This window comes from Caretta caretta, chromosome 3 (assembly GCF_965140235.1).
Source record: "Caretta caretta isolate rCarCar2 chromosome 3, rCarCar1.hap1, whole genome shotgun sequence".
Taxonomy (NCBI): Eukaryota; Metazoa; Chordata; order Testudines; family Cheloniidae; genus Caretta; species Caretta caretta.
In genome coordinates this window covers 139,760,885-140,043,365 of record NC_134208.1, presented here as the reverse complement: position 1 = coordinate 140,043,365, position 282,481 = coordinate 139,760,885, and the positions used below count along the sequence as shown (strand labels likewise).

The 282,481-nt window shown below is 42.1% G+C and overlaps 4 protein-coding genes and 1 long non-coding RNA gene across 8 annotated transcripts; 3 read left to right on the top strand and 2 right to left on the bottom strand.

Moving 5' to 3' along the window:
* Positions 1-1,815: 1,815 nt before the first annotated feature.
* Positions 1,816-4,700, top strand: MAP1LC3C (microtubule associated protein 1 light chain 3 gamma). Its single transcript, XM_048846282.2, has 4 exons — positions 1,816-2,024; positions 2,112-2,167; positions 2,316-2,422; positions 3,747-4,700. Exons 1-4 carry the CDS (start codon positions 1,967-1,969, stop codon positions 3,955-3,957), a joined length of 432 nt encoding a protein of 143 aa, XP_048702239.1. The 5' UTR covers positions 1,816-1,966; the 3' UTR covers positions 3,958-4,700.
* Positions 4,701-39,530: 34,830 nt separating this feature from the next.
* Positions 39,531-67,623, bottom strand: EXO1 (exonuclease 1). Of its 4 annotated transcripts, none has more exons than XM_048843749.2 (14): positions 67,544-67,623; positions 66,450-66,623; positions 64,374-64,493; positions 62,532-62,655; positions 60,973-61,110; positions 60,013-60,225; positions 56,907-57,094; positions 55,907-56,003; positions 50,618-50,846; positions 47,559-47,808; positions 44,754-45,243; positions 43,983-44,087; positions 41,429-41,622; positions 39,531-39,925 (listed from the first exon to the last, which is right to left on the bottom strand). In XM_048843749.2, exons 2-14 carry the CDS (start codon positions 66,608-66,610, stop codon positions 39,781-39,783), a joined length of 2,454 nt encoding a protein of 817 aa, XP_048699706.1. In that variant the 5' UTR covers positions 66,611-66,623; positions 67,544-67,623; the 3' UTR covers positions 39,531-39,780. The 4 variants fall into 4 exon arrangements, with proteins under 4 accessions (XP_048699706.1, XP_048699705.1, XP_048699709.1 ...); XM_048843748.2 differs by lacking the exon at positions 67,544-67,623 and adding an exon at positions 66,982-67,099; XM_048843752.2 differs by lacking the exons at positions 60,013-60,225; positions 67,544-67,623 and adding an exon at positions 66,982-67,099.
* Positions 67,223-78,797, top strand: LOC125633852 (uncharacterized). Its single transcript, XR_007355717.2, has 3 exons — positions 67,223-67,735; positions 67,846-68,027; positions 75,064-78,797. It is a non-coding gene; the product is annotated as an uncharacterized LOC125633852 (long non-coding RNA).
* Positions 78,798-87,407: 8,610 nt separating this feature from the next.
* WDR64 (WD repeat domain 64) lies at positions 87,408-220,489 on the bottom strand. The gene is made up of 28 exons (XM_048846211.2): positions 220,336-220,489; positions 218,092-218,222; positions 204,193-204,295; positions 203,509-203,612; positions 197,360-197,389; positions 180,316-180,426; positions 177,538-177,752; positions 176,860-176,994; positions 173,032-173,111; positions 163,742-163,881; positions 143,181-143,307; positions 138,986-139,134; positions 125,529-125,652; positions 122,091-122,263; positions 119,268-119,450; positions 116,598-116,728; positions 114,068-114,160; positions 110,191-110,275; positions 108,137-108,173; positions 106,601-106,752; positions 105,739-105,844; positions 103,289-103,350; positions 98,639-98,748; positions 97,552-97,740; positions 94,387-94,486; positions 91,222-91,302; positions 90,233-90,340; positions 87,408-88,476 (listed from the first exon to the last, which is right to left on the bottom strand). Exons 1-28 carry the CDS (start codon positions 220,487-220,489, stop codon positions 88,369-88,371), a joined length of 3,321 nt encoding a protein of 1,106 aa, XP_048702168.1. The 3' UTR covers positions 87,408-88,368.
* Positions 220,490-240,294: 19,805 nt separating this feature from the next.
* On the top strand, positions 240,295-269,326 carry OPN3 (opsin 3). The gene is made up of 4 exons (XM_048843754.2): positions 240,295-241,148; positions 260,589-260,908; positions 262,424-262,675; positions 266,689-269,326. The coding sequence occupies exons 1-4, from the start codon at positions 240,818-240,820 to the stop codon at positions 266,950-266,952; spliced, it is 1,167 nt and encodes a 388-aa protein (XP_048699711.2). The 5' UTR covers positions 240,295-240,817; the 3' UTR covers positions 266,953-269,326.
* The last annotated feature ends 13,155 nt before the right edge of the window (positions 269,327-282,481 follow it).

Genomic DNA, 282,481 nt, shown 5'->3' with positions numbered 1-282,481 from the left:
CTATTGACTTTACTTTTTACCAAGTCATGTTTGGTTGAGAAACTATCTTGACAGCTGTAGTAGTTACAGGGATACAAGCAATACAAGTGGTTGAGGGTGTGTCTGACTATAATCAGCAGGTAGACAGTTCTGAAATCTATCTGGAAGATGTTAAAAAAATAAAACAAAACCAAAAACCTGAATACCATGTTAGTGCTTCTGGGAGACAAAAGCTAGAGTCTGGTATAAAAGTCACCTTCCAGAATTATTCAGAAATTGAGCCAGTGTGGGTACAGGAGAGTGTGAAAAAGAGGGGCCCTTTTTCAAAATGAAGGAAATGCTTTTAAGGGCTACTTGTAAGTATTATGAAGCTAACTGACAAGTTGGAGGCAGAACCATGTGAAAGGGGAAAGCAGATGGGCCATAGAGTACTATAAGTTAAAGATTCTCTTGTGAGTACCTGGATTCTCTTTACAGAACATTATGTGTCACAGGCAAAAAGTAAAACATCTTTCAGTTTAGATTACTTTTAATTTAAATTAATGAAGTTGTTGGTAGAGCTGGGAAGAAACCACACATTTTCTGGCTTGCAGGCCTGTGCTTTTACCATAAGACTGTCTCTGCAGAGGAATGCAGAGATAAAAGATGAGAGATCCAGAAATATGGTGCTTATTTTTTCCCACTGAGTGACATTGAATGCAACACTCTACTAACCTAAATATTTAGTTACAACCTAACAGCCAAATGCAACCGTCAGTCTTTCGGACAAAATGCTCTTTGATGCCAATGGGAAATTGGCATTTTGTCCTTGATTTTATAGCTCCAATCTCCACAATTCTCTTTAAATAAAATCATAATTCACACTCCCCCCTCTCCTGTTCTAAGCTCATCGCTACTCTAAAACGGCCACATATCAGTAGCGAACAGCCCTTATGAGACCGACTTTTCTCTTGCTATGTTTAGTCATCCCTGTGCCTGACTGAAAATGTGGGAGCTGAGTTAAGCAATGAAATATGGCAGGTGCACACAGCGCAGTAGGTTACTAAAACAATGCACTGTGGTTAATCTTATTTAATTCAAAATGAGTGAAATCAGCCATGCAGACAGCTAGCACAAGGCCTGTGCACCACCTATGTCCTACTTAAACCCTCACATAGGACCTTTGGCCCAAATCCTCAAACATATTTAGGCTCCTAACTTTCACTGATTTTAATTTCCACTGAAATTAATGTCAATTAGGAGCCTAAATACCTCTGAAGATCTGGGCCTTTGTGCCTAGGCCTCTGCAAATGACTGATTAACCCCTCATTTCACCCAGTGAGACTAAGCAGGTTGGCCCAGCACTTTGTTCACACGACAGTTTGCTACAGGTATAGCATATTGTAATAACACCAGCATGATGCATACAGCAAAGCCTCAGCCCTGTCCCATCTTCTTCTGGCAGGGGTTTGGGGGTGCTGGTGAAGCCTCATGAGTGGGCCCCTCCAGGAAGAAGTGCCTGCAGTCGCTCTCTTGTAGCCCCCTCTCGGCAACATGTTTTTAATGGGTCTAGGCAGGTGTCACAGGCAGCTGTCCTCAAACGGAGCAGAGACTGGAATGACGTAGAGACCCTTGAAGAACAGTGGGATCCAAAGGCCTTCTGACACTTAAGGTGTGAAACAAATAACATGGGATATACAATGTGTCAGGATGTCCTGTCAGGACAGGTACACTGCCCTCTGCAGGTACAGAACACAGGCAGAAGTCCTCTCTCTGTCCAACAGGCAGACCCCACCATTCCCTAGTAAACTAGCTGCAGCCAGGTTGAATCCGCTCCTGCTGTGTGGGAGAAATGGGGGTGGGGTAAGGGAGTAACATGATGTCACAGCTAAGCCTTTATAAGGGGCTCAGTTTAACAACTTCCCACAGTTTGAATTCAGCTGTGGTAGAGGACTGGGAGCTGCTTGTTATTGTTAAGCCCTAGTAACAAAGTCTTCTAGTAAAGAAGATGCAAACTCTGCATAGCAGCCAATCTGTTAGACCTTTTAAACTGAGAAAGAGTTTTGGTAAGTCATCTGGGTATTGTACATAGCTAAGCTATATTGGAGGTTGAGGAATGCATGTGTATAATATTTGTTTTTTCTTTTGCACAGCAACTAGACTGGAAGAAGTAGCAGGAATTCGGGCAAAGTTCCCAACAAAAATCCCGGTAAATATATCTCTGTTCTGTTTGCTATGTTAGTATTTAAGCCTTTCTTAAATAAGTTTAAAGCTCAGCCATTGAAGACTTTTTGTTTCTTTAAAAACAAACACTTTCAATTGCTTTAAAAGTGATCTGTTTACTCCTGCAAAAACAGGTAATTGTTGAACGGTATCAGAAAGAAAAATATCTTCCTCTACTGGACAAAACAAAATTTCTTGTTCCTCAGGAGTTGACCATGACACAGTTTATAACCATCATTAGGTATGTAGCAAACCCTGGAATAGCAATTGGCCCTCTACAAAGGTGGCTGCTCTTATGCTGTGGCTTGCAAGATCTGGAATCTAGATGTTAATTTGAATCAGGCTGCCTAGTACTCTGTCAAAGGGGGGGCTCGGTTGTATTGAGTGCTGTGTGTGGGAAGCACAGAGATCTAGTCAGTGGCCTTCTTTTTGCCTGCAGGACTCTAACAGAGGTAAAACCTGCAATGTTTTCGCTCTTTTAAGATAAGCTTTCTTTCCAAACCTGTTCAGAGCTTCTTGTGAAATCAGTGACTGCATAGAAGCACAAAGTTTGTCCATGAGCCTAAGTAAATAGGGTTTCTGACTAATTCATGTCCTGCTTGCCTCTGGTGAGAACTTAAATAAAAAGGGAGCTGACTGGTAACCAGGCCTCTGAGATTTTAGTCCCAGTGCTGCTACTGATTTGCTATGAACCTGCGTAAACTGATAGAAGTGGGCTGTGTGAAGAAAATGCCTGTAAATTGCTCTGAGGTCATTGGCTGAGAAGCTCTATAGGGAAGAAGTTCTCTACCCCTGTAATTCTTAAGTATATTCTAGAGTATGTCTGTCTTTAAAAGACCATTGCCTTAAAAAGCCTATGATCTCCATATAATACAATGAGAAGAAGAGGAGTACTTGTGGCACCTTAGACTAACAAATAAATTTGTTAGCCTCAAAGGTGCCATAAGTACTCCTTTTCTTTTTGTGGATACAGACTAATACAGCTGCTACTCTGAAACATATAATACAATGGATTCCATCAAGTACAAAGAGGCTATGTGTGGGTGGATGGGCAAACAGGCCTAACTGTCTTAGGAGCTGAGCCCCTCTGAGAGGGACTAATCTCTCAAGACTGAGTGAAGCTTTGAATATGTCTGTAAATAAAGGTTTAAAGCCATACTCTATCTTGCACCATATGTAGAACAGTGCTGAAGAGACTTCTGCTCTCTGCTTAGTATTTAGCAACTGCAATTGAGTAAACAAAGCCCTGATTTCAGAGCTTTTCTGTTTCAAATATTTGACTTGGGAGACTTGCATAAAAGCCACAGACTTTGAAAAATATGGATTTGACAATAAGACTGGATTTAAATCTACCTATATGATTGCCTACTGATGTTAAACCATATTGATTTACAAAGCATTGTGGCTCATCTCTAAAGTATAAGATGATAAATGTGTTTATCACAACTGCAATATCTGTCCTTATATTTGTCAAAGTGATTAATACACACGACCAAAAAGTGAACTCCTCAAAAGTAGCTTGTATTGGGAAAATAATCCTTTCCCCTTCTTTCTCCTAAATCTAGAAGCAGAATGGCTCTAAATGCTACACAAGCTTTCTACCTGCTGGTGAACAACAAGAGTCTGGCCAGTATGTCTCTGACATTGGCTGAAGTGTACAGGGACTACAAAGATGAAGATGGCTTTGTATATATGACATATGCTTCCCAGGAGATGTTTGGATGTCTCTTGCCCACTGCCCAAGGGAAACTTATGGAATGCCCCCTAAAAACATAAGGGCATGTCTGGCGGCTGCTGCTGCTAGGCAGCTGATTATGCCAGTGACTTGAAGATCAGAGATGCTCTTTCTAGTATGGGCTCTTAAACCCTGTACTGAGGGTTAATGGCCCAGATGTTGGCAGGACCAACTAATGCAGAAGTGGTGGTGCTCTATTCCTAGATAAGTAACTTGGAGATATATATATATATATTTTATATTTGAAAAGACACTAGTGGGTTTTTTGAACTGCACCTTTAGAATCCTTTTTGTAATGTCAATGTTTAAGTTATGTAACTGCTTTTTAAGGGAACTCTAAAGCCTGAGCCTAACAATCAAATAAAGATACTTTTAAGACTAGGTTGAAAGTTAATATTAATCTAGGAAGTGTGTATGTGTGTGTATATATATAGAAAAGTGTTGTGGAGTACACCTGAAGCATCAGAGCAGTAGTTTTAAAGAGTAACTTGAAATGGTGGATTGTGTGCACATAATCTTTAAAGATGGTGGAGTAACTTCATGCTACACATCACTAACTTAGATTGTACAGCACCACATATAAAACATAGAGCATACTGATTGATTTTTTTTTTATACAGGTGGCTATTTATGGAAATATTCCTGTTGAACTATATGATGGGAAAGCTACTGTATGATCTGTTTGTTGGGCTGAGTCTGTTTAATTAGTTGATTAGACTAGCATCTGAGTTCACGTATCTACCTAAAATACTAATTACATGTCCAAAATAGGATATTAAGCAGGACGTCCTCTTCCATGAGTGTCCATGCAGCACTTTCTACAGTTGTAACAGTATTTCTAGCTTGAGGTTAAGCTACTCTGCTTTTTGAACTCTGCTCTAGGCTGAGTAGGCAGTTTGCTTTGTATCTTGCAACAGCTAGGTGAGGCCTTCTTAAAGGGGAGAACAGTGTCACTCTAATCTCCCTTTCCTCCAGGACACCTCACAAACTTAAGGCGAGTAGAATTCTTAAGCGTGCACTCTGAATTAATCAAATGGCAGTCTGCTGAATACAACAGTGGTGTCTTGGAATAGGGTCTCCAGCCTTACCCAATGTCTTTTCTTAAACTAGTAAGGCACTATTTTCAAAGGTGGTGCTTTAAAATCCATTTGACTAAATGGATGTGAGTATGAATACTAATGAAAATACTAATGAAAATTTAAGAAATGTATTTACAGTTTGAAGCCCTTTGCCCCGATGATGGGAGGGGGAATATGGTGTAACTATTGCCAAGGTAACTACATCCTCCTTGTCAATTTAATAGAGCAATCGTTCCCATGCCACCCAAAACCTATTGTAATGTCCCCTTAATCTGTAGAAACCTCCATGCTATGTGGACAGGTAGTACAGTGCATTGCAACCACTTTGCTATGGAACAGGCACAGGCTTGCTTGGAGAGGGTAGGAAAAAGAGGACTGCAGCTGGAAAGGGGGAATATTTGATTTCCTCCAAATAAACATTTGAAGAGGGGGGGGGGGGCAGGAGAAAGGGGTCCTTGTGTGCTGATGTACCTGTGAACTCTGGGGGCAGAGCTGGATGCAGGTTCAAGTCCTTTATAATTAATACTAGTGCAGTAGACTGCCAGTTGATAGCTATCTCACGGAAAGAGTTATTACAGCTCACAAAACAAAGGAAGTGTCAAAGAAATCACTGACCCAACTGGCTCACTGAAAAGAGCAATATCCCCCAGTGTATATATTACCTACACCCAGTATAGTGCTGGATCCTAGAGTCTTACATGGACTGTTCTCACTTGCACTCATAAAGGTACAGTGGAAATAATTTCTAATGGAGCTCAAGCAGTCCTTTGTTACAGACCCTCAGGGAGCTAGGAAGGTACCTGTGCGGCAGGCACGCCGGAGGGCACTCCTGAGCAGTGGCAAGGCTCTCTTGGCTGGGTAGGGACAAAAGGAAGGTTTACACTATCCAGAACTGTTGTGCCTTCTAGCCTGTTTAAAAAGAGCTTGGCTCACCTGTTTTTTTTGGTTGGGTGGGTGGGTGTGTGTGTGATAGCCCATAAAAAAGGGAAATGCTCCAAGCATTGGGTTGGGGTGATTATATAACTTCATCAGCCAGATATCTTTGGGCTGGCAGGGGTGCAAGTGCTGAGTCATCTAGCTTTTGTTGACATTTAGGCTGTTTGGTGCCTGAGGCTTAACACTGGGCTGAGTTACAGCCTCAGACAAAACGTGAACCACATAAAGATGATTATAAAGTATGCTAACAACCTGTCTGAACCTTAAAAATCCCATGAACTAATACAACGTCACTGGGTAGTAACAACCTGCCCCTCCTGGGATGTGTCAAAGCAAATACGAATAAAAAAATCATAACTACCTTCAGAGGCAGAGGTTTTAAAATTTCCTGCAGTAAGGAACCCAGCATGAGGGATTCATTACCCAGCTCCCTTGCATTTAGCCTGGTAATGATGTGGCCTTGGCTTGAATATAAATTGTGTATTCCCCTGAACGGTGGGAATTGGAGTCATTTAATCGAACTAGGAAAGGGGCAAAGTGAGAGAGCAGCCTGCTGTGCTGGCTACAGAACCAACCTCTGCAACAGCTAACCACAGGGCTCCTTCCAACAGAGCTGCTGTTCAAAGAGTTGATGTTTAGCTAAGATATTACACACTTAGGTGCACTGATATTGCAGTGAAGGGCACCATTGCTAGAATGTATAGGAGGTAAATACCGCCACACTTTTCTATTTTAATGTAGAGAGCAAAGACTGGGGTATCATTTTATAGTTATAAATCTGCCCTTGTTTCTGAGGGGGGTTATGAACTTGAGTTCTTTGCACACAAGGGGCTTGAGCCTAGGAATAGAAACAGAAAATTTGGATGCTAATATTGACCTTGCCACAAATTACAGGTTCCCTCCTGTAAGGTGCTGAGCATTTTGGCCCTAACCCACCAAAGCACTTAAGCATAGAACCCCTCATGGGCTGATGTACTTTGCTGGATTGGGGCCAAAATGTCTGGCCGCTCTGGAACAGCCCCCTGCCATGTCAGCCCCAATTAAGGGGAATGGATTGGGGCTGGCTGAATAGACCTGTGCCTGCCTGGCAACTAGCAACAGCTGCTAGCCAAATTAGCCAGGGGCTATAAAGACTGGGACGAGGGAGAAGAGAGAGACCAAGGCCAGAGGCTGATAGTACTGGTCTGCTGTTTGTGAAGGCTGGCTGTAAAATCCTGTATATAGATAGTAAGGTGGTGGGGATGGTGGTGGGAAATAGATATAAATAAAGTACACTCGTGATTGCATCAACCTGAGGCGTCCCTGACTGGGTCATGAGGGCAGAAGCAAGACGGGCCCAGCTGCGCCTCGCTACAGCCTCTTACAGCATTAAATTATACATGAGGCACACACCTTGCACCAGATCAACTTCCTTATCCATAAAATAGGGATCACAGTTACCTGTCAGTTTGCAAGCGCTCTGCAATTCTCTGAGGAAAGTGCTAAATAAGGGCTGGAATTGCCTGCCCAGAAGCCTTTTAAAGGCCCCAGGAAATGGGGTTATGTAATAACTGCACCACTGGTGTTCTTACACAGGAAAGCACACAACTGCGTAAAGGGCAACTGTACACTCAAAGCATTCGTAGTAATGAATAGTGCCACTCATGACGGACAGGGGTGTGGAAGCTCTGTACTTCGCTAAGTCTTTTGGAATAATGAGCAAAATGGAGGGGTAGCGTCTGATTCTAGCTGATGTCCAAAAGAGGCTATATATACCTTGCACTTTGTATCGTCATTTGCACCTCTGCAAAGTAGGTATGAAATGCTCCCATGGTAGCATTTTACACTGACTTCACAGGAATAAATGACTACACTAAGTGCAAGGCAGCAGAGAATCAGACCCTGATTTATTTTTCTTTCAACAGGTGAGGCCCTGTCCTGCCATTGCAGTATATGAGTAACTTCCACAGAAATAGTAGGAAGACTGGGGCCCTGCCACTAGGCAATCAAGATAATTAAAATCTTCCATGTGCTTCCTTTAAGGAAAAGTAGGACCTTTATGCAGTCAACATATCGCCTTCAGAGACATGCAAGCTGCAGGCTTGGTGTATGCTGATTGCTTAGCAGGACAACCGGGAGCGGAGAGTGGTTGGTCAGCTTTCCTAGGGGGCATGGCTTCCCTACCCCAGCCTGGTATATCTCTTACCTATACTCACAATTTGGGAGGTGGAAGAATGCTTTGAATTGATAGAGGCACCTTCTCCTTTCCTTGCTTGCACTCATTAATGGTGCTGACAGGCAGGGATATCTCATGTCATGACGGACAATAGGAAGAACCCCTTCCCTAATAGAATTGGCTGCACATACAGCGAGCTTGGTACCTCCACAGGCATCATGTCATTTCCTGAAGTCCACCAAAGCTGGGGTGGCTGTTGAAGGAGGAAGTGGGGGGTACACCTGCAGTTGTCCCGTGGTTTGGTTATAAATATCCCAAGCACAGTCATACTACTTTCAGGCAGAAGGACAAGGACTTAATGTAAAGTAAGGGAAACAACAACAGAAGACAGAACAAAAGTCACATCTCAGAAAGAGAGTCTCTCCTTTGCAACACGCATAAGCTTGGAAAGGTTAGATTATAGCGGTAAGTGTCAGTTTCGCCGTACACACACAAAGTGATGGGGAAATATTTCCATTAATAATTGAAATGTACAGAGGGACAAAAAGAAAACTGCTGCTTGGTAACTTAGTAGAGTGTGATTTAAGGGTATTTATTTTTTGTATTTATTTTTTATATTTTGACATGTTATGTTGGCAATTTGTGTTTTAATAGTTATAAAGCTTTAACTTTTTGAATCTCAACATCTGTCATTAAATAATTATTGTCTGACACTCCCTAGTGTTTGGGCCCCCATAATATCCTACAACTGTGAAAATTTAAATAGATAAAAATTGAAAAAATGCTTAAAAATAAATATCAATATTATCCATCCAAATTATTTTTTTTAAATCGAATTCTGCCAAGCCTAAACATGCAGCAGCAACTCTGAGAACAAGATCACATTTGCTCTTGTTAACAGGGAGACGCCAGGAAAATTGACAAATCACTCTGCTGCATCAACCACTCTCTCTTTCCCTCACACTCATTTCCCTGATCAGTAGGGACACAAAAGGCTTTTTCTTCTCTTATATTTCTCCTCTTACCTCCTCCTACTCTAAATCCATCTCACAATAGATGGGAGGAGGACAGGGTGATTATACAGGCAAACCAAAGGAACTCAGGTTTCAGAGGAACAGCCGTGTTAGTCTGTATTTGCAAAAAGAAAAGGAGTACTTGTGGCACCTTAGAGACTAACCAATTTATTTGAGCATGAGCTTTCGTGAAAGCTCATGCTCAAATAAATTGGTTAGTCTCTAAGGTGCCACAAGTACTCCTTTTCTTTTTGCAAAGGAACTCAGCCTGCTGCTCTTTTCTCCTCTCTTTTTACTCCACACAACCCTGTTCAGTGTGCCCCGTTATTTTCCCTTATCTCCCATCCAGATGTGGTTGGGTATATATATTTTTTAATCTGTACCCAAGCCCAAGCTTCAAGTCCTACCTTATGCTGGTCTCCTCAGACTTTCTCTTCCTTCCTTCTTTACATGTTTGTTTTTTCCTTTCCCCTCCACTTCTCAGGTCTCCTCTCACCTTCCCTTGCTAACCTTCCATCTCCCTGCCCAGAGTCTCAACACAGCATTAGAGGGCTACTTACCACTGACTCCTGTCCAGGTGCTGTTGCTGCTATGTTCCTCCTGCAGTTTGTGCCTCTCAGCTATAGCTGGAGCAGACAGGACTTCCTTTTCTGTACTAATCAACAGCAAGGCTGCTGGCACATTGGGTCACACAGCAGGTGTGAGACAGCTACTTGTGAAACTAGCTGCTAGGGGAAACGTACACAACTGCACTTTGGGAATGGAGGGGGCAGATGCCTATGGGGTGAGCAGGTGTCCCAGCAAGAGGTTAATGAAACCAGGCCAGACATTTAGGACACAGGGAGGAAGATGCTTGGCAGCAAGGTCTTTCAGAGAGGAATGGGAAGAGTGCAGTGAGACTAGTACAGGGCTGTTACATTCAGCCACAGTTGCACATTACAGCTGTCCCCAAAATTGGGGGCCCCCTCAGCTACAGGTTTCACAATTACAGCTGGTCCCACATGCATGATTGTCAACAGAAAAAAACAAACAAATTGCTTTTGTCTCCATTTTCTACTGAACATTTTCATTTTTCAGGAGCAATTTGAATACTGACAAATGTATGATTTTTGTCCAGTATAGCTGGGTTTGGGGGCATTCCGTTTTTTAGTGGAAAAAAGTCCAATGTTTGGCAGAAAGCAGACACTTTTTGTAAAAAAAATTTGTTTAAGTTGAAAACCCAGTTTCCCGTCAAAAAAACAGTCTTGACAGAAAATTTATGACCAGCCCTGTGCATAACCCCAAAATCCAGCTCTGGCAGGAAGCTGTTTTAGGGCACGTCTGCACTGGAGCTGGAGGTGTAATTTCCAGCTTCGGTGATGTAGATGTGCTAGCTTTGAATTAACTGGCATGCTAAAAATAGCACTGAAGCTGTGGCAGCATGGGCAAATCGCCCGAGTACCAGCCCCCTTGGAATGCCCTTGGAGCCGCTAACCCAAGCTGCCCCGGCTACACTGCTATTTTTAACACACTAGCTTATTCAAAGCTAGCACATGTATGTCTACACGAGCTGGAAATTACACCTCCAGCTCCAGTGTAGATGTACTCTAAGGAAATTACTTACGCCTAAAATTAGCATTAAAACACTCAGAAAGAAGTAAGCTACTATCCTTGAAGTAAGGAGTCTCTGCTACTAGGCAGTATCGGGGCAGTATCGAGATCCTCTCCATCCCAGCTTAATAAATGCAGAGAAAGAAAAGCAGTTTGGGACTGAAAGGAGCCTGCAGGGAGTTAACTACTTTGATTATTTTAATAGTGGCCAGAGGCGCCATTCAAGATGAGAACTCCATGGCAAACACACACAAGATTTGCAAAAGTCCATAGTGATTTGGGGTGCTTCCCTTCTGGGTGCCCAACTGGAGACTACTTAAAGGGGGCTGATGGTCAGACGGTAGGTGGGCTGCACATTCTGAAAATCAGGAGTCTTCTTTCAGGTATCCAAAGATGAGCACCCAAAATCACGTCATTTCTGAGCATCGTGGGCTTGGTCCTTGCTCTGAAGAGTTTACCATCTATTTTTGATAATGGCTACTTGAAAAGAAGAGAATGTAATACAATGCCAGAAATGTATTTGAAATTTAAAAATGGTTGGAAAGCTGCTATGAGCAAAGTTCAGCTTTTTCTATCTGCCTTGCAAGAGCTGACATCATGCAAACACCTCAAAACGGTACTGGAATGATGCTTCATGTGAATTGTTATCTGGGACTGCAAGGCACAGCTGATAATCTCAATTTAGGGGTTGGCAGGTAAGCACCAGCGGGAGCTTGCCAAACCAGTTGAATTTTAAAATTGCTTGTAAAAGTTTTGTGAGTGAAATAAATTGAATGAATGGATGGATGGATGGAGATATTAAACTTCTATTTAAAGCTTTGCAGGTAGCCAGGTTTTTTAAAGTTTTTTTTTAACTGATTCCAGGCAATTATGGCTTCAAATCCATTGACAATAAGAGGAGAGAAAATAGAACTGTTAACACAGTAGGAAGCAGATTGTTCTCCTGTTTCCTACCTCCTACTCAAATAAGTATTTTCATTATTTTTTTAGGTTGATATGATTGATTGTAATCTCTTTGGAACTCCACATAAAAATCAGAGAATGAACAAAACAAGAGCTAATCCTCACTGTTGAAACACATTGCTTTATCTCCTGATAACAAAGTAGCTCAGGAATTAATAGGGATGAAACCAACAGAGTTTAACAGAAGTGCAACAGGTTTTTAAAGGAATTTTAAAGGATCCCATTCGCTTTCCTTAGTTTTTGAACAATTTTATAGAATTCTATACTTGGGATACAATTAAGTCCTACAGGATAATTCAAACACCTATTGATCTGTGATCAGTTTCTATTACATTCTGTAGGGCTTTTCTGAAAGGTTGTTTGGATCTGCTCTTCTTCCCAAGCCTTTGTATGTTGCTTAATAAGAGCACAAGTTCCTTTAGAGCAAGTGCCATACCTTCCTCTGCGTCTGTAAAGTGCCAAGCAACCTGTTGGGTTCCATATTAACAATAATCTCATCTTAATTTAGAAGGAGAACTGATCGTTTCAATTAGCGCTAGCCACTCAAGCGTCCCCTCTTTATAGTCACAACCTTAAAACTTTGCTCCCTTTTAGCCTCTTTTGTTTCCCAGCTGGTATCCTTATGCATGTGGATACATAAGGCTCCTTCTGTCTCATGCAAGGTAACTTATATATGTTACACAACTGGTTAGCAGCAGTGTAGTGTGGCCTCTGAAGCCCGTTGGGAATTGGCCAATCCAGGGTGCAGAAAATCAGCACAGTCTCTATCCCCTTCCCTCCCTTAGTTCTGCCCCCAAGGAGGGAGCATTTCCTTTCAACTGCACATGGAATTTCCAGATCAGTCGGGAGGGGCTGTTGAGAACGTTCCACACTTACATAATGTCCGGTGGGGTCTTTATGAGGTTGCTTGTGATTTGTTGCAGGGTGGGCTTGGCTGGTGGTGTTTATCTTCACTAATACTCTGAAGATCAAGAGCACGTTCCTACTTCTATTTTGAATGGAACTGCACAGCCTGGATCATGACTGGACTTCTAACCCAAGCCCATCATACGGTGGGAATGGTGTAATGGCTGTTGACTTACTTTGACATTGAGACCAGGCATAATGAATGAGGTCCATCTGCCAAAACTTATTTGATGGCAAATAAACCTCTGCTTGTTTCCAATTCACAAGAGCAGAGCCAGAGCCTTACCCAGCTGCCCCACAGATCTTCAGGGACTTCTTTAACTCTGCCTGCCAGTGGGCAAGCAGTGGATGTATGTAAACTGGCACATCAACACTCCCACCCAGCAGCTGCAGCCACTGATTCTTCATGTGTGGAGGAGTGGAAAGCGTGAGCTACAGCGTGACATCACTAATGCAGCCATCAGCTCACACAGAGGAGTTACAAGAGAAACAGATGGCGGGTGCAGATAGCCTTTGCCGGAACAAAAAGGGAGCTCTGCAAATGGGAAAAACACATGCGAGAGTGCTGACAGCCAGACCCGCTGAGTGAAGAACATTCTATTCCTAGTGCTGGCACGCCTTCACAAGAAGCCTTGGTCCTCATGCTGAGAATGTAAAGCCCTCGTGTCAGGGATGGATGCTAACATGTTCTGTGCCTGATCCAAAAAAAAAAAAGCTGCCTCTCTTGGCAAAATTAATAGCCAGATAGTGATAGGGGCTGCATATTTGAATGCTGACTGGCTGAGGGAGAGAAACCCATTTTCCAGTGGCTTGATGCATTAGTCACCAACAAAATAAAACAACCATTAATAGGAAAAGCAGCTGTTATACCACAGGGAAGTCAGGGTCACCAGCCTTCCCCAGCCATAGCTGCTCTGTCTAGACTGTCAGCAATAACCTAATTATCACAGGGGTTACCAAGATAATCTCACTATTCAAAATGATATTTGCTTTGTTATAAACCTGTCCAAAATGTCAAGAGGAGCCTAGGGAGAAATATTTCATGTTCCCGAGAGGCAGGAGGGTCTAGATTAACCTTTAATTCCACCCTCACACACACGCACTAACGCTTGCTCCCCATATTTCTTTGGGATGGGGCCATGTTCAGTGTGTGTGAATACACAGATGGCACTATATTTATTAATAGTCTTTAGCTGCTATGCCATGGCCTGGTCTACACCTAAAACATAGCTAGGCCTGTAGTGTAACAATAGCTTGCATGATCTGAACAGTAGCTGTTATTGCAATTCAGCTTGAGCCTGAACCACAAAGACCCACGTGCTCAAAGGTATTTAAGCACCTAATTCCTATTGATTGGGTGAGGTGCCTAAATACCTTTTGAGGATCTGGGCCAGAGTTTGAATCTGCATTCAGACTCCTCCAAATTTCTAGGGCAGTAAGATCTGATATTCTGGTTCAGGCCCATCTCTATTTGCCGTTCAAATCTAAGATACTTAATTTATATGACCCCTATCACCATAGTATCTAAGCAACTCACACTCTTTAATGTATTTACCCTCACAACATCCCTGTGAGGTAGGGAACTCTGATCCCCCTTTCACAGGTAGGGAACTAAGGCAGAGAGAGACTGGGGGCTTATCTACATAGGGACACTCCAGAGAATTAATTTGAGTTAACTGAAGGAGTGAATTTAAAGTTGATTAGTAAAACACCATTGAATTTTGGAAATTAATATCATTTTGGAAATGAATTAAACTAAACCAAATTAAGGCCATTTTAATTGTGAATGAGTGTCTCCACATAGGGGTTTAATCTGCTTTAAATTCACACCTTTAGTTAATTTGGATTAACTAACTTTCCTGAGAGTCCATCCGGAGGCAAGTTCTAAATCACTGCCCAAGGTCATACAGAAAGCCTACAGCAAAGCAGGGATTTTGCACTGGCTCTCCACCCAGGCTACCACCCTAACCCCCATCCTTCTTGTCTGAGAACCACCATCTCACCCTCAGACAGGTGAAAGGGCTTGATCCAAAGCCCCTTGAAATAAATGAACAGATTCTGATAAGAGTTGGATCATGCACTAAGACACAGAGCCTCAAAGGTCTTTAAGCACCTAACTCCTAAAGATTGCCTGATGGCAGTTAGGCTCCTGAATACCTTTGAAGATCTGAACATAAAGGACTTGCTTGCAGCCATCAAGGGAGACAACTGCAGAGCCAGGATAACAGTGTTATTGTACATGGGAAGATGCACATACCCCCAGCAGGCGAACAAAGGAAAAGGCAAAACAATGTGGCAAACATCAAGGATTTGTGCTTAACTTTATGGAATATTTATCTGTAAAGCATACTTTTGCCAAGTAGCTTGATTGCCAGTTCAACTTGCTATTTTTTTCCCATGGGATACACATCCAACCTCAATTTGGTTCCCTTTTTGTTTCTGCTGCTTTACTGGTTTTTCAGACGAGAAACATAAATAACTTGATACGTTTGATGTGAAGGAAAAAATGACTTAATTAAAAAAAAAAAAAAGAACATTTGCTGACTTGAGAATTACCAGAGCTTGTGATCACTATAAAGATTTGAAATATGTTCTGGGAACAGGCTAGGCATGATTGAAAGAAAAAACACAGTGGATTCTATTCAAGGCATTTCTCATAATTTTCAGAATGCAGACAGAGGCATTCTGGTAACTTTGCACCGAGCTGAAGTATGTTTTTGTTACATATAAACTACACACATACACCCTTTGCTCTGGCTGTGTATTATGACCTTCTTTCCATTAGTAAAATGAAGCAATTTGTTAACAACCATGCTACATAAAGCGGTAGTCATACTATAGGGATACAATGAAAGAGGGTAGGAGCAGAGAGAGTAAGAACATAAGAATGGCCATACTGGCTCAGACCAATGGTCCATTTAATCCAATATCCTGTCTTCTGACAGTGGCCAATGCGAGGTGCTTCAGAGGGAATGAACAGAAGAGGCTAACTGTCGACTGATCCATCCCCTGTCATTTAGTCCCAAGTTCTGGCCAATATTAACCTTGCAAAGATGATACTTCACATGTCTCTCTTCCATGCTGCAACAGATCGATCAGCAGCTGGGGATGGGGCCCTGCTGGCAGAGATGTTCTTCATCAATACCATCTCCCCACAAAGTGCTGCAGACAAGCCAGCAAAGCATTAATGCAGACTCAGGTTGCAATGACTCCTCTGAAGCCTTCTTTATACTGGGGAAAATCCCTTCAAAGGGGTCCTGGGAAGAGCAGTGGCTTGGGGTTGTGTCTCCGTGCTGTTGGAGAGCTGAGGAAAGCCTCCGGGATTCCCTGAGCTGGGAAGGAAAGACAGAGTCTTCTCATAGTGAGTCCTGGCCTTCTGCATTTCCTGGTTGATCATGGGGTTTGTATATTCCAAGGAGGAGCAAATTCCACTTACGTGATTAAATGATTCATTGAGAACTCTGTCAGGGGACCCCTGCAGGCTGTTCTATTCTCCTCGTGCCAGGCTCCTTCCCACAGGAATTTTGAAAGAACTTTGCAAACTATACAGAAACAAACACACATGCGCGTGCGCACACACACGCTACCAAAACTGAAATGCAGCAACCTCTGGGGTGGAAGCAGCCAGCCAGTGCACAGTACATCACACAAAAGGATAAAGATGGGAGATTTCAGCCAATGCCAATGGTGTGAAACTCTAGGTGTATAGGAAGTGCTATGGGATTGCAGACCAAATGGGTGTGAAAGTTTTCCTTCATAAACTCTTCTCTTGACTTTGAGTAGGAGGAAAATGCAATCGGACATCTCAAGTAATAATTAGAGGCAGAGTACACCTAGAAAGGTGTGTGAGATAGTGATGCTGAAACCATACTGACTTTGTGGCTGTCAACCGCTTCCCTTGCATGCCCTCCACATTTTGATAGCAGGGGCAAAACAAAACCCTCTACTACTTAAGCCAAAGAACCATCTTCATTAGCATTATCACCACTAAAGGACAGCACAGTTATAAACACTCAAGCAAGTCTGACATTTCTCTTTCAAAGGACAATGAGGCCCATGTCCTCTTAAACACACATTACTGTGCTTGCCATTAACTTCTTCACATTGGCACAACAGTGCATGTGACCCTGCTACAGGATAACAAAGCTAGAGCATACAGCCCATAGCACTGTGTGTCGACAGGTTTACTCTCATTATAAATTACCTCAAGACTCGACGCCTAATTCTGCTTTTCACCCCACTAGAAATCAGAACCAATGCCTCTAAACTCAATTCTGTTCTGTCTAGGTCTGGGATTTTCCTTTGCCTACCATACCTTAGTGGAGAACATGCCTCCTGGGCCTCCTCCTACCCATTCACAATTGCAGGAACCAACTCCCCCCCAACATCCTCTAGGTAACAAGGGCAATTGCTTAAACTGCACTATTAGGAAAGGCATTGATGTATGCTTAGTTTCTTACAATGCACTTTCTTAGCTGAAAATAAGGACAAGAGAAACCCCTATGTGATCAGTCAACGCTGTGCAGGCCAACAAATAGACAGAGCTTTGACAACTGCTGGTTTAGGTTCTTGTACCGTGTGCCCAACCTTGTAGTACTTCTATGCCTCGGTAGAATTATACCGAGGTCATTGAGAGGCCGTTGACCTCTCTATGCCTCAGGTTATCTGCAAAATGAAGAGATGGGTAAAGTAATATTTACCTTGCCTGCAGAGCGGCTTTGAGGCTGTATTAATTACTGTTAATCCACCACTCTGGAAGTTCTCAAAGGCAAAGGAATTTTTAAAAAGATTGAACCCCCTTGACGCTGGACCTTCATTTGATGCCATATGTGTGAATTGCATTGTGTTGTCTACTTCTGATTAAGGGCAGGGCCACTGCGAGTGGGGTGGGAACAAAAGGGAAGTCTGCTCCAGGGCCCCTGTTCCAGAGGGCCCCAAACCCATGGAATTTGAGTGAGTGGCATTGCAACCTGGCATATGGGGTCACGGGGCCATTCAGGCTTTGGAGGTGTTCAAGCCAAATTTGAATGGTGCTGCAACCTCATGCATGACTGGGTTGCATTGCCTGGAGTAGGAAGCCAGGCTCAGCACCACAGGATAGGTGTCACCACTGTAGGATGAGCACAGGGCAAGCTCACTCTCCAACTCCCACCTTCTGGAGCCTCAGTTTTACATTATGCCCCAAGCCCCCCCAGAATCTCCATGCAGCCCTGATTAAGGGTCTAATCTTGCAAAACCTTGCTACCAAATCCAGTGGGTAAGTCTGCACAGGAACTGGTGGTAGTGTTTGACTGCAGTACTTATAAACATATCTACACTAGCTTTAATCTAGCTAGCTCAGGTACTCACAGTCACACAGCACAGAATAGCATGGGCCTGAATAGGGTCCTGGGTGGGCTTGTAGTGCCCAGGCTGCCACTTATTGTACCCAAGATAGCTAGGTTAAAGATAGGGTGGATATGTCTATATATACTGCCATCACACACCCAATTGCAGTGTAGACATATCCACTGACTTCCTTGGCATTACATTTAGTAATAAGCATGACATTGAGTAATCAGTGTGTCCAGGATCAGACCTTTAGACCCTAAGATCCTTGGGATGGGTCTGTGTATTCCTCTGCATGTGTACTGTGCTCAGTAAATAATAAATACTGTTGGCTGTATTTATGAAGCAATGAAAGAACCCAGTGCTGGTTTGAAGTTGGCAAAGAAATGTTTGGGGTTTTCAGCAACGTTGGATTTTAAAAAGCATTGTCCCGTAGCTTTCTTCTAAGACCCTCAGTTACATCACATCAGAACTTTTGATTGCATCATTTTATAACTCCGATTGCTACAATGGCACGAGGCAGCTCCTGAAGGGCTGGGATCGCCCCCCTCAACAACATTCCATTGACGTCATGGAATTTTACAAAGGAGTAACCAATGTCAAATGCTGCCTTATTCGTCCTCATGTTTGCTTCACATCTGGATTTAATCTCTGGTTAAATAAATCCGTTTTTGCAGAGGGTAGTACACAAATTAAGGAATTTCTTCTCTAATCTCTTTGCCGATATAGTAGCTATTTGCTAACAGAGACAATGTTCACATAGTTAAAAAAAAATAAACAGAAAGCAGAGTTAAATGCAAAGGCTAAAGAATTCCATGCAATAACTGACCTCCACCCGTTGTGAATTTTTTCATAAGGCACACAGAGCTCCTGTCGACATTCTTATTATTGATCCCTCAGCACTTTTTTTCTTTCTTACTGGGAGGCTGAAGAGTAATTTTTAAGTGTTGTAAGTCTATGGAACTTAGTAGTTTAGGAGCTCACATCCAGGGATCACCCTACTGCCTCTAGTGTATTTGTACCGCCCTCGGGCCTGGTCTAGATTAGAAAAAAAGGTGTATATCATAGTGTGGCTGGCCCCTTTAAGAGGGGTCAGGGCCCAGATTACCTATGACAAATCCATCTTGCTCATCCGATAGCCTGTCACAGGTAGACTGGCCCCGGACTTTCCTTAAAAGGGTCAGCCATCCTGTGACAGTGTTTTAAAAAATGTTTAAAAACATGTTCAGAACGTTAGCTAACACAACCCTTAAGCCCTGTATAACTAGGTGCTAACACCTTTAAAAACATCGTCTGGTTGTGGTCCACCCTGGGAGGAATATGTGTAGACTACAACCAGCCAATACATTGTTAAAGGTGTTAAACCCTGACTACATTAAGCACTAAAGCCATGTTTACACCGTACGCAATCAAAATGCATTAGCTAACGTGTTTTTAAAAATCCACCCTTCTTCAGTCTGTAGACAAGGCTTACATGAGGCTATGATTACACTCCAGACTTCTGCCGGCATAGCTACATCAGTTTGGGGGTGTGAAGAGGTGCGATCCCTGACAGACATGGTTGTGCCAGCAGAAGCCCCTAGGGTAGACAGAGCTATACTGGCCAAGCTGCACTTTTACTGATCTCTCTTGTTTCGCTCATGGTGTGTGGTTTTACTATACTGGTAAAAGCCCTGCTTTACTGGCATAGCTGCATCAACACCAAGAGCACTTTGCCAGTATAGTATACAGGTATACCTATACTGGTAAAGTGCTCCAAGTGTAGACAAAGCCTGAGACTAAATAACCCTGTCACACAAGAGGTTGCCCTGGAGAGAGATCCTTCCCTCTTGACTGGTATCAGAAACTCAGTTCTTTTTTTCATGCTCAGCTACTGTACCCCCTACAGCGCAGCAACTAATTTAGAGAGGAATGAAAATAGGCAAGAGTTCACACTTACTGAAAGTGAGGCTTACTAGTCATTTGATAATCTCTGGTGTCCTAGAACCCAGTTATCTGGATTCTTAAAGCGTTTAAAAGAAACAAAAACAATGAGCAGAATAACTTCTGCTGAGATGTACCAAGCTGTTAATATTCTACGTGACAACAGACGAGGGTAACAGGTTCACGAGCAACACAGATATCTAATCTGTTTTCAGCCACTTCTGTTAAAAAAAATAAGCCTGTCTAGTACTATTCCACCATTTTCAATTGACTAATAATATTCTGTTGTTTGTAACAGCCTATAAGTAGCTTGAGAAAAACATCTACTTTTCTATTATTTTTTTCCCTTTTCCATTTTTCCACAAAGCAATTATTTTCCCTCTTATATTACTGATTAAGGAGCAGAGTCACCACAAATCGGTTTAGTTTATTTCCTTGCATTCATGCATCTCCGCCAGCTGAACAAGCCAGTAGCTAGAATAGGCTGTAAGGGCCAGTGGCAACATCCAACGGCTCAGAGGCAGAGAGCCCACAAAGGGAACATGCATGATTATTCATTAAATGTTTCCATCTTTGTTATGATTTACTTTGGTTGTGTGTTTTGCAGTGCTGCCAACTCTCATGATTTTATTGTGGGCACCACAATAGTTAGTAAAAAGAAAAGGAGGACTTGTGGCACTTTAGAGACTAACAAATTTATTAGAGCATAAGCTTTCGTGAGCTACAGCTCACTTCATTGGATGCATACAGTGGAAAATATAGTGGGAGGCTTTTATATACACAGAGAACATGAAATGGGTGTTACCATACAGACTGTTGTACACTATATTTTCCACTGTATGCATCTGATGAAGTGAGCTGTAGCTCACGAAAGCTTATGCTCTAATAAATTTGTTAGTCTCTTAGGTGCCACGAGTCCTCCTTTTCTTTTTATGGATACAGACTAACACGGCTGCTACTCTGAAACCTGACAATAGTTAGTATTTTTCTTAAAGCCCTAGCTCCTGGAACCAAGTGATTACATGAGAGTTGACATTTTTTTTATAACCCCATGTTTTCTAAGCAAATCTTGTGATTTCTGAATGCTTCGGTTTACCAGTGTTGGTTCTGTTATGGCCTACTGGATTGCTCTATATCAGCTGGCCATTGTCTCTAATGCATTGCTTAAGTGTACCTGATGTTATCTGTTTACTGAATTCAGTGCCAGTAGGTGCCCTACAGGGGATGGAGGGGGCAATTCATTACTTCCTGCTCTTAGGTAGACCTGGTAGTACTTTTAGTCTTAGCCCGAGTCAAGAGAAAAGGCTAATCCTCAAGGCCAGCAGCAGTAGCACAGATCTAGAAGGGGTGTTTTTAGTTCTTCCCTTCCCTCTCTGCTGACTGTGCAGCATCAGAGCATTATAATATAGGGCATATAATACTTTGCACTTCTATGATGCCAAAAGCTCTTTATCATCACTGACTAATTAAGTCTCGACACTCCTGTGTGGTAAGCAAGAGTGGTGGGTGCCATAAAAATGCCAGCATTTCCCAACCAACATCATAGAGTTGCCACATGCAAAAGAAAAAGGAGCTACTTGGCTGTTTTATAAAGCTTTGGCTCTTCAGATGCTATATCAAGATTAGGCCATTAGTCATCATAGGCATTTTACAGATTTGGGACACAGTTTTTACATGACTTGCCCAAGGTCACATGGTGAGTCAGTGGCAGAGCTATGCTTACAGTTCCAGAATTCCTGGCTTCTAGGGTTGTGTTTACTCCACTAGGCCACAGTACCTGTACAGCAAATGGCATGGAGACAGAAAGAAGAGAATGGGAGGTGGAGTGGGAAAAGTGAGAAGGAAAGAAATATAAGGGGGGAAAATCAAGAAAATGAGCACACAATTCTATTGTATTTATCCATAGTCCTGAATTGCACGTGCTAACAAGATACTCACTCACTTTACCCTCTATAGTTTCAATGAGATATTGTTTTAGAATCATAGGGTTAGAAGGGACCACAAGGGTCATCGAGTCTAAACCCCTGCTAAGATGCAGGATTTGCTATGGCTAAACTATCCAAGACAGAAGGCTATCCAGACTCCTTTTGAAAATCTCCAATGAAGAAGCTTCCACAATCTCCCTTGGCAGTCTGTTCCACTGTCCTACTCTTCTTACAGTTAGGAAGTTTTTCCTGAGATTTAATCTAAATCTGCTAAAGTGTAGTTTGAAACCATGGCCTCTTGTCCTTCCAACTTTTCTCCATCTTTTTTTATGGCAGCCTTTTAAGAATCTGAAGACTGATATCATATCCCCCACTTAATCGCCTCTTTTCCAAACTAAACACACCCAGTTACTTCAGCCTTTGCTCATATGTCTTGCATTCCATCCCTTTGATCATCTTTGTCTCTCGCCTCTGAATCCTCTCCGGTTTCTCTGCATCCTTTCTATACATTGGTGACCAAAATTGGACACAGTACTCCAGCTGAGGCCTACCCAGCCCCGAGTAGAGTGGTACTATCACCTCCTGTGATTTGCCATCTATGCCTCTGTTAATGCATCTTTAATTTGCATTTGCTTTTTTTGCAACAGCATCACATTGCTGACTCATAGAATCATAAAATTGGAAGGGGCCTCAAAAGGTCTTCTAGTCCAGTCCCCTGCACTCAAGGCAGGACTAAGTATTAGTTAAACCTGTGGTTCTCAACCTATTTACCATTGTGGGTCACATATGCAGCTCGCTATGTGGGCCACATCCACACAATATATATACTACCTGTATGGCCCTGAGGATGTCACATGGGCCGCAGCTGTGTGCTGATTGGGCTGCAAGCAGCCTGCGGTTTGTGAACCACTGATCTAGACCAGCCCTGCGCCTGGGACAAGAGAATCCACCAGCATGAAACAGCCATGAATTCTAACAAGTGCGTTCTCCCTGTAATATTCCTCTACAAATCTTTCTACGCCTCCTGTTTGAAAAGATAAGCAGGCTGGAGTCAGAGAGACAGAGGAGATGGACTGTTAACAATGCTCGCTAATTATGGACATGCAAATGTCAAAATTGTTAACTAAGGATTTCCTGGCACAAAAAGCAAAACACGCACTTTCAGTGTGAAGTCACTTCTCCTTTAGACTGAGAACAACAAAGAACAAAGGCCTATAGTCTCAAGGAGAGAGAGAGAGAAAAAACAGAGGCTTTCTTTCCCTTGTGAGGATCCTGCCTCTTGAGTCTTATCACAGTGCTGTTCCCTAGCGGAAAAGCAGGTGGGCTTCTCCATCTTTTACATGTACAAACCCACTCAGAACCATGGCTACATACAATAGACTGACCATTGTGTTACCACTCCGCACCAGATCAGCTTAGGTACTTATCTGGGTCTTATTAGCACAGTATCAGAGCATTTTGTGAACATTAATGAATTTAGCCTCACAACCACCCTGTGCGTTTGAGAGGCATTAGACCCATCATGTTACAGAAGGGAAGCTAAGGCAGACAGAGGCTATGGGACTTGGGACAAGGTCACACAGGAAGTCTGTGAATGAAACCCAGTTCTCCCAAGTCCCCATACTGTACCTTAACCACATGACCATTCAGCTAATGTGCTAACTCTAAGTGGCTAGATCATAGGTGCAATCACACTAAGCATTGCATAGGGAGAATCAGCAGGGAGAATTTTGTTCAACTTAAACAAGACAATCAAGAAAAATCTTTCCCATCCCCAACAACTCCTCCCAAGAAGCTCTGTACTCCCTCCCCTCTCAGATATAAATTTCCCTCCTCAACTGTAAGGCATCCTTCCCTGACAGCCCCACCACCTCCCCATTTCCACCTCTAGGTTTACCACCTATACATCCTTCTTGTTGCCCCCTACATACTCCCCTCTCTGAAAAGCTCCCAGCCTTTCTGCTCTCAGATGCACATCCTCCCTATTCCCAGAAACTGAGTAAGGGGTACAAATCCTTTTGGTCTGCTGAGTGGAGCTAATGAGTCTCACCTGGTCTGGATTCCAGAATAAACCAGCGACAAGTCGTTATCAGAATAGCCCCACCCGTCCCGCCACCGTACTAAAATCAGATAGACTGTCACACCTTCCTACTCCCTACAGTCAGCTTTCCTTCCTGCCGAAACCTCCAGATAACTTCAGGATGTCTTTGACAGCCCATAGAGTGAAACCTTGTGCTACTTAATAAATGTTATTGAAAAGTTACCATGTTTTCTGGGCACCATGGCAGAAAGGGCAGTTTAATTTAAAAGTAATTAAATGCTCAGTGTGGCCCTCTTTTCAAATTATATTCCATAGTCCCAAAGATTCTTGGAAATTACAGTATATTTTTTTCCGCCTTTTTTGGGACATCATATCTCACTGTACTATATTAGTGACAGCTGCTGTTCCTGGCTTTAGTCCACTCTAAAGATGGAACCATATGTTTCATATTTAGTTATTTAAAATGTTTCACTAGGTAAACCTGTTGAGCTGAATCATCTCTCCTGCAAACGTGCCATGGGGATATACAATAGGGTAGTAAGAGTATCAACTTAGTTACATAAATAAAATCAAATATGCCAGTAGTATGTTGAGTGTGATAGTAAAAGAGCCTTACCTAAAAACTATTACTAAATGATTTGGAATGAGCATTCACAGCCCCGCTCGAGCAATGGGAAACAAATGCCTTTAAATATTATACTAAATAGTAGACTGATTTTGTGTGTATCTAATAGAAAGGCAAGTGCCCTGTGTTGCTATTTACAGGTTTCAGTAATAGTTTAACCTAATGGCATCGCCTTCATTATTACAGCATCATTGTTACAGGGGTATTTTGGAGAAAAATGATTAAAACCCTAACTTGTTTCCCAAGTGAAGCTGAATGGTTCTCTCACCCTAAGTCATCTGATGGGGCCTTAAGGATGACATGTATATATCTACTTGGTATCTCAAATGGGATTGTATGCATTTGTCAATTTATATTTTTATTTATTTATTTATGTTTCACTAATTGTCATATGCATCCCCTTTGAGATAAGTAGATAGATATACTGCTTTTAAAATGTAACGGCTTATACACTACAGATTGCCTAAGTGTACACTGTCTGGAGGCTAGCTTTACATCACCTATGCAGTCCCCAGATAGGGCAGCTGCTCAGGGTCCAGTCTAGTCCCTGGCGTAAAGCAGAGCAGCCAAAGGTTGATCTAACTTTTATCTAGATACCCATAGATCTGGAGCCTTAAAATTTTACCTATCTTGAAAAACAGAAGTGTCTTTTTTAGAAGACCACCTGTTTGCCCAAAGCTGCATCACTTTTTGGAAAAGCACATAACAAAGCCATCTAGCCATTTTTAAAATGTATCATATACATCAAAATGTGCTCCTTTACCATCACTTCAGAAAAAAATCTTTATTCTATTTTATTTTATTTATAAATGAGTTGCAGTAATTTTCCTTGCATGGACTTCAGGATGGTACTTTACAGAAAGTTATACTGTAAGTTGGAAGTTTAGTGACAATATGGGAATCAATGGAAACTGCCTCAGTGTATGTGATCTGTGTATGCCAAAGAGGAGGTAATTGCAAATGTACACATTTAGCACTTGAGCCATAATTTACCATAAATATTTAGTCCTAAATGGATCACAGGGTCTGGTCCAAGAGGTGAATATAGCTGAACTGCTAGGTAATAGCGACCATGATGTAATTAAATTTAACATCCTTATGGGGGGGAAATAACAAGGAAACCCACCACAGTAGCATTTAACCTCAGAAAGTGGAACTACGCAAAAATGAGAAAGCTAGTTAAATGGAAATTCAAAGGAACACTCAAGGAAGACAGGGCCATTGCGGAGAAGCTACATGAATTCTTTGCTTCAGTCTTCACTGCACAGGATATGAGGAAGATTCCCATTCTTTTTAAGTGGCAAGTCTGAGGAACTGTCCCAGACTCAGATGTCATTAGAGGAGGTTTGGGAACAAACTGATATATTAAACAGTTATATGTCATCCTGGACCAGATGGCATTCACCCAAGAGTTCAGAAGGAACTCAGATATAAAATTGCAGAACTACTAAATGTGGTATGTAACCTATTGCTTAAATCAGCTTCTGTACCAGAAGACTGGAGGATAGCTAATGTAGTGCCAATTTTAAAAAAGACTCCAGAGGCAATCCTGGCAATTACAGACCTGTAAGCCTAACTTCAATATCAGGCAAATTGGTTGAAACTATAGTAAAGAACAGAATTATCAGACATATAGATGAACACTGTAGGTTGGCGAAAAGTCAACACAACTGTTGTAAAGGAAAATCATGCCTATCAATCTATTAGAATTCTTTGAGAGAGTCAACAAACATGTGGACTAGGGTGATCCAGTGGATATAGTGTACGTGGACTTTAAGAAAGCTTCTGAAAAGGTCCTTCACTAAAGGCTCTTAAGCAAAGTAAGCAGTCCTGAGATAAGAAGGAAGGTAAGTAGCTGGTTAAAAGACAGGAAACAGAGTAGGAATAAATGGTCTGTTTTCACAATGGAGATAGCGGGGTTCCTGAAGGATCTGTATTGCGACCAGTGCTGTTCAACATATTCATAAATAATCTGGAAAAAGGGGTAAATAGTTTGCAGATGATACAAAATTATTCAAGATAGTTAAGTCCAACACTGACTGCGAAGAGTTACAAAGGGATCTCACAAAATTGGGTGACTGGGAAACAAAATGGCAGATGAAATTCAGTGTTGATAAATGCAAAGTAATGCATGTTGGAAAACATAATCCCAGGTAGAAATACAAAATGATGTGGTCTATCTTAGCTGTGACCACTCAAGAAAGAGATGTTGGAGTCAACGTGGATAGTTCTCTGACAACATCTGCTCAGTGTGCAGCAGCAGTCAAAAAAGCTAACAGAATGTTAGGAACCATTAGGAAAGGGCTAGATAAGACAGAAAATACAATGCCACTATATAAGTCCATTGTACACCCACACCTTGAATACTGCATGCCATCTAAAAAAGAGACAACAAAGGATGAATATGACAGAGGTCTATGAAATCATGAATGATATGAAGAGAGTGAATAGGGAAGTGTTAATTACCCCTTCACATAACACAAGAACCAGGGGTCACCTGAGGAAATTAAAAGGCAGTAGGTTTAAAACAAACATAAGGAAGTACTTTTTCACACAGTGCACAGTCAACTCTGGAACTCACTGCCAGGAGATGCTGTGAAGGTCAAAAGTATAATTGGGTTCAGAAAAGAATTAGATAAGTTCATGGTGGATAGTTCCATCAATGGCTATTAGCCAAGATGGTCAGGGACAAAGCCCAGGTTCTGGGTGTCCCTAAGACTCTGACTGCTAGAAGCTGGGACTGGAAGACGAGGGATGGATCACTCAAAAATTGTCCTGTTGTGTTCATTCCCTCTGAAGCATCAGGCACTGGCCACTGTCAGAAGGTTAAATGGTCTAGATGGACCATTGGTCTGACCCAGTATGGCCATTCTTATATCTAATTTATTTAGCAGGACATCTGCAGGATATTTAAAAAACCCCACACATTCCTACTCTATTTCTAAACTATCAGATATGGGTGAGGCCTGAACAGCAACAGATTTTGCATATTGGCATTTTATAAAGAGAGAAGTTAACTCTGATTTCTAGCTTGCTCCAACATTTCACAACATAGATACAAATTTAGACAACTGACCTTTTTTGTGCTCATTCTGCTACACACACAACTGAAGAATGTTCAGACCACTTAAACAATATCCATATTAGGACATCCTTAGGTACGTTCCTCAAGTCCAGAAGCAGTTTAGTTAGTTATACTCCAGACAGTGTACACTTAGACAAATAAGTCATTGGATTGATGCATTCTTGGGTGTCGTCCATTAATTTATCACTCTACAGAATAAACATGCATCTTGGTTCTCTCCATGAAATAAAACTGTTTTCCACGGACATGGATATATCCCCCAAAGCTCATACTAAAACACAAACCAAAAAGGAAGAGCGAAAGAAGGAAGAATAATTTGTAATAGACATGAATCATGCTACTTAATGCAGTACTGCAAAGTGTTCAGATACCATGGTAATGGGGGTGGTATGAAAACCCGAATAAAACAGAGTAAAATCCTTGTCTTATGAGCCCCAGTCCACGTTCTAGTTACTAGACAACGTGGCCCATATTATGTTTGGGACCATTTCTGTAGAGTACTGTAGATTTTCAATATTCTAGCAGTGTAAAGCTGAAATAAAGCTTTGCTTAAATATTAGTTCACAAAGACTTTTTTTAAACAATGTGAAAGTAATATTAATCTCTTACTGGTGTAGGGGCTGGCTCTAGGTCAGCCTCCCCTAGCCAGCCCATCTGCACTGCCTGGCCTGCGCCGCCCTGGGCTCCGGGTGCTGCTGGAAGCAGCGGCAGCAGCCGGGAGCCCCAGGCCCTTTTAAATTGCCGGCCCTGGGGCAGCTGCCCCTTTTGCCACCCCCATCGGCGGCAGGGCGGCCGACGGGGGGGGGGGGCAAAAGGGGCAGTGCTTTAAGGAATGTCCTTTGCCGCAGCGGCTATTTAAGGACCCTCCTTAACGTGCTCGGCAGTGCTTTCACGTCGGCTGCGTACAGGCTGGTACCGGCGTCTTACCTAATTTCACCCCTGAACGTGAGCCACTATTTTAACTTTGCAGTCAGACAACTCTCTTGAAAAATAACTGAGTAAGGAAGCTAATCCCTTATTGGCTACTTGCTCATCAAACAGGAGTGTTAAAGATTGCCTTTGTACCAGCCACTACCATATATGACACTTTCAACTTCCAATACTCTGAGGCCTTCTCTGCACATAAAAGGTTCACAACTTTAACTAAATCAGTTTAATCAACCTGGTGGAAGTCGATTTAAGAGCGTCCACACAAGGGGATTGCACCGCTTTAGCTAAATCAATTTAAACAATGATTTATTTAAACCAATGGAACTTTTGTGCATGCACAAGGCCTGAGTCACTCACAAGAGAGAACATTTTTTTTGAGGGTGGGGGGTGCATTTTCAAGTCGGGGGCATAGGCACAAATCTTGGACGCTCACATGCATATTTACCTTTTTGAAAGCAGAAGCAAAGCAGTTGTTTAAAATACATTAAAAAAATTAAAAGGCAGGATCATAAATTATTTGTGGTTGCCAAAGTTTTAAAACAGGCACCGATGCAGTATTTTATGAAATGGCAGTCATTCCGCTATTTCCTTTTTTGGGGTAGCTTTGAGAGCTGCTACAGTTTTTTTTCTTCGTTTTTTTTTTTAATTAATATGGTAAAACAATAAAACTTCCTTTGGTTCATGTCTGCATTGTAAGCCAACAGTGACAGGTGGATTGAAAGAGTTTTACAGAGTTTTTTTGAAAAAGTAATGGTAAACTGTAAGGGCAACTCCAATGTCAAATGAATGATTATTCAGTACATCTGTGAAATGGATCATTGAAGACTGCTATAATTTCCAAGGGCTAAATTCTGATGTCAGTTACACAGTTTAAATGTGAAGCAACTCCATTGGCTTCTTTCACTTACTTTCACGGAAGCCAACACTGTATGTTGCAGCTCAGCTTTTATTGGAATTCCTGTTTTCATTCATTCATTTCCTTTAAAATTGTGGACAAATTCAGCTGTTAGTTATGCTGGTGTAAATCTGAAGTAATTCCACCGGAGTCAACAGACTTAATCCAGCGTTACATTGCTAGAACGGAGAACAGAATTAGCCCCTCAGTCACAGTCTTAACCACAGACCTGCAACAGGCACACAGAGTCTGAGAACTCTCCTCGTTTCTTGCAATTGACTTGAATGGGACTATTCAGGTACTTAAAGTGAAGTATTCACTTAAAGATGCTGGGACTGTGTTTCTGTTATATGGTTGTACAGTGCCTATTGCGCTGTGGCATCCCAATGCTATCCCAACAGAAAGAATAACAGCAATGCTAGCTAGCCAGCCTACATTACACATGGCCAGTGTAATACTTCAGTAGTGGGACAGTTAATACAGCTGTTAAAACCTTAACTTTTCAGTTGTCTTATTTGTTTCACTTTGAAATGTGCAACCAGAGGCCCCAGTCCTCTAAAGACCCACACACTTGAGTAATGTTACTCATGCAAATAGTCCCATTAAATTCAGTGTGACTACTCACACAAGTAAGACTTGAAAGGATCAGGGCAGTCGGCCCAGTCCTCCAAAGCTAGAGCCGCAGTGAAGCAAGAGTTTGCTCCTACAAATCCATTAGCAAGACCAGGGTCTTAATTTGGATTGATGTCCTTTTAAAATAAGCATTTGCATTTAATTGTAAGTGCTTCCCTATTACAGTATCATTTAATGCTCTTAATTGACACTCGTGAATAATTCATTGTACACATAACACATCAGCACATTAAAATTAAAATATTAAATGTGTATATTAAAAATATTCTGCAGTCATAGGGCCAAATGCACCCTTCCTGTTGCATGGAGGGGCAGTCTGCATCTCCCTGAGCCAGCCTCGTTTACTGCAGCTAGGGCACACATTTTTTATATAGAAAGGGTAGTTCACCATTGGAAGAACTGACCTAGGGATGTGATGGATTCTCCATAGCCTAAAGTGTCTCCATGCAAAATCAGATACCTTTCTAGAAGACGTGCTCCAACTTGACCAGATGATATGGGTTTGAGGCAGGAATCTCTTGGTGAAATTCCATGGCCTGTGTTATGCAGGTCAGACTAGATGGTCATTATGATCCCTTCTAGCCTTAAAAGCTGTTAATGTAGTGCCAGTTGCCCTTCCCCGACCTTTAACTGAGGAAGGGCAGCTTTAATCATCACTAGGCTTCCTAGGGAATATGCACAATAGGTCGATCTCCTTGCCACTTGCTCTCCCCAGTGGAAAGAAGGTTGCAGGTACAACCTTTCTATCACAGCCCTTTCCCCACTTTGGTTTACACCATCTGGGACGCTACACTAAACTTTGCACCATAGAAGAAGGTACAGACTCAGGGCTAATTGGCCCCATAATATACAAAATAAAAAATACATTGTTCTGCCATTAGATGTTGTTTTTACCAATTAGCAGCCTCTGGAATTTCAATACAACACCTTCTGAATCAGAAACAATTCACTTAGACAGATATAACCATTGCATCTCGAATCTGAAGCTGCTTTGAATTAATGTCACAAAATCCACAAGAAATACTCACAAGAAAAGTGAAACCTTTTTTCTATCTCAGGATTTGCATAATTTACCTTTTGTTTTTCATGGAAAATACTAACACACAGCAGCACAACAGAAGGGGGAAGTATCTGAGTTTTAGACTATTCTAAATGAAACCTCTGGAACCCAGTTCTGCCCATAGAGTCCTGCGGCCCATCTGTGAAATGTGGGACAGGAGTTAGTCATTTGACAGATAGAGCCACATATTGTGCTTGATCAGTATTCAGAACTCCCAGAGATGACAATAACAATTCATACATGAATCTAAGGTGGGATCTGACCGTTAGATTACATATTCTGCCATCATGCAGAAAGTAGGGAGATCCAGCAGGAATCTGAAAGATGAAGTAATGGAGTTTAAGAAAAAAAAGAAAAAACCATCAAGATAATCATGGGCTACCAGCTGAAATAGTCTGTTAACAGCGTTTTCTTGGAATGCTCTCCTCAGGGTAGAAGTTTAGGAAGCCTTGGGGAAGAAAGGAGGCATGGCCTCCAAACAATGTGGATCCCATGAATGCCCATGAAAAAACTGTAGTCAGACCCCTTCACAGTGGTGACTGGGAAAATCCTTTCTTCCCCCATTGCAGAATAGCTTCCTTAGAGAGGGTGCTGCCATTGGCTTTCCTCCGGAACCTGTACAAATACCATACCATCCTTCCCAGAATGGGGTAAATCTTTAACTGAGCTGTGGTAGTTGTAATTTGGTCAGGCAGCCTTGAAGAAAGTGTCCTTCAAGCCAGGGCAGAGATTCCTTGGTCTGATCCACTGAGAGTATCCTCTGCCTGCTCTTTCTCCTTGTTTCTTGGCATTGTAGAAAGTCTTAAAAATAAAAAATTCCAGCTGGAAAAAAAAAAATGTCTAATGAGTCACTGGAAGTAGGAGAGGAGTGAGGGGATAAGTAGCTGGAGTAGAAAGTTTAAAGACAACAGTCAACGTTAACAGGAAGTTCAACCTGATCTCCACCATCTTATTCTTCCACTGAGACTTTAAAGCACAATGTGCATTTTTAAAAGGCACATTCTTTACCTGGAACCTGGGTATTGCAGTGGTCTGTGCCAAAGAAAAAATCCAATCATGCTTCCCATCTCAATACAGCAGATTGCAGTCCCACTAGTTCCTAATGATGGCCAGACGTAGAAAACACCAACGCTCACTCTAAAAATGCTTCATATTTATGTAAACCGGATATAAATCCTTATCCTTAATAAATCCTTATAAATTCTTAAGAGCCATAGAATCAGGGTTGGAAGGGACCCTAGAAGGTCATCTAGTCCAACCCCCCGCTCGAAGCAGGACCAATTCCCAGTTAAATCATCCCAGCCAGGGCTTTGTCAAGCCTGACCTTAAAAACCTCTAAGGAAGGAGATTCCACCACCTCCCTAGGTAACGCATTCCAGTGTTTCACCACCCTCTTAGTGAAAAAGTTTTTCCTAATATCCAATCTAAACCTCCCCCACTGCAACTTGAGACCATTACTCCTCGTTCTGTCATCTGCTACCATTGAGAACAGTCTAGAGCCATCCTCTTTGGAACCCCCTTTCAGGTAGTTGAAAGCAGCTATCAAATCCCCCCTCATTCTTCTCTTCTGCAGGCTAAACAATCCCAGCTCCCTCAGCCTCTCCTCATAACTCATGTGTTCCAGACCCCTAATCATTTTTTTTGCCCTTCGCTGGACTCTCTCCAATTTATCTACATCCTTCTTGTAGCGTGGGGCCCAAAACTGGGCACAGTACTCCAGATGAGGCCTCACCAATGTCGAATAGAGGGGAACGATCACGTCCCTCGATCTGCTCGCTATGCCCCTACTTATACATCCCAAAATGCCATTGGCCTTCTTGGCAACAAGGGCACACTGCTGACTCATATCCAGCTTCTCGTCCACTGTCACCCCTAGGTCCTTTTCCGCAGAACTGCTGCCTAGCCATTCGGTCCCTAGTCTGTAGCTGTGCATTGGGTTCTTCCGTCCTAAGTGCAGGACCCTGCACTTATCCTTATTGAACCTCATCAGATTTCTTTTGGCCCAATCCTCCAATTTCTCTAGGTCCTTCTGTATCCTATCCCTCCCCTCCAGCGTATCTACCACTCCTCCCAGTTTAGTATCATCCGCAAATTTGCTGAGAGTGGAATCCACACCATCCTCCAGATCATTTATGAAGATATTGAACAAAACCGGCCCCAGGACCGACCCATAAATCCATGAACCCAAGAAAATTCACTTAGATTACAAGTTGTACCTGACCAACTCTTAGACTTCTGAAAGAGAGATATTGGAATTCAAAGAGCAGAGTAGAATTTCAGTTCTGGTTTCTATCTATATTAACCTGAGGTGGCAATTATCACACAGGAGCCAAATTCTGCTATTTACATCCAGGCAAACTCACTGAACTAAGTGTACTTATAAGGGGGTAACAAAGTAGAATTCAGCTCACTGTAAGCACAAGTCTACCACTGGTAAATTATGAATAGTATCATTTTCATGCTGGCAGGACCCTGCAATTGGCAGAATGTGTGTGTCAGACACAGGAAACCAAAAGAAAATAAGAGACAAACCACTGAAACCTCTGAAATTATATCATTTTTATAGTTTGGTGAAAAAAGATGGATGTACTCGCTGGGACTTACCTCCAAGAACTGGCTTCCCAGTCCAACACAAATATTAGTTTATTTTTTGAAGTCTCTCAACAGTTACATGATATTAGACGCAAGGAAATCCAACTGAGATTTGATTAAGTTTTTAGACCATTAACCAATCTCTGGGCTGCTTAGCAACCCCAAGCAGGAGAACAACTCCTTAAAGCAGTCACTCTTAAAAACCTTGCCAGGTTTGCTGTAGCGAATTCAATAACATTACCTCAATACTTGCAGTATTCCCTATATTTACTATAGGGATTCCTGAGAAATCTTCCAGTACTGAGATTGTGTTTAGTTACATAAAGCAAAGCAAAGCAATTAAGTTTTAAGTGTGACCATTGCAATTCAAATGAAGACTAAAGCACACTGTATATTGCTAATAAAAAGTAATTTGTAAATATTAAACATAGCATAAAGTGAATTAATATTCTGTTTCCATTTTCTCCAAAACAAGACAATTAGTTGGGGGCACTAATCAATTAGCTTTTTTACTTACTTCTCATTCAGCAATGGAGTCCACAGAACAGCAGTTTCGAACCTTTCATTAGAACTGGTCAAATTATTAATTGCCAATAAATTATGCACTTACTTTAATCCTTTTTTTTCCTGCTTGTTAACTAACCTCAATGTCTGCTAATCCATATCCAACTCAGAATCAGCAAGAGTATGTTTGCCTGGAAAAAGCTTGGGGGGCAAGCTACAGTCCTACAAAAAGAAAGTCTAAATAGATTTTGAATTATTATAGAATCTAAGATTAAGCCAAAGCCTGCTAATGTTTTCTTTCCTTCTATGCTAACGAGGTACTGACACTTTCTAAGAATTATCTGTAGTGGTGAAAACGGAGTCTCATATCCATTTCCAGGTGTAAAGGGCCACTGCAAAATTAATTTGCCTTCAAAAGGGATAAAATATTGTAGTTCCCTGGAATCTGCCTCACCAAGGGTCCAATGAGGCTCAGCACTGACTGGAAGTCAGTGAGAGTAAAAGATGCTCAGCTCTTCAAAGAAGCTAATAATCTAATTAATATACATCAAGATGGGTTTATAGAAAATAGAGCTTGAAACTAACTGGAGATGTATATTTTTATGAGGTCAATATTTGATAATAGAGAGCTCTTTATTCTAGCAGACAAAGATCCAGTTGCTGGAAGTTGAGGCTAATTCAGACTGGGAGGAAAAAAAAAAGCATAATTTTTAAAACTGTGATAGTAATTAACCATTGGAACAATTTACCAAGGGTTGATGAATAATCCATCACAACATGGGAAATTGTAAATCAAGACTAGATTTTTTCCTAAATGATAGCATCTAGTTCAACCACAGCTATAGGATTTGAATTAATCCAGGGAAGTTTTATGGCCTATATTACAGAGGTCAAATTAGATGATCACTGTGGTCACTTCTGGCCTTAAAAAATTTATGTTTGAGTCTATGAAGCTCCTGAGCTCCCCATACACTTATGTCTTTAATTGGATTCATACAACTTAACTCTTTAGGGGGTGTTACATTCTTGACATTCTATTTGTAACACTAAACACTAGTGAACAATGAAATGTTAAGAATCCTTTATAAACAGAACCACAGCTAGGCATATGTCCATTGTGCAGAGCCCTGACCTCTTGGAATCTGTTGAAACTGAACTTTTGCTCTGAAGCATTCGAGTTAGAGGAGAGAATGAGAGCTCTAACTGCTTGCCCAGGAGGCCAGAAAAGAGCTATTCACACAAAACAAGCTCCCAGGACAAACACCTCCAATCCATTTAGCTGCTAAGGGTTCCCAAACCCATGAAAATCTGCCTGGCTTTAGCCCCCCTAAGAACAATAGGAGATAGACAGAGGTTTGCTGTCAATAGCCCTTCTCACTTTCAGTACTTTTATATTGTTTCTTTTACTGTTGCAGGCCCAATCCAACTGCCTCAGGCAAATTCACAGTTTTCTCAGGATTAGGATCTATGTTTTAATTGTTTAATATAGTGCATTGATATAATTAAAGACAAGATCCCTTAAGAAATAGACTGGTAGAGCCCTATGAGCCCCCCGACCACTTGCCCAGCGACTATATTGGATTATACAAAATTCTGGACCTGTTTTAATTCTTGAATTTTTTCTCACTACCACCTCAAACCTCTTCTGTCTAGATTCTGTATTACATGGCAGACAGTCAGACACCCCCCACTTCACTGCCTGATTCAGAGATATGCGGTAACACAGGAACACCACGGGACAGCAACTAAACTTGTTCATCAGAACATTACAGTCAGATTCAGACCTATGATCAGTATAAAGTGACCTCTGCTGGTCAAAAGGTTTTCCCCTGCACATCTATTAAAACTATTATTTCTATTACAATAGTGCCTGAAGACCCGGGCCCCACTGGGCTAGGCACTTGACCAATAAAAAGGAGAAGAGTTTTTATTGTTTTTTAAAAGCAGAAGCAAACAGAAAAGAAAAGAAAAAAAAGAAAAATACACCGAGGATACTATGTAATAAAAAAGGAATTGGTTGATGCACCACTGGGTGCAAACCAGTACCAGCAAACACAGTAATTTGTTTATTCATTACTATGAAAATCAGCTGGGCTTGTGGGTCAGCGGAAAAAGGAGAACGTGAAATGAGGATTATGAATTTATACACCACATCTAGCAATAGAAATTATGAGCTATGCTCTCCTAGAACAATGAAAAATACTAGATATGAAAAAACACACACTTTTCTGGAAAATGTTTTAAAACCTCTATTTTAAAGTACAGTAATGAGTTGGTGCATAAGTATTACTTGCTTAGGTCAAGGGGTTCTTAAAGGAACCGTCCACTGTACTATAAAAGCAATTTCAACCACAATTGCAACCAATTTCAACCATAAGAGGAAGGACACATGCCTAATGGTGATTATAATTAGAGCAAAGACAAGATTGCTGAGGGGGACTCGGGAATGCTGGGTGCTATTCCTTTGCTACTTACTTGTTCTTGGGCAAGTCAGACCCAAGTTTTGTTTTAAAAAAACCAACTAATTTTGGCTGCCTAGATCTTTGAGTGCCCAAATCGACACTTCTAACATCTGATTTACAAAGACATTTCACACCTGCAGTTCCTGTTTCTTTCACCTTCCCTGGACATGTGGCTGTTTAGCACTCAGGGTGGGCAGTCAGAAATGGAGTTACAGGAGGATATGTCTAATGTAGACACTCACTACAGTGACAGAAGGGATTCTTCTGTCACTGTAGTAAATCTACCTCTCCAAGTCGCAGTAGCTAGGTTGACGGAGGAGTTCTTCAGGCAGCCTAGCGCTGTCTAGACTAGGCTTAGGTTGGCTTAACTATGTATCTCGGCAACATAGCTAGATCAACCTAAGTTTTAGGTGTAGACCAGGCCCAGGATTATTGGACACTTTTCAAAATTTAGGCTTCAGCCTCTCTACACCAGATACGCTTTTTACCAATGGAGTAATACTACCCTCCTTGGGAAAGCACTTGGAAATCCTCAGAGGTAAGGTGCTTTAACTGCAAAGTATTAATTACAGTGATGAACTTGTAACTCCAGAGGGCACCAGAGCCGGTCCGCTACTGCTGAGGGAAAAACTTCCAGCACTGATATATGGGGAGAGCACACATACCTAATATGGAATGGACATGAACAAGCACTCAAAGAAGAACTTAGGGTTCCACCCCTCAATTGTATATGTCATGTACATAACAGTGAAATATGGACAGATGGCTAAAGACAGATAGTATTAAGAGGAACATACAAAGTATCAGTGATGAGAAGGGCAGCTGGTAAATCTGGAAGGAAGTATACAATAAGAAAAGTTTGAGAACCTCTGCTCTAACAGGTTTCAGAGTGGTAGCTGTGTTAGTCTGTATCAGCAGAAAGAAGGAGGAGTACTTGTGGCACCTTAGAGATGAACACATTTATTTGAGCATAAATGTTCGTGCTTTAGCCCACAAAAGCTTATGCTCAAATAAATGTGTTAGTCTCAAAGGTGCCACAAGTACTCCTCGTTCTTTCTGCTCCAACATAAAACCATATATACTCAACTCCCCTTTCCCCTCCAAACCCCTCCTCCCTAAAACACTACCAAAACAAGACACTCCGCTGCAAGCTTCTCCCTTCAAGGAGAGAATGAGAGAACAAACAAATGTGTTGTTACATGGTTTAATGAACTACTGGAAGATGCTCAAACACTACCCTGATAAGTGTGGTACAAGAACCTATACAGAACAAAATGAAGTCTGCTCCCATTTTTGCATTTGATTTTTCTCCATCCCTTGGGGTATTTCATCTGCCTGATTTAGAGTTTAGCTCCTCAGGCCAAGGTCTCTTTTTACAAATTCATTTACAGGTATGTTTTTGGGTGTTTAGTTAGTGCAATGCATAGAAGGTGTCCAATTAAATGAACACACATTGTGGAACTTATAGGTATGTCATACAGAGTGAAATTAACTCCATGACAGAGAAGCCACAGATGACTCAGTTCATTAAAAACCTCACCAGCCATAAATGAAGAAGAGTCAGGACCTGACATTTCCAATCCAAAAACATTAGAAACACTCCCCTCACCGCCATGAAAACCATATCTGTACATCATAAACCCTTCTTTCCCTTGTCAGTGTGAGGGTCTGTGGGCTGGGAGCAGTTGTGATGTTTCTGCAGTTCCGGAGAATTCCCCACAGATAGAACAGCCTTCATCTTAGAACACTATTCCTGCATTCCCTGCTCTTTTCTCTGAGTGGAGGACAGGAAACAGCTGCGAGGTGGTCCCAGTCAGGAGGGAACTGTTTTGGTTGCTGCTGCCTGAAAATTGCTATTAGCTCGAAAAACTGGGAGCACGTAAGTATTATACAGTAAGTTGGGAGCACTGAATATCTGCTCTGCTTGTGTCATAATCATACAGCTAAGGGTTGCATAAAATCCCTCCTCGGTACTGAATCTGTACTGAATCTTTCAAATAACCTAGTTGGCACCTGATCAAAAGGGCCAACGGGGAAAGAAGATACTTTCAAATGAGGGGTGCGGGGGAAGGTTTTATTTGTACTCTCTTTGTTTGTTCCCTCTTTGAACAGAGAGAGGGACCAGGCAGGAAAAAAACATCTCCTGAAAACATACCTGAAATGAGCATCTAAGATTACAAAAATTGTAATTAAGGCAAGGAAATGAGTTAGATTATCTTTTGTTTTAGCTTGCGAATTTTCCTTATGCTAAGAGGTAATTTCATTCCTGTTTTGTAACTGGAAAGCAAAGTCAAAGGGGAATCCTCTGTGTTTTAAATCTTTTTATTTACCCTGTAAAGTTACCTTCCATCCTGATTTTGCAAGTGTGATCCTTTTATTTTTTTAAATAATAGTCTTCTGTTAAGAACCCGATTGATTTTCAGTGTCCAAAAAACCCAGGGGTTTGGTCTGTGCTCACATTGTAACCAATTGGTTAGTATATTATTCTCAAGCTTCCCCAGGAAAGGGGGTGAAGGGGATTGGGGGAATATTTTGGGGAAACAGGGACTCCAACTGTTCCTTCCTGAATTTTTGTCTAAATCACTTGGGGGTGGCAGCAATACCATCCAAGGACAGGGAAAGGATTTAAGTCTTGGGGAAGTTTTTAACCTAAGCTGGTAGAAATAAGTTTAGGGGGTCTTTTGTGCAGGTCCCCACATCTGTACTCCAGAGTGGGAAGAGAACCCTGACAGCTTGGCATTGCTGGAGCAGAAGACCTGACAGGTGGGCAGAAGGAATGAGACTAACTCCGGAGCAAATCTGAACTGGCTCTGGTATTTGCACAGAGAGGCACAGCACATGCTTGGGGAGGTTAAGATCTAGAATAAAATTGTATATGCAACTTAAGCATTTTATTTTGAAGGACAGTTTTTAAAAATTAGTTTGAACAGAAGTTTCCTATTGGCATTTAAATGAGAAAAAAAATCACGTTATGTAATATTGAAAAGGTTTTATTCTAGTCAGTATACAACTGTACCTTTCATTTCACTTTATATAAAAGATGACAAAAAACCCTATATTCAGACAAATATACAGCTCACATCCAAAATATAGTCTTTTTATATTAGTATATGATGTCCAGAAACAATTCATCTCACTCTGTCCCCCAACAATATATGTGCAATGATTAAAATGTAACCCACCATGCAACAGAGAGCTGCCTAAGCAAATGACATCAGTTCATTGGAATATTGCTCTCTGAACATGACTATACTCAAGTTGATTGAAGATTTCCTCTTCTGTTTCTGGAGTAAGCTGGATATTATCTTTGATTGGAGACAATGGGTCTGATGATTTTTTACAAGAGGGGAGCTTTTCAGAGTCTCTGAAAAAAAGACGACAAGCAACCATGTACAATTATGCATGTTGCATTTTCTAATCACAGAACTATAATATGTATGCAAGTATGAAGAAATAGAGGAATGAGCACAAGGTTGAAACTCAAGAAGCCCAGAGTTTTAATCCCAGTTTTGCCACTGATTTGCTGAATACACTGGGCAAGTTACTTCAACTCTCTTCTCCAGCTGTCCTCTGAGGAAAAAGAAAAGTTACTTATCCTACAGTAACTATAGTTCTTGGAAACGTGTTGTCCATATGTATTCCACCCTTGGTGTCCATGGACCTCTACACTTCAGACTGAAGTCTTTTGGCCCACAGTGTCTGTTGGGTTCATGCATCCACCTTAATGGTCCTTGTGCTTCATGCCAAGGGTATAAAGAGTGGAGCTAGTCCAATTGCAACTCAATTCCTTCACCGCAACAGAATCCAGATGGACTCCATACTAGTGAAGGAGGAGGATGGGTCATGGAATACATATAGACAACATTTGTCAGATAACTCCATTTACTGTCATGCAAGTAGCTTTTCTTCCTTTGAGTGCTTGTCCAAACGTATTACACACTTGGGGATTTACCAACAGTGATATGGTGTGAAAGTGGTATACGTCCTGAGTCTACTTAAAAAAAAAAAAAAATTATGTATCAGTTCTGACAAAGGAAGCATCAGACCCTCGCCGCATCTACCAAGAAGTAATGTTTATTGACAGTAGGGATTGAACCTCGAGTAGTTGCTTTGCAGATGTCTGACAGGGGTATGCTTTGTAAGGAGGCTGAAGAAGGTGCCAGAGCCCTAGTGGAGTGAGCCCTTAATCTGAGCTGAGGGAGCTAAACTAACTAATTTGTACCAGAACTCAAAACCACTTGGATAGTCTCCGTGCCGACGTCTGACTCCTCATTCTGTCAGCAAATGCTACAAATAACTTAGGGGAAGATCAAAAGGATTTGGGCCTCTCCAAATTAAAGGATAGGGCCCTATAAACATGCCCTACAAGCACAAATCCTCGTCTCTCCTTTATTAGAATGTGGTTTAGGGAAGAATATTGGCAGATGGTTTAAATGGAAGTCCATAACTACTTCTGATAAGAACCGTGGCCACTGGGAGCTGCGGACAGTCAATGTGAACAAAATGTCTCGCGGCCCGCCAGCAGATTACCCTGATGGGCCACGTGCTGAAGGCTGCCAACCCCTGTAGTACTGCATTATATGAAAGCACACTAGGGAGTACACCAGCAGGCTCTACACTGACATTGGGAGAAAAGAGGCAAAGCCTCATGTCTGTAGAGACAAGTGGGAATGTTTTTCCACTGTGTGCCTGTACATACAGTGATCAAAAACCCCCAAACCTTCTTCTCACACCTTCAGGGTATATTCAGAGTACAGAAATGCTGTTATATTTCTCCACACAATTCCAAAGGGGCTAGGGAGAAAACCAGGGCAGGTGGGGGGAGAAAATAAATTAATCTTTGGAGTGAAGAGTTAAAGCAACTCACCTTCTAAATTGGAAGTTTTTCCAGAGATCACGGATTGTGACCTGCAGTCCTGGCTTATTTTCAGCATTGTGATGATTTTTCTTCTCTGCACTTAGTAGTTTCTTGCTTAACCCACTGACTTTAGCTGGCATCAGTGGCTTGAGTTTTGTCACAACATGTGATCTTACAAAATTGGATCTCTGTAAACCAGGAACCTGTGGGTATAAATACTAAATCATTATAAAGCTCTCGCAGAAATGATCATGAGCAAACAATATGGGCTAATGCTGTACAATTGTATTTATTTTACGCAAGGGTTAAAATAAATAAAATTGTTTTGCTGGAGAATGTAAGTAGTGTTTGCTTGTGCATACAGAAAGGCACTCAACTTGCTTTGAGGACATCAAGAGATGAAGAATCCACCCCTTCCCTTGCTAGTTAATCACCCTCACAGTTAAAAAAATTCTGCCTAATTTCTCATTTGTTATACATATATTTTTATTTCTAATTGCTGCCTTCTCTTGCTACTGAACCATGATGGACTTTTAGCCAAAGTTGCCCTCTTTCTCCATTACGAATCATACCTTTTGGTCAGCTAATAAAAACTCTTCTTAAAGAGCTCTCAATTTTCATTCACATTTTTCTCCTAATAATTTTTCCTCAGCTTTGGGATATTAGCCCTTTTGAAGCAGCAAGTATATATTTTTGGGGCTGGAACTGTCCTCTGGCTATTCTGACTATAATTAGGGCATGATCACTGGTCCCTACACAACCACTCACTTCCAGTCCAGTGATTAATTAATCTTTATCCGTCATAATGAGGGCCAAAATAGTTCTCACACAAGATATTTCCCTCAGTTTGAGTTAGAAAATCACCTATTTTTAGAAACTAATGATGTTTTACTAGTGTCAGACAAATGAATTACTGAATGTTATGCTTGTGACAGAGCAATGAAAATAATTTAAAGCTTTGAGCACTAGGATTTTTAGAATTCATCTATAACAACTTTCTTTCTTCCCAATTCTTTCACTTTCATTTGAGTTCCCTATCAAAAAATACACAAATCTGATCAGTCCTGTAAAATGATAATTTACTATTCACAAGGAGGAATATCTAAACTGTTCAAGAGACTGATATTCTGGACTACATATATGTAATTGCATACAAATAAACTGTATTAAAAAAGTTATTCAGGTTTCAAAGTCATGTGGCAAACGGTATTAGAAGAAGGGTGTAAGAATATTTTATGGAACTGGAAGGTATCAGGGATTATCAATTTGTCCATCCTGAAGATTCCCCCCAAAAAAAAAATCAATAAAAAATTGTTTTTAAGCAACAAGGATGCAAAATTGCTTTGAAAAGTATAACAGTGGTGTTATACAAACTCTACTTTCAGCCCAAACACAGCAGAATAGGGGTAATATCTTAACACCCTCATAATGGGACTGATTTTTTCATAAATTCATGGTCTTACACCATACTCATCCTCATTAATTAGGTTTTGTCTCTGTTCACTGATCAGTAAAACATTACTGTACCCCCAACACCAAGGGACCCTGAGTTTCCTGAAACTTTTTGGATATGTTAGATCAAAGGTACTTATGTGGCTTCTGCACAATCTTTAATGCATTTATCCTCATAACAGTTCTGAGAGACAAGGAAGTATTACTGCCCCTGTTCTACAGATGGGAAACTGAGGCACATAGAGATTAAGTCACACAGGAAATCTGGAAGAATAGAATTGAACCCAGATCTCCCAACTCCCAGGCTAGTGCCCTAACCATTCCACAACCTGCACTCTCCTCAAAGAGCCATATGTCATTCTAATGAAAAGTACACATCAAAATTTTGAAAAAAAAGCAAGAAACAGATAGAGAATATTTCAGAAGGTAAGGAAAAGTTAAAATTTCTTTACATGGAAAGCAACCCAATAACCACAAGGTGTCACTATTATTACAAGGAGTGCATGCAACACTGCTGTGGATACTTGTGATTTTTTAATATTTATAAAACAGTTCCTTACTAAAAATTAGTGAAAACTAAGGCTATGTCTATTCTAGCCGAAGATACCTTGTGAGTACTTTTCTGGCTGGGGTGGAGGGTGTGCAGGGGAAGAAAAACATATATGGTCTTGTTCACACTTATCAGTAAAACCAGGCAAAGCTGTGTTTATCGATTGCTTGTCTATTCATTTACAATGTAGCTGTAATTTGTAATATACATAGGAACTTAAGGTTCTTTAAACCAGTTAAAATCTTAGAAATGTCCTGGACTTTAGTGAAGGAACATGGTAAACAGAAGTGTGGTTAAAATCCCACAGCAAACTATGGTCATGTTAATGGTTCTAACCAGGGTTTATAACCAGGTCCCCTGTTTCAGTTGCATTTGTAGTATGAATGAGCATCAGGAATGACAAGTTAGAGAAGTGCTGTCATGCCTTCTCTGGTTAGCATATAATAGTGCCTGAGACCCAACCTGACTAAAGTCTTACAATGAGTGAGTGTAGTGGTCTACCCAAGACTTTGGCCTTCAAAATTCAGTGGATCATACATTAAAATTAAAGAAAGGTTATACCTTGCTCCTTAGCAGTGTATGCTTTCTTTCAGTACATACAGTGGAAAACGGGGCAGAGCTTTGAGAACTTGGATCATCACCTGGCTTTAGTCTGGAGTCAGATTCCTTTGGGACAAAAATATTTTATATCATTTAGGTTTTAAAACTGACTTTTTCATAACAAAACAATTTACATATTATGTATGTGTACACACACACTTATTCAGTTTACAACATTTTAAAAGCTTCCCTGAGAGCCTCTGCTTGTTTTCACTGAGCAATACTGTATAAATATATGCACATTGAAAGGGACTTCTTCAGTCACTGGTAAAAGCAGATTCAGAAATCTAAATGCATTAGTCATCTTAATCTTACTCTTTGCATGAGCAGCAATGGAAAAACTGAAAATATAAACTAAAACTAGGAATTATTTTGGGGGAAGTTTTATAGCCTGCATAATAGAGGTCAGACTAGATCACAGTGGTCTCTCCTGGCTTAGAATCTGAGAGTCTATGAAAATAAAAGGACTGACTCAAAGAGCCAAATGTCAAACTAATATGCCAATCCATGCTGCATGGACATGTCCACCATACAGACAAGTAGCTTTTGTCATTAGAAATTAACCTATTCATAGGGCATTATTTTGAAGAGGAAAGTCAGATGGATCACTACTTTAATTAGTGTGACCTGTTTGCAAACGCCTGAGACAGTACTGAAAATATTACCCTAAACCCTGATGAATTAGCCCACATTACCAGTACAGCTGAATTGAAACAAAGCTAATTTTCTTACTTCTGCTTCCGAGTCTTTGTTAGACACCTGCGATATTCTTGAGAAGTCCAAGCTGCTTTCCGATAGCTCACTAGACCCCTGAGACTGCGAAGAACACTCCATTTCCAGTAAGGGGGAGGATTCTTCATCTGACTCATCACCTCCTGCATTGCTGACTGTATGTAATCTAGATATCTCACAACCCTGGGACACCCTTTGACTGTTTCTCTGTCGGTGAAACTGCTGTAACAGCAGCACGCCAGGAGATGGGCTGGGTGTCCCAGGACTCTCTCCAAGGCTTCCAGACCAACTGAAACAACTTCTCTGTGTTTCCACAGGGGATGATGAGACAGTTCTTGTAAACTTCCCAGTCTCCGAACACTGAGGAACAGGATCTTCTGTTATACTTTTAGTTTCTTGGGCCTGACAATCCAACTTGACATCCTGTGATGGTTGGGCAGTTTCATTCTTTGTTGTACAATCAACCATAGCGGTGGCATGGCAGAAGAACCTAACATACATAAAATGAAAGATACAAGGGATAAAGAAGTGGAGGGGAAAAAAAAGTTATCAGTTTTTCAAATGAAAGTGTCATTTTCACACTCACAGCAATTTTGTTTTGGAAGTGCTATTTACAGCTTTATAGGTGTTCTAGCTCAATGGAAGCAGCAGTAATACCAGTCACCGTCTGCCCTTGTTTGCTATTAGAACTACACTAATCTGAATTTTGAGGAGAAGCCCCAGTGAGGTTTGCAAACAAATAAGGCCACTGCAGCATCATACTCCTCTCAGACTAACAGGTCTACCTCCTCTCTCATGCCCTGGCCCCAACAATACTGGGTAAGCTGTAGGATGGAGCTACTGACAGCCAACCCTCATTCTTAGCTAGACCTGCCACCCTAGTGTTGCAGAGATAGTGGGGACGGGCAGGCTAACCGTTTTTGTGGTTAAGACATGAGGTGAGACCTTGGTTCAATTCCCAACTTTGTTGCAGACTTGTGTGTGACCGTGAGCAAGACACTAGGACCCCGACCCTGCAAACATTTATGTACATGCTTAACTTCAAAGATGCAAATAGCTCCATTGACTTCAATGGGACTACTCATGCTTAAAGTTATGCACATGTGTAAATGTTTTCAGGAATAGGGCCTTAATCTTTCTGTGCTACAGTTCTCTACTTGTAAAATGAGAATAATACTTCTCTAATGCCCTGTGAAATATGATATCATTAATGAATGTAAGTAGCTCAGACATTTTGCTAATAGGAGCCATATACATATTAACTGATGGATAACTTTGTATGAGATTACTACAGGAGTGAGCTAGAATTCATCCAGCCCTTTCAACTTTGGCAGTTACTGCTAGGGACTGTTGCCACAGCCTCATTTAAGCTCTCTCTGAAACAGAGCTCCACCTTGGGGGAAAACAACTGGCAAATCCTGGTTTCTGGGGTGAGATGTCAAAGCTGGATGCTGTGCAATTCTAGCTCTTGTACAGCCTAGCAGAGCCACAGGACCTCACTGATACATGTTTTAAGAACTTTTTCTGAAACATGTTCTCCAACATTTAAGTGAAGTAATACAATTTATAAGTTAAAATGGTTTGCTTTGATATCAACTATGCATAACAGTCTTCTCATTTTATGTGCCTCTCTTTTAAAAAGCTCATAATCAAGTAGGTAGTGAATATGCTCTTCCAGGATGAATTGCTTCTATCCCTGGTATAACACTGCAGCTATTTTTAGAATAGCTATTGCATAATCTGGAAATTAAATACCATCAGTTGCTAATAAACTTTTATATCTATAGAGTATTATAGCATGGAAGACTGACAGAAGAAAAATAATTCTGTTTTACAGAAGTCTTGCAGTACTCTGCAGTTACAGTAAAAACTAGACACTTAACTATATGCCCCTAATAAGTTAGGCTGACTTCCCCTTCTTTTCCAGGAAGAACAGGACAAAATAAGCATACAAATACGGCAAGAAAGCCCAGCATCAGATGTGTAATGCCAGTTCACTGCAGCCACACATTGTCTACTTTAAGAAATGTATGCAAATAGGTGCAAACAAGCCTCAGAAAGTCAGACTGATTAGGTTCTGGATGTAGCCTGCATCCATGAAACCTAGCTGGGAGACTTTAGAATCCTTGTATTGTCCCACTTTATATCCTCCTAAACTACTCAGCACACTACAAGCCGATGGAAGACAAGAGTGGAAGTTGGATTGGCGTCAATATTCCGTTAACCTTACATATAAAAAACACAATCTTAAAATGAAGGAATTTAAACAATATGAAACCAAAGTCAATTGGGATTTTCCACTCTTCTACAGAATCCTACAGATGAATTAATTCATAAAAAAGAGCTGAAACACATTCAAACAACATTACATCACTAAATGCAGTTAATACACATCACAGTCTTCACACTAAGCCCAGTGCTTAAGGAGGAAGCATGGTTCAGTAGATAGGACACTGGATGAAGAGTCAGGAGACCTGGGTTCTGTTTCTGGTTTCACTTCTCCTCTGCTTTGACCTTGGGGAAGTCACTTTACCTTTTGTTCAATGGTTTCTGCTCCCACCTTTTGTACATCTATTGACATTGTAAGCTCTTTGGGGGTGGGAACTGTCTCTCACTATGCGTCTGTACCATGCCTAATACAAGGGGTCTCTGATCTCCATTGGGAGTTTTGAGGCACTTTTGTAATACACATAATGAACAGTAAAAGTAGGAAAACTGCAATGTTAAACTCTTAGTATTTCATAAGAATTTAATCTTGACATTTTTAATATTATATTACTCATTAAAATGGTGATTTAAACATGCCTGCTTCTAGTCCCTGGAACAACAATAGCACCGCTCTCTTCATTTTTCCTCTGCAGAAAGGAAGCAAATTTGTTCCTGACTTTAGGTTGGGTGTTTGAGCTCTCTTTACTGAAAGAGTCCCCTGAAGCATGAATCGATGACACTGCAGAGAGACACTTCTGTGGCTCACCATCTTCACTGTTTTCTTTCTTGGGCTTTTTTGCTTTTGAAAACGAATACTGACTCAACAGATCTCCATCCGACATCTCTTCTAAACAGAAAGAATACAGTTCTCATTAAGTTTAATATCACTGTAGAAATGCCCTGTAGAATGAACTCTCCCAGCTGGTAAGAAATGAGCTGAATTGAACATTATGCCATTTACCATTGTAACAAACCTGAAATGCTGTTAATTTCAGAATGGTGTAGACATTTAGGAGATTATGGTATTTAACACAAATGTTGGCCAGTAAATTTATATTTGTAAGAACACGTACTAGACAAGTAATGCACTACCAAGTGGCCTGTTTCACAAATCGTATTAGGATAAAATTCCAAAATTACTACTACTACTGCTCATTTATATAAACACTGCACATGCAGACTATTTTCTCAGAGTAAGAAGCAATACTTGCTTCACTGAGTATATAAACAGAGAGACGGGGACAACAGTTTAGAAAAAGGAGGGCACAAGAAAACAATTAGTGAGGAAAACAAGGTAGAAAGGATCACTGAAAGAAACAGTACTGAAGAGAAAAAGAGGTCATGTGCTTGGATAACAAATACTGAAAGCCTGTTCCAAGCATGACAGGGGGTCTAAAACCAAGAAATGGACCAAGTAAGCACTGAGAGAAGAGACAGCACTGAGAGAAGTACGTGGAGCTAATAAGGGCTGAGACTTAAACAGGGCAAGATTATGTAAGGCCTTGAAAGTTAGGATAAGGATCTTGAGTTTGAAACAGTAAGCAAAAACAGACCAGTAAAAAGGTGCAAGTGGAGAGTAAATCTACCTAGGAAGCAGAATTTGTGATAACCCAGAGATGAGAGAAGCTGGAGGGAAGAATGTCACAGTAGTCAAGGCAAGAAGTGACAAAGGCTTAGCAGAGGCATGGACAGGAAGAGGCTGAAGCTGTGATAAATGAGGGTGAGTGGGGTAGCTCCCTTTTATGGGCACCCAGCCATCCAGTAACTGTAAAAACCCTCTTAGTAGCTGTTCTCTAATTGCTCTACCTGTAAAGGGTTAAAAAGTCTCACTGCTATGCACAGGTAAAAGGAAGCGAGTTGGCACCTGGCCAAAAGTGCCAATGGGAAGGCTAGAACTTTTTAAAATTGAAAGAAGACTCCCCTTTTGTCTGTCTGTGGTTGTTTTCTAGGGGAGAAGCAGACAGGGCAGAGCTATGTTGCAAGAAGCATGGGGCCAGGTATGAAAAATCCTTGGTATCATATCTAGAAACTACTCATTTGAAACCCCAGATATGTAAGTAGATCAGGAAATGTCTAGGAAAACGTGATTACGTTGATCTCTTTATGGCTTGTGACTGCTCTGTGCTAACCCTGGGTGCTTTTGTTTTGTTGTAACCTTTAAGCTGGACCACAAGAGAGCTATTCTTGATGCTTAATCCTTGTGGTTACTTTTTTTTTAAATCTAGCAATAGCTAAGAGGTTTGTGCACGTTTAGTTAGCTGGTGGCAACAGCTGATTTCCTTTGTTTTCCCTTCTCAGCCCTTCCCCAGAGGGGAGTGAAAGGGCTTGAGGGTACCCCCTGGAAAGGAATTCCTAAGTGTGCCTTCCTGGGCTCTTAAAGGGGCTCTGCACTTGGGTGCTGGCAGCATTTACCATTCCAAGGTCAGAGAGAAGCTGTAATCTTGGGAGTTTACTACAAGCCTGGAGTGGCCAGTATTAATTTTTAGAATCCTTGCAGGCCCCCACCTTCTGCACGCGAAGTGTTAGAATGGGGAATCAGCCTTGACAGAAGCAGAGGAGACAACTCCACTGAAGACACCAGATAGACCAGGGGTGGCCAACCTGTGGCTCTGGAGCCACATGTGGCTCTTCAGAAGTTAATATGCGGCTCCTTGTATAGGCACCGACTCCAGGGCTGGAGCTACAGGCGCCAACTTTCCAATGTGCTGGAGGGTGCTCACTGCTCAACCCGTGGCTCTGCCTCAGGCCCTGCACCCACTCCACCCCTTCCCCTAAGCCTGCCATGCCCTCGCTTCTCCACCATCCCCCTCCTCAGAGCCTCCTGCACGCCACAAAACAGCTGATTGGAGGTGCAGGGAAGGAGGGGGTGGCGCCCATCGGCCGGCTGCCAGTGGGTGCTGGGAAGGGGAAGCTGCTGACGTATTACTGTGGCTCTTTAGCCATGTACATTGGTAAATTCTGGCTCCTTCTCAGGCTCAGGTTGGCCACCCCTGAGATAGACCAAGCAGAGTAAGAACAAAGAAGTGCCACTTTCACTTAGCTAGCAATAACTCATCAGTTACCTTGGTAAGGGTAGCTTCAGTGGAACAGAGGGCAGAAGCCAGATTGAAGAATATAATGGGAAAACTGGAAGACAGAGCATCTAGGCAGTGGGAATAGACAGAATGCTCAAGGAACTTGGATATGGAAAGTAAGAAGGAGGAGCATATACAATATTTTTGAGAACTCCTCTGCCTGCATCCCACCCTGTGACTGGTGGGATATTTTCTAGTGCCTTATGAGCCATTATAAAAACAAACAAAACAAACCATATAATTTGAAATAGATTTTTAAAAATAATTTTAAGCAATGTAATTAAAAATTTGGCAGAATGAGATTTCTAACAAAACGGCTAAACTTTTGAAAGTCCAAAAGCAAATCAGATGAAACCTAAAACTCCAATATATAATCAAAACTCCAATTGTTACTTAGTTTTAGTATTTTGTCTCCTCGGTCTTGCAACACGTTTAAACACACAAACACACACACACTTAAAATTCTTCATATAAAAATATACTGGAGATGGAGTTCTCAACCTCAAGCCTTCAACTCAACTAAAAAAAAGGGTCTCCTTTTTTCCCTTTCTGTTCTGATAATTTTTGTGTAGAGACACATACCACTTCTTGATCTTTTGACTAGTAGTTCCTTGCTTGGAAGTTTCAGGCCTTTGATACTAATTATTTTCTCAATGCCTTTGGTAGTTGATTTCTCTAGCAAACGAGTGGTACATGTGGTAATGTCTGTATTATGACCAGGCTTGTAGTCTCTGCTCCAAATGCTGTTTACACAGTATGGCTTCTGACTACCAGCTCTATCATTCCAGCCGCGACTTCTTGGCCGTGAAGGCTACAAAAAATAAAAAGAAGAGAACAAAACATGTGTTGGAGAGAAATTTATTAAACCTAGGATTCCCCACTTTAGTGTATCAGGATGATTTGACATTTATACAACAGCTATGACAGACCGATCTGCTCTTCATTCACATTTTATTCTCATTTCCACATTTTCAAATTCTTCCCATATAAATTAATTTTTGTGTTGCCACATCCTTTTCCCTCCAAGTGTGGTGTGATTGACTGCTAGTCTAAGACAGATATAAAGAGGCAAAACAATCAAAACAATTTAAATTTCTGTTATGAAAACAATTAGAGGAAATATTTTGTATTGAGTTAAATACAGCAAACGTGACATCCCAATAAATTTTTAGAGTTATATTTGAACCAGTTACTTCCATAGATAAGCCTTTAATTAATCCTTTCTGAACCGATATGGAAATAGATGTTAAAAAGTCAGATGGTTTGAAGCAGCTTAAGATTTTTAGTTTGTGCAGGACAACTAGAAGTATAGAGACTTAAGTAATACTCCAAGTAAAGCGATGCTGTTTTTCCTCTCTGGACACCCAGGTACAAATTTTTATTAGGATAAAAATAAGTGCAGGGATTCCAGTGTAATCCTCAGAATACATACAGCCAAGTCATAAAAACCACTAAAAATGTGGTACAATAATATGTGCTGAAGAGTTTCCCAGGAGTGGAAAAAGGGCATCTCAGCTAAGGAAGGAAGAGCATTGGCAGTACCTTGGAGAAAAGTTGACAAAATGCCATCTTCCTTTCCACTACCATTTGGTCCCTCACTTTCACAAGCAATACATTTCTACATCAAAATGAAGAATATAAACACAGATTTATTTTTGCATATTCCCAATGTATGATACTTTCCCTTCATTTACTCAGACCAGGTGATTCTGGCCACCCTACGTCAGTTGTAGATGTCACATGACAAAAGATGCCAATGAAGATCATCTGTTCTGGATGTTCTAACCAATCTATTTCCTTGTCTGTCCACCATCCCTTGTAAACTGAAGAAGTATGTTTCCTTTGACCAAAACAAGGTCAGTAGGCCCCTTTTCAGCATTTATAGTGTGCAAGTGCCATTTCTTAACTTTCTAAGTACTTCCTGATGACAAGTTATCTCAGAAATATAATGCATAATGATTGTGGAAAGATTTTTGCACCACAAGCAAGAACTTTAATCCAGGGATTGAAAATTCCTGGTATATTCAGATCTCAACTAGCACCAGAAAAGCTTGACTGGTCCACGGAACCATAAGGTTTGCTATCTCACCAACAATTAGAGCAAAGAACTACAGTTATGCACACCATAGAAAGCTGGGAACATTATAAAGTAGATTCTAGTTCTGGCAGTGCATAAAACAATGCACCCTGAAACTACCTCACTTGATTTACTATCTTTCTTCCCCTTATAACAGTGGTTCCCAAACTTTAACAGCACGCAAACCCCTTTCACTAAATTGTGAAATCTCGTGAATCCCCTCCTAAAAATGAATATTTCCAGGGATTTAAGTTTAAATTTCCTCCGCACTCCGCGGGGCTCCTGCTGCTGGGCCCCGCCGTCAACTGAGCTCGGGCTGCAGGTCCCGCTGAATGCCGGGGCTTGGGCTGCCAGACCCAATTGCCCAGCCCCGCTCTCCCTGGGGCTTGGGCTGCCAGCCCCGAGCAGAGTGCTACAGTTCAGGCTGCTGGCTCCCCCACTCACAGGGGCAGGGCTTGGGCTGCCAGCCCCAACTGCCCTTCCCTGCTCTCCCTGAGGCTCAGACTGTCTACCCTGCAACTGGGTCCCACCGGCTGCCTCCAATGCCCGGGGTCCTTTGGCCGCCATTAGTGAAATTTTTCTACAAACCCCCTCTAATGTTCTGCGAACCCCCAGGGGTTCGCGAACCGCAGTTTGGGAACCACTGCCTTATAACTTCAATTGTAAAATGTTTGCAACAGCTACCATCACAATTGGTATATTTGAAAGGGTTTATTTAGGGATGCCGATTAATCACAGTTAACTCATGCGATTAACTCAAAAAAATTAATTGCAATTAATCACACTGTTAAACAATAGAATACCAATTGAAATGTATTACATATTTTTGGATGTTTTTCTACATTTTCGAATGTTGATTTCTATTACAAAGAATACAAAGTGTACAGTGCTCACTTTACATTATTTTTTATTACAAATATTTGCACTGTAAAAATGATAACCAAAAGTAATAGTATTTTTCAAAAAGAAAAGGAGTACTTGTGGCACCTTAGAGACTAACCAATTTATTTGAGCATAAGCTTTCGTGAGCTACAGCTCACTTCATCGGATACATAAAGTGGAAAATGCAGAGAGGATTTTTTATACACACAGACCATGAAAAAATGGGTGTTTATCACTTCAAAAGGTTTTCTCTTCCCCCACCCCACTCTCCTGCTGGTAATAGCTTTTGCGAATACAGACTAACACAGCTGCTACTCTGAAACCAGTATTTTTCAATTCACCTCATACAAGTACTGTAGTCAGTGGCGTGGCCAGGTGGAGAAAACAGGGGGAGCGGAGATAAAAAAAAGGTGCCACCCACTAGTACTCACCTGGCGGTGCTCTGGGTCTTGGGCGGTGGGTCAGACAGCGCTCCGGGTCTTGGGTGGCGCTCCGGGTCTTCAGCAGCGCCTCAGCGTCAGGTCCTTCACTCACTCCGGTCTTCGGTGGCACTGAAGGACCCCCCCCCCGCCACCACAATGCCGCCAAAGACCGGAGCGAGTGAAGGACCCGACGCTGAAGCGCTGCTGAAGACCCGGAGCGCTGCCGGGTGAGTAAAAATTTAAAAGGCGCCAAAGAATTAAAAAGACGCCACTTCTGCTCAGTGGGGGAGCGGCCGCTGCCCCGCTCCCCCCCAGCTACACGACTGACTGTAGTGCAATCTCTTGATCATGAAAGTGAAACTTACACATGTAGATTTTATTTTGTTACATAACTGCACTCAAAAACAAAACTATGTAAACTTTAGAGCCTACAAGGCCACTCAGTCCTACTTCTTGTTCAGCCAATCGCTAAGACAAACAAGTTTGTTTACATTTATGGGAGATACTGCTCCCTGCTTCTTATTTACAATGTCACCTGAAAGCGAAAACAGGCATTCGCATGGCACTGTTGGAGCCGGCCTTGCAAGGTATTTACATGCCAGATATGCTATACATTCGTATGCCCCTTCGTGCTTCGGCCACCATTCCAGAGGACATGCTTCCACACTAATGATGTTCATTAAAAAAATGTGTTAATTTGTGACTGAACTCCTTGGGGGAGAATTGTATGTCTCCTGTTCTGTTTTACCTGCATTCTGCCATATATTTCATGTTATAGCCGTCTCGGATGATGACCCAGCACATGTTCTTTTTAAGTACACTTTCGCAGCAAATTTGACAAAACGCAAAGACTGTACCAGTGTGAGATTATTGAAGATAGCTTCAGCACTCGACCCAAGATTTAAGAATCTGAAGTGCCTTACAAAAGCTGAGAGGGACGGGGTGTGGAGCATACTTTCAGAAGTCTTAAAAGAGCAACACTCCAATGTGGAAACTACAGAACTTGAAGCACCAATAGAGAAAATCAACCTTCTGCTGGTGGCATCTGACTCAGATGACGAAAATGAACATGCATCAGTCCGCTCTGCTTTGGATCGTTATTGAGCAGAACCCATCATCAGCATTGACACATGTCCTGTGGAATGATGGTAGAAGCCTGAAGGGACATATGAATTTTTAGCGCATCTTGCAAGGCCGGCTCCAACAGTGCCATGCGAATGGCAGTTTTCACTTTCAGGTGACATTGTAAACAAGAAGCAGGCAGCGTTATCTCCTGCAAATGTAAACAAACATGTTTGTCTGAGCAATTGGCTGAAGTAGGACTGAGTGGCCTTGTAGGCTCTAAAGTTTTACATTGTTTTATTTTTGAATGCAGTTATTTTTGTACATAATTCTACATTTGTATGTTCAACTTTCATGATAAAGAGATTGCACTACCGTTCTTGTATTAGATGAATTGAAAAATACTATTTCTTGTGTTTCTTTACAGTGCAAATACTTGTAATCAAAATGAATATAAAGTAATCACTGTACACTTTGTATTGTGTTGTAACTGAAATCAATATATTTGAAAATGTAGAAAACATCCAAAAATATTTAAATAAATGGTATTCTATTATTGTTTAACAGCGTGATTATTTTTTTCAATCGCTTGACAGCCCTAGTTTTATTGTTATATGAGCTGAAGGGTTAAATCCCAGAATTCAAAAAGCACATTATTCTAGTTCTTGTCATTTATGAGCGGTCAAAGAGGGGGGAAAAAAAAAGAGATAGTGACAAAAAAGACTTTTTTAAAAGTGAGTTTCATTTGATTTATTGAAGCCATTTTTTCTATATTTTTTAAAACCTTCCACTAGTGGAAAAAAAGTTTTCACCTTCAAAAGAACCTAAAATGGCTCATAATTAAGTGAAGAAAGTAGTACAGAAACAGTACCTGATATCTTTCCCCACAACTTAATTTCATGAGGGTTCTTGAACCCAGAAAACTGTTAATAGTCCAAATTCAGGAAAGCCTTTAAACAGATGCTGAACTCTCACTGATTTCAAAGGGTTGCAAGCACAGATTTAAGTGCTTTCCTGAATCAGGGCCAGTCAATGACAGAATGGGCATTAAATTGTTATATATTACTGGGAGAGGAAACCACAAAAGTTACTAATAAATATGAACTTTTTTTAAGCTTTTGGGAACTACTGAGAGGTTTTTAAAAATATTGGCAAAAATTGTTTAAAAAAATAAGGTGTCACACACATTTCAGAATCCAGAAACACTTTTCAAAGCACTAGTCTTTGACCAGTGATCAAGGGGCAGGGGAAATAACCCCCAAATTTGTATTCTGTTGCTGCTTGAGACTCACTATTATTCCAGACTCCTTCTGTACTATATACAACTGTCAGAACACCAGACCAGCTGTAGGTAACATTCAGCCATACTTTCCCTTGCAATTCCAAAGGTATTTCAAAATCCTATGTTGAATGTTTTAAAAATGTTACCTGTGAAGCCTCAGGGTTGTAGTCATCAATTTGTTCCATTGTATGGATATCTTTATTGCCAAGAGCAATTTGAAAAGCAGTATCATCACCAATATGTCTAAGTCAATCAAATTAAGGGGATATACATCTGAATATTTGTATTATAAATACAAAATAGTATGACAAATTACAAGTCGTACTCTAATTTCTATATTAAAATAGGTTATTAGAATAATCCAAAAAGTTAGTGTCCAAAGAATATATACTGCTGCACACGCTGCTCTCCCCTGACCTCGTTCAGTAGTAGCATCTGGCAGTCCTGGGATGTGTGGGTAAGTCACAAAACAGTCCAAAAAAGAAAAAAAAAAAAAAGGAAGTTGTTAGTTACTACTAGGGAGAGCCAGCAGGAGAAATAATGGTGGCCCAAGAAAATGAAAGTCTCTGTCAGTCACGCCCCACAGCAGCTTGGTGGGCGTTTCAAAGTTGGGAGCTAGTTCTTAATGACTCCCTCCCTTCATACTTGGATTTCTTATTCCACCATGCTGGGAGTTATAAAAGAAAGACAGAGGATGGGGAAATGCCCCCGCTCTCACAGGTAAATAATCCCCACACAGGTTAGGCAAATGACAGAAAGGGTCCTAAGTGTTGATGGGAAAGTTACAATGTGTATTATCTTAACACCACCCACAGTAGTCACTGTCTCAAAGAAGTCAAGACAGTTCTTTAAAAAAACAAAACCAAACTAAATTCAGTCTAAAGTTAAGCCAAGGAACATTTTCTTTAAAAAGCATATTTGTGATTTTAGAACCAAGGGTATTTCCAATTACTGGAAGATTTTTCCTTCTGATGAGAGCAATGCTTTAAAAAGTTAAAGAAAGACAGACTTACTAACTTTTGATAGGCTGACTGATCAAACAAAAGCCTCCTGTATAACAATGGAGAAAATTACAAAGGAAAGGAAGAGAGGAAATCCACTGTGCTACACTATTTCCCACATAATATGCTAGTGCACAAAGGATACCGCCCTGCATAAAGTAGTGTTTCTGGATCAATGCTGTCATCATAAGCATTCAGAGGAACAAGCTTCCTCTTGACTGGGTCAAAAACCAATTGATAAAGGAAAGTATTATTGGCTCGAATAAATCCCTCTATGTACTCTTCCGATACAGTTATATTCATCTTCAGGTACTGCCCAATTTTCTTAATAACCTGTCAACAACAACAACAAAAATATTGCTTTATCATCACTTCCAACCAAAGGAGATGCAATACCATGCACATCTTCAAAAGTAGTATTCCAGATATTCTTGAGGAGATACTCTGTGACTATATGAAATGTTGTTTTGAGCACAGGGCAGAAGGAGTGGAAGAAACACAGCAGAACATACATACATACATAGAGAAATTTTATATCCAGATATCCTAGAAGGAGTACTCTGTGACTACATGGAAAGCTGGTGTTAGCACAGTGCAGAAGGAATGGGTGGAGGAGGAATGTAATAGAACAGCCTTCACACAAACACACACACTTTAAATTAGCAAACAAAACCTACATTTAGTGACAGTTAAGGTTGTGGCAGGACACATTCTATCCGTCCGAAACCTTAAAAGCAGGGAAATAAGAAATTAATAGAGAGGGACTTGTGCATTCCTTTCCACCTTCATATTCCCAGCCACATTATTAATAACTCCCTCCAACTCTCCATAAGGCTTTCATTTCCATCTCTAACAGATACCATTAGCAATACGTACCCCATCTTCATTAATGTTTTGCATTAGAGTACAAGTTTGATGAAGCTGAGGTATAACTAAATGTATCCTTTATTCTAGTTCACCCTTCTCTCTTCCACCTTCAAACACACAAAGCTAAAAATTATTACATATGACAAAAGAAAGGCTCTTAAGCTTTCAGAAATCCTTTGTTATTTATTTTTAATCAACAAGAATACTGACTTAATATTTAAATAGTTTCTCCAATATATATATTGGATTTAGGTACTTTTTTGGTGGTTCCTTTGAATTCGTTAATTGGTAGTTAAGTTTTGAGACAAGTTTCTTGAGAAGGATGCATTTTAGTATACGGGCAAAATTTTACCCTCAAAGAAACTCATTTTTTTTCCATTTAGAACACCAAACATATTTTGGAAGTATGTTTTCTGCATTCATTCCAATTACTTTTGAGTGTAATTCACTGCAATGAGAAATCTGAATGCTGTTTCACACACTGTTGGATCAGTATGCTTATTGTCCGATGCCAACTCTGTCCACATATTTATTCAAGTGACACCATCATAGGACCTAATCACATTAGCCACGCCATCATGGCCTCGTTCACCTGAACATCTACCAGTGTGATTATGCCACCATGTGTCAGCAATGCCCCTCTGCCATGTACATTGGCCAAACAGGACAGTCTACGCAAAAGAATAAACGGACACAAATCTAACATCAGGAATCATAACATTCAAAAACCAGTAGGAGAACACTTCAACCTCTCTAATCACTCAGTGACAGACTTAAAGGTGGCAATTTTGCAACAGAAAAGATTCAAAAACAGACTCGAAGGAGAAGCTGCTAAACTTGAATTAATATGCAAACTAGATACCATTAACTTAGGTTAGAACAGAGACTGAGAATGGCTCAGTCATTACACTAATTGAACCTATTTCCCCATGTTAAGTATCCTCACACCTTCTTGTAAACTGTCTGAAATAAGCCATCTTGATTAGCACTTCAAAAGTTTTTTTTCCCCCTGCTGATAATAGCTCCTCTTAATTAGCCTCTTACAGTTGGTATGGGTACTTCCACCTTTTCATGTCCTCTGTATGTACAAATATCTTCTTACTATATGTTCCATTCTATGCATCCGATGAAGTGGGCTGTAGCCCACAAAAGCTTACGCTCTAATAAATGTTAGTCTCTAAGGTGCCACAAGTACTCCTGTTCTTTCTGCGGATACAGACTAACACAGCTGCTACTCTGAAACCTGTCCTTATTGCTTAGTTACTGGCTTACGATATTTACAGCTGAAATGCTTCCCATGAGATATTAGCGAACAGCAGCTTTTCAGGTGCAAATTTCACTATTTAGCTAAGATAGGTACACTTAGTTTTTTTGTTTTTTTTTTTAAATACTAGTTTGCTTAAACAGTGGAAACTGTGATTAAACAATGGAAAAATCTACAAGATTTCCTTCTGATATTAAGAAAGCTTGATGAGCAAGTCAAATAGGTTAGATACATGCGCTACCAATAAATTTGTGAAATAGAGAAGAATAACACTTCTTAAATCCTCAAAGATCCACATCGAGCAGAGCACTTAAGCAAGTGCTTAACTTTAAGCAAATGGGTAGTTCAGCTGAAGTTAACAGAACTTTGGCTTGCTAGATTAGGGCTACTAGCAATTGTGCCTTCAAAATAACATGAGGTTCCATGTTTATCATTCCTTAAGAACGCTCTTCTTCCATATTGCCCACAAGAAATTAATATATAAATATGAAGAAAATACAATTGCAAGCTAAAAATCTATTCTCTGGATCTCTCAATGTGCCAGGTTTGTTTTCGGTGTAAGCTCTGTGGGGAAAGAACTATCTTCATTTTTATGTCTTGTACAGCGTCAAACACATTGTTTACCCATGAAAATGATAAAAAATAAGCAGACGTGAATACACATAGGGAGCAGAGTAAGAAGATGTCACTTCTTCCATCAATCATTCTTCCACAGAAGAACCACATTATGTAGTTGAATCTAGCACAGTCTGAAACCAATTTAAAAGTTGGGGGCTGGTTTTCTGGGAATGACACACCAGGAGTAAATAAATGATAGCACGAAGGACAATCCTTTAGGCTTGGAAAAACCTGTCCACATGCACTACATATTCTTGAAGAATCAGAATAAATCAGTATTCGTTTTATTTAGGTGTTGAGAAACAGTGCTCCAATGCTGTTTTATTAACAAAATACACCATTCTCCAACATCAGTGAAATACTTCCTTTGATCGTATCCTCAAAATGCAGGTAGTTAAGGAGAATACCCTTCATGACATCCAACCCCTCAGATTAAAAAAAAAAAGTGAGTGATATATAAAGGTCTTAGAAATCCTAAAATACAAATCTGAGCATACATTACCTTAATAATATCAGGATTACTAGCTAGTTTTAATAGCTTGCATGCCTTAGCTAACCCAATTCCATGAAGTGATGGAAGGTAGTCACAACCAGAAAGAATGCACATGTAACGGAATTTCTCTTCAGTAAATACATCCCCAAGCTGTTTACACCTTCCTAGTCGAGCCTGATCGATCTCTAGTCCATTTCCAAACTTGTCAATTTTCAGAAACACCTTGAGATAAGAGAGCAAGTAGTAACATTAATTCTCATCTCATTGTATTTTATGCACATTGGTGAACTCAAGGGTGTTCCCCCTCAAACATTTATTACATTAATAGCTTGTGATGTTTGCCTTGCCTATTACATTTGCTTTCAGAAGACTAAATTCTAGAAGGTACAGTGTGGCCTGCCAGAAACTCCACAGCCAGTAGAGGATGCATGTGTTAGAGTGTGTTTTGAAAGGAGCCAAGGAACAAAGGACAGCTTGCTACACAGGCCTTCTGCAAAAAAGCCACAGATAGGATAGTCTCAGATGCGTTCTAAGAGTCAAGTGTTGTGGTCAAAAAGTTGTGCGTAGGCTTCCTGATCCAGCAGTGGCATCTGAGCATACATCTATTTGCAGATTCCCGCTTCTAGAATATGGACACACATTAATACTAATTATTATGGGGGTTGTTGTTTTTTGCTTGGTTTGGTTCATATTCAAGAATAGGAGCATCTTTGGTGCAGGTATTTTGCTTTCTCTGTTTGGAAATCACGTACTACATTGTGGACACTACTAAAAATAAATATTTATTAGTTTGTGGCACTTAATGGAGAAACAAGGTTGAATTTGACCCTTAACCTCTGTGTCTCAGTTTCCCTATCTGTGACAAGACAATAGCTGTACTTACATACTTCACAAGTGTGTATGGACAATTAGTTTGTACAATGCTTTGAAGATGTAAAGTGAGATGTAAGGGCTATTTATATTTATTACCTTTTTACACCCAAAAGCCAGAAGATCCGAGTCCTCTGTAATTATAGCTTGTACTATGCCAGTCTTATTAAGATAGGCCAACTGAGCATCAGCTTCATATGGAGCAACAACACAATCAACTCCTTGGGCACGGGCAGCCTGTACACAAACAAGTATAAGAACAATGTAAGAATTGAACACTATTATTACTGGACTGCAGCAGCATCTAGGCTGCGGTCAGATGTAGGCCTTATTTTGCTAGGCATTGTGGATACAATTTTCAAATGTGCCTAAGTGTCTTAGTAACATTCTTCATTTTCAGAAATGACTTAAATACTTAGGAGCCTAAGTCCCATTGACTTTCAATAACACAGGCTCCTAAGTCACTTTTGAAAATAGAAGTTAAGCAGTTTTGAAAATTTTACCCTGTGTAAGCATATAGTAACAACAGTCAATACTTAAAAAAAATCTTACAGTCTTGTAACCCCAAACTTGCAAATCACTGTGTTGGGACACTGCCCATTGAAATCCATGGGGCTCCACTCACGCAGACCCATTTGAAGGATCTAGCCATAAAAGTTTAAAAATAAATAATTTCAGTTTAAAAACCAAACATTTGCTAATAAATAACATTTCCTACGTTGGCCTCCAACGCTATCCACATCCATTTGATCTGACCACAACGGTTTATGGTCCCATTCCAACCAGTTTTTCTGTTCAAAGAAAGAACATCTGAACAAATAGAAGACTGCTAAAACTCTGCTATGACTGAGAACTTCAAAGATCGATTTCCTGGGCCATTTTTTAAGTGATCCATAATTTTCCTATATAGAGTTGTTTGCTAACAATTAAAAATACAAAACTGTACTATTTCCTCCCTGTCATTTATTTATGCCAGACTGAGGAACCCAAGCCACAAGTGGCTCTTTCATGTGTCTCCTGCAGCTTTTTGCAGCACATGATGTTAAAGACAGTGTGATTTAATTATTAACCAGTTTAAGTAAAAGAATCCTGATTGGCTAATATGTTATTGACAAAATAATAATACTTGGTCAGTCATTTTGCTGTGAGAATAATAAGATTTCCCATGTCATACTGTTTAAATATGACTATATAGTACTATAGTAAATGAAACAATGAATTCACGCTACTGCGGCTCTTTTGGGTAATACTGATCGCTAATTTGGGTAATACTGATCGCTAATTTGGCTCCTGAATCACTGAGGTCTGAGTATCACTGATTTAATGCTAAATGTCAAATGTGGAGTACACTCAATGGTTTAGTTAAAATTGCAAAGATACCCGTGAATGATTGTCATGTGCCAATTCAAAGAAGTCTGGCATAATGAAAAGCAGAGTGGAATACGGTAGATTTATCTGTCTGCTGTGCTGAACAGCCAAAAATGTGCCTAACACATACATCAGGACATCTTGCATGATTATATGTTGAGAGACAAATTTCATGTAAATATGGGCAAGGAAAAGCAATGAGCAACTATAAACATAGTGGAGAAGCTGCCAACAAAAACTGTAGATGTCATTTGCAAACCTACTATATATATATATAATTAACAACTTACCTTAATAACTTCATGAGCCATCGCATGGGTAACATTGACACTGCGCCCAAAACAGTCTCTGGCTTCTGATAACTTCCCCTCACGAAGCAATTGTTTCCCCTTCAGAAGATTAGCCTGTCGTTTCCTACAGGGTAATAAAACAAAAAAAACCACCTCCCTCAATATATATTATTATTATTATTCCACATTTACATACTACCATAGTTTGCATGACACTTCATGAAGGATTAAGATGGACATGGTTTCTTCTCCAAAAAGGTCAAACTATGTTACACAAAAGAAGAACATGAAGATATGAAAAGGCATAGGAAAAAGGGGTGCAAACAGATACAAATAATGACAAGTCATTTTGTAGTAATGCTTATAAATAGTAACACATTGACTAGAGACTGAGGAAGAAGCAGGCAGCACAGGAGTTGAGATGAACAGTGCAAAGTAGGGCAGAAGAAGAGGGTTTTAAAGATGGTTTCAAGGAGAATGAAAATGTTTCACACAAGAGGTTTGTGAGAGAGTTGTGTTTCCTTCCAGATTGAGTCCAATACCACAAATTGACTATTTCCCAGGTTTAAAGAGGCAAAGACCTCATGAGACTTAAAACTCCTTGGGGCAGGGACCATCTGTTTGTTCTGCATTTGAACAGCGCATAGCACAATGGGGTCCTGGTCCATGACTATGGCTCCTAGATACTACCAGAGTGCAAATAAATAATGAAAATTGCTAACCTAGCAATATTTGCAAAAATTCAGGACAAAATTTAATGACATCAGCTCACAAGATAACAGCACTATCAAATCAGAATCTGAACCCAAAACCCAGGCCCGAATCAAATCTTAATGTAATGCAGATTGAACAACAGCCTGTTGACCCATTACTAATAATTAAGGCTAAGTTTCAGTCATGGGTATTTTTAGTAAAAGTCATGGACAGGCCACGGGCAGTAAACAAAAATTCACGAGCCCATAACCGGTCCATGACTTTTACTAAAAATACCCCTGACTAAAACTTGGGGGGCGCCGCAGATACTGGAGAAGGGGGCGCAGGTGCTCGGGGGGGGGGGGGGGGGGGGTGAGTCACGGCCTGGAGAAGCAATGCAGGTGCTGCGGGGGAGGGTGCAGGCAGGCTCCCTACCCAGCCTAGCTCAACATGCTGCCTCCACTCCGCCCCAAGCTCCAGTTATGCAGCTCCCATTTGCTGGGAACCATGGCCAATGGGAGTTGCGGGGGCGATGCCTGGCTGTTGGCAGAGGTAGCATGTGGAGCTAGGGGAGCTGAGGGAGAGGAGTCCCCGCAGCTAAGCAATGGCCCCAACCCCAAGCCCCATACCTAAACTCCTGTTGCTGGGGGCCCCGAGACTGCCCCAGTAACAGCCAGCGCAACTGACCCAGGGGCTGCCCGAACTGTTCAGGCAGCTCCTGGGCCAGCTGCACAGGGCTACTGGAGAAGTCACGGAATCCATGACAAACACGGAGCCTTACGAATAATAACCAACTACCTGTACTGGCAATAAAATAATTCTACACTTCTGATCTCATTGCACAAACCAGAGGTATAACTACAGAAGGTGTTTCAACTTACAAGTTACTGAAAAGCTATTGCTCAAAATATCTGCTTTTTCCCCCATTTATAAAATATTCCAGTTTTTAAAAGAGAAGTTCTATTCTAAAAAAACCAAAACTCTCAACAGTATTTTGGTCCTCAGTGTTAAAATAATCATTACATCACACTGTAAGAAGCGTAGAAACTAAAACAATCTTTGATAAGCCCAGCAAAATTACCAGTTTAAAAAATATGAAGCATAAGCACACAACTGGTATAATTTGTCTGCAAGTTGATCATTACTTACTCTCTTCGAGCTTTTTCCACTTCCTTTTTAGAAGGCAGGGTACATCCATCAAATACTAGAACTGGCTTGATCCCAAATGACAAGAGCATATCAACAAGTTTCAAGCAGAAGACTACATATCTGTAAGAATATATATATAGTTTCATATTACGAAGCGTGAAAATATCCATTGCTTGAGAATGAAACTTAAACCTTAAGACTACCACATATTTCTAACTTGCAGGAAAAACAAAAAAAAGTTGATGATAATTAGCATTCAAGGCTGTCAGTGGGTTAAAAACCTTTTTTTAAAAAAACGAATAGTACACACATTTTTTCTATGAAGGAGTCCTCCTTATGTCCTGTCTCCAGTGAAGCCCAGTCCACTATGAACATCATCATCTGTTATGCTGTTTATTCTTCTTTACAAATAATTGTGTGTCCAAAGAATAAGTTACACTTCACTGAAGTGCCAAATTGTATAGCATTTTGTAAACTATAGGACAGATCATCTCCCTGACGCCTGTGAGCTGAATACATGATGCTCAAACAGAGAGGGGATGCATATTGCATTATCCTTTCCTGAAACTCTGCAGATGACCTTCTGGTGGAGCTTTATGGTGATTAAGGGGTGATGAAAGTGCTTACCATCTATGTTTGCCACTATCCACCCATCACTCCAGATGGCGGATAAATACTGGGATGCCTGTGCTAAAATGAAAACTACGTAAAGCATCATTAAACTTGGGAATTGGGACCTGTGCCTATATATACCCCCTCCCAGAGAAAGGAGAGGTTATTATGATCAAGAGCAGGGTATGACCTTGCCACAGAGCAGAACTAAGAACAGCCCTCAGATGGCAGGGAAGACAAAGCAGCAGCCCACCTTCACTGGTCCCCAAGCCCATCTTTTCTGGAGAAAAAGATTCGTGAGAGATTCTAAGATTAAAGATTCCCATGTTTCTTCAGTCCCCCAATCTCCTCGGTATTTCTATGGAAATGTACAATTTGGTCCAGTATGTGTATATAGGGATTATTTCACTTTTACAGATCTAGTTGCCTGTGGCTGAAAAGCAGCAGCCTTTACACAGAACTGAAGGCTATATTATTAAATATATTATTATTATTTTTGACAGTCATCTAATATTTTTCAAGTCTTAACTGACCACACAGTTTTTTCTAACACATAATATGGGAAAGTAGAGAGCAGCTTTTACAGTGTTATAGCTAGAAACACTTCTTCTGGTGAGATAGACACTGGAATAGCTGGATCATAAAAAATTGGACCAAAAGGAAGTGCTGTAATATTTATGAAAGTGGGGCAGGTCACATCAGAGCACGACAGAGGTTTCGACCAACACCCAAAATAAATCAAGCTTAGCCCAAACTGCCTAATTTTGACTCATTTCCAGTTTAAAAAAAAAACAAAAAAACACTTACTTAAATAGATATTTCAACCTAAAACAAAAGCTTACCTCCAACTCTCCCAGAAGGTTTGTGAATCTTGTAAACAAATTCAAAAGCAGGCATATTTCTTTGGGATTCATTATAAGCAATGGACAATATATAATAAATAATACATGTTGTGCAGGGTACTTTTGTGCAGGAAGAGGTTGATCTCATTCACAATATGGGGTGCCAGAATTACTTAACATTGTTATGTCATTCTGCCACATAAGATTGTTTATGAGCGGTCATTTTTGTACCAGAGTACATACTGCCAGTGGCACAAGCTGCATTATAGCTGGGACACTTTTCATTTTCATACAGTAAAATATAGATGTTATTCATGAAGGGCACATTGAAAACACCTCTCCTGTCTGATTTTTAAAAAACTTACTCTTGATATAAGCAACACCAAAGACTGGGGGGGAATCTTTTTTTTCCAATGTTTACTTTGTGTATCTGACAGCGATTTGTATATGTAGACTCACTTTTGCTATTTCTCCATTTGTGCATGGTTATAAAACCACAAAAATGAAACCCAGTCAGTTTTTTTTAAACATAAGAGAGTTAAAAGCAGTTTCAAGTTGGCAGTGTCCCCTTACTTTGTTAAAAGGCTGAGAAACTCACAAAAATAAGTTAGGGAAAGCTTACTGGTCAGTGGGTTCTCCTTTGGCTAGCTTTTCAGCACAAGCATAGGCTCCTTTGTGCAGCCAGCAGTAAGTATCCACAGCTACCACTTGCCCTTTGTATTTCTTCACATGAGTGGGTTCCGCTGCCTCTTTGATAAACTGGAGCAGGCCGTGGATTCCCATGGTGCTGCTTAAACTGGAATCAGGAAAGAGGGAAAATGTGACACAAAACACGTTTGCTCGCCCTGCACGAGGTTTTCATCTTTGCACAGGGCCGATCGCACGAGATGGCGGGCAGGCGAGGCAGGGAAAGAAAAGCACCTGGGACCAGTGCAGCCTGCGACTGGCAAGAGAGCCACGGAGCACAGGGAGACCCGAGCTTCGGCCTCCTGCCCCAGCGCACGCAGGCCCGGGAACGACAGCCACGCCTCGATCCCGGCCGCGGGGGGCCCCGGCCGCTACGCCCCGTCCGGATCCCGGCCCCGTGTAGCCCCCCTTCATCAGCCCTGGGGCACCCTCGTCCCTCCCCCGACGGCTCGCCCCGTCCTCGGCACCTGGGGCTGTTCGGAGGAGCCGCGAGACGCTCCCTTCTTCCGGCTGGGCTGGCTCCGGCCGCTCAGCCGCCGGGCGCGCGGGAGCCCGGAGCACTTTCAAGCAGCGCGCGCTCCTGGCCTCGAGACTCCGCCCCGCCCCGCCCCCGGAGCCGCTCGAGCGCGGCCTGGCGACAGACGGCCCCTCCCAGCATGCCGGGCGCGGCGGAGCGTTGCAGGCTGGGATATGTAGTCCGCAGGGGGCGGGGTCCTGCTGCCCGGCAGGACCCCGGCCGGCTCGGGTACGGGCGGGGGCGCTGGGCTCCGGCCCTCCCGTGATGAGGGAAGGGCCGGCAGCTGGGGCCGGGTTGTCAGGCGCCCGCCAGCCCCACGCGGGGAGCGTGTGGAGCCTGGACCCCGCGCGGCCCCTAGGCTCGCCCGGGTGCAGGGAGGAGCGGAGCGTCCCGCGGCCGGGGCTTAGGGGGCCAATGTGCCCCACGCAGCTCCCTGCCCCGCTCCCCGCCCCAGCATCCGCGTTGTTCCCCTGCCTGGCCAGAGCCTTTCCCTAGCGCACCTAGGTACTTACTGCAGGGTGGGGGCAGCCTGCTCCTCCCTCCGCGGCGTGTAGCACCTTACAAGTGCTGCTAGCAGTGAAGACCCACACCTAGAAATAGCCCCAGGGCATTGGGTTAAGGGGTTGCATCAGCTCTCCCCAGGCACACACACACACACACACAAACACAAAAACCACTTGGACCCAGCAACGGGCCTGCGGGAGGTGGGCAACATTTTTCAAAAGCTGGGGGGGGGGCAAGGAATTTTTAAAAAATAAAAATGGAAGGGGATTGTTTATAAAAAAGTTGGAATTTTTCCTCCTTTTTTGACCAGCTCTCCTGCTCCTCCCAGGACCAGCACAAAATGTGGCCCATTCCAGACATCAGATCCACATGGAGCACACTGGAGCTCCCCATGGCAGCTGAAGTCTGGCTGCACACTGCACAGATTGTGTTGTAGGATCAGAGCCTGAGACAGTACCTGCCCTAAGGATAGGAAAGAAATTTACAAAAAGGGTAAGTTAGCTTTTTGTCCATCAGCAGTTGGGGCTGCAGAGTAATGTGCACAAACTTGCAATCCTGAGGAGCAGAAACATTGACAGTGATAGAGTGATGTTTCCCCTATCCAGATGTCCACTTGTTGCTAGCACATAATGCTAGGAAATGTTTAAAGGTGAAATATTAAGGAATTAAAACTTTTTAGTTATAACATATTATGGTCTTGTTTCTGAATCGGTTTTGAATCTTGACTTCTACAGTTAATATTTTCTGAGCCACCATGTAAGATTTTTTTGAAATTTTCCAAGAGGGAAAGAATTTAAGTAAATAAAAATAGAGGAGGACAATGTAGAAATAATTGTTATCATTCGTGGACATTCATCTAGTACCTATAAAGGGGACAGACGAGGCCCTGTCAATCTTGCTCCCAACTCAGAGTGCAGAAGTAGAAATTTCCGCCACGCCCTCTAGAGGCAAAGACTGCAGGGGGACAAGAGAGGCTATTACAAGGCTTTTAGATACTTTCAGTAACTTAGATGTCCTCTCTACCTGTTTCTTACCCAGAATCTATTGTAGTGTTGCCAGCAGGATAGAAAAGCAGCATTAGGTCCGTACTAGTGGACTATGTTAACTGAGGCATCTGGACATAGGGACAGAATGAGGGGATGGTTTGAAAGAAATATTTTTTAAATTGTAGATTAAGATATGTAAGCCTGGTGTTTCACTTAGGTTGCAGAGTATTAGTTTTTGTCTGATCTATGTCAATTGAAAGCTCATCAGCCAGCGACCTTCCTTCTTCATCAGAGCTGGGAGGAGTTCTGGTAGCCATGGTCCCTTGGAATAAGTTACTGATTGTGATTGCAGTATGTAACTTATTATTATGTAACTTATTATTTTGCGAATACAGACTAACACGGCTGTTCCTCTGAAACCTAACTTATTATAGAATCCTTGGCGTGATGGGTCCTTCCCAAGAAGTTAGAAGAGGTTTGGTATTTCAGTAAAAGTTTCTTGCGTGTACTCATTGCTCATTCTGAAACGGTTTTGTGGATTAAAGCTCAAACAAGTAATACTTATTTAAAATACAAGACTATGTATTTAATATGTTTTTCTTTAAAGTTAGGTAGGATCACATTCAAGTTTGAAACTCTCCGATTCCATCACTTTTTGTGTTATCTGAGTACAAATAAATGTTTTTGTTTTTTTAAAGCAAGGAAACAATTGCCCTCTCTTTGGGGAATACCCAGAAGTAGGGATAAGGTGCAGGTGTGTGTGTATGGCTTTTGCACAGATAATTGGGGATGAAGGGAGAGGGTTTTGACCACTGAAAAACAGAACTTGTATTTTTCGTGGTAATATCAATTAATGCATATGAATGATGCAGTGTTGCCAACTCACTTGATATTTGGTCTGTTCCACAGCTCCTGGAGGCAAGTTATTACATGAGAATCTCAGCTTTCATTTTAAAAATATTAAATTTCTAGCCCTCATGAGTGCAGAGAGGAGTCTGAAAACATGAACTGAGGTTGCCCTAAATGGCCAAAAACCAAAAAGCAAAAAAAAGGATACAGAATGTATTGCCTTGAAAAAATCAGAAGATTCAAAAAAATAGCCTCATGATTTGTGGGGCCTGCGTCATGATTTTTGAAGGTTTACCATTGGCAGGTTTTGTGTAACTACCAGTCTTTTGTTTTTCCTTAATCAAATTCAGAGTCAGCATGCAGGAAAGATTGTGTCCTTCTTGTATTTAATTTCTATTTTTAGTTATTTGTTTTCCTTTGATACCAGAGCACATCTGTGTATTCTGGTATACAAAAGCAGAAGTTTTTCTGGTAGGTGTGAATTAAAACCAAAAACCACTGTAGGAGCAAAAATATATTCACATCTGTTACTTTTTTTACAGTAACTGAAATGTTAAGAGGCTAAACAGTAGTGAATGAAAGTTATGCAAATCTTTTTTTAAAGATATGAATCATGAATTTAAACACATCAGCCGTCTGTTTTGTGGTATTTACAGATTATTAATTTTTTAAATTAATTATTACAATACAATGCCCTTTATGGGGTGGATATTTAATGGCAACTTTTTTCAAACTCGTAACTCTAGAGTGCAAACCGGTTCAGTTAAGACAAGGGATTTAACTGCAAAAAGGCATCTTCTGTAACTGTGACCTGCTGCTGAAGGCAGATTGTACACGACACAACACCTAACAAGACAGTTTTAAAGGTTATAACACATGTAACTTAAAAAGCATCACAGAGGATTGGCAGAATACAGACAGAGAACTCAGCCCTGCACTCTACCCAGGGAAAACACGTACTGCTTTTTAGGGAAGGAGTGGGGAGAATTCGACTCCGACTGTCTGAAATGCCAAAGGACAGATACTTGCATTTACACCAGTGCAATTCTAGGCTAAGATATTTAAAAATGGGTGGCAAAAGTTAGGCTTCTAAATCCATATTTAGGCTCCTAAGTAATTGGCTTGATTTTCCAAAGTGCTGACCAGCCAGAGCTCCTACTGATGTCAAAACAGTGAACTAATGATTTTTTAAGTCAAATCACAATGTCAAAAATGCATTTGAGTGAGATTTTTATTGCAATAATCTGCATATTAGGCTGTTATTCTAAAATATCTGTGCACTCATATGCTGGACCAGGACACGAAGTTAGCTATCTGCTTCTATCCATCTGAAGTGACATTGTATTCTTCTTTTCTATTTAATGGTTAAAATATACAGTCAGGCATTATTTGATAGCAAACTACTGCACAAGTACCATAGACCAGGACAGCAGGCGAGTTATTACATTGCACACCCTAATTGTTGCTCACCAGCACTACCTATAATGAAACCTATAACAGATACTAATTTACCTTAGTCTTAATTTTTCCTATCCTCAGGAGTTATGTATGCAATTCTTTGATAAAGGCACTGCTCTAGCCTAGCAAATTTGGAGAAAGGAGAGCAGGTATGTGCACATGTGGTCAGACAATGTAAATTTCACTGCATTCCCACAAAAATCCCCACAGCCTCTCCATTCCTGGATCTGATTCTCCAGTATCACTGGAATAGATACCAGGGTGCATGTGTTTCCAGCAGCCAATGATGGCAACCTTGAAACCTAGTACCTGTTATCACTAACTTAGAATCACAGTTCGTTTCTTTTCTTTTTCTTTAAAAACAAAACAAAAAGGAACGGTAATTTATTTTAAACCAGTTTATTCAGCTACTATTAGAAACAGTCAGAAAAGTGGGTGTTTGAATCCTGATTGAGAGTGTGTTGGTTATAAGTCAATAGGAAGTGCAAAATAGGCTCCTTCTAATGTTTGGATTGATCTGGAGCAAAATCATAATGGCAAGATTGGTGGTGGGTGATTCAAATCCAGTCCCTTGCCTCTGAAATGTAAAAGGGTTTGTTTGGATGTTTGGTCCATCTTTAATTACAAATAAATAATAAATCCCTTAAATAAATAGCAGTTCTCATTCTCAAGCACTGCACAAACATGCCTAACACCATATATAATCCAAACTATTATGTTTCTGTCCATATTATCAGTGGCCATCCAGGCATCATTCCATGTACTGTGGTGAATCATGGAGATCTTTCTGGTTCCTATTTTCATTTCCTGCCACACCTCACTAAGAGTACCAGGCATGGCCTCTCCTGTCAGCTGGTTTCCCATCCCTACTATAGTATTCTACATACCAGCTTGCCTTCCTGAGCCCAGCCCTCTCTGGTCCAGCAACTTTAGACTGTCAAATATATACTAAAGCAAGGCACTTCCAACACTGCTCCCTATGGAGACCCAGTAACCCATTGCTTCTATCCCTGCTTGACAGCCTGTACACTAGCCCTTCCAATCCCATTCCCCAAAACTGGGCCCAGCGGCCCAACACTCTAATCCTGCCCCAAGGATGCATTTGGTTATTCTGCACTTCTATCCCTTCAGGAGATCCAGGATCCCTGTGCTTCCAGTCCTAACTCCAAAATAGCCCCCCCAGTAAACCCACCCCAAACCTGGATATCAGCAGCTGTCTGCTTGTAAATCTACTGCTGTAAAGATCAACTTTGCCTCCTAATCCTACTCCTAAAGCAGGTTCACAGAGCTTCCAACCACATAAAGCTAGATAGGCAACTTAGGCCTTCCAACGCCATATCCGAAAAGCAGGAATCCCCTTCTGTATGTCCAGCCCTGCGTCAAAGCAGGCAGTGTGTTTTCAACCCCTCCTCCACCCCCCACACTAATTGGTCCCCCAGTTACTGTGAGGAGTATTCTGTTACATTTATCCTCAGTGCTGTAGGAGTTAAAATCATGTGGACTTGATCTCTGTAGCACAAAAAACATTCTCAAGCATCCACTTTCAAGATTAATAATTTCTGATATAAAATTAGCAGTAGAAAGTGAGACAGCAACTTTGTGAGCCAGAGGTAAATGAGAGTGTAAAAAAATCAGCCTTGTAGTGTAGGGTTACTGCCTTCCATCTATATTTTTAGTGGTCAGTGTGTGAAAAACAATTGTTTTGCTTGATTTCTAAATCTTGTTCCTCTTATTCTCAGTCTGCTCAGTGTGTTTCTGCTGTTCCATTTATTTTTGGTTCCTATAGCAGATGGTACTGGACTTCTTAATGTAAAATAAGAGAATAATTTATTTATTTCACATCGAGGCTCTATCCTCATATCAGTTTAAACTTCAAACAGCTACTCCAAGTTCTTGCACCAACGTAATACATGGAATAGGGGATCAAATTTTGCCCTCACTGAAATCCCATACAGTCAGTGGGGTTTCACAGGATATCCGTGGTGATAGTATTTAGCCCATAATTTGCTTTATATATTGGTCAGAATAAGAAAACTATGAATATGAATAATTGTCTCCCCTCTATATCTTTGGGACTCAAATACCAGGTCAGAGTCATATTTGGGCGAAAATATGAATCTAATCTGAGAACAGAGGCCCTTAAAAGTACCTTTCTATAGAGGTGTGCAAAGTACACCATTCCAGTGAAACCTCATATCAGGTGAACTTCATCTGGTTTCAGATTTCATTATGAACTCAAAATGCACTGAGGTTTGTTTAAAAGTTTGTCTATCGTTAACTGAACCCATAAAGAAGCAGCAGAATCCCCAAGTGTAATGAATGCCCAGACCAGCATTATTTGTTTGAAATCCAGGTCCAACAACATTTTAAGGTACCTAACTGAGAGCCCATAACAGAAAAGCCTTCAGTACCACACAAAGTTAAGAGCTGGGTAGTGGTGGGTCATTTGGAGAATCTGAACCAAAGGGACCTGTCACTGTTTCATACCCAGTTTGATCACAGCCAGTCATGACATGGGACACTCCAAGTATTACCGGGGTGTCATGTGCTGGAGTTCACTGGATTTTTGCTTCTAGCTGCTGGTAGAAGGAGTCCTTTTCCACAAGTGATGAGTCTTTTTTTGTGTAGGTCACATTGACAGGTAAGTGTCCATGGTGATTTTGTAGCCCAGCATCGAGTAAGCATGGAGAGACGGGGTTCCACGTGGCTAAAGTCTATGCTAGAGGTTGTCTAGCGAGAAATGCCATACCATGAGTTCCGTGTGGACCATCAGAGTGGAGAAATGTAGCTTCTTCCCCAGTAACTTCATTGCTTTGTGGCAGACAGGCCTCTGCGATGCCAGCAATTACAATCTTGTAATGGATGGGCTCTTTGAGAAGAGCTGTCTTGCACCCTTAGTTTTCAGTGTGAACGTGTTCCATACAACGACAGACTTTAAGGTCAGAAGGGACCATCGTGATCATAAACTTGTTACAAAGGTCTAGCTCTTCTGCCCTATGTGGTCCATGAATCCACAGTTGTGGCTTCCCCACCATTGGGAAACTTGGCCCTTGTCTGCTGGGTCCATCACTAGCCTTTTCTCATTATCCTGAGCAGGGCCCTTAATGGGTACTACCAGCTAGGGCCAGTGAGACCCAATGCTTACGTCGGCAGGAATAACAATACACTGACATAGAGCAGCTTACGCTGCCGCTACCTGTGCCAAATCATGATATTGTCTAATATGGCACAAATGCAAATTATTAAGACTAGTTTGCAGCAGAGGTAGGACCAAGACCCAGCACATCCTAGCTCCGAGCCCTGGACTTATTCCTCTAACCAACTCCTGTAGCTTTTTGAGGGGAAGGGCTCCGCTAGCAGTTTTTCTAAAATTCACAAGTTTGTAAATTGTTGAGGAGTAGTAGCTCTCAATTTTTCAAGATTGAAAAAAATACTTTGCTCAATTTTATTAGAAGACTTAGAAGATTTACAAAGTTGTTTCAATCTCACTGAAGTTTCAGACCTGAAAATAGTAAATGTTTTTCGTCAAAAAATGTTGCCTGTGACTATTTCACCCAGCTCTGAGCCTTTGGGACCTCTATCCCTTTTTGCCTTTCTGTGTTTTCTGGGTCAAAGGCCTAGTAGCCTGCCACCATCCACTCACCATTCTGTGAGTCTGTGACAGAGCCCTCCCCTTCCTCAATTCTTCAGTAACACTTTCCTGTAGAACTTCCATGAAGATTAATGAAATATGAGGCCATATCAGTTCTGTCCAGTCACACTAAAGGAGTGCATCTATCTGTCTCTCCCATATATGCATTCCTCCCACCGCTTTGCTCTGAGGGAGGTTAAACCAAAACTGGCTAATCTTCAGCTACAGTTATTTTAGCAGCAGCTGAAAACTGCCTCATGATAGAGCACCAGAGATTTTTTTCATCCCAGTTGTAAAACCTCTTACAATACGCATTTTGTTTTTTCTTTAGGTACTGATACATTACATGTTACCAAACTCAGACCCCGGCTGAAAAAATGTGGTGGTAGCATGTTTGCATTTTGTATTTGACCCTGAAGCCACTTGGAACCAGGGAGATCATATTTGGCCACAACCATTACACTGAATACCAAGTGGGCAATATATGAGCCTATTTCTGTCCCGCATGGTGGAATAGTGAAACCCGAAGACATCCCTGATTGAGATGCTGGTTTCTGTGATTCAAACACATTATTTTGTATTTTCTCTCATAATTGTCTTCCAGGAAGCTTTCAAGACGTTCAGAAATGCAAGGTGGATACAAATCAGGACAAGAATAGAGATTGTTTGGACCCTTGCTAAAGGAATCAGAATCCTTAATGGTAATTTCTCCTCATATCTTCTTATAAATTATCTCCAGAGGATCAAGTTGGATGCCAACAGGGAAAAGGAAGAAGATCCCTTTGAAATTCCCCAAGCAGAAAAAGCCTGGGGAGACTTTATAAAGTTTATGAGATCAGCAGAATTGCAGATGATAGGAGGCCTTCTTGTAGATATCCATGGATAAACGCACCCTGGGCAATGGATAGAACTGGGTTACACCCTTTCAAAAGCATCATTCAATTCAGGGAAGTTTTCTACACCAGGCTCTTCTATTTGCTATCTTGTAAACCAGGTGCACAGTGTTTCTTTTGAGATTTTGCTCAGAGGATCTAGAAGCTTGGGTAAGTTTATTGAAGTGCAGGAGAACAAATGGTACCTTTGTGTTCCTTCTCCAACAAACACCAAGCCAAAACCAGGGGTTATTATAGTGGAGGCTATATCACTAAGACGTTTGGGTCTAGGTATACCAGCACTGTCGATGCCATTCAGATTGAGTATCCCAAGTTTTGTAAAGCTGTAGAAAGGGCTATAATAAATTTCTGGCAAACTAACTGCAGCAGCCAGAGAAATTATAAGCTCCTGGGATGATAAAGGAAACAGGCCTGTGTGTTAGCATAGCTACTTTACAAAGTATAACAATTGGTCTGATACACAGGAATGTGGATTTCCATTTGGCTTTAACATGTTTGGAATTCTTTAGGAATAAAGCAGTGGGGACAGTGAAGGAAAAGATCTAGAATGCAAACAAATGGAGTTCCAGTGATAAAAGGACAGTAATCTGTATTGAAAACCCATGGCTAATATCAACAAAGGAATTAATAAACCAGTGCTTATTAGTAGATCCCATAAAAGAGACTGGTAACCTCAGTGATGCCCAGGCCAAACTGAGTGAGCGTAGCTGTATTTCACCTACCTACCTACCACATCACTACTTTATCTTGCTGAAGACATATCTGTAGATTCTGGTAATTTTGGTACAATTCCTCCAAATGACATGGACCCTCTCTGACACCGATCCATACAACTGTTCTGCAATGAGTGTTAGCAGAATCTTGAGCTCACTGAAGACCCTTGTGGAAGTTCCCACTGGCTTTAAAGAGTACAGGATCAAGCTTTTTCGTACTTGGGTTAAGAATTCAATGCTTACTGTCGTGATTGTGGAGCAGAGAGAGAAGCAATTCTCTCATTTCCAATCTGTAGAGAAAAAGGTCTAGAATACAATGAACTACAATATTCCTGCTAAATAATTATTCTGTCTGCATTGTGCAATGCATAGATAAAATGCTAAAATAGTCTTTATTGAAATGAAGTATCTGTCTCTTATTAAGAGTATTTTAAAACAGTTAGGTCCTTGTGCTGTTTGTCAGACAATGTCTAATTTTAATATGAACTTCATGTAGACTCTCTGGGATGGAGATCATCATTTTATTTTTTATTTGTCCAGTGCCTGGCACAATGGGGTCCTGGTCCATGAGTGGGGCTCTTAGGTGCTATTGTAATAGAAATAACTGCACTTACCCAGCTTAGTCTACTGCTGGTTTTACATTGATCAAAGAAGCAGCTTCTTGAGCCGTACCCAAACTATGCAGTGATCCTGTTAAAGCTAAGCAGCTGTGGGCTGGGGTTAGTACTTGGATGGAAGATCTCCAAAGAAAGTATGTGTGCTGCATGAAATAGCCGGGATGATTCTGTACATAGCATTCTTCCCTCTCAGAGCCTGGACCATCACCGACTGAAGTCAGTGGAAATCATTCCATTAACTTCATTCAGCACTGGATTGAGCCTTTAGTCAGTACTGCATATAGTCAGTATACTGCATATACAGCCTTTAGTCAGTACTGCATTGTTAGAGAAGGGCCACGGTGCCACTGGGAGTATCATCAACAAATGGAACAATGGGGGAGCTGACAGCAATCTGAGTACAAATCAGCATTTAGGAAATGCAGACAATAAGTTAAGCTAAAAAGTCTATGGCCAGTAAGAATAAAAGGGCACTAACAAGAAATTTCTTAAATCAGGAACAAATGAAATCCTTGTAGGGTACAGGTCTGATACTAGATAAAGATAGTAAAATGGTTAATCATAAGACATGTATTCAGTAAATATTTCCATTCTGTAGTTGGAAAGAAGCAGGATGATGTCATATTTTACAACAAAATTCCAAGGATGATAAAATAGTTATTAAACATCGTGAAAGAAATAGGAGTAGATGACTTGCACACAGAAGTATCAAAAGAATTGGCCAAGGAAGTCTCTGAACCATGAATGTGAATTTTTAACACATCTTAGAACATGGGGGAAAGTGTTAGAGGACTAGGAAAATACTAATGTGCCAATAACTTAAAAGTGTAAATAACCCAGGTAACTATAGGCTGGTGAACTGGACATCAGTTCTGGGCAAATATCATGAAAGGGCTGAGATGCGATGCAATTAGTAAATAATTAAGAGATGGTAGCATATTTAATACCAACCAGCAAGGTTTGACGTAGGTCTCAAACAACAGTCACACTGTTTTTTGATGAGTTGGCAAGTTTGGTTGATAAAGGTAACTGCTGACATAAGAGTTCTGTAAGGCATTTGACTTAGTCCTGCATGACATTCTGATCAGAAAACTAACACTATACAAAACCAATGCAGGCCACATTAAATGGATTAAAAACTGATAGATCACAAAAAGTAATTGTAAATTGGAACTTGCCATCCAATGGGAGCGTTCCTAGTGTAGTCCTGCAGGAATCTGTTCTCAGCCCAGTGCTAGTCAATATCTTTATTAATGATCTGAAAGAAGATATTAAAACCTTGCTGGAAAATCTCACAGATGACAGGGACCAGCCTGGATCACTTGGTAAAGTAGGCTTATTTGAATTGTATGAATTTGAGCACAGCCAAATGAAAGGTCATACATCTAGAAACAAAGAATGCGGCTCACACTTCTAAGATGGAGGACTATTCTGGAATGCAGTGACACTGAAGAGGCCTTAGGGTGTCATCATGGTAGACAACCAATTGAACATGAGTGAATGCCATCCACAGATGTGTAAGCAGGGAAATACCAAGCAGGAGTAGGGACATGGTATTACTTCTGCATGTATCATTAGTGAGACTGTTCTATAAAATGATGAAAGGTGTCAAATATAAAGGGAAGGGTAACAACTTTTATGTATACAGTAATATAAAATCCCTCTTGGACAGAGGTACAGAATCCCCTTACCTGTAAGGGGTTAATCAGTTCAATTAACCTAGTTGGCACCTGACCAGAAGGACCAATGGGGAAAGAAGATACTTTCAAATCTGGGGCAGGAGGGGGAAGGCTTTGTTTTTGTGCTCTCTCAGGAGACAAAGAGAGAGACCAAGCAAGTAATCCAGCTCCTACTGAATGATACATCTAAAATTACAGGACTAGTAGGTAATATCAAGGAAATGCATTAGAGTATCTTTTGTTTTAGCTTGTGAATTTTTCTTATGCTTAGAGGGAGGTTTATCTCTGTTTTTTGTAACTTTAAAGTTTTGCCTGGAGGGGAATCCTCTGTATTTTGAATCTGATTACCCTGTAAAATTACCGTCCATCCTGATTTTTCAGAGGTGCTTCTTTTACTTTTTTTTTCCCTTTATAATAAAGTTCTGTTTTTTTTTTTTTTTTTTAAGAATCTGATTGGTTTTAGTGCCCTAAAAACCCAGGGATTTGGTCTGTGCTCACCTGTACCAGTTGGTGAGGATATTATTCTCAAGTATCCCAGGAAAGGGTGTGAAGGGGCTTGGGGGAATATTTTGGGGAACAGGAACTCCAAGTGGTTCTTTTCCTTGAATCTTTGTCTAACTCACTTGGTGGTGGCAGCGAATGCCATGCAAGGACAAGAAGGGATTTGTGTCTTGGGGAAGTTTTAATCTAAGCTGGTAGAAATAAGTTTAGGGGGTCTTTCATGCGGGTTCCCACATCTGGACCCCAGAGTTCAGGGTGGGGAGGGAACCCTGACAAAAGGTCCGGTAAACATACCTTATAATGAGAGGTGTTTTGATCACACTGTACAAGGATCTACATGGCTAAGAGATTTCTGATAGGGGATCCCTCTTTAGCAGGAAAAGGCATAAGAAGCTGAAGCTAGGCAAATTCAGAGTAGAAATGAGGCATACTTTTTTTAACACAGAGTATAATTAACCATTGGAACATAGTGGATTCTCTGTCACCTGAAGTCTATAAACAAGACTGGATGAGTTTCTAAGAGATAGACTATAGCTCAAATAGAAATTACTGGGTTAGGTTATTTGGTCTGGGTCATGCAGAAGGTCAGACTAAAGACCTTAATCTATTAATCTTTTGATCAAGGTATAAAATAAAATGTAGTGTCTTATCCACTTTTGATTAAGTTCCTACAGCATGTTTCTTAAGGAAATGGATGTTTAATCTGGGATCTTGGACCATATTTATTTTTGAGCAGTTCTAATTTTCCTTGTAGTGTCTTTAGATATGGTAAAAGTAGATTTATGGCCCCTATTGTGCCATTATGTTTTAAGCAGAACTCCTCGCTAATTTCAGTGGAGATTACTAAACACAATACAGCCCTTGTTATTTTATAGTGTTGTTAAACAGGTGCTGTATTTCATGCCAAAGGTAGTGAACACTGTGCAGCTCATAAAGCACTTCAGGATGAAAGGTGCTATATTAATGTAAGATATTATTTCTGGTGCCAGAAAAGGGCTGGGCTTGCTTTTTAGATAGAAAAAGAGGATACTACACAAGAAAAAATTTACCATAAAACATTTTAATTTTGCTGTACCACAGAGGAGTAAAGGAGGCTGGAATTTTGATTTTAAAACAGTATCTAGTTTAAATAGTTTTTAACTCTCAACACTATTCATTGGGTTATCAGTTTTAGAGCTTGGCTTCAGGGTACAATCATCTGGAGGACAGGAAAGCTATTTGGTAGGTTTACGCTCATCCTGTAATGGAGGTGGGCAAGACATTTAATTAACACAAAAATCAACTACAGATTGTTAATAGAGTTGCTCTCTAATCTGTCATCTTCAGCTATCACATTGGTTTCAAACAGCCAGCTACATGCAAGGGCATAAACAGTAGTTTTGAGCACCCAAAAATATGCTATGCACTTCACAAAACAAGCCCCATGGAGCTTACAATTTAAAATTGACAGAACAGTGAGGGTCATAAATAGAAAAGATGGGTGTGGTGGGGAAAGGAGGACTTTTACTAAGTCTCCATTAACCTTTCTTTAAACATGCCTAAGATTCTGTAGATATGGCTTGTAATATATACAGTAAAGCAAATAAAGCCATTGGGGTCAAATACTGATCTCAATTACATTGGTGTGAATCTATGGATTTACATAAGTGTAATTAAGGTCAGCATCTGTCCTATAAATCTGACTGTACCGGGGAAGTAAAGGAATTTTAGTCTGTCGATAGGTCTGGTTATCCTGACCAAAGATAATTTTTGGTATTACTGGGTTATTTCAGAGGGGTAGCTGTGGTAGTCTGTATCCACAAAAACAAGGAGGAAACCAGTGGCACCTTAAGGACTAACAGATTTATTTGGGCATAAGATTCTGTGGGTAAAAAAAAAAACCCAAAGAATCTGAAGAAGTGGGCTTTTTTACCCATGAAAGCTTATGCTCAAATAAATCTGTTAGTCTTGAAGGTGTCACCAGACTCCTCGTTGTTTTTGTGGGTTATTTCAGTTATTGGTCAGCAGCCTGGTGGATGAGCCAGGTAGCATTAACAAACAAATCCTTAGGGTTTTCTTTTTTAAGATCTCTAATTAACATATACACAGATTGCTATTTCTGGGTCAGCTGAAAATAATGGCTTGACATTTTCTAGGAATGTAGTCAAAGATTAGTCATAAAGAGGGAGCAAAAGAAAGATCATATGCACCATCATGTCCTGACCACATAAACCCAGAGAGCTTCTGATCAACCCATTTCACATTATCTTAGCCTATTTATCATCTTTCCTCTAGCCTCTTATGTCTGCTGGTGAATCTGGCAGTTGATTCCATGCGCTAAACAGTTTTTCTGCATGAAAAGTTTTTCTGACTTGATTGGCTTGCTCCACAAACTTGTCTGTAATTCATCACTGCCCAAAGTTATACAGTGACCTGAAACATCCTTAAGTTAGGTTTAATAGTAATCGCTGCAGAAAGATCAAGAAGCTAACTTTCCCTTCAAAATCTGCACTTATCTGAAGCTAAAATAGATCTGACCCTAAACTTGTCTTCCTAATCTCAGAAGACCAGATTCAACCATGCAAGTGCAACTCACATGGAGGTTAATGGGAGCAACGCCTTACGCAAGAGCTGAGTTTGGCTCAGACCTCTGGTAACAGAGGTTGTATTTGAACAGGAGCCACTGCTGAAATCTCCTGATTTGAAATGTGTACTGATACTGTTAAAAAGAGAATTTACTTTTTATTGGAAGTGCTGGATTGGCAGCCTGGAATAGCAAAATACCCTCTTTGGCTGTAGAACAGGTACAGCAGTTATATAAGCATCCCATAAAGGGGTGGGACCCATCTCTCAAAAGCGCTTCCCTGGTCAAGCATGTGGTACCTGCAGTTCTCAATTTTTCAGTTTATGGTGCCCCGTCAGCCACTGCTCAGGCAGGTCTTCGGTGACTCAGCCCTCCAGCCAAGTCATGCACAGTCCATATGGAAACAAAACAAACCCCTTCTGGAGTACACTGTCCAGATAGACCTATCTCAAAGCCCTCAGTCATGTCCTGTAGCCCTCCCTGGGCTCAGACCCTTCACAGTCCAACAGGGCCCACCATAGTATCCCTCCATTGGCAACGTCTCTGTAGCCTTCCCTGGGCTCCAGTCCTCAGTGTGCCCAACAGGGCCTATCTCAGTACCCCAGTTGGCCAATTTACATGCAAAGGTGCCTGCTCGGGGGTGGAGGAGCACCCCTCAAGGCTTCCTCCGTGAAGGCTCTTCACCCGCCCTTGAGTCCTCTGACCCAACTCTCCAGCTGGATCAGCCACAGTACAGCCCCCTTCAATGGGTAACAGCTCCACATACAGTCCCTTCCCTAGGCCTGTCTAAACTCCCTTCTCTTAGGGCACAGCCACCTCCCCAATGGCTATTGGGGGGAACCCAGGCTCACCCACTACTCTAGGTCCCAGCCCAGCAACCTTCTAAGTTGTAGCCACATCCCTTTAAACTGCTTTTCCCTGGACCACTTTCCTGTAGCCCATCTTAGTTGAGTCCTGGCAATCAGCTGGAAGCTATTCCCTCACTTCCCTTTTGCCTGACAACAACTAACTGTCTTAGCTCCACCCACCAGCCTCTTGCTCCTTCAGTCCCTGCAAGCAGACTGAACTCACCATGCCCTGGCAGCTCCTTATATACAAGCCTGCTGGGCCCTGATTGGCTGCTTCCCCTACAGCCTCATTCATTGGCTGCTTGGAGGACCTCTCTCCTGCTCCTTTCCTGAGATGGGTGTGGCAAGACTTTAAGGCCTCCAAAGAACTCTACCTCTAACAATGACCCTGCAGCATCAGCCCCCAATTCCTGATTTTCCTATAGGCATGCCCTCCAGCACTAACACTAAAGAGCAGCACTGGGCCTTGCTTTCAGTAGCAGAAGGTGTGCTGCCTAGCTCTTCTGAGATTACCGCTGTCAGGTTGTCAGATGCAGCAGCTAATGGAGGCAGGCTTTGGGGAATGCAGCCACTGGAAGAGGGGCAAAGAAGCCAAAGTAGTAATAAGCAGGGGGACCATATCAGCTCCATATCCCCTGTCAGTAGACGTACATGCTCAGGCTAGTTCCTTATTCCCGGAGTTGATAGGTGGCAGAATATATAAGTAACATTTCAGCCTCCTCTTTAAGGCAGTTCTCTGAAAAATTTTCAAAGATATACTGTATATGAGAGAGTGAGAGACTGACTCGCTCTGGACAAGAATACACAATCAGGATGAAACTATTTGTGATTTGACATGCCACACTGACTGATATGGAGAATCACTGACTGCAAGTACATTTCTTTGTTTAGATTTCATAAAATGCCTAACCCCCTACCTTTGTGGGGAAAAGTAATGTTGGAATCGGTCAGGTTTGGAATATCAGTGAAGGAAGATTGATCTATGCAGAGACAATATTTGACATGTTTAAACTCAGCTGCCAAGGAAGGATATATAACAAAGGAAAGCGTTTAACAGAATTTGACTCATGTAGGTGGAGGCACTCTACCCTGAAAAGCAAATCAAACCGGAGGAAAGCAGTTAGGAGTATAATTCAGTCCAAAAAGGCAATCAGTCTGGACATGTTATATCTTGAATTCTGATGGGATACTACCTTTACTACAGACCAATTGTGATGGTGAAATTTATTCCAGTACTGGAAAAAACTATCTAGGTTCAGATACATTTATATAAGCAACATTATGGAATGAAACCATAGTTTAAGAGTGCAAGTTACAGTTGTGTGATGCATTAGTTTTCTTTATAAAAATGCACCAGGGGCTAGGTTAGGCAGCACCCCACTTAGCATGATGGCTTTTGTGAATTCCATTCTGAGATGCCCATCTAACCTAGCACTGAACTCGGGTTTTGTGACCCCCAGTGATTTTCTAGGCACCCAAGTTCCTTTGTGAATCTAGCCATCAGTGCCTCAGTTCCCCAACCGAAAAATGGGGACAATAGTACTTCTCAACTTCACCAGAGTGTTGTGAGGAGAAATACATTAAATACTCAGATGCTACAATGATAGGGGCCATATAAGTACCTAAGATATACAGGCCAATCTATAAATTCTACTGCATATTAATGAGATAGACTATTCCAAGGGCAAATTAAAGAGAACATATAGATATAGGCAACGTCCCATGTATCATTCCACAAGGCATCTTAAGTATTACAGCAGACCAGTGTTAAATTTGGTGGAAAATTAGGAATTATAGAATTATGTCTGATTGATCACAAAAATCATTCAGTACAGGCGCATTACTGACACTGTATGTCTACTTTGCTTTCTGTGTCTTGGTTGAGACAGTGCAGATGATGGGTTCATCGTCTTCATTTGCTTCTACAAACAGGATAGTAAGCAACCATCATCCCAGATTCTCCTGCAGTCTATGGCTCCCTCCTTTGGCTTTTCTAGTTTGATTCCTTTAGATCTGAAAAAAAATGTGTGTGTTACCTCCCTAACTCAAGTTCCTTGATGAAGCCAGGGTTTGGAAAGCCCAGTGGGATGTTAGCCTGTCCTATCTTTACCAAGCCCCAGCAAGCAAATTAGCAGGTAGATGGGAATAGAACTTGCATTCTTGTACTTCATCCTTAATCTAAAAGGATGATAACAGATGTTATACACTGTGGTTCACTTAGACTCTCCCAGCCTTGAGCACTAGACCTGATCAACAAACACAGAACCAACATTAGTCAGCATCCAACCATGCAAATGGGTGACACACATAAAGACATGCTAGTATGGTACAAGCATTCCCTCATTGCCAGTCTACATGGACAGTCTTATTCCAAAGGTGAACAGCTAATCCAGACCTTATCTCGGTTGGGTTAAGAGTTTCATAGCTCTGAACCATTCTTGTCGTGATCATCTCCGTGTCTATCTTTCTGAGCTCAATTGCTTTCTTGGTAGCACAAGGCATAACAGACACAGTACATTTTAGTCTAGTAACACAATATATAAAATATATGGAAATCAAACTTGCTTTATTGTCAGTGGTGCTGGAACGAGGGGTGCTGTCACACCTCCTGGCTTGAGGTAGTAACAACACTAAATACATTATTTCCATGGTTTCCATAGAATCATAGACTGTCAGGGTTGGAAGGGACCTCACGTGGTCATCTAGTCCAACTCCCTGCTCAAAGCAGGACCAATCCCCAACTAAATCATCCCAGCCAGGGCTTTGTCAAGCCTGACCTTAAAAACCTCTAAGGAAGGAGATTCCACCACCTCCCCAGGTAACCCATTCCAGTGCTTCACCACCCTCCTAGTGAAAAAGTTTTTCCTAATATTCAACCTAAACTTCCCCCACTGCAACTTGAGACCATTACTCTCCTTCAGTCATCTGGTACCACTGAGAACAGTCTAGATCCATCCTCTTTGGAACCCCCTTTCAGGGAGTTCAAAGCAGCTATCAAATCCCCCCTCATTCTTCTCTTCCGCAGACTAAATAATCCCAGTTCCCTCAGCATCCCCTCATAAATCATGTGCTCCAGCCCCCTAATCTTTTTTTTTTTGCCCTCTGCTGGACTCTTTCCAATTTTTCCACATCCTTCTTGTAGTGTGGGGCCCAAAACTGGACACAGTACTCCAGATGAGGCCTCGCCAATGCTGAAGAGAGGGGAAATGATCACATCCCTCAATCTGCTGGCAATGCTCCTACTTATACAGCCCAAAATGCTGTTAGCCTTCTTGGCAACAAGGGCACACTGTTGACTCTCATCCAGTTTCTCATCCACTGTAACTTCTAGGTCCTTTTCTGCATCATCAGTATCCCCACTATAAAAATTGTTCCAGCACCCCTTTATTGTTACTATTTAGGATTAAACTTTCTATGAAACAATGAAAAACCTCCCCCATTGTCCTCTCTTCTCTTCCCCTTCCTCCATTCATTATCTTCCTTGATAACCTTCCTCAAGTTAATCTTTTAAAATAATTGTTTTCCTATCTCCTTACATCTCCCTTCTCTTTCATTCCCTGCACTGTGTTCCCCTCAATTTACTCATCCTTCTCCTTCCCTCAAGACCCACTCTGTTCTTCCCCAACATCATCATAAAGTAGCCAGGTCATCTTTGTACTACAATCCCCACAATCCTGTTGTGGGCATGTCAGTGTCTGCAGAATGGCCAGCTAAGGCCAGCCCCTTAACTATGCACTCCCAAAGTGGAGAACTTCTGAAATACAGGACACTGCATGGGCACACACACTGCAGAAGTTCAAGGTTGCCCCAATTCCTAATGGAGCTTGAAGTAAGCCCAGGTCAATGAATGTGAGAAGGATAGCACTGGTGCACCAGTGCCCAAGAGTGAATCTCATTATTAAGGTCAGGGAGGAGAAAAATGTTTAGAAAGTCGCTAGTGTGTTATGGGCACTATCAGAATACAAATATTAAAATGATAAAGTACCAGTGGTACTGGACACAGTTGGTTACGCCTTAAATTGAATTATTCACACAGCTTAATTATATGACAAATAACTGGATTGTTACCCCCATCATGAATAAAATTCAGTTGTGGCTGCTGTCATGTCTTTCCCCAGTTTTATTTTCTTTTATACTTAACTTATGTACAAGAACCTCAGCATCCACCCTAACTGCAGAAGCATGTTGCAAATTAGCATGCAAACCACCATGACAGTAGCTGATGGACTCCTAGTAATGTTCTGCAGCATAGGATATTTTGGAAAGGAAGTTTTAGTAAGTGCTGCATTTAGATCATATGTTTCCATTAAATCTTTGCTGAGAAGCAGAGGTGCAAGAGATAGATTTATGTCAGTTACTAGATTTGCAAAAGAGAAGAATGAAAGTTAGTGAGATTCTACTGTATTATCTAAATTTTATTCAACTTTTGGTTCTCACCCCTGCATGCCTAACTGGGGGGAAACTGCTGAAGTTAAAGGGAGTTTTCCCTCAGTACGCACCACAGGATTATGGTCTTAAAATAAAAATAAACCAAGTTTTCCCTAAGAGTACATGGTTAAAAAAAGCCTCAGATGATGCATACACACCCATTATCATAATACAACTATATAATAATGCAGAATACTCAGACCCACATGTACTTTAAAAAAATCACATCACCTGTTTGCAAATGACTGATATGAGAACAAACTATTTTTGGTGACTCCATGCAGTGGCAGGGTGCTAGTGTTGCTTACACTAAGAGTGTTTCCCTGATTCATCTGAGACTGGAAAACAGTGGATTTCCAGGATACAGGTGTGATGGGTTGGACCCCCCTTCTGGGATGCCACCTGATGTATTTGGGGTCTCACTGAGCCGGCCTGGTCCAACAGCCTGGGCTCCCTCACCTGGTCCTGCTGTGCATGCGCATCTCTCTTTCCCTCTCTCCCCCCTGCCCTCTCTTCCCCCCCGCCCCGAGTGTAAACCCAAATGATATTGTCTTGCGCTGTAGAGAGGTCTATACAGCATAAGCTCATGAAATTTGCCCCCCTCCCTCACTGTGGAGGAAGATATGCACAGCTTTTTGCACCCCCAGGTATGAAGTGCACAAACTGGGTTTTAGAATAAAAAAAAAGAGTTTATTAACTACAAAAGGTAAATTTTATGTGATTATAAGGGATAGCAAACAGAACAAAGCAGATTACTGAGCAAATAAAACAAAACACACAAACTAGGCTTAAAATATTAAATAAATTGGCTACAAATAGTAATTTCTCACCCTAAATGTTGTTTTATGCAGGTTATGGAGTTTCCTGAAGGTAAACTGCACTGCTTGCTGCATAGAGTTTCAGGTATTCCTTTTCACAGGCCAGACCCTTTCTTAGCCTAGGTCCCATTCCTTCTCCTTAGGACAGTCTTAGATGTTTCTAGCACTCATTCTGGGCGGGGATTCAGTGAATAACCTGCAACCTTGATTGACTCACTTCCCAGCCTTAAATAGGATTTACATATGGCGGGAATCTTCTCCCCCCCAGTCCGACCCCAACCCCATCCTTGTGGAAAATACCCGTAGTCCAAGATGCAATCCAATTTCAGATGACATGATCACATGACCCTACAATGTCAAAGCAGCAACACAGGAAGCTTCTCAGGAGGGCGGGAGATTAGTATCTTCAAAATCTTATTGTTCTCCCTAATGGCCCATTCAGGCTGATTGCATCTGGGGAACACCCACCAGACAGTAGGCAAACTCTTTTGCAATTGATACAGAACTAATATTCCTAACTTCAGATACAGAAATGATACACACATACAAATAGGGTAATCATTCAGTAAATCATAAAACTTTCCAATGATAACTTACATGACCCATCTTGCAAAAAATACATTTTACTTATGCCATATTCATATAATAAGCATATTTCTATGAAGAATATGGGGTGTGATGTGACAACAGGAGCTACTGATACATGAATTAACACAATATTGCTGGAGCATTGGAAATAAAGAAGTTGGATACAGAGGCTGTGCTTGTCCGCTTACCAGTAGCAATTACTTTGACTACGTATGATTTGCAGTGATCTCAAGGTTTATTTTTGATAACAGCAGTGGCAGTTTAGGGTTTTGCACCTTGGAAGGAAATGGAGGTGGCAAAGGACTGGATCACATTTGCCGCTGTAGCCTGGCTATTTTTTGCACTTCTTCTCTTGGATAAACGTGATGGCTGTAAGACAAAGCAGAGCATTTAGCTACATATGTTAATCCTTGCTAGTGTATGTGCTGAGTGAGCTCTATACAGTTCTACACTCTACTGGAAATATTTCTTACTGTGAAAATAATCAGACATGGTAGAAAAGATAAATTTTAAAATGACTTTTTGGAAGTTCTCCACTCTGACTTAGGAGGAAACAAAACAAGAGTTATTCAAAAGGAAATCTATGTGTTACATTGTCTTTTCTAGGACATATCATGATGTTTATTTCAATAACTGTTCAGCTTAATTTTCTGTGCTATTTACATATTATAAACCACATCTCCGTGACATCTCCTGGGTGTCACCAACAAATTCAGTCCAAAGTTTAACACATGCATCTCTATCACAGCCATGATAATAGTCCTGGATCCTGCTCCCATTTAACTTAAGGAAAGTATTGCCATTGACTTGAATGTCATTAGAATTGGTCCCAAAAGCTTACTGATATATACATTATGTGCCAATTCTTGCAAGCCCTCACATTCAGAACTTCCAATGATTTCAACAGGAGTTCCAGTTAAAAGACTGGACCCCAATTACCTCATTCAAAGTGGAAACTTAGAAAGGGCCACAAGCTCACAGGGATTAAACTCCTGCAATTTCAGAAGTGGTCTCCTCTAGGAAAAGGGGGCTTTAGGAGTCAGAATGGGAAAGGCCAAATCCTGCCAACCATAGGGTATGTCTGCACTGAGCTGGGTGGTGTAATTTCCAGTTCGTGTAGACATCCCATTGCTACCTCTGATCAAACTAACCTGTTAAAAATAGAAGTGTAGCTACAGTGGCACAAGCAGCAGGATAGGCTAGCCACCCAAGTACAATCCCATCTGAAACCCTAGATATGTACTCGGAGTATCTGACCCCTCCTACTGTTCTCCCTGCTGTGCCTACACTTCCATTTTCAGTATGTTAGCTCGAGCAGAGTTATGGAGGAGGGGGAAGAAGAAGTTGTTCCAGGTATGGACCATTTCTGAGAAAAAAGTAGTTTTTAGATAAACTGTTTAGCAATGTTAATGTTTACTTCTCTCTAAATATAAATATATAAGAGAGATTGGGTGATCCCATGATTTCTGCCACTTTGAGTAGCATTTCAAACAGCAAATGAAAACTTGCCCTTCTTGATCAGTTTGGGTTCCAATGCAGATCTGAAACCATAAGAATGGATTTGGATCCATGTGTTTGAGTATGAACCACCTGAGAGTGCAGATTTCAGGGTTCTGGTTTGGTTTTATCTCTAAACAGAAGGAGAAATACCTGTTGTCCAGAAGTTATACATGGTACCTCCATCAACAACTGATGGACTTTATTGGGTTTGGTTTGCTGTATGTATGGTAAATTATTTGTCTTTGCCTCTTAAAGCTTTTCTCTCTTCTACTCCCACCCATTCATTTTTTGCTTTGTTAGGTAATCTGATTGTTTTGTATGGAGCTGATATATCAGAAAGGGTGCAGCCTGACATGACATTATGAAACACAACTGGAGATGATGGGATGTTACATTAAATATTTCTGGGATAGATGGGCCTAACACAAATCCCCAGATCTGAATACCCTTACACTTTGGACAAGCTTGTATTGGTCATGGTCAGACCTATTTCTAGTTTCAGGTTGCAAAAAATTGATTTCTGTGTATTCACATCAATTGAATGGAAAGGGGAAAGAAATGTATATAACGGTAAGGATGGGCAAACATTTTGGGGCTAAAGTGAAGAAATTGCTAATCCACTTACCTCATAAAATCTATGATGCTTCATCCTTTTGAAGATAGTGTCAACTGAGTCTTGCTTCTCTTTTGACCCCAACTGGTGGAGAGCTTTGTGACTTGTTATACTGAGAACCTTTGAAAAGTAATTTAGAGCAGTGTAGTTACAGAATAGCCTCCTATGAGCGCAACAGTTTGTACTGATAACCAACAGCCTATATAACAAAGTGTTTCTAAGACTTTTAGCTCACTAAACCAATAACATCTGATTCTGATCTCACACGCTCATAAAAATCCAGTGGATATCTCTTGACTTCAGCTCAATTTCCCCAATTCATAGAAAGGGGAGTTCAGAATCAGTCCCGCCTTGTATTTTATTTTTTCTTTCTGTGAGAAAGCAGGGTGCAAATTTCCAAAGCACATTAGCTGGAAGTGGAAGATCATCATGTGTGCCGGATTGGCTGAATGCTCTTTACCAGCTCTCTGAATGCTCTCCCATCAGCAGGGGGCAGATGTACAGCTATGTGACTGAGCAGAATTTGGGCCTGTATCTCTAATGCAGTTGTTTATATAAATAGTAAGCCAATTAAACTGGAATGAAAAGTCCCATGCAGGTTTAGCATTTGTATGCTCAGTGGGATATGGTATTAGCATATATTGCCCAACACCTTGTGCAAATAGAAGCAATGGTCATTGGGCTGGTTGAAAGAAAAGAGATTGAGCATAAATTTAAGGTCATGAGCTTTGATGGGAGAAGTACAAGACTGAAAGACTCACCTTGCAGAATGGTCTTTAGATCAGTCTTCACAGGAGGCGCCCTGTTATCATGCTAACTACCGTTGAATGGAGATGGATAGGGAGTAATTCAAGCCAAGTCAAAAGAAATTAAATTGAGAAGCAGACAGTTTATAATAGCAAGTCACAGGGTTTGCGATTTTAAAAATTTTCTAATTTTAACAGTTTTTGCTATATCAATGACAATGCTTGAGGTATAAAAGCAGATGAACTTGAACTTACCCTGTATATAGGTATAGAGCCAAACACAACACCAGCCTCTTTGTTTCCTGACTTGAAACTTTCCAAAGGTTGTCTATTAACCTTAAAAATAGAAAACAGAGTCAACATATTTCCAGTTATAGGCAACAGCAAGATAGTAGAGATCACATCTAGTGGAGTTTCCATAAATCTGCATAGGTAACATTCACTCCATATTACTAAAGAAAAAAAAATCACATCTACATGTAAAAAAATCCTTGGGTTTGTGTCCAGTTGTGTTTCTGAGCCATATATAAAAACAGCCTAGGAGGTTTTTGTCCAAAAATTGGGGGATGGGGTTCTGCTTGTTTTATAGCGAATGGAGAGTTGACCTAACTAGACCGAGAGCTGAGCCAACAAGTTGGAGGGAAAGGGAGGACTTTTAGTCAGATTATTTAAAACTATTTGAAAACATATTTAACTCCAATGCTTCATGAACACCTGGAACTAGGGAAAAACAGACATGCCATTCCAGATATTTAAACTGATTTTTCAAAACCCTTCAGGCATTCTTTATACAAAATGTAAATATGCTAACGAGGGCATAAGCTCAATTTAAAAAAAAAATAATTTTTAGGTCAGTTTTAACAGTATGTGTTGGTTGGGGGATGTTGCTAAAGGAGGGCTGAGTTCTAACCCCAGTCACCATGGGATGATGGGCTGGGAACTCCCAGGGGACCCCAGTCCCAACTGACAGTGTCATTGCAGAGCAGTCAGGTGGGAAATCTCTTTGAGCATGCAAACTTTCACTCTTCCACTGCCTATCAGGAAAAAAAAAACAACATTTCTTCTGTATGTTGATGGAAAGGCCAAAGTTGTGCAAATGTTGTATGTACTTTGATCATTCATCCATGCAAAAATATGACTGCTAAAACTTACCTAGGTTATTAGATTCCATGTATTTGAGAGTGGAAGTCACTTATATGACATAGTACTGATTTCCCACTAGGAACACAGTTTATGATCATGCAACAGGGAAAAATTATCTAAAAATGAAATACTGTCAGGTTTTCATAAAACACTGAAATATGAGTTTTCTGCAAAAATCAAATTGCATTTTAAAGAAATCCTCTTTTATAGCATCCTCTGGTAGATAATTGAAGTGCACATGCAATTGTTATAGTTTAAGAGGATTCACATCCTCAGAATTTAAAAAGTCCCTCATTAATTTCTTCCCATATATCTCAGGTTTGACTTCTAGACTTCTTAGCTTCAGCACTGGTAGCATCACAGAATTAAAGTTAATTCACTGAGGTGCATACATGTGATTTGAAAGTGCCTATGCAGACCTTTAGGTACTTACACACACCTTGAAGGATATGCAAATATGCTGAGATGGATTTACATGGTCCCCCACAGAATAAGCAAGATTTTGTCAACCCTTATCAGCAACACTTTCAGAGGTGTCCATGAATTATCAAAGTAACTGAAGACAAGAGCAGTTTCCTCTCACATGTTGATGTGGCCTCTCAGCCCAATCATCTTTTTCAAAAATTACCAACTTAAGTAGTACAAGTCACAAGCTAAAATGCAAATCAGAAGTCACCAGAGCACACACTTGTTGAGTTGTCCCACATTCCAGTCAGCCACTGGGTTCACTTCAGTAGTACAGTATATTTTAGTTTTATATGCCATCAGTATTACCAAGTATATTTTTTCACATTGCTCTCCTCCTCTACTGTACCTAAAGCTGCAGTACAATAGATTTGGGTTCTAATCACCAATAGTTCCTCGCTTTGTAGGGAACATTCGACTATCCCACAAAAGCCACATGCATTCCCTTTGATGTAATATCAGGCAATAGGGAAAAATGATGTCTGGAGTCCACGACCAACATAGCTTAATGGGAAACATATTTGGCTGCCTTTGGGGTCAAAGTGGCAGAATACCTCAACCACATGGTTGTCATCACCCTGAAGTCATCACCACACACTCCTGTCATGGGGCCAGGAGGAGTAAGACCCAACCATGCCACTTTTAGAATCCCAGCAAACAGGGGCTAGGAGAAAGGAGGAGCTGGCTGTCAACCTAGGGGGACATGCATCAAAGAGGAGCATATCATCCTCACCCCATTCTTATTACACCAAGGGCAGGGAGAGTGGAGTAGCTGACCATGAACAATAGTGCTGTCTTGTCCCAGACAATCTCTGCCTTGGGGGCATGGGACTCTAGCATTCTGCTGCTATAGTTGCCAGAAAGATTTTTGATCTGCCAGAGGCAGCTCGTGTAGATAATTATATCAGTTCTGTTGGCTACATTAAGGTAATGGCTGACTGTACAGGTGGGGACACAATATCAGGAATTTCAGGAGGATGGCAGGAAGTCCACGCCCCAGCTTGCTTCTTTCTCTCAGCCATTCTAGCATTGGAGAACAGGAATGCCACTTCATTGAGGGGTAGAGGGGAGCTCACATAGCAAAAGGCCACTTAGCTCTCACTGGACTGGCTCTTTTTGGTTTTGCCTTTCCAGTACACCTTGCAGGGAGAGGAGACAATCTGGCCCAAAGGCGACATGTACCAAGCTAGATAGAGGAGCATGTATAAAGCACTTCTATTCAGCTAGAGTTCTGCGAAATGTTCAGATTTTAGATCTCATTAAAACCTTGAAGCGAGGACCAGGCATAAAAAGATTTACCAGCATTCTCACCTACCTTTCAAGCAAATCTGTGATAATTAGGGTTTGCACGGCTTAGTATATGCGCAATGTACCTCAGGTGGCACATGACCAGGATTCAAAGAATTTGGTACGCTGGTTGGATCATTTATTTTCCCGGGCCAGATACTGATGGGGAGTGTGACGTGAACATGGATCCATGCCCCCCAGGGTTTGCACTCAGTTGAACTTCCCAAGTTTGTATTGAAACCCTATAAAACTTCAAATTTCAAAGGGTTTGCACTGGAACCATGTTCTATGTGGTTTTGATACAAACTAGGGAAGTTCAACAGAGTATCACTCAGACTTGATACTTGGAAGTGTGAAACCATGTGAATTGAAACCCAACAGACAGTTTGCACAAACCTCTTTGATTATTTCTATCCTTTTCTACAAAACAGGCCTCGGGCATTTGTTTTGGGCTATTTTCCAAATGTAAACATCTACCAGAATATTGCATAAAAGAAATACAACTGATTATGTCTCTTCACCTACCTTAGGAGAAGCTAGGGCTTTGAAAAACTTGAAATCCTGATCCACTTCGAAGGGTCTAGGCTTTTTTGAAAGCAAGGATGATTTGGTCAATGATTTCCACCTGTTCACAAGAGATAGGAAGAAAAAAACCTGATGTCTATAAAAAGAGGGCAGCGTACCATATCACGCACTTAATTAGCTTAGAAATACAATTTGAATTATAATTCATTCTATATCTTTGCAGAATGAAATTTAATGTAGATGCTTGATAAATGTCATGAGATGTTACTTAACACTTCACCAATCCAGGTGGGATTCATTTTCTTTTACTATGTTTGCACCATCTTCAGGCTGGTATGTTTATGTATGGATCAGCAGTTATCAAGACTAAGCTCCAATACACTGTATCATAATGACTCAACATTATTTTCCATCTAGAACATAGTGACAGTATGCCAGGTTCTAGGCATGTGTAATGGTCCTCTCTTGGGTGCATGGCCTAGCAGTCACATCTACAACTCCTGACTGCCAAGGGGGTTGTGGGGAGGGGAGCCCAGACTCTCTGACTCCACTGGGTTCCGACCCAGGGCCCTTTGGGCTACCAGTAGTCTGGCAACCAAGGCTGCTTAAGACTGTCCTCCCTGGGCCTCTTCCTTTTCTCCACCCCCATTGGGTCAGCTTAGTCCAAGGCTTTTCCCTGGTGAGGAAACCCAAACCACAATAAGTAAAGGACGTTACCAAAGTCCAAGGTCCACAGGATACTTCCCTCTCTAGTTGTCTCAGGGAGGGCCCCTTTGGGCAGCTGTGTCAGAGTCTTGGGTTTCCCTTTGCTCTGCTGGAGCTGTGGACTACAGGTCTGCTCACCTCCAGCCCTGCCACCCAAATGAGCTAGTTCCCTTCCTTTTAATTCCTCCAGCAGATGGAGCATTTGCTGCAGGTGTGGTGGGGCAGGGCCTGGCTGAGCCCCAAATAATCCCTTAACCCCTTGTTGCCCAGTGTGGGGTTTGTACACCCCATCACAGCATGGCATTGCAGAGCTTTTCTGCTGATTCAACTGGTTGCCAGACTACGTGGGCCTCAGCACAAGTTATAAGGAGAAAACATGTAGGGCTAGATCCTCAACTAGTGTATCAACTTAGCCCCATTTACAATTAATGCGGTCATGTTGATTTATACTAGCTAAGGATCTATATATCCTGTCATTCCACTGTTGAGAAGAGTTGAGACAAATTTACATAGAACGCTACTCACTGAAATTCTTCAGCAAGTCAATGAAGCCCTGGCTACTTTCACCAGCTGGGAATCTGGCCAAATGTTTGCAAATGTTTATTTGAATTCGGATAGTCTGCTCGGTTCAATCACATTTGGACCCTTTTTATGTGTATGAACATTTGAGAAACATCTATTCCTTGTATGGATACCGTTATCTCGATTCATTATTTGAAACTTTTAAAACAGCATAATGAATGAGGAAGAGTAATTATTCAATAAGGAAGCAGAAATAATACATATGGATTAAGTGACCCACAAGCTATTTCAGCTATTACAAATAGGGAAAAATGTGCCAAAAATATAGTCTTTGGGAGAAATATTTGCAAACAAAAATATGTTAGCCATGTAATAGTTTACTTGTAATAGTTAATTCACACCAATCTAATTACTGCAGTGTACTCTGTCTACATGGTGTTATATCAACTGGCCACTCTAGCCTCATCTAGCACAGCAGGTCTACACTGCAAACAAAAACCTGCAGCCACCAAGTCTTAGAGCCTGGGTCAATTGACTTGAGCTTGTGCCCTGTATTCAACACCGCCTAAAGGCCCAATCCTGTCAACATTGCCAGGCATAGTTCTTTATTCATGAGTTACTGAACTGACTTCAGTAGGACCATTCACCCTGGGAAGAATTGTTCTTACTGGTAAGTGTTAGCAGGATACAGCCCTACACTTCGGACCTTACAGCAGCATAGCTGTACCGCTACAGCGGTGCCACTGTAAGGTCTCCCTGGTGGCTGCTCTTTGCCGGCAGGAGAGAGCTACACTGCCGGCATAATTAAAACCATCCCCAACAAGTCACGTTAGCTATATCAGCAAGAGAGCGTTTCCTGCCAACATAGCACTCTCCACACCAACGCTTTTGTCAGTGAAACTTGTGTCCGTCAGGGAGGTGTTTTTTCCGCACCCCTGACCAACCAAAAAAAGTTTTACTGACAAAAGTGCTAGTGTAGACAAAGCCTAAATGATTATGGTCATTAATACTGAAGCATTTCCAAAAAGGCTTTGGCAAAAAGGTAACCTAAAAAGTGAATAGGATGCTGTACTGCGTGCCAGACATATAGTTTAAGTGTTCATCACTTCAGAAGTCTAAGCAACTTTTGTCCAACTTGAACTGCTTTCCTTCCTTGCCAAAGGCTACATTTGGGCCAACTTTCAAACTTCTAGCTTCAGTATTTGATTTCTGCACATGCAACGGTCACTATTTCAGCCAACACACTGGGGATTGAACCAGAGCGAAAAGTATGAGCTGCTGCAGTTTGAGCTAAATCACTGAAGCTGGGCTGAGACATATTCACATCCTCTGTGGATTGCCACAGACAGGAACCTGTAACCCATCCCTCACCAGTGGTTACATAACATTCATGCCAGCTTTGAAGCTCTCAGCTTTGAATTATGAGCACACACCAGAAAATACAGGAAAAATGCATTTTTATTCTAAACCCCCATTCCTCAACAATTAAGCTAGTTTTGCTTTAACTTTTAGAAGGCTTCATCTTTATGTTGAGATCAGGTAAGAAAAAGTTTTATCTTGAAACTATTTGTTTTTTAGAAGGTACAGTCACCTTTTGGGGGTAAGAGGGAAACAATTTCCCAAACTTAACAAGAGTGTTCATTAAATACATACATTCTGATTAACTTTAGTGATTATCTAATTATCACAGCAGAGAATTAGTAGTTAGAATTCCAGGGCTCCAGTCCTGGCTCTGCCGCTTGCTATATGACTTTGAGTAAGTCACTTAACCACTGTGCCTTAGTTTACTCCTCTGTAAAATGGGGATACAGTCTAACTCACGGAGTATTGTAAAACTTGTTTGCAAAATACACATCCTCAGATGAAAGGTTTTCTAAAAGTGTGATGTGTTTGTTAATAGTCCCTAATGCACATGTAAATAAATGTTTGTGAACTTACTTCTTCCTGTCCAGTATTAGAGGATATTCAAACTTCTGCTTCTTTTCCATGTACTTGCTGTCTTCTTTGATTATAATGGGAAATTCATTAACATCACAGGGCAAAATCAAATCACTGGATTCAGATAATTCAAACACCCTGCGCTGTCCGAAGTAACCAACATAGTGTCCATTTGGTGCGTGCCAGAGCCTAGAGGTGCAGAAGGAGAGATGGAAAAGGTGGGTAAATTTAGAAACTGAAAGAAAGTGAAGTGCCTTTAGAACAATATTATGTAATTTAATAACCCCTTACCAGTGTAGTAAACTAGTTATAAGACAATATCAGAGTTAAGATTGAGTGTACATAGCAAAGAAAGTAAATTAAGGCTAGAAAAACCTTAGAAGAATATTATAATTATAAAAAATAATAATTAAAAACCAAGACATTCAGCGCCAAGGCTAAAATTAAATCTAAAAATGTAAAAGTTTGGAAATGAAGAGTTAAGGCACTTCAAACAACCTCAACCGTCTCTGTAGAGAGATGCTGCCACCAAACGATTTTTAGACGTCAAATTTCCTGGATTTGTTAATTTGTTTCAAAAACTTGAAGTTTACTTTTTTGTTAAGAGCAAATTGCATAATGGGCTATAAAACATTTTTCTTTAGCCAGGAAATTGCTATGATTTAATCTTCAAGATATCACATATGGGGCAAAATAACCTGGCATACTAATTTGACAAGAACCTGCACAAAGTTAAAATGGGATCCAAAAAAGAGCTCATTTCTAGAATGATAGGGCCTTTCTTTATGTGCTCAGTTTCACACAATTGGTAGAAAAGCTTGACTGTCCATCTCTGGACATTTCGAGAGACTGGTGGGGTTCAAACAAACAAAAAGTATCTGAGACTTCTGCGGGGGCGGGGGGGAAGAGTGGATGTATTATATGTAAAGCTAAGCTGTGCACATGCAGAACTGATTTTTTCCTCACCAAAACAGATACCTAAAATTATTTCAGTTCTGAGCTAGACAAAAGTCAGGCAAAAAGGGGAGCTCTGGGAAAAGAGACTCCATAGGTTAAAATCAATAACAAATGTTAGCCATGTCTGTACCTGACAGAACCATCCACAGAGGCCGTCACTACCAGGTTTTTCTCCTCCTCATAGAATAGGCTGACCACTTTGGTGGAATGAGCTCGCCAGTAGAGCTGCTGCTTTATTTGCTGAGGGGAGGAGAGCAAAACAAAACAAAACCCATCGCTGGCCACATTTCAGTCTGCTATGCACTCTAACATTGTTACCAATACAGTGTCCTTACGAAGCTGTCAAGGTTTCTTCCCCACTCTGAACTCTAGGATACAGATGTGGGGACCTGCATGAAAACCTCCTAAGCTTACTTTTACCAGCTTAGGTTAAAACTTCCCCAAGGTACAAACTATTTTACCCTTTGCCTTTGGACTTCCACTGCCACCACCAAATGTTTATCTGGGTGTGTTGGGAAAACACTGTTTGGAAACGTCTTTCCCCTCAAAATCCTCCCAACCCTTGCACCCCACTTCCTGGGGAAGGTTTGGTAAAAATCCTCACCAATTTGCATTGGTGACCACAGACCCAAACCCTTGGATCTTAGAACAATAAAAAAAACTTTCAGTTCTTGAAAAGAAACATTTTAATAGAAGAAACAGTAAAAAGAATCACCTCTGTAAAATCAGGATGGTGAATACCTTACAGGGTAATTAGATTCAAAACATAGAGAATCCCTCTAGGCAAAACCTTAAGTTACAAAAAGACACAAAAACAGGAATATTCATTCTATTCAGCACAGCTATTTTCTCAGCCATTTAAAGAAATCATAATCTAACACATATCTAGATAGATTACTTATTAAATTCTAAGACTCCATTCCTGTTCTGTCCCCGGCAAAAGCATCACACAGACAGACACAGATCCTTTGTTTTTCTCCCTCCTCCCAGCTTTTGAAAGTATCTTGCCTCCTCATTGGTCATTTTGGTCAGGTGCCAGCGAGGTTATCCTAGCTTCTTAACCCTTTACAGGTGAAAGGTTTTTTCCTCTGGCCAGGAGGGATCTTCCCTTTATATTTATGACAGAAGCAAGCTGTCATCAGACCCAAAAGAAGTGAGGTTATGATAGCCCTTAAAACAAGCTGAAGGCAGTGTGCATGAAGACACGAGGCTAAATTCATCCCTAGTGTAACTCCACTGAACACAATGGAGTTATGCCAGGGACATTTTACTTTTGTTCTTCATGTTGTCTGCAGTCTGAAATAGACAATTCAGACCAAAAGGAAAGACTTACTCTTTGTAGATAGGAAGAAACAGGGCTGGCCTTACCATGAGGTGAACTGAGGTGGCCGCCTCAGGTGCCAGACTGTGGTGGGGGCACCACTAGGACCCAGAGTGTCGAAAATTGCATCTGCTGCTGGTGCATATGTATGCTCTCTGCTCTAGATGCACAGAGATGCTGGAGTGCTGTGCTTGAGGAAGGAGGGCACAAGAGACATTACAGGCAGGTAGGAGAAAAGGTGAGAGGGAATAACAGAAAGCAGCAGGAGCTGCAGGGAGAGAGAGGAGGAGGAGCCTCTGATGTACCTCTCTAGTACTCCCAGGAGCCTGGACTGATTAACACCAGCTTCTCAGGGAGCTTCCTGTTTCCTGCTGCTTCCCTGAACCCACTTGAGGAGAACAGGTAGTCGACTGAAGTAGTAGGAGCCAGTTAGCCCTTAAGACGCTGATATCTTCCCTCCCTCAGGACCTGCTACCAGCCTGCTTATTTGTCCCTTTCTGAGTGTTGAGAGCCTCTATAGCTGGCACAGAACAGCAGTCATGAGTGAAAGAAGAAAACGCCACTCTGGGGCAGCATTCAGAAAAAGAAAGGAAGCAAAGGAAGCTTTTCTATCTAAGCAGGAAGGAGCTCTCCTGAGATACATAGACACAAATGTTCACAAGTGAGCCTTCCAGCCCCAGTGAGGATGTGAGTGGTGAGGAGGTGCCTGATCTTCCAGTTAGTCAGAGTGCAGGTGACCTGGCAGCTACTGCACCATCCATATCTCCATCTCAAATGGATGTAACCATGCACATTCCTGAAGAAAAGTGTAGATCAGAGAAGAGTGTGGTGGAGGTGCAAGAAACAGCTGCTGCTGAGTTTAGTTCCTTAAGTCAAGATGATCCAGGACTGTGGACCCACCTGAGCAGTAGCCTGAGGGACTTCCTTGTACTGCATGGGCCATAGCAAGTGAAAAACTTCATGTTCCCCAAAGACAATGAAAATAGCAGTTTCCATCCAACACATTATGGCCTGAAATCTCCAATGGTGACAAAGTGGAGAGGCCATGGCTTATGTACTCAGAAACCCAGAATGCTGCAGACTTTTTTTGTTGCAAACTCATCCAGTCCAATGTTCCAGCCACACTGCATTCTACAGGAACCAAGGACTGGAAAAATCTGTCTAGAAATCTGGCATGCCATGAGAAGGCAGCAAATCACCAGAGAGCATTCCATAGGTGGAAAGAGCTTGAGATGAGACTAAGGTTAAAGGCCACCATAGATGATCAGCATCAAGAGAAGATTGCATCAGAGTTTCTTTACTGACAAAATGTTCTGAAAAGGCTCATTGCCATTGTGAGAATGCCTGCTACCCAAAACTTAGCACTGCGTGGCACTTCAGATCAGCTGTATGTGCCAAACAATGGAAACTTCCTTAAAATTGTGGAGCTGATGGCTGAGTTTGATGCTGTACTCCAGGAGCATCTAAGAAGAGTGACCACCCAAGAAATGTACACACATCATTACCTTGGAAAAACAATTCAAAATGAGATCATACAGTTACTGGCAACAACAGTCAAACAGAAGATTGTGGCAGATCTGAAGTCGGCCAGGTATTACTGTGTTATTCTGTACTGCACACCAGACATCATCCATACGAAACAAATGCCTTTAATGGTGCATTTTGTAACAACAACAGAACCTAGGGAAAATGTCCCTATAATGGTGACTGTCAGCATTTTCTAGAATTTATTGACACTGATGATACTACAGGAGCTGGTATGACAAGTGTGCTTCTTAAAAAGCTGCAAGATACGGGCATTGCGATAGCTGACATGAGAGGCAGGGCTACAATAATGGTGCCAACATGAGAGGAAAGAACAGAGGAGTGCAGACACGGAGAGTTAAGCCCTCAAGCTTTTTTTGTCCCATGCAGTTCTCATTCATTCTCATTCTCATTGAACTTGGTGGTCAGTGATGCAGCATCAGTTTCTAGTGAGGCTGCTGAATTTTTTAATGTAATTCAAAGCATCTTTGTATTTTTCTCTGCATCAACTCATCAATGGCAAATTTTGAAGCAACGTCTGGGAACATCCTCTCTGACACTGAAATTACCGAGTGTCACACGATAGGAAAGTTGAGTGGAGGCAATAAAGCCTATCAAACACCAAATTGGGAAGATAGATGATGCCATAATTGCCATTATGGAGGATAATGCTATGACAGGAACTGTTTGTGGGAGAACAGTGGCAGAGGGAAATGGAATCACCAGAAACGTACATAACTTCAAATTTCTGTGTGGCTTAGTGTCGTGGCATGACATACTCTTTGAAAGAGAGACTCCAAGGTGTTGACCTTGATATGTCTGGAGCAATGGAACAACTGGACAAAGCAAAGTCATACCTACACTCTTACCGGTCAGATGAGGGATTTCAAAACGTTCTGAAGAGTGCACTGGCAGAGGAACCTCACACTGAAGCTATTTTCCCACCCATTCAAGAATACAAGAGTCACCGAAGAAGACGACATTTTGATTAAGAGGCACGGGATAATCCCATAAGAGACCCCAAACAACAATTCAAAATAGAATTCTTTAACCAGGTGCTAGATTGTGCAATACAGTCAGTGGAAGAACGTTTCATGCAGCTCAAGGAACACAGCAGTACATTTGGGACCAGCAATGCAGGGCACTAGAGACATGGTTGACACATGATGACATACGTGATATTGATGAGAGTGATTTAGGTGATGAATTGAAAGCCCTTTCAAGATACATTTCAGCAGGATCAACTCCAAAGGCTGTTCTGGAATATATGTGCACAAATAAGATGACCACCCTCTTTCCAAATGCTTTTGTTGCTCTGGGCATACTTCTAACACTTCCTGTAACAGTTGCTAATGGAGAATGCAGCTTCTCCAAGCTGAAGTTAATAAAAACACATCTACGCTCCACAGTGACACAGGAGAGGCTGGTCAGCCTTGCAACCATCTCAATAGAGCATGAGCTGGCCCAGACTGTGGACCTTCAGCAGGAAGCAGTTCAAATCTTTGCAACCAAGAAGGCACAGAAAGCACCACTTTGATTATTCAAACAGATAAAAATGCCAGTGTTTACTATGCAGACAAGAAAAGTTACATTTGCTGTTCAGGTGTTTGAAAGTTAAGTGTTACTTCAAATTTTTGAACAAGGCATTTTAAGTTGTTAGTTCTCCTTTGTTGGGGTAGGTAGCAGAGCAGTACCATGAGAGGAGCAGAACAGGAAGAAGGCAGAATTGAGACCTTTCAAAGTTTTGGCCCAAGCGAGGGGACATGGGGATATCATTTGAGCTCCCCACCTCAGGTGCCAAAATGTTGTGGGCCGGCCCTGGGAAGAAAGTGGACTGAACTTGTCTCAGGATAGTGAAGTATAATTCCATTTTTCTCTACCTGTCATATGTGAATGGTAAATTATTTGGGTGGAAAAATGATTTTTCATTCTCACCTTATTTTCATCCTGTGGATCTTCCAGGAATGAGCCAGTATTCCAGTGCATAATATGCCCCTCTGTGTTTTAAAAAAAAAACCAAAATCATTTCAAAAGAGGTTCAAACTTCTTAATAAGTGCCCTCTGTTGCTAGATATGCTACCAAGTTAAGATCAGGGTTGGAAGGGACCTCAGGAGGTCATCTAGTCCAACCTGCTGCTCAAAGTAGGACCAAGCCCCAATTTTTGCCCCAGATCCCTAAATGGTCCCCTCAAGGATTGAACTCACAACCCTGGGTTTAACAGGCCAATGCTCAAACCACTGAGCTATCCCTCCCCCCTGAGGGATAAGGACCTGGCTAAGGACAAGGTAGAAGGAAGCCAAGGGTCTTGGCATTGAAAGTTAGTTTTTAGGATAATGTAAATGTCACTTAACTATTTCATTAGCAAACAAAGGAGAAAATGTTAGTCCATATATTACAATGGAATACTGATCTCCAGCCTATTTATGAAGAATGTCATATTAACAGCATAGATTTAACTGTTTGTTAAAAGCATCTAAGAATTTTAAATAATTACAAACACACAAAAACAGTCACCTACTAAGCAGAGTTACCTACTGCATAGCCCAAACATGAGGGAGTTTCAGAGGGGTGACGTTTTTCATTTTAAAATGACAAACTGGACAGAGTTTGATCAATCACATGCATAATGCAAAAGAAAATAATTCATGCCTTTCTAGTGTGCTCATGTGGGATACACAGTCCAAGAGGAGGGAGACTGACCACTGAAATGGGAACATTTACCTTGATATCGTGTCCCTCCACTGCTCTTTGCTGCAGTTTTCTTCCCATGTTACAGTTCCTCCATCACCATTGAAATCTTCCCTTTGTTGCTCTCCCAGTAGGAGGCTTCTGGGTAATCCCAACAGCCACCTTTGGCAGACCAAGTCTCTAGAACTGTACACTTGGGCAGAGAGAAATGTGGGCAGCCCTAGTAGGGAAAGGATGAGAGGGGAGGAGGAGGAGATAGCAGCAGTTGGGCTAACAGACGCTATCCAGGCAATATAGCAATGGGTGTCAGCAGTGGGGAGAAGGGAGGGGTGTGCAGGACACACACAGAGCAGAACTAGTAGGAAAACCTCTTGCAGCCACTTAGAATCTGCAGCCAGTAATATGCAAGCAGGCGGCCAAAAGGGGAAGCCTCAAATGTAGGAGAAAGAGCTATGACACTAGCATGGAATACTCCTCCGTGAGCAGTAAAAAGAACTCCTTGCCGTCCTGTGCAATATGGGATAGTTGATTGGAGAGAAAGCTTTCCCTTTAACCTCTGTCCATTTTTAGGGTATGTCTACACTGCAACCAGGAGTATGATCTGCAGCTCATGTAGACATACCCATGCCAGCTGTACTCTAGCTGGCTCAGCAAAAATAAAAGGATGCCATGGGCGTGGACTTCAGCATGAGTTGCACAAACCCACCTGACCTCCCTGGGTGCATTTGTTTGCATGGCCAGTGCTGAAGCCCACGCCATGGAGTCTTCACATCTATTTTTAGCGAGCTAGCTAGAGTACAGCTAGGGTGGCCATGACCACACAAGCTACCCCATTCATACCCCTGTTGCAATGCAGATGTACCCTTGGTGTCAACCTCAAACCATTGTTACGTTTGAAAGATCTGGAAAAGCTTTTTCCATTTCACTTCTGCCCAGCAGCAGAGCAGGAAGTGTGGAATTACTGTAAGAAACTCTGTTCTCATGGGATTTCCAGCAGGAACAGAAATGTAAGTACCTGATGTCTCATGAGATAGATGGAGACAAAGAAGATTTTTCAGGCCAAGTTTGAAGACACAAAGAGTCACAACGTTTAAAGAGGTTTAGATAAGCTTCAGATAAGCAACCAAACTTTTGCATGTTTTGCCAAATGAAAGCCACCTTCAACCTTTTGAGGTTCACTAAACATTAAATTAACGATCAGAGAAAGGGCTGCTGGCAGAAGCATCAGTAATGCTTTTTCCCCTCACATTGCTGTGTTATTTATGAAACACAGGTCATTGCTGTATACTGAACTTTTCACTGTCCATGAACTAACTGTCTGTGTGCAACAACAGCCGCCAATTTGCTTTTAGTTGCAGCAGCCGGTTATGGAGAAAGTGGGACTTTTGCTTATTCTTAATCTTTGCCCTTAGTCTAAAATGAGGGAATTTAGATGGTAAGTATATGGGAGTTCTTTGTGTAAAGAAAATATAACACACTGCTCTTGCAAGTAGCCTCTGTACTGGCAGTGTTGTTAGCTTCTGGCGTTAACCTGTATTCTTTACTCCCATAGACTCCCCTTTCCTCGATTTTTAATGCAGTTTTGCTTTGGCCCTTCATTGCCACATTCCCAGCATGTTTTTACAATAACCTTTTTCAGCCACTACAAAGAGTCAGGAGAACTGTGACTGAGAAGCAAGTGACTGAGACCACTTACCCTTGGTGGCCGCTAAAAGCATTTTAGAAGAGATATCGGTGCACAGAGCAGTCAGAGGAATTGCAGGATGCTTTGTGAAGGGCAAAACTTCTCTCAGTAAATCTCCCTAAAACAAACAAAGTATAGAGGAAAGCAGACTTTATCCACAAAAAAATCAAAGCAACAGAAATTTTATCATGTTCACGTGATGCAATGTTTTCTGTTGCTTTGATTTTTCATGCATTAAGTAAATAGCAAGCCATATTAGTCAGATTTTATACCAACAACATACATTGAGCTGCTTTATTATACCTGTGGGGTTCAATATCACAGTTAAATAAAACCGTTGAAGTCCCTAAAACCTTTTTATAATATATCTTAATTTATCCACCTAGAATCAAACTCTTCCCCGTCTTGTAACCCATATCGACATCAACCTGATTGCACAATGTGCAAGTCATACCTGACCCTCTACTCATTTATACAGGTGCACAGCCCAATATTGCTACATTATTTTTCAAAGAATAAGTCAGTTAACAGAGCAGAATTCCTCTTATAATTGGAGCAGCAGACTCTGCCTTGCCCATCACAGTCTCAGAAGGCAGAGGACGTAGATAAAGAATGGACCCCAAGGGAGTTACATACCTTTTCAGACAGTTGTCACTAGAATTATTCTAAGCCATGATTTTCCTCCTGTTCCCCTTCCCCCTTCCCTTTGCTACAGCTGTTAAAGCAGCACTAAATTGTGTTCATAGAAATAATGATCAGTGGGAAAAAAAACTCCTATTACTTCATATGTTAGGTGAGAGCAGGATGCTGAAGATGTGGAGCATTTTCTTCTTTCACCCCCAACCCCATCCAAACATACAATCAAATACGTTACCCCAATAGTCCATAGATAGACACAGCCATTTTCATGGGCAGAGGCCAGTATCGGTGAGCATGTATGTCCAGCTATGTTTCTGGAGAAGCCAGAGGCTGATTTTTTGGTGTCAGAGGGTTGCACGTCCTTCTCGTTGGTTGTCTCTTCCCCTTCTGGAATATAATTGACCCCATTATCTTCTTGCCATAGTTCTTACAGTTCTTTCTTTGAACACAAAGCAATGGAACAATGCTAAGAAAAACATTAACTTTGACAAAAGAAAACTTCATTATAAAACAAAAGCCCCTTTGAAAATATTTCATAAATACTAGCAAGGAGCCATGGGGAGAACTTGGAGACACATTGTTTAGGAAATATTCTCATGACACGTCCTGTGCCAAACCGCACCATTCCTGTACAGGTGCGAAGAGCCCTTTTCACAGCATGGGGGCAGATTTCAGAGAGGCGGCATAGAGGGTCCGTGCTCCCCTTGTGTGCCTCACAGCAATGTTCTGCTGCATCTCTAACTGTGGGGGCAGGGCAGGGATATGACCAGGGACCTGCAAAAGTGCAGATTCACTGGTCAGAGTCTTCCAGGGAGTAAAAGTTCAGGGTTGTGGCAGTGGCTACTAGCTCAGCCCTGAGGCTGCAGATGTAGCCCAGGGAGCGGTGCTGATATTCTGCAGGGAGAGAATTCCATCCTTCTCAAAACTACCAACAATCTCTATGCAAAGCTTGTCTGTCTCCTAAGCACTTGACAATTTGGCCTTCTATATTTCCTTCTTTGTTCTCTATTTCTAAAGATATGTACGTGAACCAAGATATTTATTTTAAGGGTCCGTTTGCTTTTACCTCTAGGTCACTAGCTCAAACCTGACCCATGTGGGTACTGTCACCAGTGGCCTATGTGAAATAATTCAGTGTCCGTTCTGTTGACAGGGACACCCGTCTGGCAGGACCATCAATAGTGACTGTAGCCAAATTCCAGTTTCAGCGTCAATTCCATTCTATTTGGATGCTGCTGCAATCCCATGCTTGGCCTGCCACTGGGGAACACAATTTGCTGTCCAGATTCAAGTAAATACTCCTAGTTGTGTCATCAGCATGCCGCTGATATTTCAGGACCGCAGTCTCTCATTATCTGCCCCAGCTGCCTTCCATGCACACTGATGAAACAGATCCCTACAGAACCCCACACAATCATAGAATATCAGGGTTGGGAGGGACCTCAAGAGGTCATCTAGTCCAACCTCCCACTCAAAGCAGGACCAATCCCCAGTTTTTACCCCAGATCCCTAAATGGCCCCCTCAAGGATTGAACTCACAACCCTGGGTATAGCAGGCCAATGCGCAAACCACTGAGCTATCCCTCACAGGTGGATGAGCAGCTGGGATTTCTATACGCTTTAGCTGATACCTTCAAACATCTTCTTAAAGCCTCTCTGACAACAGGTAGACAGTTTGAAAAATGGGCTTTTCTTCCCCCAGGTTTAAAACACCCTATCCTCCCCAACGACCCAAGAAATCTGCGAGTATAAAGAGCAACACATTCCATACCTACTGTTGCTGGAGACTCTCCATTGTTTACATCTTCCTAAAAACAGGATTTATAAAACAGAAATTGAGCCAGAAAATTGAAAGCAGAAGAGCATACACACAGTACTAGACCTTGACATGCCCGGAGAAACAGTTCTCTAGACTGTCATTATTTAAGGAATGAACTAATTCCCTCAGAGGCTTATGTGGAACTTCTCACTTATATTGTCTCAGCTTCCAAGAAGAGTCTAGACTAAGTTAATTCCTTTCTGGGATAATGAATAGACACACACACTCAGAATATAAATCCATGGGGGTGATTTTCCAAAAGCACAAATGAATGGGAGTTAGGTGCCTTTGCAGATCTCCTCACTAGGTCTTGTCATTGCCTTGAGCAAAAATGGGTAAAATAGCAAAGTTGCAAAGCTTACCCACATGTAGCCCCATTTCAGAAAACAAACGCCTCTTTTTGAAGACTTCAGTCAAATTCTGTCTGCTGCTTCTCTCAAGCACTGCTTTCAACTGTATTTTAACCCCACTCCTAATACAAAGTCCTGTTGGAATTATGTGTGTGGCTTTTCACTCTAAAATCAGTACTTTCACATGGCCTCAACCACATGGTTGGGAGGTGTTGGACAAGTGGGTTGCCTCCAACCTTCATTCCATGTCTATCTATATGGGTCAGTCTGTCAACTACAGTAGAACCTCAGAGTTATAAACACCAGAGTTATGAACTGATAGTCAACCACACACCTCATTTGGAACTGGAAGTACACAATTAAACAGAATCAGAGACCAAAAAAAAAGAAAAAAAAAGTAAATAAAGTACAGTACTGTGTTAAACTTAAACTACTAAAAAAAATAAAAATAAAGGGAAAGCAACATTTTTCTTCTTCATAGTAGAGTTTCAAAGCTGTATTAAGTCAATGTTCAGCTGTAAACTTTTGAAAGAGCAACCATAACATTTTGTTCAGTTACGAACATTTCAGAGTTACAAACAACGGCCATTTCTGAAGTGTCTGTAATTCTGGGGTTCTACTGTATAGAGATGTGAACCCACTGAAGGGTCTCCAAGGGCTATTGTGGGGTGGGCCCAGTTGTTAGGCAGGATCTGTAGGACAGAGTGGAAGATTTCAATAAGTCAGGAGGGAGACTAGGAAGCACAGGGTGCTTCAGGGGTTATAGATGAAGATGACAAGCCTCCTCAGTCTTGTAAATATGTACTGGCCTGTGTATCTTCACGTGCTAACTCCTTGGGACACATTTGACAACCACAACCTGTTGCCATTTCTCTATTTTTAGTACCTCAATGGCTTCACTCAAGTGTGCGAATCAAAATTATGCATATGCCAATTTGGGAATTTAAAAATGTATACACTGTGTTGAGAAAAACAGAGCCTGAGGAAAATTATGAGACAGTAGCACATTTTTAAAAATTTCTGAGTCCCCATCTGAGAATTTCTCCTCACTTTCTTCCACATTGCACCTCTTCCTTCCAGGCTCTGCAGCTCTGCCACTATTCTTCTGGCAGGAAGGGCAGGACAAAACTACCACAAAATCACCAAGTTAGTTCTAATGAAAATACTCCTATCTATCTATCTATCTATCTATCTATCTATATATTGCTTCAGCCCTTACAAGGAAGTACTTTAAATATGCCAGAGTTATTCATGGCACCCATGTTAGTTTTCCTACAATACAGATGTGACTTCAATGTTCACATTTCATTCTAGAGAATCCCAATGTCCTCATTTTGTGCCCTGTGCCGTTCCCCCTTAAAGCAGGAGATGCTGGTGATATGCATTGTACAAGACCTTTGATATCAGTCGCCTCATGTACCAGCAGCAAGCTGCTGAATGGCGCACACTCCCAAATCCCATCTTCATTTCCATCTTTGTGCTGTGCTTGCCCTCTAGTCTGGGAAGCAAAATGAATCAGACTTCTGGGGAGCATGGGGCCTCTGCATGGCAGAACACTGATCTTGTCAAACCACTGGCTTCTCTGTTTTTGTTTTGTTTTAATCTGCTATATAGAAATTTAGCTTGGATGAAGTGGAAACCAAACAGCCAACATACCTTGTTTAGACTCAAGTGGCTGCCTTCTGCATCCTGTGTGGCAGTCATATCACTTACAAGGGATGAAGTGGTGGAGGAGGAGTGACTAAGGAAAAAAATCCAGAGATATGGCCGATGGCACATAATAAAATATGGGTGACTACTTACATTCTCGGAGATTATGTTAGAGATCTACAGTTAATATTAGCCAGTGCTATTGAAGAAGAAAAAAAAAAGTAGTGTCTCCACTAGGTAGACTAAGTTTTCAAAAATTTTAGAAAGTGACATAAATATGTGAGCAAGATCTGCAAAGATCTGAAACACATACCAAGCCAGAATCTGCACCGATTTCCATCCTATGGAACTGCATGAAGGTCCGAGAGATTGCAGTGAACTAAATTTTCTCTTTATTGATTTTTAAGTAAAGGAGGGAGAGGTCCTAATTGTCTGTTCCAGTTTGTTTGTACATGATGTTTGATCCACTTAGCTTTGTATTAAATGCATAAAATTACATTCAAGTGACATTACAGGCTAAGAGTGTGCAGTAGGGAGATGATGATGAAATATGGCCATTATCTCCTGGAGGCATTGTCCATCATGGCAGGTCCATGACTGCTGGAGACACCTCCCATAGCAGTGGTCACTGATACACCCTTTCCATTGTCCTTCTCCTGTATTCAGTGGTGGATTAGCCACTGGGCCAACAGGGCCCTGGCCAACTAGGGGCCCCCGGAAAAATGGATGTTGTTGTGCCCCAACCCACTCCGCCCACCTGGTGCTCTTGCCGGGAAGCAGGGCAAGCCCCCACACTCCTACCCTGGTCTCCGGCAGGAGCACCAGGGAGGAGGCACAGGGGAGAATGCAGGCGGAAGATGTGGGGTGGGGCCCCCCACTTGCTCTGGCCCAGAGGCCCCACAAAATGATAATCTGCCTCTGCCCATATTGGCTCAGCTTCATCAGCATGTCTAGGGGTGAAGGCAAGTGGGCAAAGCCATGGCCCTAATCGCTGCCTGCACTTCTTTGAATTACGAGCACTACTGTGGTATCTCCCAGTGATGGTGCACAAAGAGAGTTTGTGATTTCTCTGATATGACGACTCTGGGCTGGGTACCTGAACTGAGAGCCTCTCCCCTGTGCTCTCAATGACCCTCCCTGCTTGCCGTAAACATCATGAAGGAGGAAGCTGCCTGATTCGAATGCAAAGAGGACAAGAGCCTGGGGGGAGGGAGACTGGAGCTGGCTAGGCAAGCAGACTGGGAGCTAGTCTGAATGGGGAATGTGGGCAGAGGAAGAGACAGATTGGGAAGCTAGGAAGGGTATGAACAGAGAATGCCTGGGCAAGAAATTGGAACTAAAAGTGATTAGATGTGGACACTAGGAATGGGGAGGAAAGTAGGACTGAGATAAGGAGAGCAGAGGGGTGAAACTAGGATTTGCTGGGCAAAGCAATTGGGATGAGATGTCAGGGATGGGGAAGAGAAGACTGGGAGAAGAGAGGTTGGAGGGGACAGGGTAAAAGGGGTTACACTTGTGGGGAACAGGCAGATGAATCTGTGCCCACCACCACACACTCCACTCCATAGCCTGGAATGGAACCTAAGATTCTGAGTCTCACCATGCCTCTGCTGTCAGCAAATATCTATGAAACCCACTGGCAAAATGTCCCATCCCCCTCTAGTGAGGATCCACACAGAGGATGACAACCTACTACTGTTATCAGTTACTCCATTAGCTCAAGTGGCAAAGATCTGTGCTGTGGATCTAAAGGCTCCAACCCTGCATATCACACACACAGGTGTCACTGTGGTGCTCCATGATGGAATTTCTCCTTCTCAGATTTCCCTTTTTAATAACCTAGGAAATCTCTCTCTCTCTCTCTCTCTCTCTCTCTCACACACACACACACACACACCATTAAAAGAACATTGTTCAGGTTGCAAAAGAAGTACTCAAAAGTTAAATATGAGGTTGCCTGTGCAACTTTAGTTCAGCTCCCCTGAGCTTATGCATTGATACAGCCATTAATTAAATGATCACGTGCTATTTTTTCCCCCACAACACTCCTGCTTCATTCAGTGCAACGGGGGGACTTGTCTTGGGAGAGAATCAGGGTTGTGTAATGAAGGAGACTGTGGCAGAAGTCAGAAGGTGTGTAGCAAATGAGGCAGGGAACTGCAAGAAAGAAAAAGAAGGGTCTCACGGTTAAGGCAGTTAAATGCTGCCCTAGAGAATTGGATTCTATCCCTGCCTGTGCCATAGAGTTCCTGTGTGATGCTGGGCAAGTCACTTGAGTTGAACATTTCACAGGTTGTCACTAATTGTGTATTCCTAATTTTATGGATGCCCAGTTTGGGCCTGATTTGCAGAAGTGCTGAGCGCACACAGTTGCAGCTGAAATCAATATGGGAGCTGTCCTTTGAACAGAACAATGCTAAGGACTCTGAAAAATCAGATGCTAGTTGTCTCAAATTGAACACCCAAAATTAGTGGATACTTTTGACCTTAATATTTCTGTATATCAATTATCCATCCAGAAAATAGGAATAATAATACCCTGTTATTTCACAGGAATGTTATGAAAATAAATGAATGTCTGAAGCAGTCATGATCACTACAGAAAAATCCATGAGGAAATTAATAATCTTGTCTTCAGAGCAGGGTTTGATAGTGTGCAATAAATAAGGCCTCGGGCCACACTTTGAACAATGGGGAGACAGCAAAATAGCGAATCCATCCATTCATCCTGTGAACTGAATGAGGCAGGGATCCCATGGAACAAGTGGTATGTGATCATGTAATTAAAGACTATCATAACACATATGTGCAAGGGTGCCTCCTTAATTCTGGCATTTCCTAGCCTTTGAGTGCTTCACTTTGCAAGTTTAGCAAATGTTCTTTTAATGTATTTTTGTGTGTGTAATAGTAATAAGCTTCCATGTAATCAGAAACAATAATAGAAAATACAACCTATGCAAAACATGTATGATTCAATGTCATTGCAAGAGCCTCACCTTTCAATAGTCAGAATATTTCCTGACATAAAAAAAATGCAAACTGTGAAACCTAATCACTGCATTTAATTTCATTTACCTGGGTCTCTTTGAAAAAAAAGGGCCAAAAGTTATTGTTTAAGATTGAAAGGCTGATTAACATCTATTAAATGGTTATGGCACATTTAGGTGTAGTAAGTCTGTAAGATGCTTTAAGGATTTAAAATGACATAAGACCACAAACCACCCTACAGATTCAAGGGGGCATAAAGCTGCTTAATTGCTTAAATCCTTAATACTGTATAAGTATTTAATCCAAATTAAGTCCTTAAGGCTGCCAGGTGCCTATGAACATACATTGGAAATTGCGCGCTTGTGAAAACGCACACATGCTCAACCCTGCGCTCTAGACATATGGGCTTTGTGACTGAGCATCTGTCCTGCATACGTTAATTTTTGAGGAATACTGGCCTGCCACTACTATTGTTTATTAAGAGCTGACTATGGACTTGAGGGTTGTACAAATCACAACAATAAAAAACAGCCTCTGCTCCAAACAGCTTACAGTCTACAAAACAGCTTAAAAGAAGGGAAGAGCCACTGCAAAAATCTCAGAAGAGGGGGCAATTTGGGGTTTTAAATAGATTTGTTATATTAACTTCTTATGGAGCAGAAGTGAGGCTTAGGAGGCTTTTGAATGAGGAAGGGGAGGGGCATCTCACATGTAAGGAGACACTGAGGAAGGAATGGGAAAGCTAAGCACCTACTTGGGTTTCTAACTGGATTAATCAAACCCAGTTAATCCAGCTCAGTTCAGCTCTAGGTTATCCTGGGGTAAAAGAGTGGTGGAAAAATTATGCCAGTTTAACAGAGCAAAATTCATAATGCAGTGCATGCCATTCAGTTACCTGGAAGAGAAATCACTCCGGAACAGGAATAGCACAGCATTGACTCCAGATACTTGACCGGTAGCGTCTTGACAAGCCTGATAAGTTTTATCCCTGGAAATAAAGAGGTTTGTACAAGATTTGTCACACACTTCAACACCTATTATGTTTATTACAGTGCGTTGTTCTTAGGTAAGATTATAGACTGAAATGCATAACCGCTTAAGAATTAAACAATTTTTGTTTCCTGGGGTTTAGGTTACATGTAAGTAGTCACATATAATTTTGCAAAGTCAATTGATTGTTATGAATTATGCTGGCTTGACATCTTTAGAAAAGATTGCACTTTTTTTTTTAAACCCATGGAGCAGGCTTAGTGTATGCTGTGCCATTGTAAGCATCCCCACCAGGAACTGAACTGAGAGCCTGGAAGCTGATGGAATGGCTCAGTGGAAAAAAAAAAATCTTTCAGTCAGCCAGGCCTTCTCCCAAGACGCAGCATTTAAGATAAAGAAAAATACATTAACTGAAGCAGAAAATTGCCATAATCTTGGCATTCAGTCCAGTCATGTGAATCATGGGTACAATGCCCTATCTTCATCCAACATTTCCCCTTCCTCTCTCTTCCATGCAGCCACACTAACAGCTCTCCCCTTATGCAAGGGGAGGGAGAAGCAGACCTGTAGTTAAATCTTTTATTCCCCTTTCGTTTCTCCCTCACCCCTTTTTGGGAAAAGAGTTAAGGGAGGAAAAGTGGAATTTCACCCACAATTTCAAAACCAAATTTTTTGAAAAATATAAAATTTTGTTGAAGTTTTAGTGTTGACATTTTGTCCAAAAGAGAAACTGATGAAGATAAAAAACATCACCAAAATCCCATTTTTTATTCAGAATGTTTTTCACGTTAATAAATGTGCCCAGTTCTAATAGCTTCTTCAAAGCCAGAATGTAGTTTTCAAGGTAATTACTTACATGCTTATTAAATGAATTTACTAGAGCTAGGCAAAACTGTTCAGTGGCATGTGACAATTCTTAGGGGGAGATCAGATTTGGGCTGCTAGAAAGTTGGGACCATACAGAGATCACTAGACCATCCTGCCAGTCCCTGGTGGGCAAGATATGGGAAGGCATAGAACAACATTGATTGAGGGAACTCTCAGGGTCTTGGGGTTTCTCCCCTCCCCCCCAATAACTTCAGAGTTTCTGGAGGCTTTAGGAGTGATAACAGTGGTATTTGTAATGACAACTTTTTGGAGCAGTTAATTAGGGAAGAAGGTGTTTTGAAGGGATTTCTCTTTGTCAAACTTGGGCACAAAAAATGAGAAATATTTAAAAGACAAACTGTGAGGATCAAGAGGAGCACCACCAAAAGACAGGGGAAGGGAAAACAAATATGGAATCTGAAACAAGCACCATATTAGTAGCTCTTGGAACCAGCATGAAGGTCAGAAAGTAGACCAGCAGCCACTCAGATGAAAGGAAGAAGAGCTCTCCTAATACAGCTAGATATTGGCAAAGTAGTGATGATCAGTACTGTAGCAGTCCTCTCCAAACCTTCTCTTTCTTCAAAGCCAAACCACTGATGTCTGGAGGAATTCAGTAAAGGATTCTCCTCCAGAAGAAGTGGGGGAGGAAAGGGGGAGTTCCAACCATTCCCACCATCTGCCCACTCATGTCCATCCACACGTGTCACCTTCATGCAAAAAAGTGTAGTCTTCCTTTACCATGTCATCTGGAGATGAGAGGGCTTTCTACTGCTCCACTTCTATCATGTTCAAAGGGCAGCCAGCTGGCTTTGTCCAAGCTCATGAGTCCAAACTCATGAGAAGGTGACTGCCTGGCCTCCCTCTCTACTTCTTTGCGTGGTGTGATGGCATATACAAACACCACACCAGTAAGGAAGGGGTTGAGAAGGTGCAAAGCATGCATGGCTTGGAGGAAGAGCTCAAAAGGAAAGCAGACCAGGTCAGTAGGAGGGTAAACAGTGGAAGTGAATTGATGTACATTCTCAGATCCTGGGAAACAGGACTACAGGATGTCCTAACGCCTGAGGCCTCTGCTGGTCTTGACTTCACCAAACCCACAGAGAAGGGGCTCACGGAACTCAGGTCTGAGGCTTTATCTTTGATTTCAGTTGTTTAATGCCTTGTTTTTAAATGCCAAGAGGGGACTGGTAGGATACAGAAGCATTGCACTTCTGGGTGCATTGCACTTCTGGGTGCAGAACTTTGCTATCAGCTTCTGGACTCTGCATTGGGAACTGGTGGAGAGGGTGGTTCCCAAACAACTCCTAGGCAGGGCAGGAGGCAGAAAGCTTACCCCTGATATGGGGACTCTAGATGAGAAAAGCCCTGAAGCCAGAAGGCTCAAAATTACTAGACCTTGATGCAGAGGGGGCATTGCTGGACTCTTTATATACAATAGTACATTAACATTTGTATTTTCAATACAGTGTAGCCCAAAATACTTAAACTTAAATCAATAAGGTTTAACTTAATTCCATAGGAATTGTCCAGGATATTGCCATATGTGTTACCAAAGTATTACTTACAAGTATCTGACAGTAGCAGATTCAAAATCCCACAAGATTATTGCACCATGTGCATTTCCAGTAGCTATCAAGCTGTATCCTTCTACTTTTAACACATCAAAGCACTTCATTTCTTCACCCAGTGGTAAATTCTAAAGGAAGCATAAATAAGACTTTTACTAAGAAGGACATGACATCTGATAGTGAAATGTTTTAAACAAATGAGTTATGTACAGAAAATGACATTGTACATTGTTGTAAACTCAATGCATTTTATTAGAGTTACACATTATAACATTTGCCATTCTTATGGTGCCTTCCATCCAAAGACCTCAGCATCCCTCTGAGGTAAGACCTATGGTCACTATTAAAGACTGCATTAACTATACCTGAGACCCCAGAGTAGTTTCCTGTTTTAGGGACCAAGGATGAAGTGGGAGGGAATACTCGTGATAAATCCTGGCGAGTGCTGACTTTTTAGATGGCAACCACTGTAAGTATTCTTATGCCCATTTTATGGAGGGGGATACTTGTTCAACATGACATAGGAAGTCCCTGGAAGAACACCCAGGATCATTCTTCTTCCCCTTTGTATTACACTGTTTGCACCATACATTAATACCGGCACAAACATACTTGAACTGAGACATTAACACATCGCAAACATCCAAATGAAATTAACAGCAAGAGCAACTGCACAACACATTGCATTGGACAGGAATTGAGCTACTGGATCAGAGCTATGGACTATCTAGTCCAGTGTCCTGACTCCAACACTGGCCAGCACCACATGATTCAGAGGAAGCTGAAAAATCAAAGTAGGCAGCTGTGGCACAATCTGCCCTCACAAAAAATCTCATCCTAATTCCTAATATTTTGAGATTGGTTTAACCCCTGAAGCAGGAAGTTTTATATTCCTTGCAGTGATCTGTTGGCATCAACTATTATACCTCAGAGGCAGTAGCGTAGCTGGGGGGAGCGGGGCAGCGGGGCAGCGCTCTCCCAACAAGAAGCAGTGGCGCCTTTTAAAGTTTTTCTCACCCGGCGGCACTCCGAGTCTTCAACGGCGGGTCAGGCGGCGCTCCGGGTCTTCGACGGCACTTCAGCCACAGGTCCTTCACTCGCTCCGGTCTTCGGCGGCATTTCGGCGGTGGGGGGTCCTTCAGTACCGCCAAAGACCGGAGCGAGTGACGGACCCGCCGCCAAAGTGCCGCTGAAGATCCGGAGCGCCGCTGGGTGAGCACAAGCGGGTGGTGCCTTTTTTTATCTCCACTCCCCCTGTTTTCTCCACCTGGCTACGCCACTGCTCAGAGGATTCTTGTTATTCATAGAGACATCCAATCCCTCTTAAAATCTTGCTAAATTCTTGGCCTCAACAACTTCCTGTGGCAATAAATTCCACAGTCTAGCCACACATTGTGTGAAAGAGTATTTCCTTTTTTCAGTCTTGAATTTGCCACATTTCTGTTTCACTGAGTGTCCCCTTGTTCTTGTGTTATTAGGATGGAATATACAGTACTTAAAGCACCATTCTGGCAGATATTCAGCCATTTGCTCAGGGGATGGGGCCCTAGAGTTGCTGGCATGCCTGGCCTCTCTGAGATGGAGAGGGGTCTCTTCTGTTCCACCAAGCCTGATGGGAGGCAGGAGGGAGACCCACTGGACATAGGCAAAAAAAATAAAACGAGGAGGAGCCCAGACACATAAGGACATTGCTAAGGGCACAGCAGGACTCCTCTGGAACTGGCCTCAGGTGACTGGCAGCAAGGAGGAGTGGGAACTGTTGATCTTCACCCCTTTCCCCTGTGGCCCATGGTAAGGAATAGTGGAGCCTAAAGGATTCAATTGATCCCTCTGCAGCGACTCCTCCACACTCTGAACTGAGGCAGAAGGAGTAGAGGTCACAGAGAGTCAGGCCTGAACGTGTCTGAGTAGCAGTTGTTCTCACCACCCAGCAGCAGTAGCTACAGGTGACTCACTACATTTTTCTTCACAACTATCAGGGCTACAAACATACCTAAAAAAATTTGTGAAAGCTGATTCTGCAGAGGTCAGTAACATTGGTCACAATCACCTGGGAACCTATTTGCCCTGGCGAGAGGGATTTGGCAAGCCTGTGTTAAATGTGCCTCATTTCATGAGAAGTATACAGGTAACTCATGTCACCATGGCCATGTCATTTAGAATGGGAGGCAGTGTCCGGTGGCTAGATCACAGGGCTGGCAATCAAGAGATCCGGTTTCTAGCCCTAGGTCTGTCACAGACTTGCTGTTTGATCTTGGATGAGTCTGTTTCTCCACATCTAAGTGCCCTCATCTAAGATAGACATATTTTGGCTATCTCTTCCTTTCTTTGTTGTTGAGAGGATTAATTCATTAAGATTTATGAAGTCCTTTTCACTGCTATTGAGATTTTTGGATGGACATCTCTATTTACTATTTCCAATTTGTACACCAATAAATCAAGGGCCTATTGCCATACCAATGCTTATCTATTTAATCACAACAATTACTAATATCAATAGGTGTCATGTAACTAAATCTCATAGAAATAGTCACCCCTGAAATAAAATATTTTTGGATTTCAATGCAGTGGAAAGTTTAGAACATTTGCCTCTCATACTGCATCTAAATCTCTTACTCACTAGCTGATGTTAGGTAAATAATGCAGAAAATTAAGAGGTGTTCTCACCTGGATTTCATTATTTCTCTTAGGTTCTGTATCAGACAACAGCTGAACATCTGGAAAAAAACCATTTGCTTTCCTGGCATTGGGTTTCAGACATAGAGACATGACTGGATTCCCTTGCAGAATAAGTGACACAGCCTCAGGGAGCTCCCATGTAACAGTCAGATAAGGTTCACCTTCATTACCCTAGTAAAATGACCCATTTAACCAAAGACAAAAATACAAATGTGACATTATCTGATTAAAATATGACCACGCAAACCTTTGTTGCTACCATGGTTGTATAATTGCAACAGATCTTATTCAGAGTGTAACACATGGCCAGAAAGGGTTAAGCAGCTTGCTGGCTAAATGACCCAAGCTTTAAAGTCATGTTAGGAAAGTATGTGAATGGTAAGTAGGGCCTTTCCCTACAAGATAGGCTAGAACTTTGAAGTGAAAACCTGTATTGTTAGAGAATTAGAGGTGATACTAATTGTGTGTGTTTACGTGGCTAATTATTAAACAAGATATAAGTTCCTCTTTGTCACTATAGCTATCGATTCAGAGATCAAAAAAGAATATTAACGTTTAGATGAATCTTGAATGCAATAACGTCATTGTCTATATGTCTCTTTAAAATTTGTAATAGACTGCCTAACGGATAAATTAGCTTATGTTAATCCATGTAGTTAATTACCAGTGAGGTTTGGGAAACAGAAGGCTACATCAAAAGCCTAGTGTTAACCCAGGACTGTATGTCAAGTGGCTGCTAGAAAACTGTATAAAAGACCCTGGGGTCCTGATCCTGTCATCTCAGATCTGCTTGAGGCTTCATGCAGGGGAAGCCTAAGCCATAAGGACTGAGATCCCAGTCCTGACTGGACCACCCTGAATATGAACATTGGACAAAACCTATTAACTATTTCTGAAAGAACTCTTTGCAACTACAAAGCTCACCATCTCTGCTATGAATCTGAATCTCAAGATTGTGCTCATGTCTGTAAGTATACTGATCTTTTAACCAATATTCCCTCTCTTTTCTTTTTTAATAAGTTTTAGTTTAGTTAATAAGAATTGGCTGTAAGTGTGTATTTGTGTAAGATCTGGAATATTCATTAACCTGGGAGGTAATGTGTCCGATCCTTTGGGATTGGTAGAACTTTTTTATATGGTGAATAAGATTTTCAGTAATCTTCATCATATTTGACTTGGGTGTCTGGGTGAAGGCCTGAGGCTGGGTTACTTTAAGGGAACTATGTTGTTGGCTTCTGGGTAACCAGTGAGGTATTACAGAAGCTGTTTTGTGTTGTCTTGGTAAATCTAAGTATTGGAATATCCACCAGATTTGAGGATTGTCTACCCAAATCTTTGCAGTTCTTTCTTTATTTTTTTGTGCAGTTCTCTCCTCTTCTCTTTGCAGTTCTAGAGGCATTGTAAAATTAATCAGTGCTGAAGAGGGGTGTTATTTTTTAAAACCATTTCAATATTGAACCACCACCATTTGAAAAAAAAATTACTGTAAAACATTTAAATCTACTAGGCAGTATTATTTAGCATCTTTCAGATTTAAATTTGATTCACAGTAATGTTTGGGAGGAATGGTTCATGTGGCTACATTTATCTAAGCTGTTAGTAAATTAAATTTAGAGGTTTTTTAATTAACCAAAAATAGCAAATTCAATTAACTGATTATTTCAAGTTTTATAGTACGTTAATTTGTAAAGCAGCTCCATACACTGTGACTATTCTCCTCCATAGCAACATTCAGAGAGATAAAGAAGGCTGCATAAATTCTTATTTTTCCAAACATTTGATATTTTCATGCTCATAACCACAGTGTATAACTTTTTATTACAGAAATTTCATCCAGATGCAATCAGAAAACTGTTCTTTTGTCCATGACCTTACTATGCCTAAGAGTGTATGTTGTTTATGCAATCCTATGGTTGTATGTATTGGGATTATGATTATGTAACTTGACTGTATGAGTGCATTGTGGCAGAGTGGGCTAGGTCTGTGTCAAATTATGAACAGAGAGAGAGACAAGTTGGGTGACGTCTGCCTCACCAACTACCTCACGTGTAGTATTCTCTTCTGTGTAGGTGCTTGGGCAAAGGGTATCACTATAAATAGAAATATGCAAGAACAAAAGTAGCCTCAAATTTGCTTCTAGCTATTTTCTTGTTAGTCTGTAAACTATTTAAGCTGATTGCTAATGGGGCTAGAGCGCTGCCCTGCAGCAACTCAAGAGGAAGGAAGGAACTGCAGAACGGGACGCTCTTTTTCATATCCCTTTGCAACCTTCCTATGCAGGATTCAGATCATGCTGTTCCCTCATATCATGTCATCAAAAGGGAGTGCGTGGGCCTCTGATTTTCACTTCTGAAGGAGAGGGGAAGGGAAAGAGTTCTTTAGTCTTGGGGCCCGATCCTACTAGCACTTGCAAGTGTGACTATCTTTACTCACTGGAGTATTCCCATTTACTTCAATGAGTAAAGTTATGCACATCCTGCAAATTAAGGGCAGGCTCTGGCTCTTATTCGGTGAGCAAAATGACTAAGGGATAGGAAATTTGACTTCCCACCAAAGCCTAACTGCAATGAGAAAAATATTAACCGTTCCAGTGTAGTGGATTCATGGAAAGAGGTGAGCAGAATGATGAAAATCTAGCCATGGAACACTGAACACACTGATATCTTAAATATTAAAGAGTTACTCTGGTGAAAAATTACTTTACATAGACAGTTGCATAGGGTTTGCCTACTGATTTATGAAAGTTGTCTGTTTGAACTTCAGAATTAGCAGCTACAGAATGAAATAAATCACATGTAAAATATCAAAAACCTGAATGATTTGGATCTTCCCACTGTGCTCCAAAGCCAGGATCACATGCCGACTCTCACTAGCCTTCAGATAAACTAGCTGCAGCAGCCACTGCTCATCATCTTTGCTGTCATTTGTGACAGGCAAAGCTTTAATTTCCTGCCCACTTCCAAAATCCCAGATTTTCAACGTTCCTGAACAAGAAGGACAAAAACTGTTAAACACAAAACATGTATTTTCAATTCAGAAACCTGACAAGTCCCAAATAGCAAAAAGAGAGAAAACACAGCTGCATCACATTTCCCATTTCTACAGGTCTGATGTTTGGTATTTTAATACTGCTTCACAGAAGCATGTGGTTGGGATAGACTAATTCACCAGGTATCTGCTGTGGGGGAGGGCGGGGCAGGGTTGGCAGGAAGCGTGTATGTAGGGATCCCTTACAAATATTCAATCAGCCAATTGCAGGGAATATTGATGTGATTTCCCTGCCTCATATGGACCCTTTCCCTTTCTAGACACTGCTAAAATCTTCCATGCTAGAAATAATTTATCTTGGGGCTCAAAAACCCCTTCCTTCAATTTCCTTCAATGTGTTGGCTGAGTTATTTCAAAGTCAAATGTAAGCTCTTTAAGGCTTATTTATTTAATTCTGTTTGTACAATGAGCCCCTGACCAGCATTAGGACCTTTGTAAAAGCATCAACCACCAGATATTTTTCAGAAATATCTCCTGGGGCAGGACAACAGTCTGCCTGCAAGGTCTGTTCACACTTCAGATAATGTAAATTCAACCCTGGGCTTCCTTGATTGTGGGCATGCAAAAGCATTTTTGCCTAAATGGAAAACAATGGAATAGATTCTCCAATCCCTCACCTCTCCTCTCAGTGAGCACAGTTATATGGGGTTATCAGACATTGCCATTGCCAACAGACCACTATTCTGTCCTTCTCCACGCCTATTTTGCATTTCCTGCTTCTGTGCCAAGCCCACAAAAGGGCAGAAAGGGAGCCAGCAAGGCACAGATCTTCCAATCTGAGAGAGCGGCAAGGTTGAGAGTGACATGGCTCACTACCAGACTTTCTCTCAAAATGAGGGGGTGGAAAGAGAGGCTGAAGCACTTTCTGAAGGAGCAGCTACCACCTGGGATCCACCCTTGTCATGTGGAGCTACTGACCCTGACAACAGCTTTCCCTTCTGAGTAGCCCCTAAGCCCTGTGGGCAAAGTATCTCAGGTAAATGGTGCAAATAAAGGGCAGTATGCTCAAGTGGAAATAATCTGGCCTGCATGCTTTGTGACAGAGGCCACGTCCTCTTCATGAGGCACCTTGTGTATTTCTGGAATATCCCAACATTTCTTGGTGCTGCACTTCTTAACATTTCAATAAACCCTGAAGTTTCAGAATTATGCAGCCATGCTAATTGATTAATCAATTATTAAAGTTTACTGAAGAATTCAGTGCAGGTCTGGTAAATAAACGGAGAAGCCTTGTCATACAATCTCAAACTAACATGCCATACATTACATGACATGTTGCATACCGGAAAATACACTAACTATGTATAGTGTACAGAGTCAGCAAATCCTATAAAACTGAGTTTCCCCTTTTCATTTTAACTACTTTACTCCAGTTGCTCACAGTTTCCTCATTAAAATGCCTTCTGGGCTGAAGATATTCATGCTTGGGCTTAGCCCACAATAATTAAATTTTTTTGAAAGTTTGAGCAAAATTGGTTTTGTTATTTTTGAATTATACGAAGATGGAAAAAATGCACTTAGCCTACATGTTCCTATCATAACCTTGGTTTTTGCATATCAATAACACTTAAGATTGAAACTCAAACCTTGGCTTGTTTTAGAGCTTTCTTTGAGGAGTGAAATGCATGCCCCGCTTGAAGCAGGTCCGTTCAGTATTTTTGAAGTGGTGAACATTTAAATTTGGAGTGTGCACACATTTTGCCATGCACAGGTGCTGGAACTAGAGGTGTGGGAGGTAGCACCCCCTGGCTTGAAGTGGTTTCCATCATATACAGGGTTTATAGTTTGGTTCAATGGCTCTCAGCACCCCCTCTATACAAATTGTTCCAGCACCAGTGCTGCCATGTTTTCATGCAGCCTCCTTGAGTGGCAGGGTTGAGAATGTTAAGGACAGCTGAGTGAAAGATGCCTGTTAAGCTAATTTAGTCCTCCTGAGTGAAGTGCACCTCAGTTTCATCCCTTCTCCCCTTTCTTACAAGAAGATGAGCAAGGGAAATTGAAAGCAAAAACCTGTCATCAAAACAGTGTTAACATTGAGAATTCAAGCACACAAGAGTCAGAAAATTCCAAGAAGATATCAGGGTTTCTAACACTGCAGTAACTGCCACACTGCATATAGGATGGATTTTCTTCAGGTGTCTGTTTCAATGTAATCCTTACTCTAATACTGTTCATTCTAAGTAACGTAGAGCAGGGCTGACGGGTTCCAGACTGCTTCAGGCTTTATGCAGCAAGGCACGACACTCTCAGGTATTCACAGGGTACTTATTCCAGACCCCCCAGAGAAGTATCATATCATGGAACAGTCCCTGTAGTCCAGTGCAGACTATTACAGCCTCTTGTCCTTCATGCCATTCATGTCTAGCTCCTAAGCCCTGAGGGAAAGATCTTCTTGGACTAGAAGCCAGGCAGACAGAGCCAAAGGCCATTTTCCATAAAGCCTAAAATTGCCTTTCAAAGGCCTGATTCCCAAATTAGATCCAGCTGTAATTCTCCTTTCAGGCGTGACAGCTTTCATACTCCTTTCAGGCCAGGCAGGTATTTTTCTTGTCCTGCAAGGACGCTTACTAACCTCTCCCCTCTCTGACTGGAGGCGGGGTACATACACCCTGGTACACAAGAGGCATGTCCACACTTTGAGCTGAAGGTGTAAATTTCAGCTCAAGGAGACATACCTGGACTAGTTTGGGTCGAGCTAGCATGCTAAAAATAGAGCGGCACTGTGGCAGTACCAATGGTAGGAAAGGTTTGCTGCCCCAAGTACCACCCTGTCCAATAGACTATGTATGTACTTGGGGCAGATAGCCTGTTCCACATCTTGTGCTGCTGTGGCTACACTCAATTTTTAATGCACTAGCTTGATCACAGCTAGCCCAGGTAGGTCTATTCAAGCTCCAGAGGTAGGATGTACTACACAGTTAAGTCAAATTGCATGGAGAAGCTTAGTTTGTGGTATTTATTTAAAGTTATGCCATGTCTCTATTTTATTGCTATTCATTGCATTTAATATAAAGGGGTGGTAGTGGCCAGATCCATACGAAACAGCACCAGTCCAGTTTTGCAGAAGCTTTTTGAAATTGGACCCCAATCCAACATGGTTTCAGGTGGGTTCCAAGCAAACTGTTCTCACAGCCCTGGTCACAATATAGTATCTCATTCTAAAACGAGAACAGAATAGTAATGATAATTCAATTGTTTTACCATCATAGGCCCCTGTAGCAAGGTGAAACCCATTTTTATCAATTGCTGCACAGGTCACTTCAATATTAGGCCCATGGGCATCTTCAATCTGGTAGATTTGGTGCCCGGATTCTAGCTCCCAGACCTATAAAAAAAATTAAAATTATTTGCAGTCCATCCGACAAAAATCCCCACACCATGTGTTATAAGTTGGCTGCCAAAACACGCTGAATAAATGACGGTCATATATCCCATAAAATATGCTTCTTGATAGTACAGCAGACTCAACAGCACAATATTCACAATTGCTCTCTCTATAACTCCAAAAATCTTTGGCACCCTAAGGAAGCCATTCTAGCAAAGATAGCCTATTTTCACTAGTCACATGAAATAGATTATTTTTAAGTTAGAGATAGGAATGGTTAAATATAATGAGTTTTTTAGTATACAGAAAAAAAGGAAAACTAGCTACAAACAGGGCCAGCCCTAGAACAAATGGTGCCCCAGGCAAGGAGCATCTTCGGTGCCCCCCTCCATTTGTTAAACTTTTGAATACCTTACTTTTTATTGCATTTGTAGCCCATTTCATGACTGATCCACAATTTGCATGCATGATTTATCCCAGTTACAGAATCATAGAATATCAGGGTTGGAAGGGACCTCAGGAGGTTATCTAGTCCAACCCTTTTTATTACTGACCTGGGCACAAAAAGTGGGAGTGTGCTAATAAAGTTTGCAGATGATACAAAGCTGGGAGGTATTGCTAATTTAGAGAAGGACAGGGATACCCTACAGGAGGATCTGGATGACCTTGTAAACTGGAGTAATAGGAATAGGATGAAATTTAATAGTGAGAAGTGTAAGGTCATGCATTTAGGGATTAATAACAAGAATTTTAGTTATAAGCTAGGGACGCATCAACTAGAAGTAACGGAGGAGGAAAAGGACCTTGGAGTATTGGTTGATCATAGGATGACTATGAGCTGCCAATGTGATATAGCTGTGAAAAAAGCTAATGTCATCTTGGGATGCATCAGGAGAGGTATTTCCAGTAGGGATAAGGAGGTTTTAGTACCATTATATAAGGCACTGGTGAGACCTCACCTGGAATACTGTGTGCAGTTCTGGTCTCCCATGTTTAAGAAGGATGAATTCAAACTGGAACAGGTACAGAGAAGGGCTACTGGGATGATCCGAGGAATGGAAAACTTGTCTTATGAAAGGAGACTCAGGGAGCTTGGCTTGTTTAGCCTAACTAAAAGAAGGTTGAGGGGAGATATGATTGCTCTCTATAAATATATCAGAGGGATAAATACCAGAGAGGGAGAGGAATTATTTAAACTCAGTACCAATGTGGACACAAGAACAAATGGATATAAACTGGCCACTAGGAAATTTAGATTAGAAATTAGACGAAGGTTTCTAACCATCAGAGGAGTGAAGTTTTGGAATAGCCTTCCGAGGGAAGTAGTGGGGGCAAAAGATCTATCTTGCTTTAAGATTAAACTCGATAAGTTTATGGAGGAGATGGTATGATGGGATAACATGGTTTTGGTAATTAAATATTCATGGTAAATAGGCCCAATGGCCTGTGATGGGTTTTTAGATGGGGTAAGATCCAAGTTACCCGGGAAAGAATTTTCTGTAGTATCTGGCTGATGAATCTTGCCCATATGCTCAGGGTTTAGCTGATCGCCATATTTGGGGTCGGGAAGGAATTTTCCTCCAGGGCAGATTGGAAGGCCCTGGAGGTTTTTCGCCTTCCTCTGTAGCATGGGGCACGGGTCACTTGCTGGAGGATTCTCTGCTCCTTGAGGTCTTCAAACTACAATTTGAGGACTTCAATAGCACAGATATAGGTGTGAGGTCTTTTTTAGGAGTGGTGGGTGAAATTTAGTGGCCTGCATTGTGCAGGAGGTCAGACTAGATGATCATAATGGTCCCTTCTGGCCTAAATATCTATGAACCCCCTGCTCAAAGCAGGACCAATCCCCAACTAAATCATCCTAGCCAGGGCTTTGTCAAGCCTGACCTTAAAAACCTCTAAAGAAGGAGATTCCACCATCTCCTTAGTCTCTCGGTCCCTAGTCTGTAGCAGTGCATGGGATTCTTCTGTCCTAAGTGCAGGACTCTGTACTTGTCTTTGTCGAACCTCAGATTTCTTTTGGCCCAATCCTCTAATTTGTCTCTAAGTCCCCCTGTATCCTATCCCTACCCTCCAGCGTATCTACCACTCCTCCCAGTTTAGTGTCATCTGCAAGCTTGCTGAGGGTGCAGTCCACACCATCCTCCAGATCATTAATGAAGATATTGAACAAAAACAGCCCCAGGACCGATTCTTGGGGCACTCCACTTGATACTGGCTGCCAACTAGAAATAGAGCCATTGATCACTACCCGTTGAGCCCAACGATCTATCCAGCTTTCTATTCACCTTATAGTCCATTCATCCAGCTCATACTTCTTTAACTTGCTGGCAAGAATGCTGTGGGAGACCATATCAAAAGCTTTGCTAAAGTCAAGGAATAACACGTCCACTGCTTTCCTCTCATCCACAGAGCCAGCTATCTCATTATAGAAAGCAATTAGATTAGTCAGGCATGACTTGCCCTTGGTGAATCCATGCTGGCTGTTCCTGATCACTTTCCTCTCCTCTAAGTTCTTCAGAATTGATTCCTTGAGGACCTGCTCCATGATTTTTCCAGGGATTGAGGTGAGGCTGGCTGGTCTGTAGTTCCCCGGATCCTCCTTCTTCCCTTTTTTAAAGATGGGCACTACATTAGCCTTTTTCCAGTCATCCAGGACCTCCCCCGATCACCATGAGTTTTCAAAGATAATGGCCAAGGGCTCTGGAATCACATCTGCCAACTTCTTTAGCACCCTCGGATGCAGCGCATCTGGCCCCATGGACTTGTGCTCGTCCAGCTTTTCTAAATAGTCCCAAACCACTTCTTTCTCCACAGAGGGCTGGTCACCTCCTCCCCATGCTATGCTGCCCTGTACAGTAGTCTGGGAGCTGACCTTGTTTGTGAAGACAGAGGCAAAAAAAGCATTGAGTATATTAGATTTTTCCACATCCTCTGTCACTAGGTTGCCTCCCTCATTCAGTAAGGGGCCCACACTTTCCTTGACTTTCTTCTTGTTGCTAATATACCTGAAGAAACCCTTCTTGTTACTCTTAACATCTCTTGCTAGCTGCAACTCCAAGTGTGATTTGGCCTTCCTGATTTCACTTCTGCATGCCTGAGCAATATTTTTATACTCCTCCCTGGTCATTTGTCCAGTCTTCCACTTCTTGTAAGCTTCTTTTTTGTGTTTAAGATCAGCAAGGATTTCACTGTTAAGCCAAGCTGGTCGCCTGCCACATTTACTATTCTTTCTACACATCGGGATGGTTTGTTCCTGTAACCTCACTAAGGATTCTTTAAAACACAGCCAGCTCTTCTGGACTCCTTTCCCCCTCATGTTATTCCCCCAGGGGATCCTGCCCCTCAGTTCCCAGAGGGAGTCAAAGTCTGCTTTTCTGAAGTCCAGGGTCTGTATTCTCCTGCTCTCCTTTCTTCCTTGTATCAGGATACTGAACTCGACCTTCTCATGGTCACTGCCTCCTAGGTTCCCCTCCACTTTTGCTTCCCCTACTAATTCTTCCCCGTTTGTGAAGCAGGTCAAGAAGAGCTCTGCCCCTTGTTGGTTCCTCCAGCACTTGCACCAGGAAATTGTCCCCTACCCTTTCCAAAAACGTCTTGTATTGTCTGTGCACCACTGTATTGCTCTCCCAGCAGATATCAGGGTGATTGAAGTCTCCCATGAGAACAAGGGCCTGCGATCTGGTAACTTCTGTTAGTTGCCGGAAGAAAGTCTCATCCACCTCATCCCCCTGGTCTGGTGGTCTATAGCAGACTCCCACCATGACATCCCCTTTGTTGCTCACACTTCTAAACTTAATCCAGAGACGCTCAGGCTTTTCTGCAGTTTCATATCAGAGTTCTGAGCAGTCATACTGCTCCCTTACATACAATGCAACTCCCCCACCGTTTCTGCCCTGCCTGTCCTTCCTGAACAGTTTATATCCATCCACTCCAGTCATGTGAGTTATCCCACCAAGTCTCTGTTATTCCAATCACATCATAATTTCTTGACTGTGCCAGGACTTCCAGTTCTCCCTGCTTGTTTCCCAGGCTTCTTGCATTTGTGTATAGGCACTTAAGATAACTCGCTGATCATCCCACTTTCTCAGCATGAGGCCCTACCCTCTTGTACTATCCTGCTCGTGCTTCCTCCTGGTATCTCACTTCCCCACTTACCTCAGGGCTTTGGTCTCCTTCCCCTGCTCATACAAGACTATAAACTTGCACACTAGGATCCTTAAATCTGTACTTATTCATGCCATATGTAAGCAAATAAAAAAAATTGTTTCCTCTAAGCTTATAGAAACTTTTATATTGTTGTGTAGATAGGGGTTCGATAGATAGCTCTGGCCTCTCATTAAATATGTCCTTTATTGGTCTCTTCTTACACTCTTCAAGTCTTAAAACACAAGTACACTTTCACAATTACACAATAAAACAAGGTTCACAATATTGCAGCTGGGCTCTCACTTCAGTTCGTTCTTATATCTCACTGACTGGCAACACACCATCTCTTATAGACCCACAAGGGCATGGCTGACAACATTCTAAGAGGTTTGAGGACAATGTAGTTCTCAAAGTCTGGAAGGTTCTATGAACATTTTAGGAACTTAGCAAAAAATGAATCCACATACAAAATACCTGAAACCTTTTAATTCAAACATTCTATTTCCCCTTTTGTCACTAACAACAAAAACAGTACCCCGAGCCAAGCCTGGTGCCCTCCAAGCCCAGCACCCGAGATGGTCGCCTGATCCTAAATCTGGCCCTGGCTACAAGGAAGGGATGAATCAATTATGTTGGAGTATCCAACATGTGTGTCCTTTAAGGATTTGTTTCTCAAGTGAAGCAATAATGTTATATGATAATTATATAAGCCTTTCAGGGCAGGGACTCTCCCTTACTATGTCTTTCTACAGCAACTAGCATGAGGTCCCAATCCTGAGCAAGGCGTCTGGGTGTGACTGTGAAGCAAATAGCCTCATTTCTCAGACTATAACTAGCCTTTCAAAAGTGGCTACTAACTTTGGCTGCCCCAGCTGGACCCAATTTTCAGTAATGTTGAACATCCATACCTAGAGCTGGGTTAATAATTGATTTTTCGCTTTGGCCAGAAAACTGAAAATATTAGAAAAAAATATTTGCTTTGATTCTGAAAATATTCAGAGTTTGTCAAAATTCAAGTCCCTTCCGCAATGAATATTTAAGTATTTATACAAAGTGGAGCAGCTGCAACAGGAGAGGTTGAGACTAACCCACTCTAGACTAGCCTAGAGCCTAATGGTTGAGCTATTCAACTGGGAGGAGCTGAGATCAAGTCCTGCTCCAAAGGGGGGATTCAAACATGGGTCTTCCACATTCAGAAACATGCCCTAACCATTGGGTTAAAGGTTAAAAGAGGACAGGGACATGGACACATGCATGAGTTTTCTGAAGCTGAGCCTTGAAAAAAAAAAATTTGTCTTGGCTGAAACTGGGTCAAATTTACCAGTAGTTTCACACACCATTTTTTGGCAAATAAACTGTTGGTCTGAAAATTTTTGCTCAGCTCTACCCATAACTCCATGTGAAGTCAACAAGAACTGTGGGTGCTCAGCCCCTCTGATCATCAAGCTGTAGAAGTCAGCTGCAGGGCACTGAAAATTAACGTCCAATTTTGCTTATAGCTTTTCTGACATATTTATAGCAAGGGGGTTTAGTTGGTTCATATTTAAATCACTGCATTTATTGGCAAAATTAGTCCTTTTTTCATGCTTCTACAACAAATAGAGATGGACCAAAACTGGCATCTTTGATCCAAATTTTTGATTTTCAGGGTGGGAAAAAGAAAACAATTTCCCATAATTCAGGGCTAAAAAATCTCACAATGTTGTGACACTGTTCAATCCAATTCAGAATTGGATTCTGATGTAATTAAATTAGTGCTAAAGCCTATAGAATAGAAGAGGTTGTGATCCAGTTTTTTTCTGAGTCATCCTATGCAATTCTATAGGAAGGATAAAATTCTCTATTAAAGTCTACAGAAAGGCTATTTATTCAATTCTATAAGGCTTCTACAGTAAGGGCAATGTCCTTCTATTCTGTGTGCCTCTTAGCGCCAGGAGTATTGCCTCCCTATTGCTCTTCCGCTGTTGGCGAGTCCACAGTGAGTCTTCCTGGCTGACTTCCTGACCTCCACATGCGGCTTATGTACCCATCCTTGGTTCCTTGGCCTGAAGAGAGAGATGGAAACTGGCAGCAGGGGGAACTGATCATGTTGGTTACAGACTGCCTCTCTGGCACAGAGAAAGGGAATGTTGGGGTTCACTCCAGGGAAAGTGTCTCCATATTCAAGAAATAAGCCAGCTCCTACATACTCAGCACTTGAGAATTAGCCAGTTTCCTAAAGACTTTAAGACACAGACAAAGAATTAAAAATATGCTAGGTGCTTTACAAAGTATGAAGAAAAGTGGCAAAATGTTCAGAAGTGCTTAAGAATCAGATTTTAAAAAGGTATTTAGATGCATAAGTCCCACTGAAATCAATAGGAGCTTGGTATCTAGGTGCTTTTGAAAATCCTACTTGCTGTCTATCTGCATTTTCAGGCAGATAAATACCTTCTAATGTATGGCCCTAAGTGACATAGCCCTGGTCTACACTAGGACTTTAGGTCGAATTTAGCAGCGTTAAATTGATGTAAACCTGCACCCGTGCACACGATGAAGCCCTTTATTTCGACTTAAAGGGCTCTTAAAATTGATTTCCTTACTCCACCCCTGACAAGTGGATTAGCGCTTAAATCTGCCTTGCCAGCTCGAATTTGGGGTACTGTGGACACAATTCAACGGTATTTGCCTCCGGGAGCTATCCCAAAGTACTCCATTGTGACTGCTCTGGACAGCACTCTCAACTCAGATGCACTGGCCAGGTAGACAGGAAAAGAACCGCGAACTTTTGAATCTCATTTCCTTTGGCCAGCGTGGCAAGCTGCAGGTGACCATGCAGAGCTCATCAGCAGAGGTGACCATGATGGAGTCCCAGAATCGCAAAAGAGCTCCAGCATGGACCGAACGGGAGGTACGGGATCTGATCGCTGTATGGGGAGAGGAATCCATGCTCTCAGAACTCTGTTCCAGTTTTCGAAATGCCAAAACCTTTGTCAAAATCTCCCAGGGCATGAAGGACAGAGGCCATAACAGGGACCCGAAGCAGTGCCGCATGAAACTTAAGGAGCTGAGGCAAGCCTACCAGAAAACCAGAGAGGCGAACGGCCACTCCGGGTCAGAGCCCCAAACATGCCATTTCTATGATGAGCTGCATGCCATTTTAGGGGGTTCAGCCACCACTACCCCAGCTGTGTTGTTTGACTCCTTCAATGGAGATGGAGGCAACACGGAAGCAGGTTTTGGGGACGAAGATGATGATGAAGAGGAGGTTGTAGACAGCTCACAGCAAGCAAGCGGAGAAACCAGGTTTTCCGACAGCCAGGAACTGTTTCTCACCCTGGACCTGGAGCCAGTACCCCCTGAACCCACCCAAGGCTGCTTCCTGGACCCGGCAGACGGAGAAGGGACCTCCGGTGAGTGTACCTTTTAAAATACTATACATGGTTTAAAAGCAAGCATGTGAAAGGATTAATTTGCCTGGCGTTCGTGCCTCTCCTGGATGTACTCTCAAAGCCTTTGCAAAAGGTTTCTGGGGAGGGCAGCCTTATTGTGTCCTTCATGGCAGGACACTTTACCACTCCAGGCCAGTAACACGTACTCGGGAATCATTGTACAACAAAGCATTGCAGTGTATGTTTGCTGGCGTTCCAACAACATCCGTTCTTTATCTCTCTGTGTTATCCTAAGGAGAGTGAGATATCATTCTTGGTCACCTGGCTGAAATAGGGTGCTTTTCTTCAGGGGACACTCAGAAGAGCCCATTCCTGCTGGGCTGTTTGCCTGTGGCTAAACAGAAATGTTCCCCGCTGTTAGCCACGGGGAGGGGGGAGGGTTGAGGGAGTAGCCACGCGGTGGGGGGAGGCAAAATGCGACCTTGTAACGAAAGCACATGTGCTATGTATGTAATGTTAACAGCAAGGTTTACCCTGAAAGAGTGTAGCCACTGTTTTATAAAATGTGTCTTTTTAAATACCGCTGTCCCTTTTTTTTTCTCCACCAGCTGCATGTGTTTCAATGATCATAGGATCTTCTCCTTCCCAGAGGCTAGTGAAGATTAGAAAGAAAAAAAAATGCACTCGAGATGAAATGTTCTCCAAGCTCATGCTGTCCTCCCACACTGACAGAGCACAGACGAATGCGTGGAGGCAAATAATGTCAGAGTGCAGGAAAGCACAAAATGACTGGAAGGAGAGGTGGCGGGCTGAAGAGAGTAAGTGGCGGGCTGAAGAGAGGGCTGAAGCTGAAATGTGGCGGCAGCGTGATGAGAGGAGGCAGGATTCAATGCTGAGGCTGCTGGAGGACCAAACCAGTATGCTCCAGTGTATGGTTGAGCTGCAGCAAAGGCAGCTGGAGCACAGACTGCCACTACAGCTCCTGTGTAACCAACCGCCCTCCTCCCCAAGTCCCATAGCCTCCACCCCCAGACGCCCAAGAACGCGGTGGGGGGGCCTCCGGCCAACCAGCCACTCTGCCACAGAGGATTGCCCCAAAAAAAGAAGGCTGGCATTCAATAAATTTTAAAGTTGTAAACTTTTAAAGTGCTGTGTGGCATTTTCCTTCCCTCCTCTACCACCCCTCCTGGGCTACCTTGGTAGTCATCCCCCTATTTGTGTGATGAATGAATAAAGAATGCATGAATGTGAAGCAACAATGACTTTATTGCCTCTGCAAGCGGTGATCGAAGGGAGGAGGGGAAGGGTGGTTAGCTTACAGGGAAGTAGAGTGAACCAAGGGGCGGGGGGTTTCATCAAGGAGAAACAAAGAGAACTTTCACACCGTAGCTTGGCCAGTCATGAAACTGGTTTTCAAAGGTTCTCTGATGCGTACCGCGCCCTCCTGTGCTCTTCTAACCGCCCTGGTGTCTGGCTGCGTGTAACCAGCAGCCAGGCGATTTGCCTCAACCTCCCACCCCGCCATAAACGTCTCCCCCTTACTCTCACAGATATTGTGGAGCACACAGCAAGCAGTAATAACAGTGGGAATATTGGTTTCGCTGAGGTCTAACCGAGTCAGTAAACTGCGCCAGCGTGCCTTTAAACGTCCAAATGCACATTCTACCACCATTCTGCACTTGCTCAGCCTGTAGTTGAACAGCTCCTGACTACTGTCCAGGCTGCCTGTGTACGGCTTCATGAGCCATGGCATTAAGGGGTAGGCTGGGTCCCCAAGGATACATGTAGGCATTTCAACATCCCCAACAGTTATTTTCTGGTCTGGGAATAAAGTCCCTTTCTGCAGCTTTTGAAAGAGACCAGAGTTCCTGAAGATGCGAGCATCATGTACCTTTCCCAGCCATCCCACATTGATGTTGGTGAAACGTCCCTTGTGATCCACCAGAGCTTGCAGCGCTATTGAAAAGTACCCCTTGCGGTTTATGTACTCGGCGGCTTGGTAATCCGGTGCCAAGATAGGGATATGGGTTCCGTCTATGGCCCCACCACAGTTAGGGAATCCCATTGCAGCAAAGCCATCCACTATGACCTGCACATTTCCCAGGGTCACTACCCTTGATATCAGCAGATCTTTGATTGCGTGGGCTACTTGCATCACAGCAGCCCCAACAGTAGATTTGCCCACTCCAAATTGATTCCCAACTGACCGGTAGCTGTCTGGCATTGCAAGCTTCCACAGGGCTATCGCCACTCGCTTCTCAACTGTGAGGGCTGCTCTCATCTTGGTATTCATGCGCTTCAGGGCAGGGGAAAGCAAGTCACAAAGTTCCATGAAAGTGCCCTTACGCATGCGAAAGTTTCGCAGCCCTGGGAATCGTCCCAGACCTGCAACACTATGCGGTCCCACCAGTCTGTGTTTGTTTCCCAAGCCCAGAATCGGTGTTCCACAGCATGAACCTGCCCCATTAGCACCATGATGCATGCATTGGCAGGGCCCATGCTTTCAGAGAAATCTGTGTCCATGTCCTGATCACTCACGTGACCGCCCTGACGTCGTCTCCTCTCCCGGTATCGCTTTGCCAGGTTTTGGTGCTGCATATACTGCTGAATAATGCGTGTGGTGTTTAATGTGCTCCTAATTGCCAAAGTGAGCTGAGCGGCCTCCATGCTTGCCTTGGTATGGCGTCCACACAGAAAAAAGGCGCAGAACGATTGTCTGCCGTTGCTCTGACGGAGGGAGGGGCGACTGACGACACGGCTTACAGGGTTGGCTTCAGGGAGCTAAAATCAACAAAGGGGGTGGCTTTACATCAAGGAGTATTTCAGGCAGGACTTCACGGAGGGTTCCAATAAGAAATGGTGCACCTAAGTTATTGTTCTTATTGGAACAAGGACGTTAGCCTGGCCTCTGATTGATACATGGCTAGATTTACCTCGCTGCACCTTCTCTGTGAGTGACTACAGTGTGACCTAGAGGAATGAGTCCCCTAGACGGGGGAAGCAAATGAGTACAAAACAAATCTGGTCTATTTCTTGTTTTGATCCACTCCATCTATCTTTTATCTTTGGCTGGCCGCAGATGGTGCAGAAGGACTGCAAGCAATCCACATCTCATGGCTGCTCGGCAGAAGATGGTACAGTTCGACTGCTAGCCATCCTCATCTCTTGCCTGCCCGGCAGAAGATGGTACAGTATGACTGCTAGCAATCTGTATCGCCTGCCTGCTCACCATAAGACGGTTCAATGGGACTGACTGCAGGACTAAAGAGAATGACCTGGTCAAGTCACTCCAAATTTAGTCCCTGCGCCCATGTCTGCCCAGGCGCTCCCAGCCGACGCAGCCAGGAGCACCTCGGACACGATGAGGACGACTACCAATCGTATTGTACCGTCTGCTGCCAGAAGGCAAGGGGTTGCTGCTACTGTGTAGCCATGCAGTACCGCGTCTGCCAGCACCCAGGAGCCATAGGGTGACGGTTACCTGAGCGGGCTCCATGCTTGCCGTGGTATGGCGTCTGCACAGGTAACTCAGGAAAAAAGGCGCAAAACGATTGTCTGCCCTTGCTTTCACGGAGGGAGGGAGGGAAGGGTGGCCTGACGATATGTACCCAGAACCACCCGCGACAATGTTTTAGCCCCATCAGGCATTGGGATCTCAACCCAGAATTCCAATGGGCAGTGGAGACTGCGGGAACTGTGGGATAGCTACCCACAGTGCAACACTCCGGAAGTCGACTCTAGCCTCGGTACTGTGGAAGCACTCCGCCGAGTTAATGCTCTTAATGCACTTAGAGCATTTTCTGTGGGGACACACACACTCGAATATATAAAACCGATTTCTAAAAAACCGACTTCTATAAATTCAACCTTATTCCGGAGTGTAGACATACCCATGGGAACCTAAGACTCATTGAGAGTCAATAGGAGACAGGATTCTAAGTGCCTAAATCCCTTTTGAAAATATCACTGAGGCTCAGGTACTTTTTTTAAACATTTTACTCAGAGACCCTGCCCAAAAGCTCACATTTGAAACAGGCAACTCAGATTGAGGAAGGGGGGGATCAATTAAAAAAAAACAACCACCCAGCTTTTTATGTTTGTCTAGTTTGTTAACACTTTTTCTAAGGGAAAGACTAGATAAAGTCTATAGGCTTTACAATAACTGGTCCATTTAAAAAAAAGTATTAGTTATTGTAATTGGACCAATTTCTGTTGGTGAAAGAGTCAAGCTTTTGAGCTCTGCAGAGCTTGTCTCTCTCACCAACAGAAGTCGGTCCAATAAAAGATATTATCTCACCCATGTTGTGTCTCTCATATCCTGGGACCAACATGGATACAACACCACTGCATACAACAAGTGATCTGAAAGAGGAGAGGATGTGGGTATGGCAGACAAAGCCAGCAAGCTGGATCCAGGCCCATCAGCCACATGGAATAAGGTTCAGAGAAGAGAGTAGGGAAAGGATAATAGGAAGGTGACAGTTAAGTCATGTAGGTTGGTGTGACAGGGCAGCTGCTCCAGAGCACCATCTCGTGGACAGAGGTCACTCTGCAGCACCATGCCCTGTTTCCTCTACCTTCTCAGGGTCCTCAGGAACTGCACTCTGCTAGCCTAAAGCTAAATTTAAAACATTCCCCCCTGGGGTCCAATTTATTTGGTCCTTAGACAGTTTGGCCTACAAGACCCCAATGCTAGCATTCAATGTCTTTCTCCCCTTAGGTAGGGAGTCCCCAGCCCCCCTTCTCAGAAGCGGATTCCAGTTCAATCACCACTCCTAGGCTTTACCCAGGTAGAGCTCAACTTTCAGGGTTTGCCTTCCAAATTCCACTCATGTCAAGGTCTTCTTCCTGCCTTAGCGGGCTATTCCCAGTTATCCTCGCTGGGGCAGCTCCCCTCATCTCAGGGTCTTCCCTGCAGGAGACTTTCCTCAGTCTCTACCACAGCTTCCTGAGCCCCCCCTTTCACTGCAGCCTCCCATAGCTCTTTATTGGGCAATGGCAATCTCCTGACTCCTCTCAGAGGTAGCTTCTTAGTAAGCAGGGTTGGCTGGCCCCACGCCTTCCATCCCTTAGGGCAAGTCAGCCCGTTACCCTTGATTAGAGCAAATTGGGGAGGAATGCTTAACCTTTGATACGGAATCATCTTCTAGTGTTGTAGTTTTTCCAGATTCTACATAGTTTCCAAAGTAATTTTTCATTGTTTAAGTCCCAATTCAGAAAGCCCTTGAGCTGCAATAGGCCATGAGCTCATGCTTACCTTTAAACAGATGCCTAAGTACTGTCCTGAATAGGGATGTGCTCTGGAATCGAGGACTATGTATACATGCTCAAATTCCTCATCCGAAGCATTCTTATATCAGTCACAGCTATTAAACAGCTTTTTGTAGCCACTTAATAACCAATGATCACTGTTTCATAGGCTGAATTAAATTTATATACCAAGATTCATTCCTGTAGGTGTAGCGTGGAACAAAAGCCAAGTGAAGGAAAAGGAGTTCACCATCAAGACCAGATACTCCTCCCCACCCATCCTTCTGGTGCCTAATGTGAAAGAGGAGACTAATTACATTGATTCTGCAGTTCAGCTGAAAGGGTCACCTGATAGAAATAATGCTGCTGTGATGTTAAATGGCTTATTTAGCAGGGATTACCACTTCCCTAGAGAGCTACAGCATAAAAATAGCTGCAGAGATGATGGCTCGCATAACAAACACGATTAACTCTTGCCTAATTGCTCAACAATTTATCTGTGATAAAAGCAACTGCAACATTCCTTTTCTCCCCCAGTTTGAAGGGCGCAAGTTTGTGCTCACCTTCACAATAGATTCGGCACAGACAGTGAGAACTTGATGAAAAGCCCTGTTGTAAGCCAGTACGTTGATGTTTCTTTCGTGTGTTTGTGGAACCTGTTTGGTGTCTTGTATCATCCGGGTTAGAGGATAAATATCAATGACAGATGACCCTGAAAATGGCAAGAGAGGTACTAATACATAACATTTATGTGACTGTGCAAACTGCCATTTGCGGAAATGGATCAACTCTATATAAACCATTGTATTTGATTTGAATTATGCAAGAGAATATAGAGATACCTCTGGCCTGTATTAGTTCTAGAGAATTTCTGCTGTCTGAAGAAAAGTAGAAAATAGTCACCACTCTCAAGCACAACAAACAATCACTAAATTGGAATATTTATCATATTTTGCTGCCTTAGACAATCAACTATCTAATTTTTATGGGAGAGGCAACTTTAGCCCCCAGATCAATAGGAACTAGGGGATTTATAGTTCCAGAGGGGGCCAGTGTAGGAAGGAACAAATTGATTCCTCAATCCTGATTGATAGCAATCTCACTGAGTAAAGCAATCCCAGAAGTCACTTCCTATTGAACAAAGCAAATCCGTCTGTAAGCTATGCTGTCGTTTCAATACCTTGGTTTATGCAGCACTGTAGGTACGCATGGCACTTTGCAGACAAATAAAACCTACATCTCTTTGATCAGAGCATTTACAGTCAAAATGAACCATGGCATAGGGAAATGAGAGAAGGTTGAAGAAGGGTCAGTTTTCAACTGCATAAGCTCACATGCCTATTTGTGCAGTGTACACATGCAAGTTCCCATTTTATTTATTGTAACATAATTGAACTGGTACAAGACTTAGGTTCAGCAGTGGATTTGTAGGAGGAGAAGGTGTCTGCAAGGTGCAGGGTATGATTCCAGACATATGGGACAATACTGGAGAAAGCACCACTGTGCATCTGTCAAAATATGCAAATAGAGCATGTTAGACAGTAGGACTCATCCATAAACATCTGTATCTGTAATGATTTATGGACATGAGAGGATTAAAATCTGAAGCCTTCTATGTAAATACATGTCAAGTAGATGGCAGTGAGGATTAGTTCTCCTATGCATAACTTGGGTCTCTTGCCCTCTCTGGCAGTGAGGAGGAATTCATTTTACCTTTTAATAGAATCGCTAGCAGGGCTTAGTGTTTAGTCATAATCATCCTTGTATGGATTGTAGAACAGTGTGGCGAGACAATTCATCTCACACTAAATCCTCAGCTGAGGAAATATCCAACTATGTATCTGCAAATCCTATAGGATTTAAAACTTTAAATGACCCTTTTCACATATAACTATTTCACTGGCCTTCAGAATAAGATGACACAAACTTTAAGAGACTCAATCAAATGCCAGACTAAACAGAAAGGTCAGGCAGACTAACATCCTTTACAGGAATGTAGGGCGCTTCTGCTGAATCACTCTGGGCACATGTGGTAAGCCCTCTTCAAGAAGGCTCAAGGTAATTGACAAATTAGACAAATCAAATGTTGAGGTACGAGTGGTGGTCTCCTCCCTTTGGAGGGAAACCCTACAAATAGCCAAACCTAGGAGGAAGCTCAGCTGCACTTTATATTACTGAGTCATTGTTTGATTTACCAGCTAAGCCAAACTGCAGGAAGAGTCTGTGCACTCTAAATGGGGTCAGCCCTTTCACAATAGGTGTTTAATTTGGCAACATGGGCTTGTGGTTAAAACTCCGGGTTTAGAGTCAGCAGTTTGAGCTTCTATTCCCTAATGCTGCTACTCATAACCTATGCAGCCTTGGGCAAGTGACAAGTACTATGGCATCCAAATATATGTAAAATATGGGAATCAATAGACTAGATGGACATTTAATAGTTTTCTACATCTCAAATTCTGCACAGGTTTAACATAAAAACTAAGTCTTCTCTTCCCATCCCCTACACCCCAAATGAACAATACTCCTTACGGTAGAGGTTTAAAGAAAAAACAAAAAAACAGGACATGCAACACTGGGCTGCAGCAAATTGGGATTCTTCCCTGCAGCCAATACTTTCACCCCAGCCACAGCGTTCAAACTATTGCTAATGCTGAGACTTGAGTAGCAACCGTAGATCAGGTCTGCTAATGCTCCACAGCCTGGGAAAGGGAGGAATCCTCACATACCTGTACCAGTGAAGATGCCCAGCGCCCAACTCAGCTACATGGGGTGCATGCTGGGAGAAAAACACTGGGCCAAATGCCACTCATCTATGATTTATACCATGTAACTCCCAGTGACTTCATTGGAATTACTCTAGATTTATACTCATGTAACAGAGCTTAATTTGGGCCTCTTTAATACAGTCCAAAATTTGTTATCACTCAGCTGAAGCCTTTTAACAAAGGGACGTAACTATTTATTTTCTTCCATATACAAAACTGAAAATAGATCTTCATTAGAGTGATCAATAGTGCATTAAGAATATTGTTGTTTGGGTGCAAAATGGGAGGCAAGCATTCTGTCAGATTCTTAGCTAACACTTTCAGAACAGGTCCAGAAGATCTAAGCAGTGAATTTCCATCTCTGCAGAAGCACTAAGACTGCTGTCTGAATCTCCACTGTCCTCTGTCACTTCAAAGTTTCAGAAATATTAAATAAGTTTCTTCTTTCCAAGAGACAATGGAGTGCCCAGAAAATAGCGTTGACTCCATGGTCACTGTTCTGTTTTCTATACAATTGTCTTCTTTAAAACAACAACAACAAAACAACCAAAACTTTCAGATATATAGAGTTAGTGAGAAACTGTCACCACCAAGGCTTTGTCTTTTCTAAGAAAAAGAAGTGTATGTTCTTACCTCATGTTAACTAAGGCAAGGTAAAATCTTAGTGAAGACATGGCAGTTTGTAGTTTTTAAATGTTAGCAGGTTAAGGTAAAGATTATACAGGAATCTAGGGTTTACTTTAGTGAGGACGAACTTCAAGATACAGTGAACCAAGTATTTAAATAAGAACATAAGAACGGCCATAGTGGGTCAGATCAATGGTCCATCTAGCCCAGTATCCTGTTTTCTGACACTGGCCAATGCCAGATGCTCCAAAGGGAATGAACAGACCAGGGCAATCATCAAGTGATCCATCTCCTGTCATCTAGTCCCAGCATTTGGCAGTCACTGGCTAAGGACACCCAGAGCAAGGGGTTGCATCCCTGATCATCTTGGCTAATAGCCATTGATGGACATATCCTCCATGAAATTATCAAGTTCTTTTTTTAATCCAGTTATAGTTTTGGCCTTTACAACATCCCTTGGCACCAAGTTCCACAGATTTTTGTATCATCTGCAAACTTGGCCACCTCACTGTTTATCCCTTTTTCCAGATAATTTATGAATAAGCTGAACATGTTGAAATGGGCAGCCTTCCATTCTTCCCTGTTTCTAAGATAAGTTGTTCACATCTTCCCCCAGAAAAAGCAGGGAGCTTCCCTGGAAGGTGGGAAGAGAACCTGCCACCTCACAAAGAGTGTGTTCGAACTGCCAGGCCAGAAGGGAGGGGCTGGCAGCTGGACCCCATTATGTCAGCCAGGAGCCTTTAAAAGGAAAAGTGTAGGCCATGGGGGAAGCTCTTGTTCTCATGTAAGAACACACTTTTCCTGGCGCCCAGACTGACAGGCTCCTGCCTCCAGCAGTCTGGAGGGCAAGACACTCTAAACTCGAGTGTCTTGGGAACTGACTGTGGTTGTAACATTCTCTGAAGAACAGTGACATGGGGAGAGATCCCTTTCAAGGGATTTAAATAAACAACAACAGATGGCAGGGCTGAAAGAGGGTGTAACTGGTTTCATTTTCCTGAAGAGGGGCTCAGCTTTCAAAAATTTGGGAAACTTTGCTTGAGAGAGATCATCTTCTGTGTCTGTCATCTTAAGCCTCTCATGCATATTCCATATTAAAAGGAAAACCAGATTTTATATATAAAATGAAACTCCTCCACCACATCAAACGGAGGGATGCCAAATAGCCTTCATCTGTAAATGCCTCATTAGCCAAGTGTAGAAAATTTCTGTCATGTCCTAGATTTCTGTACGTCCCCCGTATCTAACTTTCTCTACTGTCAGGCCATACTGCTGTCACCTTCTTCAGCGATGTTTCAGAATATGGAAAATCAAAAATTAAAATGAGGGGAAATGTGTTTCTCATTCACTAATTATGTCTACACACCTGTAATAAGCGTGCCATGGTTATTGTCAAATATCATGGCATAGATCTGCATTTCTGCAGGTTTCCCCTGACTATCGTGGAAGATCTGCAGCAGCGAAAGGGTCTGTATATCCCACACTCTAAAAACCTGGAGGAAAAAGAAAGGTGCATGGGTGTCACTATTATATTTCCAACTATTAATAATTTGTATTACTGTAGCAGTTAGCAGCCCCAACAAAGGTCAGGGCCCCACTGCATTAGGTAATGCACAAACACGTAGTCTGAGACAGTCCCTGTCCTGAAGAATTTACAATCTAACTAGACAAGAGAGGCCAAAAGAGCAGCGGTATCCCATTTTATAGAGGGTAAACTGAGCACAGAGTTGGAATTGCCCAATGTCTCAGAAGCAGTCTGTGACGGAGCTAGGATCTTAATCTCATGATAAGCACTGGATGGGAAATGGTTTTCCCATCCCACAAAAATGTTTGAGTTCAAACTTTCCTGGCTCAGTTTGGTACAAAAAATTGAAATCTCAAAAATTTTCCAGACAAAAAAAATTGGGGTTTTTGGTTTATCGGTTTGGATCAATCTAAATGTTTCATTTTGGTACTTTTGAAACGTCTTGTGATGCTGGCCTCTTTTTTAATCGATGTTTTAGTCTAATTAGCGTACATTTTGAAACAAAGTGGTTTTGAACTGGGAAACCAGGTTTTTTGTTTGAAAGTGTCGAAACTAAAAACATTGATAATTTTTTGTGGGGAGGGGGAACTGAGTTGGGAGAGTCATCAAAACTGAGCTGGTTTCATGAAGTTTCAGTTTCAAGGAATATGTGGTTTTTGAATGAAAATTCTCAATGTGTCCCACTCCTGAGTCTTAGTCTACTGCCTTAACAAGATTACCTCAACTTTCCTCTACTTTACCCTTCTCATATACGTGCTGATAAAAAAACCCCAGAGACTAGATGATAGTATTTTCAACATTGTGGCCAGGTTCTCCAATGACAGACCAGGTATACAGTACTTTAACTATAGTCAGTAAGGTTTATTTACATAAATGAATCCAACAGGAAAAGAATGAACAAAAGTGATTTAAGACAGAGCACTTAAATACACCCTGCTTCCACACACATCCCTCACTGCAGTAGCGCCCAGAGGTCCACACACACTGCTCTCAGTACTACCATGTTATGCCATAATTCCATGTTTGAGCACAAAGGATTTCCCAATAAAACAGACATCTTATACCACTAGAAGTTATTCTACCATCACTAGCAACTTCAGGCACAGATACATGCCTAGTCTCCTTCAACAGCCAAACTATGGTAATCTTTTCATGTATGTGCAAGTTACTTGGAGTAATTAAAAAGCATCATTAGATTATACTAGGTGCACCCAGCTTTGACCTTTGACCCATGGCAGGGTGGTGTGTCTATTTTTTAAATATACACGCAAGAGGCGTTAACTCTTATCTTTCCACTGGAAGAAAAGGTTGTGATGGCTCTGTAGTGTGACCAAGTGATTTAGGGTTTTTGAATGAAATACTCTGTACTCAGCAGTCCTTTCAATACAGCAGTAAAAAGCACACCGATTACTCAGCAGTTAACAGATTTTTTTTTAAAACCTTCATTTTAAATACCTTTTATTTGTAAAATCTCACTGGCACCAGAGGGCACAGTTAGAAGAAAATATTACTTTTTATCTTTTCCATTTACTGAGTCCCAGAAATTCCAGGGGACTCGGCTTGTGCCAAAAATAGAAATAATCTGATTAGGATCCTGGAGTTCCTGCTGTATGTTGTGAGCCAGATGGCTGCCTAATGCCTTTTTGAGGTCGTTTAATATCACATCCGTTGCGCAATACCTGTGACTGCTTGATCTCCCACCCTATATTGAATCCCGTGGGAACCAGAGGAATTCAGATGATCAGAGCTCAGATTATCAGAGCTCAGTCAGCAAAGGAAACGGCACCTCACCTGCAGAAAACACATTTCAAATTCCAGATGTCCAAAAAAAAATTTAATGGATATTTGAAGCTACGTCCAATGCATCTATTTTATACACACAAACACATCTCACCTGAAAGGTCTTCAGTTGTGGCCCCTCTCCATCAATGATCGATAGTTAATATTCTCTGCATAAATGGAGTGAAATAATCCACATTCATGGGCCCAAGGACACCACCACACATAGATGGGTCTATGAGCCAGAACCATGGAACCACTGTAGATCTGCCAATGCTCACAATTTAACTGAGAGTCTCTCAGTATTTGGTGGCTTTCTTAAAGCCCCATCTGCTAGAGTCAAGAGCCTGCATGGGCATCTTAACTTTCATTTTAAAAAAAAGTTTCTAGCCTTCAGGTTTACAAAGAAAAGCTTGAAAATGTGAAGCAGTGCACCCTAAAGGCTCTAGCAGGTTAACAAAGAGAACCTGAGATTTGTTTTATTTATTTTTTGAAAAAAGCACACCTCATGAACTTTAAGACAATCTTATTATTGGGAGGGTGGTGGGTGGAAGGGACTCATGATTTTTAAATACTACACTGGGTGAAAGTTTGTGTCCTGTATTATTGAGGAGGTCGGGTGATCATATTGGTCCCTTCTAGCCTTGACATATGTGAATTTATGCCTCATGCTTGAAGTGGGGAAGGAAGGAACAGCTGTATCTGTCTGGGGGTGCTGAGGGCATTGTAACTCCACACTGCAGGGGCAGATATAATACCCTAGAAGCACGAGGTGGGAGTGCACATATTCACCATTGCTACATCTATACTGTTGGCATATATACTGCTAACCAGTCTGTACATAAGGGAGAGAGAGACCATAGTCATGCTGTCATCTGCATTCTGGGATTTGCAACACTGTGGTCAGTGCTGGGCAGCCCCTTCCTCAACTCTCTTGAAGTGTTTCAAGTTATAGAAGTCTCTGTGTCTTATTTTCCGAGCGCATTCACACAAAACTCCCACAATTTAGAAAGAAACACAGGGGGAAGGTGATGACATGCATGCAAAACAAAATCATTCTGAGGATTGTCTTCATTTGGTAGGAGCAGTTACATCTATTACATGAGAAAGAATGTGATCTTGTGGCTAAAGCTCTGGACTGGGACTTGGGAAAAGTGCGTTCTGTTTCCCGCTCTCCCACAAATTTCCTGTGTGACCTTAAGCAACTCACTTCACCTCTATGCCTTGGTCTGTAAAATGAGGATAATGATACTTTCCTACCTCACAGAAATACTGAGACTAAATCAATGATTTCTGAGGAGCTCAGAGGTGAAGAGCATGAAGGTCTTCCAAATAAATGTGCCAGAGACAGGTTTAATTTAGTCTTTTCCCAAAAGGGAGCGCCTCAGCAGGGCCATGTTTATTTTGTATATTAAAATGTTTTACACTCATGCTATACAGTACATGCTTAAATGGTTCCTCAAATCTTGTATCAAAAACGATAATGTAAGACACCTTGAAAAATAGGGCAGCCACATCCACAGCTATAGAAACATACAGAGTTTAGATATCTGCAGACTTCGGTGAAGCTGCAACAGAGCCTTGAGCAGCTGCAGGCATAGATATAGTGTAAGCTATGGGGCTGCTGCACCAGTCCAGGAGGGAGCAATTCTATGCCATGTAGTCTGTTTCTGTGTCCTTGCCTTAGGTCACAATTTATTGATTGGACCAAATCTTAGGCATAATTATTGCCTCTGCTCCCAGGAGCTACAATTCACAAAGGGAAAAGGAGTACTTGTGGCACCTTAGAGACTAACCAATTTATTTGAGCATGAGCTTTCGTGAGCTACAGCTCACTTCATCAGATGCTGTAGCTCACGAAAGCTCATGCTCAAATAAATTGGTTAGTCTCTAAGGTGCCACAAGTACTCCTTTTCTTTTTGCGAATACAGACTAACACGGCTGTTCCTCTGAAAATTCACAAAGGCTTTCTCTTCTTCTCTCTCAGCCTCTCTAGGTCCTTGCCCTAATCCAAGAACTAATGCAAGCGGGGGTGCTGGAACAATTTTTATAGTGGGGGTGCTAATGATGGAAACCATGTGTTTACTGTTACTACTTCAAGCCAGGGAGTGTGGCAGCACCCTAGTTCCAGCACACCAGAGCTTCTCTACAACTCTCCAGGTCAGCAGAACTATTGCTGGCTTTATAAGACCCGGGGCTCATCAGACTATCACCTGACCCATAACCTGAGCTTGGAGGTAACTGATCAGTCACAGGTGGGGCTGGGTCCATGTCCCCTGAAAGGGTCCAGTAATCCTGTGACATATGGTAAGAAGAAAATGCAACTTTTGGGAACTCCCATTCAAGTTAAGATTCTCCAGTGGATCTCCAGGATAGAGCTGCACATTTTAGGGAGGGTGGGTCAGAGGGATTCAAAAAACAAAGATGCATTTAGCAGCTAGATTAAGGGTATTGTTGCATTACATACATGCAACCCCAAGGGATCTTATCTCTGCAACCGGAAAGAAGGACCTAAAAAGGCACTGTTTGCACATTGACTTGACTATTGCAAAAGGACAGTGCCCTGAAACTTGTGGAAGCCACCCATAAGCATAAGCTCATGATAGGAACAGAAACACCAAGAAAAAAAGAAACCAACAGAGTTAAAAGCACAAATATCTAGGACAACAAGAGTAGAGCTCATTTCCAAATGCTTTTCTGATTATTATATTAGATACTACACATAGGCACCCTATAAAAACATACAACAGATTAGACATAAAGCATTTTTTCTTGATCTCTTTCTGCTCACTGTAGGGATATAATTTTGTAAAGCTTTTAATGACATGCTATATAATGAGGTCATCAATAAATTATAAGGAAATTACTTGCAGCCAGTATTACCTCAGAAGTGACCCAAACCATCATTTTATGTGAAACTCAAATACAACCATCCCCAGGATGTTATTAATTTAGAAACTTCTTTGACTTATAGGGAGAGGGCAGATTAAACTTTCATTAAAGTCAGTATGAGCTCTAAAGTAATTGCTCTTTAGTTCATCTCTCCTAGTGTCAAGAAATCAAATCTGACAGGAAGAACATTTAGAAAAACAAAAACATGACATCTGTCAACTTCACAAGGAAAAGCAGTTAGGATCAAATTTATTATGGATGACTCAGAAGAATTAGCACCTTATATTAAAACTGCTCTAAATATGATGCCCTTTGAAGACTTAAGACAGTTGTTGGAAATGCTACTTTTACAAACTTACTATTAGATAAAGTTTAAAATGTCTCTAAATTCTGCACTAGAGCACCTTCAGTCTGAAAACCTGATTACTTAACAATTTAAGCCTCTCAACACCTCTGTGAGGTAAGCACAGTAAGTATTCTTTCCATTTTGCAGCTTGATAAACTTCTGCACAGAGACTCCTATCCTCAAAAAGGTATTTCAATAGAAGTTATGAAGCTAAATACCTTTGAGCATCTGGGCCAGAGAATTTAAGTGACTTCCTTAAGGCTACATAGCATGTTGGCGTTAAGAGTCTGATGTAGAATCCAGGAGTCTCGACGCCCTCAGTTCAAGCACCATATCATACTACTTGCTTCTTTTGAAAGTTTTGGCACCATGTGGTGTTTTCTGGGTACAATGTGTAGGCAGCAGCTCTATACTTTAAGAGAACCCTGATTCAGTTAGAAACAGTCTTCACCCATGATAAACTCAGCATCTAAAATGAAGTGCATCACAAGTGACAGTAAGCATTTCTTCAAAAGCTAACTGCTTATACATTCAGTTAAGAACTATTCAGTATTTTTAACATTATAAAAGCATTAAGGGAGTTTTTTATTTTATTTTTCAAATTTAGAGGGTCTCTTGGTTTGGAAAACATTGCTAAGAAGAAAAGGCAGCCAGAATTTAGAACCTGGTGTATTTGATAGTAAAATAAAAGTAGGCAGTAATATATGCTGAGACTGAAAATATTCAAGGTTATACAAGATCAGAAGGTAGAATGGAATTCTCCTGCCCTGGGAATGGATGTGAAGGTCATTGGAAATTTCCTGCATCACTAAACAATCTAATTGGTGCCTGAAAAAAAAAAACACAAACAAACCAATTCTTATAGAATTCCAAGGTTTCTGGAGCAATTATAGAAGGGGGGAGGGTCAGAACCTGGTTGTGTATTAAAATTGTGCTGGTTACATCAGACATCATGAATGGTTATACAGAAGCCTACTTGGGAAATGCAGGTATAAAGGAAATGTCAACTGAAGATTTAATTTGTTTTGAGGAAGAGTGTGTTGATGTGAAGAATTTTTCATTCAGACATATATTTCTCCGAGATAGTATAGAGGCCAGAGGACCATGTCAATTGTATTTACTTAACTCTCCCCTCAAGAAGACTACAGAAATTGGAAAGTTAGATGAAGACTAGTCTAACATTTCAGGTTATCTACTTGGGGTTTTGGTAAACACACGCAACTTCGAAAGCTTTGAGGAGGAGCAGTAGAGGGAAATAGCAAGGCAGAGAGAAGACTTGCAACAGGAAATTTGTGTGAGTGGAAAAATTTATGAAGCTGACTCAACTGGATCAGCAAAAATGGAAAGTCAAAATGGGAATGAAAGTGTTAGAAGTTAAGGCAATTCTGCAGGAAGAATTCCCAGCATTGTGTGGAAAAGTAGTGGAATCACCAGAATACCACAAGAAACAACTGGAATAACTGAAGAACTTAAATCATCCAAGAGCAGGAAGTTAGGGAATCACAGTAGTGATTGCAAAGAAATCTGCTGCAGATAATAAAGAGAAAAAGGTATAAAACCTTTTCAGAAACTCCGGTTTCATGTATGTCTGTGCCAAAGGCTGTAGAATAGATAAAATCAAACTGAAGACAGGTGGGCCTGGTATTCCCATGAACTCCTCAAATTAAATTGTAAATGGGAGTACTGGAAAGCTTCTAGTGAAGGTGCAATTTCCATCCTGTGTTATACAGACAGATGTCAGACTAGATAAACTAACGATCCTTTCTGGCCTTAAAAAAGCAAAAACTCTATGACTCCTCAGGATGAAGGGAAGACAATCTTTATACCTGTTGGGAAAACCTAAGTTGCTTTATGTCTGCTGGCTGAGTCTGAGGTATTATCTACTTTCAGCACTGTGCTTTATGCTAACAAGTCAGAAAATGAAAGCAAGGAAAAGGCAAGCCCTGCAAGACTATTCTCTTTCCAAGCCATATGTTAACTCTGGAAACCTGCTATTTCGGAGTCTGAATATTAAATCATGCAAATCCATATGTAACTGGACAAAGAGTTCATATGAGGTGCTTCACTATGGTCACCAGAGGGAAAAGGATCACAGCACACAGCTTGAGTACCAGCATGGCATAAAGACAAGGGTTCTTCTAGAGGAAGACAAAATTTAAAACCAGATAACAAATCAGATCTAGTGAAAGCCAGAAAGCACAGCAAGGCACACTGTTGGAGATGTTTAGGGACTCATTTGCCAAGGAAGTGACCATTGGTTACAATGCATATCCCCATGAAGGAGAACATATTTTCGCTAGTGCAGCACAAAGGCCATTGAAAAGTAATGCTTCTCAACCCCGAGCACTTACACAGAGACAGCCAGAATCCTGGTGCTTCAGCTCCACAGCCCCATTCCAGCAAAGCCTTGACAACATTAAGTGTTTTGCTAGACTAGAGCTTAACAAGGGGTGGATGTGCCATCAACAGCACTACGTAACCCAGAGAAGATGTGGCTAGGCATGGTGGGCAACCCATTGGCACACAACCCTGGACTATAAAAGAGCTCCAGGAGGCGTTGTGTGTACCTAAGTTCACAAAATGCCTCCAAGACCTGAATCAAGTTGGTTCTGCATCTCCCCTTAGCGTCAGTTGCTTTATAAGTCCTAATACTGCCCCTAGGAGAGAATTTAGTTTTATATCACATCTTTCACAAAGCTTTTTACAGTAATAATTTAGTAATAGGAATGAATGAAAATCAAATACTTTTGTGCGGGCTCCTTGCTTGCCCTGTCTCCAATCTCCGTATCATGTGGAGGGAGTATAGTGATTTAAATGAGACAGCAGAAGCTCAGACAACAGCAGAACAGCATTCATAAATCTTTCTTGCCTCCCTCCCCCTGCTTCACCTTGATTCGTTCTCCATCCTGTGGCAGTGAGCTGGGGAGATTACGCAAGCAACCGTTTCACATGAGTAACCCGAACACAATGTGCCACAAGCACTCCTGAGAGACGTATCCACTGCTGTGTATTTACACACGTGCATGAACTCGTACACGACAAGCATGGATAGCAGGCAAATGCAAGCACATTTACTGTGGACTTTAGGAGGTGACTAGTGGTAATTGCCATAGGGACAGTTATTCATAGTAACTTTGCAGTTCTAGTTATATATTAAAGAACTTCTCCTGACACACTGACATGCTCCAACTGCCCTTGCAACTTATGTGCATGCATCCCTCGTGATAAAATGCCAGTAGGCTCTGCCCTGTGAAAAAGGACACACACAAAAAAACCATTAAAAAACACTGGGGAGGAATGGGAGAAAGGAGAAGGGTGACTGCTTCAACTCAAATGTATCTGAAATTAGCAAACTTTTTACTTCAAGCTGTTTCCACCAAAGTTGCAGGGCCTGTCTCTATTTATTTTAAACATCTCTAGAACATTTGCTTAAGCTAAGGAGAAAGTGGTGTCTCTGTTTGCATGTCAACAGGGCTGGTCATCTAAGCACTGAAACTGATACACTTCTTCCAATGTGCTTAAAAGAGTACCCACGGTGCTGTGGCTCCTGTATGTATCCCAGACCCTGACTCATCTCAAGTACTGGCAAGGGCGGTAGCTTGCGAGGATAAGAGAGAGGCAAGACCATCTTGCATCATCCTCAGACGTGTCCAGCATTTGCTGATCAAAGCAAAGGTTATTAATCTGCTGGGTTTTTAAGGGGGGAGGACGTGAAATTGCAGGGATCCTAGAGAACCCCCCTAAGGGCCCCACTAAAAGCTCAAGAGTACTTGACAAACTTCCTTTTTATGCTTTAAAATTCCCATCAGCCTGGTTATAAGTTATATGAAATCAAAGTGATTTTAATTAAGGGACATTAGAGTTACTCTCAACTAATCTTGCCCGGATCTTTAGAGTTGAATGATGCTACAGGACTTCATCAACTACACAAATGAGGCTCACCAAAATCCAGCCATCTCTGGGGCAGCACGGAGCAGTCATTCTTCCCCATTCACCATATAACACATAACACAGGACCACTGAAATGTAGGGCTGAAAGGGACCTCGAGAGGTCATCTAGTCCAGTCCCGTGCACAGAGGCAGGACCAGGAGACATGAAGAATAAAAGCTGCTTTTAGGCTGAAGTGTTGATCCCCCCCAACCCCCGCATTATTGCATGGCTCAATTGTCTGAAAGTGTTAATCGAAGACTATAGAGACATAGGGACGTGAGGTTCACAAAGAAGGGAGCGGCATGATATGTGTGACCAGTGTCAGAGTACTCAAAGGGCAGAAAAGGTCACTATGCATCAAGCCGAGATAAAGCTGCAGTTCTGCTTACCATGGTGTTTAACAGAGTAAGTTATCTGGAGAGAATGTAGTTGTCTCTCCTGTGATCCTTGAAGGTGATCGAGCCCAGGTATTGCAGCTCTAGCTAATTACTAGACGATGCAGGAACAAATTGTTACCAGTGGGTTTACTCAGGAGGCTAAGGAAAGGAGGATATAGCCCTAATATATTCAGCAGTTGGCTCAGCAATTAGTGCCTTATGAAATAGATAATTTGGTGAAGTTCAAGATTGTCTATTACATTTCGGAATCAAATACCAAACTAGTAGTATCATCATACCAGGGTACAACCCAGACTAATGAGCAGCTGTGACCCCTGCCCTGCAACCTTGGGTTCCTTACAATGCCTTGCTGAAGTAGCTCCCACTTGGTCTGATCACCAACAGCCTTCCAGTGTGCAAACCACACCTTGAGTGTCTGTGTGAACTGCAGCCGGCCAGCTACACCCTGGCTCTCATCAGCTTCAGTTATACTGTAGCGTGACCCCAACACCCTTCCGCCCCCGAGTCCCAGATTTCCCCCCAGAAACATATGTTATGTACTGCCCAGCCCTCTCCTAGACAGTACAAAAGTATGTTAAGTCTGTTATTCCTTAAAGGGAATAATATGCCAGTTTATGATCTCAAATAATTATTTAGACACTTCAGTTTAAACACACTGGATTAGATAAAACAGTAAAATATGTTTATTAACTATGAAGAGAGATTGAGTGAGTCTACAAGTACATAACATAAGAACGGCCATACTGGGTAAGACTAATACCTAACAAACTATATCAGATTTAAGCAAAAAGTTACTCACCATATGCTTTCAGCAGTTTTACTGACCAAACCCTATAGATTAGGACCCCTCCCCCAGAGTCCAATGAATGTTTCCTTTGCTGCTTCAGGTGATGGGCAGGGGGTGGGGGATGCCTTGGGCTGTTTGTCCCTCCTTTTTATGGTTTCAGTCCCTCTCTTGAAAAACATTTTCAGCTGGGCACTAGGAGACAAAGGGTCTCTGTGGAAGGATTGTCCACTGCTAGCTTCTTACTTGTTTGAGCTTTCTTTGTGTCCCTTCCTGCCTGATGACTATTTAATTCTTAAAATGCAAATTAGGCAGAGCACACACTCCTTTGTTTAGGACAGACCTATTTGCCAACCTCAGTTTGGACAGAGTTGTGGGGTTTGGAACATGTGTTAATAATGCGATACAAGGAAATCTTATAACTTCACATACAATATTGCTACACATTTTATCAGGACAATGCTGACCAGCAAATTATGAGTGTTCAAATGATACCTTACTAGACTTGACCAATGCAAAATTACTACAAGTGTGTGTAAGGTGTGAACACAGGAGTATTGTCACAACCTGCTTCACAGGCACCAGTATAAATGGATTCCTATCTCTGGATTATGGAGTTATGCTAGAGAGAAATCAAGCAGGGACATAGGCAATGTGAATCTAATAGAACCTGCTGGCTTATTAGTGGGTACTGGACCACTACTCCAATTGAGATGGACGGAAAGGATCTAGCCAGTGGGGGAACTGGGTTACACAGTTCTGAATATTGTCAGTCTAGGGCTTCATAATCCGTGATGGGCAGGAAAAGAAATATCCTGATGTCTCAGGAGATCAGGGCTCAGCAGACCCAAGTGTGGTGTTGGAGAAGAAAGTATTACGCTCAAAGATGACTGGGGAGGGAAGGCTGAGTAACAAGAGGCCTAAGAATTGCCATCAATTTCTTATTAAGCAAGTGTGAAGAGTTCACAACTTGGACCTACTCTTTGAAGCTTTTTGCACATTCAGGAAGACAACACCGTATTCACATTTGGAAGGCTCCCTCTCCCTTGCAAATCACACAGCCATAAGTTCTAGAAAGGTGTTTAAAAAAAGAAAGCTTAGATTCTGGAGCTCAATTCTGTAGCCGCAGAGTTGTGGAAACCCCAAGGATCTGAATAAGAAGCTAGATAAGTTCCCATCTATTTCATACTTATATACTTAATCATCACATGCCTGTCCAGAGTCTGAATATCTGCTGGATCACCACTATTAGAGCCCATAAGAGGAAAGACTGCATTTTTGAAGGTACCTGTTAAATTGTTTAACATACGAGCTAATACAGAGATTTCCCTCAAGCCCTGCAGTCACACACTGGCTCTAGGCATGCATTTCAAGTATATGTTATATAAATAGGAGAGATGTAAAGCAGATACATGTGCCAAAATATATACTTTTCAATTAACTCCAGTTCCTTTGTGGGCTTTGCACCTTCCGATGGCAAACTAACCAAGAGGCTGGATAGCTTGCATATTAGAAAAGGGCGAGGAAAACTAAAAGCAGGAAAATTGAGCTTTTGATCTAACTTACTAAGAACAAATATTCAGCATTCTTGAAGCACTAAATAATCCAGACGTGTGAATAAACCCCTAAATTTCTAAGGAAAACATATAGCTATAAATAATTGTTATGAAACCTACATCAGCAAGGGAAGGATAAATTTTGATTCTCTAAGCAGTATATGATAAAATACATCATGGAGTTACATAATTTCCATGAAAGGACTATAATAAATGGATGACTGGATCAGTTGTCCCAAATGTCTTTGTTCCAATTATCTTGATTACATTTAATGGTATTGATATACAGTACACTTCAGTACAATCCTGGATTAGATTTTTAGTTAATGTAACATCATGCTTACAGCTCAGCTGCCCTCATATTTTGGGAAGATCCAATGACTACATTATGAATACATCCTTAAAAGAATGACATTTGACTTCAAAGTAGGTTAGAGTAAGTGTCAACACTAATCCTCTGAGGCAAGGATGCACACAGCTCCATCTAGCTTTTCAGAAGACAGGAGGCATATGTGACAACCTCACATGGCATGCACTGTGGCATCTCAGAGCAAGCTTGGCATTAAAGGCATTTAGATAGAGGATACTGGACTTCAATAACATTAAGGTTTGAGTGAACCAGACCAAAGCCATGCCATACTAATGTTAATCAAGATAATGAAGTACCATGCTTCCTATCCTTCCCCCACCAGAACACCTAGGGTTCTGCACAAACTGGTCAGTGATAATTAAAACAAAATATGCATGATGGACTCTGCTTTCCCTGTTTTTTTTAACAATATATTTGATTTTGTGCCTATATGAGAAGCTGTGTGATGCAGATTGAAGAAAAGGCAATGTGCATTGGGAGTCAGATTTTGCCATGCCCCAAAGCAGATATGCAAGAGATCAACACCCCTCCTCCTCCTCTTCCCTGTGCCACACCCCACCGACAGCCTCTTAGGGAATGTCTACATGGCAATTAGAAACCCATGGCTGGATTTGGCTAGAGCCATATCCTGCTCACCTCACTCACCCAAGTAGCCCCAGTGGGTACCTTCCATGGTTTAGCCCACTAGAGCCAATGGTGTTACAAAAGGAAAGAATATTGACCTGTTGAGTTCAATAGATTACTGAGGTGGGTAGGAGAAGAAGGTTTTAGCCCTTAGTTTTTAGCAGCCTGATGTTTAAAATTAAAGCACACAAAATCAGCCAAGTGTTTATATTCCCTGGACCCCGCAATGAGTAAAAGAAAGAATGGAGTAGTTGTCTCCTAAGAAGTCTTCAGTAAAAGGGCCACCATGTCCAAGCACATTCACTGATTTTACTGCACTTGTTTTCAGAGCACACAGTGAAAGATCACTTTTCATACCATCCCTCCACCACATGCTTTAATTCAATGGCTCCTAACCTAGTAGTCTCAATGCAACATTGGTGGCTGTTATGTTTACAGCCTACAGAGAACTTGGATAAACCCATAAATATTCTTGCTGGTACATTGAAATACAACATAATTTATCGTTCTGAATTTTAAGAAGTAAACACATAGGAACCAAAACCAGAAAGAGAAGAAACAGGCTGCTCCCCAAGCAGTGAGATATTTCCCTTCCCCCACCCCTTAAGTAAAGCTGTCCCATTTCAGACAGGCAGTCTGTTGACTGACTCAAACCCAAATCACCTCAAGGTAAGCAGGGCAGGAAATCCCTCACACTTAAGGTGATAGCTTGTCATTTTTTAAAATGAGTTTCCAATATGCCACTGGGGCCATCTTTGTGGTGGGTGGTTTGGTCCTGAGCCAACTGAGCATTCTAGACATTTTGTAATGCAAAAGAATGACATTTTGTTATTTGGTTTAGCTTCAAGATGTCAGAAGAAAACAGTAATGGGCAAAATCTCCATATTGAGGGAGAGTCCATGCAGAGTTTGGGCATCAAGTTGGGAAGGAAGGAAGGAAAATATTGAAGAAGAGAGACATAACTTACACAGTATTGCTCTGTCTAGGTTGGATCCCTGCTTCTCTCACCAGCTATTCCAACCTCATTACCACTGTCTGCACCCTAAGATTGCAAGGGCTTTTTCTTTCTTCTGTAATTTTACTTTATCACCCCCATCACTTACATAATTGCTATTTAGGCCTTGATTCTGCAGGGTACCCTATGTGCCTGTGCAGAGCCTTATTAGCTGCGAACATACAGCCTCATAGATCTCAAAACATGTTACAACATGGTAATGCACTATCCCCTGTTTCCGATGGGGAAACTGAAATAGAGAGAAGTGACTTGACCAAGGTTACACAGCAGGTCAGTGGCAGGGCCAGGAACAAAACCAAGTGCACTGGACTGGGAGTCATGAGTACTATCTATTGGACCATGCTGCCTCTCTTTAAAAATGTAACTGGCTCAAGTGTGATTGCACAAGAGTCTCGACATAGCCTGGGCTTTGTGTGGGGCAGGGAGTGGAGTGGAGTGCAGTGCAGGCAGGTAAAGCAGCTGAGATGTAGGGGTGGGGTTGGCAGTGGGATGTCACAGGGTTAGTGTGGGAAGGTGCAGCACCCAGTAGGGGTACTAGTCACATAGGTACAGGCAGGGCATGATATGGGAGTTCTAGGTTTGGAGGAGTTGGGGACATGGTGGTAAATTGTGAGTGAGGGGTAGCAGAAGTCAGTTCAGTGAGACTGAATTATACAAATTATACAAATTCAGGCTAGCTTTGATCCATCAGTCTCATTTCGGCCACCTATGAATTACGTAGTCATTCAATACAGTTGTTAATAACTTGGCACTCCAGCCTTGAAAACATGTCTCCCTTTCAATATCATTTATTAGGTGGGAACTTTACCTATTGTGCAAGGTGTCGATCCTGCAAACTCAGCCATGAGTAATAGTATGCATTTGATTAGTCCCATTAGCATCAGATAGATTACTTGTACATAAAATTAAAATATGCGTAAGTACTAACTAGATCAGAACCTAAGGGAGTGTCATGAAGTAGCTGAACTGAGGTATGAGTGAGCAGTTAGATTTTTCCTTTTGGAAGAACTGAAGGAATACTCTAGTGGAGAAATAATTTGCTAGTGACACATCTGGCTGATCCTGACTCTAAATAGATAAGTCACATAGGTCTTATGGTACAAGTCTAAAAAGCTTGAAAGAATAGGTGACCTCTCATAGAGAAGTTGAAAAAACATCTAATAGATTTTATAAAAAAGTAGGACACATTCTCTGCAGAGAATTTACTATCTAACAGCCCATTTACACTGTAAAAACAGCAATGTCGGAAACTCAGGTATAACCTGGTTGTGCCAAACATAGTTAAAACACGCTTCAGTCTTGCAGCGTACGCTAGAACTAGCCATCATCCCAAAGTACACTAATGCCTAGGGCAGAATGGCCTATACATTCTGAGGACACAGTTAAAACACAGTTTGCTCCCATCTACAAAGCAATCAAACCACCTTTTAATCTGTCTGGCAGCCATTGCCATAGGAGGATGAGAGAGTCAGAGGTTGTCTCCCTATTGCTTTTTTTGTCCTAACATGAAATGACCCTGCTGCAGAGAGTTGTCACATTGCAAGTAAGAGCCCAAAGACCAGTACCAGGCAGCCGGAGTGTAGGAGGTACCAGCAACTTGTGGGCAGAGGTGAAAGTAAGCCAGTACAGCGTACCGGCAAGAGCCAGTACGCCATGCCGGACCAGACCGGCTTCCCCAGGCTGGCGCTTTAAAGGGCCCCGGGCTCCACGCAGTGACCAGAGCCCCGGGCCCTTTAAAGCGCCACCTGAGCCCTGCTGCTGGAGCCCCTGGGGTAGCGGCGGCAGGGCTCCGGCCGCGCTTTAAACGGCCCTGGGCTCCAGCTGCTGCAGGGAGCCCCAGGCCCTTTAAAGCGCCCCCAGGGCTCTCTGCAGCGGCCAGAGCCCCCGGGCCCTTTAAAGCCCCCTCCGAGCCCTGCTGCCGGAGCCCCGGGATAGCAGCGGCAGGGATCCAGTGGTGATTTAAAGGACCCAGAGCTCTGCTGTGGTAGTGGCGGCCAGAGCCCATGGCCGTTTAAATCACCCCTGAGCCCCGGGGCTCCCAGCTGCCTCTGCAGCTGAGAGCTCTGGGGGGATTTAAAGGCCCTGGGGCTCCGAGCTGCAGCCGGAGCCCTGGGGCCTTTAAATCTTGATTTAAAGGGCCCAGGTATTTAAAGGCCCCGGCTCTTCTGGTTGAGGCCACACCCCCTGCTCAGGACTCCTGAGTACTGGTAAGTCCTTTAAGTTACTTTCACCCCTGCTTGTGGGAGAGGTGCAGGCATGTTGGTAAATCTCAAGAGGTATTGCCTCAGGTGGCTGATGGAGTGACAGTGCTGGGGAAATAGTGTTGAAAATGAATGCTTTCTCCCGATATTCCTCAAGCTAAATTTAAGCCAAAACCCTGTAAAAGTCCATATTACAATGAACGTTTGATTACTGGGCATGCAGCATTGCAGCCTGAAAGTACAGAATTGGGTCCAAAGAAGGAAATATTTTTAACCAAGTTTTGAATTTCTCAACAGCACCATGTTTGAAGGCTATTCTTTCCCATGCACCCATCAGCACAGACTTATTGGTTATTTTACAGGCTATTTCTCTTGGCTTATTATGGAGTTTTTATTAACTTTCTATTAAAGAATTTGTGTGCTGTGTAAAAAGAGGCTTCAAAGAAACATAAAGACAAGCCTGAGGCACTGGAGAAACGTTTTCTCAAATGTCTGACAAGAAAGGCAGATGGCAGCTGAAGGCAGATTTCAAGGCTGTGTTGTCACTATTGGTTTTAATAGCCATAGAAACTAGAAGGCATGCAGCTTTAGATACTAGTGAACTCAGCCTACCTCAACTTGTAGAGTGGGGGAAACGGAACGTGTGTATGAAACTCCAGACAAAATTTGATATTTGTCATCTGCGGAGGTGACAGTCTGGTCCCATTAAAGCCAATGGCAAAATTCCCATCAACTTCAGTGGTGCTAGGATTTCACTCAGGTGATTTAGAAATAATAAAATGCTATTAATCAAAAGGCAATGTAGAAAGCTGGAGGGGGAAAAAAGAAAGATTTGTAATTGCAGGAGGAAGGCACTAATGTTATTATAGAAGTGCTCAAAGACAATACCTTGTTGCACCAAAAGCAAGAGGCAGTGCAGACTGTTCAGTGTGGCCAAAGTCTAGGCAATTTGGGCAGGTTGAGACACTAACCATTCAGGGTGGGTTTTCACAAAAAAGAAAGCAACAGAACCTAAAGGGAAGATAAACAGTACTGTATTTTTGAATAGTACAGTTTTTTTCTAAGAAGGGACCTGGTACCTCCTATGTGAATTCTGATCTTTCTCACCTTCCTTTATATTAGGGAGGAGTAAAGGTCAGGGTTGCCTCATACTTTCAGATTTCACTAGCTTCCCCCTTGTTAGACCTTCTGAATATTGTCTGGAAAATTGTAATTGAATGTTCATCTATGCGGATTAACCTCATCTTCCCAGCTGTAATCTCTTCAGAAGGAGACTGATTCTCCTTTCTATATTGAAAGAAGTCTTTCGAATGGGGGAATTAATTTAAGAGGGATTCTAAGGTGCCTCTTGTGGCTCACTTTTGTTTGAGCTAAGGACTATATCATAAACGGAGGTCTGCAGACAGGGTGTCATTTATTTGCAAAGGAAAAACATCCAGGGAAACAAGCCCAGAAGAGAAAATTAATCACCTTAAAGAACGAGCTTGTGCTTTTTAGAATATATGCAACTGTCTTGTTTCCAGCCAGTATCATTTGCTGTCAGTAAAGGACAGTAATGGACTTTCTGAGTCTGATGGTAAGCTTTAGTGTTGGCACAGCTTAAGGTTTCCGGAAGAGATGCTTGTTTGGCTCAGATGAAGATATAACGTTGAATCAAAATCAGAAACAATAGGGTTCATCTTACTAACTCTCCAAGAATTATACTGAAAAGGCCCAATCCTGCTCCCTTTGAAGTCAATCAGTAAACTCCCATTGAGTTAAATGAGAGCGGGAACAAACCTAACATTTTTACTTTTGATTTTTTGATGGCTTTTCCTGTGAGAGTTCCAACTTGTATAGCCAGCATGTAACATTTGACATCAAAAAGAAGGTCTGGTTTTCACTTAATCAATACTTTGATCCATTAATCCCTTTCAAGTTACTTTCTTTAGATCTTGCCATTACAAGGTCCACTCTTTGTGAAGGACTTCATACCAAGTGGCAACTCATGATGTATTCTTTATTTTCCTCTCATTCCACCACTAATTAACAGATCAATACATAGGAGGCTAAGAATTAGAGCTGGTTGGGAATTTTGCATCAGAATGATTTTCTGAAAGAAAATATAGTTTTCACAAAATCAAAAACCTTTCATGGGAGAACTTCAATTTTGCCAAAATGTTGATTTTCCATTGGAAAAATTGAAACAAAAGATTTCATTGCGGGGGGGTTCAACCCAAATTGGAATATTTTGATTTGTTGAACCCTTAATTCTTTGTCAGCTCAATATTCAATTGCATTTCCCTATTGTGCCACATTGCCCCATGGGAATCGTAGTTTGAGCCCCCATTCCCTCCTATGGGCTGTGCTCCTGGAAATACTACAGCTCCCATGGTGTAATACGAATTCTCCTCTGACTAAGCTGTGTGGTACTTCATGGAAGTCATGTAGATGTAGGCGCATCATAGAAGACATAGTCCCACCAGGGAGGCTGGCCCATAGGAGATAATGGGGCCCCCCAGGCAACCTGAACTCCCACAAGTCACTTGTATATTAGAACCTCAAAGATATGAGCATCAGAGTGACAGACTGGCTGGTCAACCAGACACCAAGTGAAAACAAAAGTAACCAATCAGGCAGCAGCAGATCCCTCCCGCCCCCCACACAAATATTGTATTGTGCCTTTATTACATCTTAAAGGTAGGCACATCTGGGCTGCCTATCTAATGTTGAACTGACTCAAAACAAAGCATTCCAGGTCCATTCAACAAACCAAAATGAAAATATTTTGATTCAGAAAGTCAAAATGTTTTGTGTTGATTGAAAATGGAGAAAAACATTTTCACATTTCCAAATTGAAGTTTTTCAGACTATTTTGTTGTGTGAAAACTTTTGGTCTCAACTTTTCATCTCCAGAGCAAAAGTTGAAATATTATAATTTCCCAGAGGATGGAATTTCTGAATTTCACTCACCTCTACTATGAATATTTTAGGCTGACAACCCTGTGAGGCATAATCCACAGGTCTGAGGACAGGACTGGGAGCTAGGAATTTCTGAGTGCTAATTCTACCTCTAACATGGCTTCCCCTCTCTAGCCTTGGACAAATCTCATTGCCTCTACCTCCACTTCACCGAGTGTAAAATGGAAAGAAAGTTTGTTTCTAAGTCTCATGTGTGTGGTTTGTAATGTTGTCTAGTGACCTGATTCTGCAAGGATTTAAGCATGTGCTTAATTTTACATGGTGTGAGCAGTCCTGCTGACTTCAGTGGGACTACTAAGAGTGAGTAGAGCATAAGAATAGCCATACTGGGTCAGACTAAAGGTCCATCTAGCCCAGTATCCTGTCGTCCAGCAGTGGCCAATGCCAGGTGCTTCAGAGGGAATGCACAGAACAGGTAATCATCAAGTGATCCATCCCATATCACCCATTCCGAGCCTCTGGCAAACAGAAGCCAGGGACACTTCAGAGCATGGTTTTGCATCCTTGCCTATCCTAATAGCCATGGATGGACTATCCTCCATGAACTTATCTAGTTCTTTTTCTAACCCTGTTGTAGTCTTGGCCTTCACAACGTCCTCTAGCAAAGAGTTCCACAGGTTGACTGTGCGTTGTGTGAAGTATTTCCTTTTGTTTGTTTTAAACCTGCTGTCTATTCATTTCATTTGGTGGCCCCTAGTTCTTGTGTTATCAAAAGGAGTAAATAACACTTCCTTATTTATTTTCTCCACACCAGTCATAATTGTATAGACCTCTATCATATTCCCCCCTTAGTCGTCTCTTTCCTAAGCTGAAAAGTCCCAGTCTTTTTAACCTCTCCTCATACGGAAGCCGTTCCATACCCCTAATCATTTTTGTTGCCTTTTCTGTTTCTTTTCCAATTCCAATATATCTTTTTTTGAGATGGGGTGACCAGATCTGTATGCATTTATTTCTACCTTTTGTTTCCTATATTTTAACCAGTTACTGATCCATAAGAGGACCTTCCCTCTTAACCCACAACTTCTTCCTATACTTAAGAACTTTTGGTGAGGGATCAGGTCAAAGGCTCTCTGAAAATCTAAGTATACTATATCCATTGGATCACCCTTGTCCACATGCTTGTTGACTCCCCGCAAATAATTCTCGTAGATTGGTGAGGCATGATTTTCCTTTACAAAAATCATGTTGACTCTTCCCATCGTGTTGTGTGTCTGATAACTGTTAAAGAACAGAATTAAGTTAAGTTAAACATGTTAAATTCTCAGAGACTATTTCCTGGAGTCCCATGGGAGGCGCCGGGACTCCTGCGGCCTTGGTTCATAGTATAAAATAATTTGAATATTAAAAAAAATTACATATTTCATTGCAGGAAAGTCCTTTATGAGCCATGTGTAAGAGTTTAGTACATTGTGTACAGTGTAAAATACTCTAATAAAAATGTGATAATTTAAACCTAATACCATCAGCAGAGGTAACTCAAAGTGTAACTAACTTTACAAGCATTCACAGCAGTGGTTTTCATGAAGTTAAGGGACAGTACTTTACCTTTGCAGTGGAAAGGCTAATAATGTGCTGATCTTTTTCATTTGTGACAATCTCCATGACACTAAATAAGTGTCCCAACAGCTTCCCCACTGGTTTGGTGTTTATATTGGGATGCCATAAACGGAGAACTTTATCATCACCTGTGAACAGAAAATATCCATGGCCCATTCTGTGTCCAACATGCAGACTATCGCAAAATAGATTCTGAATAAACAGCCTAGTTTTTTAAAAATGGCTACCAGGACTGCAAACACAAATCCTGCTTAAATCTTTGTATTTTTCATACCAAGGGCTTGATGCTCAGTTGCCTCTAGACCCCGTTACACTGCTTAAAGTGTAATTAACTCACTCTTTAAGGCCCTTTAATGTTGCCAAAGTGGTGAAAAGGTGTAAATGAGAATCAAGCCTTTTGTACCCATCTGTGCAAATGTGATGTTTGCACACAATTTAGGAAGCCACTTTTGAAATTTGATCCTCATATTATATAGTAGTTTTTTCCTGCTAATTATTTCAAACATTTCCAGCAAAACCCAAAGCAACACCAACACACCTGGATTTTGGCTCAGATACAAACCCCAACGCTTAAACCAGCTGCACTGAAAAGTTTGCTATTTTTCACATGCCTTTAAAGAGAACCTGGGCCCAATTTCAAACAGACATTAACATATTTATGGTGTGGCATCAAAATCATACCAGATTTATGGCTTTATTAACAGTTAAATACTGAGAAGCCTTTAGCACCATATAAAAATCAACTTAGCCCTTCCTAAATAGCTTAAGGCACAAAACCAGTTACAACTTGATAGTTATCACTAAGTTTTACTTGGTCACTCCAAACTTGAAGCAGAACTCAGAGAGCAAAAGCACATGGATCAAAACTGGAGGACATTCACCCGAACCTCAGAACCAAGTCAGCCAAATTTCACACAGCTTTATTTGTTATTTACTTTGAGAAGTATAATCTTAAAGCTTTTTGAGGAAGAGACTGCACAGATGCATTGTCCTTTAGACCTGGGCCATTCAGAGTATAAACTAGTGCCTCTCCCAACCTGCTCTACAAACACACTACACAGAACAACAACTCAAGTCACCCTTTGCCTGGATTTAGTTCTATTAACAAAGAAAAGAAAAAAATAGATGTCAGCTCAAATCTTCTTAGGGTTCTTCTCTGAGGACCACTGCATTCTCTCCCCAGAGAGTCACTCCATTCCTTCTTTATACCTAGGTGGGGCAATAAGTCATCTGCCTTAGTGAGCCAAAAGAATGCATATAAACCTTTTACAGCTGGATCAACACTTAACCAGGTGGCAAGCACTGTCAGCCTATAAAAATATAATGACTGGTCTGCTGGAGTATTCCAGTGCATTCATTTCAGCATTGTATGAAATAATTCACCAAATTGCTAAATTATTCAAAACAATCCAGATAAGAAGACACACAGTTTTAAAGTTAAGTTGGTTTAAAGTTTTTGGGAAAATACATAAGTTTCCTAGCAGATGGAACCCAATAAAATGCAAATCACAGAAGACATAGCCCTGGCTGGGATGATTTAACTGGGAATTGGTCCTGCTTCGAGCAGGGGGTTGGACTAGATGACCTTCTGGGGTCCCTTCCAACCCTGATATTCTATGATTCTATGATATTCTGGTCCATAAGAAATCAAAAGGGGAAAAAAAATCTGCCATCTGGTAATGAATCAGCTGTGTTTCAGCTGTGGCTTTTTGGAGCTTAAATTAGGCCAATATGGGTTTGTTACATCATACTGGTCCTTTCTCCAGCCTTTCACTGCCTTTTAGTTAGAGTGGGGACTAGTAGAGAGGAGACCAGGGATCAGTTCTTGACTTGGTTAGTGTGTAAATTTGGGTAAGGAAAGCAAGGCCAAGGAAGGGCATCTGTTAAAATGGAGAAGAGAATGTAACTTTATAAATGATTTTCAGATAAAAGGTGCTGTGCATGTGGAAAACAGTATTTATCATTACATTTGTAGGTCCAGTTAGGAGACACATGAAGAGATAAGTCTGTTCATTTTTCCGGGTTCATCAGGGAACCGTCAGATCTTAGCTGTCAGTGTTACTAACCACTGGTATATAATGCAATGATGTGGTCACACAAATGACTGTAATTACCCCTTTCCCTTTAAGTCACCACATATCTAGGATTTCATGTTTGAGAAGTTAAGTCTCTTGTCTTTAGGCACAAAATGTGAACCAAGAATAAGGGCAGCTAGTTGTTTTCAAGGGTTGCTGGGGAGGAAGTCAATCCTCACCACTGAATTTAAACTGGTCCCCACCCCACCTCCCACCAATGGGGAGGGAAAGAGGAGATGCCACTGCTCCCCAGTACCAAGGACACCCTCCTCATGTTTTTGAACGTCTGCATCGATCCCACATGCATCTGCCAAAACCCAGCTTCCCTTCCAGGGTGACCTCTCTGATGGAGCAATGTGACCACAATACCAATATTTGCAGTATATAGGGAATCTGAGAGCACTATAAAATAAACAGATTTGAATATCAAAACACCACAAATTATTACTTGTATTATGGTAGTGCCTAGAAGCCCCAACCTAGACTAGGGTCCCATCATATTAGCTTTTGGCCACTCTCACATAAATTTCTACCCCAAAGTGCTCATAGTCTAAATAGACGAGGCAGACAATGGGTTGGAGAAATAAATGTGCTGCCCATTTTACAGATGGGAAACAGAGGCAGAGAGAGACTAAAGGTCAGTTTTTCCCAAGTGCTCAGCATCTGCAGCTCTTGCCAGATTTTAAAGAAAGCTAGGCTGCCATTAGGCACATGCAGTGCCCAGAAGCGCCCATTGTTCTCAGTGGGAATTAGCGACCAACTAACAGCATTTGAGGAGACTTTGAAAAGCACAAATGGCTGCAAGGTGCCCCTCTCCCACTGATGGCCAATGGGAGATAGGCAAATAGTTGCCATTTGTGCCTTTACAATTCTCCCTCTATGCCAAGCTTCATCAGAGAAATTACCCAATACACCCTTTTAGTTAATTTAATAGTTCTTTTGAAAAATACAACCCTTACTAGACCCAAGGTCACACAGTCAGTCAGTAGCAGAGCTAGGCTTTGAACCCACTGTTCCCAAGTACTAAGACAGTACCTACTGTGACGAAGTTCCTCCTCTGCCTTGGTGGGTCCTGCACTTATTGGCGGATTTTGCTCGCCTCAGAGATTCACAGTAGCCCTCAGTTTGGCCACTTTCGTGGCTCAAATCTGCCGTTCACTCAGATAACCTCATCACTGGCCAGCATGGGGAAAAGGAAGGAGAACAATCCCCACAGTCTCTGCTGGTCCACCTAGTGGGTCGGGAGATAGGCCAGGGACCGTCCCCTCTGGTGGGACCCACAGTCCAAGTCAACTCCTCCTGTATCCAATAGGGCCATGGGGGGGAACCTGGGCTGGGCCCACCCTGTACTCTGGGTTCCAGCCCAGGGCCCTGTGGATCACAGCTGTCTATAGTGCTTTGTATAACACCTGTGTGGCAGCTACAACTCCCTGGGCTACTTCCCCATGGCCTCCTCCCAACACCTTCTGTATCCTCACCACAGGACCTTCCTCCTGATGCCAGATAGCATTTGTACTCCTCAGTCCTCCAGCAGCATACCCTCTCACTCTCAGCTCCTTGTGCGCACCTCACTAACTGGAGTGGGAGTCTTTTTAAACCAGGTGTCCTGATTAGCCTCAATTAATTCTAGCAGCTTCCCAATTCACTACAGGTTTCCTAATTAGCCTGCCTGCCTTAATTAGTTCTAGAAAGTTCCTGAGTGTTCTGGAATAGTCCCTGTTATTTTACCGCGTGAAAAGGGACCTGCTTAACCTGGAACTAATGTATCTACCTTTGACCACTCTTTTGTAGCCATCTGGCCTGACCCTGTCACACTACTTACAAGACCAGCCTTCCCTAGAGAGTGAACTGCTTGTATTTGAGTTCCTTAAAACTTCCATTTTTGAGTTTACTGAGTTCTGCAGCTGAAGTCCCAGTTGGCTGCAGCATCAGGGACCTTCTTGTAGGTTTTAGGTCCATCTTGCCATAAAGTAACAAGAGGCCTTGTTTATAATGTGTTCAGGAGCAGAGCCCTCAGCCTGCAGATTGCAGGAGGACAATCCTGAAGCACTTACATGAGAGGAAAGTGATCAGGAACAGTCAGCATGGATTCACCAAGGGAAGGTCATGCCTGACTAATCTAATCGCCTTCTATGATGAGATTACTGGTTCTGTGGATGAAGGGAAAGCAGTGGATGTATTGTTTCTTGACTTTAGCAAAGCTTTTGACATGGTCTCCCACAGTATTCTTGTCAGCAAGTTAAAGAAGTATGGGCTGGATGAATGCACTATAAGGTGGGTAGAAAGTTGGCTAGATTGTCAGACTCAACGGGTAGTGATCAATGGCTCCATGTCTAGTTGGCAGCCGGTGTCAAGTGGAATGCCCCAGGGGTCGGTCCTGGGGCCGGTTTTGTTCAATACCTTCATTAATGATCTGGAGGATGGTGTGGATTGCACTCTCAGCAAATTTGTGGATGATACTAAATGGGGAGGAGTGGTAGATACGCTGGAGGGTAGGGATAGGATACAGAGGGACCTAGACAAATTGGAGGATTGGGCCAAAAGAACTCTGATGAGGTTCAATAAGAATAAATGCAGGGTCCTGCACTTAGGACGGAAGAACCCAATGCACAGCTACAGACTAGGGACCGAATGGCTAGGCAGCCGTTATGCAGAAAAGGACCTAAGGGTGACAGTGGACGAGAAGCTGGATATAAGTCAGCAGTGTGCCCTTGTTGCCAAGAAGGCCAATGGCATTTTGGGATGTATAAGTAGGGGCATAGTGAGCAGATCGAGGGACGTGATCGTTCCCCTCTATTCGACATTGGTGAGGCCTCATCTGGAGTACTGTGTCCAGTTTGGGCCCCACACTACAAGAAGGATGTGGATAAATTGGAGAGAGTCCAGCGAAGGGCAACAAAAATGATTAGGGGTCTGGAACACATGACTTATGAGGAGAGGCTGAGGGAACTGGGATTGTTTAGTCTGCAGAAGAGAAGAATGAGGGGGGATTAGATAGCTGCTTTCAACTACCTGAGAGGTGGTTCCAGAGAGGATGGTTCCAGACTATTCTCAGTGGTAGAAGAGGACAGGACAAGGAGTAATGGTCTCAAGTTTCAGTGGAGGAGGTTTAGGTTGGATATTAGGAAAAACTTTTTCACTAGGAGGGTGGTGAAACACTGGAATGCGTTACCTAGGGAGATGGTAGAATCTCCTTCCTTAGAAGTTTTTAAGGTCAGGCTTGACAAAGCCCTGGCTGGGATGATTTAATTGGGGATTGGTCCTACTTTGAGCAGGGGGTTGGACTAGATGACCTCCTGAGGTCCCTTCCAACCCTGATATTCTATGATTCTACAGGAGGGAGGGACTCTGGCTGATAGCAGCCTTCAGTGAGTGGGACAGTAGATCAGGTGTCACAGACAGAGCAAAGAGCACCCCAATTGTGTCTACCTTCAGAGTTCAATATGAAAAAAATAATGCTTTAAGTGACAGTGGATGGGGAACAGCAGACTGCCTCTGAGCAGGAAGAGTGCCCCTCCCATTACATTTCTGAAGATGAATTGGAATGGGGCTTTCTAACACCACTACTCTTTATGCTCTGACAGTGGCAGCAGACGAAGGGCAGGGAGGAAGAAGTGCAATCTGTATCCAGGGCCCCAACACAGAGAGTTGCATGAGGCTAAAATCATTAATGTCTATTATGCCCTCTGGTATTACCATGAAGAGCAAGTGCCACAGAGAAGCCTATCAATAAAATCCATTCAATGTTGTTGTGTTTGCTTAAGTGCAAGGGGGTTTGTTTATTGCTATTTTCAACTGGTCAGTTAGTTTTAGATCTTTTGTGTTGCTTATGTTAAATAATAAGATTGATTTTTGGATTGATTTTTAGGTTGTTCTCTCCCCTTTTCATGAATTACTGCTGTACTGATAGCTGGCACTGAAGAGATATTTGCTATCACCACTGCTACAGCAGAGTTATAGAAGCTCACCAGAACACTGGGAAGAATGATTAGTTCTCTCAATGGTCCAGTTATGCTTCTCGGATCAAATACCCTGACATGAAATGCACCAGGATTAAGCTCATTCGTAAGAAAAGATGAGCTGGGAGGGGATGGATCAGATCGCCAAACTTTAGCCTGGAAATACCTAGACTCCATGGAACCAGTGGTTTGTATTCCCAGCAGGTTCAATTCAGCTCTTCACGCTTCCAAGTTACATGAAATAAAGAAGAGCGTGGCTTTCATTGATGAGACCTTAAAAACAGAGCTGTTTGTTCTAGGTGGATGTTAGAGATCCCCCAATACTTTAAAACTATGTCTACCCTGGAAATTGGACAAAACTTTTGTCTTTCAGAGGTGTTAAACCTTCCCCCCAACAGACAAAAGTTTTGCCGCAACAAGTGCCAGTCTGAACAACGCACTCTCCTGCCGACAACGCAAATGCCGCTCGTGCGGGGTCGACTTTTTCTGTCAGCAGGAGAGCCAACAAACAGCAGCTACACTGCACGACTTTTAGCGGCACAGCTGTGGCGACACAGCCATGTCGCTAAAAGCTGCGTAGTGTAGACGTAGCCTTAGTTAGGCCCAATGTCCTTGGCCAGAATGTCTCACTCCCCTACACTGTTGTTCAGTTTGCATTGCATTGTTTATCCTTCTGTTGCTACTCTTCTCTGAAGAGGTGTCTGCCTTAAGTGATTTCAAATGTCTGTACAGTGCTTTGAGATTGCATTGCTGCAGCTGTGCCCATGTAACGCGTCTAGTGCAGACGAGCCATAAGATACAATCCCAGTCAGACTGTATGGCAGTCCTAGCGCATGTTGTGTCTGTGGTGCTCACTGGACTGTCCTAAAGAGCTGTGAAGTCTAGGGTTAAACTTTTGAAGTGGTAAGTATGCCCCACTAACGCGAGTCATATGCCTGTATCCTGATGCACTTGTCTGAAGATGGATCCCTCAAAGGCTGAAGGGTCAGACATTTAACTCAATGTAATAAGTTAGGTAAAGTATTTTAATACGGCATTGTTCAAGACTTGGATGTCAAAGAGCTAGCTGGGAAAGGAAGTTGCTATGGTACTATAGCCATTCTAGAAGCCAATCTGTGTAGCTCCAAGGGCATATAGCACTGGAAAGTTACCCAAACTAAATTTAAAAAAAAGTTTTATACTTCTCCGAAGCCATGACTCTAGAGCCTTTGGGGGACACACAAAAGGAATAATCCTTTTGTTGTGCCTTCCATGTTTTCTGTACCTCTTTGTACAAAAATAAGCTCTTCTATCTAGGAAGTGAAGATTGCAAATTCAAAATTATAAAATATTTGTATTATTTAACTGTATCATGATCATTGGATGGGGAGTTAGAGTACCAGTGTTCCCGGGAGGGACAGTTATTGACAGGACACCAATAGGAATAGGGAAGTTAGCCTGAAGCAACTAAGCCATGTGGCCAGAGCAGTTCACAGGGTTTAATGAAGTTCCACTTGTTCAACGTAGATTGCATTCACCTTCAATCTTTGTGAATGAAACAGTAACTATTTAATCAGCCAACTGTGGCTAACATTTCAACATAGGGTCTTCATTAGAGCCTAAAAAGTGTCCCTTCTTTTGAGGAGGAAGAGCCTCATTAATACCAGAGTTTCAGGACTTGGACAAAAGTCAACCACCATGCAATCTGTAACATCAGCTAATATCCATTATCCATCTCATATAAATAAAGCAATTACCAGTTTAAAGTTATCAGTTTAAAGTGATCAGTTATAACTCACAATATTGTAACAAAAATCTAACTAAACTATAACCATTGAATAAGACATCATTAAATACGATTTCTGATCAACTATCAGCATAATTAATCAAATAATACCTGTAAATGTGAAAAGTACATAGGCTCTGATCCTGCAAGCTCTTAGGCCTTGTCTACACTAGAACACTGTACTGCTTTAACAATACCAATACAGTTAAAGGGGTACAATCCCCTCTAGTGTGGATCCAGTTATATTGGTAGAAAGAGCTATTCACCTATGAGAAGGGAAATAACTATACCAGTTTTATTACACCTTTGTACCTGTGTAACTGTGTCTGTACTAGGACTTTCACCAATACAAGTATTTTGATAATTAAAAAAAAAAAAGTCACACTGCTAACCAAAATAGTTATACCAGTACAACTCTTAAAGTGTAGACCAGGCCTGAGGCCCTGTCTACATGATAAGAAGGGTGCTTTTCCTCCTCTGAAGTTATCTTAACACAGTTGCAAATGCCCCTTAACACCAACATAGGCTTGAGTGTTAATGCTACAAAACAACCAGCTAACATGATTGTAAAGGTGTCAAACTGTGTCTACATAGGTGTTGCGGTGGAGTTTCCAATTGTGTTTAACTAACTTGATTGAGCTAAATTGATTGAAACCCCCCCACCTTTTTCATCATATAGGTACACCCTGTGGAATTTAACCTTAAAACTGACAAAGCCGGACAGGAGAGAGATAGGGAGCTACAGTGGGATGAAACAGATGGAGTCTGTGGGGAGGAGTGGCAAACAGAGCACAGTGGGAGAGGTAGTTCTAGGCAGTGAAACAGCAATGTAAAATATGGTTGAGCACTGGGGAAGAAATGGACTGGACAATGCATCAGTCCTGCAGCCTTCTTTAGGAAACATAGAGATTAGTAAGAAACCGGGGGAGTCACACCACTGATCAATGCCAATGGTTCTTGGGTCAGAAAGGGTGGCAAGAGGGAACCGTTAAGAACAGGTCAGGGAGCATTTCTCAGGTCAGCAGTAGAGGAGTCACTGTGGAAGGGCGAAGATGCAGTCCTGAGGTCATAGCTCATAAGGGACCGTGGGTGGGAGAAGGTAAGGAAATAGTGTTGCAGTTAGGAGAGGTGGCTGGGTCATTTTATGTATTCCCAGACATGGTCTTTTCTCTTTTATTAAAGACACAGGAAACAATGTGTGAGTCAAATCCAGACTGAGCATTCACCACTTCGGTAATCAGGCTCCAATCAGGGACCATGGCCCCATTGTGCTAGGCATTATATGCACATATAACAAAGTCCTGTCTCCAGGAGTTTACTATTTAAGTACCTATTATAATTATCAACCTGTTAAATTATTATTATTAATTATTATTATTATTAGAGTTTATTTAGTGAAAAAATACAACAAATCTATTTGGCAGAAAATATTGACAAACATCACTGGGTCTTCATATATAATATAAACATTTTACTTACCTCCAGTAACAATGATATTTGCTTTTCCACAGTATGTGAAGGCATTAACTCCTCTTGGGACAGAAAACTCCCTGACAGGTCTGTAATCATAAACAAGACATTTGATCAGGTGGGAAATTTTTGTCAAAGTAGAATCTATAGCAATTCCAATCTGTTTTCCTGAAACTTGATACTGTGTGGTGGTTGGCAAGGGCTATTTTATCCAGACACACAGGTTGAACTGATGGCACAAAAATCAGTGTGGATGGGAAGGAGGGACTGTCTGTGCTGGGCACTCCTGGCAAAAACAGACAGATAGTATTATATCATGTTTAACGGGTTATTTTCACAATACTAAAGTATTTCTATATATAACATAGGCAGTACCTTATTAAAAGGAAATTGATTCATACATTTGTTTAAATTCAGTAACTAGCATTAGCAATAAAACTGCAGCAAGTTAGCTTTTCAGCTGAAATAGCATGATTTCTTATCTTGAATAGCTGAAGCAATGTAAGCCTGTAGCAAAGGGACCCCATTCCCCTGCAATAGCACCCTAAATTGAGTCCTAGAGGAATGAGGATGGCCTGCAACAGGAAGGCTGATGACATTCACTCCAGATATGAGTCCTGACCTATCCCACATCCTTGCAACCAGGCACCCTCTCTGATCCCTGCCACACATTTCCCTTCTTAGCTTCTTTGTAAAGAAAGAAGACAATCCCTTTCCAGGCATTAGCCACCTAGAAACTGCACAGTTCCATAAGGATTAGGACAACGAAAAACTACACTGATCACCAAGCTTTCTTCCCAACCAAACAGCAACAGTGGTTCCATAGTTAATTGGGATAGTCATTTTGTTTGCATCACAGAATTAAATGTTTGAGCCACAGTTATTTATACAGAATGGTCATTTAATATATTTCTATTTTTAGGGTTACAAAATTAATTTTAACATTTGTGTATTCTGCAAATGTCTAAATATAATTTCATCTAGCTCCTCTCTGAAGCTCCTTAGGGAAATGTACTTCTTCCAACAACAGGAGACACATGTAGAATAAATGTTTAATGAGAAAAAAACCCTAAAGGAACCTTTGCATTTAAATGATATATAACACAGTATCCAGTGGTGGTGCATCCACCCCGACTATATTTTTGACACTTTATCTCTCCCCCTCCTCACCTTTCTTGGGGTTATTTCCAACTTTCTAAACCTCTAAACATCTTCAAATAACATTTCCAGGCTCTGCTAGTGACCCAGTGAGTGACCTTGGTCAATTTGACCATTTTACTTTCTCTCATCTAAAAAATACACAGAATACCCATAAAACCAGAAGTTATGAGCTTGATGCAGGAATTACTGGAAATATATGGCCCGTGTTATGCAATGGGTGAAACTATATGACCATAATTGTTGCTTCTGCCCTTAAAATTCTACCTGACAAAGAGGCTGTGAGCGGATCTAATATTTAGAGATCCATGAATGAAAAGCATTACTTATAGTTTCTACTCATGTCAAATTTTGTATGCCCATATTATTTCATTTCTTAATTTTGTCATAACTCACTTTCCCCAAAATCACAATCTGGTATAAATCTAAGTACCAAAGCCAATTTAACCATGTCTTGTATAGCTTCATTAGTGATGTTCTTTAATAAGTTCAACTACATGTTAAACCACCAAAAATATTTAGTTCCTTACATATTCATATTAGGGCTGTCGATTAATTGCCATTAACTCACGTGATTAACTAAAAATAATAACTGCGATTAAAACAAGTAATTGTGATTAATCACAGTTTTAATTGCACTATTAAACAATAGAATACCAATTGAAATGTATTAAATATTTTGGATGGTTTTCTACATTTTCATATATATGGTATTCTGTGTTGTAATTGAAATCAAAGTGCATATTTTTATTACAAATATTTGCACTGTAAAATGGTAAACAAACAAAATAGTATTTTTTCAATTCATCTCATCATACAAGTAGTGCAATCTCTTTGTTGTGAAAGTGCAACTTACAAATGTTGATGTGTTTGTTACATGACTGCACTCAAAAACAAAACAATGTAAAACTTCAGAGCCTACAAGTCGACTCAGACCTGCTTCTTGTTCAGACAATCACAAAGACAAACAAGTTCGTTTGCATTTACAGGAGATAATGCTGCCCTCTTCTTATTTCCAATGTCACCAGAAAGTGAGAACAGGTATTTGCATGGCACTTTTGTAGGTGGCATTGCAAGGTATTTACGTGCCAGATATGCTAAACATTCGTATGCCCCTTCATTCTTCAGTCACCATTCCAGAGGACATGTTTCCATTCTGATGACGCTCGTTAAAAAAATAATGAGTTAATTAAATTTGTGACTGAACTCCTTGTGGGAAAATTGTATGTTCCCTGCTCTGTTTTACCCACATTCTGCCATATACTTCATGTTGTAGCAGTCTTGGATGATGACCCAACACATGTTGTTCATTTTAAGAACGCTTTCACTGCAGATTTGACAAAACACAAAGAAGGTACCAGTGTGAGATTTCTAAAGATAGCTATAGCACTCGACCCCAGGTTTAATAATTTGAAGTGCCTTCCAAAATCTGAGAGGGATGAGGTGTGGAGCATGCTTTCAGAAGTGTTAAAAGAGCAACACTCTGATGTGGAAACTACAGAACCTGAACCACCAAAAAAGAAAATCAACCTTCTGCTGGTGGCATCTGACTCAGATAATGAAAATGAACATGCGTCGGTCCACACTGCTTTGGATCATTATCAAGCAGAACCCGTCATCAGCATGGATGCGTGTCCCCTGGAATGGTGATTGAAGCATGAAGGGACACATGAATCTGTAATGTAAATATCTTGCGATGCTGGCTACAACAGTGTCATGAGAATGCCTGTTCTCACTTTCAGGTGACATAAATAAGAAGAGGACAGCATTACCTCCTGTAAATGCAAACAAACTTGTCTGTCTGAGCGACTGTCTGAACAAGAAGTAGGACTGAGTGGACTTGCAGGCTCTAAAATTTTACATTGTTTTATTTTTGAATGCAGGTTTTTTGTACATAATTCTACATTTGTAAGTTCAACTTTCATGATAAAGAGATTGCACTACAGTACTTCTATTCAGTGAATTGAAAAATTCTATTTTTTGTTTTTTACAGCACAAATATTTGTAATTAAAAATAAATATAAACTGAGCACTGTACACTTTGTATTCTGTGTTGTAATTGAAATAAATATATTTGAAAATGTAGAAAACATAAAAAAAATGAAATAAATGGTATTGTATTATTGTTTAGCAGTGCGATCACACAATTAATTTTTTTAAACATGCAATTAATTGCGATTAATATTTTTAATCACTTGACAGCCCTAATTCATATGCATTTTCATCATGAGCAAATTAATTAATGTGCAATATATTTGAATTTATGTAGAAAAGTAGGAAAGGAATATGCATTATTCTTCAAAATAAGTTATTACAGCAGTTCAAGTAAAATCATTCAGTTGTTTTGTTTGCTTGGTAAATTTGCCTACTGATGAAAACCCAAAGCAGACAGCTAACAACATTTATTTTTAAAGGTTATGTGAAAGAAAATAACATATGGACAGTCCTTGGCATTTAAAAGTTAATGAGCAAAAACCAATATAATTTTATGAGGGCTCATTCTGTAGAGCTTTGCATGACTAATTCCAATTAATTCCAATTATATCTTAGTTTTAATTAGCCATCTTTTACAAATGACATAGCTACTATAATTGTAGAATTTTGAAATGTACTAATTTCCCATGTGGCTCTTTCAATGAAGAGTTTGTGCTCCACTGTGACATGCATGGCTCTACTTACATGTTGTCTTCTAGTCTCTTTAAGTCATCCAAAACGAACGAATGAACACTGTCTAAGGAGCAGGATCCAAAACAATTCAGGACAGAGATAAACTTAACCTTCACAACCCAGTCATCATGGAGTTTTCGTTTAATACTGGGGAGAAAAAATAGGTGGTTATTGTATAATATATGCTGTGTATATTATAATAATAAGGACTTCCAGGTTGTCATTAAAAGTGCAGACCATGAACACTTGCAATTCAGAGCAAGAGAGGTGAGATACCTTAGATTCACCAGCTCCAAAGCCACAGACATTTAAAAGTTTACATAATGACACATTTCTTTCATTTGGAGACAGAGTAGGGCCTGCGGCACACAACTGAGCAGTTCTGATTCCATCTAATAGAGGATAATGGAGTTACACCAGGATAAAGCTGGACTAAAGCAGTGGTGAACTGGGCCCATTGACTCTTACTCTGTAGCTGCTCTGTGTGCAGATCTCCCATTGAAAACGATGGAGTTGCCTTCACACAACAGCTAGAAAATCAGGATAATTGTTTTAAAAGCTATTGTCATTCTTATGTTAGGCCAGGTCAATTTTTAAGCACTTTTAGAAGCACAGATCATAGAGAACCACAGTTTAATTATCCAATGAAAAAACTGCTAAAATGATAGTATTTTACCACAAACAACTTACTTCTTGAATTTCCTGGAGTCCAGGATCTGTAATTGTGATTTCTTTTTGGCTTTGGATTGCTTTAGTCCAAAGTCATCACTGGTCACTGTAAAAAGGTTGACATGACCCCCATCATCTCCCATTAGGATGTCATCCTTAGCTAACTGATCTCCTAAATTCACCGTACAAACACAGAGCAGACAATGTTCCATTGGTTTGATGATGAAGCAATTATCCTGTGAAATACAGTAAAGAGCTTATTTGATACTGCACATGAGCCCCAAAGAAACTGAGCATAATCTCTACCATGCTCATGCATGTACATTAACATCTAATTCTTGTCTCAAGGTTTTCAAAATCTTGTCATTCCAGATGTTTTGTGATACCATAGACTCATGCAGCTGGTAAATAAATGGGAGTTTTGCTACGGACTTCACCGGAGCTTGGATTTCACCCTGGATTCATCATCTGGATTCTACTGTTCATTGACTTTATTGCCTCACTTTCTTTTGTAATCAACAGAATATGTACTTGCCATGCCTACCTTCTGTGAGTGTGAGAGAGCAAAATGCAACTGGCTTCCACTCAGAGCTATGTTGTTGAAACAATACACCACTTATGATATAACTGTTTGTATCCACACTGAGCATTGTGGGTTTATTCACATCATAGTACCTGAGAACTGATACTTTTGAGATAATTTCTTTTACCTTTTTGAAGGCAATTTCTTGATTTGACACCCACATTCAAGATGTGTAGGACTTTAATAGTTCATTCTGTGGTTTTATCACTATAGAAAGGTCTTGTAGATATTGACCAAGGTAATTTACATCCTCAGGACATATCTGAGTTTTGATACATTACTTGGTGCATTCAGTTCTCAAACTTCTTTCACTTTCTCAGAGCTAGGACTCATTCCCTCTTTGTTTATTCTCTGTCCCAAAAAACTTGATTTGGGGTAGGCAGAAAACACAGTTTTCCTTATTTAGCTTCAGTCTGAACTGATTGATTAGGTTAGAACTTCGTTGAGGGCTCTGTTGTGTTCTTCCATCAAACACTCATATATCAAAATATTGTTCATTACAACTACAGATTTTCCAAAGAAACATGGGAGAACTATAAAGGAACACAAATGGAGATGTAGTTTTCATGAACAATTATGAAAGCTGTTAGTGTGTGATCCTTTGATCACACACACTCTGAATGCAAAGCTTTTCTCTTTGTAATTTATTTCTGTGATGAACTGGCCCATGCAGTTAGAACACCTCCAGAGCTGTGTCAGGTGACTTCAGCTCTAGGAGAGGTTGAAGATGATTGCAAGTCCCTTCTGAGATGACTGTGATACCTGCTCCTGAGTGAATTTTAAAGCCTATAAGCTTTCCATGAATATTCAGTTTCACTCTCCAGACAGGCTGTGTGTCATCACATGTGATAGATCCATAAGCAATGGCTCTTGATTGTCTATCATATGAGTCAACTCCCTGACTCCTTTGATGAAGCAAACTGCAAAATGACCATATTTTGTGCATTTATTACACCTTGCACCTCCAGTGAAACAAACATCTGTTGGGCTACGAATTTTTCCGCATCTTGTGCAAGTAGACTGAAAGGCTTTGGAGTTTGACTGGAATTTGACCCTCTTAGGCTGGGAGTTTCTGGTTTTTCAAGTTGCTCCTGCCTTTTGTTCTGCTGTTTGACCAGTTCAGACTGCTTTGCTATCTGTACAGGTGTGGCTAGGGTTTGGTCTGTTTTTAACGGTAGCTGCTGTTAAAGATTTTTATCTGTTAGCCCAATAACCATCCTGTCTCAGATATTTTCATGTTTTGCAAATCCAGGATCATAGTTGTCAGCCAATGGATGCAGAGCATTTATAAAACATTCAACATAGCTCCCTCGTTCTTGGATTCTCTGGTGAAAACATGCCCTTTCATAAACCACATTTCTCCAAGGTATAAAGTGCCCATCAAACATAGCCAGAACTCTTTCATAGTCACCTTTGTGACTGTCTTTAATAAAGTCAAAGGATTTAAAGAAATACTTTTCCTGCTTCCTCATAGCATAAATTAAAGAAGATACTTGAAACCTCCAGTTTCCTATAGCGCTTGTAGCAATTCAAAATCTTGCAAAATACTGCTTTCAGTGTGTCCATTGTGAAGGTTTGTCAAAGCTGAAGTTCTCTGGGGGCATTGAAGAGTGGCATGTTGATGAGATCCTGCAGCCTTTATTGCTTTTTCTTTCTGTTTGCAACTTTTGTTGCTATTCTTTATGTCTGCAATCTTTGTTGTTCCTTCTCTTTTTTTTTTTGCAACCTTTGTTGCTGTTTTTCTTCTGTTTCTTGTTCTCCCGTGGCACTAATCACACTGCTGAAACCATATCATGTACTTCTTGTACATAGTAGGTTGCAACTAGCAGGTCAGGATTCTGTATCAGATACAGACTGACTACAGACCATGAGGAAGAGGATAGGTAGTGGGGAGGCTGATAGGAGTTGTAGTCTCCTGCTTAATAGATCCATCACACTATCAAGCTACTCCAAAAGAAGGCTGCATTAAACTTCTTTTGAAGACTTGTCCACTAGTCCTGAAGCCTCAAACATTTCACTTGCCCCAGAAGGCCATTCTATTTCTTTCTTTCTTTCTTTCTTTCTTTCTTTCTTTTTCTTAACTCTTCTGCAGGAACTCATTGTCACTCAAAAGAATTCACCCTACCAGGCAGTTGGAACAGGGCTATATGATGTGAACACAAGGATTCTTTAGTGTATTAGGTTTTCTTTAACATTTGCATGATCCAAAACAATACCTGGCAGCTGCCTTGTGATTTATAATCCCAGATGACAACAGTCCTTTCAGTTACAGCAACAACCCGTTTGAGCTGAGTAAGATAGTCGCATCCAGTAACCCAGGAACTATCCTGATGAAAGAAAAGGGATGGTTGAAAGATTTAGTCCATGAGTAGGGCTCCTAGGTGCTAGGATAATACAAATAATCATAGGATAAGGACCTTTTATTTTAAGGTTCTTGTACATTTGATTTCATGAAAGTGAAGAATTTACAATTTATAAATTTGTTAGAACCAGAGAGAGTGTCAGTAATGTAGTTTTGCCAACACACTTCTGTTTGACTTATTGTTACAGTTCTGGGCTAGAAATTGTAGATTGTGTAGTGGTTTGGTGATGAGGGCCAGTGACCGTTATGGACTAGGTTAATAGGATCAAATTTGTTTTTATCTGGGGGTAAATCCAGCATCTCCCTTTGGCGCTGCCAAGGTCCCACTGGTGGTGGAACCAGTGCAATTCTGTTTTGCAATAGGAGAGGAAAGATGAGGGGACGCACCCTTTAAGTGTTGTGGATCCTAAATGTGCAGGGATTCCTTGCATAATAGCACAGAGGGTGCCAGTGAGGGTGATCTATGGGCATGTGAGGCCCACACAAGGGGGCCACATTACAAAAGCAAAGGGCTACTTTGAAAACTGAGCTAAAGTAGTTTTAATGGAACACTTCCAGAGCTGTCCCACAGGCTTGGGTGGGAGATGCCCACCTCAGACTGAATACTTAGGGTAGGTGCTGGGCTATGAATGTGAGCCTTGATGCAGGATTTGAACTTAGGTTTCTGGAGGTAAAAGGATAGGTCACTAATCCTTCAACCCACTATACAACCTTGACCTCTACATGCCTCAAATTCACATATTTTCAGGGTTAAATCATCCCATTCTATCTACAGGCAGGATCTCAGATGAGTGACAGAAATGAAGAACTTTTATCACTACAGAGCAGAAATATTAGTATGCTGAGTTCTTCTAAATTCCTGTTAGTGCATTAGGAGAGATCCATCCCACCTCTCTGTTTAAGCAAATGAGATTCCTAAAGGAAGTGTCAGTTTGGCCCAAGAAGAGGAGCCACTGTTAGCTCGAAGTATCATAAATTTCTATTGTACTAGCATGGCTTTTAGTGAAATAAGGCCATTTTATGTAGAAAAGATATTTCACCCCTTGCATGAAATATATATAAATGTAGCCTCCTTATATGTGAACCCAGAAGCTAGGTGGATATACAGTATATCTTTCCATCTCCATCAATACGACAAGCAAGATTACTATTGTACAGGTCCCAGTGTAAACAACTGCACTTGAAAAACATCAGGTCACATCCTTGGCTGGTGTTATTCAGAATAGTTCCCAGTGGCTCTAAAGGGAGCTCTGCTGATTTATACTAGCTGAGAACCTGGCTTATAACATGGATTTGGGACAACCTCTAGAAAATGCTAATTGCATTGGAAGTGTTTGGTAGGCAGCTGCTGCTACTGCTGGGACTTATGTTTCTGAGGAAACTGTCCCTACCCAGGAAGTGACTCTAGGAAGAGGATGCATAAAATAAGCACCAAGGGTGCTGTGAGAGCTGCTACTTCAGCTGCTGCTAGCACCCCAATTTCCACGGCTGGTCAGATTTTTTGATTCTGCTGTTATTTTAAAGGATCCAACACCTGATGCTACCGCACTGCTTATGCCTGGGGGAACTTCTTCCCTTCCCACCTTCCTGAAAATGTTACTGCTTCTGATTCAACCTTCAGACTTTATGGATGGGGAATATTTACCTACCAAATATCAACTATCACTCTGTGTGTGTGTGTGTCCCCGCACATGCTGCTCGTAACCCATTTCTGAGCGTTACTGATGGTGTACTCTATTGTAGGTAGCTGGGAAATGTTGGTGTTTCACAGGTTCTAATTATTGTTTGATAATTTTCACAGTCGGTCTTGTTACCCAAGAGTAGTGTGTGTATGTGGGGTCATTGTAGGCATTTGTAATAAATAATAACACTAGTTCATATACAGCACTTTTCATCAGCAGATATCAAAGCACTTTACCAAGGAGATATCATCCCCATTTTACAGATGAGGAAACTGAGGCATGGGGTGGTAAAGTGACTTGCCCAAGGTCACTCAGCAGGCCAGTGGCAGAGCTGGGAATAGAACTCAGATGTCCTGCATCTTGGTCCAGTACCCTCGGTGGCTAATATGTTAACAGGTAGGGAAAGGGTCTCCTTTATGGTTAGGTTTGTTATTCAATATTTATAGTACTGGGCCTGGAATTCTGTGACAAGGTAAAGGGTTAACAGGCTGTCAGATGGTTGCTCAAGGCAGAGTATAAAAGGAAGGGGAAGCTGAAACAAAGAAGAACTAAGAAGAAAGGTGTGTCTTTGCCCCTCATGGCTGGTTGGAGCAAGGAAAGCCCCTGGGAATTACTGACCAGTATCTTTCAGTTGATTTCTTTTTGTGTTGCAATTGTTGTGTGAGCAATAAAAAAAGTCCCAAAGACAGGGCCTTAAAAGACTAATGCCTGAAGCTTTAGTTCCCTTCCCTGGCTAGTGAATATGTTGACTAGCTTACAGTTGCATTTTAGCATGTCTAGGAAAAGTGAAAGAAAGAACGTCTATATAACTACAGGCTTGTCTACACCTAAAACGCTGCAGAGGTGCACCTGTGTTGCGATAGCACTTCAGTTAAGAAACTACCTGTGCAAACAGGAGGGGTTCTCCTGTCGGCATTCTCCTGTTGGTGTAGGTAATCCACCTCTCTGAGAGGTGGTAGCTAGGTCGACAGGAGAATTCTCATGATTTGAATAGCTCCAACTAGGCATTACTGGATTACTTCTAGTCAATTCCCTCCCTCCTGTGAGAAATTCTGTTCATTTACACCCATGGGTGGTGCGTATAAGAGGGTTGGGGAGGCTTAGCCTCACCAAAAAAGAGTGGCCCTGCAAGGGAAAAAAATGCTGTATGTGGCCCAGGCTCATCTCCCTTTGGAGCACTGCCACCAGAAGCTCCCTAGAAATGTAGGGGGCCACTGGTACCTGTGCTTTGACCCTGCCCGTGCTACATCTGCACTCTGCCCTGAGGCCCCGCTCCTGCTCGGCCTTTTCACCCCTGTGGCAGAGAGGAGCGAGCAGTAAATGGGACAGGGCCTTGGGAAAGAGGCGGAGAGGGGCGGGGCCTCAGGGGGTAGGGCCATGGTCCAGCCACTGCTGGCCCCCCTTTCTAGGGAGTTTCCGGCGCTTGCATAAGCCTGCCCAAATGAAAGAGTCGTGTGCCACCTACATTTACATCCTCTTGGGACACTCAGTCTCTAATGGACCTTCCTAATACAATCAGGGGAGGAGAAACCTGGTGTTTCAGAAGATAAATTACAGCAGTAATTTAAGGAGAAATCTTATAATACTAAAGACAAAAGAGAAGGAAACAAATATGTTTTCTCCTCCATGTAGTTACACATCCTTGTTGGGGATAATTAATTCTAGGGTGGAATTTTCAAAAGCATATAAGTGACTTAGGTGCACAAGCTCCAAAATTAATGGAATGTATGCTCCTAAATCACTTAAATTAGAATGGTAAGAATTTTTGGCAGTCAGAAATCATCACCTCCTGTAGCTAAAATATTTTATATATCACTGAAACTCTCCCTCTGCCTCCCCTTTTTATGGAAAAACTGTAACGTCTTTGATGACACAAAAAGATAGACATTTGTACATGTTGTTTATGCCACTGGCTCAGAAAAATGGATATTTAGACTGACACAAAGTGTGGAGGTTATTTTTCCAGCGCATGAAGTTTTAGTTTTACCAGAGATTACTCATTCCATTACCCAAGACAAAAATATTTTTAGCTTTGGTTCCCACTCTATAGTATGTTCATACGGATTTCAGACTCCTTTCTACCTACTGATGTCAGATAGCTCATAATACAATTCTGTATTTGTTTTACAATCACAAACAGCTGGACCATGCACCTTATGTAGAATAAGAATGAGAAATATAATAAATTATGAGTGATTTCTATTCAGTGGAATTGAAAGAGGAATTGTTAGTATTCTCTTAGATCTATGTATTCATTATTACTTCTGACTGAATGTAATCTTGGCTGTCTTTAACATTCAGAGTTAGACTATTTATTAAGAAAAAAGAGAGGCGATGTTGTGTGGGAATGCATTAGACTTTTCTGTGGATTTTTATGTAATGTGGAGGTTTTCTTTACAAAGAATATATTTTTTGCATCCTTTGTCTACTGGTAAGAGCAAAAGCCAGAAGTTATGCATGCCTTCACTTTTGTTAAATCACTGCTCACTTTATGTTGGAATTCACAAATTTAAAAAGTATTTGGTAAATCAGAGGAGATATAATTCTCTTCCCACAGATTTTGTGCAATTTAAAAGGAAATTATTGCTATGTTGCTCAGAATTGCACACAGGAACTTCAAAAAGAGGATACCACTTTGCATTTTTTATTTGCAGATCTCAAGTTTTTACAAAGGTGAGTATCATTAACGTAACACCATTTTACAGATGGCTGGTATAGGCGCAGAGAGCTTATATGATTTTCCCAAGTTCACAGAGCAAGTAGCAGAGTTGGAGAGAGAACACAGGTCTTCTAATTCCTCCTCCACTGCCCTGCTGCCTGATGAGGCAGATAAAACTCAGTGCTTGAACGTTGCTTAGAAAAGACCTTAAACATTAAAGTGCCGTCTGTCTGTGTAGACACTAAGGGTATGATTACACTGTAATAAAAACCATGGCACCAATTCTCAGAATCTGGATCAGCTGACTCGGGCTGGCACTGTGGGGATATAAAAGTGCAGTGTAGACATTTGGCCTTGGACTGGAGCCCAGGCTATGAGATCCAACCCCCTTGCAGAGTCTCAGAGCCCTGGCTCCAGCCTGAGTGCAAATATCTACACTACAGTTTTATAGCCCAGGTACCCGAGGCCCGCAAGCTCAAGTCAGCTGACCTGGACCAGTCGCACCTATGCCATGCCATGGGTCTTTTATTGAGTATAGACATACCCTAAGCTTCCAGGGCAATATGGGCAGTGAGAGCGTTATGCCCAGCTAGCAGCAGCTTGTATCTGTATGTGATTATAAATAAAAGACAGGATAGAGTTGATAGTGACAAGCAGATATTCTTTCCTGATCAGACCTTTCAATCAAACATATTCAGCCCTCTTTTTTGTTGCATATGGAGGTACCCAGCCTCACCACTGCAAAAAGGTTAAAAAGCATGTGCTGGGTCTGAACAAGGATCGAGTAATCTGATTGCAAAGGAAGTGCAATCAGACAAGAAGCAGAGGATGGTGCTTCTGCACTTAGAAGGCAAGAAGAGTTTTCCCTTATAAAATGATTAGTCACCCTGAATTACGCCAGCAGCTGTTAGACGTTTCAAATGCATTCCGAATCTAAGAAGAGTAAACTGCTGCAAAGTTGTGTGTCGGCTTCTCAGAGGCAAAAAAGGCAAAGCATCAGTTTCAGATTTCATTGACTGCTTGAAATATTTATCCAGGGCCTTTGTCTTTGTCTAAAAGAAAGGCTGACTGAGCTGCTGCTGTTGGCTGCAGCTCCTGCCTTAAATTGAGGCAAGTCAGTGGCAGCCAGTTATGGTGGGGAGCTAAGCTAAAGCCATGGAGGAAGTCTAATGATCTGATTCTACAGAGGCCAGTTTGAGAAGGATGAGAATTGGGAAGATGCTAGAAGAAGGAACCCTTTTATGATAACAGCCAACCAACAATTCATTGGATATTTCAAGCACTGTGCAAGTTGTATCAAGGGAACAAATCTCTTTGTCCCTGGAGTATGTCAGAAGGTAGCCATGGTTTCAGCCAGGACAGTGGTTATTTTTGCAGAATTGTCTGTAACATACCACACCTAAGGCCACAAAGCATGATTATGTAATAGGCAGATACAGGATCCACGGTTAATAAGTAGACCAAAACTGACAGATGTGACAGCTGGGATCAAGTGCTTTTTGCTCAAGAACAGAAGAAACAACTGGCCCATAAACTTGGGGTTACATAAATTAGCTGGGACCCCAACTGTACTGACTTACAAAAGCCAGGCAGTGTTGTTGTAGCCGTGTTGGTCCCACTATATTAGAGGGACAAGTTTTTGAACTTACACAGAACTCTCCTTGTCTCTCTCATCAACAGAAGTTAGTCCAATAAAAGATATTTCCTCACCCACCTTGTATCTCTAAGAGCAGCCACATGTAAGTGTCTGCTTTGCTGTTTAGAGTTTAGGATTGAAACACATGCTGAGAGGGCATTTAGAGATTCTGCATAATTATATCAGTGGAAAGAATCAAAGGATTAAGCTGAGAAGTACAGAATAGCTGACTGTATAATGGAGAGGCACGTTGAGTGGTGCAGCTAATGCTTTATGAGCAACACCGTACATAGGAGACATTACTTCCCATGCATAGTACTCTACTCCTAGTAATTGGGTAGTGGTACAGTTACTCTAGAAGAGTCACGTGAACCTTGGGCGATACACTGCCTTCTGTTTACTTGTTTCTGACGAGTCAGACCCTCTTGATTTGGGAAATGACTAACAGAGCTGAAAAGTTGGAATGCAGTCCTACCGTCAGCTGTAAACTCAGTGTATTGATTGCTTCACTGTTGGAAAGAACAGAGGACCATTTTAATGAAGTAAAATAACCCTGTCATTTCTGGAAGGGAGACCATTATAGTTTTGCAAGGCAAAAATCTATGCTTTGTGGAGTCAGGCGGTGGACAAGCAGTTAAAAAAATTGCAAGGGACGAGAATCATCTCCAGTGCTATTCAATAAAGGAACGTGATGATATGTGCAACGAGGGTGTGGGTGCGTGTGGGCGAGGGTGACAGATTTGGATTAAATAGGAACTGTCACAGTCAGCTCCTGCATACTCAAAATCCAGACCATAAATAAAAGAATTTTATGTTTTTCTTTAAGATTTTCTTTCCCAAGTGTAGAGGTAGCATGTTCTGAGGTTGCCCTCTCTCTCTATGGTTTTTAGAAGGCACCTACCGCTTTCACATCTGACTCCGAAGGCAGAGGAGAGTTGACATTACAGAACAAGAGAGAAGTATTAGGTCTCAGTAGTGATCATGGTGGGGAGAGAGGAACATGGTTTATGCAAAGGCAGTGGAGAGAGAAGACAGTTTAAACCCAATCTGATTAGACAGCTTTCTTCCCTCTTTCACTTCTATTTGTTTTAAAGCTGAGAAAAGAAAGTGAAAGTTGTATAGCTTGTTAATTCATACTTAAAACATAATACTTACACTAAAGTATACACTAAACAGTGTATGTGCAAAACCCTAAGGAGGTACAGAACTCTGAAGAGTTGCACTACATATACACTGTTACAAGCCAATTCTGTTGTAACATTGCCTTAAAGTTTGTAAATAAATCATTTAAAACAAATATCTTACTACTATAAAATAAAGAAATTAGAAAGCCAGAAAAATTCAAATCTATCATTTAAAAAAAAACAAAAAACACCTTCCAGAAACAGGAATTGGAAGTCTTGTTCTAAAAATCTTACTGTGGAATTCTGCTCCAATTTAAAACTGTGAAGACCTATGGTCAGTAGAGTTATTTCAGACTTACACTGGCACAAAGAAGCAGAATTTAGAACTTGTACTGTCAGAAAATCTAGAAATACTCATTTAAACTACCAATACCTGCAACATTGAATTGAGAAGTAGTTAGACTTTCAAACTGCATCTTGAGTATTGACTTAAACTGTGTGAATTTTCTAACACTTTAACATTTTATTCTCCCCACTAGAATAAGGAAGGAAAAGTTTAGCTCCATTTTGATTAGACTATTCCAATTTCTCAGTGTAACTCTCTCAATTTTTTCCTCCTACCTAAGGTGCAGAACCACCAAATAGCCGCTGAATGTGGGTTTCATCACTAAACTCTAACCAGCAAACTAGATATTCTCAAAATAGAAGTTGGCAGCAGTTAGTCCCTAGGCAAATGCTATAAGGAATATGCATCCATGCGTTGCTATGTAGACTTAGCTTAATGCTCTGCAGCACCTCAGTGAAACCCTTCTGCGTCACAAGGGCTATGACTATTAATCCCCTCAAGGATTAGCAGTGAAACAAGAACCAATTTTGAGGCCTCAGGATCCTTTTCCCCCAGTTAGGCAGAGAACAAAACTATTTGCAACCAGATTTAAGTCTCTGTAATTATATAGTACTGGGGAAGGCCTGCAATGAGTTGATACTAAGTAATCCAGGCAGGGCTTTCTTGGATAAAGTACAATGTGGGCAACAGTCCAGCCATTTTATTATATAAGCCAAGATGTTTATCAGAGAACTGAGCATTACTTAGATGGCATTTTCACTAATAAGGAAAAAGACACTTGCACAGCTGACAAATTTGAGAGCCTTTTAAAAGCAGTAGGTTTGAAGATTAAATGTGTGTGTGTGTAATGTTATTTTTTGAAGGGTTGGGGGAATATGAAAGTTCAGGACACAGAATAATACACAGGCCATATCCTTCACAAGAGGAGGAGGATTTGGAATTAATTGCCTTGTTTGAGTGAGCAAGCAAGCAAACACACACACACGAGTATAAATTTGTCCTTTAGTAAAAAATTGTTATACTAAAAGCTCATCAAGATTATTCCTAACGAACTATAATGATCTTATATTGATATAGCACCTGTCCTTCCTGAAGACTCCAATGAGCGTCACAAGAACTAGTTTATATCTAAACATACATTCACACAAAACACACTGCATACATCTCCAGGAATCGTTTCATGGCCCACTGCAATACAACCAGCTCTGGGTGGGAGGAAGAAGGCCGATCGGCGGAAAATTGGTGCACAGTCCCCACTACAACAGAGGGGAATTTTGACCAAGGACATCAACCAAGACATAGTTTCTCCTTTAAGATTTTCCTGTTTTGAAGAGATAAGCCATTACTGACTGACAGGCTAAAAAATGTTTCAGAAAAATTCAATCGTAACACACACCACCTGCTATTTGTCTATACAGCAGCAGATTGCAAGTGTTAACAAAACAATCTGAACTCCAAATATGTCCTTTATTGCCTTAAAATGTTATTTATTTGCAGATTTATTTTTGCATAATGCAACAGCAAACAATGGATATAAAGATGTGTGCTGCATCAGTTTATTAAAAATTGTCAGTCAGGAAGGAATTCAGCGTGGAGAAATGCACAGGAACAAGTGGGCTCTGGAAAGAGCAGTGAAAGAACAATTTTTCTTTTGCTTTTTTTAACATATATGAGTTGAGGATTCACATTTTAAAACTGTCTGTGCCAAATTTATCTTTCATAACTCCACTGAAATTACTCCAGGGATTCATGACTATTAAAGCCAGAAGGGACCATTGTACTCTAGGTGGAAAACCAGAGAGAGAGAGAGAGAGATGGGTTCCTTCCATGAAATAGCCACAGCCAGCCTCTGGGAGGGTTATGCAAGAATGAAAACATCAGCACTGCCAATAAAGATAAACAGGAACGTACAGTGCTGTACACTTTGAAAGGTGATAAGACCCAAAATGAAAGCCCCTGACACATGAAACATAACAGAGCCAACATAAGTCCTATTAAAAGGCCTAGGCTTTGTGAGTGCTCAGAAACTAGCAGTACCAAGCCCTGAAGAAGGCTTCAGCATGTTAACAGATTAGTCTTAATACTGACAAGTGTCATGCAGGTAAACCTCTTGGCAGCAGAGATTATCTATAGCTATGTGGCAGGCATCTGTGGAATTCCTCTGGAACTGTTAAAAAGTGTTGGACCAGCTATTCACTCAGTGCACTCTAAGATGGTATGGTCATCTACTCTGAATGCCTACCCACTTCCCTGTGAGAATCATCTTCAACTTTAACCCAATGAGAGAAGGATGGAAGAGATCCCTGGAAGATCTAAAGCACGATGGCGGGATGGTATTAAACACCTTTCCCTCGCATCCTACCCATAGATTCATAGATACTAAGGTCAGAAGGGACCATTATGATCATCTAGTCTGACCTCCTGCACAACGCAGGCCACAGAATCTCACCCACCCACTCCTGAAAAACCTCTCACCTATGTCTGAGCTATTGAAGTCCTCAAATCGTGGTTTAAAGACTTCAAGGAGCAGAGAATCCTCCAGCAAGTGACCTGTGCCCCATGCTACAGAGGAAGGCGAAAAACCTCCAGGGCCTCTTCCAATCTGCACCAGACTTTGTTTAGGAAAGAACATCATGGAGGAGCATAACGCATTCAGTGGCCTCTGCATCATCCAAGCAACAGCATAAAATCTAACCATTTGGCAAAACTATTGCTATAAATCAGTGGCCTTGAGGCAGCACTCCTGTTGGTACTGCAATCCTTTAATGACAGGCAGCTGCCAGACCAGCCTAAGCACTCCCACTACTCCCTTTGGCCTGCCCTGTCTCACCCCTTCACTCCACCTCTAGCACCACTTTCCTACTCCTGCAAGAGGGTGTCAAACCTAAGCTGGTCCTGTCAGGGCCGGCTCTAGGCACCAGCAAAACAAGCAGGTGCTTGGGGCGGCACGTTTCTAGGGGTGGCATTCCGGTGCCGGCCATGCCGCCCCTAGCAACGTGCCCCCTCCACCCCAGCTCCGCCTCCACTCCGCCTGCTCCCCTGCGCGCGCTGCTCGGCTTCTGCCCCCTCCCTCCCAGGCTTGCTGCACATGAAACAGCTGTTTCGCGTGGCAAGCCTGGGGGGGAGGGAGGAGAAGCCGAGCGGCGGCGTGCTCAGGGGAGGAGGCGGTGGTGGAGCAGAGGTGAGCTGGGGCGGGGAGCAGTTCCTCTACCCCCCCCATTACTTCCTGCGCTCCCTCCCACACCCTTGCTCACCTCTGCTCCGCCTGCTCCCCTGAACGTGCTGCCTCTCTCTCACCTGAGAGGGAGGGCGGGGAGACGCAGAGCGGCACTGTGTTCAGGGGAGCGGGCAGAGCGAAGGTGAGCTAGGGCAGGGGGTTGCGGGGGAGGGGGAGCTGCAGAAAACAATGGGGGGGGAAATGCGGCATGCCCAGGGGAGGAGGCGGGGTCGGGGATTTGAAGAAGGGATTGGGAAGGGGCGGAGTTGGGGCGGAGCCAGGGGCGGCACAAAAAAAAAAAAGCAGGGGCAGCCAAAAATTTTTTTGCTTGGGGCAGCAAAAATCCTAGAGCCGGCCTGGATCCTGTATCCCAGCTCCTCCTCTATGTCCTGCCATAGCTCTCTGGAGCTTCTGCCTAATTCTCACACCTCCCTCTAATTCCGACCATCCTGCTTTTTGCTAACCTTTCCCCTTCAGTCTCATTACAATCGACTGCATTTGACCTCTCTTCCCTCATTACGAGGCCATGCCTCAAATCTAATACTCACCATTCCATCCAACCTTTCCCAGCTCTCTGCTTCTGTGCCGTTCCCCTTCTCCCTCTCACTTCCCCATCCATGCCTCCCTGATGCTACTGCGGAGCTTCCCACCCTACCTCCTGTTTATGCTCACCTCGGCTCTCATTCAACCAAGCAGCAAAATGAAATCTCAAGTCATTTCTCATCCTGGTGCAAATGAACGTTAGTACTGAACAAGATGGTTAGTACAGAGGGATGCAAAAGAGTGACAAGGAGGAGCAGAATAAGTTAAAAGCAAGCAGACTACAGACCACAAAAATCAGGGTCAGGTTATACACGCCCATGTGTGTGTGCGTGGGTGCGTGAGTGCATATACACACAATTCAGCCACTGATCTACACACATGTACACATATTTAGCAGAAAAATTTGCCCCTCAGAATGAATGACAACTAGTACAATAGTGAAATATGCTATCTGGCTGCCCTGTGACATGTTTTAGCACATTCATAGTGTGTTCATTCACAGGTGACAGCTGAGGAAACTTTTGTTTTGATATTTTATCTTTACACTGAAAGCCATTTGGAAATCTCCAATTGCTATAGAAAACCACTAATCTTTCCATGATAATATAGTGTGTGTTCTACCTTCAGTATATGCAACCAACTATCATGAAGTTTCCCATTTTTCTGGCAAAGGCAAGAGTCACAGATTCAACGACTTTTAGGTCAGACAGGACCATCAGATCATCTAGTCTGACTTCCTGTATAATACAGGCAATATAATTTCATCCAGTCACCTCATATTGAGCCCAATAACTTGTGTTTGACTGAAGCAGATCTTCCAGAAGGGCATACAGTCTTGATTTGAAGACATCAGGAGATGGAGAATCCACTACTTCCCCAGTGATAACAGATTGAAGTTTGTTGACAATTTCAAAATAGTCAGAACAAATCGTTTGGGGTTAGACTGAAAACTTTTCACATTTTGGATGCATCAAAGAATCAAAACAAGTTTTGTTTCAGCTCAAACTAGATGTTTTGTTTCAACAAAGTGTATTCAATTTCAACCATTTTAAAACATTTTTAAATTTAAAAATAATAAAATTAAAGGAAATTTTGAAACAAAGTCATTTGTTATTGAAAAATTGAAACACATCATCAGCTTCACTGTTAAAAATCTGTGCCTTATTTCTAATTTCAATTTGTCTGGCTTCAACTTCCAGCCATTCTTCTTGTTATGCCTTTCTCTTCTAGATTAGAGGCCTTTAGTAACCACATTTTCTCCCAAGCTGGTACTTATACACGGTAATCAAGTCACCTCTCAATCTTCTTTTTGGGAAGCTAAACATATTATTTCTTTAGGTCTTTAACTATAAGTCATTTTCTCTAGTCCCCAAATAATTTGTGGCTCTTTTCTGCACCCTCTTCAATATCTTTTTAAAAATATGAATACCAGAACGGCATGCAGTATTCTAGTACTGGTCTTACCAGCACAGTATACAGAGATAAATTTATCTCCCTACTCCTACTCACTACCCCCATGTTTACACATCTAAGGATTACATTAACCCTTTTTGCCACAGCATCGTACTGGGAGCTCATGTTCAATTGCTTGTGCACTATGACCCCTAAATCCTTTTCAGAGTACCTGCTTTCCAAGATGCAGTCCCTCATTCTGTTTGTGTAATCTGCATTCCTTGGGACTAGATGCATAACTTTGCATTTGGCTGTATTAAAATGCATTTTGTTTGAATGGGCCCAGCTTATCAAGAAACCCAGATCGCTCTGTATGAGTGCCCTGTCCTCATCATTATTTACCACTCCACCAATCTTTGTTTCATCCACAGCTTTTATCACCAGTGAATTTATATCTACTTCAGGATTATTGATGAAAAAGTTGAATAGCATCAGGCCTAGTACAGATTCCTGTGGAATCCCACTAGAAACACCCCTATTCACTGATGATTCTGATTTACAACTACTTTGAGACTGATCAGTTAACCAGTTCCTAAGCCATTTAACATGCATTTTATTGCTGTTGTACAGTGCTAATGTTTAAACCAGCATGTTGGGCAGTACTAAGTCAAATGCCATATACAAGTCAAGATATATTACATTGATGTAGTTATCTTTATCAACCAAACTTGTAATCTCATCAGAGAATGAAATCAGGTTTGTTTGTCCATAAAACCATAAAGGAAACAGGAAAGGATCTACTGACAACTCATGTTCTTCTTAACAATCTGGTATTTGGAAAAGTTCAGATTGTACAAGTATTCCAGGAGACTTGGCTTTTATTCCTGGATCTGTCACACAATTGCTGTGTTATATTGGTCAAACTCACACCCTTCCTGTGCCTTGACTTTCCTGTCTTTTAAATGGGACCATTCCTTTCCAATCATGGTTTCATGAATCTCAGTTTTTTAAAATGCTATGAGAATTTAGACTGGAAGGAGCATAAGGTGTTATTCTGCAATACAGTGGCAAGAGCACTGCTGCTGAGAATTATCTATCAGCAGATGGAGAGTTCAGAGAGATTTTCTCACTTAACTTGGCATCCAGCATCACTTCATTTTCATAAAAGATACAGATTGATGGATGATCTAAAACTGGCATCACAGACCAGATTAAATCAGATGAAAATGTCTTAATTTCAGACAGAGAAGAACGGATTGTTAATTCTACCATGCTGTTTCTGAAGATCTGGGACCAGAAATAGAAGTCCTGCAAGGCAAAGATGTCCAGCTATTCAGAAATTAATCAGGAGATACGGCAACACATTATTCACAGCTCTTCATTCTAACACTAATTTAGCTGCTGGGGCTATGACGTCAGCTCATGTAGTTTAACACAGCACTCCTAAAGTTATTGGAGATGCATAGATTTATATCAGCTGAGGATCTGTCCCTGGAATCTTACTAAGAGTTCAAATACCGTCTACTGAAACGAAAATTACAATTTTAATATACACTCTTTATTTTTTAAGACATATATTTGGTTCCCAAGTAGTTCCAGAATGGCTAACTTTATAACAGCATATATTTGAGCTGGCTGGAAAATAGAGTTTCTGTCCCATGAAAAAATATCAGGATTTTGAAATTTTCTTTCATCCTGATTCAGGACGAAAAGTTAAAATCTTGAAGTCTTTTGCCGAATGAACTATTTAGCAACAGTTCATTCTGGACATATCAAAACACTGGTTTCAACATTATTGAAAATAACTCAATTTGACCTTTTTTTAACACAGAACAGGAAGTCCAATAGTGGCCATTTTGATTTCAATTTGCAGTGCGTCAGTCGGTCAGGAGAAGGGCAAGAGGAGGGCTAGTTGAGTAGTGAGGGGAGGACTGTCCGACATACAGACACAAATAAATAAAAACTTCTTGTCCCTAGGATGGGAGATGAGGGCAGTCAGTGACCAATAGCTAATCCCAGAGATCCAAGATTAGGACTAATCTACACTACAAAGACTTTGCTAGCATAGCTATACTGACAAAGGCTCCTAGTGGGGACAACGCTTACACAGGTTAAAGCACTTCCCCAAGTGGCATAAACTCTACCGGCAAAAGGAATCTTAGGGTTAACACTAAGGCCAGGTCTACACGACAAAGTAACTCATTATCACTGCAAAATACCCGATTGGTTCTTTGATTATATTCTCCAACCAGCAGGCAACAAAATCATCCTAAAGGTTTCTAAAATATTGAAAGTTCATTTATGTTTGTTCAGGAAAATCAGGGTCACTACTAAAAAAAACCTCAAACCCACAAAAAACCCAAACAAGCAATGAAAACAACAACAACAAAGAAGCTGTGCCATGGTGCAGCAGTATTCCCTTTCCTAAACAATATTTCCCAGAATTGTTACATTTAAAAAGAGTCAAAGAACACCTTCCTCCTGTGGGACCTTCCTTCAAATCACATTTACATTCACAGGATGAATCCTTCAGTAAAGCCCTGGGGACTACAGAAATTTGAGGCCCATGTCAGACAAGCATAGGATTTATGCAAAGCATTTAACCCCTGTTTGGTTGTGACACCTTAATAGTAGCTTGTGGGTTAGCACAGCCAGACATCGGGTGCGATTTCCACCTCATTGACATGCATGTCACAAACTGTTTTAACCACTTCTGACAACATCTATAAAAACCGCAGAATTTTATAGGGGATCTGATACAAGGATATTAACACAGAGAACTATGAAGTTAGGAAGGTGCCAATGCTCAAACAGTAACAGAGAACACAAGCCATAGCTGGTTTCCATATCCTGACCAAAATAATACACACCTACTTGTGCATGGTAGGGTGTTTCTGCTATCTCGTCACAGTCATGTGTGTCTATTTTAAAATACATCCCTGCAGTGACTACAAAGGTCAAATTAGACCTTGCAACATCAGTTATAAGTTTAGGTGGATGGTAGTTGGAGAAGTTGGGTGGGTGGCCTAAAATATCTTTATTTCCTCTTAAGCAACACCCGCTTTGGTGGATCCATCAGCACAATTGCCCTGGCCCTGAGGGACAGGATATCTTCACTGATTGCAGCAAGGGGTCACATCAGCTGTTAGGATTGATGACAGACTTTGGTCCTCAAATCCTCTGAGGTAATGTGCTTTCCTAAGATCTGCAGTGCTTTGTGATATATGCCATCATGTGCCAGCAATGCCCCTCTGCCATGTACATTGGCCAAACCGGACAGTCTCTACACAAAAGAATAAATGGACACAAATCTGACATCAGGAATCATAACATCCAAAAACCGGTAGGAGAACACTTCAACCTCTCTGGCCACTCAGTAAAAGACTTCAGGGTGGCAATTTTGCAGCAGAAAAGCTTTAAAAACAGACTCCAACAAGAAACTGCTGAGCTTGAATTAATACACAAACTAGCTACCATTAACTTGGGTTTGAATAGAGACTGGGAGTGGCTGGGTCATTACACATATTGAATCTATTTCCCCATGTTAAGTATCCTCACACCTTCTTGTCAACTGTCTAAATGGGCCATTTTGATTATCACTACAAAAGTTTTTTTCTCCTGCTGATAATAGCTCATCTTAATTAATTAGCCTCTTACCGTTTGTATGGCAACTTCCACCTTCTCTGTATGTGTGTATATATGTATATATATATATACACACTTACTATATGTTCCATTCTGTGCATCCGATGAAGTGGGCTGTAGCCCATGAAAGCTCATGCTCTAATAAATGTGTTAGTCTGTAAGGTGCCACAAGTACTCCTGTTCTTTATTCTCAGGGTAAAATTTAGCCTTCGAAGTGTATTCATGTATGTCAGTCAATCAACTATACGATCCAATTAGGAATCTGTAGAATTGTATTTCACTACTCAGCATGCCACTTTTTCTTACTAAACTCGTAGTGTCAACTGAATCTCACCACTTACCCTGCAGCTCCAGGAAAGATGCTGGAAAGATATACATGTGGGTGGGTGGGTGGGAAGAGGCATTTGGTGGAAGAAGTACTTATCTGAAGCATCCTTCCACCCAGGGAAACAGATACCCAAACTTCTCTGTAATTGAGAGGAAAGAATTGAACCAGAATATCCTGACATGCAGCACTATGCACAATGATGCAGGAGACTCAAGGAGAAAAGGAGGCTTAGAATAATGTTTACTTTCTAATTATTTCACTTCATTAACTGTTGATTTGTAATTGATTTTCTATCTAATTAGAAGGGGGGAAAAACCCAAACTTACTGCAATGTTTGTGCTTGTCAGAGCCCTCATCTGAAAACAAAACAGAAACAGAAAAAGATCATCAGTAGATGGCAGTGGAATTAAAAATCTGAGCACAGTCAGCTCAACAATCACCACAGGCAGAGAGTTAGTCACTGTGCTTTTTCTAGGATCTGGAACCAAATGGAATAACAAACCATGTCTCATAGACCAGAAGGGACCTTCATGATCATTTAGTCCAGGGGTGGGCAAACTTTTTGGCCTGAGGGCCACATTGGGTTTCCAAAATTGTATGGAGGGCCGGTTAGGGGAGGCTGTGCCTCCCCAAACAGCCAGGCATGGCCCAGCCCCTGCCGCCTATCTGACCCCCCACCTGCTTCTCTCCCCCTAACGCCCCCCCCAGGACTCCTGCCCCATCCAACCCCCACCCCCATTCCCTGTTCCCTGACTGCCCCCGGACCCCATGCCTCTGACTGCCCCCCCAGGACACCTGCCCCATCCAACCACCCCTTCTCCCTGACCGCTCCTGGAACCCCTGCCCCTGACTGCCCCCCACCGCCCCATTCAACCCCACCTCTACTTTCTGACTGCCCCCCAGGGACCCCTGCCCCCATTCAACCCCCCTGTTCCCTACTCTCTGACCACCCTAACCCCTATCCGCCACCCTGAACTCCCCTACCCTCTATCCAACCCCCCCTGTTCCCTGCCCCCTTACCGCACTGCCCGGAGCACCGGTGGCTGGCGGCTCTACAGCCGCGCTGCCCAGAGCACCAGGACAGGCAGCTGCACCAGCCGGCTGGAGCCAGCCCCGCCACCGCGCAGCACAGAGCACCGGGTCAGGCCGTGGCTCTGCAACCCCACTACCCAGAGTATTGCGCAGGGGGTGCAGTGAGCAGAGGCTGCGGGGGAGGGGGAACAGCAGGGGAGGGCCTGGGGGCTAGTGCCCCAGGCCAGAAGCTCAGGGGCCAGGCAGGAGGGTCCCGTTGGCCGGATGTGGCCCGCAGGCCATAGTTTGCCCACCTCTGATTTAGTCTGACCTCCTGCACATCTCAGGCCACAGAACTTCACCCACCCGCTCCTGTAATAGGCCCATACCTCCTGTGTGAGTTACGGAAGTCCTCAAACCTTGATTTAAAGACTTCAGGTTACAGAGAATCCACAAAGTGCAATTGTTTTCTCTTCATCTGAATGGGGGACACTTGGTGTTAGGACTAGTGGGTTCAATTGTTCAGCCTGCCAGTGACTTAGAGCAACAAAGAGAGAGATGCTGTATCTGTAAAATGGGAATCAATAACTGCCATCTGTCTGCACTTTGAGATCCTTGAGGGAAAGAGAGAAGTGCTATATGTCCATTTTTATAATGGCGTTCATGATAAGTCTTGTTCTGATGCAAGGCTGCTGCAGCCGGATTCCCAAGAAGATCAGTTAGTTTATTTCTTTATACATGGAACTATTCAGCTTGCAAGAGTGAGAATCCTGAACCAACCTTTTCTCTCCTGCAACCCCACAGGCAGGCAGCCCCGCCTCCTACCAGGATCTCACCATCATCTGTTTGCCACTGGTTTCTCTCAGATGTGCCCCAAACCCTCTATGGGCCACTTCAGTCATACATAGAAAATCTAGGACCAAATTCTGCCTTTGGAGGTGCAAGTAGGGAATACTCATTGGCTGCAGTGGGAGACTGAACAGGAAGCTGCCTTTTCAAGTCTTCCCTAAAACAAACTCCACATGCTGTGTAGAGTTAACAATCCACTGGCTTCCTGAGGTTTGGCTTTATTGACAAAGAAATTAAAACAGATTTCACCACCAGGATTCTGCCCAGGCATGGCTGCTCCTACTGCTCCTCATCAGACCACACCCCAGATCCTCCCTCTCTAGAAAGCCCCTCCCTTATATCTGATGAGATGGGTAATGAGATATCGTCCAGTGGGATCAACATTTGCTGTCAATCTAGAGTGCTTCAGGCAAATGCTGCCAGCCTGTGAGAGCCAAATACATCTTAGAAAGAAGGGTAGAATTTTGCCCTCAGAGATGAATTTACTGGTTTAGAAATTAATAATTAATTTTCCTTTGCCTCTACTTTAAACTTTAATAGCTGCAGACATAAGGGAGGGTGTGCGGGATTTACATTATAGCACTCAGTCTAGAAAAGCCTCTATGCTGTATTTATGTTGGAAGATAATTACATCTGAACAATTTACACAGCACACTTGGATGATGGAAGTGTGTCACTTGATAAGTTAAGTGATGATGCTGAAAGCCATCCAATCTGAATCAATCATTCTGAGAGTTGTGTAATGTAAATGACACATGCAGCTGTCAAAGCAATAATTTGCTGGAAATCATTTATTTTCCACTCTTTTACTAGTGTAGAATGAGGCAGACAGATATGCTGTGGGGTGACTAGAATCCTCTTCACTATTTCTATTTTCATTTGTAAAACAATTTTTTTTTTCTTTGCCATTTCCACCTCCCCTGGCTTCCAATTATTCTCAATTCCAGCCCCCTGTGTCCCAAAATCTCAACATAAGGAGAACACACTTTTTGAAGGAATACACCTGGAAGGCCATACAATTGCTTAGTCAAATTTGACTCCTGAATGTTACTTTGTGTAAGGTTAGTGGTGCCAGGAGAACACTAAATCAAACTATATGTTGCTTGTGAACACCAGTGTTTTGACTTCGATGGAGGCATGTTGGATTTACACCAGTATAGAGTGCAGAATTTGTCCTCAAGTCTATTATACCAGGAGAAATGTTTCTGCTTAGATGGGCACCCAAAAGTGTCATGATAAAGATCCAGAAAGTCACTACTCACATCAGACCAAGCATTGCCCATGGATTCATGGACATGGCTGCCACTGACTCAAGTGGGAAATATGTGCATCCAAAACCCAGAACCCTGTTCAAGTATCTAATCAAGTACAATCAGAACCTTAAAATAAATAAAACCTGAGTCTATTCATGAAGGCAGTGCTCATGAAGTGACAACCCAAAAGACAAATGACCTCTATATGCACATTGCAAGACCCATAAGTTTAGCTACAAGGCAAGCTTCCTCACATCATATGACCCTGCCAATATGCTACAGAGTTGACCTAGAGGAAACACCACTAAAGATGAGACACTAGGGTCCATTCCTTTTGAATCTTGATCTCTGGACCAAGGCTGCTGAAAAAGGTGCTAACACTGTTTTGGCTTTGATGTGGGCTCTTCTGCTAGTAACTGGAACTGATTTCACAGTTCCAACTGATTTCACTAGACCAACTGATTTCACAGCTAGAGACAAATTCTGCTGTCACTTGGGGTCTGTCTACACTGCAATTGGAAGTCTGATTGCAGCACACGCAGACATACTGGAGCTAGCTTTGATCTAGCTAGCGTGCATACTGATAGCATGCAGTGAAGCCATGGCAGCATGAGCTCCAATGCAGCCTAGCCACGTGAGTAAGTACTTAGGGTCTCAAGTGGGCTTGTATAGCATACGCTGAAGCCCGTGCTGTTGTGGTTTCACAGTTATTGGTACTCTCACTAGCCAGATTAAAGCTAGTGTGTGCCTGTCTACATGTGCTGCAATCACATCTTCGACAGCAGGGTAGACATATACTGGTACTGGTGTAAACCCAGAGCTATTCCAATGAAGCCAATGGTATTACACCTGTTTAAATCCACAGTAAGTGAAATCAGAGTGTGACCCACTTGGTAATGCTTTCATCATTTTCCAAGCAGCATGCACAGTTATACCAGCATGACTCAAAATCTCCATGCACAGCTTCAAAGACCAAGATGTAAAATCATTTAAACTCTGGAAATGAAATAGAGACACTGATGTCAAAGTGACGTCAATGGAAACTTGGAGGAGGCAGTAGCGCAGAACTATCTAAATAGCACAGGGAAAAAATTATTTTTTATTGCTGTGCTGGGTGGAATTCTTTTGCCTTGGTTTGTAAGAGGGATAATGTTCCTGAAGACAGAGGCCTGGGCTTTCGGATAAATTATTTCAGTAGTTACCAAATGCCTCAATTTTGCTTTGGCATTTAATTACCCATATGAATCTTTGGTTGCCTCGTTCACTCTTTCCATGAGCATTATGTCCTAATTAGTTGAAACACCTGGACTGTGTTATTGTTGCTTTAAAACCTAACTGCATTTTTACAATATTGTGATAGACTGGCTGCACTCCGATCACAGAAATGACAATCTGCACAGATGTGTGATGTATGTCCCCTGCATTTTATAGCCTGGCTAGAGTAGATTTCTTTAACCATTCATAGAATATCTTAGACTCCTTGACAAATGTTGCTTTAATAATATTTGGAGTCTGAACTGCTATTAAACTGGTTACTGGAGAGTACTAAATGAGCACACTGTTCTAACCCTTCAAGATTCACAGGCCTTTTAGATCAGAAATTCCTCAAAAGGTGGAAATTCCACCCTGACACAACTCCATTAACTTGAGAAGAGCTGTGTCTTTTTACACTAGGGCTGAATTTGGCCCCACAACTTTAAAATGTCAAATAGTGCACATCTGAGAGAATTTCACAATAGACCCTCCAAAACCACATAAACCCTGTGTTACCTGTGCTTGGGGGTGAGGAGGTGATGCAACTGCATCAGGTGCCCTCAGACATTGCAGAAGTGGGCTCCCCATTGCTCTGAAGAAAGGACTGCTTATATCAATGCACACACATGGAATGCCTGCATAAGAGAGTAAGGAGGGGCTGCATCTGTTCTTGTAGCCCACAGTCTAGAGAACCAGCTTTGGAGCCGCTGTGATGCAGGCCTGTGGCCTCCCAGCAGGTCCTTGTGCAGTTCTGAACAAAGTCCATTTATCTGAGTTTCTGCCTGTGAGTTCACCTCCGATGAGCGACTCTTTGAACATGCAGTCAACAGGTTACTTCCACAAAAGCATTTAGACATCAGTATAAGTTAAGTTGCTCAGTGATAGAAACACACAGCTACATCTTTTCTTGTTTAGTACACAACAGAGGCATAATTTCATGATGATAATAGAAAAAGTGCTTAGAAGGAAAGCCAGTCAGTGGCAGATATGGGATCATAGGACCCCCTGATGCCTGAGTGAATTTTTGGAGGACTCGAGGACCCAGCTAGTCCAATATCCTGTCTCAGATGGCAGCCAATAGAACATACTTCAGAAGTTAAAAGAAATCTGTAACGGGGGTGAGTAGACTGGGCCCAATACCCCTGTGTCAGAGCAGGTGAGCCCAGTCTAGTCAGTTAAAAGGTCTGGGCTACCCCTGGACCAATAAAGGGCTGCTAGAGGCCAGGCAGCAGACAGTGATTGAGACAGACTGTGCCTAGGGAAGAAAAGCCATGGTGGAGAGAAGCTAACCCCGTGAGGAGTCCCTAGAGCAAAGAGCCAGGTGCTCAAGGAGACAGCTCGGGGGCTACTATTCCAGGAAGGGGGCCAAGCTGATGAGAGCTGGGGAGCTGTCAGGAGCAGGGCACTAGAGACCCCGAGGAGAGGTGACCCTGAAGCCTGAGAGCAAAGAGCGAGGTAAAAGACTGCTTTCTCTTCATTTCACTCGCATGTGGAAACAAATAAACCTGTGTGGCAGCACATGGGTGACAGTTGTAAGGTGGGGGAGAAGCCCTGCACTGTCACATAAACCCAGAGCAGACACTTACGGAATTGCCAATGCATAGGAAACGTTTCAAGAGGCTGGTAAATGCCCTGAAGCACAAGGATTTAGTTCCTGCAAGCGTGCCTTTAAACTTATTAAACGTGGATATTCTCAAATAACCATATAAGTGTCCAACCCTTTTTTGACTCCTTGCTCTCACTTACATATGTAGCAATGAGTTCTACAGCTAATTGTGCTTTTTGTAAAAGTAAAAAAATAAAAAAAACAAACTCCAAAAAAGCCACCTGAGTTTTTAGAAAAAGCTCGACAGGTCCTGAGGAACCACCTTTTGAAATTTTAAGTGTCTGCACTTTCAGACAACTGTTGCAAGCTTGAAAGTAGGCAAGATTCACTAAAAATAAATCCAGTGACTATTTCCCTCAGTACTTAAAATTGTAGCAAAATTTACCTGGTTAAAAAGACATGTAGCTTTTACATATAAGCATGCACTTCTGTTTCATACTTCTTCAGTTCATAATATACAAAACAATGGGATAAAGAAAAATCTAGCATGAATCAGAATTACCTGACTGTTAAAAATGGTTAACGTTCCCTTCTGAGATGCTGTTATCATGAAATCCAACTGTGGCACCTTTGCTATACACTTAATCACATCTCGTCTCTTGACACCTGCCAGTGAAATAACATTTTTCTTTATCTCACATTTATAAAAAGCTAGGGAGACTAGGCAAAATACATAACTAGGAACAAGGTGCTAAGAGCACTTCCCTCGCTCCCATATGTAAAGGGATGGAGTTCAGAGATGTAATGGATGAGAATGCAGACTATTCAATACTGGCTTTAAATAATCATACTGAACTTTCAAATATTAATATCTTGAGGGTGGGGCTGGTTCCATACAGCAAGCTGCAGAGGAATGTGGGGATGGGTGGGAGGAGCAGAAGAGGTTTGTTAAGAAGTAGTTTGGGTCAGGTGATCTAGTCATTTAAAAATAAGAAGAAAAGAAGAAAACAGGAAGAATTTGAGAAAATGGGCGAATAGGCAAGGCCTGTGTGCTCAATGTATTGAGACATATTCAGGTACAAACAGGACAGTGATGAGGGCCTACGATTAAAAAAAGAGGGTAAATTATGAACATGGTAGAACAAGAAGTGTGCATAACAAACAAACAGCCACGTGACCTCATAATTGTATCCTCAAAAAAGTGTGCACTAGAATAGATTTTGGAATTAATATTAAAAGATGGCACCTGCTTTTGTAATTCGCTGTCTTCGGGACACCAGGAAAACCATGTTTTCTTCATCTAGTTGGGAAGCAAGGGCATCACCTTCTACTATAAAGTAGCCAAAGATCTAAGGAAAATCCACAAGAAAAAAAATTCTAAAAAACATGAATATATGCATAAAGATAAACATTCACCTGACTCTGCTCAGTATTATTTAACATCTTTTCTATAAATAATCACCTATCTATACAATTGTATATATATATATATATATATATATATATTTAATCACCTACTCTTATTCTTCTTCCCCTGACCACTGTCTACTTGTTTGTTCTTAGATTCTGTGTTCTTCTGAAGTGTTTGGAAAACACCGAACACTTAGTGGGTGCTACTGCAAATAGTAATTCTATTAAAATGCAAAAAAACTATTTGTGTAGCACTCTAGTTCATGTTTTACATGCAAAAGTCTTAAATGTTTTTCATTTCCACACTTCTGCACTTCCTGGTACAGGATAGGATTGGAAGAAATACTGAAACAATAGAAATATATTACTTTGTATCCTCATGAGAAAAGCTGAACATTTGAACGTCTGGAGTTGTACCACACACCATTTTGAAGCCTTGAGGTTTTCCCCCATACAATTTTATGTGGAAAACAAGGGCATGGGAGAATAGGGAAGACCTTGAAACAAGGTTGTTTTATACATTACACAGAGGTGTGTTGCAAGGTGAGTTCCCTGCTTTGGTGGTCTGCGCAGTACTCTCCCGAAATAGAAACAAAAGGTCTGCTCCCTCTCCATTCCAGGGTGGGAAAAGGTTCCAAAATGGAAAGCCCTCCATGCTCTGGGTCCAAAAGCAGAGCAGCTGTCTCCTCATGAAGTGACTCCCATCTCACTGTGCTGCAAAACTTTTCACTCTTTTCCTCCTCTCTTCATTATGCATGTCACCAGGACTGGGTTAAGAAGACCCAGCTGCCTCTGTTACTCAGCCACCTAATCCCTTCCTGTGTGGTTTGAAAAAAAATCTCTAAATCTGACAGGAAAAAAATGGGATTGGAAGTCTTGACTCTACCTTAGCAGCTACATGGGCTCCCGGGATCCAAATAGGTCATATCCCCCATCAAAGTCTCTTCATTTACTTTCTCTCACTAGTTCTAAAAATAGTGTGTTAGGGTGCTAGTCAAATATTCGCACATTTGTCTCACCTAGTCATTTTCTCTTTTATTACATCTATTATCCATCCTGACAATTCCAATTTATGCCCTTTAGTGCCATGTACAGAACATTCTGCATAGTTTTGCAGGCAGCTTTAGTGCTCTCATCTTTCATGCCATTGCTGTGACCTCAGTCATTCACACTCTTAATGATACTGCAATCAACTGTCAATCACAACCCTTTACGTTCTTCCTTCTGACCCCTCTTACTGCTGCTCTGCAGTTGTCTCTCCTTGTAACTACACATGAATTAGAGTTCCTCTTACCTGTACAGTTTTCTTAAGTGACACTTGGCAGTCACACCCTATTGTTTCCTTTTGCAATGTCACAGCATTGCCATCTTCCTTTGGTCTCTGAAGTAAATCAACCTTAGCATAGCCAATAATTCTTATATAAACTGATGATGCTAAAATATGGCAAATGGTTGATTCTTGTCACTTTTAAAAATTGATTAAATCCCTTGATTATTTCTAGTACTAGCACACAACCTCTTCAGGAAACATTGAAAGATTTGTTTCAGGCGGAAGAGCTATAATTGAATGTGTCGATTATTATTTAATATTTACATGGCAGTAGCTCCCAGGGGCCCCAGTCCAGACTGGGTCCCCTTTTAGGTATGGCTACACTGCAGTTCGAGGTCAGATTACAGCACAAGTAGACATACCCACAAGTAGCTTTACCCACGCTAGCATGGTTACATTTATTAGCGTATATGCAGCAGCACCGTCCGTACAAACACACTGGGGACAGTGATTACATACTCACATTTCTAGCCCTCACTGAAGCCCATGCCACTGTCTCTTCACTGACATATTTATTCGCTGCCATATTGCTAACATGGGTATGTCTACCTATGGTGCAGTCACATTTAGGATTGCAGTGTAGATGTACCCTTTGTGGTAAGATGCCATCCAAACACACACAAAGACCCAGTGCTCACCCCGAAGTGCATGCAAGCAAAATACAAAGAGTACAAGAAGAGAAAAAAATTCATACATACAACTAGTGTACACACTCACAACTGTTCTTCTGCCTCTCAACCTGAGGGAGAGTGGGGGAGTCAAAGACAGAATCTCGGATTGTAGGCCTGAGTGACATGGAGGGAGATGAGGTTGTCAGTGGCTGAGAAAGAAGGAGTTGAGAGGGAAGGTGCTCTGTTTTGGCCAGGCAAAATTGAAGCTGATGGCAGTGCAACCAGGAGGGGATGTCAGAGACAGGTCAGAAGTGCAGACAAAGGCTGGAGAGTCATTGATAGTAGAGACTGGGTGAATGTGTGAGATCACTGCTGAGAGAGAGGGTACAAAGAATGGTGGTCCCTCTGACCCTGGACGGCAGCAGAGGGCCATCCATATTTCACAGAGAGACAGAAACTGCAGTATGAAACAGACCAAGCAGCTATAGAAGGAAAAGGGGAAAGCTGGGGATGAACATGAGGCTTGAAGGGGAGAGTCTGAAAGGATGGAGGGATGACTGTGAAAGGTGGACAGAGTGGAGATAGAACAGGAGTCCGGTTTGTGAAAGCTCGTGGTTGAACTAGGAGAAGAGCCCAAGAGTACTGGTTTCCAGTCCCCTGCTCGAATCACTAGAGAGCATTGCCATTCTCCAGAATTGCCTGTCTTGCAGCCACCACTAAACTGTTGATATCAACCAAAAATAAAACAAACTCCTCCTGTGCCTAATATCTTGGAATGGTGTCAAACCCATTTGAATTTATTAGAGCCATATCTAACCAGCTTAACTCAACCTACACATGTTTATAATTTGGTCCTATCATTTTATGCACAGTTATGAGAGATCAAAAATGGCTGTGGATTCCTTTGGCCACGTTGGGTCCGATACTGGTTTGGCCCAATTTAGCTAAGAATGAGTTACAGTGGACCTAAATGACTCATGCCTCTCCATATGGGGGGGGGGGCACAATCTAAAGGGAAGGATACATGAGTGCCCCAAGTCTCCTTTGCCCAGCGGTGCCCACCACCCTACACCAAGCCTGGGGCTGCCACGCTCAACCAGCCCCGCCAGTGTTACCTGAGCGGGGAGGTGCAGGGGGCTCTGTCCTTCTCCCACTGTGCCTCCTCACCAGGATGTTCATCTGCTCTCCCTGGCAGCTGGGTCCTTGAGGGGAGCAGGACGCAGCTGTTTCTCATGTGGCTGAAGCTGGCCGCTCCTGGTCACTGCTCTGTGTAACGTAGCAGTTGCCTGAAAGCCTGGCTCTGGAGGTGGTGGCAGGCCACCCCCATGCCCAGGGCCGGATGCTGGGGACAGGAGCCCAGCAAGCCGGAAATGTGCCAGGCGGGAGAGGGGATTCCGGCTCACTCTTCCCCTGTCCCTGGCAGCCGGGCCTGGGTGGAGGGTGGCCTGCTGCTCCTGCCGCTGCCCCAGCCAGGTTCCCTCGCAGGCAGCTGCTGTGCTGCACAAAGCAGTCACCCTGAGCGTCCCGTGTGAGAAGTGGCTGGTCCCGCCTCCTCTGCTCCCTGCCCGGGCTCAGCTGCCAGGGACAGGGGCCGAGCATGTAGGGGGCGGGGGGCAGGTGCAGTGGGAGAAGGACAGAACCCCCCTGCCTCTTCTTCCCCCCCCCTGGCAGGCTAAGTAGAAACCGGGGTGTGGGGGGGGAAGCACTCAAGCCCGCATGCCCCCCCCACGCATCGCCTATGATGTGGACATAATGTTGGATGGCCTCAGACAATAAACTGAAGGTCATTAGGACTGGAGGGGACCTTGAGAGGACATCTAGTCCAGTCCCCTGCACTCATGGCAAGATTAAGTATTATCTAGGTCATCCCTGACAGGTGTTTGTCCAACCTACTCTTCCAAATCTCCGTAACTCCCCTAGGCAATTTATTCCAGGGCTTAACCACCCTGACAGGAAGTTTTTCCTTATGTCCAACCTAAACTGCCCTTGCTGCAATTTAAGCCCATTGCTTCTTGTCCTTTCCTCAGAGGTTAAGGAAAACAATTTTTCTCCCTCCTCCTTGTAACAACTCTTTACGTACTTGAAAACTGTCATCATGTCCGTCCCCTCTCCTCCCCCCCCCCCCCAGTCTTCTCTTTTCCAGACTAAACAAACCCAATTTTTTTAATATTCCCTCATAGGTCATGATTTCTAGATCTTTAATCATTTTTGTTGCTCTTCTCTGGACTTTCTCCAGTTTGTCCATATCTTTCCTGAAATGTGACACCCAGAATTGGACACATTACTCCAGTTGAGGCCTAATCAGCGTGAAGTAGAGCGGAAAAAATATTTCCCGTGTTTTGCTTACAAGACTGCTGCTAATACATCCCAGATTGATGTTTGGTTTTTTTGCAACAGTTGCTACACTGTTGACTCATATTTAGCTTGTGGCCCACTATGATCGCCCGATCGCTTTGTGCAGTACTCCTTCCTAGGTATCAGAGTAGCAGCTGTGTTAGTCTGTATTCGCAAAAAGAAAAGGAGTACTTGTGGCACCTTAGAGACTAACAAATTTATTTGAGCATAAGCTTTCGTGAGGTACAGCTCACTTCATCGGATGCATCCTAGGTAGTCATTTCCCATTTTGCATGTGTGCAACTGATTGTTCCTTCCTAAGTGGAGTACTTTGCATTTGTCCTTATTGAATTTCATCCTATTTCCGTCAGACTATTTCTCCAGTTTGTCCAGATCATTACGAATTTTAATCCTATCCTCCAAAGCACCTGCAATCCCCCCCAGCTGGTATCACCTGCAAACTTTATAAGTGTACTCTCTGTGCCATTCTCGAAATGATTGATGAAAATATTGAACAGAACTGGACCCAGAATGAATCCTTGTGGGACCCCACTCAATATGTCCTTCCATCTTGACTGTGAACCACTGATAACTACTCTCTGGGAATGGTTTTCCAACCAGTTATGCACCCACCTGATAGTAGTTCCATCTAGGTTGTATTTCCCCAGTTTGTTTATGAGAAGGCCATGCAAGACAGTATCAAAAGCCTTACTAAACTCAAGATAGACCACATCTACTGCTCCCCCCCCCCCCCCCCCCATGCACAAGGCTTGTTACCCTGTGAAAGAAAGCTATTAGGTTGGTTTGGCTCGATTTATTCAAATCCAACAAATCCATGCTGACTGTTACTTATCACCTTATTATCTTTATCTAGGTATTTGAAAATTGATTGCTTAATTATTTGGTCCATTGTCTTTCTGGGTACTGAAGTTAAGCTGATTGGCCTGTAGTTCCCCAGGTTGTCCTTGTAGTGGGGTGGTCACCCTGCTCTGGCCCTGAAGGGGTTAAAACAGCCCGGGGAGAGGGCTGCCTGGGGAGCTAATACTAAAAGCAGTCCTGGAGAGGGCTGCGGCTGGGGGAAAAGCAGTGAGAACAGCTGCGGGAAGCTGATTGAGTAGCTGACCACACTGAGGGGGAAAACAATGGTTGCCCTGTTTTAGTATAAGTAAAATCTGGACAATTTCAGGATTCTGCAGGTGATCGTATTTCAGTTTTCAGGTCTTGCTTCCATTTCCATTTATTACCCAGTCTCCACATGATACATTTCCTAGATTTATGTGATGTCATTTATAAAGTCGTTCAAGGTGTACAGATAGCTTCTAATTCCCATTATCAGCAGATTTCACACTAACGAAAAACCCTGCAACTTTTCTTTGCAGTGTCATATTTCAAAGAATGCTGGTTATGGCTAAACGTAGATGAAATAGCTTCAATAGAACTTTCTTTTCTTTAATTCCTTCTATTTCTAGTCATCACATTGTGACACTCTGTACCTCGGGGGAACACCCTGCACCTCCATGTTCATCCTGGTAAAATGATTGTGTGGTATCCAATGCCAAGTTTGTCATGTCAGGTGTCTTCGGAAGGCCCGTGATGCACTGAGCATTGCTGTCATAGTGATGTCATAGTAATTGTTGTTACAGTAATGTTATAGGTTATAATTTCATGTATATAGTTATGAGGCTGAAAATGTGTTTTCATGGCTTAAAATAAACCCAGGCAAAAACTCTCCAAGAGCAGAGAGGCAGTTCACACCTCATCAGGCATGTATGGGATAAACCTAGCCCAGGCCACAGGAATAAAGGACGCTGGCCTAGGCAGCAACAAAAGGATCTGTTGGACTCTCAAGTGAGTCACCCCCCTTCCTTTGGTCAGTTTGGGACTGCGATGGGGTAATGCTTACCTGACTCTAAAGGGGAGGGGTCCAAAGCCAAGAGGGAAGAAAGGACATGATAAAAGGGAGAGACATTTACCATACTCTTTCTCTCTCTTCCACCTACATCTACATACACCACACCAAGCGACTGATGCGCTGATCAAAGGAGAGAGCCTGGCTGAAGAGCAACCAGCCAACCTGTGGTAGGAAGCATCTAAGTTTGTAAGGGCATTCTAATGTTAGAATCAGCTTAGAATGCGTTTTGCTTTTATTTCATTTGACCAAATCTGACTTGTTATGCTTTGATTTATAATCACTTAGATTTATTAACTACAGAGATAAATTTTATTTGTTTATTCTATCTGAAGCAGTGCATTTGGTTTGAAATATGTCAGAGACTCCCCTTGGGATAACAAGCCTGGTGCATATATATTTCTTTGTTAAACTGACAAACTCATATAAGCTTGCAACAGGCATAACTGGACACTGCAAGACGGAGGTTCCTAGAGTTGTGTCTGGGACCGGAGATATTGGCTAGTGTCATTCGGTTGCACAATCCAAGGAGCAGCTTACATGCCAGAGGCTGTGCGTGAACAGCCCAGGAGTGGGGGTTCTCACAGCAGAGCAGGGTAAGGCTGGCTCCCAGAGTCAAGGATTGGAGAGACCTAGCAGATCACCAGTCCAGTTAACACCAGAGGGAAATGTCTCACACATAATTAAGCATTTCCACTTTCATAATGAATTGCTGGGGTGACTTTCTAACTATTCTGTATTATTAGTCATTACATACATTTCTTGCAAGGAAAAATAAACATTCTTTTGAAGAGTGGAGACATTTTAAAATCTCAAATTTCCCTCCCACAGTATCCTGTATAATCTGTGACCTCCATTTCCAAGAGCTGTCTATGAAGTGAGATGTTAATTCAATTTTACATTACACTATTTTCCTCCATATTAATAGGCATCTTATGCACCCTAGGTACAAATATAAAAGTCACCAGCCCATGTGCTCTCCAATTGATAGTTTTTAATGAATCTCTGCTCTAACACAATGAATTCAAATGCTGGCATTTACTACCATGTTCCTGAAGAATGCTTATAGGTTTGGGACTTTCAGACAGCATTTGTGCTGGTGGCACACTAATTGAGTAGCATAGATGTTTAAAATCCTCATCCAGCAAGGGTTTTTGTATTCCTGTTTCTAAAGCAGCCAGAGGTCCAGGTGTCCTTTAAGAGTTTCCCAGATCAGGTAAACAGCTGGAAACTGCACAAAACAAGCAATCACAACAAAACGCATCCTCCCCTCTACCCCAGGTTGTAGTTGGGGGGGAAAAAACATCAAAACTGCTTCCAAGTTTGTCACATTCTCATGTTGCTTTGGTAACCCTGAGAATTTGTAATAAACTAGCAAGTATTATGTATACTATTGCTCTTTACTGGGATGGAATCAGAACTGCTCAGCTGTGTTAGAGACCTTCTGCTGCCAAAAGACTTTAGAGATTCTCCTCCACCTGTGCTTTCTGGAGCAGGAAGTTCCAAGTGCTATTCCACACTGCCACCAACAAAGACATAACTGGGGAGTAACTCACCACAAGTTACTGAGCTCAATACAGAGGTAGCTAGAGGAAATTTAACAGCCTGAGTTATACAGGAGGCCAAGTTACATGAGGCAATGGTCCCTTCTGGCCTTAAACTGTATGAATCTATGTCATGCCACCAGGCTGCTGCCTCTTGTTAATGATCATTTACAGATGCTAACCAGTCCTTTCCACTCCTTTGATACTTCTCAGTGGTGAGAAGAGAGTCCTCCAGCCAGCTTCAACCTGGTTTCTTTCCCAAGCACTTATAACTAAAACTGGTTGGAAAATGCTTATTTTTTGCAGAAAAATAAAATGTTTCTTTTTTTTTATTATTTTTTTTCATTTTTTCCCCAATCACAGCCAAAACAAATGTTGATTTTCAAAAACAAAAACAAAACAAAGAAACAAAACACCAGAAAATTTTGACCAAAATCATTTTGGTTGAAAAACCATTTTGTTTTTTTAAAAAACATATTTTGACAGACTTCAACCAGATCTACTAAAAATGCTAGCTGGAGAGTCTATTCCTTTTTGTGGGCCGAGGAGGATTTATTCCACTGTATGCCCTTCATAAATCCACACTTCCATATAAATGCATAAGAACATAAGAATGGCCATAGTGGGTCAGACCAAAGGTCCATCCAGCCCAGTATCCTATCTATTGACAGTGGCCAATGCCAGGTGCCCCAGAGGGAGTGAACCTAACAGGTAATGATCTCTCTCTTGCCATCCAATCTCCACCCTCTGACAAACAGAGGCTAGGGACACCGTTCCTTACCCATACTGGCTAATAGCCATTAATGGACATAACCTCCATTTTCTTTCTCCAGCTGACCATGGCCTTGGGTATAAATTGCCTCTTCATGCTTCCTAGACTGACTGAATTGTATAGAAGATGTTTTGGTTCAGGAGAAACTTCTCAAAGCTATTTTTGTTCTGTTTAGATGAGCCTGCCTGCCCAGTTTTGGAGGCTGGAATGAACGAGGTTTGATTCCTCAAGGAATCAATTCTGAAGCACTTAGAGGAGAGGAAAGTGATTAGGAACAGTCAGCATGGATTCACCAAGGGCAAGTCATGCCTGACTAATCTAATTGCCTTCTATGACGAGATAACTGACCCTGTGGATGAGGGGAAAGCAGTGAACGTGTTATTCCTTGACTTTAGCAAAGCTTTTGGTACGGTCTCCCACAGTATTTTTGCTAGCAAGTTAAAGAAGTATGGGCTGGATGAATGGACTATAAGGTGGATAGAAAGCTGGCTAGGTCGTCGGGCTCAATGGGTAGTGATCAATGGCTCCATGTCTAGTTGGCAGCCGGTATCAAGTGGAGGTCGGTCCTGGGGCCGGTTTTGTTCAATATCTAAATGATCTGGAAGATGGTGTGGATTGCACCCTCAGCAAGTTTACAGATGACACTAAACTGGGAGGAGTGGTAGATACGCTGAAGGGTAGGGATAGGATTCAGAGGGACTTAGAGGCAAATTTAGAGGATTGGGCCAAAAGAAATCTGATGAGGTTCACCAAAGACAAGTGCAGAGTCCTACACTTAGGACAGAAGAATCCCATGCACCGCTACAGACTAGGGACCGAATGGCTAGGCAGCAGTTCTGCAGAAAAGGACCTAGGGGTTACAGTGGACAAGAAACTGGATATGAGTCAACAGTGTGCCCTTGTTGCAAGAAGGCTAACGGCATTTTGGGCTGTATAAGTAGGGGCATTGCCAGCAGACTGAGGGATGTGATCGTTCCCCTCTATTCAACATTGGTGAGGCCTCATCTGGAGTACTGTGTCCACTTTTGGGCCCCACACTACAAGAAGGATGTGGAAAAATTGGAAAGCATCCAGCGGAGGGCAACAAAAATGATTAGGGGACTGGAACACATGAGTTATGAGGAGAGGCTGAGGGAGCTGGGATTGTTTAGCCTGCAGAAGAGAAGAATGAGGGGGGATTTGATAGCTGCTTTCAACTACCTGAAAGGGGGTTCCAAAGAGGATGGGTCTAGACTGTTCTCAGTGGTAGCAGATGACAGAACAAGGAGTAATGGTCTCAAGTTGCAGTGGGGGATGTTTAGGTTGGATATTAGGAAAAACTTTTTCACTAGGAGGGTGGTGAAGCACTGGAATGCGTTGCCTAGGGAGGTGGTGGAATCTCCTTCCTTAGAGGTTTTTAAGGTCAGGGTTGACAAAGCCCTGGCTGGGATGATTTAGTTGGGGATTGGTCCTGCTTTGAGCAGGGGGTTGGACAGATGACCTCCTGAGGTCCCTTTCAACCCTAATATTCTATGTTTCTATGATTGCTCCGGACATTGTTAACACCTCAGTTAACAAAATAACCCCTTCGTGCATCTGCTCCCCAGAGCGCCCAGGAATCCTCTGTTCTGCATCAAGTTTTAAGATGTACAACTCTCAAGAAGGAAATGTTAAATGCTGTTCCAGTGCGGGCTAAAAAGGCCTCACCAAACCAAATGCACAACCTCATCCGGCAGGACTGGTCTTTTTTACCACCTGAAGCATGGTTGGCTGATGAATAGCAGCCTTCATTAACATTCCTATGTTCTTTCGTTTCTTTTAGTCCCTTTGCATCCACCTTTTAATAACAGTGGTGAGTACGTTAACAACGGCTATCCCCTCTTGCGCACAGTGCAGGGACGGCTCTAGGCACTAGCTTGTGGTGGCACAGTTCTAGGGGCGGCATTCCAGTGCCAGACATGCTGCCCCTAGAAATGTGCCCCCGCCACCCCAGCTCATCTCCGCTCCACCTCCGCCTGCTCCCCTGAGTGCACCGCCACCACTCTGCTTCTCCCCCCGCCCTCCCAGGCTTGCCTCACGCGGAACACCTGTTTGGCGCGGCAAGCCTGGGAGGGAGGGAGGAGAAGCTGAGCGGTGGCACGATCGGGGGAGGCGGCGGTGGTAGAGTGGAGGTGAGCTGGGGTGGGGAGCGGTTCCTCTACCCCCACCGTTACTTCCTGCGCTCCCTCCCCACCTTCGCTCACCTCCACTCCACCTGCTCCCCTGAACGCGCTGCCTCTCCCTCGCCTGAGAAGGGGGGGGAGACGCAGAGCAGTGGCATGTTCAGGGGAGCAGGCGGAGGGGAGGTGAGCTAGGGCAGGGGGTTGGGGGGGAAGAAGCAGGAAGTAATGGGGGGGAAATGCGGCACACCTGGGGGAGGAGGAGGGGCCGGGCATTTGGGGAAGGGGTTGGGAAGGAGCGGAGTTGGGGCGGAGCCGGGGGCGGGGGGGTATGAAAAAAAAGTGGGGGTGGCCAAAATTTTTTTTGCTTGGGGCAGCAAAAATCCTAGAACCGGCCCTGGCACAATGTGCCAAAAAATTGTACATCAAACCATTTTTTTTCTCAGTGCTGTTGTAAAGGGAAGTAATGAAGATGCGCTGAGTAATTTAAAATCTTTTCCCTAATGTACGTGGGTAATGTTGGTTGTCATTTTGTTATTTTCATTTTCCCTGTACTCTTTTACAACAGCCTTAACCCAATTATTGGCTGAATTACACTCTCAGGCAAAATTCACCCCTCCCAGGAACATATTCTGACTAAGTGGCGATCAAGCTAAAGTTTGGGAGGATGGGGAAGCTGGAATTCACCCTTCTCCCCAGCACAACCCCTCCTACACTGCCACTATATCAGCTGTGGGGCCTGAATAGCCATTCCTACCCTTCCACCGTCCCTGTGCAAGGCTCACTTTCTCTTAAACCATGGATTTAGTACATCCTCCCCAGGCTGCTGCCACCTGGTCCTCTCCATGCTGCTCTGTTTAGGATAGGTGTGAAGTCTGCCTCAGCAGTATACAGGAAGTGCAGAGGCCCATTTGTTTAGTCACTCTGCCTGCACCCCCGCTCCCGTTGCAAAGGGGTACTACAAGATTGAAGTGATGCAGAGGTTCTTGCAGAGACTAGAATTTGGCTACTCCTATAGTGTAGCTGGTATATTTCTTAACACCACTGGCTATTTCAAGAACCCGTTTCTTGTGCACCATGTACTTGTAACACTGAAAATGCCCATTGTCTTCTTTTCTATTGCTAGCAGAGTTTCAAAGGAAAACTGGAGAGAGACGGTTAGCAACAGCTTCTCCTTTCAAATCTCATCTTAAGAGAGGCGGCAAGAAGGAAGAAATGTAAGGGGAGGACATGCAGGGAGAAAAGTTTTACATTTACTTTTCACTCGGTGAATGCTGTAACAAAAAGGTTGGTCAAGATTTAAAGACCTAGCGGATAAAAAGGCCCTGTCAATTCAAGTACATTGACTGGAAGTTAACTACATGATGTTTGGAAGCCTCTTCAGCCAACCATATCATAGCTTTCATCCAAGCCCTACAGATAATGTGAAGCATTTTTTTTTTTTTTGGTCTTGACACACACAGTTGACCTGAGAATAATTTGTTAGTAGAGTGATATCATAAAGAACAAAATCACAAGCAAAAATATTTAAGTCGTGGACTTGATAGAATCACTCTAGGATGGAAGCTCTTTTACCAGACTGTCAGGACCAAACGCGTTGCCGCTGCGGTGGTACTAGAAAATTATATGAAGATGTTCTGTATGGATTATCAAAGGCTAAGAGCTGGGTAGCTCAGAGATCACTAAACATCATTTGATGTTCCAGAGTAACTAAGAAGTCTGCCTGTTGAATTTATAACATGGTTTAGTTAGTAACACTGTCCCTCTGGGCCACAAGGGCAGTCAAATAAGTCTGAGCCCATATAGCCAATGCTGACAGTGCAATCCTAGGAAAGGCACTATTAGGTATTATCAGGTCCCTAGTGCCCAGCTCTGGTAGTTGTCCAAGTGGAAGATTAAAATCTTATGGCAATAGGATATCATGGGTACAGTTGGCATAGGTTGGCTACAGCATACAGCTAGACATCCTACACAGAATGGCTGCTTGTAAAGCTATTTTGCATGAATATTTTTATTTAGAATCATATACTTCTTTGGTATAGGCTCAGTAATAACCATGGCAATTCAATGATTAAGCACCTTTCAGTTAAAATGCCGCCACTTCTCTAACCCTTTCCATTTAATAATTAAAGAGCCAAATTTGTCCCTGCTGTAAGAGTTAATGAATCCTCATGACACACCCACAAGGCAGCCAGTCCTTTACAGGAAGTATCTGAGCACCTACATACTCATTCAGGTACCTAAATGTGAGAGTTTGGGTCCAACTTGCATTTTCATACAGAAGTACAACTCCCATGGAAGCTAGATTTTTCCTGAGGGCAGAGCCAAGCCTTATATGTTAATTTTTGCACTTAGGAGCATGGTATTTGTTGGTTAAATTTTACCCTGAACAATGCTTATTGTACCCCTAACACACAGCACCAAAAGGGTCACATCTTTCAAGGCACTAACCCCTCCCAATCAATGGGAGCTAGCAAGTCAGTATCGTGCAGCAGATGCTCAGCATTTTGGAAGTTTTGACCCTGATATATTTAATAACACCTCAAGTGAGAGCAGATTTTAGAGAGGAAAAAGTCCAAGGGATACATTTAGCTCCCCTCTCCTGCAATGTGTATGCTCTCATTGGAGACTTGTGTGCATCCAAAGGCAAAATTTGTCCCTATGATTGTTGGCTGTTCATGTATTTTTAACTGTTCACCACCAAACTAAAATATATATGCTTCCTCTTTCTTTCTCAGCTTGTCAAAATTGTATTTATTATTGGGTTTTGTTAACATCTTGGCTAAAGGCTCATATTATTACAAACAAGATGCCCTAAGCCAGTCCTTCACATTTGCCTCTCACTGAGTCTCTAACCAACCAGAACAATAGTTTTAGCTAATTTTCCATCTAGACTTAAAGCCAGATCCTTTTTTAAAAAAGTGTTTTGGCCTGTAGCAGATGAAAGATTTATAGAAGCAGTAATAAATGGCATGGAAATGTCACTTTGATTATGTACATTCTCCATGAATCCATTCTTATTCCATGGTATCAATGACTACATACTTGCGTAAATTAACCTGTCATATCACTATTTCAGATTATATATAAACCTTACCTCACACCATTCTATCCTTCCATCAGGGTTGTTGCTAATCTTCCTGAAAAAGGTCTTAACATCTTGATCCTTCACTTCTGGACCAAAGAGGGTTTGTACTGTCTCATAGAATGTATCATAATCTATTTCATCTGTATTGGAACAAGAATAACAAAACAAAAAAATCCATCAGAGTCCAACAGAGTTGAACTAGCAAATTGTTTCTTCTCATATTTCCTTCTTTGGCAAGGTGACTGGCCCAGTGGATTGGGGGTCGGGAGGAGGGGAGCAGTAGATGAGATAGATCTTGATTTGGGAAAAATTTTTGACACAGTCCCACATGACATTCTCATAAGCAAAATAGGGAATTATGGTCTGAGGTAAATACTATAAGATGGGTGCACAACTCCTTGAAAGACCATACTCAAAAGGTTCAATGTCTAACTGGGAGGGTCTACCTAGTGGGGTCCTGCAGGAGTCAGTCCTGGGTCCAGTACTAGCCAATATTTTCATTAATGATTTGGAATAATGGAGTAGAGAGTATGCTTATAAAATTTGCAGATGACACCAAGCTGGGAGGGATTGTAAGCACTTTGGAGACAGGATTAGAATTCAAAACTACCTTGACAAATTGGAGAATTGGTCTGAATTCAACAAGATGGAATTCAATAAAGACAAGCACAAAATATTAAATTTAGAAAGGAAAAATTAAATGAAAAACTACAAACTGGGGAATAACTGGCTAAGTAATAGTACTGCTGAAAAGTATCTGGGGGTTATAGTGGATCACAAATTGAAGATAAGCCAACAATGTAATGCAGTTGTGAAAAGGCTAATATCATTCTCAGGTGTATTCACAAGAATGTTTTGTATAAGACACAGGAGGCAATTTCCCAGCTTTACTCAGCACTGGTGAGAAGGCCTAAGCTGGAGTACTGGGTCCAATTCTGGGCGCCACACCTTAGGAAAGATGTGGACAAATTGGAGAGCATTGAGAAGAGAGCAACAAAAATGATAAAAGGTTTAGAAAACCAGACCTCTGAGGAAAGTTTAAAAAAAGGGGGGGGCTTGTTCAATCTCGAGAAAAGAAGACTGAGGAAAAGGGTGGACCTGATAACACTTTTTAAATATACTAGGGGCTGTTATAAAGAGGATGGTGATGAATTGTTCTCCTTGTCCACTGAAAGTAGGACAAGAAATGCGTGTAATTTGCAGAAAAGGAGATTTAGGTTACATATTATGAAAAGCTTTCTAACTATAAGGGTAGTTAAGCTCTGGAATAGGCTTCCACGGGAGGTTGTGGCATCTCCATCATTGGAGGTTTTAAGAACAGGTTAGATCAACACCTGTCAGGGATTGTCTAGGTTTACTTGGGCCTGCCTCAGTACAGGGTGCTGGACTAGATCACCTCTTGAGGTCCATTCCATCCCTACATTTCTATGATACTACATTTGGTTCCTGGCTTGATTTCGCCTTCAGCATCATTAATGTTTAAGTTCTCAGTCTTCTTGTTGAATTCATTCTAGCATCCCTGCCAAAAATATTTCAGCCTTTTTAATTTCCAAAAATCTCATGGGTTGACAAGTAATTTACAAACAAACAGTGCAGCCTAGAAAACCGGCGGGGTGGGAAGGAAAATGGCGTGGAAACTTTCCACTCCCAATTCTGGCTTCCTCTGAGAGGTGTTAAGACAGCATTCTGCTAACCTGCCCCCCAGAGATATACTGAGGACAGAGTATGTGATAAAACTGACTTTTTTGTGCACGTAAAGCTGCTGGCCTGCAGTGATAACAACCCACTTGAGGTTGAGTTACTTATGATAATATAAATTGATTGACTTGGACAATTAATTGGTTCATGTGTTTGATTCATTCAAAAACACAGATCACTACAGAAAGATTAATCCTGCATTGTGCAGGAGGTCAGACTAGATGATCATAATGGTCCCTTCTGGCCTAAATATCTATCTATAAGTACTATTATGGGGAATCACCATGTGGGGATGCTGCCAGGCAGAATACATTTTTGTGAGTAAATGGCTCAGCAACAGAATCTGGCTAGAATAAGACTGCTGTAGGTTTTAGCTTATCAGGGAAAATATTTTCTTAGCACAATCTGCATATTTCCCTTTAAAGGAGGGAAGGTGAGCCATAGCCTGTATGCCAGTTTGGGGTCTTCTGTAGAATCCTGGGCCATCCCACCTAGCTACCCAGCCTCCACTCCAAAATTACACAGTCGCTCAATCAGAAAGACAATGCCTCTTACCCTGATCTTTAATGTACACCCCTAATCTTTCCTCCCTCTTCTGGGCGACTGTTTTTCCAATCAGTGTCTGAAACTGCTTCAAGGCGTAGTTGAATTTTGCCACATCAGAAAGAGTACTGAGTTTTTCTTTTTCTGAATCCCGCCTGTCAGACATCTTCAATTGATGGCATGGAGGGGAGGTATGCAGGAAGGACAGCTTGGAGAATCCTCCTCCTCACGGCGCCCCCCCCCCAATCCTTGTTTTGGGTCTGAAATCTTAAACTTTCATGGAAGAGTGTGTGAGGTTCAGCTGCATGACCCTAATTCCGGGTGTCACTTAATTGAGTGAGTGATGATTGGCTTGATAAGCACTTCCTGCTGGCAAGCCTACCAGCAAACTCCTGATGTCATAACCCTTCGTTACCTCACAGAGTCCCTATTGATCACTGAATGGCAGTTTCCTCTCCCACTTCCCTCCTTTGCAGAAAACATATATATACACAAGGAGCTTATAAAGACAGAATTTGCTAGTCACTCAGTGTCAGACAGAGGTCATCTTCTCCTGGGCACCTAGGGACTCTCTGCCCTTCTCGCTACCTGGACAGCATCCTCTCTCCCTCTTGGGGTTCTAGGGCTTCCTTCCAACCCCCATGAGCAGAGCTTCCCTCCCTTCTGTCTGATGGGTATTAATTTCATACTTCAGCTGCACAAGCTCATGTGCAGGGCACAGAGTGGCTGAGCTAAGGAAGAGCCTTTCTCCACTTGGGAAAAGGAGGGGAAGGGTGACTTGCAGGTGGCTTTTAATACAGGGAGATGGATGTTTTTAAAACCAAAATGTCATGTCATTGTTTAGAGAAGAGGCAAAACTTTCCTTGTTTTATCCAAGGACAGTTCACTAGTGGGGTGGAGAAAGGGATGCACAGCAGCTCCCTATTAGCTCTCTCTTCCATCCAGCAGTCCCCATAGTGCAGAAGCCCTGATCCTCATAGGGGAGCAGGGCTTTTTTTTCAAATGGACTGGAGCATTTTTCTTTGAAATGCCTTTTCACCTATTTTGTTATATACCATTGTAGATGAGTGGCCACCTCATGGTGCCCCCTGACAGCCTCAAGGCAGCCCGGCATGCAGCTCCTCACCTCAGTTTCCCTTCTTGGATCTCCAAGTAAACACTTACAAAAGCCCTCCTTAGGGGTTGATTTATTAAAGTTCAGAACTCAACACAAATGTCTTCTCTCCAGCTGGGTACAGCCCACAGTCCCCTGGTCAGGGCACAGTCCTTCCTGCCTTAGCAAGCTACTCCCAGCCCTTTCTAGCTGGAGCAATTCTCATGGTCTTCCCTGCAGAAGCCTCTCTCCCTCTAGTTCTCTCCCTTATTGCAGCCACCTTCTACTCTTTATAGGAAATCACCTGATTCCCCTGAGGTGGGGCTTTGTAATCAGGGTTGGCTTGGCCTCAGGCTCTCCAGCATCAGCCACCCTGTTACAAACATACACAGGAAAACAAGATTTTCTGTATCAAATGAGACCAATGGGACATCATGCTCTCTCCTACGTCTACCACTGGTTTATACCAGATGATCTAGCAGAATGTGGGGAAAAAAACCCATAATCCACCTGATTATTTGTGCAGTGCTATCATTGGGCAGGGAGAAGAAGGAGGTGAGGGGAAGATACCCTTCAGACTCATAGCAATCAGCTTCCCCCACGAAGCATATGTGGTTACTTTCCTTCCTATCTACACATGGTATTGGTTGTTACATTATTCAGCTACTCTTTTAAATTTCTCTGCTGTACTAAACTCTGATTGCCCGTGATTAAGTTCAGTGACATGTGATGCAGTATTTCCTTTTATTTGTCGTAAATATTCCTGGGGGCTTGAAGAGAACCCCTGGTCCTGGTTCTATGGGATATGGTAAAAAGATGGTGCTGAGTGGTAGCCACCGCAGACTTCATACACTTTATTATTTCCTTCCCCTGTAAATCTTCTCCTTCTGAAGTTCGATAGTCATAGTATTTACTATCTTTCCTCATGTGTAAACCCAGCTGTACCTGGAACCTGCTTCTCATTTGCACATTTGATTCTAGGTCACTGGTCGAGATCTGGTCAGTAGCGATCCAACATTGTCAGCATCGGACAGCGGTTTGGTGGTCTAAGTGCAATTAGTAGCGAGCTCAAATACCACAGCTGACACTCCTTTGAATTAGCCCACTTCTTCTTGGCCTCTGCTGCAACTGCCAACTAAATGGGCCTGGAGCTGAGCTGCCCTCTCTCTTTTATGCTAATCCCGCAGTGTATGTACACATTTCAAATTACTAGCTACGCTCCTGGACTGTGCTCAGGTTTCTGCCAAAGGCTGCCTGGCAAGTGGAACATCCAGAGGAGAAATTCAAGCATTACATTCATAAGATTATAGTCTCCTATGTGTCCAGCTCAACACCGCAAAGGAGAAGCGGGCTGTCAAGGAGCCAGTTATGCCTTCCTGATTCTGTACTTGCTAAAATCCCAGCTGGCCTACAGGAAGTAAGTGCCTTTCTTCTGTGTTACTCACTGGAATTCACCTTCCAGGGCAGGAAATCCCATTCTGAACAGGTGAATATTTAATATTCCAGGGTTGTATTAACAAGTCTACCCTGCTCTCTTAGAGCTTGCCAGCCCAGCTCCCTTTGCTCATCATAGGCTGCACACCTTTTGCCTAATGCCCACCACAGGAGCGTTACCCCCTTATGCTGGGAACAGACTCTCAGCAAATGTGTACCAAGACACCATAGTCTGCAAAGTATTTTTAATTCAGCACTGTAATGGAGTGAACTTATTGGCCAGTGCATCCCCTCATGGCGGGGCATGGCATTACAGTGACTCCACTTCAGTTCCCCCACACATCAATTTTGCACTATGACAGTTGCTCTCTTCTCACAACTCCAGCCAGCTTGTTCATAATCTTACTCCTTGCAGGGTAGTAAAGAGTCCCATGGCCCCGTATCAGGTCACCAGCCCCAGCCCGGTGTCTATAGTCATTGCCTCATCTTCTCAGGAAGCTTTCCTGTCCCCCTTTTCTGGAGATGGTAGGGGAATCCAGGCCACTCTCTCCTCTGGGTTCCAGGCCTGGGAATCTGTGTTTAACTAATGAAGACCTGCTCCTTCCTACATCTGTCTACAGGTCCCTTTCCCAGTATTATGCTTTCCAAGCCTCTCTCTTGGGAAGGATGACTCCTTGTGTGGCTTCTTGCCAGTCTATTGCTGAGGAGCCTCTTCTTGAAAGTTTCTAGCTTCCCTGTCATTTTCCTGGAACCTTTTCACCCTCCTTTCCTCAGGGCCAGCCCCAAGATATGTACCTTACTATAGCTCTCCACTCTCAGTCCTTCCCTTTATATTCGTCCTTCCTCTATAGACACCACCCAGTCTGATTCTCCCCAGCTGGGTCTAATCCTTAATTACCTGTTTCCCTTCTAGGTCTCAGAATGGGCTAATTGGCCTGTCCAGCTCCACTTAACCCTATCTGCCATTGTGCGGTTTATACACCTCCATCATATGCACCTACTGTTCCAGGACGTATACAGGGGGTAACACCCATAAGTCATTCTGTTTGTTAATGGATTGTTTTGAGATCTGCTGTTGGACAAAGTGCTACATAAGAGCTAGGCATTAGTATATTATTGTACTGGTTTGTGCCTTCGGGATCCTGTACTACTACTGCTGAAGTCAATGGCACCTTTGGTATTTTCTTCAGTGGCGCATGACTGGGCCCATAGGCCTTTACTGCAACTTGTTGCATATGGTCACAACTTTGCTCCCACATGGAGCCCCATTGACTTCATTGAGGCTCCCCCTTCATGGCAGGTTTGGTGACCTAGATTGTATTGCATTCTATTCAGTTCTCACACTGTACCCACCATCATGGTAGATGCTGAGCCCCTTATAGAGTAAAAAAAAAGATCTTCCTTTCTATTTCCCCCTGGGGTAGAGTAAATTAAGTGTTGTTTTTTCCCCACTACAATGTTAATATGAAATAGTCAAAAGACTTAGTGTTTGATCATATTTATACATTGTAAAGTCTTACCATTTTCTCAATAGTGCTAAGGGACACAGCATGGTCCAATGGTTAGTCAGGGGAGCGAGGGTCCATTCCTGGCTATTCCACTTACTTCTTGTATGACCTTATCAAGTTGCTAAATTTATCTGTAAAACAGAATAACATCCCACCTATGAAACAGTTACAGTAAAACCTCATTCATCCTTACTCATTAGTCTTTGCACTTTACAGTGTGTACCAAAGCAGCAGTCTCTGTCCACTTCTGTACAGCACACTGCTGCTAAATCTTTGACAAGTCTTGCATTACTAAGATTTATTTTTACAAAATGCTGTTTAACATTTACTTGACTATTATACTCAGAGTACACATAATATAGAATAGTACAGATCATACATAAAACTGAACTATAATTCAATTATAGCAAAGTACATTTTGAGGCACTAGCTTTGTTTAAAAAATTATTTGTTCGTTGACTTACTTGCCAGTTATGGGATGCATTGATTCATCATTCATTAGTGCAATAGTACATAGGTTCTGCTGTATTAATCCTATTTAGCATTTACAGCACTTTGCATTTTCCAAGTGCTGTACGAACATTAAATGGGCTTTTCAGATACCTTTAATCCATTCAAGTGAGATTTAAAGAATAGTAAGACATAATACAAAAGAGGTGTAATGTAATTGAAACAGAGTCTTTGGAATCAGTAATCACTGCAAATGCTGAAGAGAGAAAATACCCACATAAGGCAAGGTAACACACACACACACACACACACACACAAAACCATGCACAAAAGTATTAACAAAACTACCATAATATCTTAAGTGTAATTCTTTTCTATTCTGGTTTAAAAATAAAATGTATCTGCAGATTAAGTAATAAAATATTGTGCACTTTTAAAGCTACACAGAGTTGGTCTTTGAGGCACATGTTAACTTATCAACAGAAAGCTCCGCTGACAAAGTACCACATCACCTCTGAGAGCAGATATTTGTCCCATCCTATATCAACATTCCCAGGACCAACAAATTCCAAATATTTCAGGGGAATAAATTAGCAACACTGTTGACTGGGGAATGATATAATCTTTCATCCCAAAGCAACGGGTTCTTCTAGAACAGACATCCTCACTAGCAGCTCAGGGGGCCATTGGTTTATCATAGAATCATAGAATATCAGGGTTGGAAGGGACCTCAGGAGGTCATGTAGTCCAACCCCCCTGCTCAAAGCAGGACCAATCCCCAATTTTTGCATCAGATACCTAAATGGCCCCCTCAAGGATTGAACTCACAACCCTAGGTTTAGCAGGCCAATGCTCAAACCACTGAGCTATCCCTCCCCCCGAGGAATGGTGGAATGGTGACCAAAGCATGAAGGGGCATACGAATGTTTAGCATATCTGGCATGTAAGTACCTTGCAGTGCTGGCTACAAAAGTGCCAAGCAAATGCCTGTTCTCACTTTCTGGTGACATTGTAAATAAGGGCATGGCTACACTTGCAGATGTAGAGCGCTGGGAGTTAAACCCACCTTCGGCGAGCGCAGTAGGGAAAGCACTGCTGTCTGTCCATGCTGACAGCTGACAGCGCACTGGCGTGGCCACATTTGCGGCATTGGGAGCAGTGCATTATGGGCAGCGATCCCAGCATGCAAGTGACTGCAATGCACTTTTCAAATGGGGGTGGGATGGGGTGGAGTGTGACAGGGAGTGTGTTGTGTATATGTGGGGAGGAGAGAGTGGATTTTTGGGGTGCTGAGAGTGTCAGCGTGCTGTCTTATTGCCTAGTAATTCACATAATCATAGATTCCTTTAATTTCACTATCAGTGCAGATGTAATTGTCTTATCTGATGATAAAGCTGCGTATGAGAAAACCCAGTTAGAAGAGCCCGATCAAAAATAAATCAGCCACCATCACTTTTGGTCCTAATTAACTCCTTTGTCAGCCATCATAGCAAAGGCATCATGCATTCATAGATTTTTAGGCCAGGAGGGCTCATTAGATGATCTAGTCTGACCTCCTGTATCACAGGCCATTAAATTTCACCCAATTAACTTGTACTGAGTCAGAGGTGCCAATTTTGAGAGTTCCTGGGGGTGCTCGACCACCCTCTACCCCAGGCCCCAGACCCAGTCCACTCCTTCCCCAAAACCCCCAGCCCTGCCCCACCTTGTCCTCCCCTGTTCCACCCTGCCTTTCCCCACCTCATTATGCCCCCCCACCTCTTCCTGCCCCCCACTCCTCCCCGTCCTCCCCAGCACCTCCTGCATGCCACTGAACAGCTGATCACCGTGGGGCAAGGAGCTGGCTGCCAGTGGGTGCTGAGCACTTACTATTTTTTTCCATGGGTGCTCCAGCCCCAGAGCACCCACAGAGTTGGTGCTTAGGTACTGAGCCCAATAACTTGTGTTTGGCTTAAGCAGATCATCCGTACTGGATCTGAAGGCATGGAGATGAAGAATCCATCACTTCCCTTGGTAGTTAGGCCCAATGATTAGTCACCTTCACTGCTAAAAATGTGCTTTTCTAATTTGAAGTTGTCTGGATTCAGCTTCCATTGGTTGGTGTTAAGCTTTTTGCCTCTATCTTAAAGAACCCTTTAGTACCTAGTATTGTCTTCCCATGAAGGTGCATAGATACTAAACAAGTCACTCCTCAGTCTTCCCACGAAGGTGCATAGATACTAACCAAGTCACCCCTCAGTCTTCCCACGAAGGTGCATAGATACTAACCAAGTCACCCCTCAGTCTTCTTTAGATTGAACCTAAACAGATTGAGGCCTGTTGAGGCTGTAAGGAATTTTTCTAGTCCTTGAATAACTTGTGGCTTTTTCTTTACCTTCTCCAAATTTTCCATGTTTTTTTAAAATGTGGACACCAAAACTGTATGCAGTATTCTAGTATCAGTCTCACCAATGCCATAGACAGAAGTAAAAATCACCTCCCTACTCCCACTCACCACTTCCCTGTTTGTACATACAAGGATCACATTAACTCTTTTTTCCACACATTATCACACTGGGAGTTCATGCTGAGTTGCTTGGCCACTATGATGTCACAGATCCTTTTCAGAGTCAGTGTTTTCCAGGATACACATCTCCATTCCATAGGTATGCCCTGCATTCCTTGTTCCTAGATGAATAGCTTTGTGTTTGGCTGTATTAAAATGCATTTTGTTTGAATGGGCCAGTTTGCAGAGCAATCCAGGACACTTTGTATGACTGCCCGTCCTTATCATTACTTACCATTATGCCAGTCTTTGTGTCATCTTCAAATTTTAGTACCAGTGATTTTATGTTTAATTCCAGATCATTGTTGAAAATGCTGAATTGCATTGGGCGTAGTACCAGTTCCTGTGGAACCCCACCAGAAACACCCCAGTTCAGTGATGTTTCCCCAATGACAGCTACTTTCAGATGTCAGTAGTCAGTTCCTAATCCATTTAACATGTGTTCTATCAATATTGTACTGTATTAATTTTTAGTCAGAATGTTATGTACTACTAAATCAAACAGCTTTCAAAAGTCTAAGTCTATTACATTGACATAATTACTTTTATCAACCAAACTTGCAATCTCAAAGAAGGAAATCAAGTTTGTCTGACAAAACCTATTTTCTATAAATCCATGCTGACTGGTATTAACTATATTCCTCTCATTTGATTCCTTTTCAGTTTAATGCTGTATCATCTTTTCCATTGTTTTTCCATCATATATTCAGGTTAACTGGCTTATTTTACTGGGATTGATGTGCATGGACACTCCCCATCGAAGTGATCTTTCCAGGTCAGGGTTGAGGTACAATGATTAACAGTGCAGCAAAGTTTATTCTGTTGCCACCTGTTTTATAGCTATATAACAGATTTCAGTCCCCATTGTCATAAATCTGGAACATTAAATTAACTTGGAAAAAAAAAAACTTAGCAAAAATCAGCCTGGTGGCAGTTTTGAATCTTACAATGAAGGAAACAATTTAATGTCAAACAAGTGACTACACAATTTCATGGAGGCAACACCCTTATGCATGAACCAACTGGTAAATTGGAAAGAATGTGTTGGGGACCCCGCCTGCTCATTTTACTCACGTGAGCAGTTTCACTGAAATCAGCAGAACTACATGGGAGAGCAGGATTTGTCCCCGACTTTGTAAACTGCCACACTGCATCCAGGCTTGTCATGGTCACATTGTGTTCCTCTCAACCTTAGTAGCCATAGGTCTGATTCTGTGAGGTGCTGAGCAATCTGAATACCCTGCATGCTGAAAGGCACTTATTACTTTGCAGAATCGCACCATATCTGAATGCCCATTCTTGCCATAACTTTTAAACCACATAGTAATCTCAGGCAAACTGACAGGCTACAAACGCCAGTGATTTTACTAAGGGTAGATGTTAACAACTTCATAGTCTACATATCTCAAAATACGCGGAGGGCCACCTACCACTTTTTAAAAAAATCGTTCAACTATTGTAACCCCTTCTGTATACTCCCTCTGAATTTTCTACACCAGCCTGTCCCTTTTGGCTTTCTCATTGACAGAACTTGTTGACTGCATCAGATATTTAAGATGGACGGTTGTATTGAATAGTGTTGGTAGTTTGGCACCAACCTGTACCCTCAAAGGACTTTGGAAACTTACTAACCTTGACTTGTGCTATCTCTATTTGGGCAATATCATTGCTAGAGATAGTTTTGTCTATAGAAAATGGAAGTGGAGGTTAAATGTAAGAAGGGAGAGTGTTTGGCACTGGCCAGAACAGATAACATCAGCACCTGCAAGAGGTAAGAAGTGATCCAGGAAACCTACCCGCTATTCCCATCAATAGTTCTCCAGCTGTGATGCTGTGGAACAATTCTGGGTTAGTGTGCCCCAGATTCTATTGCACACAGTTCTCTGGGCAGGAACCACACCAGAGAACAAAAAGAAAAGGAGTATTAGTGGCACCTTAGAGACTAACCAATGCCACTAGTACTCCTTTTCTTTTTGCGAATACAGACTAACATGGCTGCTACTCTGAAACCAGAGAACAACTGGGTTCTCCCTTTTTCATTGGAATTCTTGTCTGTTGTATCTGAATTACAGTGGCATTTAGGATTGTGCATCCTGTATATTGGTTGCATTAAGACTTCCTGACTCCTGAGTTATGTTTCCAGTCTTGCCCCTGACTCATGTGTGGCCTTGGGCTGTGCCTTTGTTTCTCCATTTGTAATATAGGCAAAATGTTACACATCTTTGTAAAGAACTTGAACAGGCTTGGATGACAAGTTCTCTATAAAAGAATTAAGATTTGTTATTCTCTTGCCTTCTTCCATGGAAGGGATTTATTGTTTAAGATACAGATCTATATGGCATTATGGTAGTGCTCAGAAGCCCCAGATGGGACCCCATTGTCCTAGGCGCTGTACAAAAAGATAGGAAGATACAGGGCCTAAGCGCTGAGGCCTGGTCTACACTTTGAGTTTATGTCAGATTTAGCAGCATTAAATCAAATTAACCCTGCACCTGTCCACACAACGAAGCCATTTTTTCGACATAAAGGGCTCTTAAAACCAATTTCTGTACTCCTTTCCAATGAGGGGATTAGTGCTGAAATCGACATCGCTGTTTCAAATTAGGGTTAGTGTGGATGCAATTTGAAGGTATTGGCCTCCAGGAGCTATCCCACAGTGCACCATTGTGACCACTCTGGACAGCACTCTGAATTCGGATGCGCTGGCCAGGTGTACAGGAAAAGCCCTGGGAACTTTTGAGTCTCATTTCCTGTTTGGACAGGCGAGCTCATCAGCACAGATGACCATGCAGTCCCAGAATTGAAAAAGAGCTCCGGCATGGACCGAGCGGGAGGTACTGGATCTGATTGCTGTATGGGGAGAGGAATCTGTGCTATCAGAACTATGTTCCAAAAGACGAAATGCCAAAACATTTCAAAAAATCTCCGAGGCCATGAGGGACAGAGGCTACTGCAGGGATACAACACAGTGCCGCATGAAACTTAAGGATCTCAGACAAGCGTACTAGAAAACTAAAGAATTAAACGGATGCTCTGGGACAGAGCCCCAGACATGCCGCTTCTATGTTGAGCTGCATGCAACTCTAGGCGGGGCCGCCACCATTACCTCACCCCTGTCCGTGGACTCCAATGATGGGGTACTCTCTGCCATGCCTGAGGATTTTGCGGACGGGGAAGATGAGGAGGAGGAGGGCAAGCTTGAGGAGAGCACACAGCACACCATTCTCCCCGACAGCCAGATCTTTTTATCACCCTGACTGAAATACCCTCCCAACCCAACGAAGCCGGAGAAGGGACCTCTGGTGAGTGTACCTTTTTAAATATAATACATGTTATAAAAGCAAGCATTTTTTAATGATTAGGTAGCCCTGAGGACTTGGGATGCATTCGTGGCCAGTACAGCTACTGAAAAAGTTTGTTAATGTGTCTGGGGATGGAGCGGAAATCCTCCAGGGACATCTCCATGAAGCTCTCCCGGAGGTGCTCTAAAAGCCTTTGTAGAAGGTTTCTGGGGAGAGCAGCCTTATTCCGTCCTCCATGTTAGGACACTTTACCACGCCATGCTAGTAGCAAGTAATCTGGTATCATTGCATGACAAAGCCTGGCAGCGTATGGTCCCAGTGTTTGCTGGCATTCAAGCAACATCAGTTCTTTATCTCTCTGTGTTATCCTCATGAGAGTGATATCCTTCATGGTAACCTGGTTGAAATAGGGGAATTTAATTAAGGGGACATTCAGAGGTGGCCGTTCCTCCTGGGCTGTTTGCCTGTGGCTGAAAAGAAATCCTCCCTGCAGTTAGCCACGTGATGGGAGGGGGGGCCCATTGGCGTTGAGCTGTTCACTAGGGATCTTCCCTGATACCAGCCACATGGTGGGGTGAGGGGTAAAGCAATCATCCCAGAGAATTGGATGGGGGTGGGGTTAGTTTGGTTTCTGCTGCTGCACGTTAACAGGAAAACTGCTGCACTAAATGGCCAACTCAACATGCTTTGCTTGGTATGGGAGAGGAGGGTGCTGCTGTTATGAAGGTTGCAGAAGCCGAAAGACTATGGCTTACCATGGCTGCCTGCAAGCCGAATTCTGTTGCCTGGCACTGCGTGTGTGATCTCTAACACCAAAGCCGCAGGCACTCAATATAAGATGCAAAATGCGACCTCGTACCAAAATCACATATGCTATGTAATGTGAATAGTGTTGTTCACCGTGAAAGAGTATAGCCATTGTTCTGTAAAATGTATCTTTTTAAATACTTCACTCCCTTTTTTGCCTCCAGCAGCTGCAAATGTTTCAAGCCTCCCTCCTTCGTCCCAAAGGCTATCTCGGATAAGGCGGTGGAAAAAACGCACACGCGATGAAATATTCTCTGAGCTCATGCTGTCGTGCGGCACTGACAAAGCTCAGCAGAATGTGTGGAGGGACACAATAGCAGAGTATAGGAAAGTGGCTGATGAACGGAGGAGAGGTGGTGGCAGGAAGATCAGAGGAGGCATGAGGCAACGCTTGGGCTACTGTGGGATCAAACGGACATGCTCCGGCGTCTGGCGGAGGTTCATGAACGGCAGCAGGATCACAGACTGCTGCTGCAGCCCCTGTTTAACCACCCTCCCTCCTCCCCAAGTTCCATAGCCTCCTCACCCAGACACCCAAGAACACAGTGGCGGGGAGGCTCCGGGCACCCAACCACTCCACCCCAGTGGACAGCCCAAGCAACAGAAGGCTGTCATTCAAGAAGTTTTAAAGTGGCCTTTTCCTTCCCTCCTACCCTTCTCCTACACCCCTCCTAGGCTACCTTGTGAGTTATCTCCCTATTTTTATAATTAGTTAATAAAGAATACATGTTTTTTAAATGATAGTGACTTTATTTCCTTTGCAAGCAAGCTGTGATCAAAGGCGGGAGGGCGGGTGGCTTACAGGGAATTTAGAGGCAACCAAGGGGGCGGGTTTTCATCAAGGAGAAATAAACAGAAGTGTCACACAGTACCCTGGCCATTCATTAAACTGGTTTTCAAAGCTTCTCTGATGCGCAGCGCTTCCTGCTGTGCTCTTCTAACCACCCTGGTGTCTGACTACACGTATTCAGCGGCCAGGCAATTTGCATCAACCTCCCACCCCGCCATAAATGTCTCCCCCTTACTCTCACAGAGATTGTGGAGCACACAGCAAGCAGCAATAACAATGGGAATATTGGTTTCACTGAGGTCTGAGCGAGTCAGTAGACTGCACCAGCGATCCTTTAAACATCCAAATGCACACTCTACCACCATTCTTCACTTGCTCAGCCTACAGTTGAACAGCTCCATACTACTGTCCAGGGTCCTTGTGTACGGCTTCATGAGCCAGGGCATTAAGGGGTAGGCTGGGTCCCCAAGGATAACTATAGGCATTTCAACATCCCCAACAGTTTTCGGTCTGGGATGTAAATCCCTTCTTGCAGCCGTCGAAACAGACCAGAGTTCCTGAAGATGCGAGCGTCATGTACCTTTCCTGGCCATCCCACGTTGATGTTGGTGAAACGTCCCTTGTGATCCACCAGACCTTGCAGCACTATTGAAAAGTACCCCTTGCGGTTTATGTACTCGGCAGCTTGGTGCTCCGGTGCCAAGATAGGGATATGGGTTCCCTCTATGGCCCCACCACAGTTAGGGAATCCCATTGCAGCAAAGCCATCCACTATGACCTGCACATTTCCCAGGGTCACTACCCTTGATATCAGCAGATCTTTGATTGCGTGGGCTACTTGCATCACAGCAGCCCCAACAGTAGATTTGCCCACTCCAAATTGATTCCCAACTGACCGATAGCTGTCTGGCGTTGCAAGCTTCCACAGGGCTATCGCCACTCGCTTCTCAACTGTGAGGGCTGCTCTCATCTTGGTATTCATGTGCTTCAGGGCAGGGGAAAGCAAGTCACAAAGTTCCATGAAAGTGCCCTTACGTATGCAAAAGTTTCACAGCCACTGGGAATCGGCCCCAGACCTGCAACACTATGCGGTCCCACCAGTCTGTGCTTGTTTCCCGAGCCCAGAATCGGCGTTCCACCACATGAACCTGCCCCATTAGCACCATGATGCATGCATTGGCAGGGTCCATGCTTTCAGAGAAATCTGTGTCCATGTCCTGATCACTCACGTGACCGCGCTGACGTCGCCTCCTCGCCCGGTATCGCTCTGCCAGGTTTTGGTGCTGCATATACTGCTGGATAATGCATGTGGTGTTTAATGTGCTCCTAATTGCCAAAGTGAGCTGAGCTGCCTCCATGCTTGCCTTGGTATGGCGTCCACACAGAAAAAAGGCGCGGAACGATTGTCTGCCGTTGCTCCAATGGAGGGAGGGGCGACTGACGACACGGCTTACAGGGTTGGCTTCAGGGAGTTAAAATCAACAAAGGGGGCGGCTTTACATCAAGGAGTATTTCAGGCAGGACTTTACAGAGGGTTCCAATAAGAAATGGTGCACCTAAGTTATTGTTCTTATTGGAACAAGGAGGTTAGTCTGGCCTCTGATTGATATATGGCTAGATTTACCTCGCTGCACCTTCTCTGTGAGTGACTGCAGTATGACCTAGAGGAATGAGTCCCCTAGATGTGGGGGGGGGGGAAAGCAAATGAGTACAAAACAAATCTGGTCTATTTCTTGTTTTGATCCACTCCATCTATCTTTTACATCTTTGGCTGGCAGCAGACGGTGCAGAAGGACTGCATGCCATCCACATCTCATGGCTGCTCGGCAGAAGATGGTGCAATACGACTGCTAGCCATCCTCATCTCTTGCCTGCCCGGCAGAAGATGGTGCAATATGACTGCTATCCATCCTCATCTCTTGCCTGCCCGGCAGAAGATGGTACAGTATGACTGCTAGCAATCCGTATTGCCTGCCTGCTCACCATAAGACGGTTCAATAGGACTGACTGCAGGACTAAAGAGAATGACCTGGTCAAGTCACTCCAAATTTAGTCCCTGCGCCCATGTCTGCCCAGGCGCTCCCGGCCGACGTGGCCAGGAGCACCTCGGACATGACGATGACGGCTACCAGTCGTATTGCACCGTCTGCTGCCAGAAGGCAATGGGTTGCTGTTACCGTGTAGCAATGCAGTACCACGTCTGCCAGCACCTAGGAGACATAGGGTGACGGTTACCTGAGCGGGCTCCATGCTTGCCCTGGTATGGCGTCTGCACAGGTAACTCAGGAAAAAAGGCGCGAAACAATTGTCTGCCCTTGCTTTCGCGGAGGGAGGGAGGGAAGGGGGGCCTGACAATACGTACCCAGAACCACCCGCGACAATGTTTTAGCCCCATCAGGCATTGTCAATCCAGAATTCCAATGGGCAGCGGAGACTGCGGGAACTGTGGGATAACTATCCACAGTGCAACACTCTGGAAGTCGACGCTTGCCTCGGTACTGTGGAAGCACTCCGCCGAGTTAATGCACTTAATGCACTTAGAGCGTTTTCTGTGGGGACACACACACTCGAATATATAAAACCGATTTCTAAAAAACCGACTTCTATAAATTTGACCTAATTCCGTAGTGTAGACATACCCTAAGTGGAACAAGCAATGGAAGGGAAGCAAAGGCGAAGACCAACAAGAATATGTCGTTCCATAGCCTAACTTTGCATACAGCTTGATAGTCTGAGCACTGTAACACTGAGAATGCAGTAATGTTAACTTGGCCACATTGCAGCAGTATTTTTTATTCGTTTCCCCTTTTTTGTACTGTGAAATGAATAAATAAAATACGCAAGTTGTGGAATATGGCAGAGTTAATGTCATTTCAGGAACCTTTGCCTTTGAGCTTCCAGACTCCCATCTTCTTAGTTTCTGAATATTTAGTCACATCTGCCTGAAAACTGGTGTCTTCTGGGGGTAGGACAGAAGTCAATGGCTCTATGTACACGTACAAAGGTTTGCCCCAAAGATTCCAATTGCAGGATTAGGGTCTGGTTTACGTGCAAAAATCAATTGCTCTCAATGGGATTCTCCATCATTACTGTGAGATTCTACACCATTTGAAAACAGAGTTAGAAAATGGAAACTTAAAGGATTTACACTAACCCTAAGGGGATGCTATCAAGTTAAAATTCACATGGGCTCACTTTCCTTCCCATTGATTTCAATGTATATGTTTATGGCAGCAATATTGGGCTCCTTGTTCTTTAAATGCATTTTCTTCCCTGTGTCACTAATGATGCCTTAAATTATTAAAGGACAATTTTAAAATAATCTTGTTTCTTATGCACTATTTATGCTGTTAGCTTCTATTGTGCCTTTCACTCTGTTTGGGCAAGGAAGATAGAGGAGTCCATTTCTAATTATTTTGATTTCCTAGTAGTCACATTAGCAAGAAGCTGCAGTGGTAGGGTTGAAAAAATGGCTAGGGAACTTTATTCCTTTAAAAATAAATAATTTCTATTGAAACTGAAATTTAGAATACCAAGGCAACAACAGCTAGGCCATACTTCACTGGCTTGTTTTTTACCAAACCAACATTTGGGGGCTGAGCTATCTTCACCTACGCACCCTGAACATAGGAGCCCAGAAGCCCCTTTCAGCTGTGCAAGGATGTGGTCATTTAAATGAATAGGGCTGGCACCAAATTCTTTTCTCAGCCTTGTCACTATCTTGAGTATTTTGGATTACTAGTTTTGCATATCCTGACTTCTGAATGTTCTTTAAATGTGCCCACTTTACACAGATTATTATTTAAAAATTAAGACCTGATTCTGCAAACCCGTAAAATGGGACTTGTTTACATGATTCGGGATTACAGTTATGCAGGAGCAAACCCTTAAATTGTACCTTTTACTTACAAAAATGTACATTAGTGTAATGTTATGCATTAGCAGCATGTATATAGCTGCTTAAAAACATTGTTTTACTTTCCGGTGGTAGTGAATAGACAAAAAGTTTCCTCTGTCCTTAAGTTTCTCCCTTGCTCTATTGATATGTGTTGTAGCTATATATAGACACAGTGAATAATCACTGGGCTTTCATCTGCCTTTAAGGCTAAAGAATGGCTAAGAGAACAAGGAAGAAAACAAATGCTAAGAGATGGCTGTAACAATCCTAGTTAAGAAGCTGAAGACAGGGTAATCATTTTTAAAGAATACTGTGGACCGGCTGCACAGAATGCTATGACTACTTTGTTATAACCAGAGTCCCCTGGATTTTCAGAATTCAGAGCAGGCTTCAGAAAGGAGCTTTGTCTAATTCCTGAAATGGAATGTATGAAACACTGACAGCAATCTCTTAACTGTGTCTCTTCTCACTCCTGGCTTAGCCAGTGTTTCTGAAATGGGGAGATAGAGTGTGTGAGGGTCTGCAAAACTAGAAGACTGCTGGGAGGAAAATGAAGGGGAAGGAGAAAGGGAAGGGAAGAGGGTGAGGAAGAGGGAAAGCAGAGTGCAGGAGAATGAACAAATGGGGAGGTCGGTTTTAAAACATGCCTCTCTTCCTCTCCCAGTCCCCAAATGAGAATTACAGAATCCCATTCAGTTTTGGTGATAACCATTATTGCTTTGTGTCTAAAGCAGAGGTCTGGGAGTCAGGAGTCTTGGCTTATATTTCCCAGCATGCCAAAGGTCATACAGTGACTTCACTGTTGCAACCTCAACTTCCTCAGCTGCAGAACCAAACACACAACACTTTGAGATTCTGAAACATACTTCAAACCACCAAGAATATTAAAAGGGGATTTGAAATTGTATTAAACCCACTCACATGCTGACATTACAATCATTACACATTACTTACATGCTAGTTGGCTGGAACTCTGTAACTTTCTTTACATGTACATGAGATGTTGGGTTTTCTGCAAATTTATAGTCAGTGGATTCTGCCAGCACATCCAAGTGATGCATAACTGACAACAAATCTATAAAAAACACTGCTGCAGAAATGATCCATGAAACACTGGTGAATTTCAGGGACTGTGTTTATAATTGAGGCTCAGAGAGCTTTCATCTTATCTTCAACTGTTTCCATCTCACTAAAAACTCAGCTGTGCATGTCTTTGTCCTCTGAGTTCACATTCAGGATGTTGTAATCCCTAGCCGTTTTCAGTGGAATTCAATTAATAATCATTGCAACACCACCACACACGAATTCATTTCCGGAGCTCCAAATAATGGGTTGTGGTTTCTCCCTTCCTGCAACTATAACATCCAGGGTGCAGTCTTTCCACTGTATTCCCAATTACTTGCACACGAGTAAGACAAGCAGGGTTTGGCCAACAAATAAATTAATAGGAAAGAGAGCAGTGTAATGAAGATGGATCTATCTCTTCTTAAATATATTTCCTGTAGCTTTAAAACAGCCTGAAAATTTGAGAATGGGATTGGCTGAAGAAGTTAATGAGATGACCTGTATTGTAACTGCATTGGATCTGCTTTCTGGTGAGGCTTTATATGCTGTAGTAAATAGGGCATTGGACTGAGAGTTAGGAGTGTGTGTTCTGCTCCCAGACCTGCTGTAACACCCGGGGAAGTAACTTCTCTTCTTTGTGCCCCAGTCTTTCCCCTCTGCAAAATGAAGATGATTATGATAACTTCATTCCTTTGTAAATGATGTGGAGACCTACAGAAGAAGCATTATAGAACAGTTACAAATTATTCCCTGTTTGACAAGATTAATCATTTAGGCATTACCAGGTCAAACATTAGACCAGCTGCATATCTGTGGATCTATTTCATTTTGTAAGGAAGAATTGCAAAATTGTGTGTGTTGAGAGGTGATCTTTGTCCAATTCCACTTATTAGTTTTCTTGATCTCTCTCATTTTCTGGAAATCCAGAAGGCCTCCCCAGGGAGCTTCCTGTTACTCATTCCCAGGTGTTTGATAGTAAAAAACTATTCAGTGGGATAAGAAACCCCCAAGTGCATCCCAGAATCCAGCACTTGGACAGTGCCCAGCATAACATGGACTGTTTTGCTCTCTGACTTACACCTGTTCTATACTAGCTACACCAACATTTGTACTATTATTAAGGCTGCATTTTCATCATGGCTATCACGAGACCCATGGATCCCATGATTTCATACTATCATTTCCATTTTTACACATTCTCTGTCATAACTTAAGCTCAGAATTTTCAAAGCTGACAAGTTACACCCTGCACAAAGTCCAGAGTTTAAAAGGGAACAAGACAATTCAAGATTAGGGCTAGCTGTCTGTGACTGGAGGAGCAGAAAGAGATCATGAATCCTGCTTTTAGGAAAAAATCATGGAGTATGCATATAGCTGACATTAAAAAGTTGCTGGCTTTGCCAAGGCTGAATCAGGAAAGTGGAGCTGAAGGTGGGACCTGAACTAGCAGGGATTGGGAAAGAGGTTTTAAATTGTTTTCAGCCAGTGGCTAAATGTTATTTAATGGGCTTTGAACACTTTTTGTTTGCAAATTGTAAGCAATTTTAATTAAAATAATGTGACCTGTGATTCTTCGCACTGTCTACTATTAAAATGATTTGCTTTTTCTGCTTCATATGATTTGCCATAACAAACCAAGCATCCTCATTATTATTTTGTATGTATTTCTAAGGCAATCACCACCACAAACACAATTTCATTTGTAAATATGGCCAGTCCCTTGAAGAACCAAGTTCTCAGTCTATCCCCCTCAGTAATAAGGCTGCATATATTTAAAGGGGAAAATAATCCAGGTGTGGCTTGCTTCCCAGGACATGCAGCCAGGGCTATTCCACAAATGAGTTATGTATCAGAACCCCATTAAAGAAATGAGTTCAAAATCATGCCCTAGACAAGAGAAAGGCAGACTGGCTCAGCCCAATTTACCTCTATACAGCACACACCTACTATTTTCTCTGTTTGCTGCTCTAAAATTGACAGGGGGGAAAAAAAAGTGAATCATATAACAGAGATCTTAATCCCAGGCTTACTCCCACACTCCTTCCCCCAATGGAAATTTTGCATGACGGAGTACAAATCAGCCCCAATGTTTGTACATGCAAAACAATAAATCTGACATTTTGGAGAGAGCTGGGTGACATGTGGGGTGACCAAACTGGACTCTTGCTTGTGACAGTGGAAAACTGAAAGGCAGGATAATATAATGAAAGTGAAATGCACCTACCCAATCTTATTTATTTAGATGGATGTTTCCTCAAACTGATTATTCACAAAGAAGATTTCAGTTACTACATTTAATTCTTTTTAAATAAATCCTACAAAAGCAGAAATCTCTTACAAAATACTATAAATATGAATGAGGAAAGGAAGCAGCTTTCAGAAAACACAGAGTAACAGCCGTGTTAGTCTGTATTTGCAAAAAGAAAAGGAGTACTTGTGGCACCTTAGAGACTAACCAATTTATTTGAGCATAAGCTTTCGTGACCTACAGCTCACTTCATCGGATGCATACAGTGGAAAATACAGTGGGGAGATTTTACATACACAGAACATGAAACAATGGGTGTTACCATACAGACTGTAACAAGAGTGATCAGGAAAGGTGAGCTATTACCAACGGGGGCGGGGGGGGGGGGAATCTTTTGTAGTGATAATCAAGGTGGGCCATTTCCAGCAGTTGACAAGAACAGTAGGAGTGTGCCCTTCTAAAGAAACTAAAATAAAATGAGGTGCTCCCTAGATTTTCAAAGGCATCCCCAGGACAAAGGCTAATGGCATAAAGCATTTCTCTCCCCCCGCCCAGCAGACAGGAGGGCAGAATGAATGTCTCTCCAAACAGTTAATGTTTGCCACACGGAAGGCACAAAGAGAACCGGACACATCCACCCAGCTATAAAATAGCTCCTGCGTGCACGTCGCTTGACTACCGTGGCCAGTCCCAGAGGAGGTGGGAGGTGTTTGCACGACCGGCAAGCGAGAAGTATTAGCATCCGCGCGGAGCCGTTTGAAAACCCCTCTCAAAAGGCAGGATTTTGCCGCGTGTTTTCATGGGATGTAAAAGTCCCCCCCCCCGGGTGTGTGTGTGTGTGTGGCGGGGTGTTCCCCGATTGTCACAGCCCTGAAGTCTCCATTCAGAAAAGCCCGCCGCCGCCCGCAGTCATTGGCTCGGCCCCGCCGCGAGTGGGAGCTGGCGGGAGCGGGCAGCCCGGCTGGCGGAACCTCCATCGCCCCGCGGACCGGGGGCGGGGCGGCAGCGCCGGCGGGTTTTCAAGCCCTGCCAGCGATGCCTAGACTCGCTCGCATCGTGGGAGCCCGGGTGACCCTCCCCTAGCAAACACCGCCACGCCCGGCACAGCCGCACCGCAGCCCGCACGCCCCAGGCTGACCCCGCACCCGCGGCGAAGGGGGCCACGAGGGGCGGGCGGACGGGCGGCGGCGGCTCCTCCTCTCCCTCTCATTGGAGCCGGCGGCGGCGGCGGCAGCGGCAGGCGGCGGGATGAGAGGAGCCGGCAGGGGGCCGCCGCCGCTGCTGGACCCGGGGCCGCGCCCGGCGTGAGCAGCCTCCGCCCGTGAGCGGGGAGCCGGCGGCCAGCCCCAGAGCCATGTACTCCGGGAACAGCAGCAGCCAGGCGCCCGGCCCGGGGCAGCGGGAGGACCTGCCCCTCTTCAGCCCCAGCACCTACGAGCTCCTGGCGCTGCTCATCGCCACCATCGGCATCCTGGGCTTGTGCAACAACCTGCTGGTGCTGGTGCTGTACTACCGCTTCCAGCGGCTGCGCACCCCCACCAACCTCTTCCTGCTCAACATCAGCCTCAGCGACCTGCTGGTCTCGCTCTGCGGGGGGGCCCTCACCTTCGTGTCCTGCCTCCGCAGCCGCTGGGTCTGGGACGCGCCCGGCTGCGTCTGGGACGGGTTCTGCAACAGCCTCTTCGGTAAGGGGGAGGGGAGGAGACCGCACGCCCCCAGCTCCTCCTCACCGCCTCCCACCTCACCCCCCCCCCGCCTATTGCCCACCTCCACCCCCCATTCTCTACCCACTTCCCCCCACTGCCCTCCACCCCCTCACCCTACCGCCCTCCACCACCATCTATTCCCCACCCATCACTGTCTCCCACCTCACCCCATCACCGCCTCCCACCTCACCCCACCGCCTATTGCCCACTTCCCCCCATTCCCCACCCCACCCCGTATTCCCTACCCATAACCACCTCACCCCACTGCTCTCCACCCCCCCCACCCACCCACCTCACGCACACCCCTCATTCCCCACTTCTCCCAATACCTCACCCCCCAACCCCTATTCCCCACCTCATCCCTCCACCCACCTCACTCCACTGCTCTCTACCGCCATTTCCCAACCCCATTCCCCAATCACCACCTCACCCCTTCCCCACCCACCTCACCTCATTCGCCTTCGCCACCTCCACCCTCCATTCTCCATCCACCCACTATCAGAGGTGGATTAGGGGTTTGTGGGGCCATAGGCCAGAGCAAATGGGGGTCCCTCCACACCCTTTCTGCCTGCAGAATCCCTGAAGGAGCACTAGGCATGTGGTGGGAACAGGGTAAACCACTGTGCCCCAACCCCACTCTCCAATGGGAACACCAGGCAGGCAGCAGCTGTGGGGGGGAAATTTTTCTGCCCCCCGCTCCCCACAATTAGCTGGGACCCCTGGCTATGGTCTGTTGGCCCTGTGGCTAATCTGCCACTGCCCCATATCACCACCCACCTTACCGCCCTCCACCCACCCTCCCTACTGCCATCCACCTTCTTTCCCACCAGCCCTTCTCCTCTTTCCCCATCCCTGTCCTTCCACTTCCATTCCCCACAACCCTGCTACCATCCACCAACCTATGTACAATCATCCTTTCCTTCATTTCACTTCCTAACTCAAACCTCCACCCACGCCATTTTATCCCCTTCCATCACGACCCTAGCCCATCTCAGTCCCGTTACCACCTACTTACACTACTTCTACAACATGCTGTACCTTATCTCCAACTCCCCCATCTGCATAACCTGGTCTCATACCACACTCTGGGACCATCCCAAACCACCATCAATGTATTTTCCCCACGTCACTACTGACCCTATGCCATTTTCTCTCTCCACTACCATATCCCTCCAATTTCATCCTCCTATTGATACTATTCCTTTTTTCCTCCAGCACCTGCCTTTCCCTTATTAGGTATCAATAATGTCCAGAAAGGCAGTTTTAATGTGAAGTCCTGGCAAAAAAGATGGTTTCCATGAAAAAGGAATGGGGGAAAACCTGCAGTCTCTGCTTACTGTGCTTTTAGTATGTAGGAGGCTACTGCTTGAAAGTTTGTTTCGTGTAATGACTAATATTTACAAAAAGTAAGCTCAAAGACTGGGACCTTCTGCATGGAAACGTACTTGTGTAGGGTAGATATTATAGTTTATGCCCCTTTTCGGTAACTTTTATTATCAGAAAGAAAACTACTGAAAATTAAGCAGGAAAGCTATAAATGAATCAGAAGTGTGCCTCAACATCCCCTCCTTGCTGCCAAAAGGGTCTGTTTTGAAAACATAGAAACCTCTTCAAAGAAAGTCCTTGATTTATTTGAACATTGTGTATCATCACTCCTAATTTGTAAGGAAAAACAAAACCTTACGGCAAAGGGAAAATTAATGACTTTAATGACACACCAGACACATCTCTGACCAGCCAGACAGCGGAGAAGTCTGAATATTATGGGGGCCACATCACAATATCAGGAAATTTAGAAGTCAGCTAGGTCTTTGTCTAGAAAGTTATCCAAAACATGGAACATGTTTAGTTTTTTCCACTCTCTGCATCAATTCTGAAGAGACACCCGTACTCTTGATTTGACTGCTTTGTTTAAAAAAAATATCATTAGTAACAAAAGTGTAATTTTGATGCTTCTCTTATCTTGAACGTTCACTTCACCCACATGAAAAACAAGTAGTATTGGTGTTTGTAGCATTCCTAAACTACTGAACACTGTAAAGTATGATTTTTCTATAGTGACAAGTGTTTCTGAAACCCTTATTTACATTTTTTTAAAAAGACATGAACATCTTTCATATTTTACTTTAAGTAATTTTTAGAGACAGTTTATGGAAGTCTGATAAAACACAGGTTGTATTCTATCAGTGCAGGCTGCTGGAAATAAGATTTTTTCTTTAGTAATTGATAATGTTGCAAAAAGATACAGCAATTGCTGTAAACAATCAGAAGTAGTTAGAAAGCCAATACTCGTATTTCAAGTTCTTATCAGAAATTCGTTGACACGCGTATAAAATACAGAGATGAAGATGGGGTGTACACAAAAAAATATGCACCCGCTCTACAGTCTACCTCCAATAAGCAACTCCTTTATAAGATTTCCAAACTTCCCAATATAATTTTCATTTTATCTTCAGCTATAGTTAACCTCTAGTAGACAATCAATTTGGTGGTGGATTAGCTGATCACTTATGACTAGTTTCATTAATGCTACTAACAAGCATTTCCACTGTGCAATGGAGGGATGTTGTGGGTGCAAGATGCAATTAGACTGCAAACTCACTAGAGCAGGAGCTATTTGCTTGTTTTGTATGGTGCTTAGCATGTTCCTGGGGGTCTTAAAAGTAAACCCATTAGTGCTTGCCATGATAGTAGGACAGAACCCTACTAGCTAATGTTATCTACATCAGTCAGGTATTTCAGACACTTAAAAAAACCAATGCATCTACCAGTGTTTATTTTGCATGTGACCTCATCCAGAGAGTTTACCATTAAATTTACTTAAGCAATTTAAAAAACGCCATTCAATTTACCATTCTTTTTCTCACATATTGCACTGACTTCCAACAGCTGGTTTTTTACATTTTTGTGTTTAAATACATATCCAAACTAAAATGCAAGATAAATGCATTATTATATATAGTTGAAATCATTTTCATTTCCTTTCTAGAAGTGTTAATGCCTTGTCTTTTTTTGATATATCCATACAATTGATTGCTACAACCCTCTCCCCCCGCCACCAACCCACATTCACACAAACACAACCACATGCCCACACAGAATTGTTCCAGAAATTCAGAAAAACTTTTAAGGCTGCATCTAGAAGCTGGGCCAGTATTTACACCACAGAATCACTGATGCACATAATTACTTTCCCCCTAGAATTTTCTTCCTCCTTGAATTGTGTAATGGAATCTGATACTTTAATGCATTTTGTTCAATTTCCATATAAAAACAAAATCACTTAACTATATGTATATATAAATAAAACCTGACTATCTTAATTTGAAGGTACTCTAAATTACAGCTAATCTGAATTTTGCTTTTTTTTTTTTGTTCCCAATAACTGTAGAAAGAAGATTGTTTGTTTATAATCTAGACACACATGAAAAAGAACAGAATAGCCAGGCTGTATGTTTACAAATACACCAGTCACTTTATAAACAGGTGCATTCCAGACTACCCAAATTATTGAATAGGAAGAGTTTCACTTACACTTGCATTTTAGAGACTTCTAAGGTGGAACTCTGACTTTGTCATGTGCACCATGGCATCTTTCTAAACGTGAATTTAGTGCTTAAAGAGAAGTTGAAAATTGACAGTTCTGAATTTTCTGAAGTTCATGTCCTTTTGTAAATAGACCAGGTGCAGCCTTGCACATTCCATTCTCTCACTGTGCCATGGCATAGGGACCTAACAGGGTCATTTCTAGAGTGAACAGCTAGTTCAGTCATCACACATATTGAATTCTTGGCCTTGCAAGTACCAGTTAGTGTTAATTGTGGTTAGTTTTTGTGTTGTTGACACATGTCCACTGAAAACTTTACTCATTTCGCACTGAACAACCAAAAGAGGTTTAGCTATAATCACTGTTTGTGCTCACATCTTAAATACAGACCAAGGCATTCCTCCCTGGCAGAATAGAGGCTTATTGCATTAGCTTATCACCTACAACGGCCAGGTTTCAACTATAGTGATCTCATTATATCCTCTAGTAGAATTTACTACCATCACAAAACCACCACACAAACTTAGGGCTGACCTACAAATGGGATATTAGAGTTAAGCATTTGGGATTGAGTTATATTAACCAAGCAGACTGAAGAACATCAGCCCACTCTATCTATGCCTGCTTTGTGGCTTTCTAGTAGGACATAGTTACATGTAAATCCTCTCTCTTCTCATTCTTCACCTCTTGTGCTCACAGATTTCCCCACTGTAAACCTGAACTGTCTTCAGTTGAATGGCTCACATTCTAGGGTGGAGACAGTCTTAGGTATCAGTTATATTCTGCACTTATTTCTTCACACACCACTTGTGCACAAGTCAGCTTTGAAGTGCTATAGGCAAAGATTTTCAAAAGTGATGTCAGGTTTCAGAGTAACAGCCGTGTTAGTCTGTATTTGCAAAAAGAAAAGGAGTACTTGTGGCACCTTAGAGACTAACCAATTTATTTGAGCATAAGCTTTCATGAGCTACAGCTCACTTCATCAGATGCATACTGTGGAAAGTACAGAAGACGTTTTTATACACACAAACCATGAAAAAATGGGTGATTATCACTACAAAAGGTTTTCTCTCCCCCACCCCACTCTCCTGCTGGCAATAGCTTACGTAAAGTGATCACTCTCCTTACAATGTGTATGATGATCAAGGTGGGCCATTTCCAGCACAAATCCAGGATTTAACAAGAACGTCGGGGGTGGGGTGGGGTTTGGAAAAAACAAGGGGAAATAGATTACCTTGCATAATGACTTAGCCACTCCCAGTCTCTATTCAAGCCTAAGTTAATTGTATCCAATTTGCAAATGAATTCCAATTCAGCAGTCTCTCGCTGGAGTCTGGATTTGAAGTTTTACTGTTGTAATATCTCAACTTTCATGTCTGTAATCGCATGACCAGAGAGATTGAAGTGTTCCCCGACTGCTTTATGAATGTTATAATTCTTGACATCTGATTTGTGTCCATTTATTCTTTTACGTAGAGAGACTGTCCAGTTTGACCAATATACATGGCAGAGGGGCATTGCTGGCACATGATGGCATATATCACATTAGTAGATGTGCAGGTGAATGAGCCTCTGATAGTGTGGCTGATGTTATTAGGCCCTGTGATGGTGTCCCCTGAATAGATATGTGGGCACAGTTGGCAACGGGCTTTGTTGCAAGGATAGGTTCCTGGGTTAGTGGTTCTGTTGTGTGGTATGTGGTTGCTGGTGAGTATTCGCTTCAGGTTGGGGGACTGTCTGTAGGCAAGGACTGCCTGTCTCCCAAGATTTGTGAGAGTGTTGGGTCGTCCTTCAGGATAGGTTGTAGATCCTTGATAATGCATTGGCGGGGTTTTAGTTGGGGGCTGAAGGTGACGGCTAGTGGCGTTCTGTTATTTTCTGTTAGGCCTGTCCTGTAGTAGGTGACTTCTGGGAACTCTTCTGGCTCTATCAATCTGTTTCTTCACTTCCACAGGTGGGTATTGTAGTTGTAAGAATGCTTGATAGCGATCTTGTAGGTGTCAGATGTCAAGAATTATAACATTCATAAACCAGTCGGGGAACACTTCAATCTCTCTGGTCACACGATTACAGATATGAAAGTTGCGATATTACAACAGAAAAACTTCAAATCCAGACTCCAGCGAGAGACTGCTGAATTGGAATTCATTTGCAAATTGGATACAGTTAACTTAGGCTTGAATAGAGACTGGGAGTGGCTAAGTCATTATGCAAGGTAACTTTTTTCCAAACCCCCCCTCCCCTTCCTCAGACGTTCTTGTTAAACCCTGGATTTGTGCTGGAAATGGCCCACCTTGATTATCATACACATTGTAAGGAGAGTGATCACTTTACATAAGCTATTAGCAGCAGGAGAGTGGGGTGGGGGGAGAGAAAACCTTTTGTAGTGATAATCACCCATTTTTTCATGGTTTGTGTGTATAAAAACGTCTTCTGTACTTTCCACAGTACGCATCCGATGAAGTGAGCTGTAGCTCACAAAAGCTTATGCTCAAATAAATTAGTTAGTCTCTAAGGTGCCACAAGTACTCCTTTTCTTTTTGCAAAAGTGATGTGTGATTTTTGGATGCCAATTTAGGCCATTTTAAGACAGTTTAAAGTTGGTCTGATTTTCTGAAGGTGGTGGGTTCATGACAGTTTCTGAAAACCAGATCCAAAATCACTAGTTTTCAGTCTTATTTTAAACAGCAAAGTTGTTTTTACAAGACTGCTATTGGTTATACTTTGAAGATAGATATCAAAATGCTGCTGTGTTCAACTAGAGCATATCACTACTATAGGATAGGTGTGGCATGTACAAAAAAAGACATTGAGACAGCATCTGCTTTTGTATGGCATATTGTAGTTTACCATGTAATTTCTGAGAGGTCAGTAAACAAATATAAGGATACTTATTTCTGTAGGGATTTTGGAACAGTGCACTTTTAAGAGTTCCTGTTTAAAAGAGCCTTTCTTTTAGAGAACTGTTTTGACAGATTGCATGTGTCTTAGCTCCAAAACTTAGACTTTGTCAGCAAACTCCACATTCTAAGGTTTTTCAGTCAGGGGAAAAGTAACAGGTCTTGGAACTCAACTCCAAAGAAAGCTGACTGACTCAGGATCCAATCTGATCCAGGAATATACAGAGCTATTTGTTATGTATTTCCTGCAGTATCCTACTTTTGCATTAATTTTGGTTCATTAGCTGACAAGACCATGTAGCAGTGGCTACTACCCAGGCAGTAATAGGTTGCTCGGGGCCTGCTGTTCACCATACCAGGCTCTCAGTCCGCTATTATCTTTGGAACCAGGAAGGGTGGTTATTGGTTTTGGAAAAGAAAGGACAAGATCAGACTGGAAGTATTCTGTGTGATAGACTCCCAAACTCTTAAATCATCTGCAATGTAGGACTAACTTTGTCCTTGTTTCATGAATAATAATCCACTCCTGGTTGATTTTTTTTCTGAGCAGAAGCAAGGGGAAACTTACCTGTATATGTATTCACAATGGGGACTTTGAAAAGAGTGGGCATTTACACCATTACTGTGCCACCATCTGCAGGATTCCCTATACTTAGGGTGGGAAATAATATGGTAAATTTAATTACTACTCTTAAATTTTTAAGTGAATTTTACATTACCTTTCCCAGATCGTAGCCCCCATATAGTCCATTAAATTATAAGTGTGGAGCCACAGTGTTTCCAATATGATGGGAAGAGAGGTACTCCAATTAATAGGTGTATTTCAAGCTATAGGAGGTCTCCATTCTGATGGCTTTGTAGGAGCTCTGTACTTGTCCTGGTGAGCACCTCTGCCTGTGAGAATATGAACCTCCTTCCCCTCCTCCCAACCAATGGGGGCCAGTTTGGTAGCAGCTGGCATCTTAATTATATTTAGTCATAAGAGCTATATTCCTGAAGCTATCTGGAAGATTTCCTGTCTAGCATACATTTATCTATCCACGTGCTAGAGAAGATATGTGATAGCTGAAACACAAACCTTTTTAACAGACTCAGTGCCCATTAACTAAAGCAGGAATTTTGCTAAAGGACCACAGAATCAGAGAAACCATTAGATATACATCTGGTAGCTTGTCATGAATCTAAAAATCTATAGCTAGTAGTGACCACCTGCAGACAAATTCGCAACTGCATATTAGGCTGTTTTGAAACCTAATATATGCAGTAGGGCCATGGTTTATTATCAGGCATAGGATTAGTCCTGTACAAGTGATAATACCTCCCGAGGTTTCAGAAAAATGCCTGATCCTCTTGCTACATACACAACTTCAGCCAACACTGATGAGGGTTATCCACCTATCAAAAATAGTAGTCCCATAAATGTTTGCAAATACATTGAAATTTGTCTGAAGCAAGCTCTCAAAAGAATGATGAATTGGTTGCATACAGAGATGATCTTAAGAAAGGTTTCAGAGTAGCAGCCGTGTTAGTCTGTATTCGCAAAAAGAAAAGGAGTACTTGTGGCACCTTAGAGACTAACAAATTTATTTGAGCATAAGCTTTCCTGAGCCACAGCTGTAGCTCAGGAAAGCTTATGCTCAAATAAATTGGTTAGTCTCTAAGGTGCCACAAGTACTCCTTTTCTTTTTGATCTTAAAGGTATTTTTGAGGCAAGGGTGTTATCTTGCACAGATTTCACTGTCTCATTCCTAGTGATTTTAGGAAGTTCATGTAATCAGTTTGTGGGAACAGTACTCTAATTATGGATGGAAAGCCATGTCCTTACTAACAGCATGCTTTTTTATTGTAAAGATATATTTTGGAACATATTTTAAACTTCCAGCTCTTAATACCCATTTGTCTGAAAATATTCTTCCCACACTGTTGGAGAGATCATAGTATATGCAATAGCTAAATTATGGCTCATTAGCTTCATTGATCATTGGATTCTTGAGCTGCAGCATGTACAAATGACATTCCTTGAAAATTAAAGTCTGTTCTAAGTAGACCAGTTTATTAAAGGTGAACTGCCAAGTAAATATTACAATTGAAGGTTTTATGGTTTCCTCCACTAGTGTGAGGAATAAAACTAGAAAGTTTTCCCAGCCATTTTATAGCCTTTTCTCTCTTGGGGAATGCCTTGGAGAACAATGCCACAAACAACTCTTTGCTAAAGGTGAAATTCACCTAATTCAAACCCTGAAAAGCTTCAAATCATCTTGTACTAAATTGACAAGGAATTTTTCCTTTTTAAAAAAATTTAAGACAAGCTGAGTTTTTCCTTGAAATGTTAGAAGATGATATCCATTGCCAGAGACTCATCTGAAAGCCAGGTTCTGGTGATAGGCTGTAAAAAGTCCATTTGACATAGATTCACCAGCTATTCAATTAGAATCCCTTCCATACCCAATTTGAGAACATTTTGCCCTCCACTAACCTCTCTCACACTGTCACCATATGTTGCATTCATAGCTGTATTCCCACTGAAACTAATGCTATCTGCCAGACAGCTTCATGGACCTGTCCTTTCTTGCAGCAGCAAAGAACTTGCCAGATATACTCTTAGCTTTAGTCGTTTGTCTGAAGCAAATTAATTGCTCACAGGTGTGAACAGTGGATATTAATTCTACAATTGTTTGATAATGGGCCTTTAGACAAAAATATATTTGAAGTCTAAGTTTAATATTTCTTGAAAAGGATTTCAACCTGTTTAGCTTTGATTGAAGGAAATGCACTTAGTACTAAATATTGCTGAAAATCCTCAGTGATGCATTGTTGGTATCACCAAGAAATGTTCATTTCTTGACTTATATTTGTTTGCTAAATTAAACCAGCTCAAAGATAGGGATTGTCAATGGGACGTAAAGCATCTTATTAGCATGTTGTTGTTTCAGGTCTTTGACCAGAGATTGCTACCATTTGATCGCTGTTCGGCCTTTCGAATGGGTAGAGTCTGCAACTGAGTGTGGCTCCTCTCCCACATTTTCCCCCCCGCAGAAACAGCATGAACTCCAGGTTGTGCTTTCACTGTATTCCGTATCCTTTTTATTTTAAGTTCCCGCCACCATGTCCCCAACAATCTCCATGCAACAGTCTATTTACAGCACCACCAGCACTTTCTGGCCCTCTCCCCAAGACCTGAAGGGAACACTAGCCCTGGTGCCCCCCAACATTTCCTTCCTGCCTCTCTGTCAGCCTTGGGCTGATTGGATGGGATAAGGAACCAGTTTCCCAACCTGATTGTCTAATTACCCCATCAGCTTTCTCCAGGGGATGTAATTAACAGCTGAGTGATCAGAGTGCAGGCTTACCTCTTCACCCCTTGCACTCGGTCATAGGCTCTCTCTCGGTCTCTCTCGATGGGCAGGACACAAAATTCAACACCACATTTTGCAATAAGTCGGTGGCATCAGGACGTATATCAAGGACTGAACGGATAAGGAGAATGATGTCCTCTGACTAAAGTGTTAGTTCTGTCTGTGAAGAGTGGGAAGCAGGAATTCAGGTGCTGGGTAAAGCTGAACAAAAACCAGAATTTCTGTATCATGGGAAATACTGATATTTTGTCTCAACTTGGAACAAAGTCAATATCAAATTGTTTTTGTAGAACAAAATGTTCTGAAAAATGTTGATTTGGAAATGTTGAACAATTTCACTTTCACATTTCCAATAAAAGCGAAATGTTTATATATTCCCACATTGAAATGTTTAGTTTGTTGAACTGAAATGTTTTGAGTCAGTTTGATATTCTACTCCATCTGCCTAAGTTTGCCCAATGCTGCCTTATAGGGTATTAGTTTAACAAAGTCTTTAAGCACTCCCAGGCCTGGTATCAAACTGCACCCCCAGGGCTTCCTCCCTGAAGGCAATGTTTTCACCCTTTCTGGGTCTGTTCTGGCCATAGCTCTCTATCTGGGCCTCTTAACAGTTCAGATTCCCTTCTGGGGATTTATCACTGTCTAATTGTAGGCCACTTCTCCAGTGGTCTATGGTGGGGGACCCAGACACCCACAGTTCTCTAGGTCCCAGCCCAGGGAGCCTAAGAATAGCAGCCACGCATAACCATGTCCATTAAACAAAACTGCTTTCGGTTGCCTGGGCCACTTCCCCACAGCCCCAGCCTTCACCACTGTCTCACGCTTACCTAAGGGCTCTTGTACATTCAGGCCCAGGAGCTCCTCATTGCTTCCCTGGCCCCTGCCAGCAGTGAGCTGTCCATGATGCTGCTGTTTCCTTTAGCCAGCCAGGAGCAACACCTGCACTCCTCTAGCTCCAGTAAGGAGCTAACTCTGGTCAGCACTGCAGCTTCTTTTATACTAGCCCATAACCCTCTGATTGGCTAGCCCCTTGCAGCCTCCCCTCCTGATTGGCTGCCTCCTGCTCAGTCTCTCTAGACCACTTGGAAGACTTAGCTCCACTTCTCCTTTCCTGGGAAAGGTGTGGCAGGAACCTGAGGTCTCCAACAAGGGTTGACGTTTAGAAGTAGTGATATAGAGATGTGACTCCTGGGAAACTTGGTCTGATATCATTACATATATACCTCTACACCTTTAGATTAATCAGTCTAGAACTGATGGGCTCACTTTAACTTCTGCCAACAACAGGAGAAAACATCTATGAAACATCAGTGAATTTGCGGTCTTTACTGCACTCAGATTTTCCTTCCAACTTGAGTTCTTATCAGACCTCCCAGCAAGTAAAATAACAACAATGGGTAACAATACTTCCTGTTATTACCCATTTTTTCTGCCTCATAGAAAGCGTGAATCATAAAGAATATCTTCTTAGACAGTAGGAAAGGGAAAAGAAAGACAGGAAACATATCTGAGTAATGGGGTTTTGGCAATTTTCTAAATAAGCACACTGAAGTAGGGGAACACCACAGGGAGAGCCCTGAATACAGAATTTAATAGAATCATCAACAAATTGAGGAATCTTCTCCCCTCCACAAAAATGTCTATTTAGTTTTAGTAATTCTGTGATTAGGATTTTTCCCCTCCTCCCCTCGCTTTCCAGTACCAATCAGTACTTTGAGAGTCTCTTAATAACTCCCACTGCTTAAAGGAGATGATGTACTAAATGCTAGTTCAGCACCACAGGGGAAGTGTGGCATTGAGGCAGACACAATACATATTGGAACAGTGCTAACTGTATTTGAAGTGTGGAATTGTTCAGTACTATATCTAGAGACCACTCAGGCTAGATTATCTCACAGGGAATAGGATCTGTGAAAAATGCATGCATATGGTGTTCGGCACAGTTATGAGCACTTTTACTCTGAAAAATAGGCTGACTAGCCAGCATGCCTCTAAATAACTCTCACGCACAACTATGCATAGAAACTTAGGAAAGAAACAGTTCATTGGACTAAATTTTTTCACAAAAATACATTTAGCCTGAAGAATTCATTCCCACAGTATACAGAGGCTAATCCACAGTATCGTGAGGCTAACAGTACATTTCAAAATATGAGACCATTTATATGAATAAGAATAGCACCTGGAATTTCACTAGCTGAAACATAATGACAAAGGCCATCAATCCTTGTCATAGGATCATAGAATCTTAGGGTTGGAAGAGACTTCAGGAGGTCATCTAGTCCAATCCCCTGCTCAAAGCAGGACCAAACACCAACTAAATCATCCCAGCCAAGGCTTTGTCAAGCCGGGCCTTAAAAACCTCTAAGGATGGATACTTCAAGTTGTTAGCAGATAACCCAACCAGATCAGGAATAAATTGCCAACCCCTCTTATCTGTTTAATATTGCAGAATTATGCACTTTGTGGGGTTTGACAGCATAGACCATTATTTGAGAGTCAGGTAGACAAACAAAACTAAATCCTCTTTGTTTTGCTTAGACCTGTCTATGCAAATATGGCTGGAAAAAGAGGAAAGAATTCTAGATTATTAGTGCTCAGACACGGCTAGTGTTCGACTAATAAGAGGCTGATAGAGTTCAGCTATTCATAGTTGGGTAAAGCATGTGGTGCTGCGTCTAGGTGCCTTGTTCCAGCTTCCAGAAACAAATTCTTTATTCTCTAACCTGAGGATACAAATATCATCCTAAATTAAACTATAATCTGATGCAGATTTGTGTTCTGTTCAAACATCAGGGTGATCATGGATCTCTGTTTCCCTGGGTGGTTTTTCCAGAAGTATCATGTCAAAAAGACAGGGAACTTTTAACTCCTGGGATGGATGTTCCATTAAGTCCCTTTTCCTGTCACCATATGATCCATCTAGTTCAGTATCCTATCTCACATAAATTTGCCCCCATGGGAAGGTGAAACTCAACTGGTGCAAGTTCCTCTGAAGCACAGATGAAGCCAGCAAATCAACATTTTTACATTGCTGAAAACATATTCCTTCATATGAAGCTCTTACCTGTGATCTACCCTTTGCTCCATCAATCCTGATGATGCAAGGATTTAGCTTTAGTATTTGGCAGAGATACAGGAGTGTGTATTGGCTATGGAGACTTAATTTTTAAAATGTAAATTAAACTGTCCTCTGTCTAATGAGAAAATTTGAAAAATACAATGCACTGAAGATAAAAGTATAGTTGAAATAAACTGAGCTGAAACCCAGTATAAAAAGGAGAATCTGGAGAGTGAAAGCATTCTAAATATTGTAGGTAAATTAAAAAACAAAAAGTTAGGGGTCACATCCTTACACAGACAAGACTTCCATTGACTTCAGTATGAGTTTTGACCGAGTAAAGACTACAGGATTAGGCCCATAAACTCTTTTCACAATGAAATATAAACAACTTAATTCAGGAACCTCATTGATGATACATCAGGAGAGAATTTGGATGTAATCTGTAAACTAAATGAAAAAAGCAAGCACTAAATTTAATGAATATGTAATTGTAAGGATGAATGCAATGTAGGGAAAGTTACATGTGCTTTTATTTTTAACTGCATATTTGAAACCACTTATTCACTTCTGTTAACTACATTTTACACCAAAACCAGCAGATCAAAAGGATTAATTTATATATATATATATATAAACTTACTTTGAGTCAACAGACCAGGTTTCAAGGGTAAGCTGATAGATATACACACTGGGTTCTGGGTTATCCAGAAAGTAACTCTGATGACAGATGTACATTCTGGAGATGCTGATAGTGCCTTCACATTTAAGGTTGCTTTCCATGTGCACTTAAGCAGGGCTTCACTCTTTTTGCTTTGTATGAAGAACCTACTGCAAGTGATCTTTGATTTAAGACTGACTTTTCTAAAGATCCTCAAGTAAATCTGATAATATGTTCAGGAATTAATTAAAAGTGAGACCTTTAAGAAAACTTCTATTTGTGTCATTTTTGGGGCCTCTCAAATCAATGGCTTCTTACTAACCCTTCAAACCACTGGTGATCAACCTGTGGCCCGCGGGCCGCACCCAGCCTATCAGGATAAACCACTGGCAGACTGCGAGACAGTTTGTGTACATTGACTGTCCATAAGCGTGGCCACGGTTCGCCGTTCCCAGCCAACGGGAGCTGTGGGAAGCGGCAGCCAGCACATCCCTGTGAACTGCGGCTTCCCGAAGCTGCTATTGGCCACGAACAGTGAACCACAGCCACTGGGAGCTGTGGATGGCCGTGCCTGAGGATGGTCAATGTAAACAAACTGTCTCGCAGCCTGCCAGTGGATTACCCCGATGGGCCACATGTGGCCTGCAGGCTGCAGGTTGCCCACCACTGCTTCAAACTCGCTGTATTGTTAAAACTCACTAAAACTTCTAGAAATAGGTATATTTGAAGAAATTAGGTTATTATGAGGTTATAAGTAAGCAAAGTTAACAATTATTCTTTACCTGTGCCCTCCCTTGTCATGTTTGATTATCTTGGTCACTGAATACATTTGATATCAAATGGATTACATCTAAAAAGAAGTCATGTTTCTGACCATCAAACTCCAAGTAACAGCAGGGAGAGATATAGCTGCCTCACTGGTTGATCATATCCTAATGGATGTACAAATTTCAGCAGCATAAATCTTTTCCAAGATGTCACATATGCCCCAACTGTTGCTTGAAACCTTGGGTGAAACCCTGGTCTCCCTCCATGTCAGTAGTAAAACTCCCATTGACTTTAATGAGGCCAAGATTTCACGCATTGCCTCCAAGTTACATATTTCCTTTTAGGCTTCACTAAACAATGAGTAGAAAAATGCCATTCGGAATATGTCTACAGTGGAGCTGGAGGTGTAATTTCTGGCTTGGATAGACATAGCCATGCTACCTTTGATCACACTAGCATAGTAAAACTAGCAGTGTAGCCATGGCTATGTAGGTGGTGGGACAGACGAGCTGCCTTGAGTACATACCTAGGGTTTCACATTGGAGCGTACTCAGGGTGGCTAACCTGTCCTGCTACCTGTGCAGCTGCAGTTATGCTGCTATTATTAGTACACATCTGTCAAGGCTGATTCTGCACTCTGGCACTTTGAGTGCAGAAGGTGGGGACCCACAAGGATTCTAAAAATTAATACTGGCCACTCCGGGCTTGTATTAAACTCCCAAGGTTACAGCTTTTCTCTGACCTTGGATTGGTAAATGCTGCCAGCACTCAAATGCAGAACCCCTTTAAAAGCCCAGGAAGGCGCACTTGTGGGGTACCCTCAAGCCCTTTCACCACCCCCACGGGGAAAAGCTGAGAAAGGAAAACAAAGAAAATTAGCTGTTGCCCCCAGCTAAAGAAACATATGCACAAACCGCTTAGGACGCCAAAAATCCAATCCTGTTTTTAAAAAAGGTAAATTTTATTAAAAACAAAAAGAAAGAAAATACATCTGGAACTTAGGCTTTTGCTAGATTTAAAAAACCCACTTACAAAAATTAAACATCAACAAGAACCTTCTTGAGGTCCAGCTTAAACGTTACAAGCAAAACAAAAAAGCATTTGGGGTCAGCACAGAGGAGACCAAAAGCTAATAAGAAATAAACCTATTGCCTCTTTCTAGACATATTCTGATTTATGAGGTGGTTTTAGGTATGATCTGATGATTTCCATACCTGACAAAAAGCTTTTTACAGCATAGTCCCAGCCCTGTCTCTGCTCTGTCCCCTCTGCAGAGAACAACAACAGAACAGACAAAGGGAAGTTTTTCCCAATTTTAAAAAGTTCTAGCCCTCCCGTTGACTCTCTTGGTCAGGTGCCCACTCTTTTCCTTTTACCTGTGGACTTTTTTAAGGTAAAGCAAGTAGAGAACAGCTACTAAGGGGATTTTATAGCTAACTGGCTGGCTGGGTGTCCATAAAAGGGAGTTACCCCCACACCCCTTTCATTTATCACAGCATCAGAGCTAGCTCAAGTAGGCATAACTGGAAATTACATCTTCTGCTCCTGTGTAAAAATACCTTCAGTCAACTGGAGCAAACCATAGAAGCCTGATCGGCTTGAGAGTGGCAGTACCAGAAAAAACAATTCCATATACAGCTGAAGTTTCCCTCTGAGACTAAGGCCCCCAATTATTTTTTCCTTCTAAAAGGTTGTTACACACATTTATGTAAGAACAATATGGTGCACTTTAAATAGTTACAATCTGTCTGTGTGTTTATGTTTCTAGGAGAATGTTGTCTGTTGGAGTGGTTGCCAATGTCGTGAGGTAGAGATTACGTTGCATGTTACAATGAAAAAGTCACTCTCGTGGACTCTAGTTCTTGTTTCAACTTTTCATATAAATAGTCATTCCAACAGAGAGTCTGTGGTTGAGCCATGTATGGAAAACACACTTGACCTAAGCAAGTGAAAACTGATTTGCCTAAGAGAGACACCTCATTAGATGTCTGTTTGAGGAATGATTGATTCGAGTGGGCACCTCACTGTATGTCTCCACTTTCACATTTCAGAGTAAAGTTTGTTTAACAATGTATTTTGAATATTGTCACTGAGAAGAGCATAGTCCAGACTAATGACAAGAGGTAACATTTTCAAAAACACCTATGTAACTTAGTGGTCTAAAGCTCCTAAGTGCCTCATTCATTTCTGAAAATGGGACTTACGCTCCAAAGTAGAGCTGAATGAATAATTGATATTTTCTATTCAGCCACTAAACAAAAAAACCCAGAAGGTTCATTTGAACTGACACTGAACCTTTCTGTTTATTTTTTTCCTTAACAAATGAAAAAAAATTTTTTTGCCCAGGTCAAACAAAACTTTTTGAATGTCAGTTTGAAACATTTCATTTCAAAACAAAACATTGATTTAAAACAAAACAAAAACTGGTTCTTTGCGCAAATGTTGATTTGAAACATTGACATTTCTGAAGTGTTTGTTTTTTCAGCCAAAAATATTTGCCAAATTCAACCCAAATAGTTTCCATGCTCTGAAAAATTATTTGTTTTCAGCAAATTTACTATTTGTCAAATTTTTGTTGCCCAGATTTACTCCTCAGTCACTTAGGTGACTTTGAAAACTTTACCCAAAGCCTCTTCTAGAATTACTTAATCTAAAATGCAGAAAGTTGCAACAGGTATTTCAGCATTTTCTGGGGAAGGTACTTAAAGAACAGCATCCCCACATCATTTTTGTTTGTTTTGATGGTGACTTCTCCATCCTCATCAAAAACTAAATGCCAGACTTCACAGAAATGGCAGTGCGGAGCACCAGAGTCAAGCTATACATGGGCAATCAGATTATTCCACATTTCCATGAACCTTGTGTAGTCACTTACAGTACAGCAAAGTGAGTGCCAATAGTTACCATGCTAATTTGGTGATCTTTAAATTGACACCCATGTTGCAATGGTGTGAGTAGCTGCACAATGTACAAGCAGTGGAGAATCTGGCACACATGTTTTTGTTTGGCTGGCTCTAGTCCTGGGGATGTAAATTGTGTGTCCCCTATGCCTTCTTGTTGCTGTGTCCTATCAGCACAAGATGAGCCTCTGACAGATATGACAAACACAGGCATAACTTGAGACTATTGTATCCACTCTATAAATGTTATCTGTATCTCAGAGACAGGGATCATAGGCCGCTGGTTGGGAAGGGTTACAAAGCTCCACCCAGTAACTAAAATCCATATGATATTAGCATACAATCCTTTTCTAATTCCTGATCAGCTCTTTTGAAGCCCATGCTCTTCAGTGTAATTTGTTCTTGATCCCGAATCAAATACGCTGCCCTGAAGAACCTGTCATTAAAGAGCTTTCTTCCTAGTTGTCCAGAGAACCTTCTGTATCTTCACTTCCCTCTCCTGCTCTGATAAAAGCTACTCTTCTTGCAAAGAATCCACTGAAGAAACAAATTGTGCAGGATTCAGGGTCAAGGCCACGTGCCTGGTTTTCTATGTGCTAGACACCATTGTCTAGTCCTAGCTACCATCTTCCTTTTCTTAATGATGAGTTTGCAGATACCAGCATAGAAAGGAAGTTCTCATACTAAAAGAGAGCTACCTTGTTTCTACAGAGTGTCTGGTGTTTTCTTCTTCCATCGAGCTTCAATCAGTTAATGTTCATGAACCCCTCTCATTACTTCTAAGGGAGGTATTCTACTATTACCACCACCACGTGCATTGATTGTGTACCTTCCTTACAGCGATCTTAAAACAATATCTTACTAACATTTATTAAGCCCCCCCAGTACTCCTGTGAGGTAACCAATTAATATTATACCTGTTTTACTGATGGATACTTTGACACAGGATACACGGAGGCAGAGACAACAAATTACATCTACCTTCAAACATGCTTATTTGCTCCTCTAAAATTAATTTTAATATGGTGCCTGCTGAGACTACTGTTAACATCTGTTATATTGGTCATCCTTAAGGCATAACCGTTTCCCAAAGTGAAAAAAGTTTCAGTCGTCTATGATTGACTTTGAAGATTTTCTTCAGGGCATAATGGGTTTTCCCATTTTAGGGAATAATAAGACCTGAATGTTCAACAGTCTCACAGCAAAATAAAAGCTGATTTTGATAAATACAAATCTCCATGCAGAAAACAAACATTTTTTGTGTATGACAAAATATCCATTCTATTAGAAAGGACATGTAAATTCTATTAGAGAGATTTGCATGAAATAAATACATTTGTCTTTAGGATTTGCTGTTAAGAGAAGAGACACACTTGCTAGATCAATAGTGGTAGCACAGGGCTTTGTTTGACTGAAAATTGCACTATGTGAACAAAATAGACATTGATCATTAATTTCCACAACTCATGCAGAGTCAAATCCTGCAGTCCTGATTGAGGCAAAACTCCCATTGAAGAGAATGAGTCACAACAGAAGTGCTGGTAGGATGTACTGTTCAGTACTGACCTTAATCTAAGGCTCCTGTCATGCTGTATTCATTAGAAGTGTGGGCTTGAAATGTGCCCGCAATTCAAAAGAAAAATATGGTGTTGAAACTCCCACTGTAGCTTCTGTGAGAGTTCAGCTGTCAAAAGTTGGAATTCTACCTAGTCATGTTGTTTGGGAGATTTAACTGTGCCTTTCAGAACATTCAAATGTTTTGATTGCTTTTACATTTATTCTTCACTCTAAATTTCCTGGGTTTCTAATAGGTGTGGTGGTTTACAACAGCATTTCTTTTATGGTGGTTTTACCCTTAAATGTACCTGCAACATTAACTCCCACTTAACCAAGCTGTATTTATGACTATATAAATTAACCTGACCCTTCTTCCTCTTCCATATGCCACGCATAGGCTGTGAAGTTCAGAAGTTGCATAGCAATCAGATTCTGAGACCCTTACTCGCTTTGAGCAGTCCCTTTGAAATTGATGGAATTATTTGTGGAGGGAGCTGCACTCAATAGGCTTAAAGATGTCAGAATCGGACCCATAATGTGTAGTTTTCAGTGACTGATGAGAGGTGGTAAGCTTCCCCTGCTGACAGACTACTAGTGGGATGACAATATATTCATGACTCTCTACTTATTGGTCACAATTACCTTTCTTTCCTTTATTTCTCCTTACAGGAATTGTTTCCATCATGTCCCTCACCGTTCTTGCCTACGAGCGCTACATTCGAGTCGTTCATGCAAAAGTGATTGATTTCTCTTGGTCCTGGAGGGCCATCACATACATCTGGTTGTACTCGTTAGCTTGGACAGGAGCACCCCTTCTAGGCTGGAACAGATATACACTGGAGATACATGGACTAGGTTGTTCAGTGGACTGGCAGTCAAAAAACCCCAGTGATGCCTCCTTTGTGCTCTTTTTCTTTCTTGGTTGCCTAGTGGCACCTGTTGGGATCATGGCCTATTGCTATGGCCACATTCTCTATACAATACGAATGGTGAGTTGAAACAAGCAAGCAGCATATGCAATGAATAATTTCAGTGAAAAGATAAATGAGTAATTGGTCTCTGGAGATGTACATAGTCCCCAAGGTTTTATTAATAAGATATCCAATGCAAAGTTAATGTACATAAAGGGTGGGATTTTTCATGCCAAATTTCCATTCATTTTAATGGGAATTTGGTATTTACATCCCTTTGGCAACTTTGACAGTTTCAGCCTAGAGTACAGCTCTTTATCTCATGTAGTATGGGGCAGCATGGAGAATCGTGTACAGTAGAACCTCAGTGACAGACACCTCGGGAATGAAGGTTAACCATAACTCTGAAATGTTCCGTAACTCTGAACAAGAGGTTATGGACTTCAGCCACAGGGGAAGGGAGTCAGGGCTTCTGATCCTTGGGGTGCCAGGTTTCCTGACAGAGGGCTCAGGGCTTCTGCCCCATGGGAGTACTGGGGCACAGGGCTTTAGACCTGGGGGGTGTAGAGGCTTGGGGCTCCCTAAGGCTGTGTTCTCAGCTTCAGCACGTGCCGGAGCTCTAGTTATGGGGTGAGCACTGGGGCTGAAACTGGCACTCCCCTCGTAGCTAAAGCACTGAGCCCTGATAACCCCCACAGGGCTAAAGCAAACAATGGAGCTGCAGGACTGAAGTTCGGAGCCCTGGAGTTCCCAGCAGGGCTGAAGCTGTGAGGGGAGCCACGGGGCTGAAGCCCTGAGCTCAAGTGCTCCCCTCTGGTCGAAAGCCCTGAGTCATGATGCTCCCAAGGTCAGAAGCCCCAAGTCACCCGCGCCTGGGACCCTCCCCTCCTCACCCGCGCCTGGGACCCTCCCCTCCTCACCCCCTGATGGGTGCAGCCCCGACCCCCCTTGGCTGAAGCCCAGAGCCCTAGGGCTAAAGCCTGGAGGCACTATCGTATTTGCTGGAAATTTTTTTTTGTCTGCGCTGCTGCCTGATTGATTACTTCCAGTTCCACAGGGTGTCCTGTTGATTGGTAAGTCCATAACTCTGGTGTTCATATCTTCTGAGGTTCTGCTGTACTGGCAATTCTCATGCTATGCATAGTCTATATAGATAGATAGAAATAAATCTCCAGAATTGTTCTTTCAGCACCACCATATTCATACAAAATTTGAGAAAAAACAAACAAACACAGTCAGAGACCAGAAACTTTCTATGTTAATGGATGGGTGCATGTTAGTTTCCTAAAATACTAACATTTTAATGAAGAAAAAGTAATCGGAGGTCATTTGATATGTCATTCTTCAGCACATTCATTTTCCTGTATCTCCTCAAACTATATCTGCACTTTATTGACTACACATCATAAATGAGCAGGAAAACAGCATACACACCTGTTCAGTTGCAAAAGAACTAAAGAGTCTTGAAATGGGATTAATAGTCTCTGCTCCTAAAAAACTGTAGGCTAGGGAATTGAGAATTAATAAAAATTAAGAAAAATTAAGCTATTCATTGCATTTGTTTTCAGCCTTTTCCCTTTTTCCCCCTTGCAGCTTCGCTGTGTTGAAGATTTTCAGACCATTCAAGTGATCAAACTCCTAAGATATGAAAAGAAAGTGGCTAAAATGTGTTTTTTAATGATCTCCACATTCCTTATCTGTTGGATGCCTTATGCAGTGGTCTCCCTTTTAATAGCTGCTGGCTACGGCAACCTTGTAACTCCAACAGTGGCTATCATCCCATCTTTCTTTGCCAAATCAAGCACAGCATATAATCCAGTCATCTACATCTTCATGAGCAGAAAGGTAGGTTAATCACAAACTTACTTACCTGAGCAGTCAAAGGAAGCATATGGCACAGCTGTGAGGATTATAGTGGATATGGAATCCAGTTTTCAAACCTGAACACTTAAATTAAGGGAAGTTAATCACTCTCATTAGCAAAAGGTCAGAAATTGGCACTGAGGTGTCCAAATACCCACCCGAGCACACAAATATGGAATTATTACATCACATCCTCCCCATGGCAACGTTGGCAAACGGGGCGAAAACCAGACTGTTCCATTCCTCTCTGTCATTTGCTGCTGCTTCCATCACAAATATGGAAACAGATATCCAAACTTTAGGTGTCCAAGTCTGAATGTGTTTAGCTCAATATGTCCTTTAAAGCAGATCAGACTGGAAATGTATCCAAACTGTACCCATATTGCACCCAGAACTTTGGTGATTCAGAGGAAGTTCAACCCAGATCAGAAGCATCCCAGAACTACAGCAAGGCCTCTAACATCCATCTTTAATTTAGAACTGCTATAGCAATCTAATGACAGGTTTCAGAGTAGCAGCCGTGTTAGTCTTCTTATAGCAATCTAGCTTTACTGTTACAGTTTAGCAGGTTGCTGCAGTGCTCAGGTTAGGGTCTCTGAGAGACTCTAGATTGGATTAGAGAAATAATGATACCTAACTCTTTTATAGCACTTTTTTTATCAGAAGGTATCAAAGGAGGTCAGTATCATTATCCCACTATACAGATGGGGAAATTGAGGCACAGAGAGATGTATTTGCCCAAGGACACCCAGGAAGCCAGTGGCAGAATCAGGAATAAAACCCATGTTTCCTGAACCTTAGTCCAGTGTTCTATCCCCTAGACCACAGTGTCTGGGTTTTACTATGAATTTAAATAAGACTTTAGTGGAATGCTTCTGCAATGAAATCCCAAGAGGTATGGATGCTTTAAAACAAAAACAAAACAAAAAAATAAAATAAAAAAAAACCCAAACACAAACCACACATATTTGACTAAGGAAAGTTTTACACAAAGTATTGATGTGACACTTTCCCGAGTTAACACTTATATATGAAAAAATAAGTGTTATTTTAACCAAAGGTATGTCCATTAATATATTAAGATAAGGATGTTCACTAGAGCTGACTGGAAAAAACAGATTTTTGGTAAAAAAAAAAAAATGTATAGATTAAAATTTTGTTTTGTCACAAATTGGGGCAAAGAGTCAAAATTTTGAATTTTGTTCATGAAGTTTATTCCAGAAGTTTCTTTGGGCTAATCAAAAGGTTTTGTTAAAATAAAACAGCAACAACAAAAAAACCCCACACATTTCATTTTGACTTCAACCTTTATTTTTTTATAAATAAAATACAAAATACAATATTTCTAATTTAAGTCATTTCAAAAATCAAAAAACATTCTGTTCTGAAAATGTCAAAAATGTTTTGATGTTTTTAAAATATTCCATTTTCAATTATTTCAAAATGAAAATTTTGTCAAAATTGACATGTTCCTGTCGAAAGTTTGCTTTGCTAGTTTGGCATTTTTCCAATGGAAGGATGTTCACTCAGAATAATTTGTGAATTGTAGCGAATTGCATTTTGGAGCAATTGAAACAGGGGAACAAAACAGAAAACACTTGCTTTGTATGAGAAAATGGAGATTTAATTTTATAGGCTTCTTTCCTAGTCTTTCTTCTGAGCATTAGGCTACTTCTCTAATGGCAGTAGCCAATGTATCCAAATAAGCTTTTACAGGACAAAAGGGAATGGAGATTTACAGATCAACATATTTATAAAGACACTTGTGAGGAAGCTAGGCATCTCTATGAAAATTCACTTGTATCATAATAAAGATAACCACCACTATGAAGCAAAGCATCATTTGGCAATAGCCTGCACATTGCAGCCCATCTAAACAAACTTCCTAGTTTACTTTAAGCAGAGTTTCAATACAACAGAGTTCTCTATATACACAAAGTAGCATAATGTGACAAAGAAAAGAGAAGTGTGAATGTTTTCTGAAAGACTTTCCCTGACTTTTGGTTACCTTTTAGAGATGAAGTTTTCCAGGATCTCCCACTTGGTCTTTGCAGTCATGTACATAAAGAACATTTGGAACTGAGTGATTTTGATGTAGCAGATCTGACTAAATCTCCAGATCACAAACTGATTCCCAGTACAATAGAATAGCAACCACAGAAACCTGAAGCTCATGGGGACCCATCAACTGAGTGACATTCTGTAGGGTTGATTTCTACATGGGCTTAATTCATCCCAGACATAATGTCTAGAGCTGGTGGGAAGTTTTCTGACAAAACATAATTAAGTTTAATTGGAAAATGCCAATTTTCTAGCCCAAAATGTTTGGTAGACTCTACTGCAGATAAGACAAAACGTTTGCCAAAACACAGCCATGTTTCCATTGGAGATCTGCTGGGGTTCCAGTGTGAGCAGCCCCATAGCAGAGAGCCTGGTTGGAGTCACATTTCCAGGTACTGTTAGGCTCACTCACACCACTCTGCAGCAGATGGCTTCCCAGCCCCTCAATTGGGGCTGGGTCTCCAGGAGCTGTCAGCAGAGCCCTAGGGATCATTGGAAGCAGGCTGTCTACCAGGCAGTATTCCTCAGGGACACAAAGATGGGGAAATGATCGCAGAGGGTAGCCCCTAAAAATGTGGAGGGGTCAGCCACCAAGGACTCTCCCACCCAGATCCTGAAATTGAAGCGGGGGTGCTGGGGCTTTTTCAGAGCGTGTTTTTTGTGGGAATGCCCAACCATGATTCCAGTGATTTCTTTAGATCCCCTTCAAGATGTTGCCAAATTAATTTGTTTTGTGTTAAACTGGTGAGTTATCTCAGGGATCAAGTTCACTTTGAGTTTTTCAGGTTTGTGAAGATTTGGAAGTACTGTACACATGTTCTCATGGTGAAAGAAACCATATTTGCCACATTTAACACAGTTCTACTCTTGGAAGCTTAAAATTCTATCTAATCAGGAGAGTTGCCACTGAGTATCTTGCACTACATATCTGTAAAGTAAGTTCACATGTATCATAAGTGATTGTGGTTAAAATCAGGCAGACAAGTGCAGATCACATCCCAGATCTAAATCTATTAACGGGGGGAAGCATTTAATAGTTTTCCTTCCCACTACTATTTTTACTCAAAAGGAAATTAGTTAGTTCATTGTTGCCAACCATTGGAATGCTATTGCAAGTTCATAAAATTTGGTGTTTAACAAAGTTCCAGTTTCTGGAGCCACACAAATCACAGGAGAAACTCCGATTCTTTTATTTATTTTTTTTAAATGATTGTAGAGTAAAAAAAACTTACCATTATGAACTCTAGAGGATCCAAAATCTTGATTAAGCCAAATCCATGATTTTTGCGGTACCTGACTGATGATTGTTGAATATTTGAAGTTGGCACTATTGAGTTCATGAAAAAAATTATTAGAACGATTCTAAAGCAACATATGCTCATATGCACAGTAACCAACCCCACCACAGGGTGGCTCTGTGAGTGCTGTGGTACACCACCTCCCCTCCAGAGGGGCGGTACTGTACTCTGTAGAAAAGAGCTCAGAGACAAGCATTGCGGGCTGCCTTGCCCCCTCTCCATAGCCAGTTCCTAGGCTATTGTGCCTGGCCTACTGCCCTTACTTGCATGAAGCCTCTCCAATTAGCTCCCAGTCTCTCATGAGTCCAGTTCCCTGTTCCCTCCTTTTCCTGTTCTCTAGGGATTATGGAGCCCTCTACTGGCAACATATTTAACTGAGTAACAGCGATCTCAACCGGCTAGTTGTTCCCCTCCAGCTCATTTGAGTGTGTGGGGTACATAAGGAGGAAAGGTACCCAGTAATGAGCCAGTAAATTCATTGAACTACTCCTGATAATTCAAAACCAGTTGGCAACTACAGAAACTGGTATAACAATTCACTGAGAACTACTTGATACACTTGTCATCACTGGAAGCATTGTGTGAAAGTGAGAGTTTTGAAAGGTGTAATTTAAGTCTAATTTTTCCTCTTTGCAGTTTCGACGATGCCTTTTGCAGCTCTTGTGCTTTCGCCTGCTAAGATTCCAGAGGACCATGAAAGAAATACCAGTGTTAGGGAATGAAAAGCCAATAAGACCAATAGTTATGTCCCAGAAAGCTGGGGACAGGCCAAAGAAGAAAGTGACTTTTAGCTCTTCCTCAATCATTTTTATCATCACTGGTGATGACACTCAGCAAATGGACAACAGCAGCAAACACAATGGCACGAAAGTAAATGTGATCCAAGTAAAGCCACTATAAGGGCTAAGCTACAACATGTGTCAGAACCTGAATGGACTTTAGCCAATTAAACTGTTCGGTCATCTTCTTTGATGATAGTGTAATGAAGAAAGCACTGTCCTTCAGCTGTGAAATACTGAAGCAATTCAGTGGGTGAAACTCTGTGAAAAATTTAATCATGGTAACAGTATAGAAATATTTACATTTGTACCCAAAATGTTGCTGGACTCTGAATTTTTTAAAACATGATCAATCAGCATTCCTTGCACCGTAGACTTACCAGGGAAATGCAGGGAGTTTCTGAAGTAGGACTTGGGTTTGCTGACCAGAACCTGATCTTGTCAAAAAGAGTTGACTTTCAAATTGCCCCCTCTACAGTCAGACACAGTACAAAGCCAGTAGAAAGTTGCCCTTTGTTTAGTCAAAGTTGTCCTGTTGTTGTTTTGGTGCTACTCATTAGATGCGCTTAACCACTCTGAGAGGTGTTCTGGAGAAATAAAAATATATATTTGTAGAAAAAGGAAATAAAGGCACTGGTGAAGAGATGACAAAAAGGAAAGTATCCAAAATTTTACACACCACTACATCCTGCTTTAGTTTAAAAAACCAAAAAACCCAACCATCCAAAAAACAAAGAGAGGAAAATATAGATTAGCAGGGACTGAAAACCAAACCAAACCCATACACACATTTATCATTACATGGAACAGAGGCCCTGACTACTTTTTGATAATTAAATCTGCTGTGATATTTTTGTGAGAGTAGCAGGAGTCAACCCAGCTGCTTCTGCTTAAATTTCAAATCTGAGTGATAACTTTTCCTTCTTAAAATGCACTCAGCAGAACAGTTACAGAAGTTACTCTGTACTTACCTTCGTAAAAGGTCATGGGAATTATTGCTGGCACAAAATAGTTGCAGTGCTGCACTCCAGAGGTAGCTGCATTTCAGCAGTAGCCAAGTAATTCCTGTGTTGGTTGGGCTAGAATCAATACACAGGACGTGAGTCTCCTCTCCACTACAATTAGTTTTACACCAGTGAATGGCACATAAGTCTATGGAATTTCACTGCTATGTAATGGAGTAGAGAATCAGGCCCACGGACTCCCTGGACGGGTGTTGTTTTAGGCCACCCCTTCAGCACTTGCTGCCAATAGGGCAATATGGAGCCCTAAATATAGCTTGCAGCTTCTCCACTCTGATGGAAACTGGAGGAAAACCAGACATTGGGGCAAAGGGGCCAGGCTGGACACCTGTCTGCACTAACAAGAGTTGTTCTGGCCTGAAAGAATTAAGCTCTCAAAGTAATCAATAGGGACCATAAACATAAGTTCTCAGCAGGAGCCTGATTCTTGAAGATACTGAACTCAACTCACATTAAAGTGACCGAGCCAGTCCCCTCCCTTTCCTTTTTAAAGAAGGTAATGACAGGTGGTACTAGCTTTGAGCAGTCCTTGAGCTCCCCAGACACAAGACTGAGATATTTTTTCTTGCATTTATGCAGGGGTGAAGTGGCATGAAGTACCTTGTATACACATCTCTCTAATGCATCTGCACTGGTAATCTGGCTCTATATGCAATATTTTAAACACACACACATACGAGCATAAAAGCATTAGTTCATCTGGGAAAGGACACAGATGAAACGCTTATCTACTTCCCTCCCACTGCACCCCGACAGGTATTGATTTGAGCTGTTCCATGAATTCAGAAACATGTCCTTAAATGTAGGTTATCAGTTTTTATGTCCAGGACCCTTTTCCCCCCCACCAATGATCACTACCTATGCACATTTGTTTTTACCAAAGAGAAAGAACTGCACCAGAAATCCATATAAATTACCATCCTTTCACAGAATGTGTACATTTGATATTTTAGCATTTTATGTATCTTGAGCCTTTTATGAAAGATTACATTTACCTTATTTATAGTACATTAAATTATGGTCAAGTATTTTCTCCTTTTTAGAAGGAAATGGCTCTTAGTACCACCTACAGGTCAAATCTAGAGTTTCTTAGGAACTGACAACAATAGCTTTTCAGCTTTTGGATGTAACCATTTTGCTTTTTGCCCTGTTGAAATTGCACAGAAAGCTACTGATTTATTTTATAAAGAACTCTTATACAATCAACCTTCTTCAGAGATACACTCTCATGGATTTTATCCCCCCACTTCACGTGGGTAAGGAGTTACCATGAAATTAAAAATAAACGAACTACTAAGATTTTAAAATAATTTTTTCCCCTGCAGTATTTGCAACCCCAAAACAATATATGTTATGAATGTCACCATATATAACTAAGTATGAGTAAACAGTAAATGAAAAACAAATTGTGAAATTTACTAGAAATTGGTTATTTCTACACAAGGCCATTTTAAAGAAATAATAGTACTGAAATTGATTTGTATATTTCTTTTGTGTGTTTAGCACACTGGTATCCCATTTCCTCACCATTTAGCTTCAACATTATTTTTGTTTCTTTGATAAAAGCAGCTTTGATGCAGACATTACAGCCAGCCACATGGGACCAGCTCCAGGCACCAGCAAAGGAAGCACGTGCTTGGGACGGCACAATTCCAGGGGCGGCATTCCGGGGCCACCCCCTTTTTTTTTTTTTTTGCTTGGGCAGTTGTGCTCTCCGAGCTTGGGGTGGCAAAAAACCTAGACCCGGCCCTACAGCCACAGAATTCAAGGAAGCTAATAGGCAAGCTCGAGTAAGGACCAACACCACATTTAATATCTTCCTTTTCTGATGTCCCCGAAGTAATTGGCTTAGTTTGTAGCAAGGGAGATTTTTATCTTCAGGTGACCTCTTGAAGTCCCTCACAGTCCTTTATTTCTATGGTTCTTCAGTCTACTTTGAGGATGATCATAGCTCATCAATCCATTTTACGGGAGACTTAGAGCCTGATCTAGCAAAGTGCTGAGTGAATGGAATGGGCTTTAAGGGTGTTCAGGAGCTGGCAGAATAAGGCCTTTAACTGTCTAAAATAGCCGAAATACAAGAGAAAAAAAGAGAGATAAGAAAACACAGGTGTAACCCTTCTGCCCGTCAGAGTTGGCAGCAACAAGGGCCGGGTTCAAGATCTAGGGGATCCATTCCAATAACACAATGCAAACCGGCTCGAGCCCCCACCCAGTGACCTGGGACAAATATATACCACCCCCGCTGGGCGCCTCCAAGAGGCAATACTTCCCCTCTCGCAAGCACATAGTCTGAGTGTAGCAAAAAGCCTTTTAATAACAGAGAGAAACAATGTGGCATTATGTTGGGGAAACACCACCAACAGGATTCATAACACAACCCATGAGCAAAAAACCCACCCCAAGCAAATTGGGGCATGCCCTTTCCCTTTGGTTCTTGAGTCCAGCAACCCCAAATCACCCAAAGTCCAATGACCCAAAAGTCTCTGTCCATGGTCAGGGCAGCCCCAGAGTTCGAAAGTTTATCTGTGGAGCTTTACCTCCCAACCTGGGTGGAGATGGGACGGGGGTAAGAGGCACCTTACATGATCTGAAGCTGACCGCCCCACAGCTCCATAGACCTCCGCTCCACTCTGCTCTGCCAGCCGCCCCACGAACTCCTTCGCTCCGCTCCGCGGCCCACCAGCAGCTCCCGCCATCCTACGAACTGCTCCACCAGCCTGTCCACAAGGCACTCCAGCCATCCTGCAAACTGCTCCACAATATATCTTCAGGCTCCCCTACTACTTAACACAATGCTCAGTGATTTCAGCTCTTAGTCAGTTCAGCTCTTTGGTGAATTCAGCTTGTAGTAGGGGAGCCTCAGTGCTGGTGCACTATTAGCCCAAAGTGACCTCAGCAGCCTGTAACTAGACTCCTAATGGAACCAAAATTAGCTCTGATATTCCACAGTGGAGAGAGGAGGAAGTGCAATTAGCATGTAAGGCCCTCACCAAGCGGCCCATGCCACCAAGTATTAATACTTGTCCCCAGCCTCTCTCCCTTCACAGAGTTTTAAAACCCATGACCCTTGCCTAGCGAGTGCTACTTAGTTGATGGTGAGTCCCTCCATCATAACAAAAGGCCAAGTACAGTTCCAAGCACAGTTCCCATAATCAGCGTAATAACAATTTATTCTTCCTGCCCCAATAACAGAGACACTGGGGATCCCACAGCAGCCAAACTGATCATTTGGGCAGCTATGGCCTCATTCTAGGCGGGGTGGGTGTGCCTATGCAAATGAGATCGGCCCCTGAAGCTCTTTTCCACAACTTGCCACACCTCACCACCAGATGTCAGGGTGGAGCTCATCCTGACACTGCTTACATCGGAAAGGGAGAAGGAGCAAAAAAAATTGATAAAATTTAGAAACTCTTTAGACAAACCTGTTGCAGAGCTGAACTTTCAATCCATTCAGTGTTTAAAAAGAAATAATCCAATTTAAGACGTTAAATTATAAAAATAAGACAAATTTCAGCTAGAGTGGCTAGAGCACCATTATGACCTGTGGTCAGCCCAGTTCATTTAAAATTTTGTATAATGGATTATAGCAATATAAAAGAAACACAGGTAATAATTTAGCATATAGAAAGCTATTAATAGCTTGGCAGTTGCAGTAGATTCAGAGGGTGAAATTAATCTGTTGTGTGGACAATCAGCTGAAGGCCTGCTGCACCACACAACCCTCTCTTTGGGGCTTTGTGAGGAGACTGGATAGAGTATAGCAGTTCAGGGGCACCTCCACAGCTCCTGCATGCCATGGAAGTGGTCCCGACACCAGATCTACAAAGGCAGGTATGAAGGGTTGTGGTGAATGTTGAGGATCTAGCTGCTCCAACACGCTGTGAATAGTGTGGAGGGGATTTGGCAGCTATTCTGCTCCACTCTGTAGGATAGAACCTGTGAGGACAGGTGCTACTCTGCACCCCCGCTCTTTGGGTTATGGGGTGGGTTTCATCACTTCACCCCCACAAAGAGTTGGATTACTTTGGCTTTATGCAGAACTGGACTTGATTCATGAGGAAAGGGAGAGCCTAGTCCTCCGCTTATAAAGATAAGTCAATTAAGTACTAAATCATGACAAGCATACTATGTTTCCAACTGGTATGTCTTAACTGAAGTGATTACTGGAGCACTGCATTGTGTTTAACCATCCAGAAAGAACAGTCTAATCATTGTCAAACTGGGTGGGAGGGAGGGGCATATCTAGTGGGCCCTGTGGGGGTCTGTCCTGGTGCTAGTCAATATTTTCATTAATTATTTGGACAATGGAGTGGAGAACATGTTTATAAAATGTGTGGATGACACCAAGCTGATAAGGGTTGCAAGCACTTTGGACAGGACTAGGTCTCGATAAATTGGAGAATTGGTCTGAAATCAACATGATGAAATTCAATAGAGACAAGTACAAAGTACTTCAATTAGGAAGGAAAAATCAAACACGCAAACATAAAATGGAGAATAAGCAACTAGGCAGTAGGACTGCTGAGAAGGATCTGGGGGTTATAGTGAATCACAAATTGAAGGTAAGCCAACAAAGTAATGCAGTTGTGAAAAGGCTAATATTCTGAGGTGTATTAACAAGCATGTTTTGAATAAGACACCTGAGGTAATTGTCCTGCTTTACTTGGCATTGGTGAGGTTTAAGCCCTGATCTACACTGGGGGGGGGGGAGTCGACCTAAGATATGCAATTTCAGCTATGCAAATAGCATAGCTGAAGTTGGTGTATCTTAGGTCGACTTACCTGGCTGTGAGGACTGTGGCGAGTAAACCGTTGCCGCTCCCCCGTTGACTCCGCTTTCACCTCTCGCAAGCTGGAGTTCCAGAGTAGATGAGATGTGACAAATTGATCCCTGATAGATCGACCACTACCCGCCAATATGGCGGGTAGTGAAGACCTGCCCTTAGCTACAGTACTGTGCCCAATTCTGGGCACTACACTAAGAAAGTTGTGAACAAACTGAAGAAGGTCCAAAGGAGAGCAACAAATATGATAAAAGGTTTAGAAAACTTGTCCTATGAGAAAGGTTTAAAAAAGTTGGTAGGTTTCACCTTGAAAAAAGGAGTCTGAGGGGGACCTGATAAAAGTCTTTAAACATGTTAATGGCTGTGATAAAGAGGGCTGTGATCCATTGTTCTCCATGTCTACTGAAGGTAGGACAAGAAGTAATCAATTTAAATCTTCAGCAAGGGAAATTTAGGTTAGATATTAAAAAAAGTTTCCTAACTGTAAGGATAGTTGAGTTCCGGAATAGGCTTCCAAGGAAAGTTTTGGAATTCCCATCACTGGAGGTTTTTAAGAGCAAGTTAGACAAACACCTGTCAGGGAAGGTCTAGGAGTTTTACTTGGTCCTGACTCTCTGCAGGAGGCTGGACTAGATGAACTCTCAAGGTTCCCTGAAGCCCTATGGCAAGGGTACACTTATACTACAGCTCAGGAAGAGGATATTGAGTGCACAGTGTTGAGAGAGAGAAAAGGGGCAACAAAATCTAATAGTAATAATGGAAGATTTCAACTATCCACATATAAACAGTTAAAATAATACAGGAGGACAAAGATTGGAGAAGGAATTTCTTGACACCTTAGCTTTTAATAATTGCTAGTTCTAGAGCACATTAAAGAAGGTTCTATTTTCAACTTAATCATATGTAGACTCACAAGAGTTGGTTATAATTGTAACTATAGTTAACACACTAACAGTGGCCACAGTATTATCAGATTCAAATCCTAAAGGAAGGAACGGTACCAAAAACTAGCATGCTGACAGTTCACTTTAGAAAGGGGCACTTAAAAAGAAAGGGGCGGGGGCTAGTCAAAAAGACTCTAAGATCTAAATAAAGACAGACTTCTTCAATTTGGCATGAAGTTTACTTAAAGATACAGTAACAGAGTCTTGGAAGGCATGGATATCACTAATAAGAAAAGAGAAGGCCAGTATGGCGAAGTGGTTAAGTGCAAGAGGTTACTCACACTAAATAGAGATCCTTCTCAAACTGGAAAACCAACCCCAGTGAAGCCAACAGAAAAGATCATATGGGAGATATTTTCAAAAGCATCCAGGAACACAAGTCCGATTTTCAATGAGATTTGTACCCCTATTTCCTTTAGGAACTTTTTGAAAATCTCACCCACACAGTGCAGCAGAAGGAAATTTGGAAGGAAAAGAAGGATTCTTGAAGAGCAAATTGTCAAAGGTTTGAGACATTATTGAGCATCTTAGAGACAGGAAACCTGCAAGAGAACTGGTTAGTTCAGTGAGTCACCAAGAATAAGAAAGTTGACAGAGAAGGTAAGTGATTTCTTTCCATCTGTTGTCAGCCCAGAAGACGTTGAGGAAATGCCTACTCTGGACTCACTCACTCTTGTCAGGTAAGAAAGATGGGATACCATCAGAGACCATGTGTCAGAAAAGGAATAAATGGATAAAGTAAAGAGAATCAAGTGTCCATGGCTAGATGGTATATACCCAGGAGTTCTGAAGGAGATAAGAATGAAGTGGCTAAGCAGCTAACAAAAAGATGAAATCTCATTGACAGCAATGGCTATTCTGGAGGACAGAATTGCTTGAAGCAATAATTAATAAAAATAGAATTGGAAAAATATAGGCTGACTATGATAGGGTCTAATTATCATGTCTTCTGCAAAGGAAAATTGTGCCTAACTAATCTACTAGAATTCCTTGAACACATCAAGGAAACAGAGGCTAAAAGACAATCAGCTGACAATGTTCATCTTAGGGTGACCAGATGTCCTGATTTTATAGGGACAGTCCCGATTTGGGGGGCTCTCTCTTATATAGGTGCCTATTACCCCCCGCACCCTTGTCCCGATTTTTTACACTTGCTATCTGGTCACCCTAGTTCATCTGGACTTTTCAAAAGCCATTGTCAAAGTCCCTTAACAAGAGGCTGGTAAGGAAATTAAGTAGCCATTGAGTAAGACTCAAAGTACTCAGACTAGAAAACTGACCAAGAGAAACCAAACAAACAATAGAAATAAATGGCCAGTTTTCATCATGGAAGCGGGTTAAAAACAGGGTTCCACGAGGTTCTGTTGGGAGGACCTCTGTTGATTAATATATTTATTACTGTCTAGGGAAAGATGTGAACTGTAGAGTGGCAAAGGTTGCAGATGACAGTTATTCATGTTTGTCAAGAATGGAGAACAGAGGAACAGAATGAGGAACAGAGTTGGTTAGAAAATGGGGTTTTCCCTAGAGCTATCAAGCGATTTAAAAAATTAATCGTGATTAATTGTGCAATTAATCACTGTTAAACAATAATAGAATACCATTTAAATATTTTCTACATTTTCAAATATATTGATTTCAATTAGAACACAGAATACAAAGTATACAGTGCTCACTTTGTATTTCTTTTTGATTACAAATATTTGCACTGTAAAAAACAAAAGAAAGTGTTTTTCAATTCACTTAATACAAGTACTGTAGTGCAATCTCTTTATCATGAAAATTTAACTTACAAATGTAGTTATGTACAAAAAATAACTGCACTCAAAAATAAAATAATGCAAAACTTTAGAGACTACAAGTTCACTTAGTCCTACTTCTTGTTCAGCCAATCACTCAAACAAGTTTGTTTGCATTTGCAGGAGATAATGCTGCCTGCTTCTTGTTTACAAATGTCACCTGAAAATGAGAACAGGCGTTTGCATGGCACATATTGTAGCCGGCGCGTTGCAAGATATTTACGTGCCAGATATGCTAAAGATTCATATGTCTCTTCATGCTTCTCCCACCATTCCAGAGGATATGCTTCCATGCTGATGACAGGTGCTGCTTGATAACGATTCAAAGGAGTGTGGACTGACCCATATTCATTTTCATTATCTGAGTCAGATGCCATCAACAAGGTTGATTTTCTTTTTTGGTGGTTCGGGTTCTGTAGTTTCCACATCAGACTGTTGCTCTTTTAAGATTTCTGAAAACATGCTCTACACCTCGTCCTTCTCAGATTTTGGAAGGCACTTCAGATTCTTAAACCTTGGGTTGAGTGCTGTAACAACTTTTAGAAATCTCACACTGGTACCTTCTTTGAGTTTTGTCAAATCTGCAGTGAAAGTGTTCTTAAAACAAACAACGTGTGCTGGTTTGTCATCCGAGACAGCTATAACATGAAATATATGGCAGAATGCAGGTAAAACAGCACAGGAGACATACAACTCTCCCCCAAGGTGTTCAGTCACAAATTCAGTTAATGCATTATTTTTTTAAATGAGCATCATCGGCATGGAAGCATGCCCTCTGGAATGGTGGCCAAAGCATGAAGGGGCATATGAATGTTTAGCATACCTGACACGTAAATACCTAGCAATGCCATGCAAACACCTCTTCTCATTTTCAGGTGACATTGTAAATAAGAAGTGGGCAACATTATTTCTCATAAATATAAACAAACTTATTTGTCTTAGTCATTGGTTGAACAAGAAGTTGGACTGAGTGGACTTGTAGGCTCTGAAGTTTTATGTTGTTTCGTTTGAGTGCAGTTATGTAACAAAAAGAAATAAATCTACATTTGTAAGTTGCACTTTCATGATAAAGAGTTTGCACTACCGTATTTGTATGAGGTGAATTGAAAAATATTTTACCATTTTTACAGTGCAAATATTTGTAATAAAAATAAAGTGAGCACTATACACTTTGTCTACATTTTCAAATATTTGATCTCAATTTACAACACAGAATACAAACATCCAAAATATTTTATACATTTCAATTGGTATTCTAGTGTTTAACAATGCGATTAAAACTGCAAATTAATTTTTAATTGTGATTAATTTGAGTTAATCATGCGAGTTAACTGTGATTAATTGACAGCCCTAGTTTCCCCCTCCTACCACAGAAAATTTCAACTTTGTCAAAAAAAACTCAAAAACCAAAACATTTTTGATATTTAGTTTTTCAACAAAGTGTCTAATTTTATTTTCTGTAAAAAAACTTTTTCAAAAAATCCAATTTTCCATAAAAATCAGTTTCAACAGAAAATTTTGGATCATTTAGTGAGGAACTTCAGAGCGACCTAATAAAGCTCAATGAATGGCAATACAATGGAAATGAAATTCTCAATTTATAAATACAGGGTAATGCACACTGGAAGGGGTCATTTGAATGACTTGACCACCTTTCTGAGTTCTAAGTTAATGGTAACACAGGAAAAAGAACTAGGCGCCACTGTGGAGAGCTCACTGAAGACCATGTCCAATGTGTCCTAGCTATCAAAAGAGCAAACAAAATGTTAGGGGGCATAAACAGCTGGGGTGGACTAGAACACTGAAATGATCATACCATTCTACAGATCAACGGTGCGCCCTCACTTCAAATACTGTGTTCAGTTCTGACCACCCCATCTCAAAAAAGATACAGCAGAAATATACGGGGCTCAGAAGCAGACCGTGAAAATGATTAAGAGCATAAAAAATACTCTATAGAAAAAATTGAAAAGAATTTCTGAAAGAAAGACTGTTTACATTAGAGAGGGGATGAATGAGGGAACAGGATAAAGATATACAAAATAATGAATGGCATAAAGAAAGTAGGCACAGTGAATACACTTGGCCACTTATAATACAAGCAGAATGGTGCAGTCTGGGGGTAGGTCTACACTTCTGTAATGTAATTTCCAGCTCAGGTAGATGTACACTCATGAGTTTTGATTGCACTAGTGCACTAAACACAGAAGCATAGCTGTGGCAGTTTGGGTGGCAGGGTGGGTTAGCCACTCAGGTACAATCCCTAATTAAATAAATAAACAAACCTAATTAAATAAAAAGGCAGCAAATTTAAAGGCAGTAAGAACTACTTCACACAATGCATAGTTTGCTTGTGGAACTCATTGCCACAAAAGAATTTGGATGCCAAGAGTTTAGCAGGAGTCAAGAAATAGTTGGACATGGAGACATTATCCATATGGATAATGAGAACAGCCAAAATGACAACAGTAATGATTTAAAAGAGAGTTTTGGACCTGATATAAACTCTTAAGGCAAAAGTCAACCTCTAGCCCAGGGCAATTAGGAGGAAACACTCTGCATAGATCAGTGATTCCTTTCATTTGCTTTGTGTTTGGAAAATGGATATAGTGGATGAATCAGGACAATTTTGTTCAGCTCCGCTGGGTAAAAATGTTGTGATTATATTCTTTAATTTTTGTAAATTTTAAAATCTTGGTGCTTACACCTAACTACTTAAATCTGAGTTACAAGATTATGTGAATTTTCAAATGTGTATTTTCAATGTTATGTTAAAGAGGACTAAAACTGAAGCAATCAAATAATTTTCAGAAAAGTGTAAATTTTCAGTGTTTTGTTTTTAACTAATAGAGATTACATCAATTTAAAGTATGTTTCAAAGTAATATTGCACATTTTACCAGAATTAGGGAACTCTTTATATCCAATTTTAAAGTGTTTTATCACTCTCTAAAAAAATAAATGTAACTTTAACCTCTGTAATATAGTTATTCAATTAGTAAGAAAACACAATCTATACAGAAATGAAGTTGAAGAGGAAATCAAGATTTCTACAACAAGTGAAAATACAAGTTACTATTTGCAGATCCACTAATATCACACACATTTAGCAATTTTTCTTTTCTGTTGCAGTTGCATTCTCAATTTCACTATACTTTCTGCATTTGAGCTCCCTCTTGTGGCTAGTTCAGCTAATAAGTTTATCCAAACAGAGAAGCCTACTTGCAATAGTAAATTGTTTCCACTAAACATTCTATCTGTATCTGGAAAGTTTCAGTGTGGTTTGGATGACTCTCTCATTACCATTTTGTCAAACCAAAAAAATAAAGCTTAACATCAGAGAAAATCTGGTCTATTGCTATAAGAATGCCAAATGTTTGTATTCTTGCACAGCCGTAGAGACCACTATATGGACATAGCACAGGACCTGTAGTGGGAAAGTACCTTTAAGACAACTTTCTGCTCTCTTCATCCTGGACCTGTTTGGGGAAAGAACCACCCGTAACAGAACTAGAAGCAGCCTAAGAACTGGTCTAAGGTACTCCAGCTAGAGCAGTCCACACATATTCCCAGGCCAGCCGAGGCTCACTACATTACAGTATGGTCCATCTCTGACTCCTTCTCCCTTGACCAAGTCCAGCAACACCTTGCATGTCTGGCATTGGGGTGAAGGGTTCCACAGAGCTGGCCACACGGGCTTTACACCACCTAGGGATTCAATCTCTGTCAGCAGAAATCTTGCCTGCCTTAAGCAATGCTAAGCGCATGGGCCCAAAGACTGGGATGTAGCCCCAAACACACATAACCCATTTAAATAGGTATACTAGTGTATAAAGCCAAAAAGGACTGAGGCCACCATCCTTCTTCCACTGGCAAGATTCCCATCCACTTTAGACAGCCATCAGGGACATTTCAAGGGAAGTTGTCTCTCCCTATGGATTTGGGCCCAGGAGGAAAGTAGTAATTTTTCATCTCTGCTCATCCTCTTGGCCTCCTGCTTTGTCCAATAGCATCTGTAGCCAGGGGTGCAAACAGAATTACCTGCCAAATAGCACAGGCAGAAGAGATAGAGGAGGCAGCATGAGATAGTGGTCCGGGGTTCTGGGAAATGAGGAGCCTGGTGTGAGAGAGACTGAATGGGATTCTCCCTTTTTCCCCTCCCACTGGAAAGACTGGAACCTCTTCCACCACTCCCATCCCACAGGGTAAAATCTATGGTCAAGGGGCTTCCCCACATGATATTCCAGTCTTAGCATCCTTCTAGCATGTCTGAGCACAATTCTCCTTTCATTTCGTTTGCTGTACTAGTTGTACTCGGAAGGTAGGTTTGGGGTTCTCCCACTCACATGGGAAATCTGCAGTTACTTCTTTGCCAAGGCACATTAAGGCCTGCAGACAGGGGTGCCCACAAAGTGAGAAAGGTATTTTTTCCCCTCCACCTGCAGAAGTATGCTGTAAGTCTCACCCTGCTGTCAACTCGGCCCAGGGAGTTGCTCCACTATGGACACGTTAGGCTGATTGATTAGAATGCCCATCCTTCACTGCTCTCAGGGCATTGCACAGGGTGTAATTGAGCAGGGAATTTAACCCGGTATGTTCATTTCTGAGCCCTCTTACTCATACTTAGATTGTAAGCTCTTTAGGGCAGTACCCATAGCTTTAATGTCTGAAGCACCATACTCAGCAATGGTGTGGATGCATCATCTCAATATCCTATACTGAAGCACATGCTACTGTTGCTGTAGTAGGGAATGGCTCCCATATCAGCTTCCACTATTGGGATCATTGACTGGTAGAGCTGGTTGGAAAATGGTAAGAAATGAAAGAATTTTCACCCAGGTCAGATTGGCAGAGACCTTGGGGTTCTTTGTTCTCCTACCTCTGCAGTACTGGACATGAGTGAGAAATGCTCTGGCTAAATTACCCAATTCCTGGCCAATTCAGGCGCCTCAGGCATTGGTAGATCTTAGTCTGTCCTGTTCTCTGCCAGTGTCAAACAATAGCTTAGGCTCCTAAGGGCTGTAATAGTCACTCTAATTCTGTTTGCTAGGCTTAGTGTAGAGGTGGCTGGGTGGTGTTTGTGGCCTGGGATATATAACAGGTCAGACTAGATCAGTGGTTCTCAAAGCCGGTCCGCCGCTTGTTCAGGGAAAGCCCCCTGGAGGGCCGGGCCAGTTTGTTTACCTGCCACGTCCGCAGGTTCAGCCGTTCGCGGCTCCCACTGGCCGTGGTTCGCTGCTCCAGGCCAATGGGGGCTACAGAAAGCGGTGCAGGCCGAGGGACATGCTGGCCACCCTTCCTGCAGCCCCCGTTGGCCTGGAGCAGTGAACTGTGGCCAGTGGGGGCTGCGATCGGCTGACACTGCGGATGCAGCAGGTAAACAAACCAGCCTGGCCCACCAGGGGGCTTACCCTGAACAAGTGGCAGACCGGCTTTGAGAACCACTGGACTAGATGATCTGGCAGTCCCTTCTGTTCTTAATCTCTATGACTCTAAAAATGCTATGTATTTGTTTCTAAATTTTCCAGGTCTTCAAAAACGAGGTGGGGGAAGGGCAGCTGGGAGGTGTTCAGGGTTCAGTTTTTCCTGCCCCTGAACTAGGATATCTACTGTCCCACTAGTAACTCAGAGACGGGTAGTAGAGAGGGAGGGACCCGGGCCCACTCTCTACTCTGGGTCCCAGCCCAGGGGCCCTAGGGGTAGTGGCAAACTACTTGAACGAGTGCTTCCTTCCCCTGGGCTACTTCCCTCTCCTGCTCTTCAGCTTGTGGGGCTTCCTGCCCTCTCTCTGCACAAGCTAAGTGTCTCTTTACCTACGGTCTTGGTCTTCTAGCCAGCCACGGCACTTCTCCAAACTCTCCGCTGCTCCAACACCAAACCACTCCGCTCCAAATCCTTTCCCTGGCTGATTGAAGCAGGGGGTTTTTAATCAGGTGACTGGCTTCAGGTGCTCTAATTGGCTTCAGGTGCTTTTAATTAATCTATAGAAACCTTTCTTCCCTCTACAGGGAATGAGGCTTCTCCTCATCCTGGGGCTTACATATCTCTCCTGCTGCCTTCTGGCCATGCTGTATCACACTATCTATACATTTCAATTATTATTGATTAAAATATTTTGTTGGTTTGTGTACGTACAGTGAAATTGATGTTTACTGACATTTACCCAATCCTTGCAAAGCTAGCAATAAAAAATGTACCCACAAGTGGGGAACATTTGCTACAATAACAGTAGTGAAATAGTTGCAGTAACTGGTCCTAGAATAATAATCCTTTAGACTGATTTGTCATCTAACTACATTTTACACATCAAGATCAGGGTATCTGGGTTATCTGGGCTCATTTTTTAAAAACGCACTCTGGAGGAGATATGGTTTAATTTTCCAAGGTGAAATGGTCAATTGGTGATTAGAAATGGATATGTTCCTGTGTCAAGCAGACAGAATTTTTCCAAGGATAAACAACTATTCCAAACAGTCTACAGAAGTCTTACCTTTCAGCCACCTTTTTCTACTAACTTGTCCATAACCCGCTACAGAGGGGCACAAAAATGCTTCAAACACACAAAATTATGTCCAAAATATTGCAAAATCTGGGCTATGATGGTAGCAGTCACTTTGTAGTTGTTTGTGGGTCTTTATCATTTTCCCTTATGATCTTTCAGATTTAAAGTATGAGGCATTAATTTTCTTAGTAAAGGCCTCTAGCACGGATCTATTTCTCAGTCTTTCAGCCAACCATGACTTCTTTAGAAAAGAACAATACCCTTGACAAACAGAAAATCCCAAATGGCACATATTCTGGTGCTCACACAGAGAGCTATAATGAACTTTAAGAGCAGAAAGGACTTAGACTGTAAGCTGCCTGGGGAAGTGGCTTTTTTTGTTTTGAGTTTGTACAGTACCTAGCACAATGGGGGTACTGTACAAACACTGGGGCTCCTCGGTGCTATGGTAATACTCATGATTAATAGTAATGTCAGCAGTACACTGAATATAAATTTTCTTGAAGTCATGTACGTTCACTTGGATATAACAATAAGTCAGGTTTTGCTCTTTGACTAAGAAGCATTGAGGGAAACATCAGTTATGATAGGCAGACT

Excerpts from the sequence above, each read along its gene's own strand:
- EXO1 (XM_048843749.2), bottom strand. The coding sequence starts at position 66,610 with ATGGGAATCCACGGCCTGCTCCAGTTTATCAAAGAGGCAGCGGAACCC. Across the intron at positions 45,244-47,558 it reads GTTCCAGGGACTAGAAGCAG|GTTCTTCTGCCATGCCACCG; the intron begins GCATGTTTAAAT and ends TATGTATGTTAG. Across the intron at positions 41,623-43,982 it reads ATACACTGCTAAGGAGCAAG|GTTCCTGGTTTACAGAGATC; the intron begins GTATAACCTTTC and ends TTATACCCACAG.
- WDR64 (XM_048846211.2), bottom strand. The coding sequence starts at position 220,489 with ATGTCTGACAGGCGGGATTCAGAAAAAGAAAAACTCAGTACTCTTTCT. Across the intron at positions 197,390-203,508 it reads TAACCATTTTTAACAGTCAG|ATGAGGGCTCTGACAAGCAC; the intron begins GTAATTCTGATT and ends TTTTGTTTTCAG. Across the intron at positions 143,308-163,741 it reads TTAGCCTTTCCACTGCAAAG|GTTTTTAGAGTGTGGGATAT; the intron begins GTAAAGTACTGT and ends TTTTTCCTCCAG.
- MAP1LC3C (XM_048846282.2), top strand. The coding sequence starts at position 1,967 with ATGCAAACTCTGCATAGCAGCCAATCTGTTAGACCTTTTAAACTGAGA. Across the intron at positions 2,025-2,111 it reads TAAACTGAGAAAGAGTTTTG|CAACTAGACTGGAAGAAGTA; the intron begins GTAAGTCATCTG and ends TCTTTTGCACAG. Across the intron at positions 2,168-2,315 it reads AGTTCCCAACAAAAATCCCG|GTAATTGTTGAACGGTATCA; the intron begins GTAAATATATCT and ends CTGCAAAAACAG.
- OPN3 (XM_048843754.2), top strand. The coding sequence starts at position 240,818 with ATGTACTCCGGGAACAGCAGCAGCCAGGCGCCCGGCCCGGGGCAGCGG. Across the intron at positions 241,149-260,588 it reads GTTCTGCAACAGCCTCTTCG|GAATTGTTTCCATCATGTCC; the intron begins GTAAGGGGGAGG and ends TTCTCCTTACAG. Across the intron at positions 262,676-266,688 it reads ACATCTTCATGAGCAGAAAG|TTTCGACGATGCCTTTTGCA; the intron begins GTAGGTTAATCA and ends TCCTCTTTGCAG.